Here is a 288,358-nt window from a genome sequence, read left to right as displayed (position 1 = left end):
ACTGTTAAGGTCTTCACCTCCTTGTTGTGCTTTAGGCTTTGATCCCCTATGTATTCGTCACCTAAATTTCCTGCATGTTTCTAAGTTTTTAATAGTTTGATTTTTTTCATTCATATCTCTAATCCATTAAAATTTATCTTATTTTACGATGTGAGAAATTAAAAGTTATTTTTTCCTCAGATGGTTTAGCAATTATTTTGGCACTGCTTATAGCACGATACTTTCTTCCTGAACCATGCTTTTAAAAGTCAGGTTTTGGGCACCTGGGTGGCTCAGTCGGTTAAGCATCCGACTTTGGCTCAGGTCAAGATCTCACGGTTCGTGGGTTCGAGCCCCACATCAGGCTCTGTGCTGACAGCTCAGAGCCTGGATCCTGTTTCAGATTCTGTGTCTCCGTCTCTCTGACCCTCCCCTGTTCATGCTCTGTCTCTCTGTCTCAAAAATAAATAAAACGTTAAAAAAATTTTTTAAAAAGACTTGAGCTGAAATCAGAGATGGACACTTATCAACTGAACCATCCAGGCACCCCCAAACAATAAATACTGAAGGTTTAGTGGGCCACTTATGATTTTTGTTGCGTACTTTCTGACCCCTGGGTCATAGTTTGTGCTCTGCCCTGCCTGCAGCCCATTTAAAGCACTGTCCCTTTTTGCCACAGGCTATAATTCTTTTTTGGTGATCTGTTCATTTCCAACTGCTCCACCCGCCCCAAACCAAGACCCTAACATCTTTTCAGTGGACCACTTCATCTGGTCTGCTGTCCACACAGCAGCCATTGTTTTTGTTTTGTTTTGACACAAGCACTATGCTCAATGTGGGGCTTGAACTCATGACCCTGAGATTAAGAGTTATGCTCTACTGATGGAGCCAGTCAGATGTGCCAACACAGCAGTCATCTTTAAAAATGTCCAATCTTGGGGCGCCTGGGTGGCTCAGTCGGTTAAGCATCCGACTTCGGCTCAGGTCACGATCTCACGGTTCGTGGGTTCGAGCCCCGCATCAGGCTCTGTGCTGACAGCTCAGAGCCTGGATCCTGTTTCAGATTCTGTGTCTCCCTCTCTCTCTGCCCCTCCCTCACTTGTGCTCTGTCTCCCTCTGTCTCAAAAATAAATAAACATTTAAAAATAAATAAATAAAAATAAAAGTCAGGTTTCCTGAACTGTAATTTATCCTTTAAGGGTAAGGTTCTATGAATTTTCACAAACATACACAAGTGTGTAGTCACCACCATCATCCCACAGAGTTCATTTGTGCCCTTTTGTAGTGAGTCCCACACCCCGGCACCTGGCAACCACCGATCTGTTTGCTGTTCCCATAGTTGTGCCTTTTCCTGATCGTCAACCTAACACGAACATACAGTTTCTAGCCTTTTGAGTCCGCCTTCTTGCACATAGCACGATGCTTTTGAGATCCATCCATATTGTTGCTTGTATCAGTAATTCATCCTTTTTATTGACGAGTAGTATCCCATCGTATGGATGTATCAGGGTACACAGGTTCAGTCTTTCACCATTAAGGATGATGGTAGCTGTAGGGTTTTTGTAGATGTCCTTTATCCGATGAGGCAGTTCTACTTGGCTGAGAGTTTTTATCACAAATGGATATTCAATTTTATCAAATGCCTTTCATGAAGCTACTGAGCGATGCATCCCTGTCTGTCTGCCCTGGGAGTAATAGACTTCACCACCCTGGAGACTTGAAGCTTTAGTCTACGTTCAAGGGGAAATTGTCCAGTGGAATGGGCAGGGCCTTGTGCCCCACAGCACTTGAAGCCCTGTGAGCAAGTGCTGCCGTCCGTGACCCTGGTAGCTTAAGGCTTTTGATGCCTAAGAGAGAAGAACCCAGGAAGCACATGACATTTTGTGTCCCCCAACCACCTTTAATCAATTGCCTCTGCCCTGCCTGTACCTCCGAGGTGGGCTGGAGAGAGCCAGGCTCCTGCCCCCCGTATTTCTCGTGAGCACGTGGTGGAAGTCTGTGGGAAAGGTTACCGCTAAGTGTGACACTTCTCGGCGACCTCCACTATCCCCGATTTACACTCTTGGCACAGATGGATGATAGTGGTACATTCGATAGCTGGTTTCTTCTCACCCACGTGGAGAGTGGAGGTGCCTCAGGCTCCTGTGGTCCACCAGAGCCCAGAGGTGGCAAAGCCCATCTCAGCGGAGAGGAACTGCTTTCTCTTCTGAATCAGGCTACTCGGTGGCCTCACAACCTCACCTACCTCCTGGGATCAACAAAAGTAATGATTTTGTAGTTTCTCTGTCATTTCCTCATTATTAGGTTAGCTTAACAGCTTTCTATATCTTAAGCAGAAGCCTAAGAACACTTAAATCCCACCTTTACCTTATACCAAATGTATATACTTGACTCTGTTTAGGGGGCTATTTTTATTCTTACACAAGAATCATGCTACTTTGATAATAAATCTTTCTTTCTAACAATGTAAGTCAGCCTTCAATCTTCCAAAAATTCTTCAGCCCTTTATTAATCTTCCCAGGTGACCTTAGAATTATATTGTCTAGTTAAAAAAAAATACTTTTGACATTTTTATTAGAATTGAAATGGCAGAATTATTGAGATGCCATCCAAGAATGTGGTATGCCTTACCATTTATTTAAGACTTCACGTCTCCCAGTGAAGTTTTAGTTTTATTTATATGGGTCCGGCATACTTTTCTTATGTCAAGTTTATTTCTAGATATCTTATATTTAGCCTCTATCTTAATGCCTGTTTAAAATTGTATTTTCTAACTGATAATTGTTGATTTAAAAGATAAGCACTGATTTTTGTGTACTGATTTTGTAACCAACAGACTTGTTCAACACTTCTTACTCTTAATAATTTTTCAGTTGCTTTTCTTCAATGCCCAGGTAGGCAATTACACACAAGTAGTAATTTATCTCCTCCTTTCTGAAGCTTTTTCTCTTATTTCATTTTGTCTTACTATTTTCACTAAACTTTTGGGAAATATTAAATGACCATGGACAGTGGGCATACTTGACTCTGGTGAGGAACACCAGTTTCACCAGTAAGTATGATGATACCTGGGGTAAATACAATAAATCTGCTTATCCAATAGCCACTCCAATTCCATTCTATGTTGTACTTGATGAAGAAAAGAGCAGCCCTTGACATTCGGAAGCTGGCCAGGCATTCAACACTAACCTGTGTTGTTCTCCCATTGGACATAAACCATCTCACAGAATACCAGCTCAGACAAGGTCACTCTGAGACCATGACTAAATGAGATAAAGCAAGTCCATACTATAATTTTTCCTAAGCACAGACAAAAATAAGGTCCTGTGCCACCCACAAAATACCAAACATCTCCCTCTCCTGGCTAAAATAAGTAACTGTTAATTCTTTACCAATTATACCTTTTTTCCCCTCTAGTTTACCTATCTATAAAATCTATTGAGATTTTAAATCATAAAATTCTCCTCACCCCGACTTTCAGATGGCATCCTACCTAGAGTGAATCCTTGCTTCCTCAGGCCCTCCACAAATCACCCAACCAAAGGTCAAATCCTATAAAGGTTCTATCTAACACCCTCTTATGGAGGGTTCCCATCGTTCCTTATGATGTGTGCTCTCCCTTGCTGCAACAAGTAATGAACCCAAATCACTCAGTTATGTGTTCACAGCAGTCTCTGGCTAGAGAACATGGGCATGCTTTACAAGTTCAGAAAACTAAAAACTACAGTTCTAGACACTCTTATAGCTAAGGTTCAAGTCCTATGACATTTCTGCCAATAATTTATACCCATGAGAGATTCAGATAAGAAAGAAAACAATGTGAGGAGGTGGCCAAAGACTGACAGAGTACATATTCTAGAAAGCATAATACAGACATCTGGCCTTTATAGAGCAGCTACAATGGATCCTGGTATTGAGTCCATAGCATCATGGGTGGTCTTTCCACTAAACAGTCCTGTAGTGGTGGAGGGAGTTTTTTGTGGCTGTATCATCCAGGTTGCATGTAGCTTTAAAACTTAGTTCTTGGGCCACTTGGAAATCCTTTGAGCTAGCTAATAGTCTCTAATAATCCCCTTTGGCTCAAATCATTCTTAGAAGATGTCAGAATTAGACACCTGCTGCCTTATTGTGATGTCTTATACCACTGTTATAGCTGTTAGGATGCCAAAATGATTGTGAGGGCACCATTTCCAACTCTCAAGTATTACTCAAGTTGATCTTTTGGCCAACTCTAAACCAGAACCGTAAAGAAAGGGGGATTCTGGGAAATGTAGTTCCAGGTCAGGCAAGAGGGCAATGAAATGATCCAGCACATTTCTACATAGAATTCCTAATTTTCTTTGCATGCTTTATGCCTTTTTCTCATACCTATTTTTTTCATTGGTAATTCTTGACTGGGCTCACAGGATCTATTTCAGGATTTTTTTTTTCCCCCAAGAACCGAGAGTTAGGGGTGTTCTATTATCAAGTAGATTATGTTTAAACTTTCTTTTTAAAAAGAACAAATTTCTAGTTTTAGGGCAGTAGGATTTTTTAAAATGATATATATATATATATATATATATATATATATATATATGTATATTTGTTTTTAAGAGAGAGAGAGCATGCATGAGCAGAGGAGAAGGAGAGGGAGAGGGAGAGGGAGAGGGAGAGGGAGAGGGAGAGGGAGAGGGAGAGGGAGAGGGAGAGGGAGAGGGAGAGGGAGAGGGAGAGACAGCGAGAGGGAGAGAGGGAGAGAGGGAGAGAGGGAGAGAGGGAGAGAGGGAGAGAGAAAGAGAGGGAGAGAGGGAGAGAGGCAGAGGGAGAGAGAGAGAGAGAGAATCAATCTTAAGCAGGCTCCCCTCCCAGTCTAGAGTTGAACATGGGGCTCAATCCCACGAACCTGGGATCATGACCTGAGCTGAAATCAAAAGTCAGATGCTTAACCAACTAAACCACCCAGGCAGCCCAAAAGTGATCTATATAATTCCTATTTGGGGGAATCTACCGAGGTCTTCTTTGTGGTAAGCCTGGAATCAATTTTACAAATTCTTACAGACATTTGGAACAGACAGGTGTTTATCACAGCTGTTATTACATAACAAACCACCTCAAATCTCAGCGGCTTACACAATAAGAACTTACTACTTTTCATGAGTCTATAGGTCAGTTGTGGTGGTTTTTTATAGTCTCAACAGAGTTCATTCATGCTTCCATAATCAGTTTTTGGTTGGGTAGACAGCAGTGCCGATGTAAGGTGGGCTGTCTAATGGTTGGCTGGCTGTAAGCTGGGGGCCCACAGTTCTTCCACGTGCTCTCTCACCCTCCTGCACGTTAGCCTGGACTTGTTTACGTGGCAGAAGCAGAGGTGTAAGAAAGAAAGGGGAAGCACACAAGGCCTAGGCTGAAAACTGCGAACTGTCACTTCTGGCACATTCTACTGGCTAAAGAAGTCACAAAGCCAGCCCAAATTCAAGAGGTCAGAATAGATTCCACTTTTTCTTTCTTTTTTAAGTTTTTATTTATTTATTTTGAGAGAGAGAGAGAGAGAGAGAGAGGGAGAGCACACACACAGGTGCACGTGAGCAGGGTAGGGACAGAGAAAGAGGGGGGGAGGGGAGAGAGAGAGAATCCCAAGCAGGCTCCACACTGACAGAACCCCAAGAACCCCAACTCCTCTTCTTTATAAGAGGAACTGCAAAGTCACATTGCAAAGGGCATGGATATAGGGAAAGAACAAAGAACTGTGGCCAGATAGATACATGAACTTAAATCACTGAAATCAGAATTTCTTACCCTGGGGTCCACTACAGATACTTGGAATTTATAGATGACCTTCAGGAGGTCTAGAAATTTTCTCAAATTGACTGCAGAACATGTTCCTCCATATGTGTATTCAACAACCCTTTTAGTTTTATTTAATGCCTTTTCCTTAAATTCCACTTTGTTTGATATTAATATTGCCATCCCTTATTTTACAGAGTGGAATTTTTATGAGTCTCCTTGGGCCATAAGTGAATATAATGATTCATTCAAGTCCCTACTGAACAAACAAAAAAAATTTTACTTGAGTGAAAAAGTGTGATTTACCTACCAATATTTTTTTTCTTCCAACCAATGTATTTGCGATTCCATAATAGATATATCTGACGTTTTGGCTGGTTTGCCTTAAAAATAAAGAAAACTCTCATATAGAAATCTGACCCTAGACAGTTACATCAGAGACACAGGCTTAAGGAAAAGGGCCCAAACTGGTGTTAATGTCACCTATGCAACTTTCTCCTGCTTTAGAATCTGTCTGGAAGCTTACTTACTCCCAAAACATTTCCTGTTTTAAACCTACGTATGTAAGTGGGCCCATCTTAATCAACTGAAATCATTATTACAACCTCTGTATTAAAATGAAAAGAAGGGGTGGTGCCTGGGTAGCTGAGTCAGTTGAGTGTCCAGCTCTTGGTTTCGGCTCAGGTCATGATCTCACAGTTTGGGAGTTCGAGCCCCCATTGGGCTCCATGCTGACAGGGCGCAGCCTGCTTGGGATTCTCTCTCTTCCTCCCTCTCTGCCCCTCCCCCACTCATGCTCACACACTCTCTCAAAAGAAACAATCAATCAATGAAAGGAAAGGAAAGGAAAGGAAAGGAAAGGAAAGGAAAGGAAAGGAAAGGAAAGGAAAGGAAAAGACTCTACTATTTTTCATCACTTACAGAAAACGCACTCATTTTATTTTGCAATGTTTGCAGTACACTTCACCTGTCTTTCCCCTGGGGCTTAGCTGGAGCCTTATAAGGTTTGGTAAATTTGAGTCTGCTCCAATGACAGTATATTTTCCCTTTGCATCCCACAACCATCTTAACTTGCAGAAGCATGAAGTGGTCCTCATGTTCATAGTGTTAAAAACAGAACTCAAGTTGGCATTCTAACACAACTCTTTACTTTTCCAAAAAGCAGTAACTGTATTTCAGGACACCTGATGTCTGCCTGCATAACCTCATCCCTCCACTTCCCTAATATGCAGCACAGTAAACTCTTGCAATCACTGATTTACAGTCTGTCTTTCCTATCACAGCGTGAGCTCCACGGAGCAGGGCTGTTTCCTCTTCCACTGTTTGAACCCTCAGCACCAGGCTTGTAAGGATTGCCCAATAAATTGAGTTGAAAAAAACGAAAAGCTAATCACTTTTTAAAAATCTGAGTCTGGGCAGGGCGCCTGGGTGGCTCAGTTGGTTAAGCATCCGACTTCAGCTCAGGTCATGATCTCACAGTCCATGAGTTCGAGCCCCGTGTCAGGTTCTGTGCTGACAGCTCAGAGCCTGGAACCTGCTTCAGATTCTGTGTTTCCCTCTCTCTCTGCCCCTCCCCTGCTCACACTCTGTCTCTCTCTCTCTCAAAAATAAATAAAAATTAAAAAAAAAAAAAAAAAAAAAAAGTCTGAGCCTGGGTGGCTCAGTCAGTTGAGCAGCCAACTCTTGACCTTGTCTCAGGTCATGATCTCACAGTTCTTGGGTTGGAGCCCTGTGTCAGGCTCTGTGCAGACAGCGTGGTCATGATCTCACAGTTTGGGAGTTCGAGCCCCCATTGGGCTCCATGCTGACAGGGCGCAGCTTGGGATTCTCTCTCCCTCTCTCTGCCCCTCCCCCACTCGTTCTTGCATGTGTGTGCTCTCTCTCTCAAAATAAATAAGTAAACTTTAAAAAAATCTATCTTATGTTAAAAGTCAGGATAATGGTTACCTCTGGGAAAGAGAAGGGGGTTAGTAACTGGGCTTGGGTGTGAAGGGGACTTCGGAGTTGCTGTCAGGTTCTATCCACCTGGTTACTTGAGCATGTTCACTAGTTCACTTACTGAGCTATGTATTTACGCTTAGTGTGCTTTCTGAATATGCTACACTCCAGCAAAAAAAGTTTAAGTCTATCATGATTATCTGACAAAGAAGGAAATTACAAGCGTTCAGAGATCACCATTAAACAAAAATTAACAGGGGCACCTGGCTGACTTAGTTGGTAAAGTATGTGATTCTTGATCTCTGGGTCGGGAGTTCAAGCCCCACGTTGGGCATGGAGCCTACTTAAAAAATAATAATAACAACAAAAGTAATACTTAACAGACATTGTTTCCGAACATGCAAACTTAAACTGTAAGTAGGAACCAAAATGTTCATTTATGTTAGAAAATGCACTCTCAACCATAGAAACTAACCAGATGTACACTGCTTTTGTTGCAATGGGAAAGTTTCGTTGAGATGATGTATATAAAGTGCTTAAAACAGTGCTAGGGGCATAGTGCTACATGTTAGCTACAATTATACTTTTTAACACATCAGAAGAATTTCCAAATGAAGGCTTCACCTTAGCTCACAGCCAATTTTCTTCATTAGAATCCAAGGTCTGTTTTGCCCTTACCTCTTCTAAAATAGTTATGGAGTCCATTCACCACCTGGCTTGTTTTGGTCACACCTGAGGAATTCAGAATTCCCAGGCTAAGAATCATGGAACAGCTGCACTGAAAGAGAACAGAGAGACCCTCTAGTCCAGTGATTCTCCAGTATGCACATCACTGCGGCGTTTGTGAAAAGTTCAAGTGCCCATGCCACATTCTGATTCACTTAGTGTGAGAGTAGCACCAGGCATCTTTTAAAACAGTAATTCAAGTGAATCTGAAGGTGGTCTACAAGAAACACCGAACCTCTTGTTCTGTAGATAAACAAAATAGAAGCCAAGGAGAGAAGGGACCCGCCCAGGGCCTTCTTTTGGTTAATGGATGTGCCAGGACTGGAATGGAGGCAGCCTTTTACCACTCCAGTGTTATCTCCATGAAGCCATGCCACAGTAACTTAGGACCCAGAGTGAATCTGTCCTTAGCCTTCATGGCTTATTGCCCTGAGCCCTTGGCCTTTTCACCCATGCGTTAGGTTAACTGGAGAGGCGCAAAACCCATCTGTCTATTCATTAGGTACACAGAACCAGGTACTTTAGGAACCTTGTTTAAATCGTAGCTCCGCTATTTTTACATACCATGTGACCGAAAGAATTATTTGAGTTCTGTGTACTTCGGTTTCTTCCTTTATAAAATGACAAAACAGTATCTACGGTTTGCAGGATATTGTGAAGAGTTATATAAAATACTATCACAGAGCTTGGCAAATAATGAGATTCCAGTAAATAGTAGCTATTATTAATGCCATCTTAAAACGTGGCACTAAAACCACATTCTTCATACTAGAGGAGTATCCTCAAGTGTGGTTCCCTACAACAGAATTATCTAGAAGTCCCTGTTTTTTTTTTTTTAAATAAAGATTTCTGGGGGCACCTGGATGGCTCAGTTGGTTGAGCATGCAACTCTTGATTTCAGCTCAGGTCATGATCCCAGGGTTGTGGGATCAAGCCCCGCATCAGACTCCACGCCGAGCGTGAAGCCTGCTTAAGATTCTCTCCTTCCCTCTGTCCCTATCCCCCTCTCAAAAATAATTTAAATAAATAAATAGATAGATTTCTGAAACTTGTTCCTCCCAAGACCTGGTGAATCAGAGTCATGGGGGCAAGACCCAGAAGTGTGCATTAACAAGCAAGCACCCCAGGTTCTCCCTCTACATACCAAAGTTTGAGTAACACTGGTCTAGGGCTGTGGGAGTGCTTTCCTTGTCAGTGAAAACACACATCAGTGAGAGCCAAGTAGAGCTGAACACTTGCTCTACTTTAATACTAACACCTTTCTGTGAATAAGAGGTCAATGAGTGCCACCTACTGCCTTGTTTTGGAATGCAGTGCTGACATCGGTTCAATTCCTCTCTCCGTAATAGAATTCACTCTGAAAAATGAATCAATCCAGAACAAGATAGCCAAGTAACAGAAAGCATTGTTGGAAGGAGACATGAAAACAGTTTTTATTTAACTAGGAGAAAACTTTCCCGGTTAGAGGGTTTTGGAGTTCTAGATTAATGTATTTAATAAACTTCTGTAATCTCTAGTTACTACTGCTAAAGCAGTCAAGGAAAATAAAATTCCTCACCCGTTGGCCCACACCAACAGTGAAATAAAAAACAGAACTACACAATGTCCTAAAATGCATACAGCTATGCTCACCTCCACCACTTCCTTCCCTAGTCCCAAGAGAAAAGCAAGGGAAACAACCACAAGCTTTCTTCTTCTGTAACCTTCTACTCAAGTCCCTTATTGAAACTGCCCTCCTGCAGATGAAAGTTAACACTCCCTCCCAAAGGTACTCAAAAAAGCCTTCTGAATTATAGTCTGTTACTATGTTGAAAGCTGATTTCCCCTCACAGGTTGCAAATATACCCAGAGGACAAAAGAGGTGGGCAAAAGCCTTATGAATATTCATATAAAATGAGCAATTATACTTCATATTGCAATAATTCAATGACAAGACATAAAAAGCATTTGTCTTTAATTTGTCTCGTTTTAGGAAATAAATGGCAAAATATATACACTGTGGAATCTGAACCCCCCATCACAGAGTGTGAATAATGGTCCGGTTACGAAGCTCCTGAATATACTCCTTGGCATGGGTGACTGCCGTCTTCGGTGCCTCACGTGGAGGTGGAGGGCCTTCCACCAACTTCACAAAATAATGGCAATAAACCTTCTCCATGATCCCAAAGCGACCTCTGCCATGGTATCGGATGCGTTTCAGGTACTGGCCTCGCCCTGAGGTTGACTCAGCTAGACAGGGAAGACAAAGAGAGTTACAGGAAATGACTGCATCCCCAAGACTATAGCTCCATCAGGTGAGCAATCTGTCCTTTCTTCGACTGGATTCTTAGACTACCTGAGTTCCCTGGCTGGTGAGAGCAAATTTGTCTCAACACGAGCATCTCTTGAGTACTTATTAAGGAACAGGCTCTATTCTAGGTGTTGGAGAAAGAAGAGTGAACAAGACTAGCAAAGGTCCTATCTCCATGAAGTGTACAATCCAGAGGAGAAAGACAGAAAATAAACATGATCATTGCAGTCAGTGACAAGTACGAAGAATAAAACAGTGATGTGACAGAGAATGATGGGGTGCCGGGAGCGACCTCAGACTGGAGGGTGTGTCACGAGGCATCTTTGAGGAAGGGACATTTGATCCAAGACCAGAATGAGTCATCCATGCAAATATCTAGGGACATGGTATTCCAGGCTGAGGGAAAAGCAAGTGTAAAGACCAATGGTGCCCGGCTTGTTTTAGAAACAGAAAAAAGACCAGCCTGCTGAAGCATCCTAAACAAGGGAAAGAGTCTTACAAACAAGGGAAAGAGATCAGACATGAAGGCAAAATTACATAGAGCCCTGAAGGCCGAGCTAAGGAGTTTTTATTTTATTCTAATTGTGATGGGAAGTCACTGGAACCAAATGTTCCCAAATGCTGGTCCTCTGACTACATCAGACTAGCCTACGGAACATATTTTAAATGCAGATGCTGAGACCCCCATCTCTGGAGATTCTAATTTAGTATATTTGGGGTGGGCCTTGGAAATTACATTCTGAACAAATAAGACCAATCCCTTTCCCCCAGTAATTCTGATTTGGGGCCAGTTTTAGGAACTCCCACATCACGGCTGCTTCCCCATCTCCCGTCCCCAACTCTGCACGTTAAAGTCTGACCTTGTAAAATTTAAGAAAATTTTTCAAACACTAGTTAAGAAGAAATCTGTTACCTGTTTTCACACACAGTAAATCAGAGTGGTAGCCGCCTTCTACTATTTTCTGAATTTATTTAGTCCATTACTTCGTGAGTCAATTTAATAAGGCTTTTACAAAGCCAAAACCTATAGAATACATATCAAATTAATCCACTTCAATACTCACCATTCTTATATTCTTGCTGAGACATAACTTTATAAATACAAGGACTATGTTCAAGTATGCACCTGACAACCCTCTCACTAGAGTCCTCTCATGAAATGGGTTTCAGCAGAAACATCCTAGCTTTGCCAGAGAGAAAGCTAAGGATGAAAGTGATTAAGAAAACCTCTTCAGGTCTCAGTGAGATAAGGAAAGAGGTGCTATCCTTCTATCAACTTCATCCCTGGGCACTAAAGAAATGTGTTTAAGGATTTTCAAAGAGAAAGACAAATTACACAAATCATTTTATAATGAAGTAAGACTAGTTCCTCTGGATCCACCTGTCAGGAGGAAACCTACAAATAAGCATGATGACACTAGAAAAAGTTTAGAAATCTTCTAAAAGGCATTTTGCAAACATGATGGCTGCTTCTATCCACATTTGTGACGCGGCTCAACTTGAGCACCAATTTCCAAACACTCTGAGGAAAAGGAACACTACTCCACTGAATACTGTATTTTAACCAGCTAACTGTGCAGTACTACGTAACCTATCCAAACACAATGATCAGCCTTATCAGGGTCTATGTTAACTACCATTTTCCATCTCCACCAAACACATTAAGAGCAAACATCAGTATTTGCTAAATGTCAGTCACGATTTCATCCTAAAGCCATGAAATACCATCTACCTATCTTGTGGCACATAATGCCATCATTTTTTAGTTCAGAACAAAAACATTAATTCTTCTGAAACACCAGGATTCTTTAGTACACTACAATGTGTACATATGCAATACAGCCACTCTGAGGTCTGAATGAAATCAGGACTTAGAAGTATAGATTCCAAATTGGTTTCTGGTCTCCACTCCTCCAGTCTCTCATAATAATTCTGTATGTTAGGGGTTTCAACTGTGTTTGTATGGAACCATTTCAATTAAAATGAAACAATATATAGAAGCTCACTATCCTGTGGCTCTGTTCCAATTGAAACACAGGTGGAGAGAGATCCAAAACCGTGCCATTCATTCACTCACCAACTATTTCTGAGTTGCTATTAGGTGCCAGGCTCTATCCTGGACTGCAGGGTTTCAGCAGTGACCCAAACATCGAGGAGTCCTTCTGTCTGCCTTATGCCCCACCCGTGGAGGCCCCAAGGCACAATTTCAAAACCACTGCTTATAGTTAATAGTCTTAAAACACTGCCTTAATAACATAAATCTCCTACCCCCAAACTTCCTGTGGTTCCTTTTCAATACAGTGTTAACCAAATCCCAGAGCCTGCCATGGTCGGCCCTCTGGATCTAGGCCCGGTCTGCCCTTTCAGTTTCATCTACTCAAGATCAACCTGCTGCTTCCTTCAACTATTCTCACTGGACCACACAATTGCTGCTCATTCCACCCTAGGTGCCTTAGCTCATGTGGTTACTCCACCCTGAAAATCTTCTTTCTTCCTGGATGCTCTTTCAAATACCCAAATGGCTAGCTTCAAAAGCGAAATTTTTCCAGAAGATTACCATGATTCTTCTAATCAATACTGACCTCTTCTTTTCTACTCCTACTATTTACCTACATTACTCTTTTTGGTCCCAAACCATATGCTATCTTGTATAAGTGTTCATGTTTAATCTGTAAAAGTCACTGCCTCATACACGTCTTTTGAATTGCCCCAAAAGTTCACGTTCAACAAGGAATGGAAATGATTTTGAAATACAACTTCTGCTAATTACTATCACTTTTTCAATACAGATATCTGGCAAATCTGCTCAAATTCTAAAATAAGTTTCAAAATTTCCCAAGTACATACAGTACTAACAGTGTAAACGGTTTATTCTTGCTCAGAAGAACAATTTATATGTCCTTCCAAAGGACTACAAACAACAAAATTACATGTGCTAAGTGTTTTAAATTGCTTTAATATGATATACTACCACCTCTAACTGTGTGGGTAGTATGCACCTGGAAGGTACTCAAATACTTTCTGAATCAAAGAAAAAAAAAACATTAAAACATCTCAAAAATGGGAACAGCCTAAGGATAATGTCCAACAGGTATCAAGAATTTAAAATACTGTCAGTATTTCCTATTACTAATATTTAGGTAAATGTGAATCCTGACATTCTAAAATTGGAAACCACTCTTCTCCCGCCTTCATCGCTCTTTGCCCAGAAGACTGATTTACAAAGTCAGTCAATCACTTTCCCTAAAGAATCACGTTAGATGCCATGAATCACTAAGCACTGACATTTTATTAGTCCATGTCCACTTGTTAAGGCCTGTTCACAGTGCCATTAGTCATCATTATAAGTTTGAAAGGAAATGAATTTTCAAAATCTGTGGTCATGCAACACCAGGTATTAGCTTTAGAATGATGACAGGCATTTGAAGGAATTACCACATAATGAGAACATACGCTACCAAAAAGCACTTCCCTTATAATGCTAGACTTGCTCATGTCAAGGGACTGAGGGGCCACCGCTAAGCCAAAATCATAGCCAGCAAGCGACTAGTCTTTCATAACTCAAAAAGACATCTATCCACGGAATGAAATGTTTAGGCCTTTTTCAAGAAAACAACGAGAAAAATCAGCGTCCCATATTTTATAGGTAAGAATCACTAAGATGTTTATTAAACAAATAGCTCCCCAGGCCTCCTCCCCCTCTGAGGTTTCAGATCCAGTGGGTCTGTGGTGGGGCCTGGCAATCTATATTTTTTTAATAAGAACCTCAGATGATTCTTATCAGGGAAGTTTGGCAAATACAGGGATAAAATGTGTGACATGTCACGGTAAGATTCTTCATCTTCTCGAAGGTACTCATTCCTTTTTCCTTCAGAAAGGAGGTAGGCAGCAAAATACTTAGCAAATGGGTTTTTATAATCATAAGACAAATCTAAACTTATCAGTCCCATTCAAGAAGAGATTTTTACCCAAAAGTGGGTGAAAAAAGGGTACAGGTTGGATAGAGTTTTTTCAGCGGAAATGTGCAGAAGGAGACCAACGAATTAAAGGCCCATTCACGTAGGATTGGTTAAGTTTATTTTTGCTTAATGGCAACATTGAACTTTGCTCCTTCATTTGGGAAGACAGGATTAAGCTCCTCACCCTTTCTCACTTTACGAAAATCACTGAAAAGGATTTAAAGACAAATTCTATTTCATTTGTATCTGAATTCCATTACGTTTTGTCTGCCAGCTAAGAAGGCCATATTCCTATGAAACTGAATAAAATTAATTAAATTAGATTTGATATTCAGTCACAGAGCAGGAAAGGTCACCAAGAGGCTTTAAGCAAATGGTCTCGCTCTTCATCCATTTCATCTCTTCCAATGATTCTGGACCCTCCCAGCATTATTTATTCATGCTGCTCCCAGAAGAAAACGCTTATGATTAACTACTACGGCCCTGCATTTTCTGAGCTGCCCTTTTGATTTCCCTCTGCATCTGTGCATGTATCAGAATATAATCAGTTATACAAGATTCAGCTTTAAAATAAGATATTTCAATTTGAAATCATAACTCATTTGCATTTCAGGAGTAGGTGTGGTCGCCAGCACCAATTCCAGGTGAGCTGAGGTAGGATTTTAACGTAACCAGCATAAATATCTCCAGTAGGGCAGTGGTCATGTGGCTAAGTAGAATTTACATGATCTGTTTTTATTCTAATTGTTGAAAAATCCTAATGGACAACTAATTTCTCCCATAATGATTCAGTCTTTTTCTATTTAGAGAGTAGCAGTTCCCCATATCTTGAATTTAAAATACCTTTAGTCCTTCCTATATGTAGGTTTGGCAGATTGAGAAAATTTTGCTTCGACATCAACATCTCTGTTTGATTACAAAACTGCTGAGGTTAGGAGTAAGTACTGCCGAAGAGAGAGGAAAACATTAGCCCCAACCACCGTTCCACTGTGTAGTGTTGGGAGGGGGCGAGGGAGCTTTGTAGTAGCATTGGTCTCTTTCTCCAAAGAGAACTGTGTGAAGGTATGAAACAAACAAACAAAAAAATCCCTTACATTGGACAGTGCATCATGCTTCCCAAAGCATTTTCACTTAATTTAATTTGATATGCAACAAGCATACAAAACCTGAGACAATGCTTCAGAATGTAAAAACAAAGGGAAACAAAGACAGCTGGATCATCTGAGCCTTCCAAAGCCCCTTGGCTTTTACAATTCAACAGATTTTCCATCCTGGTAACTAGAAGGTTAAATTACTGGACACCTTTATGGATTAGGCACCTGGTTTGGCAAATTATAAATAAATATATTTGTAAGGCCACCTGTGATTCTTTATTTACCTCCTCCAGGTTGACAAAGAATTCATTTTTAAAATTCAGTTCTGGGGCACCTGGGTGGTTCAGTCGGTTAAGCATCTGACTTCGGCTCAGGTCATGATCTCACAGTTCATGAGTTCGAGCCCTGCGTCGGGCTCTGTACTGACAGCTCAGAGCCTGGAGCCTGTTTCAGATTCTACGTCTCCCTCTCTCTGCCCCTCCCCCACTCATGCTCTGTCTCTCAGTCTCTCAAAAATAAATAAATGTTAAAAAAAAATTAAAATCTCAGTCTTGTTCTTTCTTAGTTTTATTATGATTCAAGGACCACTCCATGTACCATCCTGATACCCACTATTTAATAAATTATTGGCAGTGGTTTCATGATCTCAGTCATACTGCACAACAGGTAACAATAAAGCAGTAAGGTTATTACCATTTATAACCATTTATAACAGACAAACTTTAGCATGCTGAAGGCAGAAGAATAAGCTATTACCAGCAATTTTCACTGGTAAACGCGGTCCTAAGTAGTTAGATATCAAAGATTGTTATTAGATAATGAACTTGGCATCACTATTGGAAAACATTTTCCAATGCTAAAAATATTAAAGATCTTACCTATATATAAATTGGATCTGAATTCCACATTGTGGTCTCTCACTGCCATATCTTGTGCTTCTAAGAGAATCTTAAACAAAGAAAAGACACGCATTCATATGGCTGACCCTGAACTAAAATGGAATTAAGTTTCTCATTTCTTGTTGTTATCTCTATAATATGACTGCTAATCACATGCCTCTGTTTTATAGTCTATTTTAAAAAGAGAACATTAAATGATAACAGTACTAAGGAAAAGGGATACATTGAGCTTTCCTTCCTCAGACAAGAATTGCAAATTCAAGCAACACAGTCCATCCTGCTAAATTTAAAGTAGAATGTATGAGATGCAAAGGAGGAAATGGCAGCATTGGTAACAGTATCCTTGGTAATGAACACTATTATGTCTTTGAGTCAAGAGACTTGTCAAAAAGTTCAAGAAGCTTAAGAGCTAAATCTTATTGAAAATTCTCAAACTTTGGATCCAAAATAACCATTAAACAACATCAGACAAGTAGAGAAAATCATACTTGAAAATTTTAAGAATTATTAAATTTATATTCTGTAGATTTTTGAATTAAGTTAACCTCCTCCAGAACCCATTTTTAAAAATAGGACAATTGTCAAAAATAGCAGAAACCAATCTTTTACTCACTTAGAGAATATAATAAAAAGCTGAGTACACAAAAGATACTTAGTAATTGCATTCTGAACTGAATTAAATATAGGCATTACAATGGAACCTTTTAAAAGTCTGAATCCATCAATCTCAACTACTGAACTACTAAACTAAAAAGATCTGGCTCTAAGTGAGATTTAACTGAAATATAGAAAATAATGCTGATATCCCCAGATGTCCTCATCGCAGCTTTTTGAAATAAGAACACCATGTATCCACATCGAAGAAGGTAGAAAGTAGAGTGTTGTGGTTTGAGGGAGAAACGGATAGTAGGTGCTGCAGAAGGAGGGAGCTCTGGTCGCAGAGAAGGGCAAGAGAGAGAGGAGCACACGGGAGAACACACTAGAATGCTTCCCCATAGCCAATAGTTTGGAAAACGAGAGGTGCTAAATTTTGTGAGTTCTTGAAACCAGTGGGACTTAAAGTCTGGACTTTTAAAGGCCAGCAGCCTTGGCTAGAAAAGAACCCCAGAGGGCACCACATTGCTCCTGGAAAGAAGGCAGGCAAACAACCCGGTGACCCACATCATGGAAACAGCTATCTAAAGAGAGCCTGGAGCACACAGTAGGGAGACTATTGCTCTTCTCAGAGCATGTCCCTGAGAGGCAGCATTCACAGAGATGCCTCGCTGGGAACAAGGCAGCTAGCTGGCACCATTTCCCTCCCAGTCCCCCAGCATAAACACAGAGCCACCTGATGGAAGCAGCTCAGTGCCAACAATGGCTGCCTAACTTACTGCCAAACCCCAATCCCCTGTGCTTTTGTGGGACTGTCCTTCTCAGCCACACTTGCCTTGGTCCCAGCGTGAAAGGCTCCTCCCCCATGAGACCAGCACAAACCCCTGCCCACATCACGTCTCCTGAGAGAGTTCTGCAAGTCCTCAGTTCTGGTGGAGTTGGTATCAGGTCTCAGGTCTCATTTCACAAGCACAGGGACAAAACACTGCCCATAACAAGCAAGGAGGGCCTCTGCAGACGACTGGCCTGAAGGATAGAGCAGCCAAAACACAGTGGAGCACATGGAGCACACACCAGAGACACTCACTGAAGCACCAGGCCCTGGACACTACTTGACCTCTTCTTCACAAGGCCATTACTTTCAGGAGTAGGAGACAGACTGACTACTTTGTGTTTTTGTTGCTGTTGTTTTAGAGAGAGAGCACAAGAGTGGATGTGTGGGGGAGAGGGACAAAGGGAGAAAATCTTTTTTTTTTTTTTTTTTTAATGTTTATTTATTTTTGAGAGAGGGAGAGGGTGAGCAGGGTAAGGGCAGAGAGAAAGAGGAGAGAGAGAATCCCAAGCAGGCTCCACACTGTCAGCACACAGCCCGATGCAGGGCTCAAACTCACAAACAGTGAGATCATGACTTGAGCCCAAATCAAGAGTTGGATATTTAATCGACTGAGCCACCCAGGTGTCCCAGGGAGAGAATCTTAAGCAGGCTCGGTACAGAGCCTGATGCAGGGTTCAATCCCACAACCCTGGGATTTGACCTGAGCCGAAATCAAGAGTCAGACGCTCAACCAACTGAGCCACCCAGATACCCCATAACTGGCTTTTCTAACAGAGTGAAGGCAGGGACTTAGACAAAATGCCAAGACAGAGGAATTTATCCCAAATGGAACAAGATAAGGCCGCAGCCAGAGATCTAAATGAAACAGATATAACATGCCTAATGGAGAATTTAAATCAACAATCATAAGAAAATTCACTGGGTTTCAGAAAAGAACAGAAAACATCAGTGAGACCCTTACTACAGTGATAAGAGTTAAAAAAAAAAAAAAAAGAATCAGAGTTGAAGAATCAATAAACAAGACTAGAAACATGCTTGAAGCAATGAACAGAGGCTGGAAGAAGCAGAGAAACGAATTAATGACCTAGAAGACAAAATAATGGAAAACAATGAAGCTGACCTAGAACACAAAATAATGGAAAATAATGAAGCTGAACGAAACACGAGAACAGACTTATGGAACTCAGTGACTCCATCAAACATAATAACATTCATATTATAGGAGTCTGACAAGAAGAGAGAGAAAAGGGGAGAAAAATTATTTCAAGACACAATAGTGGAAAATTTCCTTAATCTGGAAGGAGACAAACATCCAGATCCAGAAGGCACAGAGAATTCCCATCAAAATCAACAAAAGCAAGCCAACATCAAGATACAATATAATTAAATCTGCAAAATATAGTGATAAATAAAAACATCTTAAAAGCAACAAGACAAAAGAAGTCCTTAATTTACAAGAGAAATGCAAACTGGTACAGCCACTCTGGAAAACAGTATGAAGGTTCCTCAAAAAATTAAAAAGAGAGATACCTTATGAGCCAGAAATTGTACTACTAAGTATACATCCAAAGGATACAAAAATGCTGATTCGAAGGAACACATGCACCCCAGTGTTTATAGCAGCACTATCAACAATAGCCAAATTATGGAAACAAACCAAATATCCATCAACTGATGAATGGATAAAGAAGATGTGGTGTGTGTGTGTGTGTGTGTGTGTGTGTATACACACACACACGTGTGCACGTGTGTGTGCACAATGGAATACTATTCAGCAGTCAAAAAGAATGAAGTCTTGCCATTTGCAACAATGTGGATAGAGCAAGAGTGTATTATGCTAGGTGAAATACATCAGGCGGAAAAGACAAATACCATATGATTTCATTCATGTGGAGTTTAAGAAACAACAGACGAACAATGGGAAGGGAAGGAAAAATAAGATAAAATCAGAGAAGGAGGCAAACCATAAGAGACTCTTAAATACAGAGAAAAAACTGGGGGTTGCTAGAGGGGAGGTGGTGGGGGAGACGGGCTAAATGGGTGATGGGCATTAAGGAAGGTACTTGCTGGGATGAGCACTGGGTGTTATATGTAAGTGATGAATCAATCACTGGGTTCTATTCCTGAAACCAATACTACACTGTATGCTAACTAACATGAACTAAAAAAAAAAAAAAAAAAATTCTTTCTCCCTCTGCCCCCTCCCCCACTCGTGTGTATGCTCTCTCTAAAAAATATAAACAAATAAATATGGGGCACCTGGGTGGCTCATTCAGTTAAGCATCCAACTTTGGCTCAGGTCATGATCCTATGGTTCATGGGAGCAGCAGCCCGGAGCCTGCTTCGGATTCTATGTATCCCTCTCTCTGCCCCTCCCGTGCCCACGCTCTTTCTCTCTCTCAAAAATAAACACTAAAAAAATTTTATAAAAAAACATAAATAAATAAACAAGGAATTCCCATCCTTACTTTTTTTTTTTTTTTTGGGGGGGGGGGTAGAGAGGAGGTTTTGTTTTTGAAGGAGAGAGCGTTAGCATGAGCAGGAGAGAGGGGCAGAACAATAAAAAATCTTAAGCAGGCTCCACACTCAGCACAGAGCCTGATGCAGGGCTCGATCCCAGGACCCTGGGATCATGATCTGAGCCAAAAGCAAGAGTCAGACACTCAACCAACTGAGCCACCCAGGCACCCCTGTCCTTAACTTGTTTAATAGAAAACCCCAAGAAACAAAAACCAAAAATACAATCTTGTATGTATGCTGCCTATAAGAGATTCATTTTAGACCTAAAGACACCTGCAGATTGAAAGTGAGGGGGTGGATAGGGAGCCAGGGTGGCTCAGTCATTTAAGTGTCTGACTTTGGCTCAGGTCATGATCTCACAGTTCATGGTTTCGAGCCCTGCGTCAGGCTCTGTGCTGACAGCTCAGAGCCTGGAGCCTGCTTCAGATTCTGTGTTTCCCTCTCTCTCTGCCTCTCCCCCTCTCGCACTCTGGCTCTCTCTCTCTCTCTCTCTCTCTCTCTCTCTCAAAAATAGACATTAAAAAAAATTAAATAAAAAAGAAAGTGAGGGGGTGGAGAAACATTCATCACACAAATGGATGCCAAAAGAAAGGTGGGTACCATACTTATGTTGGACAAACTAGCCTTTAAAACAAAGATTGTAAAAAGAGACAAAGAAGGGCATTATATAATCATAAAGGGGATAATCCAACAAGAAGATATAACAATTGTAAATATTTATGCACCCAACATGCAAGCACCCAAATATATAACAACAATTAACAACAAACATAAAAGGGCGTGCCTAGGTGGTTCAGTCAGTTAAGCATCTGACTCTTGATTTCAGCTCAGGTCATGATCTTGCAGTTCACGAGACTGAGCCCCACATCGGGCTCTGCGCTGACAGCACAGAGTCAGCTTGGGGATTCTCCCTCTCCCTCTCCCTCTGCCCCTCCCCTGCTTGTGCATTCTTCCTCTCTCTCAAAATAAATAAATAGGAAAAAAAAAAAAAAACCATAAAGGAACTAATTCATAATAACACAACAATACTACGGTCATGGGGTTCCTGGGTGGCTCAGTCGGTTAAGCATCTGACTCTTGGTTTCAGCTCAGGTCATGATCTCATGGTCGTGGGATCAAGCCCTATATCAAGCTCCAAACTGAGCAGGGAGCCTGCTTGGGATTCTCTCTCTCCCTTTCTCTCTGGCCCTCGCATATGTGTGCTAATAATAAATAAATTTTTAAAAAACATTTTTTAAAATATACTAGGGGACTTTAACACCTCAGACTTTAACATCTGTTAATGGACAGATCGTCTGAACAGAAAATCAACAAGGAAACAGTGGCTTTGAATGACACACTGGACCAGATGTACTTAACATATATTTAGGCCATTCCATTCTAAAACAGCAGAATACACATTATTTTCAAGTGTACATGGGACATTCTCCAAAACTGATCACATATTAGGTCACAAAACAGACTTCAACAAAAACAAAAAGACTGAAATCATACCATGCCCCTTTTCTAAAGACCATAACACTATGAAACTAGAAGTCAAACCGCAAGAAAAAAATCTTGAAGACCACAAATACATGAAGGATAAACAACATGTTGCTAAACAATGAATGGATCAACCAGGAAATCAAAGAAGAAATTAAAAAATACATGGAAACAAATGAAAATGAAAACACAACAGTCCAAAACCTTTGGGATGCAGCAAAAGCAGTCCTACAAGGGAAGTATATAGCAATACAGGTCTACCTCAAGAAGCAAAATAAATCGCAAATAAACAACCTAATCTTACACCTAAAGGAGCTAGAAAGAGAACAAACGAAGCCTAAAGCCAGCAGATGGAAGGAAATAATAAAGATTAAAGCAGAAATAAATGATAAATGATACAGAAACTAAAAAAACAATAGAACAGATCAATGAAACCAGGAGCTGGTTCAAATACCATTAGCCCATTTGTACATACTGATTCAGCTACATTCAGAACTGGAAAGGTCTTTAGAAATCATTAAGCAATTCCACCCAGTTTACAAATAAGAAAAATGGAACCAGACAGGTTAAATGTTATGCCCATCATCATGATAGAATCTGTCACAGAAAAGATTAGACTCCAAGTCTCCTGGGTCCCAGGCCAGTGCTCTTTCCACCCAATTAATTATAAAATCATAAGCTCTCAATTGTGGAAATGACCAAAAAAAAAAAAAAAAGTCGTCTAAAAAAATCTATCAAGCCCCAAATCATTAAAAGAAAGATTTATCATTTCAGGGGCACCTGGGTGACTCAGTCAGTTAAGCGTCTGACTTCAGCTCAGGTCATGATCTCACTATTCGTGGGTTTGAGCCCTGCATCAGGCTCTGTGCTAACAGCTCAGAGCCTGAAGCCCACTTCAGATTCTGTGTCTGTCTCTCTCTGCCCCTCCCCTGCTCTCACTAGCTCGCTCTCTCTCTCTCTCTCTCAAATATAAATATAAATGTTAAAAAAAATTTTTTAATAAATAAAAGAAAGATTTATCACTTCATAGACAGTAAAAAAATGAATAAATGGTGCAAATAAAAGCATCTCCAGGAAAAAACAAAAAACAAAAAACTTAGAGCATACAACATTCCTAAGGTATAAGGACATCAATTAAACTGAGTGCCCTGAATCTGTATTATATGAACTATGCATTTACACCAGAGAATTCAGGACTGAGGTTGAGCTTACTAATACCAGCAGACAGCTATGCATTCCCTCCCCACAAATCTTAGTTTACCTCTTTAATTATCTGGGCCCCTTTTTTGTCACTGAATTCCAATTGAGCCAAAGCCTGGTCAATGGACATTCCTCGTATCTAGAATTAAAGGGTAACAGGCAAGAGAAGATAAACAAATTTGTTTAAAAAGTCAATGTTCTCTTTTCAATGAAAAGTAAACCCTTTTACATAACACAAATAACTCTAACTAGTAGCTAACTAGTTATATGTCAATTATATCTCAGTAAAACTAGGGGGCATTTAAAAAAAATAAAAATAAAAACAGCTAACTAAATGCAGGCAAAGAAGAAAAGGTATTTGAGAAGGGATGCCATCCTCTTTAAGTCAAAATCAAAGTTAGGGGCACCTCGATGGCTCAGTTGTTTGAGCATCTGGCTCTTGGTTTCAGCTCAGGTCATGATCTCATGGCTCCTGAGTTTGAGCACCACATCAGGCTCTGGGCTGATAGTGCGGAGGCTGCTTGGAATTCTCTCTCCCTCTCTCTCTGCCCCTCCCCTGCTCTCTCTCTCTCTCGCTCTCTCTCTGAACATAAAACATTTAAAAAAAATTTTTTTAACATTTTTATTTATTTTTGAGAGATAGAGACGGAACACGAGTGGGGAAGGGGCAGAGAGAGAGGGAGACACAGAATCTGAAGCAGGCTCCAGGCTCTGAGCTGTCAGCACAGAGCCCGATGTGGGGCTCGAACCCACAGGGCGTGAGATCATGACCTCATCCGAAGTTGGACGTTTAAACGACTGAGTCACCCAGGCACCCCATAAAAACTTAAAAAAAAAATTATTAAAAGAATCAAACTTAAACATTTTAACCATAAAACTTAGGTTATAAATGTTTCAGTAATATTAAGAGAGCAGATGTGAGAGAGAGATCACAGAGTAGCAAGGACCACACTAAGCATTAAAGGCATCTCCCTCTCCTACAGGATAAATATATTATATGTATATCTAGGGCTTTGCCTTCTTTTATACATAAATTTCATTCTCCAGAGAAAAATCTTAAACAGCAATAGTTTTGAAATAGGTTGAATCAACTTTTAAGATAAATAAGCTTGCCTCCTGGATCCTCTTAGGGTATAGCCAGATTCCTGATGCCTTTTTGTAAATATCTATGTATCCAACATGATTTAGTTTCTCAGAAGAAAGGTAAAAATTAAGCAAAATCACTCATTTGTGCAATCATTTGTGGATTACTTACGACTGTCTGAACATGTAATTATATTTCTCACTTTTTGGAGAAATCAGGGCAAATTTTTTTCAATTCTTCAAATCCTGGTAGAAAATTTTTAGTTTCTTTATAGTCATTTTAGCTTACCAATTTTGCTAAATACCACATCTTGTCTTTGCTGTATTTTATTTGCCTTCGACAATGGTAGATTTCCTTGCAAACAGGGAAAAGAAAAAAAAAAGTTAGCAAACTGATCAAAATAACAATAACATACACTGTTAATAAAGCTTTCACTTTTTATGCCTAATGAAAATACTGCCACAGGAAATAAAAACATTATTAAGAATTTGGAGATTATTTTTCCCTATACTAAAGTTATATTTTTCCAAATTATCACTATGTTAAAAGGATTATTAAGGCAGAAATAGAACTACAACCTGGCTACTTTGTGCCATATTTGCAACATTTCTATCCAGAGAAATAGTAAAAGATTTCGTTTTGATATAAAATAATAACTTTCAAAATTTATTTTGAAAACGCTTAGCTGGCTGGCTAAAAAGAACAAAAGAAAAGGTACAACAAGACCAAAGTTTCCTTTTTTCCTCAGTGAGGAGAATAATGGTGAAATGGACAAAAAAAACCTGTTTTCATAGGACATTCTTGTTATTTGGTAAGAGCACAGGATCTAGAATCAGACTACCTGGATTTGACTTCTACTTCTACCATCTACTAGCTATAGAATCCAAGCTATTTAACCTCTCTGTACCTCCAAGTTTCCTCTTTAAAATGAAGATCACAGCACCAACCCCATGAAAATATAGTAAGAATTAAATAAAATAATCTATGTAAAGGAAGCATTCTACAGTGCCTCAGCACATGGTCAGATCTTTATTATCTTCTATTTATGGTGGTAGCTATATCCCATTTAATTTTTTTTACTCAATCATCCATTACACAATTTACAGTTCACAAAGTACTTTCCAAGGCCATTATTTCATTTGCTCTCACTCTAATTTTATTTTCATAAAGTAAAAATCAGAACAATCAAGTGACTAATCCAAGACCACAAAGCTTGTAAGAGACAAAGCTGGAAGTCAAAGTGCCATCCGGGGAAGTATATGAAATGCCTAAATACAATGTCTAGCAGGTGTATCTTTAAAGTTCCCCTATGACTGTAAAACCTACATTCCTTCCACCATATTACACCATATTGTCTCTTTAAAAAAATTAGAAACCATTTGTCAAGGTAAACAATAACAAGGAAACCTCAGAACTTTCTAACATTCTGACTCCTGCTGGAAATTTTCAAATGCCTTAGAAACAGCAGTTTTCTCAAGTGGCCATCTTTTAATATGGAGCAGATTTCATTTCAGTTACAATAGAAGCTGACAGGCTGAAAACTGTAGCAATAGCCTAATTACGTTTTCAGCAATAAAGTGTCCTGGGGAGCACTGGAGGGGAAAGAAGAACTGTCATGACTGATAATATTCATCTGCAAAAATTAATACACTCAGTAAAATCTTTGATATAGAAACCCTTCAATTCTTGGTTTCCCATGGTGGGCTATCTCCTAACCTGAATTGTATGTGATTGTCTTCCAATTTTGTAAAAAAGATACTGTACTCCTGGAAGGGGCATGGGGAAAAAAAAGGAATGACGTATTTACAAAAGAAAAAAAAAAAAAGAAGAAGAAAGTTATTCAATCATGCTCTCTGAAAACTAAAAAGCTCAGCATTTACTTTAGGCAGATGCAATGTCTCAGTGCATTTTCTAAAGATAAACCAGACAAACCTATCATAGCAAATACATAAAGTGGCAAAGTTGAAGGTCACAAGATCAAGTTAGAGGTCATTATTAACCAACCTCTATAGTAAATTAGATAAAGTTAACTGAAATGAGGTTACTGAAAAAAAGTTACTGAAATGAGGTAAAAGTCTAAATTATGAAATGTCTACCTTGATAACTTTTAAAGAAGTTAACTTGTTTTAAAATGCACATAATAACTCAAATGATAAAAACGTAGCACCTAATAAAAGTCCAAACTAGAGCTTTATGGGATCCATATAATGACTTGTAAGTATGACTTATTCTCAGTATGTCAATTAATCCATAAATTTAAAATGTTTCCGGGGCGCCTGGGTGACTCAGTCGGTTGAGTGTCCAACTTCAGCTCAGGTCACCATCTCACAGTTTGTGAGTTTGAGCCCCGTGTCGGGCTCTGTGCTGACAGCTCAGAGCCTGGAGCCTGCTTCGGATTCGGTGTCTCCCTCTCTCTCTGCCCCTCCCCTGCTCATGCTCTGTCTGTCTCTCTCTCTCTCAAAAATAAACATTAAAAAAAAAATAAAATAAAAAATAAAAAAAATGTCTCCTATGGAAATGGTTGTCGAAACAGTTTTGATACAGTCTCACTGCATTTTTAACTTATTTAACATAGTTTTCTTCAAAGGTATTGCAAAAGTAAACTCAAGACCAAATTAACAAGATATGACTATTATGAAGAAAGCCATTTAATTTCTCTCTGGCTCATTTTCTGTACCATGTGAAGCCATATGTTGGATAAAGTCTACACAGGAATCTCTATTATTTGGAAATTGGTGTTAGCTAAATTAGGAAAATAGCCTTAAAAATAAGAGGAATGGCCTAAAAAAAGCCTAAATTGATGACATTCATTTTAACTTACTGCTATAGGATTTACTCACTATGGATCCACTATTATTTAACTGCATATTTCAATGCTGAAGATCAGAATGAGTTAAAATTGTAAATATTATCTGACCCCCTTTTAAACCAGGGATAAAACTAATTTTTAAGATGTTTGCAGTTAGCAGATTGACAAGTAAAAGGTCACACGGCACAAAATCATAGTATAAGAGCTATGTGGCTAGATGTGCAAATTATTCCATTATTAAGCTAGGTATTTAATGAAGGACATCAATATTTCAGTCATAACAGGTATAAATGATGCACCAATGTCGATTTACCAAATACTATTTAAACTCAGAAAATGTTAAGGTATTTTCTAAGAGTCCTAGTTTGTTCCCAAAAGGATTACTCACTCAAAATCTGTGATCTCAACTGTTTACTACTTGAATTTTGCCACTTCGGATATATCCTAAAGTGCATTTGTTTTAGTATCCTAAAAGATTACTACTACAAAATACACAATTTTACTTTTAGATTTTGAACCTGACAAATGCTATGATTTCTTTCTCAATTAATATCTAAGTTCAAAGAGCTCAAGTAAGAAGAAAGCTCATTAACAATAGGAAATTATTTATGATATTTGTACACATATGTAACTTTTTCTAAATTTTGGTTAATTATAAAATGGAATCAATACTTAACAGCATAGATTCTGTCACAAATCTAACTTTTAAGTTCTGATGCCAAGATAAAACATGAAAGATAGAAAGTTATTTGTTTAGAGGTGCCTGCGTGGCTCAGTTGGTTAAGCATCCAATTTTGGCTCAAGTCATGATCTCATTGGGTTCAAGCCCCTCATAGGGCTCACTGCTGTCAGCACAGAGCCGCTTCAGATCCTCTGTCCCCGTCTCTTTGCCCCTCTCCCGCTTACACATGCACTCTCTCTCTCAAAAAGAAACATTAAAAAAAATTAAGGGTGCCTGGGTGGCTCAGTCGCTTATGCATCTGACTTAGGCTCAGGTCATAACCTCACGGTGAGTTCAAGCCCTGCATGGGGTTCTGTGCTGTCATGACAGCTCAGAGCCTGGAGCCTGCTTCAGATTCTGTGTCTCCCTCTCTCTCTGCCCTTCTCCCATTCGCACTCTGTCTCTCTGTCTCTCTCTCAAAATAAATAAACATTAAAAAAAATTTTTAATTAAAAAAAAATTTTTTTTAGGTTATTTGTTTAAACTATTAGCATCTCTTTTTCCTATTTCCCAATGTGGGAGCTCTTTAAATTAATAAATTAACTCCCTAAATAAGAAAAAAAAAAAGAAAGAAAACCTAATACTGTACTAATTCAGACCAATACTTAGCAACTAAATCCTAATGAAATGCATGCTGTCAAATTCATATAAAAATTAAGCAAATGAAGGGAGCCTGGGTGGCTCAGTCGGTGAAGCGAGTCTTCTATCTCAGACTAGACAACTCACCAGCAGTTTGGAGAGGGTAAAAGAATTCTGAGCAACTAAAGATAAAACTCAGTATCTCTGAAAGGAATCCAGTGATTAAATTTAAACTTTAATTCAAAAGTCTGTGAATTACAAACACACAGAAAATCACAACTTAATGCGTCTATGTCCAAATTTAAAACACTAGAAAACCATATATATATGATTTAAATATGGTCAATGGTTCAAGTCATCCTTTCCAACTCCTCATGCTCCATTACTAAGAATACATTAGCAAGCCTCCTAAGAGTAAAAAATCTATCAGGATGCCTCAAGCTATTAGCTTACTTTCAGAATTAAGGCCCCCATACAGAAGGTAAAGTCAAGGCAAACAAGTAAACAAAACAACCTTTTAACAATACCAAGGAGGTAAATCTAGAACATTTTCTGTATCAATCAAACGATCATGCAAATTGCCATATGCTTTTTCCCTTTCCTCACATGGAACAGTAACTCATTGCTAGCCACCTAAGAGTAAGAGCTCGTCATCAAAATTAAGAGATTATTTCTAGCCACAAACTTACTGCTGGTCGCCGAGGTTCACCAGGCAATTGTGGAGGATAAACAATTTTATTCTTCTTTTCCCATTTTCGAGATACGTCCAGAGATGCAGTTGTGTGGATATGTGACTGGGGTAAAACGTTGTGAGATGAAAGAAGTCTGTAAAACAAGACACACTTAGAATCTTTTCCAGAGCTTAGGTATCTTCTGAACCACATTAGCTCCATTTTGATCAAAACTATTTAGTATCACAAGTGGAAACAGTCTAGATGTATTCATTAACAGAGAACAACTTTACATAAAATATCACAACGAGTCAGTTTACTGAAAGCTAAAAGTAGACAGTTATGTGGCACCGGTAGCTTGGTCAGTTGAGCATCCGACTCTTGATTTCAGCTCAGGTTGTGTTCCCAGAGTTGTGGGATCAAACGCCAAGTCTGGCTCCATGCTGAAAGCCCTGTCCCTCTCCCCCCCTAAATTTAAAATTAAATTTTAGTTTCTCTGTCTTTAAAATTTTAAAAACAAAAAGTAAAAAGTTAAAGATTAGCATAAGTCAAACAGTAAACAGATATTAACCCATGATCTCTTGCCCTGACTGGCCAAAAAATATTGACTCTCTAATATAAGCCAGTTCAGTTCTAAAACAGACTTAAAGAAGACACGGGGCACCTGGGTGGCACAGTTGGTTAAGCGTCTGACTTTGGCTCAGGTCATCATCTTGTGGTCCGTGAGTTCAAGCCCCACATCAGGCTCTCTGTGGTCAGCACATAGCCAGCTTCAGATCCTGTCTCCCTCTCTCTGCCCCTCTCACTTCATGCTCATTCATTCGCACTCCTCTCTCTCTCTCTCTCTCTCTCTCTCTCAAAAATAAATGAATGTTTTAAAAAACAAGGAAGATACATTGGATCCCTGACCTGCTCTGTAGAATTAGTCAACTTTGCCGAGGAGGCAAGACAAACTGCATCATTTTGTAATCCCTAAGAACTTAATAAAGGTGGCATTATGTACCTCTTGATGAAAGAACACACTACCCACCACCCATGAAGTAATTTTTCTGCAAAAAACAAACCTGAATTAATTGGGCTTCTAGATTCGATACAGGAAATACAAAGAGAGGAAACATGTTAAACAATACGAGGGATGTGCTCAGCAAAATCCAAGCTGTACAAACTACAAGACAGCCTATTTTCCTCAACAAATAAATTACAAGGGGAAAAAGAAAGAGCTGAAAAAAAGACCTACTAATTAAGAGACTTAAGAGCAATATCAATTAATTTCAATGTGTAGATTATGACAATTTTAAAAGTATAACAGTGATTTAACCATTGGAAATCTGAATATTAACTGGATATTTGATGCTTTTTAGTGAGATATATAGTGAAATATTCATGGATTAAATAATATAGTGTCTGGGATTTGTCTCAAAATATGATGGGAAAGAGTAGGGAACATAGTAGGGAACAAAACAAGATTGGCCATGAGTAAGTTATTGAAGTTGGGTGATGAGTTTAAGAGGGTTCATCATATTATCTATTTTTGTATCTCTGGGGATACCCAAATAACACACAAACTTGGTGTTTCCATGCTATGCAGAATACAGAGTCTAAAATCCCAGCAAGACACACAAGGCCTTTTATAATCTAACCCCAACCTTGCCATCTTGGCTCATTCACCTTTTGGCCTGGCCACACAGATGTTCATTGTTCCCTGAACAAACCACATACTTTCATGTCTTTATGCTTTTGATCATATTGTTTTTTCCTCAATCATTATCTCCTGAATGAAATGTTTGTCCGGTTTTAAACTCCAGCTCAAATGTCACCTCATTGCGAGCTATCACGTGATCCCTTCTCCCAACCATTCTCCCCACTGTCTTTTGTTTCTATTTATTTTTGAAAGACAGAGAGAGAGAGAGAGAGAGAGAGAGAGAGAGAGGCAGAGAGAGAGACAGAGACAGGCTCCTTGCTCTAAGCAGGCTCCATGCTGTCAGCACAGCACTCAACATGAGACTTGAACCCATGAACTGTGAGACCATGACCCGAGCCAAAATCAAGAGTCAGACACTTGGCCACCCAGGCGCCCCCTCCCCACTATGTTAGTACTCTGTTCTTGAAGAGACTGGGAGGAAAACAGACTGAGTTGCTACCAGGAATACACGGGGACAACCTGACGGGCCATAGGTGCGTGATTGCAAACTGGGAGAGATAAAATGAATGGAAGGGAGGGATCCCCTTCTGTGGACAAAGGGAAGAGAAAGAGCGGCTGGGGAAGCATAGGACTGTATCTGGACAAGAGAAAAACCTCAGAGCAGCATGGAGAAAGATCCAATCTCCAACTGCGGGGCTTTCTCTGGACTGGGGCTGGCTGCCCTGTTCGTGCACCTGGGGAGGAGGGGAGACAGCCCCAGGCTCGGTGCCTAGGTCGGGGGCGCAGTCCACAGTAGAAGAAAGTGATTCCCTCCCTGGAGTGCTGCGGGACAGGAGAAAGCCAGCAGGGACCACAGATCTGGCGGCATGGAGAGGCGCTTCCCCAGTACCAGGGCGCACAGAGCGGGAGTTTGAATCCCAGCCAAGCGCGGGGCACAGGAGTCGGCAGAGCAGGGCAAACCGCCTCGCCTGCGCCTGCGGCACAGTGAGGACGGCTCGAACAAAGTGATTTGGGACACCGGGTCCATGGAGGAGAGACTGGGGGGTTGCCATTTTTCACCCCACCACCACCAAGGCAGGGCCTCAGGGATCCAACCTCGGGCCCACAGTGGAGGCAAGAACCGTGTACACCAAACCACGCCCCTCCGTGCTGGGTAACTGCGCATCTACCGGAGCGGGATGGACACTGAGGAACCAGAGGGACCCCTCCTCCTGACCAGCGCTGCTGCATCGCCTGGATTAACTCTCAGACAATTCTTGTTATATAGATATATTCTTCCTTCCTTTTCTCCTTCTTATCTCTTCCCTCCTCTAGTCTGGTTACTCTGGTTGTTGGTTTGTATAAACAGACATATTTAACCCATTCTCTTGACACATGGATCACCTCCTTCTTTCCTTTCTCTCTCTCTGGAATAATCAAGCTGTATAGTTTCACTGTCTGGGTAATTTTATCTGCTTTTTCCCCTGCCTCCTTCTTTATTTTCCTTTCTCTCTCTCTGGATTAAGCCGTTTAGTCTCTTTACCTAATCAATGTTTATTCCCCTCCCCCCCACCCAGTCCCTGTCATTTCTCTCTTTGTATGTGATCTTCCATGGGCACCACCTCCACCCTGTTCTTTACTTACAGCTGGTGTTTCTGGTTTTTTGCTTTTGGGTTTTTTTTTTTTTTCTTTTTTCTTTCTTTCTTTTTTTTTTAATTTGTGTGCTTGTGTGTTTTTTGTTTTCTGTTTGTTTATCTGTTTGTTTTCCTTTCCAGGGATACTTCAAGGCACAAATCAAAGCACACCTGGTGGAGGGCCCAAAACATCACTACAAGTAGGGGAAAAAAATAACCAAAGTGACAACAACAGAGAGCAAGTAACAGTCTCCAAAACACATCCTGAAGGGCCAGGCCCTGGACAGTATATGACCCCCTTTAATATAGCAGTGCTCACAGGTGCAGAGCACATAACAAACTTTTAGAACACACAAAGGACAGAAAACTAACCAAAATGACCAAACAGAAGAATTCTCCTCAAAAGAAATTCCAGGAAGAAATGACAGCTAAAGAATTGATCAAAACAGATATAAGCAATATAACTGAACAAGAATTTTAGAATAACAGTCATAAGATTAATCACTGGGCTTGAAAAAAAGCATAGAAGACAGCAGAGAATCTACTGCTGCAGAGATCAAGGAACTAAAAAACAGTCATGATGAATTAAAAAGTGCTATAAATGAGGTGCAAAATAAAATGGAGGCAACCAAAGTGCAGATTGAAGAGGCAGAGGGGAGAATAGGTGAATCAAAAAATAAAATTATGGAAAAAGAGGAAGCTGAGAAAAAGAGAGATAAAAAAAATCCTGGATCATGAAGGGAGAATTAGAGAACTAAGTGATTCCAGCAAAGAGAACAATATCTGTATCATAGGAATTCCAGATGAAGAAAAGAGAGAGAAAGGGGCTGAAGGTGTACTTGAACAAATCATAGCTGAGAACTTCACCAATCTGGGGAAGGAAACAGACATTGAAATCCAAGAGGCACAGAGAACTCCCTTCAGATTTAACTTGAATCAATCTTCTGCACGACATATCACAGTGAAACTAGCAAAATACAAGAATAAAGAGAGAATTCTGAAAGCAGCTAGGGGTAAACGAGCCTTAACATATAAAGGTAGACACATAAGGGTAGTAGCAGAGCTATCCACTGAAACTTGGCAGGCCAGAAAGGAATGGCAGGAAATCTTCAATGTGATGAACAGGAAAAATATGCAGCCAAGAATCCTTTATCCAGCAAGCCTGTCATTCAGAATAGAAGAAAGATAAAGGTTTTCCCAAACAAACAAAAACTGAAGGAATTCATCACCACTAAACCAGCCCTACAAGAGATCCTAAGGGGGACCAGACACATCACCGCAAACATGAAACGTACAGACATAACAATGACTCTAAACCCATATCTTTCAATAATAACACTGAATATAAATGGACTAAATGCTCCAACCAAAAGACATAGGGTATCAGAATGGATAAAAAAACAAGACCCATCTATTTGCTGTCTACAAGAGACTCATTTTAGACCTTAGAACACCTTCAGATTGAAAGTGAGGGGATGGGGAACTATCTATCATGCTACTGAAAGTCAAAAGGAAGCTGGAGTAACCATACTCATATCAGACAAACTAGACTTAAAATTAAAGGCTGTAACAAGAGATGAAGAAGGGCATTATATAATAATTATGGGGTCTATCCATCAGAAGAGCTAACAATTATAAATGTCTATGCACCGAATTCAGAAGCACCCAAATATATAAAACAATTAATCACAAACATAAGCAATCTTATTGGTAAGAATGTGGTAATTGCAGGGGACTTTAATACTCTACTTACAACAATGGACAGATCATCTAGACAGAAAATCAGTAAAGAAACAATGGCCCTGAATGATACACTGGACCAGATGGACTTGACATATATTTAGACTTCTACGTCCTACAGCAGCAGAATATACTTTCTTCTCAAGTGCACATGGAACATTCCCCAAGATAGATCACATACTGGGTCACAAAACAGCCCTCAATATATATAAAAGAATTGAAATCATACCATGCACACTTTCAGATCACAATGCTACAAAACTTGAAATCAACCACAGGAGAAAGTGTGCAAAACCTCCAAATGCATGGAGGTTAAAGAATATCCTACTAAAGAACAAATGGGTCAACCAGGCAATTAAGGAAGAAATTAAAAAATATATGGAAACAAATGAAAATGAAAACACAACAATCCAAACCCTTTGGGATGCAGCAAAGGCAGTCCTAGGAGGAAAATACACTGCAATCCAGGCCTATCTCAAGAAACAAGAAAAATCCCAAATACAAAATCTAACAGCATACCTAAAGGAACTAGAAGCAGAACAGCAAAGAAACCCCAAACCCAATAGAAGAAGAGAAATAATAAAGATCAAAGCATAAATAAAAAATATAGAATCATAAAACAGTAGAATAGATCAATGAAACTAAGAGTTGGTTTTTGGAAAAAATAAACAAAATTGATAAACCTCTAGCCACGCTTCTCAAAAAGAAAAGAGAGACGATCCAAATAGATAAAAATCACAAATGAAAATGGATTTATTAAAACCAATCCCTCAGAATTACCAGGGAATACTATGAAAAATTATATACCAACAAACTGGACAACCTGGAAAAAATGGACAAATTCCTAAACACCCACACATTTCCCAAATTCAAATGGGAAGAAATAGAAAATTTGAACAGACCTGTAACTAGTGAAGAAATTGAATCTGTTATCAAAAATCTCCCAGCAAATAATGTCCTGGACCAGACGGCTTCCCTGGGGAATTCTACCAGCCATTTAAAGGAGAGTTAATACCTATCCTTCTCAAGCTGTTCCAAAAAATAGAGAAGGAAAACTTCCAGACTCATTCTATGAAGCCAGCATTACTTTGATTCCCAAACCAGACAGAGACCCAACAAAAAAGGAGAACTACAGGCCAATATCCCTGATGAATATGGATGCAAAAATTCGCAAAAAGATACCAGCAAATCCAATTCAACAGCATATAAAAGTACTCTCCTCTTGCCAACCATGCAACAGTGAGTTAGTACTATGGTACTGTAAGTTGGCTACAGAAGAATGAGTTCCTATAGTAAGTGTACAGATTTGAGCATTCTGAGGGCAAGTATAACATCTTCCGTATTCTAGCACTAAGGACAATATCTGGCACATGGATACTAAGCAAATCTTTAACCCAGACTTAAATATTCAAAGTTATTGTAAAGTGGCAGAATTTCACACAATTTATGCAATTGGATGATATATTTAGCCAAGTCTTTTAGTTTTTAAATCATTCGGACTAAAGAATTTAAAAAACCTATTCTCCTACTGGCTCATTTTTCCTATTCTACCTCAAATTCACCATTTTACATCCCAATATTAAGATCAGTACAATCTGGGGCACCTGAGTGGCTCAGTCAGTTAAGTGTCCGACTTTGGCTCAGGTCATAATCTCACAGTTCATGAGTTCGAGCCCCACATCGGGCTCTGGGCTGGCAGCATGGAGCCTGGAGCCTACTTCGGATTCTGTGTCTCCTTCTCTCTGCCCCTCCCCCATTCACACTCTGTTTCTCTCTTTCTCTCTCAAAAATAAACATTAAAAAAGAAAAAAAGATCAATACTATCTAAATACTTGACTAAACCTTTGCCATCCACATATAGGCTCCACTATTTTAAGTGAAAAGTACAAAATTAGGAGACATGATGCTAGAGGGCAGAATTTCCAAAAAAAGAAAAAAAAAGCAAAACCATAAGCAAAGTAATGAGGGCAGAGACTATGGAGGCAAGTAAACCTGAGTCTAAATCCCAACTTTAATACAAGGTAAATGAACTTAGGAAAGTCACATAACTTTCTCGAGCTCAGTTTCCTCATCAGTAGATGGAGTAATAACAGTAATTACCTCATAGGCTTCTTAAGGAGCTCAAATAAGATATTTTAAGTAAAATACTTAACCTGACACTTAAAAGGGCTCAATAAAATTGATGTTATTACTTTCAGAATGAGAATAATACCCACTTCATTCTGTTGATGGTGGATAATTAATATACTGTACCCTACAGCATCTAGCACATAATAAACACTGATGGCTAGTTTTATTTTATTTTTTCTAATTTTTTTTATTAAAAAAAATTTTTTTTAATATTTATTTATTTTTGAGAGAGACAGAGAGAGAATGCAAGTGGGTTAGGGGCAGAGAGAGAGGGAGACACAGAATCCCAAGCAGGCTCCAGGCTCTGAGCTGTCAGCACAGAGCCCGACATGGGGCTCGAACTCACAGGCCATGAGATCATGACCTGAGCCAAAGTCGGACGTTCAACCGACTGAGCCACCCAGGCGCCCTTAATTTTATTTTATTTATTTTGAGATAGACAATGTGTGTGCCAGTGGAGGAGGGGCAACGAGAGAGGGAGAGAGAGAGAATCCCAAGCAGGCTCTGCACTGTCAGCACAGAGTCCAACACAGGGCTCAAACTCACAAATCATGAGATCATGACCTGAGCCAAAATCAGACACTTAACCGACTGAGCCAGCCAGGCATTCCTAGTATTAATTTTAAATAAGGCCCTCTGAACAGTTCATCTCTCCTAGTCTCCAGAAAAAATGAACACTGTGAACTGTAAACTTTATTATCACACAATTCCAAACCTTCTCACATTTGGAATCATGACCCTTTGCTTGAAGCTATAATTCATGGGTACACTAACTTTATCCACTCTTTGGTCCTCAGCTTCTTTATGAAAAGAGGAATTGGAGTGTATCATCTCTAGGGTCTCTCTGAACCTTAATTCTATCTCAAATCTCATTGTTGACAGCAGGATTACAGAAACACAAGCCTCTTGGCTTCTATTTAATTCTTCTTCTGTGAAACCATTACACTAACCAGTCTTAAAGAATGCTTGAGGGTGAGGCCCATGCCTTCGGTATACATCATATCTAACACAGTGTCTTGTACTCAAATCAATACACATTTAGTGAATTACATATGGTGCTTAATAAATTAAACACATTATGAATCAACAATGACAAAGCTTTCTGAATACCTACAATACTTTCAGGGTTCAGATGGTTCATAAAACGAACTACCAGGAAAATACTAAACAATTGTAATCAAATTAAATTAAATTAAATTATTATTCCAAGCAGAGTACTTAATTCAGAAGTGTATTAAAACAAAAGTTCTTACACGCCCTCTCCTGGTCAACTATTGGAATTAAAGCAGAAAATGAAGCAATCATGGGGTAAAAAGAAAATATGTAATTCAAAACTTAACTATGTAATTCAAAACTTACAACTTTTGAGACCTTTTTGTGTAAGAAATACTGCAAAGAGTCACTAGAGAAAGCGGATTCAAGAAAAGGAAATTTGTGGAATTAACAAATGATAACATGAGCTATTGCTAGAATCCATTTCCTTCTATAAAACTGTTTTCCAACAAACATTAAATTTTAGGTCCGCCTAGCAATCTAGTTTATTGCTAGCATTCTAAAAAATCAAAGCAAGTTAAAACCTTAAAATAAAAAAACAAAAAAAAACACTGAAAGGCATCCAAGATCAACTTTTATCATTTTGAAGTTCAAGGACCATTACTGATATTTACAACATCCTCACATTTACTGGGAAGCCCAAATCCCTTTAGCTTCACTGCACCTCTGTAAATTGGATGAAGGAAGGTAGGCATGAACCAAGTCTCCAGAATGCCTGTACACACAAGCACACACACAGGTGCCCACAGTCTGGTGAGACTGCCAGAGCTCAAACGGAAAGTGGGTGGTATACTGGAACCAGCATATGAATTTCCTTACTCCTGTTACTCTGGTGTCTTCTATCTACCAATACTTAAGGATACTTAAGGACTATCACTTTTCAAATTCTTCCCACAGTCATCAGACATTGAAGAGTGGCAGATACAAAGCAAATTTTAGGATTAAGAATTCAGATAAAACAAGATCTCAAAGTTTCTAAAGTCACAATTTCAGAAATTATACTTCCTATGTATTACTCAAAATTCATCTTGAAATCTAGTGCAAGGTATACCCAAATCCCAAGTGAAGATATGACTGGCCTCTGGCTCGATCTTGAGATTACTATATGCAGGTTATTAAATGCATCAAGGTGAAAAATTCTTTGTTCCAAAATTACTTCTGTTAACACCGTTAATCCCACACTTGAAACTGAATAAAAGAACATCCTCCATCTTGTCTCAATTAGCATCTAAAATAAATGGCTGAAGTGATATGTATATTGTCATAATTCAATATAATTTCATTTGGTTAAAGTCAAGGATAATCACACAAGGAAACAAGAGTTCAGCAAGCAAACAAAATTCCAGCAACTTTGGACCATGGTAAACTCAGAAGTTTCTCAACCACTGCAATATTGATACTTGGGGCCAGATCATTCTATGTTGTGGGGGCTATCCTGTGCCTTGTAGGATGCTTAGTAGGATCCCTCAACTCTAGCCACTCTAGTAGCACCCCTGGCCTGAGTTGGGACAACGAAAAATGTCTCCAGATATTGCCAAATGTCCTAGGGGGCTGGAGGTGGGGGTAGGGGCAAAAATTGACCCCTGCTGCAAGTTTTTGCAGACTAGGGAGCATGACTTCTCTGTTCCAAAAGGTTTCTGTTATTATGCCATACACATGTGGATGATTAATAAGCCAGATTTTCTCACTATGTAAACCAAGAAGGACCAAATGCCTAAATTCCACATTCCTTTTTGTTAAGTTTATTTACTTATTTACTTATTTTTATTTTAAAAAATTTTTAACTTTTTTTTAAAGGTTTATTTATTTTTGAGAGATAGAGGGCAAGTGGGGGAGGGGAACAGAGAGAGGGAGACACAGAATCAATCCAAAGCAGTCTCCAGGCTCGGAGCTGTCAGCACAGAGCTCAACGTGGGGCTAGAACCTATGAAGCATGAGATCATGACCTGAGCCGAAGTTGGCTGCCCAACCGACTGAGCCACCAAGCGCCCCAGTTTATTTATTTTTGAGAGAGATCTGTAAATGCTGGCTGCCTCAGGAATCAATCCTTGTACTCTTGTAATTTCTACTTCACTCTATGGTGAAGTCAACCAGTCTCATGGCTTTAAACACTCTTCATGCACTGATGACTCCTGAATTGACATCCTTTCCCTGAATTCCAAACTCATATATATTCAATTGCCTACTTTCATCTACACTTGAAAGCTTACTGGATGTTACAAATTTAATAAGCCTCAAACTGAACTTGTGATATTGTCCCCAAAATCTGCTCCTCTGATAGCTTGCTCCCTCATTTCCTTCACATCTTTACTCAAATGTTATCTTCTTGGTGAGGACTTACCTATCCAAACCTGTAACCCCACTCCAATATATACACACTACCTGTTCCCATTTTCTGCTTACATTTTCTCCTAAGCAGTTGTCATTGTCTAATACACTCTACATTTTACTTATCAAGTGCTTTCCTCAATAGACTGTGAGGGATTACTCTGGTTTTGTTCACTGCAAAATCTCTAGTGTTAGAATAGTCCTGGGGAGGGGTGCCTGGGTGGCTCAGTCAGTTGAGCGTCCAACTTTGGCTCAGGTCATGATCTCGTGGTCTGTGAGTTCGAGCCCCACATCGGGCTCTGTGCTGACAGCTCAGAGCCTAGAGACTGGAGCCTGCTTTGGATTCTGTGTCTCCCTCTCTCTCTGCCACTCCCCTGCTCATACTCTGTCTCTCTCTCTGTCAAAAATAAATAACCATTAAAAAAAAAAATTTTTTTTTAATTAAAAAAAAAAAAAAAAGAACAGTACCTGGCGGGGCACCTGGGTGGCTCAGTCAGTTGAGTGTCTGACTTCGGCTCAGGTCATGATCTCACAGTTCACGAATTTAAGCCCCACGTCAGGCTCTGTGCTGGCAGCTGGGAGCCTGGAGCCTGCTTTGGATTCTGTGTCTCTCTCTCTGCCCTGCCCCAACTCACGCTCTGTCTCTCTCAACAATAAATAAACATTTAAAAAATTAAAAAATTTACGAGTTTCTTTTTGGCTTCATATTTTTCATTTAATCTTTTTCTGCCTTTCAGGGGGACATGTCTGATGCTCAGCCATTATCTTGGGCACAGTCTACTAAATCTATTCACTTTTTTTTATTTTATAAATTTTTATTTTATAAATTGTTATAATATGCATTATCTAATTTTTAGTTTCCTATATATTTAGTGGTCTACACCTAGGACTGTTAGTTTATCCACTTTCAGGAAATCTAGCTGGATTCAGAATTCAAATTATGTGTCAAAGCCCCCTTAACAAGCAATAGGCACAACCATCATTATTAAACTCATGCTTTCTAGCTCTTTCACTGGGCCTTGCATCCCTCCCCAGTACACTGTGACAAAGTTACTCTGTATATTCCCCTAATCCAAGTTGTTAAAAAGTATATACATACATATATATATATATATATATATATATATACACACACACATATATATACATACATATACATATATACATATACACACACAACACACACACACACAACACACATACACACACACATACACAGATACCTCTAAAACTTTAAGAGAGTATGTTTTATATATGAGGCCACTATGCCTCTACACTTTTTATTAAAAACTATCATGGATTTACTATTTTTCTTCCTAACTAGAAGCATACCAAGGAACACACACACACACACACACACACACACACACACAATTATTGTGTAGCCCAGTACTGCCAGATTACTATTATTTCAAAAGTTTGAAAATCTGGGTTTCTTTGTGAAATTTTAAATGTTGTTAACAAATTCTAAAAACCACAGAACACATTCTGGGGGCAAAAAAAAAAAAAAACAAAAAAACATATTGGAGTACACATGCAATAAATAATTCATTTGGACTAGGTTGGACAGTTTATAACGTCTGATGTAGTTAATACCTTTTGATGTTTTAGAATCAAAATAAGTAGTATGATTTTACCTCTATATAATTCACTGACTGTATAATATTTTAGTTACATATAAATAATTAAATTATATATGTATATTTTTTGAAGAATGGATATGATAATTAAAATTATGTGAAAAATTAAAAAAAAAAGAATAGTACCTAGTACACATAAGGCACTACACATATGTTTGTAGAATGAATTAAAGAATACAGGGAATAGCCAGGTAACATAAATAAGAGGGCTTGGAATAAGTGAAGGATTTTACACATGGTTAAAAAATGAGGAGAACTGAGGGCACCGGGGTGGCTCAGTCAGTTGGGCATCCAACTTCATCTCAGGTCACGACCTCATGGCTTGCAGGTTCGAGCCCTGCATCAGGCTCTGCGCCGATTCAGATTCTGTGTCTTCCTCTCTCTCTGCCCCTTGCCCAGTCACACACTCTCTCTCTCTCTCTCTAAATAAATAAATAAATAAAAATAATAAAAAAAATTTTTTTAAATGAGGAAAACTGAAGAGTATAGGCCCTATCTAAAGAGTGGTACACTTTCTAGCTCTAGAAAATTGTTGCCATATTTTGTGATGCAAAAGATAATCTGGAAACCTGGATTTTTATAAGAAGCTGCCAGTTTTTTTAATTTAAATTTCAAAAGTTTTTAAATCCTGTGTAGTCCAAACAAAACACATCTGCAGGCCTGATTCATCACCCAGACAATGTTTTGTTTAGGTCCTAGATTTGACTTGTATTAACTGTGTAGCCTTCAGTAAGTCATTAAAATTCTCAAACGCATCCATCAGTAAAATGGGGAGACTTGGAATTCAAAAGCTGGAAACTGTCATTCCACTACCAAATACAGCCTACAGAAAAGTTTTATTTGGTTAGCACTTTTTCTTAACCCATTTCAATGCCTTTAGATGAGGAATGCACTCTACTAATTGCCACAGGCCCTACCACATTCTCTCATTTTACACAGACTGCTTCTTCCAGTTCATTTCCATTAACTGAGTGCCATCTATATGCAATGAAGTTTCATCACTGAATTAGAAAATCTCTAAGATTTTATAGAGTTATCATGAGCATTAATTCTACCTTCTCTATTTAGTTTTTACATAACCATTTGTCTATTAGAAAGTCCAGACTAGGGATTCACAAAATTATTTATACTCTTTCACAACCAGAAAGAGCCTTAATGATTATCTAGCAAAATTGAACCCTTTTGTATTACATAGATGAAAAGACTGAGGCCAAACTGCTTAAGTTGCTTGCTCAGAGCTTCCCAGTATAGTCAGTGCAGGACAATTTAAGCTGACAAACATTAACAAAATATTCACTTTGTGCAAGACCATAACCTGGAGCTACAAAGAGAAACAAGAACTGTTGCTACTTCTCCAGGGTATACAGCTAGTAAAGGGCACAGACACATTAACATGAAGTCCCTATTTAAGAGGCACATGCTAAAAGGAGGGATTAATTTGTTTCCTTTTTAGTGGGATCTGAGAAACCTCCTAAGGAAACATTTGAACAGGGTTTAAATAATTAGAACTCATATTATAGACAAGAAGTGAAGGGACAGCATGAAAAAGCCAAGAAGCAAATAAATGGACAGCATATTCAACAAAAGTAAGTAAATCAGCATAGCTGGCGTGGAATGATAAAAAATAATCCGAAAAAGCAAAGCATAAACAAATTCTAAGGGGCAGTGCCTCCTATTTTCTTCTTTAGCCTACTGACCCAAACACCGAGAACAGAGATAAATATAATGGGAACACATTAATAATTTATAATGAATAAAACAGTAATGGCAGACAGAATCTAAGGTGGGATTGTTATATGTCATGCACTATACTAAACACTTCATATGCACTACCTCCTTTAATTCTCATTCAAAAATCAATGACATAGGTACTAATATTACTCTCATAGCATATAAGTACTAAAACTCAAAAAGGATAGTTTTTCCAAAATCACACCGCTTAAAAAGTGGATTCACACCCAACTTATCTGTCTCTCCAAAGCCTATGAACTAAACCAAGATAAATTCCAACAAATGCACCGATCAGACAATTTACAATCAGATTATCAATCTCCAAATATCAATAGCTGTACTGCAGAAGAGGGACAAGGAGAAGGTGACAGAGAAAGGCTCCTTGCCAGGGCCGATTTAACTGCATTCCCTAACCTTAAAAACGCTTCCGTCCTGAGGTCTAAGAATGTTCTGGAGAAGACAGTATAAAGCTTTAAAACTTCCTATGACCGGGGGAACCTTATTTTACTTTGGGGAACTTCAAGTTCCTTGTCTGAAAAATGGTAGAGCAATACCTACACTATGCTGGATGTTATGAGAATGAGATAATGCATATAAAGCGTTTAACACAATTCCAGGCACGTCGTAAAGCTCAGTTGCTACAACACAGTCCCTGCTCATGTAATCAAGTAACTAGAGGGGGAACTAGAAAAGTTGGAGGCTCCCAACACGGTTTGGGAGAGTATAACCATATTCGGAGACTGTTTGGAAAAGAGATCCAAAATATCCCTTGAGTGATAGGTTACCCTGATTCCCTCAGGGCCATGCAATACGGCGGCGGCGGAACGACGGAGTAACCAAGCAGAGACTGGCCGTTCTGTTCCCCTCCACAGCCCCAGAGCCTAAGGCAGAGGGCGGCACAGGGGCTCAGTAACTGACAAACTTGCAAAGAGGCCTCCAGCCCTCTGCAACTCCGAGGCGAAAGACTTACCCTAAGGCCAGCTTCCCCCTCAGATTCTGCATCCATAATGCACCTGAAACATCAACACAAGCCGTCAGCTGAGCCCACCTCCACTCCCTTCTGCCTCCCCTAAACCTCTAACAGATCCCTACCCAAACGTTCCAGTCTTGCCGCCGCCATCTTTCTCCCTCCCTCTACGGAAGCCTCCGAGTTCCTGCGCTGCCTGGACTAGGCGAGTGCGCAAGTCTCAGGTTGCCCTCCCCTGCAGGAGACCCAGCAGTATTTACACCCGCGATGTTGTCATGGAGACCGCGAACGCGCTGCCTGCACTTCTGATGTGATCCGGCCAGCTTTGCCTGGGAATGAATGACTTTAATAAAGGCCGAAAACTAGTGAGTTTCCGGAAACTCATCAGGATCCCGAGAAATTGAGAAACTTCACCTCACAAACGTTCTGAAAGGATTAGAAAAAACAGAGACCGTGAACAAGCCACCTAACGTGGGTGGGCCTCAGTTTTCGTGTCAGAGAAACAGAAATAACGATCCCTACCGCAGAGGCTTGCTGTAAAAATCACGAGATCATGTGGAAAGCTCTTTTAAAGAAAAAACAGCTCAAATACGAAGTATGATGTCCTAATCCCTGTTAATCTCCAGGTTGGCCTCCAAGAGATAAATTAATATACATCAGGAATTTGCTATCATATATGCCCGGCAGGCATTTCACTAAATCCCAAGTATTCCTCACAGCAATCCAACAAGGCATGCATTATCATCTTCCTTCTCCAATGAGGAAACAGATTCGTTTAGGGTGAATTCAGATAACTGGCAAAATCACTAATTCAGTGTAGGACTGGATGCCTCGGAAGTTAGTGCCCCTACCCACAACCAAATATATGTTTGACCTCTCTGTATTAGAATAGATATTTCAGGTTTCGTTCGCTACAGATGCAGGAGTGCCACGTACGCTATGCAAACAAGCAACACAGGGGCAGGAGAGTGTAAACGCAGAATCTGAAATTTCCATTCCTTTCCCTCCACAGCAGTCCCTTTCACAGAGTTGGCAATCAACGAGGCTCTTCTACTCCTCCTTGGATACCAGGACAGTTGCAGCCAGTTGCAGAATTTCCAGCCAGTTGCAGAATCTCCTCCTTTCCTTTCAGATTTCTGATTCGAACTTTTATCTTTTTGCTACCTGGCTTGCTGTAGGTATCTTTAAAGAATCTCCAGAGTTAGCAAAGTGCCCAGAGCGTTCAAAAATACTTGACGGGATAGAGTTGAACAGGTCCAAAAAGTAAAGCTGCTGTGCGGGGAGGTGACTCCGCTAGACTAACCCTTTAATTATGTGCCTTGCTGTAGGAGGTGAAAATGCCTAACCCCCAGGCTGGACTGTGGCAGCACCAGACCTTCCGGCCCCGGGCGGGGCTGCGGGGCAGAGCGCCAGGCTCGCGTCAGCGTTCTTCCCAGCCCGGGGGCTGCGGGAGCGGAGCGCGCGGTGCCGCCTGGGCCTCGGCGCGCGCCGTAGCGGCGGGCCCGGCGAGGCGGGGCTCCGAGCCAACCCCGCCCCCTTCCCGGCTACAGCGTGGGGTTGCTATCGGTCTGTGCCTGTGGCTCGTTCGTCTTTTCCCAGTGGCCTGTGATCATGGGGCAGGAGCCGCGCACGCTGCCGCCCTCTCCTAACTGGTACTGCGCCCGATGCAGTGATGCCGTGCCTGGGGGCCTCTTCGGCTTCGCGGCGCGGACCTCCGTTTTCCTTGTCCGCGTGGGCCCGGGCGCCGGCGCGATCCCTGGGACGCCCCCATTTCGAGGTAACTCCCCACCTCTGGGCCCCCTCCTTCCTGCCCTTCTTGGGTTCGCCAGAGGCGCTAAGTGGGTTTTTCTAGCTACCCTTCTCTACAGATGGGGAAACTTGAGGCCCAGGTAGGCAGAAAGATCTCTCACAGTCACTAAGCTTAGTTGCGTCCGCATCTCCAAGATTGAGCTACACCACGCTGTGGCTGAGCAGTCCCGCCTCCTGGTGCTCTCACGTCGGACCTCTCACTCCCTGAAGTTATCCCTATCTAGACCCAGGCATTTATAACATGTGTGGCCTCCCTCCCCCTACGCAGCGCGCGCCGGCCCCCTAGAAGCCTTTCTGGGTTTAAGGGGCTGCCTACAGCGCCAGGCCCTACGCAAGATCCTGCAAATACAGAATACTCGTTGCTGTAAGATTAATGTGTTGAGCCAGATGCTTTCGGGCTCCAAACTAGATTTTGATCATGCCCTGGGATGTGGCAAGCCAGGTATTTCTTCTTTCCCAAATGACCTCTGGCCAGATCTAAATAAGAATCACTTTTACATTCTTCATTTGAGCCACTCCTCAGCCTGTGAATGGTCAGCATCAAGGGATAGCAACAGCATTTTACGGTTGAAAAGAGTGAGACTCAAGGAGATAAAATGGGCTGAAGTCTTGTGGCAGAGCCAGAACCAGCACTTGGGATTTCTGATTGTGAGTGCCTGGATATTTTTGTTATACCACGGGATAAGTGAGGTCCCACCCCACCCATCTAACAACAGAATGATTCTGCCAGGAATCTCAGGTAGCACTCTAACCTGGAATCTGGTTTTGCTTGAAGTCATAGGGGAATTGGTGGGACACACCGAAAGGGTCTCTGGCTTCACGTTTTCACATCACCCGGGTCAATACAACCTCTGTGCCACGAGCTCTGATGATGGGACTGTGAAAATCTGGGATGTAGAGACAAAAGCAGTTGTGACAGAGCATGCACTCCATCAGGTACCATGGCTTACTGCTTTCTCAGACCGTTATTAGATATCTGTGCTGAGGGTTCTTTTGTTTCAAGTATGCTAGCTCATCTGTTAATTTTCATGATAATGTTTATTAGTTGGATGAGAATAAGATGCCTCAAAACTTTTTTGGAAGGAGATAACATATAAACCAGAGGTCAGCAAACTACAGTGTGCTGCCTGTTTTTGCAGATTGTTTTATTGGAATGCTACCACAGTCAATTCATTTAAGTATTGGCTGCTTGCATGCTACAAGGCAGACTTGGGTAGTTGCACTAGAGACAGTATGGCCCACAAATCAAAAAATATCTACTCTCTGGTTCTGTCCATGAAAAAGACTCCTAATATAAACTGTAAATGAGTGAATAAAACTTGTTTCTAAACCAGATGATTACTTGATAAACCTGCCTTTTCAGAGAGTGTAGAAAAGGAGAAGACTCACTTAATCTTAGTAAGAACTTTGCATTAAGCTATTAAAGGAAGAAATGGTTTTAATGGTTCCTTGATCCTTAGGAGCTTAAATTCTACCATTTGGTTAATGTACTCTTGGCATACAAGTGGCACTAACACTAATTAAGTACCCCTCAACGTGCCTAGTATAGTACAGGTTTAAAATGAGGTAAAAATTCAGCATTGACAAATGAGAAGCAAATGTGTGTGTTTGTTTTGTTTTAAAGCATACAATATCAGCATTGCACTGGTCTCCTCAAGTAAAGGATTTAATAGTATCTGGAGATGAAAAAGGAGTAGTTTTCTGTTACTGGCTTAACAGAAATGACAGCCAGCACCTCTTTATAGAACCCAGGACAATTTTCTGTCTTACTTGCTCACCTCATCATGAAGATTTAGTAGCCATTGGGTAAGTACTATCCCCTCTGTATTGGTAATTTATTTTTGTTAATGAGCATATTTTGCATTTGCTTTATCTTTTCCTGTCCCTTTATTCTTCAAAGGAAATGATTTATAGGTATTAACCACTCCTTGGGCCCTTGGTAGCCTTTATTCCTATGACTTCCAGGTCCTCGCTATCTCTCTGCCTTTTTATTTCCTTAGTTTCTTCGATAATGTACTTTGCTCATTCTTCATATCTGATTTCTTCAGTCAGCCTCCAAATGTAGGAAATACCCTCTTTCCCCCTTTTTCTCCCTCAGTACTCAGGCTTGGAGATAACATTTACTCCCGGAGTGTCAGAGGACTCAGTTCTGTCCTGGTTCTCAGCCCTCCCTCTGGATTGGGAGAGTGTTTTGGCATTGGGCTCTGCCTCCACCTTGATCAATCACCAAGATTGTTTCACATGAACTGCCTTGAGCAGGCACCCCCTTTTCCCTCACCACTCCATTTACCTCTATCCCAAAGATGTCCTTTCACACTAGTTTGAACACATGACATAAGCACTAGAGTGTCAGAGGACAAAGTATGGCGGGAGTGGACTCACCAGACTGAAGGTACAGTAGCAAAGGTACACGTGGAGACAGCAAACTTTTGTTTGTTGAACAAATGTGCGTAGACATGAAGCCAGAGGAGGTATGTGGCAGTTAAGGGAATATTAAATGGAAAATAATAAGGGCATGTTTTTATGCTGATGGAAATGAGGCAGAAGAGGGAGAGCTGAATACACGGAAAATGTAGTAAATACAGGAGTGATGTTGAGAAGTCAAGAGGGGACTGGATCCAGATCACAGGTAGAAAGGATAAGTGAGAACATGGAAATAGGGCAGGTGAGTTTGGAGATCTGGTTGGAAGAGGAGGGTGTTTCATCCTCCTGGCTTCTGCTTTTCTCCGTGAGGCATAAATCAGAAGGTGGAGTCAGGTTCAGAGTGGGGCTGAAAGCATGCAGAAAGATGTGAAAATAGTCCTCTCAGAGAATAGGAAAATGAGCTTACTGAGAGAGAATGTAGGACGAATGGTCCCTATTAAGTGCCAGGCTATGGATCAAAGTTATGAATTCAAAGTAAACTATTCAAGCTGATTGAGAAAGACTTTGGTTGGATCCAAGAAGGTTTGGGGTTTTGTGGAATAAATACCTCTAGGAGAGAGGGCACAAAGGAGCTAATGGTGTTTTTAAAGTTGTGATCATAATGATGGATCATGAAATCTGTGGCCTGAGGGGAAGGATAGTTAGACAGGTGTGGGAGCTTAATAGTGAAATGGAAGGGATCTGTGCATGCATGCATTGGTGACCTGCTAGGTGAAGTGGCAGCAGTGTTGCACTGGGGCACTAGAGAGGGAGCAGAAAAGGTGGCAGGTGTGAATCAGAGAAGGTTGAATCAGACCAACCTTGAAAGATGAGCAAGAATTCACGAGAAGAAATCTTTCAGGTATTAGGAACTGCATAGACACAGGATTGAATCAGAATGATTTGTTTCTGGAGGATCTTCAAAATGGTGATCCTTCCCTAAAGGGCTGATTAAAATTGCAGGACAGCTTGGTTACTGGACTGTAAGGTTGCATAACTTGAAGGTTTTCAAAGTCTGTGTCTGCAAAGACCGATAACAGTCTATGATTTTTTTTTTTTTAATAAAGCTGTAATAGGGGAAATGTTTCTAATAAAAGAAAAATAAGTAGAGCTGGAATGTGTTTTTCCCTGTAGGATTGTCTAGTATGTAGGAAATGTAAATAGGTACACCCGCTTTGGAGAGCAGTGTTGCACATTCTAGTAAAGCAAAGGTGTACACATCTTAACATCCTGGCAGTTCCATTACTAGGCATCAAATCTGAAATTGTCTTAAGTGTGCATAAGATTATTAATGTCATTTTTTTGTTTGTAATAGCAAAAAACGGAAGCCCTTCAAAAGGGAAAATGAATAAACTTGTGCTGTCTTCATCAAGGGAGTGCTATCCAATAGTACAAATGACTGACCAGGAACTAGAGTTACATGCTTCAACATGGATGACTCACTAACAGTGAGTGAAAAAAAAACAATCTACAGAAAAACAGACCTCATGATACCATTTCTATGAAGTTTTAAAACCTACAAAATCATCTTCTGTCATCTTTAGGAATCTATACAAAGAAAGGCTAGGAATGTTGGAACACAGAATTCACCAATATCAGTTTACCTCTGGGAAAGAGAGGGAAAGAGGTTTGATTGGGGTGGGACGTACAAAGGATTTCAACTATATTGGTAATTGGGTGTATTCTTTTCTTAAGCTGGTTCTTCGGTATTCTTTATGTGTGTGAAAAAACTATAAGAATTTCTCAGCTTCCTCTGAATTCAAAAATGATAGTCTTGAAATACCCAGATCTAGAAGCTACAGTACTGCAGCTTTTGTTAAGTTCATAGTTAGAGAAATAGGATCACGTATTTAAAAAGGGCCGGGGAATAGGTTTAAGTGCGTTAGGTCAAATTCATCTGGAATTAGAGGGATTGCTGGGCCCCCAAAATAACCATTCTTCTGTAAGTTCCCTTCAAACACAAGCATGCTTTACACCTTGAGCTTGCTGCCAGGCAGTGTATGCAGTCTTACTTAGTGCCAAGAGCTTGATTGGAGAGGTGGAGCACAAATGTGTCAGGACCACCAGGAAACAGAAAGTGAACACTTTGGAAAAAAGGACAAAACAAGATTCTTTCTTCCCTTCCCTCTTCCTCCAAACACACTTACCTTTTAGAAATGTAGAGTGATAACTCTTAAGTCAGAATGTTTACTGTTCTGTCTTCATTTTCCAGTAATATTTCTAACTCTTGTTTTTTAGCTACAAGGATGGCATAGTGGTTATAATTGACATCAGTAAGAAAGGAGAAGTTATTCACAGGCTTCGAGGCCACGATGATGAGATTCACTCCATAGCCTGGTGTCCCCTGCCTGGCGAAGATTGTTTATCCATAAGTCAAGAGGAAAATTCAGGTAGAGATGATTTAAGATCTAAAGAACAATGTGGATAAAACTGTATCATTTGAATTACATTTAAAACTTTAGCTCTTACAGATCAGATCTATAAATGTAATATCTAAGTTTTAGGATCCCTTGAAAACTAGTTTTTCTTTTGACAAGTTCATGTTTCATGTAAATTAAAAACAAAATTACCATCTCTACCCTAGAAGAACCTGCAATTCCCAATGGTAAAGTCACAGCACAAACTCCAGTAACAAAAGGCTGCTACTTAGCCACTGGAAGCAAAGATCAGACCATTCGAATCTGGAGCTGCTCTAGAGGCCGAGGTAAGATTCATGTTTGGTGTTTCTTTTGTGATATAACCTATAGTGACTGGTAGAAGTAGAAACTTTTTTATTGTGTCTTGTTATCCTAAGAGTGTGTCATCAGCTAGAAGGCAGTTCTTTACTTTTCTATCCAGAAAGTTACTTCACTAGTTTAGCCTGGGCTAGAACTCCCTGTGCTCTGAACATCTGACTTTGGTTTTGGACCAAAGAGGGTTTCTGATGCGTTCATAGAAGGGTCATCATTTGTCACGGAAGGCAAGATGTTGGTTATAAGGATAGGAATGTTGGAACTTGGCAAGGCCTGAATCAGAGGATTGGGAAAGATCTCTAGAGCTAAAGGGTTTTTTTTTTTTTTTTTTTTTTTTTTTTTTTTTTTTTTTTTTTTTTTTGTTAACGTTTTATTTATTTTTGAGACAGGGAGAGACAGAGCATGAACGGGGGAGGGTCAGAGAGAGGGAGACACAGAATCTGAAACAGGCTCCAGGCTCTGAGCTGTCAGCACAGAGCCCGACGCGGGGCTCGAACTCACTGACCGTGAGATCACGACCTGAGCTGAAGTCGGCCGCTTAACCGACTGAGCCACCCAGGCGCCCCTAGAGCTAAAGGTTTTAATACACAAATGCAGAATAATACGTACCCAGTGTAGAAGCGCATGTTTAAATGTTAAAGTTCATTTTATCCAAATTTCAGGGACCCTCAGTCATTCGGCTTTCCCAGGCTTCTCTCTTTGAACAGAACATTTGCCTTCAATTTAGAAATTGAGAGGAACTCCAAGCAAAGTGGATGTTACACTTATAATAAAACTCTAGCCTTTGTCTTTATAGCAGTCTTCTTTCTCTATATGCTTTAGTGCATATAAAGCAAATAGCATAGTGCTTGGCCATAATTCTAACATAGTCAGTGGTAACTAATACAATAATTTTGGAAAATGGAATTTTTTTAAAGAATTTTGGACTGCTTTTGGAGATACTAGGGCTGATACTCCCAGGTGGGACAACATAAGGCCCAGGATCCCTCCAGAAGGGTAACTTCTAAACCTTGTTAGATTTCTTGCCACTCTCCCCTGCCAACTTTGGAGAATCTGGAGTTGTGTTACTACCTGGGTTCACAATTCCAGTTGAAACCCCATTTTCCCAAACAGACAATATTAATGTGTGCTCAGGTTGCCAGGATAGCCTATAAAAAGTTTGTTTTACCTGAATTAGACAAGTATTAAAGCTATGTGTAATAACGTTTCCATGAGAAAATGAGGTCTGCATTCTAAGTAACCAAACTAACAAACTTTTAAACTGTACTGTGAACTGCTGGGGACTTTGCACGTGTGTTTTCACCGACTTGAGCACCCACCGACTTTCTTTCAATCTGCAGGGGTGATGGTTTTGAAATTGCCCTTTCTGAAGAGAAGAGGAGGGGGTATAGACCCAACTATTAAAGAACGCCTTTGGTTGACACTGCATTGGCCCAAGGATCAACCAACACAGCTGGTATCCAGCTGTTTTGGGTAAGTTTTTCTGGTCATGCCCTCTCTGACATATTTTGTTTTCCTCTCTAGCTTCTTGAGGAATTCCTAGGCTCCTCTTTCTAGACATAGAAGATGGAAAAGGCAAGGGCTAAGGCTTATACTGTGACAGGCCATTTGTAATGGAAAAATCATGGGACAGATACCTGTGTTGTCTACTTATAGTGCTGAAAAAATACCAAATAAGTATAGCCTGGTAATTAAGAGCATGGACTCCAAAGTCAGACCAAATTGCATTTCCAGATCAGTCTCTTACCTTCTATGTGTTCATGAGTGTGACCCTTCGAACTTCAATTACATCATGTGTAAAAGAGGGAGCTTAGAGAATTCCCATCTCTTTGGATGATTATAGCCATTCATTGAACAGAATTTAGTGAGTACTAGCTTCTAGTTGTTTGAGGTAATAAGTGAATTTAGCAGATAAAGGCCCTGATTTCAAATGAAATGGTACAGGGAAAGCAGATAAAAATCCCCCCCTAAAATGCTGGTCATGGCCCTACTCTCCCACACCATCCCAAAAAAGAGTATAGTATGTGTTTAAGCTTTGGGGCTGTGCAAATTATGGTGGCATTTTACTATTAAAACTGTTAGTAAAATCTGTTCCAGAGGAAGTGCAGCACATTGACGGGGTTCAAAATAAGGTAAGAACCAGAGTTGCTCTGTCTCCAGCAACTAGGTTCCCTTCCCCATACACAGTGACACCTTGTTTTTGTGTGTTCTTTCTGAGCTGTTCTGTGCACATTTCAGAATATGCAATTTTTTTCTCCTTAAAAGAACAACTGATAGAAATTATTTGGCAACTGAGGGCCCACACTCTCCCCACATCTCTTGTTTCCAGATTGCTTGTGAAAGAGAACTAGTGCTTGTTTTTCCTCACAGAGGTGAGCTGTTGCTGTGGGATCTCACTCAGTCCTGGAGACGGAAATATACCCTCTTTAGTGCTTCATCAGAAGGGCAGAATCATTCAAGAATTGTGTTTAACTTATGCCCTTTACAAACGGAGGACGACAAACAGCTGCTGCTTTCCACATCAATGGATAGAGATGTAAGCACTGCTTAGTTTGCATTCACCATTGTAGGGCCCGTGATTTAGGAATTGGATAGGATCAGAGGGCTTTTCAAACCATCCATCAGTTCTCACGCCCCGCCTTACACCCCCATGCCCAGCCCAATCTCAGAGTTACTGTTACTGTTACTGACCAGAGCTAACTGTGGGAACAGCAGAGAGTTAGGGGAAAGGTGAGAAACCACCAAGATGCCTTTTTGTTAGAGCAGCTATGGTGAAAGATCGTAGATGTGTCCAGGGAAGGATGTATGAGACCATCATGCTTTGGCTTTAAAATATTCTTGTCTATAGTTAAGGTAGCAGAACCATCTGCTCTTGATGAAATCTCCAAGAGAGAATTGGCTATATTTAAGAATCTGTGACTTCATTGTTTTGCAGTTAGGCTAGGCTTATTTGATAGACTTTGTTTTCTCCCAAACCTCTCTGTTAAATGAGTGAAGATTAAAAATGTAGCATTCCTCCTTCCCCTGGGGATAAGATATTTTGCTTTTTGAGATAGCCCCTCTCATTTTCCCACTGTCCTGAGACCATCTTCATTCTTAGTTAGGATTTGCTAAATGAGATTACCAATGCTATAGTACAGTACAGTGGAAAGGCTGCTGGACTCTGGGAAATGAGCGGCCTGTATCTGGTTTTATTCATTTACCCTGAATTCACTTAACATCTCTGGGAATAAATATATTCTAAGATCCCTTTGGGCCTACAATTTATTACTTTTTCTTTTCCTAAGAGATACTTTTCCTACTACCTATTAGAATAAATTATATTTGTATATTATAATATATATTCTTTATATGTTATTATTATATATTCTTTATATTACCCATTCTTTGAGTCCATCCTGTTTGAGATGTTGATTCTTTTTCCTGTTTTTCTGATTTTTTTTTTTTTTTTTTTTTTTTTTTTTACATTTAAACCCTAACCCTGGATATTTTTAGGTAAAATGTTGGGACATGGCCACCCTAGAGTGCTGCTGGTCCCTGCCTTCCCTTGGTGGATTTGCCTACAGCCTGGCTTTCTCTCCTGTGGACATGGGCTGTTTGGCCATAGGCGTTGGAGATGGTATGATCCGCGTATGGAATACACTCTCCATAAAGAACAACTATGATGTGAAAAATTTTTGGCAGGGGGTCAAGTCCAAGGTTACAGCGGTAAGGATGATTTCTTTGAGCTCTCTTGAACTTTTTTTCAAATAAGTAGTTGTTTTAGTAAGAAATTTGGAATAACCTGCATGTGCACTCACAGAAAATACATAAAGTTATAAACACATAATAAACAGTATCACACTATTAAAAATGATAATGTGGCTCTTTATTTGATGTGGAAAGATGTTGATGATTCATGAAAAATGAAAATTACAAAACATGGAATGCAGGTTACACAACAATATGTATAATTTTTTTGTTTTTCTCCAAAGTGATACCTCTGTTATGGCTCTTTAGTCTAAAAGCAGTAAATGTTTGTGGTTAAAAAGAAGACCATACAGAATTGTCATATCACTATATTGTTCACCTAAAACTAATACAACATTGTATGTCAATTATACTTTAGTAAAAAAAAAAAAAAAAAAATTGTACCAATTCAAAGGGAAAAAAAGAAAACCAAACAGTATAGGAGTGTAGGAAGCAAAATATTTTCCTACTCTCCACTCCATGCTCCCACTTTCATTATCCAGAGAAGCACTGTTGACAACCTGTGATATATCTTTCCAAATTTTATTATTAACAGGATCTTATTTTCTAAACTATTCTGGAATCTTTTATCCCCACTCAACAGTGTTTCATACACATCATTTAAATATTTGAGCCTATTTTTTTTTCAACTGTATATATTTAACTTTATTCATAAAAAATATCTGGCAAGATATAAAATGGGCAGTGCGGTGTTTTGAACAAGTGAGATGACCCGTGACTTTCACATTGTTTTTAATACTTTGTTTCTTTTAAATGAGAATTTGTTACTTTTTAAATTAGGAGACACCAAGGGCGTGAAAGTGTTCCATTTGGATGCTCAAAAGATAACCTAAGGGCTCCCTTAACAGTATGCCGCTTCCCTCATGTTTTCTAGCTGTGCTGGCACCCAACCAAGGAAGGCTGTTTAGCTTTTGGAACTGATGATGGAAAAGTGGGATTGTATGACACCTACTCCAACAAGTAAGAAATAAAAGATTGTTTAGCCCATTGGCCATAATGTAGATGATGGAGTTAATTTTGATTCATAAACCTGGGTATACGTCGGAATTGGCCTGGGAAACATCTTTCAGATTCTGGCTCTGAGTCTGAGGCTTACAGCTTGGAATTTGATTTTTAAAAAATGTTTTCAGGTGGTGGTTCAGCCTGTCTGACCTATGGTTACCACTAAAATAAACCATTGGTTTATTTTTTCCCTCAGCTTTTCTTAACAAAAGTTTTCAGGCATCCATGAACATTGAAAGCGTAGTACAGAGAATATCTCTGCCTTCCATCTAGATTCACCAACTGTTAACAGTTTGCCATACTTGCCTTATTTTTGCACACTTAAAATTAACAGTAATTCCGTAATATCTAATATCCAGTCGATGTACAGATTTCCTCAATTGAGCCAAAAATGCTTTTCCTAGCTATTTTTTTCTTTTTCAAATTCATCTTTAGTTTGGGTTCACACACTGCATTTTGTTAGGTCTCTTTAGTCTCTCTTATTCTAGAAGACCACCCCCCACTTCTTTCATAACATTTGCCTTTTCAGTTTGAAGATTCTGGGTAAGTTTTTTTGTAGAATATTTTACATTTTGGTCTTTGTGTTGACTTCTAACTCATTTCAGTATTCCCTATATGTCCTGTAAACTAGAAGTTATGTATTGAGCTTCATCGTCCATTCTGGTTGTCCTTAGCCAAGGGGACTACTGGGATATGCTGTCAGTGTAAAATGCGTGCCAGAGTTCAGAGATAGTCCCTCCTCCGCCTCCAAATTAAAATGTCTCAGTAATTATTTTGATTATATTTTAAAAAATAATACTTCTGTATATTGAGCTAAATAAAATACATTATTAAAATTGAATTTCACTTATTTCTTTTGCTTCTGTTAATGTGGCTACAAGAAAGTTTTAAGATGCCTATGTGGTTCATACATAAAACTCACATTATGCAACTGTTGAACACAGTTATCCTAGATGCTTGAGTAGATTCCATACCTGCACCGTTCAGTTTGATAGCCACATGTAGCTATTTACAGTTAAAAGAACTAAAATTTAATAAAATGAGAAGTTCAGTTCCTTGGTCTCATGAGCCACATTTCAAGTGCACAAGGCCCAGTGCTTACTGAGCAGCACTGTTCTAGACCAGGGATTGGGGAGCCATGGCTCATGAATTAAGAATGGTTCTATCTTTTTAAATTATTCGGAAAATATTAAAGAATATTTCATCGCATGAAAATTAAATAAAATTCAGATTTCAGTGTCCATAAACAAAGCTCTTATTGGAACCCAGCCACACTCATTTGTTTACACCTTATCGGAGCCTGCTTTCACACTACCAGAGCAGGGTGGGGGAGTTATGACAGAGACCTCAAGGCTCAAAAAGCCTTAGATATTTACTGTCTGTCCTTGTACAGGGTAAGTTTGCCTACCTGTTCCAGATCATTCATTTCTAAGTAAGAATTATTTACTATACTCAGAGTTAACCTTTTTAGATGCAATTTTGAGGTACACATGTGAACCTACATGCACTTAGTTACCTGCATTCTTTCGTTCTGCAGCTGGTAAACTCCACTTTCAATTCTCAAAAAATAATACACTATTGCAAAGAGGCATGTAAGAAAATAAAACTATATGTCATCACAAAACCGACTAATTCTATGAAATTACTATCTTCTGGTTATTATGAGGTGTGTAGTAGAAGGAAGGGTGCTGCCCTAGATACACTGTTAGGCATTCAGCCACAGATACTTATTCTGTTTCTTTCAGCCCAGAGAAATTGGGGTTTATTGTCTAGAATGACAACAACAAATGTGCCAGAAACATAGAAATAAATAAGTCAGCAGCTAGTTTTGTCATAGGTTCTGGATTCCTGGAATTCTCAAATCCTACAAAGAATACAGTTTACAGTTAAGGTAACAGCCACACTGCCCATTACTGACACCTCACATGTCATTAATCACCACAGCCTTCAAAATTACCCTCAAGAGCAAGTTTTCTTACAAAAACTTTAAAATTGAACTATTCTAAAATCTTGTCTTAGTTTAAGAATATGATATTAATGACAGGGTAAGCCTAAAATGACTTCTAGTCTTTTATCTGAAGGTGAGATGGGTTATATTTATATGATGACTGTATATGCTTAGCAGTAACCTTAGTTCTGGGCTGACTAGTTTGCATTTTCTGCCTTGTTCAGTATTTCTTCAGTTGTGATAGCCTTTACAGTGCTTATAACTACAGTAATATTAGAATACGTGACATTTAAGTAAAGTGGGCAACTCGGAGAGACGGGGGGGGGGAATTATTACAAACTGGCCAGATTTGGGGGGGGGATAATATTTTTTTCTGGGTAAAGTGTGTTTGGGACTTTATCATTTTGGTAGTAGATATCATTACATGGTATATTATTGAAGTGTTTGCTTCTCTACAATCAGCTATTTGGAGAAGGATGCTGTTAAATTGCTTTTCTCTAACATCAGCAACTAATAAGGGAGCTTTTAGAAAAAGATGGGTCTGTTTTCCACTGTGTCTTCTGTTTAAATCTTTCTTTGTAATCCCCCTTCCCTCCAGACCGCCACAGATTTCCAGCACGTATCATAAGAAGACTGTGTACACTTTAGCCTGGGGGCCACCACTGCCCCCCATTTCACTCGGTGAGTATCTGAGCCATTCTCTAGCAAACATGAGAGTATTCTCTTTCTTTTAATTTAATTGTAAGACACTCAAGCTGGAAAGTTACAAATATTCTAGTGCAGTGACTGCTTATGCAGACTGCTGTGTCCCCAGAGGTCCATGAGGGCAGTCATAGCAGGTGATGTTAGAAATCATTCGCCCATATTAAGCATCCCCAAACTCTTAAGCATTATTTGATCTCTTCTAGCTGAATTTTTCCATTGTGCATGTAGTTGTCTCATGGTGGCTCCTGGTATCCAACCTAAAATTTGTTCACCAAAATTTGCTATCACTTTTTAATTTGATCAGAATTAGAATATTATTTAACTATAGTAATGCAGTAATGATTATCTGTTTTCACCTATAGTTACAGCAGACTTAGAATTCCTGAAATGATCTCTTGTCTTTACTGTATTCTGACCCTTTCCCTCTTCTGGCTGCTCAGCCCTCTCTTTCTTATCCCTAAAGAGATAGGTCTTTCAGAGTATCTTTTAAAATAAGTGTATTCATGGGGTGCTTGGATGGCTCAGCTGGTCTAGCATCTGACTCTTCATTTCAGTTCAGGTCATGATCTCACAGTTCATGGGAGCCCATGTCGGGCTCCACGCTGACAGTACAGAGCCTGCATGGGATTCTCCCTCTGCCCCTCTCCCACTCATGCATGCACTCCCTCCCTCCCTCTCTCTTTCAAAATAAATAAACTTAAAAAAAAAAAAAATCAGTCAGTGTATTCAGATGTTTTTGCTTAACTTTTCTTAACCAGCTATAATGAAACATCTGTCCATTTCCATAGTAATTGCACTACACAGAGAGGATAATGGAAGTCATGAGAACTCAAGCAGCCCTGTAGCTGTAGTTCATTCCTTCATTCATTTAACAACTGTTTACTGGATTCTTGATTTGCACCAGGCATAGTTCTAGCAGTAGTGAAAATGAAACTTGTCCTTACAGAAACCAACAAGAACCACTGTTTGCTTGTTAAAGGTCAACAAGAAGATTGCCATAATACTAAAGAAATCATTGCTCTGAGGACAGCTTGTGACTTCCTATAACTTAAGAGTTAGTCATAGGAAAGCCTGCAGCTCCATATATTTAAATGCCCAAAGAGTAGGGTGCTCATTTCTGAAACAAAAGGCAAATTCTCATAAACACTGAGAACATGTTTTTTGACCCCAACTTTGGCACCCGTACTATTTGAATGGCAGAAGAGTGTTTAAAGCAGATCTGTTACATTAGAAATACTAGTTTAAATTTAGTGTCTTTTTACTCCTCCCAACAACTGTGTTCATATACAAAGAACAGTGACTTTATTCTGGTGTGTTAATATAATTCTTTTAAAACAACTCAGACTATGCTATACTTGTACTGTAGTAACCAGTCGTTAAGCTGCTGAATTGCAAAAATGATAAGCTTTCTTTTCTTACCTCACTTAGGAGGAGAAGGAGACAGACCTTCCCTTACTTTATACAGCTGTGGAGGGGAAGGGATTGTCTTACAGCATAACCCTTGGAAGCTTGGTGGAGAGGCCTATGACATCAACAAACTAATCAGGGACACTAATTCAATCAAAGTGAGTTCTTATTATGTAAAGTCTTCTCCAAGTCTCTACATCTTCTTGGTTTCCCATTTTGCATAATAAATGCCATTATTAAAGATATCCATTATGCTCACTCAGATTTCTTAGATGTTCTTAAGAGCTTCAGTGAATTTGTGATTTATAAAACATAATGGAGAAGTCTTTATACCTGAGTAAAGCAAGGAAGTTAACCACAAAAAAAAAAAAGTTTGTCTCAATTGCCATGGTGATTTATGATAAACTTTCAGATCTTGGATATGAAGCATCCTTTTTAGGCCAGCTACTTACTCCAGAGTGAGACCTTGGTAAAGATAACTATAATATGGTGGCCAAGTGTGGCTAGAAGGTATTTTGCTCAAGACAGAATTGCCATTTTAATTTTCCATTTTTTACTGAAATAATTAACACATTTACACAAAAATAATACAAATAATTCCCTTTTATCCTTGACCCAGATATCCACATTTAATCACTTTTGTCTTACCATTTTATCAACGTCAGAACTGTCTTTTGAAGTGAAATATGTTGAGAGTTCTTTTACTCTTTCAAATGAGTATTTTTGTTGGTGCTCATTATTTTTGAATGGCTACCATAAAAATTACATTTAGTCATAAACTGAATTATTTTTGTTGACTATATCCCTTCATTAAATGTCTCAACATTAACATTCAGCAATGAATAAAAGAGACAAAATTCCTGTTCCTAATGAGCTTTTAGTTTTGTGGCAGTTGAATATATATACAAGGAAGGGTGCCTGGCTGGCTCAGTCAGTGGAGTATGCGACTCTTGATTTTGGGAATGTGGTTTCAAGCCCCATATTGGGTGTAGAGATTACTTAAAAGTAAAATCTTTAAAAAAAAAAAAAAAAAAAGAAAAAAGAAAGAAACTTGGAATTCCTTCACGTGAACGGTAGCTGATGAAGCTGTTGGGCATACATGAGGTGGTCTAAAGAGACAAGTAAGAAAACAAGAGGGCCCAGTCAGCCTTGGGGAAAGACCAACCGAGTTATTAAAAAAAGGAACAGGAAAAGGGAAAGGAAAGAGAAAGAGAGGGAGGGAAAAGGAGGGAAGGGAAAGGAGAAGGAAAAGGAAAGGGAAAGGGAAAGGGAAAGGAAGGAAGAAAAGAAATAGAAATAGGAAGAAAACAAGGACATGTGTATGTATGTATATGTATGTATACGTATAGACGTGTGTGTGTGTGTGTATACATATATATATATATGTGTGTGTTACTTATTTTGTTAAGGAGACATGACCCCCACGTTCTTAAATGGACGTGTTACACTCTCTGTTGTGGGATAAAAATTAAAAAGTTTATTTTACAAGGTTAGACACTGTAGACATTGGGTATTTACTAGCCTCTCTTTTTTGTCCCAATTAAGGACATTACAATTTGAATATTTGCTCTTAGTAACTCTTTGGCTAATTATGTAGATTATGTACAAGTTGTAAAATTAGAACATTTCAAACTAGGGATTTTTTTTTCTCATGCTGTCATTATTGATTTGTAAGACATGCGGAGAGAAGAACAGTGTGCTTTTAGTCAAGATTGGTTTGTTTTGCTTTCTAGTACAAATTGCCTGTACACACAGAGGTCAGCTGGAAAGCAGATGGCAAAATCATGGCCCTTGGCAACGAAGATGGGTATGTGTTTGTTTCTTAAAAAAACACAAATTCAGAAAACTTTGTTTTTGTATGTATTACACATTTGATCAAAAGCTGACTAATGCCATCTATAGTTTTAGTTGGGGTAGCTTAGTCGAATATGATATTCTGATCTGTCCTTAATATCCTTGAATGATCTGGAAGCTCTTTGTATTTTTGAGAATGCAAAATAAGTTGGGTATTTTCAGTCTAAAGAAATGTTTGCCCATTCAGTGTTTCAGCTGTTTTATGCTTCACAAAATGTTGGTCTGCACTGAAATGCATAAATCGTCCTTCATTTTTTTAAACTAAGCCTGGGAAGAAATGGTTTTTAGACCTCACCATGCTCTTTCCAATGTTGATCCTAATTACATAGTCCTAATTTAGCCATTGGCTCATTAATTCTTTTAGCTTTTCCATAGCACCGTTTATTACAAGAGCCTGATAAACACAACTGCTGCCCAGAGATTGATGGGATTTTTTCAAAGCTGAATACATTTGTTTAAAAAAACAACTTTTTGTTTTTGGCTCTCTATAAGAGAGTGACCTCTGCAGTGATAGATAGGGTTATCCTATTCCATTTCACCTTTAGTTGAGTGATGGAATGAGGGAGATACTTGTTTGCATTAGATTGTAATTTGACCATCCATCTTTCTTGTCTCATGGGTTTGTGACTCCAGATCAATAGAAATATTTCAAGTTCCCAACCTGAAACTGATATGTACCATCCAGCAGCATCACAAGCTTGTGAATACCATTAGCTGGCATCATGAGCACGGCAGTCAGCCGGAGCTGAGCTATCTGATGGCCTCTGGGTCCAACAATGCGGTCATTTATGTGCACAACCTGAAGACTGTCATAGGTAACTTTGCTTTCTTACATCCTGGGGCCATATGTGTTCAGCTATTCTGCATTCCAAGTTTTGTACCTTTTTACTTATTTTTTGGTATTAAAATGTTATTCTTATTGTTGCTTCTGCTTTCAAAAGTAATATATTCATCTTACTTATAAGACAAAAATTTCAAACATGACAAAAAGGTTAACTTAAAAAATGAAGTTCCTCCCATAATAACATCCCTCAGTCATAACCAGCATGATGAGTTTGCTGAATGTTTTCTCCAGTTTTTTTTTCAGTATTGTTACTGCTGGGCACCTGGGTGGCTCAGTTGGTTAAACCTCCAACTTTGGCTCAGATCATGATTTCGCAGTTCGTGGGTTCATGCCCCGTGTTGGGCTCTGTGCTGACAGCTCAGAGCCGGGAGCCTTCTTCGGGTTCTGTGTCTCCCTCTCTCCATGCCCCTCCCCTGCTCACGTGTGGTGTCTCTCTCTCTCTCTCTCTCTCTCTTAAAAATAAACATTTAAAAAAATTTTTTTAGTAAAATAAAAATAAAAAAAATAATAGAGTATTGTTATTGCTAAGTGGCTCCAAAAAGATTGTGCCAGTTTATACCCTCTTCCTTCAGTGTTTGAGTATTTTACACACACATCCCATTCCCATGTTTGACTATATCTAATTCTCATGGTCCTGTGAGGTAGACTGTGTTAGCCGCATTTTCCTGATGTTTAAATTGAGGCCCAGAGAAGTTAGCTTAACTTCCTAAAGTCCCAAAGCTAGTGTGGAGGGGAGCCTAGATTCAAGCCTGATTGCAGAACCTATGTGTTCTGGTAAGTACTATTCCTGCCTAGCAGGTTGATCTTTTTCACATTTCCATGACTTATTCCTTAAGGAGTCTTTGACCCTGCTCAGCACCCACAAAAACCATAATAGGTGGTTAGAAGAGCCCTTTTTTTTAATACAAAACAAGTGCGATTACTTCTTTCCTAATATGAAGAAATTATAATCTGACATTGTGCTGTTTGAAGAGTAGTGCCAAGTATGTGCTGTGAAAATAGTGAAAACAGTTGACATTTTCATTTTCTCTAGAATTTCCAGTAGTTTTCTGAGAATCCTTATCTGTAACAACAAAAAATGATTCTAGCAGTGGTTCTCTCAAGTTAAAAGCAATATGGAAAACTATTAAAGTATAGACAGATTTTCCTAACAATAAGTAGTAGACAGTGTGTAACTAATGAGCATGATATGTTAGAAAGCTTATCCTGGTCTTTATCATTATTATCGGAATGCCAAGTTAAGCATCCACTTCGGCTGAGGGCATTGATTTAATTCCTCGGAGCAATGCAGATCTTTGTCTACTTTAACACTAATACCTTAGCTTGTTTTTTATTTTTTATCTACTGAATAATAGAACAAGGAAAAAAGTTGGCCAGAATCAATATCCCTTTCAGACTGGGAACTCTCATACTCTTGTTCAAACGTTCAACTGCTATTAACATTTTGTCATATTTGCTTGGTTTTTGTTTTTGTTTTGTTTCATTTTGTTTTGTTTTGTTTTGTTTTTTGCTTTAAATATTTCTTTCAGGGAGAGGACCCCACACTCCTACTCAGTTAAGGGAAGCATTTTTACAGCCTTAAGGTCTTTTATTTTTTTTATATTTACCATGCCATGAATTCATATGGAATGGGTTCCAGCAGCTCAGACTCCTTTCCGCTGGTCCTCACAGAGTGTGCTTCTCTGGGTGCTTCAGTTGAACCCAAGTACCTTTCTCCTTGGCTTCTTTCTTTTTCTGATCATTTTCCTTCACTGCTTCAGGAAGCTATCTTGGCTCTTCGAGTGCTTTATATGCTCAATACATACATTAGTTCTCTTGGCAAGAATCTTGTCCTTGTTTGTTTACAATAATGCCAAAAGCATGCTGGGTAACACCATAGGCTCTTCCAGTTTTGCCATGGTAAAATTTGTGTGGCATTCCTTTTTGAACAGTGCCTATTCCCTTGATGTCCACAGTATCACTTTTCTTGTAGATTAACATGTATGTGGCCAAAGGAACAACTCCAAGTTTTCTAAAAGGCATAGGGAACATACAGCGAGTACCTCTCCTCTTTCCCTTTGTGTTGGTCCTTGTGGCAAATTATTAGAAAATGGCAGTTCTGGCTGAAAGGGATAATTGCTGCTTGGTTCTCTATGTGTCTGTGTATGTACTTTTCCCAAACCTTTTGTGTTGAATGCGTCATTCTCTCCATGTCCCTTAATATTTGTGTATTTTGTAAGAATAAGGATATTCCCTTACAATCCACAATTCCACTATCAACTTGAGTTAATTTAACAATATACAATGGTTTAATCTATCATCCATATTCTAGTTTTGTTGATTGATCCAATAATATCCTTTATATCTAGAATAGTTTCTCAGCCCTTTTTCATTTTTAAACTGTATTTATTTTTGAGATAGCACACGCATGAGCAAGGGAGGGGCAGAGAGAGAGAGGACAAGGAGAATCCCAAGCAGGCTCCACACTCAGCATGGATCCCAATGAAGGGCTCAATCTCATGACCATGAGACCACGACCTGAGTCAAAATTAAGAATCGGATGCTCAATCGAGCCACCCAGGCGCAAAGTCCAACATGAGGCTTGGTGTCAGGAGCTGAGAGATCATGACCTGAGCCAAAATCAGGAGTCAGATGCTTAAATGACTGGACTACCCAGGAACCCTACAGCCATTTTGTTTTTAATCTTTGAAGAATATTGCCCTGTTATTTTGTAGATGCCCCCTTAATTTGGTGTTTTTCTTATAGATTCAGATTATATATCTTTAGCTACCATAAAAGTGATGATACATCCTCCTTGGTACCATATGCAAAAGGTATTATTTTCACTTTGGTGGCTTTTGAAAAGACAAAATGACAGCTAACAATGCAGTAAACCCATATGCCAAGCACTGTGGACATGCCCACAGTCTTAACCAATAAATAACATTGCTTGCTGAAAGTCATCTAGAAAGCATATGGCAAAATCTTGACTCTCCACAATAATACCTTCCTCTGGGTCTTTTTGTTGTTGGCTGTTGGTAGAAATGTCATCTTTCCCTTGTCTCTTAGAGAGCAATCCTGAATCTCCAGTGACCATTACAGAGCCCTACCGGACCCTGTCAGGGCACACAGCCAAGATTACCAGTGTGGCATGGAGCCCACATCATGATGGAAGGCTGGTATCCGCTTCCTACGATGGTACAGCTCAGGTACTATTGTGTCCTTGATTCTGTGGGTTCCTCACCACATACTCTAATTTGAACTCTTTCCTCTTTTCCCCCAGTTGTGTACATTCTTTTCCTCACCATTATCTTCTACAGAAAGGGATATTCTGAGCTCTAGAAAACATCCCACATATTCGGGCCTTTGGCAGGCTAAGATTGTTTTTTGGGGGGGGTTGGGGTTTTTTTTTTACTTAGATGAAAGGGAAAGTATTGATAGGGAACTAGCTAAATTCTAGTATCTTTTAAGATTTCATTCTTACTGTCATAAGATGGGCTAAATTGATGTGAGAAGTACCTGTTCCTGTCTTAAACACAAATGGCTATAAATCATGAACAATTTTTTTAATAATAAATTGTAAGTCAGAAATCTTCAGGTTGGAAGAAATAAAAGTGAGATGCCAAGCCTGAGCTATGAGATAGGACTTTCAGATATCAGAACCAGAATAGACATTAGTAACTAGAGAGCTAATAACCTCTGTGATGGATGTCAGTCTCTGTTGAGTTGTAATTGAGTTATCTGCACAAACCAAGAAGCCATGAAGGGCTGCCCTCTGTGAAATGGAGACTGGAGTAATTCAAGAAACAGTAAGGAAATTGATCATTTGCCAAGAAATGGGGCAGAAGAATCACCTGTAAAAAATTAGAACTGTAAGCATGGACTACACATGCAGCTGTGAGTTCTGAATTAGAATTCTCATGACACAGGAAATACCATTTCTGAAATTTGAACACCTAAGAGGAAATAATAAGTCATAAGAGGAAACAAGAGTACACAGATTTGTTTAAATCTTTTTAAATTTATACCTGCTCCCCAAAGCAATAGAATAACCAAAAATTATCTATGCTGTCATGTGGCTTTTGGTTTTAGGTGTGGGATACTCTCAGAGAAGAGCCTCTATGCAACTTCCGAGGACATCGAGGTCGACTGCTTTGTGTGGCATGGTCCCCACTGGATCCAGACTGCATCTACTCAGGGGCAGATGACTTCTGTGTGTACAAATGGCTCACTCCCATGCAAGAACATTCTCGGCCTCCTCAAGGTCAGTCAGAACTGGGAGCCCATAAATGCTTGCCTACTTCCCTTTCTCCCTACCTCAGTAACTAAGTTGATCAGGCTCAAGCAAAGAGGACATTCATGTAGGGCTCTGTAATGGTCACTGGAGATACAGGATTGCTCTCTAAGGTGACAGCAACAGCATAGCACGGGTTGCTTTCCTAATCAAGGAAGGCAGCCATGAGGGGCTTAGGACAACATCCAAATAGTGTCGAGTAGACCTATGCCCACATCTTGGTTTCTAGATAGCATTCTCTGTTAAGAGAGACTAACCAGGGCTTCTTGGAGAAATGGCTAATTCCAGGTTGAGGCAGGAAAAATACAAGATGGGCCTGGCACATCATCCAATGCCACAAAGGAAGGAAATGTCCAAAGAACTGAGATCTGTCAAGAGGACAAAGAAGCCAGCTTGCAGGGGCTCCCACTAACCAAATCTGAGACAGTCTGAACTTGAAAAAATAATGAACAGAAGAACTCCCTGGCTAGCAAAGATTAACTGATACCAGTTATATATTAAACAACTAACAATGTGCCTAAATAAATGAAATGATCTATCCACATGATGATTTGTAAAAAAAAAAAAAAAAAAATGCTCTTGGTAGCTTTATCTGTAATGAACACAAACTGGAAACAACCCACATGTCAATTGGCACAGTAAATACACTGGTATATCCCTACGGTGGAATTCTACTCAGCAATGAAAAGAAAGTAACTGCTGATAAACATAGCAAAATGTGTGAATCCAAAAAAAATGTTACACTGAACAAAAGATGCCAGGCACAAAAGAATGCATGCTGTGTAATTCTAATGTGCAGTCAGAAACACAAGTATCTACAATATGAAATTCTAAAAAGGCAAAACTATAGTGACAGCAGATGAGTAACTGCCTGGGACTCAGGAAGGGGGTGCATCTTACTGCAAAGAGGCATGAGGAAATGAGATAATGGAAATATTTTATTCGCAGTGGTGAGTTACAGGACTATACATCTGTCAAAACTCATCGAAGTATTAAAAAGTGGGTATATTGTGTTAAACTATACCTCAATAAAGACGACTTAAAAAGCAAGGGATAAATGCTTTAAAACTTAAAAAATAAATAAATAGTAATGGATTAAAACTAACTAGGGGGCACCTGCCTGTCTCAGTCGGTTAAGTATCTGACTCTTGATTTAGGCTCAGGTCACGATCTCACAGTTGATGAGTTTGAGCGCCGCGTCGGGCTCTGAGCTGATCGCGCAGAGCCTGCTTGGGAATCTCTCCCTCTCTCTCTGCCCCTCCCCTGCTCATTGTTGCTCTCTAAAAATAAACAAATGAACTTAAAAATTAAAAAAAAAATAGGAATCCATGAGTCCGTATTGGGGGGGTGAGGAATGAAGGTCTAAATAAACAGGGGGAAACAAAAGCTCTTTACAGAATGCCAACTAATGAATGTAGAATGAATGATGGAATTAGAAAATTACCATTCAGCCATCATAGTAACAGTTTTTTGTCAAGAAACATCGGTGGATAGTAAAACTAGTGGACGCAAACTTATTAATTACAAAGGGAAAATAAGTTTTCAGGGAGAAACCTGCCCCCTTAATCTAGTGATGGAAGTAAACAAATAATGAGACAAGTAGAAACTATGTGCTACCCACTGTGTTACATTGACAGCATCACTCCTATGTATTCCAACCCCAAATGTAAAACCTAAATTTAATCATAGCAGACATCAGGTGGTAGGGGAAATCAACAAAATAACAGCCCTGTAATCTTAAAAGTTTCAAGTCATGCAAATTAACAGGAAAACGAGCCTCCTCCAGACTGAAGGAAACTAGAGAGATGTAACAAGCAAGTTCATCATGTAATCCTGGATTGATTCCTTTTGCCATAAAAGACATTCTTGGTACAACTGGCAGAACTTGAATACAGTCTGTGGAGTAGACAGTAGTAATGCATCGATGTTAATTTCCTGATTTTCTTGGTTGTGTTGTGGTAATGTAGGAGAATGTCCCTGTGTGTAGGATACACACTATAAGTATTCAAGGATAATTGGGCATCATATTCATGGTTTAATGAAATCCTAAAAGGGTTTGGTATGGTTAACTTTTTGATACTCTAACTCTAAAAATTCATGGGGAAGGAAGAAAAGTGGTGAGAATACTATGAAAAAAAAAAAGAGTGAGGACGTTTTGGAGATTGTCTCCTAGAGTGCTTTTAACCAAGAATCTATACTTTATCTTTTGTCTTAATCACGATACCTCTAGGTAAGAAAAGTATTGAATTAGAGAAAAAAAGGCTCTCTCAACCTAAGCCAAAGCCCAAAAAGAAGAAAAAGCCCACCTCGAGAGCTCCTGTAAAGCAGGATGTGTATGACGGGAATGAAGACGAGAGCATCAGGGAGAGCTCGGGACCTGTTGAGAACGGTCTGTCGGACCAGGAGGGTGAGGAGGAAGCCCGGGAGCCAGAGCTACCCAGTAGCATCATCTCAGTGGGTATGTGGCCAAATCCTGTGTTTTGTGGACTCTCTAGGACTTGATAGTCATGACCAGGAAACTAAGCCAGGTCCTTACTCAGTTTGAAATTTCTCTGTCTCTAACCTATGTATTGTCCCATCTCTGTAACTTAAGCTGTATCTTTGGTGCCGTTAGAAACTCCATTCATTTCTTAAAAGGTTATCTTAAGCCTCTAAACCCCTTTGAAGTGGTAAAGTGGATCTGGTGGAAGACTGGGATCGAAATAGTGAAGGTCTTTAGAAAAAACTTCTTAGCACCTTGGGCAGGATAAGACTGTGGGGCAAAGTGAAACCAGGGCAGTTTAGTCATAGAAACTGACATGGGAAAAGTTTTCACAGTATCACATCTAGCCACAGTTATTGAAAGAAACCACTGCCCCTTACCAGCATCTGACCTAGAAGCTACTGCCACCCTGGGAAAAGGTTAGGAAAATAAAAAGCTAAAGGCTTAATGGATTTATTTTTTTAGGCTCATCAAAACACCTTTATATCACAAAATGGTTGTACAAAATGTTCTTTACCCCTGTAGACCAGCCGCTGGGTTTTTCGTTTTTTTTTTTCCCCCAGCTGGGCTTTTTTTTAAAGTTCATGGTTGTGTGTGCTCAGGACTGTGACTCCATATCACATACCCTTAATAATTTCTATTAGTAAAGTTGTTCCTTGTTTGTGTAATTAAATATATACACTTAATACTTTGTTACCTAAATATGTAACAAGTCTTTTGTCATCTGAGCAAGGTTTCAGAACTCCTGGGCCTATGGTATAAAGTTGTGGCAGCTAGAAACTTACAATTTCTCCTGAGATCAATCAGTCAAAGTTCTAAGACTTAGACATTTTGTGAGGTGGGAAAAGGGAGACTACCCATGTTTCCTTTTGAAAGTATTTTATCTCATGTTATGGAATACATAAATAATATTAAGCCTGGTTTAGTTCTTAATCATTAAAAAGAACTAGACTCTATATTGTTCTCCTCCAAACTTTTTTTCTTTATCTCCTATGATACAGCTTCTAGAGAACCAGTTACCTGCACTCCGGTTTCCATAGGTTTTGAAAAGTCAAAAATCACTGTTAATAACAAAGTCACAATACTGAAAAAGGAGCCACCTAAAGAGAAGTCAGGTTGGTGTCTAATGGTTAAAATATTTTGTTAAAGCATCCTCAGATATTACATGCAACTGAAAACAGTCAAAAATGTTTGGTTTTTATTGTTGTTGGTTTGTTATTAGGATTTTTGTTTGTTTCTTGGGTTTTAAATATTTGTGTTTTGATTATTTCAATTTTGGGTCATGCTTTTAAACATTTTTAACACTTAAACAATTTTAAACATTTTTTTAACGTTTTCATGAGGAAGTGTCATTTTGCAACTGTTGATAATGCTTCACAGGTGTTCACAGGGACGTGTTGTGTGTGTTGTACACACTGCCCCCAGCTAACTTAACCTGAAAGCTTCTTCATAAGTAGCAAATTTTCTGATGACTGGCATTATCCATCCAGTAGGTTACAATCACACAATGGCCATCCCGTTTGTGATTCTGATCAGCTCTTCTTAGACCATCTATATTTTTATTACATTTCAGAATCCATAACCAAGAAGCGAAAAGCTCGTTCCATGCTTCCACTGACTACCAGCCTGGACCACAGGTCCAAAGAGGAGCTTCATCAGGACTGTTTGGTATTAGCAATGGCAAAACACTCCAAAGGTACAAAAATACACTCCCTTGGCCCATCCATAGTCTTCTGGGAACTAGCACATAAGAGGCGCTTGCTGGTATGTTTGTTGAATGAGCACACAAATGTCTAGAATTGTTTATATTTCTAAATTCTTTTCCAACCTTCCATCCCCCCCACGGCCCCACCGCCAGGCTCCCCAGTGCCTTTGAGATGTAGTGCTCTGGTTTATTGTTCTAAATCCAGTTGTCACCAACCATCTATGTGCTGGAATTGGTATGATGGCTTAAATACCTCAGCATGAATCAACTCCTTCAACTATTTTTCCCCCAGGAAAACAGTATCTTCAATTAGAAAAAAAAGTATTTCCTTATTGGAAATATACCCATAATATGGCAGTTCCTTTTTTTGGATTTGGTGGAAGTTTTTGTTATAGAAGGTTTTTTTTATTTTACTTTTGCAGAGCTCTCATTTAAGGCCCATTATTTTGACATTTGAACAGCTGTATTTTTTTGAATTTTACATGTTTAAAATAGATACACATGATAAAATGAAATTCAGAGATTCAAAAAGAATGTAAATCCCCATCCCACCCCGATACCCAGTCCTCACATTTCCCCTCAAGACCACACTGTTAACAGTTTTTGTCTCTCTCCAGAAATATTTTATGCTCTTCTTACATACATAAGCCTCTTTGGGGACTTTATCTTGACTTCCTGTAACTTACACACTTTATCATATAGCTTTACATTATTAACTTTACTGGAAAGTTACTCAGTTGACTTTTTAAAAACCAGAATGATTATTGAATCCCTTTGTGGTGGGTCCTAGTAAATGTTAAGGACATTTCTTGTTGGGATTTGGGGTTGGCCTTTTTTTTTTTTTTTTTTTTTTTTTGAGGCAGAGGAGGGGCAGAGAAATAGGGAGAGAGAATCCCAAATAGGTTCCACACTCAGTATGGAGCCCAGCGAGGGGCTCAATCTCACAACCTTGAGACCACTACCTGAGCAGAAATTAAGAGTCAGACACTCAAATCGAGCCACCCAGGTGCCCCTGGGGCTGGCTTTTTACATCCTCTTTCACCCCTTCCCCATCTTTATTTGAGCACACTGCAGACTAAATTGTCTCACTGGATTTTGCCAAGGCTGAGCTTTAACCCAGTGTTTTCATGTTTTGCTACCCTTGTAACCAGGAGGGGTCTCTGTTAGGGTAAACAAGGGCACAGGACTTCTCTTCACTGTCTGAAATGGGTCGTCTGGACACACATTTGGAAGTAATTGAGCAGAAAACAGTAACCTCATTTTCTTGTCTTTTTGAATTCGCAGAGCTAAATGAGGACGTGTCTGCTGATCTTGAGGAAAGATTTCACCTGGGACTTTTCACAGACAGGACCGCCCTGTACAGAATGATTGAGGTTGAAGGTGAGGCAAGTCCAGTCAACATAACCCAGTCTATCTCCATGCTTCCCTAATACTTTGTACACACCTATTTTATGGCTGCCATCCTGTGGCATCATACTGGTTGGTTTTACATTTCAACTAACTAGGTTTTGAGCTCCCCAATCTGCATATTCCCATATACCCCTTGCATCTCTCATAGGACCCTAAACATACAGTGTTCACTCTGAGTGTAAGTGAAAATGAGTGGGTGGACAAGGGACTGAGTGGGCTTTAAACCACATTATGAACATTCTGAGAGATGACTCACCCATCAGCCAGCAACAACATATTATAGGAATTTGTTCCCCTCTTTTCGTCCTGACTTTCCTTCTTTTAAAGTCTGTGCAGACAGGTTTCTGAAACATCTTCCCAACATTATGTCTCCTCCAAACAGGAAAGGGTCACTTGGAAAATGGCCACCCTGAATTATTTCACCAGCTCATGCTTTGGAAAGGAGATCTAAAAGGTGTTCTTCAGACGGCAGCGGAAAGGGGGGAGCTGACAGACAGTCTTGTGGCTATGGCACCAGTTGGTATGTTCTTCTCGACAAAAGGGCTATCACCTTGAAGATAAGTCCACTAAAGATGGACACTCTCTTGCAGGACAATTTGGCCATGTCTAAAAACTTTAACTCCACAATTCTAGGTGTTGGAAATTAACTGTACTCACACGTGCAAAATGACAAGTATACAGGCACTGTCATTACAGCAGTGTTTGTCATAGCAAAAGACCACAGGAACCTCTCTGTCCATCAGTAAGAGACTAGCTAAATCTCATACCTCTACAGTAGAATCTCTTGGGAAAAATTAGGCAGCTCTTTGCATTCTAGTATGGAATGAAGCTCCAAAAGCGTATTAGGGAGAAGACTCAAGATGTTGATACATGACAATATTTACTACTCTGTCATTTATATTTGTCTTCACATAGTATTTCAAAAAGGTTTCAAAAGAAACTAGAAATAATGGTTGTCTCTAGGCAAAGGAATTTGGATGAGTTTGGGTGGGAGGACACCAGAATAACAAGGTAAATTATGCCATGCCCAGTTTTTTAACTTTATTCAAGTATACTTTAAAAAAAAAAAAAAAGAAGTACACAGGTTATGATGGCACAAACTGAATACACCCTTGTAACCAGCACCATATCAAGAAGTATAACACTGCCAGAAAGCACCTAGGAAGCTTCACTCATGCTCCTGTTCATTCAGTCTCCACACACCCCAACAAGGCTAATCACTGCCCTGACTTCCATATTCTCTTGTACCTTTTGAATTTTGCATTATTTTTTATGTGTTAGCTAATCAAAGAGAAAAAATTTATGTTTCAAAACATGGGTATAGGGCGAGTAAATGAAGCAGATAATCTGTAATGATAACTGAATTCAGAGTATCTAAATGCTCTACTTAGTGCAGTGACTAAAACCAAGGTGTTTTCATTCCAAATGTAGATTCTTTTTTTCCTTACCCCTGCTGCTGCTTATTCAACCGTCATTTTTTTTTTTTTTAGCTGGCTACCATGTGTGGCTGTGGGCCGTGGAAGCTTTTGCCAAACAGCTGTGTTTTCAAGATCAGTACGTTAAGGCTGCCTCTCACCTCCTTTCTATCCACAAAGTATATGAAGCTGTAGAGCTGCTCAAGTCAAACCACTTCTACAGGTTTGTAGGACCCTACAGTTGAACCACCAGTTGGGCACAGTGTGGAATTAATCTGCTGGACGATGCCACTTACTGATAACCAGCATACATCTTGGTTGTAATTAAACATTGCAAACGTACAGAAATACATGCACACTAGCCTAACAAACACCAGTGTACCCACTACCCATACTTAACAAGCGTTAACTTCGATCAGTATTTGCCACTGATCTTTTTCAGAATTTCTTTATCCCTAAAGTTGCAAACATAGAGAAACCGTGTAATACAAAAGAGATGGGATCTTGTCAGCCACCCCAAAATCTCCCCATGTCCCCGACTGTTGTTATTTTTAAGTATAACACTCCAGATTTGACTGAATTGCCTTTCTCCAGTTCTGTCCTCATCCTTTCTCTAAGAAGCAACCATTCTGCTGAGATTGGTTTGAATCCTTCCTCTCCAAGTTACTACACTTTCACTATAATACATTTGTAAGTAATGACAAACAAAAGGAGTAAAATATTTCTTATAAACAGCATACAGGTTTTTTTTATCCATTCTGTTGGTTTCTGTCTTTTAATTGGAATGGTTAGGCCATTTACATTAAATATAAATATTGGTGCAATTAAAATTTACCATCTTGCTATTTTGCTTTCTTTTGGATTACTTGAATATTTTCTTATCTCCAATCCTGGCTTATTAGCTATACTCTATTTTATGGTTGCTTTAGGGTTGATGATGATTAGCATGTTTTTTTAATTTTTAAGTTTATTTATTTATATTGAGAGAGAGGGAGAGGGAATCCCAAGCAGGCTCCACACCATCAGCACAGAGCCCAACGTGGGGCTCAAACCCACAAACCATGAGATCGTGACCTGATCTGAAACCAAGAGTCAGGCATTTAACCGACTGAGCCACCCAGGCGCCCCATGATTAGCGTTTTTAATTTTCACAGTTTACTTTCAACTAATATTGTCCTACATCTTATATAAAACTTATTTCTTTCCTTCCCTCCTGTCCTTTCTGCTACTTACTTGTCATATATTTGACATGTTATAGCCCCACATTACAGTGTTAGAATTTTTGCTATAACCTGTCATCTTTTTAAATAACTTTTTAACTTTAAAACTTTTTTTATACCTGCCCACATACTTATTTCTAGCATTTTTCATTCTCTTACGTAGGTCCAACGTTCCAACTGCTATCAATTCCTTCTTCACCTGAACAAGAATTTCATTTTTTTTGTAGTGTGGTTCTTCTGGTGACCAATTCCATCAGCTTTTGTTTGTCTATAAAAGTCTTTAATTTTGCCTTCATTTTAAAGGATCTTTCTCTGGGGGTAGAATTCTAGATTGGCAGTTTTTGTCTTTCAGGGCTTCAGAGATGACTGTTTACTCTTACATTGTTCTTGACTTGACTGCATCTATCCCCATCTTTGTTATATAGGAACTGTCATTTTTTTCTCACTGTTTTTAGGACTTTCTCCATCACTGATTTTCAGCCGTTTGATGTGATGGCTTTGGTGAGACTTTGTCTTTTTCCTGTTTTGGTTTGTCTTCCTCTGAAGGGTGTTGAACTCTGTTTTAGTGAGCACTAAAGTTGCTAATAGAACAGCTTGATCTTTTCATGGCTTGTTTTTAAGGTTTCTTAGAACAGGTTTGGAGAAATCTTTTTTTTTTTTTTTTTTAAGTTTATTTATTTTGAGAGAGAGAGTGCGCAGGAGAGGCAAAGAGAGAGAGAATCCCAAGCAGGCTCCTCACTGTCAGCATAGAACGCAACATGGGGCTTGAACTCACGAACCGTGAAATCATGACCTGAGCCAAAATCAAGAGTCGGACACCTAACCGACCGAGCCACCCAGAGAAATCTATATTCTAGAATTAGTTTGTCCTTCTACCTTCTGGTGTCTTTACTGAATGCCTGTGTGTTCAACAGATCAGAACTCAAATGTCTGGCTGGTTAAAACACCGAAGTCCCCTATGCCCTGAGTGAACTCTGGGAATTATTCAGCTTATAATTCCCTGATTGTTCTTTATCCAGCCTTAAGGAATGTCCTACACATGCATGGCTTTGTGTTTAGCCAAAGACTCATGAGATCCCCAGAGTTCTGTAGGGCTTCCCCTGGATAGCTTCTTCCTTCCTATTATCCTGCCCCTCATATTCCAATTATTTTATCTCTCCTCCACTCAGTAAGACTGCTGGGGCTCTGCTGGGTTCTCTATAGGAAAATGGCTATTAGGAGGTTCCCTTCTCTCGGGGATAACAATCCTGAGCTGCCTGGATCCAATGTCTGAAAACAGTTGTTTCATACATATTTTGTCTAGTTTAGTGGCAGGAGGGTAAGTCTGGTAAGCTGATGTCTCAAAATACTTCTTAAACATTGCTCTGCATAGATCACCTTAATCTAAAATACTTTTATTCTAGCTACAACTTTATGTTGGCTACAACTCAGAAGTTGTAGGTCAGTTGAAAATATTAGCTCACTGAATTATACAGATACTCCAAATGTTAACACATTTCATTATAAAATATCCAGAAACATTCACATTCTTAAATATCACCATCAGTCTCTTCAGAAAAGTCTTTAGCATTTGGGGAGCTATCTAGCCCACAGTGGCAGGCATAGATTTTCTAAAATTCTCGTTTTTACTTGAAAGCTCAAAATTTACCATTGGCAAAAATACTGTTGGTTGTCAAGTGACAGACTTGGGGATCCCCAGGAATCCACAGACCACACGTTAAGAACTGCTGACCCAGGTGAAGAATTGAGCTCAGCATGAGGTTTTAACTTCCCACGTGGGGTGCCTGGGTGGCTCAGTCGATTGAGCATCCGACTTCGGCTGGTCAGGTCATGATCTCACGGTTTGTGGTTTCAAGCCCCGAGTTGGGCTCTGTGCTGAGCTCGGAGCCTGGAGCCTGCTTCAGCTTCTGTGTCTCCCTCTCTCTCTGCCCCTCCCCTGCTCACGCTGTCTCTCTCTGACTCTCAAAAATAAATAAATGTAAAAAAAAAATTTAACTTCCCACATAGTGCAGGAAAATGGTTTTGTACAGGAAGTTGGAACAGTATAAACAACACAAGAGGGACAGTTTATCCTATCTTCCAGCCTTTTCAAATTGGCTTTTTATCTGTTCTGGCCTCTAGGGAAGCTATTGCAGTTGCCAAGGCCCGACTGCGCCCAGAAGACCCGATCCTGAAGGACCTGTACCTCACCTGGGGAGCCATCCTGGAAAAAGACGGCCATTATGCCGTGGCCGCCAAATGGTAAGCTGGAGGGAACAGGCATGTACCCAAACATCGAAGAGCTGTGATGCAGAAGAGCAGGACGAGAGTAGTAAGTTTAGAGGGGGAGGTAAAGTGACTAGAAAACAAAAAGCCATATGTGTATTAAACCTAGCTTCATAAGATTCATCGTCCTTGGATGAATCCTTTATATAAATCACCTCCCTTATATAAATCACCATAACTACTGAAGAAACCTCAGTAGCAGACTCAGAAATTCCACCTTTCTCTAGTAATGTCTTTACTATCAAATAAGGAAACTGGGAGAGAATAAAAACTCTATTTGGGTTCAGTTCAGCAAATGTATGTCCTTACCCTGTAGGATGCTGCCACTCATTCTCTACGTTGAGATGGAAGAGGGTATAGGAGATCTGTTCATGACACTTTTGGGTTTTTGTTTGTATTACAGCTATTTAGGGGCTGCTTCTGCTTATGATGCAGCCAAAGTTTTATCCAAGAAGGGAGACGCAGCATCACTTAAAACAGCTGCAGAACTGGCTTCAATTGTAGGAGAGAATGAGTTGTCCTCTACCCTGGCTCTCAGATGTGCCCAAGAGCTGCTTTTGGCCAGGAACTGGGTGGGAGCCCAGGAAGCGCTGAAGCTACATGAAAGTCTAAAGGTCAGTCTGTTCTTGTATCTCCAGGTATTTAAGAGGGAAAGGCCACAAGTCCTTTTCTAGTCAAATTCCAAATGAATAACCCAGTTGCACAGCTGTACCAGTTTGGCAGGTACCCTTGGAAGGCCAGCCCTGGCCATACTATCCCATGGAAGTACCATGGCTTGTCCACTGCCATATTCAGAGTAAGAGATAATGTAGTCATTCATATTATTCTCCTTCCTTATCAATTTGTGTACAACATACATGAGTCGATTTTAGTCAGCATAGCCCTGAGCTAGCAGTCTGGTGTTTCTTTATTGGTTATCAGGTCTTCTTTGAAGAGGGAGAGGAAGGGGAGGATTTCCAACAGAAATCAAGGTGCTCCGCCATAGCATCACTCTTTAACTATAAGCCATAACGAAGTGTGGCGAAATCAACATTTTGTTAAATGTCTGTTTATCCCTTTCTGGTTAACTATGAGTAACTCACCACTGTTTTATTTGACGCATCAAACTGAGATTACTTTAAAAGCATCAGCACTCTCATTTTCTAAAACACATAAACATTTTAGACAGCTTTACTGCTCAGATACTAACATGAACTTTGTAAGCTCCCCTCTCCCTAATAGAGTAACTGGACCTAAAGACAGTTCCTACCTAAATATTGAAACCCAAGAAAAATAGTAGCTTTCTAGGAAAGCTACTTCCTAGCAAAAGTAATATGCCCTCAAAGACAGTGTCACTTGGTGTATTACTTATAAAATGACCAAATCTAAAGAGATTTTAATTTATCCATAGCAAAAAAAAAATTCCAGAATGGTTATTTAAGTATTTCTTTTTTCTTTTAAAAAGCATCCTTATGAAAGCAAGAAAACCTTTACGTTTATGCAGAATGCTGTTCTGGTCATTGTCAGGCTATTTGGGCTAATATTTTGCCAAGCCGAACTGAGAAAATACTGTTACAAGAGTATACGTGAACCTCATGGCAACTGAAGGTCTTAGCAAAAAGAAAGATACTTGCTGACTCCTCTGAAGCCTGCTGGGACATGGCGCCCGACACCTGCCGCAGCTGTCATATCTGCACAGCTTATCTGCTCTAGCACCTTCTGCCCATTGCACTTTGCTTCTGTATCCCTTAATGTAAAGTTTGGACAGGGGGAAAGAACTCGATGAGCCCAGGCTGTCTTTTCTCAAACTGGGTCATAAGTCTTAGGTGACTGTCCTGTATGTGGTCTACACTGCAGTGGACAGGGCTGTAGTTGGGATTCTGTGTCGTAAAACTATTTGCTTGGGCTCCAGGCTACCTCCAGGATTCCTGCAAAGGCATCTGGAAAAATGTCTATTAGATCACCTCTCCTCCCCGCCCCCTCACTCAATGACTCACACTGGCCAGAGGCAGCCCCCTAAAGGGTCTGGTTGCTGCAGATGTGATGCAGAACACAGAGAAACTGAGAAGAGCTCTTGAGATAATCAGGCACCTCCATTGCCTAACAGTTCCTGTCCTTGTTGTTGGGTTTCAGGGGCAGAGACTGGTGTTTTGCCTTCTTGAGCTCCTGTCCAAGCGCCTGGAGGAAAGGCAGCTTTCGGAGGGCAAAAGTTCTTCCTACAATGTGTGGGCTGCAGGCACTGAAGGGCCCTTCGTGGAGAGGGTGACTGCAGTATGGAAGAGCACCTTCAGCCTGGAGACCCCAGAGCAGTACCAGGCAGCATTACAGCAGCTGCAAACTATCAAGTACCCATCTGCTACAAATAACACTCCCTCCAAACAGGTACCCTGTCTGCACTCTGCAGTAAGCCTTCCTTAATCCACGTCTAGTATAATAAGGAAACCAAGTGAATGCCAGTTTGCATTTCAGAAAAGACTAAGGCAGGCACAGGCAACCTGGAAAGATCCCTTCAAGACTAATTAAGGCCCTTTAGCTTTGAAGTTAGTCTTAGATCAGTATTCTCTTTAAAAAAAAAAAAAAAAAAAAAGCCTAAACCTATACAAAAGCACAGAGAAAAATATAGTACTCATCAACCAGGAATTACCAGAGTTCACGTGATTTGTCATTTTGCTTCATAGAGTTTTTTTGGTTTTGTTTTGCATATATTCTTCTAGTTTTTAGTAAAAGAAATACAGTAAGTTTGAAGTCCCTGGTGTCCCGGACCTTCCTTTGGTCCCATTCTCCTTTCCTAGCTTACCAAAGTCAGCCCCTAGGTCACTCATAGTATTATTTTTTGCCTTACTTCAGTGACCAGTTTGTAAAATCTATCTGTATTGATGCAGAGATAAAGTTGATTCATTATAGCAGCTATACCCATCCTATAAATGTATGTCAATTTATCTGCTTTTTCTTTTGAAAATGGGGGAAGGCTCATTTATTTTTGAGGAATGAGACTTCCTCAAATGATAATATAGCACCTTGAGAAACAGTTTGGCAGTTTCCCATTAAGTTAAATATAGACGTGCCCAGTGACCCAGCAATCCCACTGCCCAGATATTTCACTAAAAGAAATACAGCCTTGTACACAGCTATTCGCTGCAGCTTAGCGGACAGCAGCCAAAAGCTAGAACAACCCAGACATCCATCAGCTGCTGAATGGATGTGCAAACTAGCCTATCCAGACAGTGGAATACTATACGTGCAGCAATACAAAGGAACAAGCTAGTGATGTACAAATCATACTGGTAAATCTGGAAAGCATTATGGTAAGTGAAAGAACCAAGACACAAAAGACTACACGCTGTGGTTCCATTTATCTGAATTCTAGAAAAGACAAAATTTATAGTGACAAAAACCAGGTGAGGGGTTGCAGGGGGTGGGGAGAGAGGAGTGCCTGCAAAGGGGCACATGGGAATATTCTGCAGTGACGAAAATGTTCTGTCTTGATCGTGGTGGTGATTGTAGCATGTGTATCTATAGAGATACATGTATTTATCAAAATTCATCAAATGGCTCACTTAAAACTGATAAATTTTCTTAATTGTACAATTTTCTTAATTGTACTCCAGGTGGGTTGGTTTGTTTAATTACAGCTTTTAGTTCTGAAACTCACTTTTTGTTTTAATTAAATGTAAATGTCACAGCATTTTTTTTTAGCATGAACAGACTTTAACACCAGACAAGGTATGTTGCTGTGCAACTAGATATGGAAGTTTCTCAGATAGGGAAGCAAAAATGAGTGATGGAGACAGGAGGACCTTTCTTAAACTTGCACTGTGTCCTTCCTTCCAAGTGCAGTCAATAGGAATATTTCTGTATCATCCCAGTGCTTGCTGTGCAAGAATGTTTAACTGAAACTCTGGCTCTTCCCTCCAGCTTCTGCTTCATATTTGCCATGATCTGACGTTGGCAGTGCTAAGCCAGCATGTGGCCTCCTGGGACGCGGCTGTGGAAGCCCTGCTTCGGGCTGTGATCCGGAGCTACGACTCCGGAAACTTCACCATCATGCAGGAAGTGCACTCAGCCTTTCTTCCTGAGGGTAAATGACCCCAACCTTTGCCGGAGCATGCCTACTAATGGATGATGTAAACACCACCGATGGTGTAGCACCAGGAGTACAAACATTATTGAAAGAGACTGGCCAGTTGTGTCATTTAGCACCAAGTTTGAATTCTCTTACCCAAGCTCCTAAGAGGGGGCCAGAACGGCTAAGCTGTTTTCCTTTACCTGGCCTTACCTACCTTACCTACCTTGCTGCCTTCTACAAATTTTTCTCCATGGTTTAAGAGAAATAGCAATGTGCTCAGAAGTTAGTTAAGAATGGAGAAGCACATGGGGCACCTGGTTGGCTCAGTTGGAAGAGCATGCAGCTCTTGATCTCAGGGTCGTGAGTTCAAGCCCCACATTGGGTGTAGAGATTACATTAAATAAATAAATAGACATAAAAAAAAAAAAAAAAAAAAAGAATGGAGAAGCACAACAGAAGGGACATTCTTTGAACTGCATAATTAGTCACTAAACTAAATCACTGATTTTTCAGAGACATAGTGAGATCAAACCCCAGAGCTTTCATAGGAAGATGGAATACTTTTTCTGTAATGCTTTGATTGACTCGCAGACTACAGCAACAAGAACACTGTCCTAGGTCAGGAGATGTTTAGCTCTGATTGGCTTTAGGTGAAAAGCATGTAACCCCATGGATCACTGCTGTCCTTGTTCTTGAGCTCTGCCCCTTGGGTGATAGGAAATGTAACGGGAAGAGGAATGTGTATCTAGCAGAAACAGAAATGCACAACCCTAAATCCTTCTCTTCTTCTAGGCTGTGACCACCTAAGAGACAAACTGGGTGAACATCAGTCCCCTACCACACCAGCTTTCAAAAGTTTAGAGGCCTTTTTTATTTATGGACGTCTGTATGAATTCTGGTGGTCTCTCTCCAAGCCTTGCCCTAAATCCAGTGTCTGGGTAAGAGCTGCTCACGGAAGGACAACTTCTGTGGAGCAAAGCCAGCAGATAGACAGTGCCAGCCCTGAAGAAACAGACCCTAATATTTCTCAGCCAAAGCCAAGCAGGCCTCCAGAATTAGACTTGAGCCTCACAGAAGAAAGCGAGCAAATGCTGATCACTTGTAAAGAGCTCTTTTCAGAAAAACACGCCAGTCTCCAAAACTCACAGAGAACCGTTGTTGAAGTACAAGAGACCTTGGCAGAAATGATCCGCCAACACCAGAAGAGTCAAGTCTGTAAATCCACAACGAATGGTCCTGATAAGAATGAATCTGAGCAGGTAGCAGAACAGCCCCTCTCTAGTCCTCAGAACCAGTGGTAAGTATAAGGTGGAATTGGAAATACCATGCTGGCTTCTCAGATAAAAATCAGTATGTGATGAGCTTGATCAGGTCACTTGCTGGCACCATCATGTAGAATGCACAGGCTTTGGAGTCTGACATGGGGTTCTAATCCGGCTCTGCTGACTGAGCTCAGGCAAGATTCTTAATGTTTCTGAGCATTTGTTCCCATATATACAACTGGGAGTACCTACTCCTACCTTGCTTGTTTGGGGAATTAAATGACATCACAAATAGTATTAATAATAGGATAGGGACACCTGGTGCTCAGTAGGTTCAGCGTCCAACTCTAGATTTCAGCTCAGGTCACGATCCCATTGTGGGATTGAGTCCCGGCGTTGGGCTCTGTACTGAGCATGGGACCTGCTTGGAATTCTCTCTCTGCCCTTCTCTTGCTTGCACTCTCTCTCTCTCTCTCTCTCTCTCTCTCTCAAATAAAAATAACTTAAAAAAAAAAAAACAAAAACCTCAGTAAAAAATAACAATAGGACAATAAAATCTTATCTCTAGGCGATAGATTCCCCTCCCCCCAAAAAATTAACCAAGTAAAATGGAAGTGCATTATTGTATCATTAATGAAAACCACGGTTTTTCGATTATTCTATGCTATCCCAGAAAATACACAAAAAGAGTAGTGTACAAAACTGCACACTGAATTGAGAAAATCCCAAATGATCAGAATGTAACATCCTAATCACTTCCACTGAACATAGGGGCCAGGTGGATGACAGGAGCCGATCCGCAATCACTGTAGAGCTCATTTGCATATATTACAGGGTCTTCTGCTATGGGCATTTGCAGTGATTAACAATTATTGATTGGTCATTATGCTGAGGGCCTTTTACCTAGATTATTTCTCCCCAGCACAGGGCGTAAATAAAACGTTGTAACTAGTACCATCAATAAACTGATAGCTATTATTACTAACTGAAAAAAACAAAACAAAACTAAAATGTTTTGAAGCCCTTATATATTTATTGCTGTAAAAATAGTCCCATTGAAATCTTGAGTTAGAGTTTTGAGTCACTTCTCCAGTAAGCTATCACACTCTAGGCAGTTACTAGGTTTTAGTAACAAGAAAAACACTAAAAATCTTTCTAACTCAGCAGCTCTTAACCTTTGGATCACAGGACTCCTTTGAGAAGATTCAGACACTCTTTCCAGAAGAATGTGCATCCATATACCAACAGTTAGGAGCCTGAGCTGTGTCTAACCATTCCCCAGAGAAATCCAGGCTTTGTGCACTTAGCTGCAGATCAAATCCCCTGAAGGGCCTAACTTTTCATTAGAGCTATGTATCTAAGAACTGGGGATTTGGCAAATGGTGAGGAATGATATTTCACTTTGAAAACCTCATATCACATCACATTAAATTCCCTCCTCTTGACCTTTGTATTAAAGATGAAAGAGATAACAAAAGAATTTTATTTATAGGGTAATAGTTAAAAGTTTTGTGGGGCAAGGCATATGACTTGTAATTTTTTTTTATCGTTACTAGTAAAGAAGAAAAAAATCAGCCACTTTCTCTGCCTGAATTAACCAAAAGTCTTACGGAGGCAAATGAGAGAATAGCTAAATTTCCTGAGAGTGTTAAGGTAAGATATCAGTTCATTTAATAAAACATTATTGTTTATATTATCAACTGACTGGACCAAATTCTTTAAGGTCATCTAATTTTGTGTTCCATTTATAAAATTGCTACACATTTGTATATGCTTAAAAATTTAGGATCCTGTTGTCTTGGGTTAACTAAAATGTTTTGTGAGAATAGGATTATTGGCAACACAAGCAATTTTATACCTCGGTCTTCAGAGAAATGGAACACATTTTGCATCTGGGAAGTAAAATAAAATTAAAATTGGTACCTTGTATTTGATAGCTTACAGATGGGTAGGTGTATTTGAATGTGGCCCTGGTATTAGAGGAGAGTCATGTTTTGAATGAATTGAGTAGGGCTCTAGAAGATGATTCTGTCATTTGAGAAGGATACCCCAGTCTGAGCCCTCCCAGTTTTGAGTATCATCTACCCTTAGAGTTACTGAGGAAGAGCCTTCCTCAGTTCAGCCGTGCCTGAATAGTGTCACTAGATGAGACTTTGAGTTGCTGGTGCCTTCTGTACAGGTATATGTGAGTCCTCCAAATGCTTCCTTGTTCATCCTTGTGTCCCCTTTCAGATCTGGCCCTTCCCAGATGTGCTGGAGTGCTGTCTCATTCTGCTTCACATCGGGGCCCAGTGTCCTGGCAGCGTAACCCAGGACATGCAGCAGCAGGCCCAAGAGCTCCTTCAGAAATATGGCAACACTAAAGTTTACAGAAGATACTGCCAGACCTTCTGCACGTGAATTTTCAAGGACCTTTAAGGAAACTGTGCCAAATTCCAACGTACAACACCCTTCACCACCGTGACACCGCGCCATTCTCTTTGATCCCTAGATGTTTTTGCAGTGATCCAAATAATACAAATGAGGGTCAAGTTTGAATTGACTCTACCCCTAGACATAGTGGAATCGGACTTTGGACTCAATTGTGGTTTCCTACTGGAGGAAAAGATCATGAAAAGCCAGAAGTAGGTATTCAGAACTAACACCTGCAGTATGATTCATTGTTGGTCATCTCTAAAGCCTTATGCAGGTTTCACCCAAAGAGGAGAAACTTTTTAATCACCCAAAGTGTTACGTTCTTAAACACAAACTACCTTTATAAATACTTTGCCTGGTGGTAAATGTGCCATTCTTGTTGGAGATAGAATTGATATCTTTTATGACTTGGCTTGTTTTTTGTTGTTTGGTTTTTTTTACTGTTTTTAACTTGGGTTCTTCCCTTCTATTCTTTCAAAGACTGAACTTTGAATGTGAAATAGGTCTTTACCCATCATGTTGATTCTACCCTCCATCTGAACTTTAGATCAAAAATTTGGTTCTGTTTCATGTAATTGCTTACTTGAACACACCATTTACTAAAGCTTTAGAAGAACAAATAACTAAAACTCAGATGTGTCTTATCCCTTCAGTTTTATGAGAAATTATTAATGGTGATCACAGTAGCTCAGGAAGAAATTGCTATTTCAGTGGTTCTTAATCTTTTTTCGATCATAGACGCTTTGAGAATTAGAACCACAGATGCTCTTTGAAGAAAAATGCATAATTTTGTGTATGTAGCTTTTGGATTATTGGACTCCAGCATAATGGGATCCTATATACTATTTAATTATAAATCCTTGTTCTTCCCCCCCCCCCCCCCCCCCATTATTGAGCATTCTCTTGAGGTCTGTTCTTCTCTTTGGTTAAATAGTTGAACAATGTCAGGAACAGATATTTCTGTAATAGCCCAGTTGCTGGGATATAAACATCAGTCTGGGGTAGGGTTGGGAGGGAGCATTCTTTCCCAATAATGTAACTATTTTCTTTGGGGATTCATTATGAAAGCTTTTCTGCTTGAATGTCCAGTTTATTTTTTAGTTTCCTATGGCTGGCATTGTTGTGGACAGCAAGAATAAAATTCATTCACAGGAACTCTAGGAAGAAAAGTTTAAGACACACATCTGACTGACCAGGGGTTTTGTTTGTTTGAATTCGACCTAGCTTTAGAATTTAAAAATGCTAAACCCAAAAGCAAATACCATAGAATTTAGATGCTCATAGTTCTTTATACAGTTACTTGAACTTTGAGAAGAAGATGCACTGTTACTGGGGATGAAGAATCTTCTTGGCATGGTATCAGTGACTGAATTATAAATCAGATCTTGACAATTCCCTGATAAAAAATTATTGCAGTAGTTTCCCATTGTTACTGGAAAAAAAAAATCATCTTGCAGGGCTTAAAAGGCCCTGCCTGATCCCAGCCTTTACCTCTTGGACTCCTGTTCTTACACTCACATCCTTGCTTCTGGATTCCACACGCACTGGTCTCTTAGGCTGCTGGAATCCACCAAGTTCTCATATTGTCTCAGTAGCTTTTTCATGTTGTTCCTCTGCCTGGTCCATTCTTAGCCATCTCTTAGATCTCAGCTTAAATGTCCTTTCTCTAATGACTGTCCCTGAACCTCAATCTAAAAGACATCAGCGTGCTGTACTTTACAGCTCATACTGTATTTTTGTGAATTATGTAGTCTGGCAATGCAGATTGTAAGCTCCAATGAGATTGGTAGAGATTATGTCTTCCATGTGCTATTTTCCCAGCACCTATTTACAGTGTCTGTTATCTAGTAGGTGCACAATAGAAACTTGCAGACTGAATAAATTGAGAAATTAGAATACTCATTAATAGCCTGGACTTAAAATCTGACTCTAAACTGAGCTCATGCATATCAGGACAAGCTAACAATTAAGCTCGTCGTTGGTAGTCAACCTTATTGCATTAGCAGAACCACGAATTTAAGAACATTTGGCAGTTTATACAGAGGGGCTTGAATTCACCCGTAATTAGCATTCTCTTGGTTACTCTACAGGACCATCCCTTTCTGAGGATAACCACTCACAAAGCCCTAAATGCACTCACATATCTGTATACAAGGTGAAGTTTTTGCCAATTCTACTAGACTTGTGCCCTTTAAGAACACCTTAATAAATTCTCATCCCTCCCATGCGGTGACCAGACTCCCCACTCGACACGGAGTTCCTCAACCCTTCATCTCAATACTTCTCCTGACATGTACATCTGTCCTGAAGTGTGGCAAAGATAAAATTCCCTATTTGAATCTAAATTTAGGACACCTACGCAGGGCTCAGTCACCAGCATGCCAAAGAACTTGAAAGAGAACCACTGACCCTGACCTGTGCTGCCTTTACCACAGATCACAGTGATAAATACCTCTCTTCCTATATGTGAACATCCCAGGCAAAAACCTAGATTGGCTCCTATACCAGACTTCTTACAACCCCTTGTTTTGTGCCAATAGGAAGGGTTGTAAATAGTGTGGAGCCAACTCTACAATACCAGAAGCTCGCTTTGTCTATAGTCTGCTAATTAACAAGCTAATCCACCAAATGGAGTAAAGTGGTCCCAGGAACTAGAATTAAAACTAGTTTTCCCACTAAGGCTGGACGATCAGTGGGGCGTTGTGAAGTGAAGAGACAATTCCATTTACACAGTTGGTCATTAAAAACCTCCTACAAAATGAGACATTTTATATGCACACCAACTTGTGGAAAACTGAGACAAGAGTTTGGGGACAGTCAAGATGCTTCCAGGCACTGACTGCAAATGACCATCTCCTACAGCCAGTAATTAATAGCTATAAAAGACCAAACCTTCATGCCAGTGGTTAAAAAGAAATCTTTATTTTACAAAATTAAAAACATAAATAATATTTACAAGCATCTTAAATACCAGCTTATAATACTTGACATTTTGAATCATCTGAAATTGAGTTTTTCATAAGCTTTTAAAATGCAAGACTATTCATCCACTTCAGTGAGTTACCAGTTTTCATTTCCACCATTTCAAAGGGGTTTTTGGTTTTTCTAAATTGGCCATACTGTAGTCATTCAAAAAACAATGCATTTTTTAAATGACCAGTTTAAAAAAAAAAAAAAAAAATCATAGTCCTGAGCTTCCTACACCCGTTGTGGGATATTATTCCAAGAAAACTCTAACCAAATTCCTTACTGCCCTGTTTACATGTACCACTATAACTTTTTAAACACACTGCTGGTACTCACATAATCCATCTCCCTAACTTCTCAGGTTTGCTGAAAGGAAAGGCAGGGAGAACAAAGAGACATGGGGGAATACACGTGACCATCTGAAATCACATTACTGAAAATATAAGACTTACGGTCCAAAATTCTGATCTTATTTCCTTCAGGGACAAATCCAGCATATTTTATTAAAATTTAAAATGATTTCAAATGATAAACATGTGACAGCAAATCTCAGTGGCACAATGGAACAGAGACTTAAAGACGCGTAAGTGGTTAACTTAACACCCGTTCTGGAGTTCCTCATGAATAAAGGGTAGACAGATTCAGAAGAATTTTGTTTTTAATAAAAGTTTTCATTATCTCGTCTTCAAAATGTCAGCACGGAGTAATTCATTTCCACATAATAGTACACAACGAAAGACTAACAAAGCATAAAGAAAGCAAATGTCCTTGAGAAGGGTCAAAAAAGATTTTTAAAAAGGAAAGGAAGGAAAAGACATCTATATCCCACTTCACAAGAACGCCACGTCGTTCCACTTTCCCTGGAAGCCCTCAGCTCAGCTGAGAATCACGTCAAGAAGTCTTCATCCTCAGAGATGAGCAACAGATTTAAAAGAAAAATAATGACACAGATGAGAATTATATATATTTTACTAGTTCGTCTCTGACTTGTCCCGGTATTTAAAAAGGTGTCAAATGAGCCATGGATGCTGGTGGCAGGAAGCAATTGGAGAGGCTTGGGGATGAGGACTAGGGAAGACTTGTTTACAAATTCAGAGCAAACCCCTCTTCTGGATCTAAAATAAAGACGTCTTTTGTCTTCAATGCAACAGAAGTCTTTCTGTCAACGCAGATGGTAGGTACGGTTTGCTCAAAAGAAGCGTTTTCTCTTGGGGAGGAAGGTAAGTACACACAAACAGTCAGCACATAAGCACCACTCTGGGATCAGGCCCACCCTCCTGAGCCTCGCTGCCATCACTGCTGCATGTTGTTGATGATGGCCAAGATGCTCATCTTCTCCTGGGCAGAGTCCACATCCTCATTCTGCTTCTGGGCCACTCCCGTGCCTAGGCCATAGAGCCGCCCACAGTACTTGGCATCATCAATACTGTCCTCAAAAAACAACTGCAGAATAGGACAGAGAACTCACGGTGAGAATCACGCCCAGAGTCCAGCCAAGTCTCCACACTACTATATCAGCACCTCCCAACTGTCTTAAAGCCCTGAATATCTACCCAACTAGAAAGTAACTTCATAAAGAAAGGCTCAAGACATTTCCTATACACAGTCTTTTCACGCTCCTTTTATATATAGGCTCTCCTTTCTGAACAGACTTCTATTCTCCATGAGTTCTTTTACTGGCAGGATCCGTGTGCTGCTGCTACTGCTGCTGCTGCTGCTGCTGCTGCTATTTAGTACGGCCACCTCCATCTCCCTTCTCTTTAACAAGCAGTGCAGTGGTCAAGAGCTTGGGCTCTACACTCTATACCTGTCCGTAAGCCACGGTTCCCTATCTATAAAACAGGATAATGTAACAGTAGGCTGTTACAAGTGAGATACAGGATATCACACACTTCAGCAGAGTTATCTCAACCTTGGCCCTCCTGGGCAGGACAATTCCTTGTTGAGGGGCAAGGAGGGGAGCTGTCCAGTGCACTATGGTACTGTAGAATGTTTAGCAGTGTCCCTGGCCAGTAGAGGACGTCTCCCCTGCTGTTCCACATTGTGACAACCAAAAATGTCTCCAGATATTGCCAAAGGAAGCTTGCGGGGGGGCACGATGCCACCAGTTTTGTTCTTCTTTCTCAAGAATGCTTTGACTATTTGGGGTCTTTTGTGGTTCCACACAAATTTTAAGATTATTTGTTCTGTTTCTGTGAAAAATGCCATTGGAATTTTGATAGAGATTTCACTGAATCTGTAGACTGCTTTGGATAGTGTGGACATTTTAACAATATTAATTCGTCCAATCCATGAATACTGAATATCTTTCCATTTATTTGTGTCTTCTTCAGTTTCCTTCCTCAATGTCTTACAGTTTTCAGGGTATAGGTATTTTATCTCCTTGGTTAAATTTATTGCTATATATTTGATTCTTTTTGATACAGTTATAAATGGGATTGTTTCATAATTTCTTTCTGATAGTACATTATTAATGTACAGAAACACAAGAGATTTCTGAATATTGATTTTATATCCTGAAATTTTACTTTACTGAATTCATTTATTAGTTCTAAGAGTTTTTTTGGTAGACTCTTTAGGGTTTTGTATGTATAATATCATGTCATCTGAAAATAGTGAGTTTTACTTCCTCCATTCCGATTTAGATTCCTTGTGTTTCTTTTTCTTGCCTAATTATTCTGGCTAGGACTTCCAATACCATGTTAAATAAAAGTGGTGAGAGGGGGCACGCTTGTGTTGTTCCTGATCTTAGAGGAAACCCTTTCAGCTTTTCCCCACTGAGTATGATGTTAGCTGCCAGACATTTGATAAGTAACAGAATTTAAGCATAAAATGAATGTTTGAACAAACGTGAATTTGTTTATATGAGAGAAGAAAAAACTAGAAGAAAAGCAAATAACTGCAAGAATGAGAACTGCTAAGAACGCCCAGTACATGTCTACACTTGAGCATGCTGAGTGGCCTCCATTTCAGAATGTGTCTTTGCCTCCCAAACTACATTTAACATACTGAACATAATGACAAACAAACAAAACAACTGCTTTCAAAGTGGTCAACTTCCAAAAGAACTATAAATTTTCAACAAATCTCGGTCCACAAAGATAACCCACCACCTTACCTCTTTCATCCTGAAGAATGCCATTCCCGTCAGCAGCGAGTCTGAGCCTGCCTGATGCTGCCTTCCAATTCTCTGCAAGTCCAATTGATCGGCAACTTCCTGAAGACCTCCCTGCAGATGTAAAGAAAATAAAGATAATATTTCAGACCCGCCACTTGTCTACTGGAGTCAACTAAGTCCATTCTTGTGTTTAATTATTTTGGGAATGACAAGTGGGAGCAGGCCATTTGCTAAGGCCTTATTACCCCAGCAATATCCCCTGTTCAGCCCTCCACACAATATACTGTGTTATATTTCACTTTCAACTCCTTTCTTTTATACACTATTAATGGTGTTAGACCTCTGCCCCATTTTAAAGTCCTAACTGCTATAAAAACTGAGCAAATAGTCAAATACCAATCCAATTCTAGACAGCAAATCTCTTATGTCAACAACTTATTAGGGTGTTGAGTTCTTGAACTATCTCAAGTTACGAATCCATCTGAGAGTCTGGTGCGCTCCAGACCCCATCCTTAACAAACTGCACATACACCTCACGGTGCCAACTGTTTCACTAGGTTCGTGGGCCCTAAGTGAAGAACTCCTCCCTCAAGATGAGAGAAGCAGAGGGCTCCCTTCATACCCAGATTAAAGACATTCACCACACAAATCCCTGTGCCAATCAGCTCTATATGTACTTCTCTAGCACCATGTTGGCACCTAGCTGGCGCTCAAGAATGCAGAACAATGACAAATAATTTCTAAAAACAGCAATGAAGCCAAATGACAAGTCTGCTTTTTTGTCTTTGTTGTTGTTACTAATATTAAGAAAATACTGTAGGGGCACCTGGGTGGTTCAGTCGGTTAAGCGTTCGACTTGGGCTCAGGTAGTGATCTCACAGTTCGTGAGATCGAGCCCCACATCGGGCTCCGTGCTGACAGCTCAGAGCCTGAAGCCTGCTTCAGATTTTGTGTCTCCCTCTCTCTCTGCCTCTCCCCCACTCATGCTCTCAGTCTCTCTCTCATGCTCTGTCTCTGTCTCTCTCTCGAAAATAAAGAAACATTAAGAAAAAAATTAAAAAATATATATATATTGTGTACCTTAAGATTTTTGCAACTCTTCATCAAGTATTTCACATCATAAATAGATGGGAAAAAAAGGTTCAGAATATGAAAGAATTCATGTTCCTCTTCTGGCAAACGAGAATCCGTAAGTAACTTTACCATGTAGCCAAAATCATAGCCACTACAAGAGAAAATGAGGCAAGGAGTGAAAAAACAGCAGTTACCAGGCCCCAGCATTCAACTGCTTTATTTCTCAAAACTTAATGATACTCCCCGTGAGTAACTTTCAGTGTTCCAAACTAGTTTATCCTACTGTAATCTCAACTTTCTATTAAATACTAACAAACCACACTAATATGAGAGACATATAAGAGAACCCAAGGGTTTAAAAATGTGGGTTTTATCCACCAAAAATTCTAAAGTACTGAAAGTGTAAATTAACATCTCTTAAGAGGAATCTGTCTTTGGAGTACCTAGGAAATTCCAGGCCATTCATTTAAGAGAAAAAGATGATCAAGTGCTTTGATCTCCCCTCCTCCATCTTTCCACTTGGAATGTACCCACTGATAGCCATATGACAGAACCCAATACTGTATGAAACAAACCAGTATGTGCTCCAAAGTACTTTTTGAAAAACTGAAACATGGGCCAGTTACCATTTCAATTTCATAACTGCTTCATAAGTTACCGGAAGAAGATAGCAATCAGTACTGCAAAAATAACATCAGAATGCAATCCCCTGCTGCCAAAGAAAGAGAAATATAGATGCTCTGAAACTGACCTATGAAATGAAAGCCATTTGACGTTGTCACAGAGAACCACCCCTGATGTCATAAGCAGCTCTGCAAAGTGCAATGTGTCAATCCCCTCCTCTTCATGCTTCTGAAATTGTAGTCCTGAGTTAGCAAGGAGATCTATGGAATCCTGGGAGTACATGTCCTCTCTAAAAAAGAAGGTATTCACTTCTTAGTGGTGGATAATCTAACAGAAGTAGTGGGCAGCAATGTTAACATCACCTTAAAATTAACATCTTATAATTACAGAACAGGTATCCTTGAAAGGCTTTCATAATTTAAGAACAGATCAATTCATTCTTTCCAATATTCCAACAAGCATGCAAAGTAGATAATCTTATCTCTGCGGCAGATGGAAAAGTGAGATTTGCCCCCACAAAATAAATTTCTTAAATACAAAAGGTCCACATTTCTCACTGTTTAAAGAAAAACAGAATCAACCAATACAAAAACATTTAAAATAGAATACTCTTAAAAATGTTCTTATAATACCACCTCACAGAAATAACTGTTAACAATTCATTTTATATAGCCTTCAGACTATTTTCTCCATGTACACAACAACCTCCATCTCTACACCTACATAGCACAAACCATCTTTCCAGACCAATACTGATAAATACACATCCTTTGCAACTCTGGCATAATACTCCACTGCAAAGATACATTCATCAATTTAAACACAGGAATATTTATAATACCACCTATCACAAAAATAGGGGGAAAAAGACATCATTTTCTGATCGATCCTTCCATTACGTTAACTTCTTTTCCACTAGATTTCACTATTTTTTTTCCTTTCATTTGTTTTTCACATAAACTTAAAAGACAACTAGGGAATTTTTTATTTTCCTTTGTGTATTAATTACCATTAAGGTATAAATAACAGGCTTTGACAATGGACTAAAAAAAAAAAAAAAAGGATTAACGGAAAAAGGAAAGGAAGTTAAAGGAAAAATCCAGATCTTCTCCCCAAATTATTCCTGGACCTCAAAGAAATCTCCAAAGCACATGAACAATCAAAAAATTATTCCTGAGCTACCAAATGCTCCTGGTGCCCAGTTAAAGAATGCAGTATTCAAGAACTGTGGTCCAGTAAGAAATACACTAAAACCACCTCATACATTCAGCAAAATGATAGTCTCCCCTAATTTTTCCCCATAAAAAATTATATCATCCTCAAAAACTTAAAAACAGAACCACCAAACGATCCAGCAATCCCACTTCTGGGTATGTATCCAAAAGAACTCAAAGCAGGGTCATGAAGATTATCTGCACATCCATGTTCATAGCAGCAATACTCAAAAAGTCAAGAGGTGGAAACAATCGAATGTCCATCAGTGGATGACCAGGTAAACAAATGTGGTCTAAACATACAATGGAATGTTATTCAGTCTTAAAAACAAAGGAAATTCTGACATGCCACAACATGGATGAACCTTAAGGATATTATGTTAAGTGAAATAAGCCAGTCACAAAAAGACAAATACTGTGTGATTCCATTTATATGAGGTATCTAAAATAGTCAAATAGAAACAGAAAGTAGTACGGTAGTTACCAAGAGCTGGAGAAAAAAAAGAAAAAGGAGAGTTGTTTAGTGGGTAGAGTGTCAGATTTGCGAGAGAGTTCTGGAGTTCTGTTTCACAACAATGCAAACTTACTTAACACTACTGAACTGCAAACTTAAAAATGGTTACGATGGCAAATTTTATGTTATGTATTTTTTTACCCACGTTTCTAAAACATCAAAATTTGCCCACTATCAGGCTTCAGTTTCACCTACTCTTGATTAGCATCTACTCTATAGCTTATTTCTTCTGTTATGAAACATAGTAATCTTATTTTACAGATAAGGAAACTGAATTACAGAAGATAAAATGAACTCCAAACCACCCAGCTAAAAAATGGCAGAAATGCAATTCAAACACTGATCCCCTAACTGGGGAACTGACTTTACTTTTTCACTTTAAACAGCTATAATTCACGTAACTAAACAATTCACTCATTTAAATATACAATTCAACAGTTTTCAATATTTTCAGAGTTGTGCAGCCACCACCACAGGCCATTTCATCACCTCAAAAAGAAAACCCATACCTAGTATGCAGTCATTCCCCACTACCCCATAACATAACCCCCCCATACTCTAGACAACCACTAACCTATTCTGACTCTACAGATTTGCCTATTTTGAACATTTCATATAAACAAAATCATACAATACATGGTCTTTTGTGTCTGGCTTTTTTCCCTTAGCATAATGTTTTCAAAGCACATCAATATACAACATGTATTAGTACTTCTTTCTTTTACTGTCCAATAATCCGCTGCCTGGATATACCACATTTATTGTATCCATTCATCAGTTCACAGACATCTGGATAGTTTCCACTTTAGGGCCTTTACAAATAATGCTGTAATGAACATTCACCACATACAAGTTTTTGTATGGATGTGTTTCCATTTCTCTGAGGTATATGCCTAGAAAAGAAGTTACTGGGACATTTGGTAACTCTCTGTTTAACCTTTTGAGAAACTGCCTATTTTCCAAAGAGGCTGCACCATTTTACTTTCCCAATAGCAATGTATGAGGATTCTAATTCCTCTACACCCTTGCCAACATTTGTTCTTGTGTCTTTCTCATTATAGCCACCCAGTGGGTGGCTCACTGTGGTTTTGATTTACATTTATTTCCCTCATGACTAGTGGTGGTGACCATCTTTTCATGGGTTTATTAGCCATATCTATATCTTCTTTGGAGAAATTTCTAGTCAGATCTGATGCCCATTTTTAATTGAGTTGTCTTTTTATTGTTGACCTGTAAGTGTTCTTTAAGAGGGACTTTACTTTCTGAGATTCCTTATTCCATTCTCTGTTTGGCTGCTGTGTCCAATCCTTACCTGGTTTCAACAGAAAGAAAACTTTAAATTAATAAAATCAGTTAGAGATCACAGTCTGCACAAATGTAGCAGATCTAAGAATAACACTGAGAAGTGTCTCACTTACGTAAGATTAAATTTGAAGTTGAACTGCCAAGTGTTGATTCCAGAAGGATATTCTCCCTTCTCATTTGTGAATGTAAGGCCCAGCTGGATAATTTTTAGGAGGTCAACATTGCACCGTAAAAGCTGATACTGGTAATCTATGGAACTACGAAATTCACCAATTGGTCGCACCACAACACCTGGAAATTCTGTGTCCTAGAAAAGGAAAAGGTCTGTCATCATTAGGTTTCACAAAACAGTGGATGCTGAATTTATCATTCATAAAAATTTTTTCTCAATTTATAAAAGTTATATGACAAGCCCAAGCTTGGGCACAAAAACCTATCTTAAAATAATTGATTTTGGGGGGCGCCCGGGTAGCTTAGTCGATTGAGCATCTGACTTCAGCTCAGGTCGTGATCCCGCAGTTTTGTGGGTTCAAACCCTGCATTGGGCTCTGTGCTGACAGCTCAGAGCCTGGAGCCTGCTTTGAATCGTATGCCTTCCTCTCTCTCTGCCCCTCCCTCACTCCTGCTCTGTCTCTATCTCAAAAATAAATAAACATTAAAAAAATAATTTAAAGAAATATATGATTTTGGGGCACCTGGGTGGCTTAGTCAACTCAACATCCAACTTTGGCTCAGGTCATGATCTCACAGTTCATGAGTTCGAGCCTCACGTCGGGCTCTCTGCTGTCAGCACTGACTCCACTTAGGATCCTCTGTGCCCCTCTCTGCGCTTCCCCCACTCACTCTCTTTCTCTCAAAAATAAATAAATATTTTTAAAAACTAAATATTGATTTCATTGATATCTACAGAAGGAGCACTAGAATCATGAAGCTTTGTGCAGCAACTTAGAGGAGATCCTAGGCAGGATGTAAGAGCGGCTGACTATAGATCAATTAAGGACATGCTAGGTTCATATACAGTGAATTAAAAAAAGTCTAGATTAAGAACAAAGTCTAGATTATGAACAAAAATACAAATATGGGGAAGTGAAACAGTTATTTAAAAAAAAAACAACTGCTATACTTACCTTGAGTAAAAAGCCTGGAACAAGACCACAGAGAATTTTAAATACAAGGCTAAAGACGTAATGCTTATGAGTAATGGGGACTGGAGCACAGAAGGTACATCCTCCTCTAGAAGACGCCGTTGGCATCACCGTGACACACATCTGCGTCTCCAGCCACTCACCGCCAGGCAAGAATGCGAATCCCATGCCAGATCTTCCCAGTGTTTTCCAGAGATACCAGAAATCTGGGCTTTAAGAGAGGTCTCTCTGTATTTAAATGCTGATAACTAATTTTTAAAAAAACACTGTCAAATTCACCGCATCTGTGGTATAGATGTGTCCTACTGGCTAACATAACTTTTGCCTTAAACATTTGTCAATACAGAGTAACATTACAAAAAGTCTAAGATACTAGAGGTTACATCCTTCTCAGACCCACTGGCTACCTTGGGGTTTCATAAAAGCTTCACAACCTTCCACCAAGTTTAATTTACCATGGCTTTGGTGGAAGTCTTTCCTTCAAAATCTCACACTGAGTATTCCCTAAGTCCGCAGCAGAAGGTGAGTTAAAAAGAGTGGAGCTCTTTACCATGGCAATATAACTATAGCTGAGCACAATTTCTCGGATCTTCCTCATCTCTTCTTCTAGATTGCTGGCCCAGACTTCACAGATAACCTGGCTGTTCTCCACAAGTGCTGCAGGCATCTTGAAGAAACTTGAGCAGTCACTTTCAGCTGACTTTATTAGAGGGCAAGCCAATGGTTGATCTGATCTAGATTCAAAAACATATTTTGAAATCACATAAATGTACACACTGGCAAGATGCCAACAAAACAAAGGTATCAAAAAATCACTTCATCAGTTTAATAAGCTAAAACATTAAGACAGTTATATTTGTATTTATTCCCCATTTATTATGATGGGGAAACCTATCTTGGTCAAGACACGCACGCACACACACACACGTCTTTAACCTGAAGAAACTAAAATTACTTAAGAAATCTGAAGAAACTGGGGTGCCTAGCTGGTTCAGTCAGTAGAGCATGTGACTCTTGATCTCAGGGTTGTACAGTTGAGATGCATGTTGGGTCTAGCAATTACTTAAAAATAAAATAAAAGAAAGAGAGAGAGGGAGGGAGAGAGGGAGGGAGGGAGGGAGGGAGGGAGGGAGGGAGGGAGGGAGAGAGAGAGAGACAGACAGAAACAAACCTGAAGAAACTTTTGCCCAAGCTGCCCTTTAGCACAGAAGTGAAACCACCACCCTAAACCAGTTTTTGAGCCCTTTCCAGACTACCTAAACACTAAAATAGCCTCCAATGACCACAAATACTCCCTTATCTGTAACTTTCACAACACTTGCACAGAGACCAAATCATGGAAACATTTTTAAAAGAATCTCTTTAGCTAGTTTACATGTACCTGGATCTCTGAAAGCCTGAAAGAATGTACATCTAAGTCTTAGTGACTCCTCCCTCCACCCCCTAAAAAAGGAGAAATTCCTTTTCTCCACCATCAAAAAGTCACATATAACTAGAGCCAATTAACTAACGTAACACAGTGCCTCTTTACATTTGTGCAAATAGATCATGAAGTGAGGGATTTTAGATTGTAAAAACCAACACCACTAAATGAATCTTTAACCACCACAATGAAAATCAGAATTGGAGTTATTAAAGTCTACTTTTAAACACATAATAATATAAAGAAACTAAGCAATTCAACAATAGGAGTAGAGAAGATGGCAAGTATATAATTTTTTTAAATGTTTATTTACTTTTCAGATAAGAGACAAGAGCACAGGTGGGGAAGGGGGCAGAGAGAGAGGGAGACACAGAATCTGAAGCAGGCTTCCAGGCTCTGAGCTGTTAGCACAGAGCCGGATGGGGGACTCAAACTCACAAAATGTGAGATCATGACCTGAGCTAAAGTCTGACACTTAACCAAATGAGCCACCCAGGTGCCTCGAGAAGATGGCAAGTATAAATAATTCAACAGGAAAAGATAATGATTTACAATGTATATTCTGGGAGGAAACTAGGGGGGAAACAGTAGTCTGCAAAATGAAACTCAGTATAGTTCAGCTTCAGAGTAATGCTATTATTGTAGCAATGAGATGCTTGATCATAAAAAGACCAAAAGGAGCTTATCATAATGGCCTTTCTTTAAAAAGGCAACCCCCAAAGCACCTGGCAGCTCAGTCAGTTAAGTGACTCCTGAGTTTCAGCTCAAGTCATGATCTCACAGTTCATGAGATTGAGCCCCACATAGGGCTCTGTGCTGACCCCGCAGAGCCTGCTTGGGATTCTCTCTCTCTCCCTCCCCCCCCCCCCCCCCCCGCTCATGCTCTTTCTCAAAATAAATAAATAAACTTTAAAAAATTAAAAAGGCAACCCCACCACAGGGAATACTCAACACAATGTAAGAGTGGACTCCGGTATATATACGTATTCAGAGGAAAATTCCTAGAAACAGTAAAATGAAATCTTTCCTTCCTACTTTGCTGACAGGTAGATGCAACCATAAGAATCTGGATCAAAACAAAATTGTCATTCTCAAACGTCATCATTTCTCCGAGAAAGTTCTGGAAAACCTGTTGGTCTGTCAGCAACCCTGAAAGATTCCATTTATTCAAGGTATCCTACACTTCAACAGATGTTTCTCTGAAATTATAACAGACTTACTGTAATTACTCTAAAACTTAAGTAGACTGTGGTATATTCCTAACAAATATGGGTGGACACTTGTTAAAGGCAGAATCCATTTCTTCTCATTTCCGTTCTGTACACAATGGTATGAATTAAAGACTTGCAGATGAACATATAAAGAACATCCAAAAAGGGGTGAAGTCCAAACTGAGTGTGGAGTAAATTCCACTATATGACCATAATTAAGAGAATGCAAGGACTCTGATTCAATTCTACATTGTGTTTAAGGTTTTCTCCTGCAAGATGGCACAAAGCCATTTTTATGCCCATTAATGTTAAATCAGTACCACTTCACTTCCTTATTTTCCTAACTGAAACAATGCACTTCCTTTCTGGTGTCATTTCAGAGATTGGGCACATTCAGGGTGGTATGGCCGTAGACTGGTATCGTTTCAAACACAACCATAAACTACTGCAGGGGAAGTGGGTATGACTATGAATACGTTTCCTTAAGAGTGAAGCAGCAAAAAGGACCCAAGCAAAAATATGCCTTTGACCTCCAAGCAGAAAAGAGCAGACTTAAAAAGAAGACAATTAAGTACTTACACTAAACCCTTAGAACCAGGCTCCCCAGCTAAGAAGCTCTTAAGGGTGTGTCAAAAAAAAAAAAAAAAAAAAAAACCTCAGGAAATAATCTGAAGAGGCTCCCTCTGGTCAAAGAAAAGATAATATAAACACCATTATGAACAGTCAGTACAATGTATTCAGACTTCTCCGACAATTCACTATGAACTCATGGATTTAAACCTAAGAAAATAAACCTCACTGGTCACCACTAGAGAATGCTAGTAAATCAATCTATTTTTTAAAGTATGTGTCTTGTCTTTCCTATGTAAATTGTACTAAGTAACTTAAGAGGTGAGGGAAAGTTTCTTTTAATAGAAATTATAAAGCTAAGAAATACGGACTGAGAGAATATCACTGTTCTATAACTCCCAAAGAATTCATAGATCTGGGCAATATCAAAATGGCATCTATATGGAATACCCAGAAAAGGCAAATCTATAAAGGCAGAAAGTAGACTACAGCAGTGGGATTGGGAATGGGATTAATTGTAAATGGCATGAGGTATGCTATTGAGGTGATAGAAATGTTACCAAACTCAACTATCTGATGACTGCACAGCTCCATATATTTAGTAAAAATCACTGAACTCTACATTAAAATGGGTAAGTTTTATAGTATGAATTATACATCAATAAAGTTGCTAAAATATCACAATGGCTGTAATTACTATAAAAAGAGACAACCACATACCATTGCCTCCTGACAGAATATACATCACCACTATGAATAAGTCTTGCCAAAAAAAAAATCTAACTTGAATCTGACCAAACCTCTAGACCAATTTACAGGAAATAAAGAGGACAGAGGAACATGTTAAATGACACCACAGAAAGGCAATCAGCAAAATCCAGAAACTACTGTGGGAATCTACAGAATAACCCAGATTTTTCAACAAATTGCAAGTACTAAAAGTAAAAGACTCTACTGGGCGTCTGGGTGGCTCGGTCGGTTAAGTGCCCAAATCGGGTTTGGGCTCAGGTCATGATCTCACGGTTCGAGAGTTCAAGCCCCACATGGGGTTCTGCACTAGTGTGGAGCCTGTTTCAGATTCTCTCTCTCTCTGCCTCTCCCCTGCTCATGCTCTCCCTCTAACTAACTAACTAAATAAATAAATACACACAAATTTTTTTTTTAAAAAGTAAAAGACTCTCAAGAGACATATCAGCCCATCAAAATCTACAGACCTTAATTAGGTCCCGCTTTAAACAAACTATTAGAAATCTTTTTAAACTGACATTTTTAAGACAAAAGTCTGAATAATGGCTGGTTTTGGTTTTGTTTGGGGGGGTTGCTTTTTTTTTTTTTTTTTTGGTGTTATATTGTCATGTTTTTTTTTTTTAAAGAGTCCTCATCTTTCAGAGATAATGCAAAACAGAGTACAGGTGATACAAAATGTGGGATTTTGCTTCAAAGTTAACAGTGGACAAACCTCACAACAACTTTGTACAGTGGTGTCTTCACTACATTTTGCAGATAAAACAGAAATTTAGAGACATTAATTTTAAAAAGCACTATCATGACTTCCATTTCCAAGAAAAAATTTTTAAAAAGCTAAGCCGCTTTCAAAAAGCTAACCATTGCTATATATAGCTGATAAATGGGGAACTTAAGTGCAGACCACTGGCAAAAATACCTAAGATGAGTTCTCACACCAAACCCTTATCTAGGAAAATTGTGGGGAAATAGCTTGCAAACCCCAAAACGTAATGCCACTCGAAAGCTGAAAAGGAATCACCTTATGCACATTTAGCTTAGCATAGATTACTGGTTATGCTAGCCAAAGAAGAGAAATAATAATACTGAATGATGCCAGCAATTTTGCCTGCTACTTTCCACTCAGTGAGCACATGCTCCAGAAGAAGCGTAAGACGGGAATCACAAACATACTGTTCTCCTTGGTTAGTCTTCCTCCTCTCTCAGTGCCTCTCAGTGCCAGCAGGGCATAGCACACCTCACAACGTGGAAGGACTCTATTCCATTCAAATATGTTTATTTGTGCAACACAGATCCTAAAGCTAGGCTAATTACTTTACCTGGGTTGCAACGAGAGAAACAGTAACAAGTTTAAAGGCTTAAGGAAAAACTGTGCTAGATTTACTGAGAAACGGAATGGCCCTGATGTACAACCTTGTACCTTCTAAGGAATTTTTAAGGATAATTCTGATCCCCATGCAGTTTCCCTCACAGGGTGACTTTAAAACTTGACTCTCCCGTGAGCTACTCCACTCTATATGAAAGCAAAATACAAACACTGATACCTGTTGGTTCCCAGCATTAGACTGTTCAAGAAGGAAAGGTCAGATACAGGAATTACTGAGGTCCTTGCCCTATGCTGATCTGCAGTAAAATCTGCGAGCTCGCTCCTGCTGACCTATAGGATAAACTTCTCCAAAACAAAGCTATTTACCCAGGCAAGCTCTAAAGAGCAACTACAAATAAAGCCACCGGCAAGCTTTCTCTGCAAGCAATCCAGAGACTTGCTTAGGAAAAGAATGTTTGGTTTTTCCAGTTTTGTTTTGTTTAAGCCTAAGTGTGCAAGGAGACCATAAAACATCACTTCCTCAATTCTAGAGAACTGAACAAAGGCTTTACCGCACATGGATAAGATGGAAAAGGAAGTGGGAGCAAGTTAGAAGAAATGGCAGCAGCTTGGAAGAGGGTCCTCTCCATACACGGCCCGCCGTCCTCCATCACCTCCGCCCGCAAAACAGTGTCCGAAGACAACTACCCTGGACTTAACCGCAGTTCAACCAGTTCTTAAAACCAACCATGTGGTCCAGGCCCCCAGAGCAATAGCTATGGCTCATAAACAGAATAGCAAAGAAAAGTTGTGGGGCCAAAAGAACCAAGAAGGCGGAGGCCCGCAAGGTTCCAGACTCAGGTCCTCTCCCTTACAGTCTCCCATCATCGTTCTCTTCCTGTTCTGGATCACCCTCCCTCCCCAAACAACACTCATCCCGCCCCTCCTCCTTCTACCCTCCCTCTTTTTTTTTTTTTTTTTTTTTTTTAATTACACGCCTTCGGGCCAGAAAGACCTGCGTTCGAACCCAGACCGACCAGCTGTGTGGCTTTGCATAAGCTACTTAACCTCTCTGGTGCCTCAGTTTTCCTATCTTGTAAAATGGGTTTAATAACATACACCTCGGAAGACTGCAGTAGATGTTAACAGAAAGTAAATAAGGTGCTTGATAAAGTCCTGGCACAAACCACTAGAATATTATTATTGTGTGGTAGTGGCTGTTAATACTACCACTATTCGATGGCCCTCTTTCTCTTTTCACACCCCCTGCCCCTCACGCACGCCCCAAAGCCCCTTCCTCCTACAGGTCCCCGATGGCCTCCCACACTCTCCCATCTCGCTCGTCTCTCTGGTGAGCGCGAGCCCGCTTACCCTGACGGCTGGGCCCGCGAAGCGCGGGCTTGCGGGTTGGCGGGCAGAGTCCCCCGGGAGCGGCGGCGGCGGCGGCCCCTGACCCGGCGCTCTCCTACTGCCCCGGATCTGCTCCGGGAACCGAGCGAGCCAGTGAGATGGGCGCCCTCGTGCCCAGAGCGGCCTTACGCACTGCCCAAAGAAACCTGGGCGAACCACTCTACCCACTGGATCCTCCCGTCTCGCCTGCTCCCTTAGCGTCCTCCAGACGGGCGCGCGCGCGCCTGCTCATGCCTGCTCCACCCCTTCTGCGCGCCGCGGCGACTCTGCGTGTTCGTCCAACCCGTGAGCTCGCGGGGGCAGTGCGCAGGCGCAAAACCATGAGGGCTCCCCGAAAATGTGGGGCGGGGCGGCCTCGGCGGACGCCTGCGGAACACGACCCGTCCCAGGTCTTGGCGCGTTAGTTGCTCTGGCTCAATTCAATTTCGCAATACTACTCCTTTTTGGTTCTTCCGCGCGCCCAGGGGAGAGGCGTGGTCTAGAACTGGCCCCGGCTCGGGGTGGGCGTGGCCTAAACATCAAACCCGAGGAAGGGGCGTGGACCATCCGACCAAATCTCCGAATTGCAACTCCCCCTCCGCCCTGCTTTGATAGACCGTTAAAATCTTTGGCAAGAGCGGACTTTGGGGGGAGGTTGATGGGGGTGGATCCTGATCCCTTCCGTCCGTACTAATGCAGCCCCTTGGACCCCTCAGTTAACGAAACATCTATCTCTAGGCTTCCTTTCTGGCAAACAATTAGTCGGGAGTGGGCAGCACCCCCAAACCCAGTCTCCGTGACGTCCGGCAAGGCCCGCCTCCCTCCTCCCCGCCTTACAGAGTCGGGAAAAGCAGTGTTACCACAGCAACCGGCCCGCCAGGGCCTGCTCGAATTACAAAGAAGATGCGGCCTCCCGTGGGAGAACCGCGTCGCCCGGCGGTCCGAGGAGCTTGGAGGCGGCGGTCAGTAGGCAGGCTCTGCACGTATTCCTTGAGAGAACACTGGGCCCGGGCCTGGCCTAGGAGCCTCCAAAGCCTCCACCCGCGCCCTGATCCTTTCTGGAGAGAGGGGGCTGTCTACCAACTCCTGTCCTTGACATCATTTGAGCAGGCTCGGCTGCAGCGCTGCCTCGTTCTCCGGCCCTGGGGAAGAAGACAAAGCACCGACTTCCTGCACACAGCTGTCAATTCCGAGCCGCCCTTCTAGCCTCTCCCGCAAGAGCTCCACCCAGTCCCTGAGACTGGCTAGTGCGGACGGCCCAAAGCAAGGCTGTAGCCACAACCCTAGGAGCCTTCCCTTGAAGAAGGCTGTTGGCAAGTGGATAGCAAATTTACTCCCAAGCCACGGGGACTTGCTGCTTTTAAACATTTCCTCCAACGGGGATTCTCCAGAATCCTGCTTCCATTTCCGAGGCTGGGAGGCAGAGCAAGCCTTCAGCGGCAATTTCAAACCGAGTACCCAAAAGCTATTCTCCAGGGAGGTGAACTCCCACCCCAAGTCCCCAGATCAGAGTATCAAGTGCGCTTTCTGAACCCCACTCCTCATCTCCCCTCCAAATGAGGGTCTGTCTCATCTGTAACACAGGGCTGTAACTATTTCATAAGGTTATTGCCGTATTAATAGAAGAAAAACACCTCACACTGAGGAAGACATGTAAGTCTATTGAATAAACTATTGTTTCTGGCGTGTCTGTTATCCCTGTGATATTCAGTGTTTCTTAGCTCTGGTGCAGGCTTAACAATCATTCCATTGAGCAATACTGACATGGAGAAGGCAGGCAAAACACTCCACACCCCACCCATCTTGTGGGTTTCTAATGTCCTTTCACCCACTTGCAACTACATTCAGGAGAGGACAGCCCTATCAGGAGCTAGTCACATGAAGAGCAGTCTCCGCAATCCTTTCTTAGACTTTTGGTTTGTTTTTTTTTTTTCCTGCAGCACTGGGCCTGGTGTGTACACTGAAACAATCAAACAGGAAACACACTGTCTCCATCCCCAGAACCCCCACCCTCACCCAGAACTGGGTGTTCATTTCTCAGGTTATTGAAGAGAAATGAAAAACACAGATGGCTTGTAGTTCAGGAGGCATTGGGTATCTGTTGTAAACAGTGGAGCCTATGCTGTATTTATGGATTGCAAAATTAGAACAATTGTGTAAATCACTGATTCTCAATGGGAGGGAGGCCCCAAATGAATGAGAGGGTAGTTGGAGAAGAATATATCCAATAATATAATTTCCTATGTGAATAAAAAAAAACTTTTGTTTTTGGACCACAAACTATAGAAAGTAAGTAAGGCTTGAACAAATCTCAGCTAGGAGCGTATAGGTTAAATATTCCATTGCATATTTTTCCCTGCTTTGTCAAAGATTACTTGGCCATACGTTTGTGGGTCCATTTCTGGGTTCTGTATTCTGTTCCATTGATCTGAGTGTCTGTTCTTATGCCAGTACCATACTGTCTTGATGATTACAGTTTTGTAGTATAGCTTGAAATCTGGGATTGTGATGCCTCCTGCTTTGGTTTTCTTTTTCAAGATTGCTTTGGCTACTCGGTGTCTTTTCTGGTTCCATACAAAAAAATATGGAATGCTTCACGAATTTCTTGCGCAGGGGCCATGCTAATCTTCCCTGTATCATTCCAATTTTAGTATATGTGTTGCCAACATGAGCACGAGAGTATTGGTTAAATAAATTGAAACACTGATTGTAAAATGGTTCTGCTTAAGAAGCAGACGGGGGAAATCCTTGGCCAGCCAAGCCTGTTATTCTCAATGCATGCATTTCTTCTCAGGGAAATACAAATCAAAACTACATTGAGATACCACCTCACACCAGAGTGGCTAAATTTAACGACTCAGAAACAACAGATGTTGTCGAGAACGGGAACCCTCTTGCATTGCTGGTGGGAATGCAAACTGGTAGAGCCACTCTGGAAAACAGTGTGGAGGTTCCTCAAAAAATTAAAAATAGAATTACCCTATGACCCAGCTATAGCACTGCTGGGAATTCACCCAAGGGATACAGGAGTGCTGATGCATAGGGGCACTTGAACCCCAATGTTTATAGCAGTACTTTCAACAATAGCCAAATTATGGAAAGATCCCAAATGTCCATCAACTGATGGATGGATAAAGATGTGGTTTATATATATACAATGGAGTACTACTCGGCAACGAAGAAGAACGAAATCTTGCCATTTGCAACAATGTGGATGGAACTGGAGGGTATTATACTAAGTGAAATAAGTCAGTAAGAGAAAGACAGATATCATATGTTTTCACTCATATGTGAAAGCGGAGAAACTTAACAGAAGACAATGGGGGAAGGGAAATTAAAAATAGTTACAAACAGAGAGGGAGGCAAACCATAAGAGACTTTTAAATAGAGAACAAACTGAGGGTGGAAGGAGATGGGGGTCAGGTGAGAAAGGAAAATGGGTGGTGGGCATTGAGGAGGGTGCTTGTTGGGATGAGCACTGGGTGTTGTATGTAAGTGATGAATCATGGAATCTACTCCCAAAGCCAAGATGCATTTTTTTTAAGTAGACTCTGTGCCCAGCACAGAGCCCAACACAGGGCTTGAAATCACAACCCTGAGATCAAGACCTGAGCTGAGCTCAAGAGTCAGCCACTTAACCAACTAAGCCACCCAGGTGCCTGAGATGCATTTCTTAAAGTATATTATGTGTAGGAAGATAAAATGTTTGAAATATAAGTTGACCCTTGAACAATGCAGCGGTTAAGGGCTCCAATGCCCTGCACAGTTGAAAATCTTTATATAACTTTTGACACCCCAAACTTAACTATTAATAGCCCACTGTTAGCCAGAAGCCTTACTGATAACATAAACAACCAATTAACATGTCTTGTATATTATATGTATTGTATACTGTATTCTTTTTTTGTTGAGAGAAAGACAGTTCTCAAGCAGGGAGGGGTAGACAGAGGGAGAGAGAGAATCCCAAGCAGTCTCCACACTGTCCACACTGTCCTTGCTGTCAGCAGGGAGCCCCACGCAGGGCTAGAACTCATGAACTGTGAGATCATGACCTGAGCCAAAATCAACAGTTGGACATTTAACCAACTGAGCCACCCAGACACCCATATATATTGTATTCTTACAATGAAGTAAGCTAGAGAAAAGAAAATGTTATTAACAAAATCATAAGAGAAAATATATTCACATTACTGTACCATATGGAAAAAAATTCACATATAAGCAGACCCACACAATTCAAACCTGTGTTATTAAAGAGTCAACTGTTTTTGGATTTGAAATACAAAGTTGGTGGGTGGCAGCGTTCAGTTTGAACCAGACCCACCCTCTTCCAGGATCTCAGGACCTCTTCTCAAGAGCACTTCCTTTAAAGGAGAACAGCCAGGAGAGGGGCGTCTTACACAACCTTGGGGTGACAAGAAAGCTGAGCAATTCCTCAAAGACAGGATGAAGAGAAAACCCAGGAGGACCAAAGAGAGATTCTCATTTATGCAAGCCTTACTGAGGACCTACTATGTACCAGAATTATACCACCGAGATACACAAAGCTCCTGCTTGAAATGACTATAGAAAAAATTGCCTGCTACTCTAAGGAAACACTGACCACATAAGCTAAAAACGTTCAGGAAGAAAAGAACCAGAGGTAGAATCGTGGACAGGACCAGGAAGGAAAGTCTGGATGGGAAAGTCTATGAGCAATGATATAAGGGCCGGGATAACAGAAGATAGAGAAAAACAAATTCTCCACATAGTAAGTGATCAACAATGTGTCCACATAACAGTGATGCCCAGAGCATTAGAAAGTGGGAAGTAGGGGCACCTCGGTGGCTCAGTCAGTTAAGCATCCGACTCTGGATTTTGGCTCAGGTCATGATCTTGTGGTTGGTGGGATGGAGCTCCCCGTCAGGCTCTGAACTCAAGTGTGGAGCCTGCTTGGGATCCTCTCCCTTCAGCACTCTCTGCTTCCTGCCCCTCCCCCACTTGCACACACACATGCACACACTTGTGCGCTCACTCTCTCTCTCCCTCCAATAAACTTTAAAAAAAAAGTAGGAAGTAGTGGGGAGTACTGTTATATGAAAGGAGCTAGATTAAGGTGGGCATTGGATCAGGTAGCAAGGTTGATCAGTGCAGAAGGCAGACTCGGTCTGCAGGGAAATCTATACGTTATAGAAATATCTGGAGTATTAAAAAAAAAAAATACTGCTACCTCTGAAAGGAGAGAGGAGGAAAAACATGGATAAGTTATACAAAATTAATTAATTTGTGAGCAAGAATTGCGTGTTTCCTGAGCCCTTACATGGTGCCAGGAATTAGGCAGGGAAAGATGACTAAGATATAGTCCTTCTTTGGCCAAATAATGACACATGTGGGTAATGGGACAGCATGAAGCTATTAAAAAGAATGTGGTAGTTCTTAAAGGAACTATAACAATCTCCAAGTTTGCGTGCTAAGTGAAAAAAGCAAGGAGCAGAATAAGCATGTACAGTGTGCTGTTTCTAAAGAAGAGGGGGAGACTTACATGTTTATATTTACACAGACAAGCTCTGGGTGGATATGCAAAACACTGGTCACAGAAGGTGTCTCTTGGGAGAATTAAGGGACTGGGAAAGAGTGAAAAAAGACTTTTTACTATGGACACTCTTTGATCTTCTTGTATTTTATATCAGGTACACATATTGCCTATTCAAAAATAGTTTTTAGAAATTTAAAAATAAAACTCCGTTCTTTTTCAAAAGAGCTCACCATTTCAGGTCATGGATCCCGTATCCTAATGTTAGCTGTTTCAGTCAACATGTAAACTTAACCTCTACAGGAGTACCTTTCCTGCATCTAGATTCACCAGAATATATAGTGATATAATAGTTGATGAATTTCTCCTCCTTGCCTGCCCTCAGCAGCAACAGAAACAATAAAAATGCGAAAATGAGATCTTCTGGTCCATGTAACCTTTTTGTCCACCTGAATTGCCTACTTTCTGCCTTCCACAGTATAGGATACCCACATCTTAAGTTTATTATTTTTTTAAAATTAATCTCTATGCTCAACGTGGGTCTGGAACTCACTAGACATCTAGAGTAGCAGCCTCCCATCAACTGAGCCAGCCAGGCGCCCTATTTTTAAAAATCTGATTTGATTTGATTTTTTTTTTTATAGATAACCACATTTTTTAATGCACCAGCCTCCTACGGGACAGCAACATTTTCTTAAGCTAGGGAAGATGAAGGAAGTTTTTAAAAAGAGGGGGTTAAAAGGCCCAGAGTTTGGCCGAACGGGCTTTTCGAGGCTCCTACTTGAAGTGCGCATTTCCTCTCCGCTTTCAGGAGATGTCCTAAAACCAGAAGGGCGTTTTTGTCTCCAGTCCACACAGACCCAAACTTTTTCTCTCGTCACGTGCCTGGCCCGGGCCAGTCGGCTGCTTCGTAACTCGATCACCGAAGAGCTGCCAGGATGGGCGGTGCAGTGACAGCCAGCAGCCGCTTAGGTAGGGGCTGAAGGCAAGAGAGGGAAAGCCTGAGCTGTGACCTCCGCGGAGCTGGGAATCGGCCCGTTGCGCAGGTGAGTGGGACCTGCTGGGGAGGGCAGCGGTTTGCCAGGGTCAGGACGCATCGGAGTTCACTTAAAGGCAAAGAATGTTCTGGTCACCTCTGCTGCCTCCCTGGCCTCTCCACTTACCCTACAGGTGAGGTTTGCCTCCGACCAATGTCCTGGGATGTTTTCTTAGGGCGGAGTCCCTACAAGCCTCCCGCTAAGGTATGCATCCTCTGCCTTTGTACCATTCACCTCCTCAGTGGTCTTGTTTTTCTAGCAATTGACAGGCAGGCCTGTCAGATTGGACTGGGTTTGGCTTCACAACCAGGTGAATAAAGGAGAAGCTCTCAAGTCAGAACTTGAAAGGGCAAAAATCCAACGGGAAGTCTGCCATCAAATTGCTTCTCACACAGCTCCCACAACTGCCATCAAATTGCTTCTCGAACCTGCCAGGATAACCTGGAAGGCACGCAGCCCGTTTTAAATGTCTTAAAACTGTAAAGCGCCAAGAAATGTGTGTGAGCTGGGAGTGGGCAGCCACGTCAACGTCAACGCTGTCTTGTTGCAACATCCTAAGTAAGGATTTATCAACAGCTTCACAATTACTAGCAGCTAGGCAGTACCTCTGGAAGGATTCTCCCAAGCTCACTGGGTGAGAGGGTGCAGCCAGTGTGTGTAGATGGGGGTGGTGTTCAGGGTGCTCACACAGGCCCTCTGGGGCTTCAGGCAAGCAAGACAGGATATAGACTGTGGTTTGCTTCAGTTTTATGTGCAATTCCAACTAGATTTCTCTGGTTGCAATAGCAAGATTCAATTCAGTTTGGTAAAACAGGAATGCTCCAAGCATCAGCCTCTGGCCTTAGAAAAGGAAATGTTGGGGTGCCTGAGTGCCTCAGTCAGTTAAGTGTCCAACTCTTGATTTTGGCTCAGGTCATGATCTCACAGCTCCTGAGTTCCCCACTCCTCACTGACAGTGTGGAGCCTGCTCGGGATTTTCTTTCTCTCTCTCTGCCCCTTCCCCAAGTGCTCTCTCTCTCTCTCTCTCAATAAATAAGCTTAAAAAAAATTTTTTTTTAAGAAAGGAAAGGCCTTAGGACAAGGACAAGGAAAAGGGGCTGATGTATTTAATAGCAAATGTTAGACACCTTACGAGGGCAAAAAACAATGCTTTTTATTCAATTCCCCTTCTTTCATTTATTCAACAAATACTTCCTGAGTATCTGTTTGGTGCTGCAGATCTCACAGTAAACAAAGGCAAGCTCATTGTCACAGGCACGCAATCAAGTGGGAACAGTTCACTCAAGGGGTGCAAGTCCCCTGCAGCAAGCAAAAGCAGTGAGAGGAACACTTGTAGAATAATCCAGATTCATGGTCTTTTTGGCTCGGAGCTTAACCTTTTCCTTCAGGCATTTCATCTTCTTGAATGCATGTCTTTTCATCTGGAAAATCCTCACTTGCATACAGACATTGCTCTTAGCAGCTCCCTAGAATCTTCCTCACCAGAGGCTTTAAGCTGTGTAAGTACATTTCCGGTCAGTGTCCTCAGTCCTGGAGGCAGACTGCTCAGCTTTTCCCAAGAATACGAACAGCCCCGCTGAAGTAATGGGCTAGTTCTAGTCCTGTCCGTAGCCCTCTCCCAGTGTCATTTCCCACTCACACAGGAGAATCTGTGTTATTCCAGACACACATGCAGTGTCCGGCAAAGTCTCAGGAAGCCTGGATTTTTCCAGAAACTGTATGGAGTTTGAAACAAGCCAGTTCTGCTACAGAGGCCTATCTTCTTGGCTTACAAAATAGAAGGGGTAGATTAGGTGATCAATGAGGTCTTGTTTCTTTTTTTCTCCTCTAAAAGTAAATAATTCTAACAATTTCACAAGATGTCTACAAACAAACGGTACACAGTCCTATAAAGATGCTGTATCTTATACCTAGAAAATGGGAGCACTCATCAACCATGCAGAATATTCAGGGACCTAGAATCTGAGAGAAAATCTGAAAGAATCAGGCAGCAGATAAAACTTAAACAATCTCTGCCTTTCCCATTCTTCTGCTCAGATTCTCAGAGGTCATGAACATCAGCTGTAGCCTCACTGTTATCACTTTCCTAGGCTGGAGATTCTGCAGTAAGAAGCTTGCCTAGTCAGAATCATCTTATTTTCAAAAGAACCATACTTTAAGAGTATCTAATTTGGATAATCTCACAATATATATCAAATTCCCTTTAAAGCGAAATCAATTCATTGTTCTAAAGTAGAAGGATAGTGAATTAAATATGTAATCATTGTGGTTGATTTTGTTTGCCAGAATTTCTAACTTGACCACGACCATTGGCAAGCAACGTTAAGGAATGTCTTTGGTTGAAGACACATCGGCCTGCCATGTTTGGGGTCTCTCCTAGAACCTTTCTGACAGACTGTGTCCACTTAAAACTGGAAACATGTCTGCTAGCGTGTAGAGAGACACAGAAGACAAGCTGCTTTGGCATAAAATAGTCAACAGAATGTGGGGTTGTGTAGCGTAGAAAATAGTCAACAGAATGTGGGGTTGTGGCATAAAATAGTCAACAGAATGTGGGGTTGTGTAGCGTAGGGTCAACCACCTAGACAAGTATCTTGGGAGATAGCATGTGGGCATAGTAGCCTAGCCAAAGAACAAATGGCCTGCTGGGAAATGTTTCATTGCTTCTAGTGAAATCAGAGGTCAACAGCTAAATGCTGTGATTCCTGCAGCCAAAAAGGGCTTTCCCACCATCAGAAGGTAAGCAGTCACCTTTCCTTTGGCCAGAAGGTTTACCTGGAGCAGAGGGTTCCCAGGTCCCGCTTATATATCAGCCCCTAATCACTCAGGCCAGCCACACTCAGTTTCCATAACATGGATACATTGGGCGTCAGCACTCTGCCTTTTGGAATCAAGCAGGGCTGCCTCCTCCCAGGGTCAAGGTCTCACTGAACAGTCACCCTAGGCTCTCTTAGTTTTTGTTTTTAATTTTAATATCTGGTTCTGTTTATTTATACTTTATACCCAGTCTCCATCTCAAAGGAATTTGAGATAGCTTCCAATAAGGGATATATACAACAGAATGGTTGCAAATAAGTAAAAACTGATTAGAAACCACCAGGCATTCAATAAATACCTTTCATACTGTTTTGCATTGTGATCTGTAGAGAAAAGAACCAGCTGCTTTATTGCCTTTGCTTTGCTTTGGGATCATGTAAAGCTGTTAGCAAAAAAAAAAGAAAGAAAGAAAAAAGAAAAAGAAGAAAAAAGAAAGAGGCAGAGACAGAGAAAGAAGAAGAAACAGGACACTAGTTCTTAATCATAGTCACCTTTAATAATCTAACGAAAGCTATGAATCTTTCTCTCCTGGAAAATGCACACGGAAAAATTGGCATACACTTTCAGGGGAAACAAAGACTTCTCAAAGCCTTTCAGAAATTGAAATTAATCTGATTTAGAGAAGTGGAGAGCTAATTACAGGGAGAGCTAATTACCCTACAAAGCTTCAATACAATGTTTCCTACGAATGGGCATTGAATTTATTTAAAACTTTTGGACAGTTCTGTAATTTTCTGAATAGGTAAAATATAACTTGTGGCACAGAATTCAAAAGGCACGTAGCAAACAGATACCCTTCCTCCTCCCCTGTCCCCCTAGCCGCCCAGTTCACCTCACCAGAAGCCACGATTGTAACCGGTTTCTTAGATATTCTTCCAGCAATAGTCTAATATTCTGTGTATTATTCTGTGCTTGCATTAACAGCACACACACACACACACACACACACGCATGCGTATGTTCCACACATCGTTTACTGGCTACAAATGTTTCACTACTGGACGTTCTATATAGTTTATTTCACCAATCACTACTGATGGATATTTAACTTGTTTCTAATCTTTAGCCATTATAAACTGTCACACGGAACATCTTTGTACATACATCATTTTTATACAGGATTATATGATAGAAAAAAAATATCCCAAAGTGTAATTGAATATGAAATTTAACTCTGAGCTTACTGGCAGTCAAAGCAAAAAGGCAGAGATCAGGGGACCAAAATGGATTGCCTAAAATTTGTTTGCATTTTACAAAAAAAACTTACCATCGCTTTCAAAGAGGAAAACTGTACATTAATGTCTTTGTAGGAATTTATCATCTGTATCCTCATACGAAGTATGTTGCTTCTTTCGGAGAACTAAATAATGGAGTAGGGAATATTTCCAATGGCAGTTTTGATATCCTTGCGGTAGATTCATACATCTATCTTGATTTTTTTAAGTTTTTATTTAAATTCCAGTTAATTAATATACAGTGTAACATTAGTGTCAGGTGTACTATATAGTGATTCAAAACGTCCATGTGCTCATCACAAGTGCCCTCCTCAGCCCCCATCATCTGTCTCCCCCATCTCCTGCCCATCTACCCTCTGGCAACCAGCAGTTTGTTCTCTATAGTTAAGAGTCTGTTTCTTGGTTTGCTCCCCCCCCTTTTTTTTCCCCTTTTGCTCACTTGTTTTGTTTTTTAAATTCCACATATAGGTGAAAATATGTGCTATTTGTCCTTTTCTGACTTATTTCACTTAGCATAAAATTCTCTAGCTCCATCCATGTTATTGTAAATGGCAAGATTTCATTCTTTTTTATGGCTGAATAATATTCCAGTGTGTGTGTGTGTGTGTGTGTGTGTGTGAGAGAGAGAGAGAAGAGAGAGAAGAGAGAGAGAGAGATATCTTTTTTAAATTAATTTTTAATGTTTTATTTATTTCTGAGTGTGTGTGTGTGTGAGAGAGAGAGAGAGACAGAGCGTGAGTGGGGGAGGGGCAGAGAGAGAGGGAGACACGGAATCCGAAGCAGGCTCCAGGCTCTGAGCTGTCAGCACAGAGCCCAATGCGGGGCTTGAATTCACCAACCGTGAGATCATGACCCAAGCCAAAGTCGGACACTTAACCGACTGAGCCACCCAGGCACCTCTCACACCTTCTTTATCCATTCATCAATCAACAGATACTTGGCCTGTTTCTATAATTTAGCTATTGTAAATAATGCTGCTATAAACATAGGGGTGCATGTATCCCTTTGAATTAGTGTTTTTGTATTCTTTGGGTAAATACCTAGTAGTACAATTGGTGAATCATAGGGTAGTTCTATTTTAAACTTTTTGAGGAACCTCCATACTGTTTTCTACAATGGCTGCACCAGTTTGTGTTACCACCAACAACACGTGAGGGTTCCCCTTTCACCACATCCTCGCCAACACCTGTTGTTTCTTGTGTTATTGATTTTAGCCATTCTGACAGGTGTGAGGTGCTATCTCATTGTAGTTTTGATTTGCACTTCCCTGATGATCAGTGATGTTGAGGATCTTTTCATGTGTCTGTTGGCCACCTGTATGCCTTTGGAGAAGTGTCTGCTGATGTCTTCTGCCCGTTTTTAATTGGATCATTAATTTTTTGGCTACTGAGTTTTAGAAGTTCTTTATATTTTTTGGATACTAACCCTTTATCAGACATGTCAGTTGCAAATATCTTCTCCCATTCCATACATTGCCTTTTAGTTTGGTTGTTTGCTTCACTGTGCAAAAGCTTTTTATTTTGATGTAGTCCCAGTAATTATTTTTGCGTTTGTTTCCCTGGCCTCAGGAGACCTATCTAGAAAAAAGTTGCTGTAACCAATGTCTGAGAAATTACTTTCTTCAAGGAAAGCAAAGGCAGTAATCTCATGGTTTCAGGTCTCACACTTAGGTCTTTAATCCATTTTAAGCTTATGTGTGTGCATGGTGAAAGAGAACGGTTCGGTTTCATTCTTCTGCATGTTGCTGTCCAGTTTTCCCAACACCATTTGTTGGAGAGACAGTCTTTTTCCCATTGCATATTCTTTCCTGCTTTGTTGAAGATTAATTACCCACGTATAACTGTGGGTTCATTTCTGAATTTTCTATTCTGTTCCATTGATCTTTGTGTCTATTTTTGTGACATTTATCTTGATTTTCTTTTTAAGTATGATCTGACTAAAACCCAGCATTCCTTGGATAAGCTAAAATGAAATATAAGAGGAAAAGATTCAGTTTTGAGGTTGGAGACCATATGTCTAAGAGTACAGAGAAAACCTTGGCATTGTCCTCCTCTTAAGATTTCTTAGGTGTGTCAGATCTCCTGATCTACTCACTTAGTTCAGGTCCAGACCTCTAGCCCAGTACTTTCCATATGGACTTTGGAATGATGGGTTTATGTATCTAAACTGAAAGTTTCTCATTTATCTTTACATGTCCAGGGTTCCTTGCACAAAATAAATTCTTCATAAAAATTCCTGAAAGGAATGGATGAGCTTCTAAAGATCAAATTAGCTTTGCAAGCTCTTGGAAAAGATAATGGTGAGACTCTTACTTGTAAGCAAAGTTCCCCTGGTATGTTAGTTTTGAAAGCTTAACAGACAAACCCCAGTCCCTCCATTTCTTTCCCCAAAGGGATGGTTAACTCAACAGGGTCAATGGAACCTTTCCCATTTTGTCACAAGAACTGAAGAGGGAAATTCATGGTGATAGGAAGGTTCTACCTGTCTGCAAACGGTTTGCAGACATTTAGATCCCCAAGTCTTTCTCAGCTTAAGGTGCTTCCTTTGACATTTGGTTCCTTATCATTAAGACACTTGACAGGCTTAGCCCCAAAATGGTATTAGCACCACTTCCTTCCTCGTGCTAAGAGATCTGTGCTTTTCAGAACTCCAGGCAGCAAACTGCCAGATTAAAAATAACCCTGGATCATCAAAGAATCTTATCACTGGGCAGAGGGTGGCTTCTTGGAATGGGCCCTTATCCACATTGAGGATGTGGAGCGAACTCGGAATCGGGCCAACAGGAATTGCACAGGACAAGTGAGAAAACTTGTTATTGAAGGGAGAGGTCAACGGAATCCTTCTTTTTTTTTCTCAGTTAATTAACATACAATGTAGTCTTGGCTTCAGGTGTAGAACATATGTATATATGTATGTATATATACATATATATGTATATATGTATGTATGTATATATATATGTGTATACATGTATACATGTGTATACATATACTTCTTAATCCATTCATCAGTTGATGGACATTTGGGCTCTCTCCATAATTTGGCTATTGGGTTTTTTTTTTAGCGTTTGTTTATTTTTGAGAGAGAGAGCCAGACAGAATGTGAGCGGGGGAGGGGCAGATAGAGAGGGAGACACCGAATCCGAAGCAGGCTCCAGGTTCTGAGCTGTCAGCACAGAGCCCGACTCGGGGCTCTAACTCTCAACCACGAGATCATGACCTGAGCCGAAGTCAGACGCTCATCCAACTGAGCCACCCAGGCGCCCCACTCTGGTGCCTTTTCTTATGTCAGAGGCTGTCTCACTGACTGGGTATCCAATGTCCCAGTTTTTCTCCTCAACAGACCTTTCCTCGGAACTAATTGCATCCCTGCTGCGTAACATCATCTCTTGGAGATGGCAAGCGGCTTACATTTCACCTCCTTCTGCTGTCCTAACTCCTTAACCCCCTAAAGGCACTTCATAGGTCACTGTTCTCTCTTCCCTTCTCCAGCCTAAGTAATCTATAAGAAGTGTGAGTCAAAGGGAAGCAGTATTTCCTAAGGACATAGCTGGTAAACGTGCATCCAGAATAATAAAACTGAGTACAATCAAACACAAAAGAATAAAATATCCTTAAAGATATTGGAAGCCGGGCTCTGATCCTGGCTGTGCCTTCTACAAACTCTGGGAAGTCCCCTGGCCTCCTTTATCTAGGTTTCTTCACCCTCGTCACATGGCAGAACCAGATGATCTGTAATGCTCTTATTTATGTATGTATTATGTATGTATGTACGTATGCAGTAATCTCTACGCCCAACATGGGGCTCCAACTCACAGCCCTGAGATCAAGAGTTGCGAGCTCTACTGACTGAGCCAGCCAGGTGCCCTGTAACGCTCTTCAGCTAGAAATAGTTATGACAAATACAGTCATAGTTATGACAGTATTTGGCAGGGACCATAATCAGTGTTGGTGAGGACATAAACAAATTAGAGCCCTCATACGTTGCTGTTGGAAATGTAAAGTGGTGCAACCACTTTATAGTCCCAAAAAGGTTAAAGTCACCAGATGATCCAGCAATTCTTCCCCTAGGTACATATCTGGGAGAAATAAAAACATACATCCATGCAATAGCTTGTCCTTGAATGTTTATAGCAGCATTATTCGTAATAGCCACGAAGTGGCAACAGCCCAAATGTCCATCAACAGATGATTGGGTAAACAAAATACGATCTCTCCATGTAATAGAATGTTACTTGGCAATAAAAAAAAAAAAAAATGAAATACTGATACATGCTACCACCTGGATGGACCTTGAAAACATGCCAAGTAAAAGAAGTCGGTCATAAAGGGCCACATAGTGTATGATTCCATTTATAGAAAAAAGCCCAGGATAGGCAAATCCATAGAGACAGAAAGTGGATTAATGGTTGCCTAGGGCTGGGGTGGGGGTGGAAGGAGAGAGGGACTGGAGATTGATGACTGAAGGGTGCAGGGTTTTTCTGTGGGCTATGAAAATGTTCTAACATCAGTCCTGGTGGTGAATGCCCCACTCTGTGAATATATACTAAAAGCCACATGAATGTACACTTTCAATGGGTAAATTGTATAGTATGTGAGTTACATATCAATAAAGACATTTTTTATTTTGAGTATAGTTGACACACAGAGAACAAATACAGTTTCAAAGTCCCATCAGCCTCACTAGCAGCTCATGCGATCAAACTTTTGGTTTGTTGCGCTGCCGATGGGTGAGAAATAATCTCTCGTAGTTTCAGTTCACCCTTCTCTTATCATAGGGGAGGTTCAGCATCTGTTCAATTCAAAGTCCATTTATATTGACTTCTTTTTATCATCTACTAAATTCCCATATATATGTGTATACACATATGTAGATTTAGGTCTGTTTCTGGACTTTCTAACCTGTTATATATGTCTGCCTACTGATAGGCTAGCACCACATTTGTCATTATTAAAGCTTTACAATAAAACAGGTGGTAAGACACTCAACAAAGTCAAGCTGGCTGGCAACTCAGGCCAAGTGCAATCCCCAGCCACCCCCGACTGCCAAATCCAGTCACTGTCCAGGCTGCCACGTTCCCAGAGAAGTCATGGCATTGTTTCACATATGGAGAAACGCTTTAAGTTCATCACAAAAACACTTCATCAGAATGCCAAGATAATACTGGAAAAGGCCAAGATTAGGAAATGCATTCAGAAGGGCACACAGTAGTTGCAAGAACACATACCAAAGATGCAAGCCATCAGGAAAACCAAGCAATTTCTTGAGAATAAAGGCTAACGTTGATGCCGTGGCTGCCTGAGACCAAACTGTAGTGACCATGAGCAAAGGCAAGTCTGTGGCAGGTGCAGTTGGATCACGGCTGCCATGCTGGGGAGTATGAACGTGGACAAAAGATTTCTGTCCGGAAGGATCTTAGATATTTTGAGAAAGAATGAGAGAGAGAGAGAGAGAGAGAGATCACTCACATTCACATAACTTTTATTCCAGTATATTGTTATAACTTTTATCATTGTTGTTGTTGATCTCTTCCTGTGCTGAACTTGTAAATAAAGCTTTATCACAGGTATGCATGTATAGGAAAAAACATAGTATATAAAGAGTTCAGTACCACCGCGGGGCCTTGCTCAGAGCAGGACCCAATGGATGGTGCTTACTTAGTTGATTAAACATGAGTTGAATTTCATCATGTTGGTGATATCTCCCCCAGTTGGTAGACTTAGGGAAGTACTGTCCTGCAGCAGTCAAAACTTCCACCTTCAGTTTTCTGCCAAGAAGAGGGAATGGGAGTAGGAGTGAGTGAGAAGACGTTTTCCGGGGCCAGCCTGTGCCCCATACACCTCAGGTGATTACTGCCAGTTTTTATCTCACTCTCCTACCATTATCCTGACCAACTCACAGCACATGGCATACCTAGCCAGGGCTGGCAGCAAAGTCCCTCAGAAGAATCACCTCGGGAACAAGTCTAAAATGCAGGTGCCCAGGCTCCACACTAAGAAACCCTGCTTTAGAGTGTAGCCAGGAAATCTGGGTTTCAGCAAACCTCTGATGACTCGGACATAGGAGTTCCTGAGATACATCTAGGGAAACACCGGCCCAGTGAACCAGACCCTCTGCTCGATTCATCCACGCTACATATGCTAAGCACCTACTCAGCGAAGGCCCATGGAAAGCTACACAGAGAGCCTGTTCTCATGGCGCTTACAGCTTCCCAGCAGAAATCACATGAGTGGGATACCCTGTTCTTATTCCCATTTCACAGCTAAGGAAACTGAGGCCCAGAGAGGACATCTTGACCACGATCATAAAACTAGTAAGTGATAGACACATCTCTGACATGACCTTGAGGAAGGTATCAGATTTCAAGACTGGCTGCCTTAACAATTCCTATATATAAATACACAGTTGGTTTCTGGTCTGAATGCTCCTGGCAAACCTAGTGTCCTGGAGACGTTGAATCATTATTACAGTTTGCAAAATGCTTCAATTTTCGTCGGCATTAAAACTGCAGCCCACGTGTGTGGTAACCTGACTTCCGGAGGTTGTGTAAGCTGTCCCAGCCAGCCAGGCAGAGTCCTGGCTTCAATCCTGGCTCCTTGGGGCTGTGGGCCATTGGCAGTTAGGATACTGTGGAGATGTGGAGGAAAGATCTATTCTGAGTGAGACAGGGTTGTGCTGAGGCTGGGAGTGAAACTATGCAAAAGAAGGATTAGTCACAGCCCATCTCTTGGAAAGCTAGTTCCATGCAGATCGAGTCCCCCATTGCCTGCTCTCTGTGATTCATGTTACCTATACCCACACCAACTCAGTCTCCAGAGGTGGAGCCCAGACAGAGGTTCTCTAACTCCCCAGGTGACTTTTAATGAGTACCCAGCATTAAAAATCACGTCTGGTGGGGCACCCGGGTGGCTCAGTCAGTTAAGCTTCTGACTCTTGATTTCGGCTCAGGCCACGATCTCATGGTTCGTGGGAGGAAGCCCCATGTTGGGCTCTGCACTGACAGTGTGGGGCCTGCTTGGGATTCTCTTTCTCTCTCTCTCTCTCTCTCTCTCTCAAAATAAATAAATAAACTTAATTTTCTTTTTTCAAATCAGGGCTAGCCATTCACCTTGACTTTCTTCATTCTGTACTTGCTTGGTTGCACGTGAACATGACATCATAACTCACGGGGTGCTTTCTTATTCCAGATGAAGGGAGAAGCCGGAAGTATGCGACAGGAGAAGCCCAAACAGGTAAATGCCAGCACCACCCCCACTTCCCCAAGCTGGGGAGAACGCAGCCCGTGACTCTTTCCATATCTGCAGGTGCTGCATATCTGAGGTCTCCCCCAAGGTTTAGGGGTAGCTGACACATTGGTGGTGGTGGTGCTCATTTCAGTAGCTGAGCAGAAACCCTTGGACTTCAGGCTGCCATGTAACCGTAGCCCCTTTGCCTGTGAGAGGGAGCAGGACCGCATGAGAGTGGCCCAAAAGCCCGCTAGCTGTGCTCCCATTCCCTCTTGGCCCCTAAGAATGTCCCGTGCCTCAGGCCTTTGAAACCACCCCTTTCTGTAACTGCTCTAGAGACAGGAGAGGCCCACTGGGGGCTAGAAAGTGGGACTGGGAAGCGGCTCTCGACCCCAGCTAACTTCTGCACTTTACAGAGCCCTTTGGGCTGTTTCTATTCTGTTCCCTTGGGCTGCCATAGAGAGAGAAAACACCACAACTACCGAAAAAAAAATGGCTAAGCCTATCATGAAGTTAAGGTTTTATTTTTTTTAATATGAAATTTATTGGCAAATTGGTTTCCATACAACACCCAGTGCTCATCCTAACAGGTGCCCTCCTTAATGCCCATCACCCACCCCCCCCCCATCAACACTCAGTTTATTCTCAGTTTTTAAGAGTCTCTTATGGTTTGGCTCCCTCCCTCTCTAACTTTTTTTTCCCTTCCCCTCCCCCATGGTCTTCTGTTAAGTTTCTCAGGATCCACATAAGAGTGAAAACATACGGTACCTGTCTTTCTCCGACTGACTTATTTCATTTAGCATAATACCCTCCAGTTCCATCCACGTTGTTGCAAATGGCAGAATTTCATTCTTTCTCGTTGCCAAGTAGTATTCCATTGTGTATATAAACCACAATTTCTTTGTCCATTCGTCAGTTGATGGATATTTAGGCTCTTTCCATAATTTGGCTATTGTTGAAAGTGCTGCTGTAAACATTGGGGTATAAGTGCCCCTATGCATCAGCATTCCTGTATCCCTTAGTAAATTCATAGCAATGCTGTTGCTGGGTCATAGGGTAGATCTATTTTTAATTTTTTGAGGAACCTCCACACTGTTTTCCAGAGCGGCTGCACCAGTTTGCATTCCCACCCAAAATTTTTTTAATGTTTATTTATCTTTTGAGAGAGATAGGGACAGAGTGGGAGTGGGGAAGGGACAGAGAGAGAAGGACACACAGAATCTGAAGCAGGCTCCAGGCTCTGAGCTGTCAGTGCAGAGCCTGACGCAGGGCTCGAACCCACGAACTGTGAGATCATGACCTGAGCCAGTCGGATGCTAAATTGACTGAGCCACCCAGGTGACCCTAAAATTGAGGTTTTTAATTTCATTTAGCTTGATCTGATTACACTGAAATGAAAAATTCCTAGTGAATCCGGAAAAGTTCATGAAAAGGATCCTCTGAATACTAAAAAAGGAATAAAGGCAAAGTCCAAGTTAAATGTCTGGCAAGCTTGAGGGCGACCTTTCAGTGGCCTATTTAAAAGAACAAGTTCCTCTGATTGGTCCTGCCCATCAAGCCCTCCAGGAGAGAGGGAAAAGTTCACTTCCAGAGTTCAAGACCCTGAGGACCACCAGCGCTTCAAAAACTTTTCACCAGCCGTGGAAAATGATTTACTTCTTCTTGGTCTTCCGATTGGAAGTGGGATGGGGTACGCTGTGAATAAATAATCCAGTGCAGGTTCAGATTGCTGTGAATGGGTCAGTCAAAACAAGCTGCTCCTTCAGATCTCCAAAGTCTGGATTAAAATGTAGTGTCCCTATGGGATCGGCTTCCCCCAACAGCACCCCCCTGACCCTGTGTACGTGGTACAAGTCACAAACTGCAGATAAGCTTCAGGCACATACCTGTAGGCCACCATCCAGTTCTGCCCCATGAAATTTAACCAGACTCCATCTGGGCTTAGATCTAGAATAGAACATGTAAAGGACGTTTGTAATTTCTGTCCATGGTACAATGGAAATTGGTGACACACCTGACAGCCAGTATTTTTCCCTCTCCAAATCTGGCACCTTGTTTGGCCATCAAGCTTGCAATGATCTGTCTCTGCTTTAGACTTTTGGAGGAGCATAGGTAAGGGACCAGTGATTGCCAAGGGTCTGTTCTTTGCCCCTAGAACTTCTCATTATCCTGTCCCACTGGCATCCCAGGCTAATCTCACCAGAAACAGAGGCCTTATTAAAAGTCAAAACATGTGTTCGTTCTTTTCTTCACAAGCAAGAGGGTGATGGGGATGGGGAAAGAGGCCTGGCCCATGAACACAGTGAAGTCCCTATGCCCTCATCACAGACTGCAGATCTTTCTGTGATGGCTGACTCAGCCTTGCCTGCCTACTGGAATTAGGGAGCTTTCAGAAACATAGAAGCCCAGGTCTCACCCTGGAGACTCTTAGGAAATCAGCTTGCAGAGGAATCCGGTCATTGGGATTTTTTAAAAGCTCCCGGGTGATTCCACCAGATAAGTGATGGGCATTTCTGTTCCACAGAAGGACTGGTGATGAAAGCCTACCACTGCGGGAGGCTCACCTGACCCTCTCGGGGTGACAAAACTGTTCGCTAGTTTCTCTGGGGTCAGATTTGTTCTCTTCCCTCCCCCAACCTTGAGTTGTTATTTTTATAAACACACCCAAATATAGCCTGAGAGCTCTTGCTCAGGAAGAACCTCCCGTAGAGGCTGGGAAAAGGTCAGCCGATGCACCACGCTGACGTGGTGGAGATCCTGATCCCACATCATTCCTGCCAGGACTGGGTAGCAGCTCACTACTGTGGGCTGTGACTTCTGCCGGGATGGTAGGAGGCTTGCTGGGGCCTCACACTTTTCTTGTCCTCCTCTAGGAGGAATGCATCTGGGGCTCCATGAAGAGGACGGCTTTCATCCTGGGCTCTGGCCTTCTCTTGCTTGTGGCCTTCTCGAACTCGGTCTCAGGGTAAGTCTACACAACCAGCTTTAATTCCGGAGCTGGGGGCAGGGTGCTGCTGGTCTGGAGGCAGAGCATGGAGTAAGGAGCTTCACCCAGAAACCTGAATGATTTTTCTCCCAAGGCAACTTCAGAGATTTTGGGATGCTTCTGGCTGTTTTCAGCAAGCCCAATGGGAGAGGCTCCTGTCTACATTCGAAGGGAAGGAGTGGATCCTCTACATTATAGGTGAGGTTCCCAGACCACCAGTGGTTACGGCTTGGGTACATGATTATAGCTTAATTCTTTTTCTGTTGTTTTCTTCTCTATTTTGAGATTTCTCAGCTCTTTATTCCAAGGAATGAAAGACTTACAATTTAAGACAGTGTTAATCCCAAAGAGTGCTAAATTTGTGGGCAATCTGTAATGGATGCCTAAGGACATCTAAGAAAAGAACTTGAGATCTCCCCCTCCCAAAATAGAAAAATAAAAAAAGAAGTGATTTGTGTAAAACTGAATGCATGTTTAGAGTAATAATCCTGCTTCTGGATGTCAGGTCCACAGCACAGAGAGCTGCTCTATATCCTGTGAGACTATGTCCTTGTATCTAGTGAAATCTAGCTCTCGGGGCTTGACAGCATGTGGTCACTTAATCAATATTTACCGGCAGTGTGAATGGCGGTCAACAAGCCAAAGAAAAGGTATCATTTCAACATAGATATTTATAACAGCATTGTCTGCGATAGTGAATGTCCTCAATGACGCATTCATTCACTCAAATAGTATTTATTACTGTTAGTCTGTGCCAAACTTATATGGAGGATATAGAGGTATTTAAGATGAAATGTTTCCCTCATTTCAAAAGCTATGTCATAGTCCAGAAGGGGAGATTTTAAAAAGTGCCAGTTGTCACAAAGCAAAAGTACAAATAAAACATCCCTGACACTTTTTTTCCAGCTGGAAGAACTCTGAAAACAGGCTAAACATTAACTATGACAGGTTCAATGCAATCTTATTCAGTCATTGAAAAGAACAATGCAGATTGCAAACGTACATGGGGAAAGTGGTGGTGAAACATTTGATATATTTCTGTTGCAGTGATAGGAAAACTACCTTTCACCCCAATGATACGCAAATACCAGGGAGGTTAAGTATTTGCAATTTTAAGTGTTACAACTGGAAGAAAGTTCAAGATCTTCTCTTGTTGGGGCTTTTATTCCATATCCCTCAAGGAGCTTTTGGATTCGCAAGCAGGCAGCCACCCTGATGGATGGCCCACTAGGCAACTACCGACCTAACATTTTTTTTCCAAAATAAGAGAGCTTGTTATTTCTGAGAATAAAAGTAAATACATGTTCAGTGTTAAAAATAAAAATCAGACAATTCAAATAAGCATGAAGAAAATGAAACTCACCCAATCCCATACCCAAGAAATAACCACAGTTAATATATAAGTATAAATGTCTTACATATTGGATATATGGTTGAACTTTTAAGACACCATTTTTTTTTCATTGAATAGATTGTGGACATCTTTCCATGTCAGTTAGTATAGACCAACTTATTATCTTAAGCTGCCTCATCTAATCCATTGTATACAGATACTCTTCTATTTAGTCCATTCCCTATAAATGGACATTCAGGCTCCTTAAGTGTTCTACTAGGATTTTTTTTTTAATTTTTTTTTAAGGTTTTTTATTTATTTTTGAGACAGAGAGAGACAGAGCATGAACGGGGGAGGGGCAGAGAGAGAGGGAGACACAGAACCGGAAGCAGGCTCCAGGCTCCGAGCCATCAGCCCAGAGCCCGACGTGGGGCTCGAACTCATGGACCGCGAGATCGTGACCTGAGCTGAAGTCAGACGCTTAACCGACTGAGCCACCCAGGCGCCCCACGATTTTTTTTTTTTTAATGCGGTAAAGGATGTGTGTATGGATATATGTGTGTCCTTTTTTCTTTTTTCCTGTCTCTGTTACACTCGCTTTTTTTTTTTTTAATACCTCCTGATACTGTCAAACTGCTCTCCAAGACATTGTGTTAATCATATTTCCCCACAGTGCTGGCCAAATATTTCTCAGATCCCACCTGCCACAGGCACTGGGTTTCTGGTGGCAGCAAGAAGGGTACTGGAGGAGTGGTACAGAGGCATAGAGTTAAGTAAAATGTCCTTGCCCCTTGGGACATTTAGAAGGAAGAGGCAAACCATGGGCAGCATTAATAGCACAAGAGTTAGGTAACATTGTACTGTCACTCCAATAACTGCCAACAGGGGGGACAAAGTGCTTGTTTGTTCACAGTTGGATATCAGAGATACTTGGAATGACTTTGCCAGGAAAGTGGGATGTGGATCCAAAAAAAAACCCCGTATCTAAATTTTAAATCTTGATCAGCATTTTTGAAAGTATCCTGTAGAACATCAGTGCTGTGGGATGTGAATAGGTGGGGTGGCCATACAATTTATCATCCAAATAGGGACGTCTGTGAGAGTAAATGAGGCACTGTTAACAATTATGCTAGACTGCTAGATGTAAACTGAAACTATCCTGGGCAGACAGGGATGCATGGCCACCCTATTCTTAGGTGGCCTGAGAAAACAAAAGTTCTAGGGTAAAAAAAGACTGGGAAAGGCTTAGTTTAACAAAGTCAAATAGTTTTCTCCACTGCAGGGATTTTTAGAGCCGTTGGCACGTTAGTCTGGACCATGGCTCTCCAAGAGACTTAGGTATGAACGCTGTTTAATCAAGGAGGGCCTTGAGAGATGAGTTTTCCACTTTGGGAAATGCAGACTGGATTCCTGAAGTCCCACTGCTCAGTTAATAGGGATTAGGTTCCCAACTGACTCCTGGTCCAGTGGCTCATTGGGAACTGAATCATACCAGGAGCTCCCTCTGTTTCTACCTTCCTTCAAATTCATAAAGGGTTCAGTGGGCACAGACTCCCAGATGTCAACCTAAATTTATTTGTAGTTTATTTATTTATTATTGTATTATATAGGTTATACATGTATTATAAATTTTATTTATATTTAACAAATTTTTGTATTTTTTTTTTTTTTTGTCTTCAACTACCTAGAAGGTTGTTGTCCCCATTTTACAACTAAGACAATAGAGACACTCCTTAAGTGACCTGGCTGAGTTCCCCCAGCTAGTTGGTCACCCCAGGACTAAAGGTAGGCCCTATGGCCCGGAGCTTCAAGACCTCCCTGGTCAGGGACTATCTACAATGCAGCCTTCGTCACCATCAAGCTCGTGTTCGGTTAATACATGTGCTGTGAGAACCTTAATTGTTCTGATTGTTGCCTTCTACTTCCCAACCTTAGCTACCATCCTAGTACCTGCTCTGCTTTTCTGGAGCTTCAACGGGCTTCTGCTGGTGGCTGACACAGCCAGAAAACCGAACTTCATCTCCCGCTACCGAATTCAAGTTGGCCAGAATGAACCAGTAAGTGTTGCTGTGGCTTCTCTTGGTCAAAGCACAGAAAGCAAGAGCTGAAGCCACACTGAAAATTCTCACTGCAGGGATGCTTGGGTGGCTCAGTCGGTTAAGGGTTTGACTCTTGGTTTCGGCTCAGGTCATGGTCTCGCGGTTCATGGGTTCGAACCCCACATTGGGCTCTGTGCTGACCGTGCGTGGCGCCTGCTCGGGGTTCTCTCTGTCCTTCTCTCTCTGCCCTTCCCGCTTCTCTTTCTCTCTCAAAATAAATAAATAAACTTAAAAAAAATTCTCATTGCAGGCCCAGGAGAGAGCATGGCCACTGTGAGCCAAGTTATTGTGCACAAGGCTTCCCCAGCTGAGAAGCTTAGAGAGAGGAAGTAATCTGCCCCACTTCTCAGAGCCAGCCAGGCAGGACGAATGTTCCAGTCTCCTGATTCCCAGCCCCAGCTCTGTGCCTGCCTGCACTGCCCCCACAGCACTGCCGTCAGCATTTTGGGAACCAAAATGATGGGGTCAGCTTGGCACTGGGCTGAGTGCAGAGGTGTTAGGCAGCCCCCCACCTCGGCCACCCGAAGCAGGGATGGTGGTGGCTGGAGGCTGAAAGCGCGGATGACAGCTGTCATGAGTGAGGGACACAGCTGCTGAGACAGTGGCTAGCCCACTGTGAACAGAGGGTTCTGAATGTGTGGGCAGTGGCTGGATTTTAAGCAGGTCCTTCTCCCCAGTCATTTAACTGCTGGTGCGTAGCAGATCCACAGTGAACAAGGCCTGGACTCTGCTTATGAGGAACCCCTGGCCCGGGAAGGGAGAGAAGGCCAGTACACACATCTTTGACTTACACACCACGGGAAATGAGCCCCACTGTGCCCGGAGCCCAGTCACCCCCTTGGTGCTTTGACAACCTCCAAGAGCCTTTTCTTGTGCAGTGGGGAGCTGATTCTTAAACCCCGGGTTCTTTGTCCAGTTTCCACCCAAAACACATTCTGGCTCCTTTCCTGGAGAAGACAATTATCTTTTAATTAGCTGTCCAGGTGCCTGGGTGGCTCATCTCAGCATTCAGGGCATTCTGCCCCAGCCCAGCACTCCAGAAAGCAGAAAAATAGTGCCCCGGACCCAGGCTTTTGGAATAGCCCCTTCCTGAACCAGGGCTGCTGGCTGGGCTTACAACCCCCCTCACTGGACACAATAGCTGCCAGCCAGCCGGGGGCCTCCCCCGGATCCAGCGTGGCAGGCATGGACCGGAGCCATCAAAGCCAGTGCTTGGCTGTCGAGAGCCCTTCATCTGTCAGACCATGGCAGTCTCCTTGCCAGGCACCATTGGCTACAGGCTTAGGTCTTCAAGGCCAAGTACTGTAATAGCCTTCATGGGTCAGATGATCAAACAGTCAGGTGGGACATGGGTAGACGATTCACGCTCAAGCTCTCTGACCCAACTCGTACTCTTAACCCCCAGGCCACATCAGCTGTCAAGAGTATTACCTACCATGACGACATTCATTGTGACTGTCTACAGTGATCGGAGAGGCACACAGGGAAGGGCGGGTTGCATTTTGCAGAAGCCGAGGTGCAGAAAGGTGCAGTGACTAGCTCAAGGTCAGAGCGTCACTAGGAAGCAGAGCCAGGGCGTCGTCTCACCGGACTAGGTCCGGTGCTCCCACCTCAGGCGCACAGCTCCCCACCCCTGCTTGCTCTCTACTCTCCTGGATGGCCAGTTCGAAGCTCCTCCTCCCTCCTCACATCCCTGACTTCCTACTTCTCTAAGTAAACAGGGGCAAGCCGAAGAGAGATCCCACAGACTTCCCCACTCCAGCTTCGCCTTCCACCTGATACAACAGGTGCACTCTCTTTGCTTCCGTTGCTAACCCCTTCCTCCCCTCTCCGAGTGCTACGCCCTATTACCTCTTGTTTACCTCAGGAAATTTCTCCTTTCTCTTCCCTTTCCCCCTCCCTCTCCTAGGCTCTTTCCCTCTGGATTATTAAACATGCTGTAATTTTTCCCATCTTAAGATCCAACCAAAGCAAACTCCCTTGCCCCCATCCTCCAGACTCAATACCACTCCTATTTCTGCTCTCCTTGGCAACCAGCCTCTTTGAAAGAGTTGTCTGTATAGTTTCCAGTTCCTCTCCATCCGCTTTCCTCCCCCCCCCACCCCCGACATTTTGTAATCATGAAAAAAATTGGAAGCATAGACACAGAAGTTGAAAAAGCAGTACAATGATCACTCATTTACACACCGCCTAGCTCCACCAATTCTAAATATTTTACAGGATTTGCTTTATCTCTATGTAAAAATATATAGCTATGTATGCATCTATACTTTTTAGCTTAACCATCTGAAAGTAAGTTCCAGACATTACAAAACTTCACCCTAAATCCTTCAGCCTGTATCTCCTAAATAGCCACAAACCTTTATCATCTTGCGTCTTCTTTGAACCTCCTCTGGTGGGGCCTTCCCCACCACGGCACTGTTTCGCCTAAATAGCTCTCAGCAGGTGGGCTTATCTCATCAGAACTAGTGGGCCTGTTATATCCTTATTATATCTTCTCATACCTGGCTTTTCCGGCCCTTCTGGTTCCTCTTCCCCCTGCCCCTCCCCACCCCAGCCTCCTACTGCTGAGTGTCCCAGGGCTCGGGCCTTGCTCCCTGTCTCTGTCTTCATACCCTCACTTATCTGTTCCAGTGTCATGACTTTAAATACAATCTATATGCCGACAGCTCACACATTTCTGTCTCTAGCCCAGAACTCTCTTCTGAATTCCAGGCTCAAGTTGCCAAATGCCTCTTTGACATCTCTACGCGGATGTCTAACGGACATCTCCAGTCCAACATGTCCCCAGGAGAATTTCTGATCAACCCCTCAAAGACTGCTACCCACATCCTCCCCAGTCTGAGTTCATGGCAATGCCTCAATTTCTAGTTGGTCCTCAACTACTTTCTCTCCCTCATACTCCACATCCGATCTGTCAGGAACCATGTTGGCTCTATTTCCAAAATAGTTCCGGAATCCAACCACTTCTCACTACCTCCACTGCCACCACCCTGGTCTGAGCCATCACTGTCTTCTGTCAATATTACCGCAATTGTCATTGGTCTCCCTGTGTCTATTCTTGCTCCTTTACAGTCTGTTCCCAATACAGCAGCCAGAGGATTCCTGTAAGAGCTTGTCACTTGTCTTCTCACAGTGACTGCCTCCCCCTCCCCATTTCCCTTGGAGTAAAAATCAAAGTTTCCCAATGACCTGCAAGGCCCTATCTGCTCTGGCTCCTCCCCACCATTTTGGCCTCATCTCCTACTTCTCCCCACCTCACTCGCTTGCTCCTCCCCAGACAAGTATACCTGCAATGTCCCTGAGAGCCTTTTCACCAGCTGCTCCCTTGGCCTGAAGACTCTCTTCCCCAGGTATCTGTTTCCCTCACCTCCCTCATCTCTTTGTTCAAACCTCACCATCTCCACAAAGCTTACCCTGACCGTTCTATTTAAAATTACTGGTGCCAGGAATATAAACTCAATGAAGAAAGCAATCTTTGTTTTGACTATTGCTTCCTTCCCATGCCTGCGACATAGAGGGTGCTCAGAAGTATCGGTCAAATAAATGAAGGAGCAAACAGATGTGACACACTCCTCTTGGTCGAGGTTTCCAGAAGAGGTATACGGCTTCGTCTAATGGTGCTCTCAAACCAGGCTGGCCAGACCTGGTTTCACCATGGGATGGAACTGAAAGCGTAGAGAGTGGATTCCAGTCAGTCAATATATGCAGTGCCTGCAAAAGTTAGAGGAAGAGGAAGGCCTGAAGACTGAGGATCACTCTGAACCCAGCTTTACCTTGCAGCTGGAACCCCTCCAGCTCACAAAGAGAACTCAGGGAGAAATCCCTTATGACCAATCTGACACTAGCTCCTCAGGACCTGAGAAGTGACCTGTGGTCATGGGGCTATTCCTGGGAGCCCCAGTGCTCTGAAGAAGGCAAGGGTCAGGGGGTTACTGATTCTTGCACAAATGCTTCACTCTGGGCCTTGTCTAGGGGGCTGGGCCACATAAGGAGGCAGAGGACCTTGATCTCTGCATTCTGATCAAGACTTCCTAGATGAGGAGGGGCCCAGAGGCTGAATAAGGATATCAACCTGAGAGCTGACAGCCTTCTCCAAGCACCCTAGAGGCGCCCTAAGGTGCCTGTCAGGAATAGGTGGGGCCTGGCCAGAGAAATGCAGAGAACAGCGGTGACAGTTGCAGGGAGGAGAATGCAGGCTCAGGCCTAGGAGACGGCTACCGGGAAGGGAGTTTCCAAAGGCAGGCGTGTTGCCAGATGGTTCCACCTCAGGCCTTGGCAGCAGTCAGGGGCTGCCAGCTATGGCCAAACATCATGCCTAGCATCCACCCTGAGTGAGGGCCTCCTGTGAGCGGGTCACAGTACAGCCTACTTTCTAGAAGGGAAAGACCTACTTCTCACACTCTTGTCCATCGCCCTCCTTCCTTCCCTGATGCAGGTGGACACCATGAAACTACGCCAGTCTATGCGCACAATTCTCTTCAACCAGTGCATGATATCTGTCCCCATGGTGATCTTCCTCTATCCCATCATCAAGGTGCGGGGAGACCCCTACCGCCGAGAGCTACCCACCTTCCACTGGTTCCTTCTGGAGCTGGCTATCTTCACTCTGATTAACGAAGTCCTATTCTACTACTCACACCGGTGAGTGGGGCCCTGCCGGAGCACAGCTGGCTTCTCCCTCTCCTAGGGCTCACTTTTAAGGGAGGAAATGGAGGCCTCAGAATTGTAGATGTAGGACCACCACCACCGGGCCTCAAAAGCTTCTTATTAGTTAACATGGAGACATCTCTTTGTGCCACAACTGACAAGTTGCAACAAGTGAGAAATGTCCAGAAGAGAGCCTTCTGCATTCATGTGTGCAGCAGGGCACTTTCATTTCCTTTTTGAATCCTTTGTGGGCATCATCCCCACCATGGCTGATGCAACTGAGGTAGGGAGAGGCAAAGTAATCCAAATGATGCAGCATAAGAGGTGGGGGTAGAGCTCGAAGGCAGGTCTGAGTGCCAGTCCAATGTGTTTGCAACTTTGCTCGATAGGTAGAACTCCTAGTTCCTACCTTTGGTTTCTCATGGCCTGGTGGGAAAGGGAAAAGGGAGATTGGCAGATTATTAACTTAACTATTTTCCCAGGCTCCTTCACCACCCAACATTGTACAAGAAAATCCATAAGAAACACCATGAGTGGACAGCTCCCATTGGCGTGATCTCTTTCTACACCCACCCTATCGAGCATGTGGTCAGTAGAGCTCCGCTCTCCCCAGAGGCAAAGGGCAGAGGGCCCCAACCCCCTACCCTAAGGTCTCCTGCAGAGAATTAGACATTGGCCCTTTCTCTCTTCTTCCCATTCAGCAGCTACCATTTATTGTTGGCCTGGCCTATGGTAGGCTATGTGAGATGCCCAACATAACTTATCTCAAACAGTTAATTACTTGTCCCAAAGTTATAAAGCTAAATGACGCGGGCAAATCAAGGTTCTGCAACTCTTTCAGCTTCTCCAGATCTGAGTCAAGGAAGTCTTGACTGGGGCAAAGTAGACACCCTGGGTGACACCCTGGGGCAAAGTAGACACACAACTGGTCCCCTCCATCTCTCTTGGGTCCACCTTCAAACAGCCCTACCCTTACAGGCCTCCAACATGTTGCCAGTGGTACTGGGTCCCATCCTAATGGGCTCCCACTTGTCCTCCATCGCCGTGTGGTTTTCCTTGGCCCTCATCTGCACCACTGTTTCCCACTGTGGCTACCACCTACCTTTCCTGCCTTCACCTGAATTCCATGACTACCACCATCTCAGGTAAGGCCTCCTTCCCCACTGTGGGTCCCTGGGCAATAGCCTTCACCTTCACCCCTGAGGCTTCTAGTAGAGACCCTGATGTCTCAGTTTAAACGTGCCAGTGCTAGGTGCGGCTGGGTGGCTCAGTCGGTTAAGCGTCTGACTCTTGATCTCAGCTCAGCTCTTGATCTCAGGATTGTGGGTTCATACCCCGTGTTGGGCTCCATTGGGGGTGGGGGGAATGTGCTGGTGCTAGTGAAGGGAGAGGTCTGGAGGTTGGGAAAATAATGACCATGCTGGACCTAGACCTCCTTGCTCTTTTCCTTCTGACACCGGGTCTTCCAGCAGCTGTGTGTTTTTAACCTCTATTTAGGTCCTGGACCCTTTGAATATCAAACGTAAGCTACAGACACTGTCACAACAATGCATGTATGCATAAGAATCCTGTATGCAGTTCAAGGAGACTTGCGTGCTCTCTGAAAGCCTCCAGGCTTTTTCAAGTGTGGTCAACAAACCTCCAGCACCATAATCACCTGAGATACTTTGAAAAAATGCAGGTTCTTGGGTTCCACTCCAAATATGCTGAATCAAAGTGTGTGTGTGTGTGTGTCAGGGGGGAGGACTTGGAAATCTGCATTTTAGTGAGTGTTCCAGGGGATTCTGATGGAGGTGGTCCCTGAACCTACCTGGACAAGCCAAGCTCTGCCACAGGTTGACTTGAGTATTGGACTCACATAGAGAGCTTTTCAAAGGCAGATCATAGATTTTCAGTACAGAGCGGCCCCAGGATGTGTGCAACTCCCTGGAATATTCCGATGTAGGTGGTCAGCATGGTTGGGAACGGTTGTGGGGTAGGGGGGCCTAGAAGTGTGTGAGGCTGACGCAAATGAAAAGGAAGTCAGCGCACCGACCTCCAGCACCTTCCTCTCTCCAACAGGTTGAACCAGTGCTACGGGGTGCTGGGGGTGCTGGACCACCTCCATGGGACTGACACCATGTTTAAGCAGACCAAGGCCTACGAGAGACACAGATTCCTGCTGGGCTTCACTCCACTGTCTGAGAGCATCCCGGATCCCCCGAAGAAGATGGATTGAGAGAGGGCCCAAGTGCCACCTTGGCTGTCCCCCTCAGTGGACTGCTAAGGTGGCCCAAGGCGTGCTGATTGTATCTAACTTGCTCCTTCAGCCATGCAGTTTCTTTCTGTCTTATTTTACAGGTTTATTTATTTTTGAGAGAGAGGGAGAGAGAGAGAGAGAGAGCGCATGAGCAGGGGAGGGGCACAAAGGGGGACAGAGGATCCGAAGTGGGCTCTGTGCTGACAGCAGTGAGCCCCACGTGGGGCTTGAACTCATGAAAGGTGAGATCATGACTTGAGCTGAAGTTGGATGCTCAACTGACTGAGCCGCCCAGGTGCCCCAGCCATACATTTTCTAATGACAGCATCACTGTGGCAAGGGGAAGCACAGCTTCCCGGAAAGGTAGGGCCAAGGATGGGGCCAGGGCTCCCCCAACAGCCTCTGTTGTCCCTCAACAGGACCAGGAATTGGCTTAAGGGGGAGAAACAAGAAACAGCTCCCCAGAATGGAGGCCAGTGAGAAGGAAGAAACCACCTTACTAGGGCTCCGGGCAAGTCCCCCGTGGTCCTTTGCTGTGGAAAGGGAGAGGTGAGACCCCGGGTGACTTTTTTATGGCCTAGGTAAGACACAAAGAATGCAAAGGTGGCAGTAAGACTGGAAGCCACTCCCAACTCCAGAGAGAGCTCCTTCTGGTGCCAGGGGGTGAGAGAACCAGAAGGTATTGCTTTGCCCCTTCCTGCACCAAAAAGCTTTTCTTATACCCTACTCTGGCCAGGGCCAGGACACCCCCATTGCCAACACACACACACACACACACTGAGTCAGCCAACAAAGGCCCCATTTCAACTCTGCTCCACTGCAGACATCATCCCTCTATGAAAAGAAAAATGCTAATCAGAGAGAGCCCCTCCCTGGATTAAAACTGAGATACCAAAGAGGTGCAGACCAGACCCTGACACCTACCTTCAGCCATATGCGGAAACCAAAGGCTAAACCCTGTCGATCTAAGCTGGGGGCCCTTTTATCCACTGAGGGAAGGGTCAGAGTTCCTGACCTTTGGGGACACCCACCTGAGGCCCCCCCTTATTAGCCTCCCTGAAGTAGGACGAAAGAGGCTGAAACCCTCTTCCTCCAGTGAGAAGGCAAGAAAAACATGGCTGAGGGGCGCCTGGGTGGCTGTTGGTTAGGTGTCTGACTTCAGCTCAGTTCATGATCTCACGGCTTGTGGGTTTGAGCCCTGCATCAGATTCTGTGTCTCCCTCTCTCTCTGCCCCTCCCCTGCTCGTGCTGTCTCTCTCACTGCTCTCTCAAAAATAAACATTAAAAAAAAAAAAAAAAAAGAAAAACATGGCTGAAAAAGGGCAGAACCACCTCACCCCCCCCCCCCCTCGCCGAAATGATTAACCAGTTGTCTCAACACCATTTATTTCAAATGAAACTTACCTGAAACAAAACCAGAGAGCTGCCTGGGTTGCCGCAGTCCCCAGCCCGGCCTTCCCTTAGCAGACATTGCCAGGAGCCCTGTGGCTCTCAAGAACAATTTGAAGACCAATCTTTGGCTTGCAAGGCCACCATATTGTTACTCAGTTCTTACATATATTTGGGTCTGTTCCTGAACTTTCAGTTCTCTTCCATCAAGAAAACCATCCATTGTTTTAGAATACGTTAGCATTGGATAAGGCCAACTCTTGAAGCAGAACTATCTAAGATCCCTTCCTATCGGCCCTGCCACTCGAAATCTGCCTAGTGGACCAACTGGGCACTTACAGCTTCCTCCTTGGCCTTCCAAACCCCACCTGCCCTCCTCAGGCCTTGGTGGGTTTGGCTCTGTCCCCAGGACAGCTCTCCAGGACACTTCATGCCCTGAGCTTGCAGCACAGCTTCTGCGGCACCAATGGTCCGTTTTCACCGCTGCTCGCCTGCTCCTGCAGCCTGTTCCTACACAAGTAAACATACAGAAAATAGTCCATCTTCTGTACACTTAAGAAGGGTAGGGAATGAGGAGCGTGGAGAAAGAGGAAGAATGGATGCATTTCTTTTCCCCTTTGAGGTCTTTGGATTTCGAGGGGCAAGAGGCTGTCGGTGTCTCATCCCTTTTGGCAGCCGGGTGGTTGGGCTCTGGCAGAGGGTGCCAGCCCTATCCTCTTCTTCATCAAACAGAATGGCCCTCAGGTTGGTAAACAAGTGAGGCTTAAGAAAAGGCTGGGGTCTCGAGGTGCCTGGTGGCTCAGCCGATTAAGCATCTGACTCGATTTTGGCTCAGGCCATGATCTCATGGTTTGGGAGTTGGAGCCCTGCAGTGGGCTCTGCGCCTGACAGTGTGGACTCTGCTTGGATTCTCTCCCTCCTCCCCGCCCCACCGCCCCTGCCCTGCTTGCTTTCTCCCTTAAAATAAACAGACTTAAAAAATAAATTTAAAAAATTGAAAAAAAAAAAATATAGGGCTGAGGTCTCAAAATTCCCAGCAGATCATGTGAAAGTGAAAGGAATGGAAAATAAACTGGGCTCCTTTTAATGCCAGTAGATGCTTCCGTTTCTTCCTATCCATTACATGCCTAGTTCCAGAACTCCTGATCGCATGGCATCTGGGAGCTACTGCAGTGCAATTAAACAACTGGTGGTGGCCAACCTCATGAGCATCCCTACCAGGCTGTGAAGTGGGTCTGTCTTCCTGTCCCCAAGTCAGTCTGCAGAAGCCCTGGTTCCCAACTCCTAAACTCTACAAAGGCCACTGGAGGTTCTAAAGTAACTGCCCGCCTCAAGAATGGCGGAATTCTCTGGAAGAACATTTCTGACGGGATGCTCAAGCACCAGGCATGGGAGACAGCGGTCAGACTAATGGTTAAGGAAGGACACGCCTCACTTCTAGTTTTATGTACACGTAGGTCAGACTGGCACGGAGAATGTTACCGCTGCCAGCACCTGGCCTCAAGAGTCAGGGAAAAGCCACCAACAACCCAGGGGCCAGTCCTCAGTAGGCTAGGGTGTGTTCATCATTCCATCCTTTCCCAGCTTCAATCCTCCGGGCTCAGTGGCTGACCTGGATTCCTGTAAGGCCAGAGTGTTGACCTGTTTCTCCTCTACTCTGGCAGGGATGTCTGTTCAGAGAGGGGCTGTGTTGACCCTCCACAGGGAATCACGGCAACCTTCCTAGTGATCTCCTTACAAGATGCCAGGCCACAGCCAGAGGATGGAAATCCTGAGAGTGGGACAAGTGGGCAGAAACCCTGGGATTCTGTTGGACTGGCATCTCTCTGTTCTCTAGCATTGGCTATAGCTGCCATGTTTTAAGACACATGGTGGACGTGAATTCCAGGCTGGCAGACGCTCTCAAAACCACGGAGGAATTCCTGGATGAATACATTCCTGGATGTATTCACTAGCAGCCTCTGGAGCCCATTCCCTGGGCAGATTCCCCAAAAGCCCAATGGCAGAGCCCTGCAAAGCTTTCATGTACACATCCTGAGTGCAGGGTTCCCCTGGATCTGAGGGGGCCCTAACCAGGCTCCATCCCTCAACAGCTGTACCCCAGATGGGAGACCAGCCAGTACTTTGCCTTTTCAAGTTTTTATTTTTATACATTTTTTTTGTATTAAAAAGAAAAGCATAATTACCACAAATTACAAAGGACTAAAGCAGGACTAGAATAATGAATGAATCACTTCAGCCTGGAAAGCAGATATTCTCAATAATATTAATGTTATAATACAAGCTCATTCAAGTATTTTACATTTTTTTTTTTTGTCCTTTTAAATGTGATATCCTAGCACATGGTAAAGATAATGTACTATGAGCATAAGGTGGAACCTTCTCCGCAAAGCCAGATGACAAGTTTTCCTCTCCAGTGAGAAATGGGCTATAAGTTCTGATCTTCTCTGCCTCTGCCATCAACATGGCTGAAGGAGAGGGCGGGGGCTGGGGCAAATAAATCCAGGGACCCTTCCAGACAGGATACACTTTGGGGTCCCACTCAGGAGGGCACCAGATGACCCAGACCGTTGTACCCAGGCTTTTTGGCAAAAAAACACCCTCACCCGCCCTAGCTCGTCTTCCTTGCCCCTCCTCCCCACTTCTAGGGCCTTCTGAGCAGCTTACTTTCTTTTGTAAAATCATCATCAGGAAAGGGGAAAAAAAAAAGAGCTACAATGGAACAAAACAAAAACGTTAACAACTTTGACATGGGGGCTCGGCACCTGGACCTGAGCCCCGGGGGTCCAGGCTGGGGCAGGCCCAGGCAGCCCCTCTCTTCTGGTAGTGCATCTGCTCCCAGATTCAGGAGAGGGCGAAAGAAACCGGCCCCTTAGCAGGGCTGAGGCACACAGACCTTGTGATGTTTGATGCCCAAAGGTCGTCCTGGTATGGACCGATCGTGGAAGGGTACAGGATGAGCAGAAGGGTTTGGGCAGGCTGCTGCTTTGTGTCTCAGGTCTTGGACCCCCACAGGAGGGTGGTGGGTGTGGAGCGGCCAACCCTGATGGCTCTGGCCGCTCCCGGCATGCCTGTCACAGATACGTCGGTCCTAAATTCAAGTGTCTTCAGAAAGTGAAGATGTAAACTACTCTTTGCAACATTAACTCCTAACATGTTACAAAAAAAGAAAGAAAGAAAAAAAAAAAAGCCCTCTCCCCCCCCATCCTCAGCCTACGTTGAGATGAAGTCCTCACCTCCCCACCCCAAAGGGGCTTCCTCCCTCTGGGGTGTCTGTGGGAGGATCAGGGAGGGAATGGCAGCCCCCTGGCCTGGGAGTAAACTCAAGATAAGAACAGCCTTTCCCCATACCCCCAAGGCTTCCTTGTGCCCCCAAACCCAGCAGAGGACAAACACTGAGGTTCTATGGTGCTGGATACAGTACTGGGCTGAGCGACCCGAAGCAAAGAAGGGGGATAAAGGGAAGGAGGAGGGGGCGCAGGAGTCCAGTGTCTGGTACAACGGGGGGCAGGCACCAGACTGGGCAGGGAAAGGCCTCAGATCCCACTTTTAGAGCAGTGACCAGACACACTCATCCTTGGCTTTCGAGACAACTGGGTAACAGGAACTGAGGTGGGCTCCCCACACAATAACCACTGGGAGGGCAGAGGTGGGAGAGGGCACAGGCTCAAAGCAATGAGGTGCCCGTGACAGAGGGCAAGCCCTTGCCAGCCTGGGATACTGTCTCCGACTCCCAATCTTCGGGCCCAGCAGAGGAAACAGTTAAAAAGAGGGCCAATGAAGTGTCAGCAACTGAGCAACACTACCATCAACTTCTCTGTGCTGCCCGGTCCACACTGGGGGTGACTATGTCATCACGCCCGCACCCAACACACAGCCCAGTCTGTGTGGGTCAGTCCTTCGGTCACCCTCCCTAGCTTCGGATGCCAGTAGACTCCAGCCAGTCCATTATCACTCACAGCCCAACCCAAGCAGTCAGTGGCTGGAGAAGAGAAGTCAGGTATACTCTATGTCCACATATACCTTCCTGCCGCGGGGCTTCTCCAACTGGCAGGATTCCCCCCAGCCCCCAAATCCTCCTTGTCCCTCGTTCCCAGGCAGGGTCAGTTGGAGGATGGGCACAGATGGCTTGCAGAAGGGGGATTCAAGATGGGGAGACCCCACCAGACCCCAGGGAGAATGGCATCCTTCTCCACCTTTGATGAGACAGAGCCTCCTCGAGGCCTCAGATCTTTCAGGGCAACGTATTTCCAAGCCTCAGCTGCCAGGTGTTCACCTTTCCCCTTTGAGGTTGGGGAGACGGTCAAGCTGAGGCCAAGTGTGTCCCAGATCCAGGCCAATGCTCTTCTTCAACAGTTTGAAGCACGCTTGGCCTTGGGGATCCGAGGGCAGATGAAGGGTGTCACGGCAGGACGGGGCCTGTCGTGAAGCAACAGCAAGCAGAGCGAGGACACGACAGTGGCAGCAGTGTATAGACACAGGACGTCAGCTTTGAACGATGCAACAGTAGGGGTATTTCAGGCAAGGCTCTGATCTGAGCCGCCCCCAACCCTCTTGCCTGTAGGCAGGAGGCACTGTACATGCAACTCAGTCCAGAGAAAGATTCTAGCCAATCCAGCCCAGGCACATCCAGAGAAGGTGTGAGCTCTTCGAGTTGACTCCACCGAGGAAAACAGGCATTTGGGTATTTCAGATTCCCGCTCCACAATAAGGCAACTTTTAAAAAAATATTATTTCCAAGAACAAAACAAAACAAAATCCAAGGGCAGGGGAAAGACATCACTTTCTGTGGATTAGGTGGGGGTTTTCTGATTTATTTTTTTGGTCTTTTATGGTCGATTTTGTCTTTTTTTTGTTTTTTTGTTTTTGTTTTTTGTTTTTTTTTTTTTGTTTGTTTTTCCATTTTTCCAAGGATGGAAAGGTCAGAGAAAAATAAAATAAATCATCTTTCAATAGTCTTTTCTGGTATGAGCAGCGTCTCTCTGGGCTGGGGAGTAAGGGGCATAGGGAGAGGGGAGTGGAGAGAGGCTGAAACCTTCCCCCACTCCCACTTCTAGATCCTTTGGTTTCCTTCTCCCAGAACATGGCAGAAGGGCATGGTGGGGACAGCAGGGGGAGAACATGGTGATGGTAAGCCCCAGATGATGAGGGGGCTGGTGCTCGTGGGGCCCAGGGACGCTGCCAGAGCCTTCCATGGGACAGTGCTGGGCAATGGGGCCCACAGGGCCTTCTTGTGGGCTGCATAGTTGGTTGAGGGGGAGCAGGAGGAGGCTGTGGGTGGGAACCAGGGTTACGGCTTACCAGCCGTGGGCAGGGCTGCAGAGTGATTTTGGTAATCCAGACGAACTATCAATAATTTAAAACTTGATATATATATATATATATATATATAAAAAAAATCTCCCCCCTTTCCCTCCCCCCTTAGAAGAAGCTAGGATGTGAAGAGTCATGGAGAGAGGAGGGGGAAGGGGGTGTGTGGAGGCTCCTGCCCAGGGGTACCTCTGATAGCCCAAATGGTGTACATGTTGCTACTCAGCACAAAGGCCCATGCTAATGACTCTAGGCCTGTCCCTTCTCTGTCCCCTCTCCTGGGACTGGGCACCCCCATGGACTCTTACCCAACCCCCCATCCCCCCCTCCAAAACCCCAGGGCTAAGGGGCTTTTTCACTTTCCCAAAGTCTGTGTGTCCGAGTGCTGGCTTGTCCATTTGGCATCTTCCCGGACGGGCTGGCCAGTGGGTGGTGTGGGGGGTTGGCTGATCATGGTGGAGGGCCTGCTGGAAGACTGGGAAGGGCACCGCTTCCTGCCCTCACCGCCGCCACCTCCTGCCGCCACTGGGTGTCGTTTGTGGTTGCCCTCCTCACCCATGGGGGGCTGTAACAGAGGAGGAAGTCACAGGTGACCAGGGGCCACTACCCATACCCCTTTCCTTGCCATGGCTGGCTCTCTAGAGACTTCTTACCTCCAAATGCAGATAACAGTTATAACCTTAAAAACTAATTACCAGTTTATGAGGCACATCTCCATGCCAAGATGCCAAAGACCCATGCTACTTTATGCACAAGAACCCACTCAGGGAGTCTACACCACCCTTTGATGGAGACACAATCATCCCATTTTACAGATGAGGAAAGTGAAGCACAGAAAAATAATTTGCCCAGGGCTGCATAAATTACATAACTGGTGGAGACAAGGCAGGACTAGGCCCATCTATCTAACTCTGAAGCCCAGGCCTTCACCCACACAAGTTTCTGCTCTCCTCTGAGAAGGGATCGCTTCTCAGGCAATGATGCATGGAATGTGGCAATATGCAATATGCTAAGACGTCTCAGCTCAGAAGGCCCACATGCTCCTGGGCTCTGCCTTATCCCCTTCCAGGCCAGAAAGAGGACACTGATCTAAGAGATCATGATCCAGTCTGGCCTTACCGCTGCCAAAGGTCTGGTGACCTCAAGGACATTTCCTTCCCTTTCTGAGGGTCAAAGCTGAGCCCTTCTAGTCCCACTTCCACAGGTCTTCCCACTGCAAGGCTTCTCTGCACACATGCCCCTCCAACCCCCAGAGGAGGAAGTGCTTAAGGACAGAAAACAACAGATTCATCTTTATACTGGGAGGCCTGAAGGGCACTGCCACTATCTAACTGGGTGGCTACGGGTTTCCATTTATCCATGGGTACAGCAACTGTAACAATGAACTCTGCCTCCTTCACCACATTATAAAGATTAAAATGAGGTCAATATCAAGTGCCTAACACAGCTCCTGGGACACAGTAATCACTCAATTAATGGCAATTTTTTAATAGATGAGAGGACTATTATTGCTATTTGTCTTTTGGCTAAAAGGTTTCAAGGGAATAAGATGACTGGTACATCTCTCCTATATTATAAAGTCTTTGAAAGAACGAGTCTCACTCATTTCTGGAGTCTCTGACTGACATCCATGACTCAAAGCTACCGCTTCCCTGATTATACCCAGTAGCAATAACCCTGACCCACCACTGGATGTCACCATTGAGTCACCCGCTCCAAGAAGACAGGGGTTGTGTTGGTGCGGGGTTGGAACTGGCCTCTTCCAGAAAAAGCAAGTACGTTTACTAGGGCACTCATCCCAGGCTAACCAGGGCATACTAAGATAAAAGAGAGCATTATGATGGTTTAGCTATAGGACCATGGGAAGGAGGGAGGAGCAACTTGCATAATCCCCTTCAATTGGCTGTCAGTGTCCACTTCTCACTCTCTACTTTACAGGCAAAGAAACTAAGGCCAAAATGGGGGAAAAGGGTCTCTGGGCTAGTGGCATAGCTGGGACCAGAACCCAGGTATCCTGACCTCTGGTCCAGTTTTCTTTCCAGGACAACGAGGGTGAGAAAGACAAGAGACTTTCACTCACATCCACTCGGAAGTCTTCGAGACGTCGGAATTTGCCGAGGTATTCTTGAAGTTTGGGGTCAATGTCCAAATTTTTGGCTTTGGAATATTTCAAGAAGGCCCAGAACTTCTCCAGCCCATAGAGCTGGCCTACAGGAAAGAGGAGGCAGAGGTGGAGAGAGGTAGAGAGAAGCGGGGCTGGTGAGGAGTTGAGAATTAAGAGGTTCAGGGGAGCGGGAGGTGTGAGGTGACTGACACACAGCCAGACCCAGGTGGCCCCGGGGAGGGAGGAGGGAGAAAAGGCCTAGATGACTGGGGCTTGCAGAGTCCAACTCTGGCTCTCACCAGCTTCATAGTCCTTCACCGTCTCTTCCTGAAAATCCTTGAAGATGTCTAGCCGGAACTTCTTTTCCAGGCCATAACTGTAGTATCGAAAAAGGCACTCCAAACCATATCTGTAGGAGAGCACAAGTCAGTGAAATCAGGACACAGTTTATTTGTAAAACTGGATTGCACCTGCATAATAAATGAATGAGGAAATGGTTTAAGCACGTGGATTATTGAAAAAATGGTAAAAAATCCTTAAGAAGGCTAACATTTAACGTTAGTCTAAGTGGGTCTAGCAGTTTATGGTTTGTTTGCCAGGGGTCAGCAAACTTCAGCCAAACAACAGCCCTCTGCCCACATTCAATTGCTGTAAGAGCAGAGCTGAGTAGTTGCGACAGAGACCCTATGTCTGCAAAGCCTTACATATTTCTTATCTGTCCCATCACAGAACAAGTTTGCCAATACCCTGAGATGAGCTCTCCACAAAGTCACGTGACCATGTCAATTAGCAGGTTTGTTTATCTGACTTCAGAAATTTTACTTTTAGGAACATGTCAAGGAGGGGACCAAAAATACATTGTTTCCATTTTACAGATGTACAAAACTGTTCATTAACATTATTCAACAAAACTTAAATGTCTTAAAGAGACAGTTAAGAAAAATAATGTAAATCTGTACAACAGAATATAAGCTATTAAAAATTATAACGTATGGGGCCCCTGAGTGGCTCGGTCAGTTGAGTGTCTGACTTCAGCTCAGGTCATGATCTTATGGTTCGTGGGTTCGAGCCCCGCTCCGGGCTCTGTGCTGACAGCTCAGAGCAGCTGGAGCCTGTTTCAGATTTTGTGTTTCCCCCTCTCTCTGCCCCTCCCCTGCTCACATTCTGTCTCTCTCTCTCAAAAATAAAACATTAAAAAAAATTATAATGTAAATACACACTGATGGATACTGAGATGCTTATGATATATCACCAAGTGGAAAAGACAGGTTTCAAAGTGTTACATCAGAATGGGCCCATTTTATAAACAAATATGTAAATTTTACATCTACCCATGCATACAAAGTCTAGAAGGCCACACACTTAAATATATTAACAATGGTTATCTCTGGGAGTTGGAATTTTCAAATGATCTTATCTATATTTTCTAAACTTTCAGCAAAAGGTATGTAAGAATTTCTGTAAGAAAGTTTTAAAAGTTAAATACTTTAACAACGTGGAAACACGCTCATGCTTATAAATGGTAAGATACAAAAAGGCATTCATGTGATGATCTAAATACATTAAAAAGTACGGTACAAATTATTATCTAATAGAAGCTATACTTTGGGTAAACAACAGTAGGGTGGTGGGAGACTATAGGTATGTCCTTGCTCACACAAGCAAATATTTTTAGGAAAGCCCCTCGGGATTCTGACCATGCTGGCTATCTGTGGAGAAAGCAACTAGATGGCATGGGGACAGGGATGAGGAGACTTCTCACTATATGACCTCTGTCCTCTTTGAATTTTGAACCATGTAAACATATTACTCATTCAAAAATAATCATGTTTTTATAAAGCAAATGTGTATGCAAAACAGATTTCTGGTTATAGCTCTGGAGGCAGACCCACCAGGAACGCTTCACCTCCCACAAGACCCGCCAGCAGCGCCCCCCCGGCCACACTCCTCACATCCTGCTCACCTGTAGCCTTCTTTGGCATCCTCCAGAGCAAGCTGCTTAAACTCCTCATACATCTTTTTGTTGAAGTGATCTCGGAGGAAGAAGGACCAGAAGCGGAAGAGAGTGTTCATCTCCTGAGACTGGCCAATGCCCAAGCGTTTCCGCTCTGATTGGGGACAGAAGAGGAAAGACCTTTCAGGGCCAGGCTGCCCGTGTTGAGGGGACAAATGCTCCTGGGGTCAGACTTTGGTCCTTTCTCCTGTCCCCCCCAATTCCCTTGCTCATCCCCTGTCCTTTCAGTCTTTCAGGAGACGGTCATTAAGCGCTATTCCGTGTCAGGCCCTGCTGCCTTGGCAGCAGGGCCTGAGCCTCGCCACAAGCAGGTGGCATCAGCTTCTAAATCAGGCCAGCCTGGTCTAGCTCTTCATCTCAAATGCTACTGCTCTCAAGTGTAGTCAGAATAAGGAAAAGCATGAACAAATAATCTGACAATCCAACAAATTACACTGATTAGTCATCACCAACAATTATTTTAGGAATCCAACAATTACAAAATGGTACCATTAAAAATACACAATACCAAAGCAAAAGCAACAGAAGAATAGATAAATTTAGTATCATTAAAAAAACTAAAAGGGCACCTGGGTGGCTCAGTCGGTTAAGCATCCATCCGACTTCGACTAGTTCATGCTCTCATGGTTTCTGGGTTCGAGCCCTGTGTCAGGTTCTGTGCTGACAGCTTAGAGCCTGGGGCCTGCTACAGATTTTGTGTCTTCCTCTCTGCCCCTCCCTGACTCACACTCTGGCTCTTTCTCTCTCTCTCAAAAATAAATAAAACATTAAAAAAAATTAAAAACTAAAAACTAAAAACCTGGGGTGCCTGGATGGCTCAGTTGGTTAAGCGTCTGACTCTTGACTTTGTCTCAGGTCATGATCTCACGGTCATGATGAAATCGAGCCTCGTTTCTGGCTCTGCACTGATCACGGAGACTGCTTAAGAATCTGTCTTCCTCTCCCTCTTCTCCTCCCCCACTCGTGTGCATGCACACTCTCTCAATAAATTAAAAAAAAAAGAGAGAGACTAAAAACCTCTGTGCTTCAAAGAACACTATCAACAACATGAAAAATCAACCCACAGGGTGGGGAAAAAGTATTTACAACTCATGAATCTGGTAAGAGACTTGTACCTAGAATCTATAAAAAACTCTTATAACTTGTTAATAAAGGCAAATAATAGTCAAAAAATAGGCAAAGGATCTGAATAGACATTTCTCCAAAGGTATACAAAGGGCCGATAAACACATGAAAAAAATTTTCAACGTTATGGCTTCCAGGAAAATGCAAATCAAAACCGTAAGGAGGTATCACTTATCACTTCAAGCCTATGAAGACGGCTGTAATAAAAAAGACAGACAATACCAAGTGCTGGGAGGATTGGAGCAACCAGAAGCCCTATATACTGCTGTCAGGAACGAAAACATGGTGCCCCCACTTTGGCAAACAGTCTCACGATTCCTCCAAAGGTTTAAACATAGCTATCATATGACCCTGCAATTCCGCTCTTCTATCCAAGCTAAATGAAAACCTATGTCCACACAAAAACTTGTACACGAATATTCACAGCAGCACTATTCATGACAGACAAAAAGTGGCAATCCAAATGTCCATCATCTGACAAACAAATAAACAGAACAGGCCATACCCATAATAATGGAATATTATCTGGCAAGGAAAAGGAATAAAGTACCGACACCATGCTACAATATAGATGAAATGTGACAACAGTATGCTAAGGGAAGAAACCAGTCACAAAGAATGGTGTGATACAGGATTCTATCTATACGAAAAGCCCACAAAAGGCAAACCATTCAGACTGGTGGTTGTGCAGGCACGGAAGGAGCTGTGGGGGCGGGGATGGGAAATGACTGGTCAGGGGCACAGGGTTTCTTTCTGGGGTAATGAAAACGTTCTAAAATCGATTCTGCTGATGGACGTGCAACTCCTGAATATACTAAAAGTCACAGCACCTTTCACTTTAAATGGGTAAACTGTATAGTATGTGAATCCTATCTCAATAAAACTGTCATACACAAACGCAGAGGGAAGTAAGGCAGACGAAAGAAGCACTTAGCAGCCATGTTTTGCTAAATGAAAAGAGGTGAGGCAAATTAATACAAGGGAGCATTAAGACTGCTTCTGTGGGGGGTTGCCTAGGGCTCAGTCAGTTGAGTGTCTGACTTCGGCTCAGGTCATGATCTCACAGCTTGTGGGTTCGAGCCCCAGGTCGGGCTCTGTGCTGACAGCTCAGAGCCTGGAGCCTGCTTCAGATTCTGTGTCTCCTCTCTCTCTGCCCCTCCCCACTCACACTCTGCCTCTCTCAAAAAATAAACAAACATTAAAAAGAAAATTTTTAAAGATTGCTTCTGTGGGGCCCCTGGGTGGCTCAGTCGGTTGAGCGTCTTGACTCTTGATTTCTTTCAACTTAGGTCATGATCTCATGGTTCGTGGGATCGAGCCCTGCGTCAGGCTCTGTGCTCATAGCACAGAGACTATTTGGGATTCTCTCTTCCCCTCTCTCTGCCCCTCCCACTGTTCTCTCTAAAAAAAAATTGGGGGGGGGAGGGTGGGGAAGATTGCTTTTGAGCATCTTTACAGCCAACCTGACAGAAATCTATAGTTAAAAGACATTTCAGGAGCCAGGTGACTCAGTCGGTTGAGCCTTCAACTCCAGATTTCAGCTCAGGTCATGATCCCCGGGGTTTGTGAGATCAAGCCCTGCAATGGGCTCTGTTCTGAGCATGGAGTCTGTTTAAAATTCTCTCTCTCCCTCCTCTGCCCCTCTCCCCCACTCACTCACTCTCTAAAAAATAAAAAAAATTAAAAAAAAAAAAAAAAATCTCATGGCACCTGGGTGGCTCAGTCAGTTAAGCCTCCGACTTCGGCTCAGGTCATGATCTCGCGGTTTGTGAGTTCGAGCCGTGCGTTGGGCTCTGTGCTGACAGCTCGGAGCCTGGAGCCTGCTTCGGATTCTGTGTCTCCTTCTCTCTCTGCCCCTCCCCCACTTGTGCTCTACCTCTATCAAAAATAAATCAATGTAAAAAAAATTTTTTTTAAATAAAATAAAATAAAATAAAATCTCATTCTGTGATAAAAAGAAACACATGAGAGTATCTAGAAAGCTTATTTCCCTATACCATCTTCTAGAGCAGGGGTCAGCAAACTCTTTCCCACAAAAGGCCAGAGAGTAAATGTTTTAGGCTTTACAGGCCAGATATTGTCTCTGTCAAAAGTTCTCTTTCTTCTTCACAACCACTTAAAAATGTAAAAAAATGTAAAAAATGTAAAAAAAGGTAAACTTTTGATATCTTTTTTATTATCCGTAGAGGAAGATCAAGGAACAAAATATTCTGAGTAGCAGATTCTTTTAGCTTTCTGTATTCCCAACTACATGGCCTGAGTCTAGCTCCAATCCTTCTTGTTGCAATGTCGTGTCACTTTTTGATCTAAGGTCAGAGAAAACAATCACCTGCTCCACCACCCTTACACTCAGATCTAAGTAGTGGACCCAGAGGCTCAGCCCCTCTGCCCCTGTGCTTCTTACCGTTAAGGCAGCGCCTACGATACTTGTGGTAGACGTGTTGTGTGAAGCCATTTTCCTTGAGCAGCTCGTGGGAAGGATGCTGGAACTTGGGCAATGACTGAGGGGTACAGCCATAGCTGCCAACTGCAGGTGTCCCTTCTGAGGGGCTGGAACTAGAGGTCAGGAAAGAGACAATGTCACCAGGTTCCCTGGAGCAGCTAGCCATCAGTTTAGGAGGGGCCCCTCTGGTCCTTCCATCAGCCAAGATCTAGCTTCTCATAGGGCAGCAAAGAGACCCAAGTACTGTGCTAGGTCCTTAACTTACATCCACGGGCCCAAATCACTCTTTGCACAGACCTTTGGTGTGTTTTACAAAGCAGTCAGTGAGGCTTACAGAGACTGGGAGACTTGTCCTGAGTCACGGGGCTGTTTAACATCCCAGATTGGCACAATGCCCAAACCTGAGCTTCTAAGCATTTATTTATCCAGAGTCCACATTCAACTTTCTTTGATAAGCTATTATGGGTTAATCCATCTATATGTTTTCTTTAAAACCATGACCATTCTCAGTCTGTGCCATCTTTGCAGGGAGTAGAGTGCATATATAGGTCAATGGCTTCCAAACCTTGCTCTTGAACAGAGAACACTGGGACAATTTTCCTGGGGCTGGGGGTTGGGGGATGGGGGAAGCCACCTAAACCCTACCCCCAGAAGCTGAATCAGTAGATCGAGGGCAGGGCCCACGAATCTGTATTTTTATTTAATGACCGCCCCATCCTGGGGCAGGCAGCAGATACACACTTTTGAAATCATTCACAAACATTCTCTCTCTGAAGACACTCTGGTCCCGTGTAGATGCAACACCACTTCTTTAGGAAAATCTTCCCAGGCTCTGGATTAAGTTCTCTAGACTCCTCCAGATTTTTGGATTTAGATTAACGGTCCCTTTCTTTAATTTACAGACCGAAGAGGTTCGTTCTTCCTGGTCCCATCAGCTGCTTGGCTTTCCCACCCATCCTGCAGTCGGCCTCATCTCTCCTCCCCACTGCCCTGGCACCTGATGGAAGCAGTCCGGGGCCTGTGCTCACGGGAATCCATCACCCAGCCCACATGACTCTCCAGGGGCGGGTTCGAGCTGTGTCTTGTCTTCCTTTTCCGAGGCATCTGCAAAGGCCAGTCCAGAATTTGTTATTAATCGCACTCACAGAAATCTAGGAGCACCAAGCACTTGTAGGACCAAGACCTCTCATGTGTGTGAGTTATTTCACAATTTACAAAGCATTTTCATATCTATTCTCTCACACGATGTCCACAGTTATGAGTCAGGAACTGGTATGCCTATTTCACAGGTGAGGAAATTGAGGCTTGGGAGCCCTAAGGACCCACTCCTGGTCCATCTTCCTGAGGCCTTATCCTGGCTACATGGAATCACCACTCCCACACCTGGTCCCTTCTTCAGATGTGGCCACTTGATCCGGGGTGGGGGGGGGGGGGGGGGGCCAGCTGCCTAAGAATACAGAGCAGGTCTGGGATCTGGCAGTCTCCCGGCTTAAGCAAGGGTAAAAAGCAAAGCACGGGAAAGAGGTGAAGTGAGCCCAAGACTCTTAGCAGCCCGGCAGAAGAGCCTCACCTTGGCGTCTAGTGTCCGTCCTTCTTTCACTACTGGGTAAAACCGTGATGTCTGACTTGAGTCTTTGAGCTGTGGTGTCCGGGGAGTGCGGGGGGTCCTGGCGTTGCGGTAGTTTGGCGACTCCGGGACAGTGGTTGGTAGAGAACGGGCGATGGTGGAAGGCTCAGGAGCACCAAACAATTTGTTGGCCAGGGCATCAGTGGGAACTGCAGAGGCAGAGCAGGCCAGTAAGCAGGGGTAGGCCTGTGACCGTCTGTCCCTGGAAGGCTCCCCGTTGAAGGGCTGCAGACCCTCCCACCCAGGCCAGGGTTCCAGGTGTCACCTCTCACCTTGCTGGAAGCGAGGTGGCCCAGGAGGGACCTCCTGGTTGGGATCCACGGGGGGCTCTGGGGTTAGTGTGTCAAACTGCTCCCGACTGATCATGTTGACTTTCTTGAAGTTCTCAACTTCTTGCTGCAGAGGATACAAGATGGGTGGGGAGAAGAGGTTAGTAAGAAGACTGCCCCAGCCTGTTTAGGAATCGGGACCTGCAGGAAGTTGCAAAGGGCAGTTCCCACGTCCACATACGTGGAATTCTGGTCCCCAGGCTCTCAGCGGCAGCCTCCCCACTCCCCACCCCCAGTTACCAGGGCACGAGTGTGCCCACCCAGAAGGGGTTAGGGCCCGCCCGGCCCTCTCTACGGCAAGACCGAGACGAGGACTTCAGCTCCCCGGAACTCACTGCAGACCCCCGACCTGCTTCTCACCACTGTCTCCTCACCTCCACCAAACACACCGCTACCTGCTCCACAGGCTCCCCTCAGGCCCACCTACCACCACACACAGTCGCTCTGTAAAAACCTACAGAAAGTTTTGACTGTTTCCGGGCAACAGTGATTTTTAAAAAGCCTGTCTTTTCTCTATCTTCTCTACTCAAAACAAGTGCCTTAAAAGGCCTTTAAACTTTTATATGGGCCTAAATATTTGAGACTAGAAGTGCCAATCGAATCTTCATTCTCTTCCCCACTGGCATCTGGCCGACTGTTACGACCTTAAACACAATGCTCAGCTGGCACAACAGTCATCTCCTGCTCTGGCACAGCTTACAAAGTGTTTACATGTCTCTTCTCACCGAATGCCCCAGCAGGGCATCCATCACCACCCCCTTTCCATACACGAGGACAACTGAGGCTCTGTGCCCAAGGCCACACCGCTCATCAGCCTTCCCCTGTCCCACACGCTACAGGTACCCCAGGCTCCACCCCCAGTGCCATGTCTGAGCCTCACCTTGATCTGGGAATACTCAGGTTCGAACTTCTCAGTCCACAGGTCCTGCTCGTAGTAGAAGAGCCCGTCGTTAATGACCTTGGCCAGCTCGGCGCTCATCTTGGCACGAGAGGTGTGGTTGCCAGTGCGGTCCCCCCCGGGGTGCCGGCGCATGTAAGGTGGCGTCTGGGTGACGATGAGGATCTTGTTGACATCCCGGTCATCGATCTCATAGTCAGAGTCCTCATCAGACCAGGCGGTGAAGGTGTTCTTCCTCCCATCCATCTGCTCCATCTCCTCGTCAAACAGGAAATCCAGTTCCTCTTGCTCATCCTGCTCCTTGGACGTCAGCTGCTGAGCGGGCAGCTGCGGAGGCAGAGAGGTCGGGTGGAGGAACCTGGGCTCCTCGGACTTCTAAAATGGGGACAGACCAAGGGGAGAGGGAATCACCAGGGCGCCCTCGGACCGGCCTCTGTAGCTGTCCGCCGAAGAGAGAGGCACTGGCCATGCCACCAAGCTGCAGCTGTCAGCTTTGGAGCCAGTCCCCTAGGACTCCAGGTTTCTTCTCTCCCGGCTCACAACACAGTCACTCATAAACAATGAGGTGACAAGTTCCCTGCAGCCACCTGTGCTCTCATTTACCTAGCCTGGGAGTGAGCACACAGCAGAAGTTCAACAGGTTGATCCATCTGTTCCATCTATCCAAAATCTAAGAAAACGGAAGCTTCATGAGGCAAGGGCCACAGCTGCCTTGCTTTTCATCATATCCCCAGTACCTAGACTGGGACCTAGCAACAGCAGATGTTCAACTATCTGATGAGTGAGCAAGCACCCACTGGCACCAGGCCCTGAATGAAGAACCTAAAAGCAGAATAATGAACAAGACACAATTCTTGAACTTCAGGAGCTCACAGTTTAGTGGGAGAAAAAGTCAAACAACCAGCCAGCCAAGTGTAATGTGGTATTGGTAAAGACTAACTATAAATAGAATTTGTGGAGTACATAGGGAGAAACACTTATTAACGAACTAGAGGTGGGGACAGTCAGGGAACGCTTCCGGGGAGCTGTAATTACTGAAGGATGAGTGTAAGTAAGCCAGGTGAAGGCAGGGACCAAGAGTGTGCTAGGCAGGAAGAACAGCATGTTCCAGATGCAAGAGACAACAAGGTGCTTTCAGCAAAATATTTCAGACCGTTGCTAGACTGAATTTATCTGAGACTTTGGCGCAGAAGCATTTGTCTACCTCATAATCTATATCCAAAAAGTCAATTCCATGCTTTGCAAAAAGCTTCCCATGTAAACTCCAAACCTACTCGATTTTAAGGTTCAAATAGGCCAGGTGCAAGTGGGGCTCTGCTCTGGAATGGGGGCTAAGCCTGCCTGTCTTTCCAAAGCCTTCACAGTCTGGAAGCCTGGACCTCCTAAAGGTCCTCAGGACTCCGGCCTGATCCCTGACACTCTGTGGTCAAAGGATCACAGCCAGAAGAGATAGGGAAGTTGGGGTTTGAACAAGAGGGCAACAAGGGAGACAGTCACAGTGGCACAATGGAAAAGGGGGCACAGAATTTCAGACCCCAAAGTCCAAGGTCATCTATGAAGCCTCCTTACAAGCCTCAGACCAAAGAGATCTTTAAGAGGAGGTGGGGGATGGGACAGAGCACACATCCGCTTCTGGAAAGGGGGCACTCATTTTAGTCGGAAATGGAAACCGTTCTCTAACAGTGGACTCAATGCACACTACTGGCATATTGCTTTATAATTTCTAGAGCAGTCTAAGCCCTCCTTTCTTTCATGTGAAGATGGGAACACTAAAAACTTGAGATATTAAACGAGCTGCCCAAGGTCAACAGCCATCGGTGACAGGAGACTGGTGCTCTAGTCTAGACTAACGCTACATCCAGGCCCTGTGTCTGTTTCCTCTCCCTTCCCTCTTCAGAGGGCCTGAGGGGCTTATACAGGGGACAATGAGGACACACCTGGGCATTAAAGCAGCCCCAGCAAATTTAGATGGGTCAAAAATAAGAGCCAAACATCAAGAAACCTGGGACACTGCTGCCAGGGGCTGTATGATTTCTTCCCATGGAAAATCCCACTCAGCTAGGGCTATCCTGAGCAGTGGTCCTCACTGGAAAGGGAAACAGTCCTACCAGCTTTCCTGCAGTCACTGCTGACCTCAGGTCACATCGCCACCTTGAGCCACCCAGCCTGCCAGCTAGCCCCTCAGAGCCCTGTACCCAGGCGATATCCCCTCTCCATGCTCCAGCCCACGTCCCACACACCTTGGGTCGTGCTGGGGACGGCCGCGGTCTCTTCTTCACTTCAATCCAGTTCTCAGAATCCAGGTCAGGCAGGCTGGCAGACAGGCCCTTGGGCAGTGTCTTCAGGTTGCTGACCTCCTCTGTTTTGGTTGGCACTGGGGTGACTGCGCGGGGAGAACCAGGTGCAGACTCTGAAGGGTGGAAAGGTGAGACCCTCAACCTTCTAGTCCTCTTGATGCCAGTTGGCTGGGCGACAAGGACAACAGGAAGGCACCTACAGGTCTGCAGTACCTACCTGTCTCCTTCTGGTAGTGCTGACGGGGCACAAACTCGGGGCAGTTGAGAAGCTGGGAGAAATCGGTCTGGGAATAATCCACTATTGGGGGACCAGGAAGAGGCCACTTCTCCGGCTCCTCCCTCCTGCGCACTTTCTCATCAACGATCTCCACCACCTTGCTGTCCTTTAGGGCCTGCAGGAGAGAAGGAGGGAGACGATGCAGAGAAAAGACTTGGACAGAATGAGGTTTTTGGAAGCTGGCAGATGAAGGACTGGGCCCCACGAGCTCAGGCAGGAGTCTGGTGCTGGCAGGGGTATAAGAAAACTGGCACCATCTTCCACAGCTGGTGGGCAAAGGAGCTGTGCAAACTTGTAGGAGGGTACCAACATGAAAAACCCACCTGCCCCCTGACCTTGCCATTCTGCATCCAGGAATCTGCCCCCAGAGAAATACTGGCACAGACAGTTTGGGGAAAGAGGCACTCTCCTATTCTGCTGGTGAGAATGCAAAGGCCAACCTCTGGAGAAAAGGAATCCGGCAATTTGCCCTTTAGTGCAGGCTTCTCACTTCTAGAAATCTATACCAAAGATACGCTGGCAAATACACGAAAAGATATATATGCAACTGTAAATAAGAATGAAGAGCATCTTCCTATTATGTACTACTATGCGGTCAGCTCCCAGAGTTAGTAAGTGAAAACAAAAAACAGGTGAAGAAATACAGGCACTATATGCTGTCATTTAACTAAGAAAGGGGTAGGATATAAATACACAGAGAGACTTTTACTTAGGTTTTTTTTTTTAATGGAAGGATTCAAAACAAGTTGCCTACAGGAAAATAAAGGGAAAAAAGTGGAAGTGAGAGAATTTTAAATCAGACTTCTAGGAATATACCATGTTGACTTTGAACCATGTAAATGTTTTACCTAAATGTAAAACAAATCAGAAATTAGAGGGGAAAAAAGCAATCCCTAAAACTCGAGAGCAAAATGAAACTAACAAAACTAATACACATCAAGTTAGAGACATGACCACACAGAGATTATCTCAAGTAATAACTTGAAAATACAGTCATTTGAGTGTATAAAAAAAAAACACCTGTTTTTAGTAGTAGAGGTTATTATTACAAGAATAGGTTATATAAATTGTTGAATAAAACAAATGAATAATTATGTTGATGTCATCAGCAATTAGAATTTGGGGCACAGGATAAAGGAATATTACAAATAGAAGATAGTTGGGGTTGAATAAAGATCCTGTAGTCCTGAACTGTAATGGAAAATATCAGTAGAGGGGTGCCTGGGTAGCTCAGTCAGTCGAGTGTCCAACTCTTGATTTCAGCTCAGGTCATGATCTCACGGTTGGAAGGTCAAGCCCCCTATCAGGCTCTGTGCTGGGTGTGCAGAGCCTGCTTGGGATTCTGTCTGCCTCTCTCTCTGCCCCTCCCTGGCTCACTCTCTCTCAAAATAAATAAAAAACAAACTTAAAAAAAAAAAAAAAAGAAAATACCAGTATTATCTCATGATGCATAAAAACAAAAAAAAAAACAAAAACAAAAACAAAAAAACAACTCCAGAAACAATGACCAATCAAAACAGCAACAATCAACTCAGACTGTAGTATATAAATACCATTTCCCCAGAAGAGAGGACCTAGAATTTCTTGAAAATATGGCCAATCCCCTGAGGCAGGAAACGCACAAGATGAACCAAGGCTCCACTAGCCAAAGATGGGACAATTTGATTCAGCATATGAACTGCAATGGGTTGAAAAAACTGCAGTATGTTTGAATTCACAGGTTTCAACACTGTAATGGTACTAAAAGATACTAAAGGAAAAAAAGAAAAAGAAATAAACAAAAACAAAAAACAAAACAAAACAAAAAAACAATCCCAAGCGCCAAACCTTTAAAGCTATTAGGATCAACTCATAATTCTGAAAACTGGTTAACAAAGGAAAGTTCAAGCATTTATCCGCCCTTTCTGTACAAACCATACCTCTTGGTAACTGAATAGCTGATGAGGCAAAGTTTCTCCTTAAAGAGGTATTCCAGGTAACAAATGAAGACAGATTGACAGAATTAGAATCTTACCATTTTACAATCCCTAATGAAATACCAGACAGTCATCAATAGCAGCTTCTAGCACAAGAGAACAAATGAAACGCTATGTGCCACCTGAGAGAATCTATCATGATCTTTACTCTCGACGAAGACGGGAGGAAAACCCCCCAAACCTGAATCTTGAATCTGATCAGGCTTCTGGACCACCAATTTACAAAAAATTTGGAATATACACGAATATGCTAAATGACACCACTGTGTCCCATGAGAAACTCGACAAAATACACAACCCAGTTTATTGAAATAATAAACTGCAAGGAAAAAAGAGAAGGGAAGGGGAGACTTAAGACAACATATGGGTCTTGTCTGGATCCTGAGTCTCAGTTTTGACGAGTGGGGTGAATTTGCAACTGGCTGGGTATCTGGACATATGAAGGAATTAATACTTGTACATGTGATAACGACATGGTGACTAGGTTTTTAGCAGGTATTTATCTTTTTGAGATAAGTACTGAAACGTGGATGAAATGTCAGGTTACCTGACATTTTCTGCGAAGTAATTTGAAAGAGGAAACACAGATGGGGGATAGATGGAGTAAGATGGGCCATGAGGTGGTAAGTGCTGAGGCTGGGTTCATACCATGCTGTCTACTTCTGAAATATCTGCAATTTTCCATAATAAGAGAGAGAGAGAGGCAAGAAGGGAGGCAGAGAGGCTGGCCAAGCCCTGCGACTTTAGCAGAATTCATCAGATGGGGACTCCTCCAGGGTTTTTTGCCGTGGCCCAAACTCTAGCTCCTTAAGTAAGGACCTTTCCTTCCCCTGCACCCCAGCCCCAGGAAGGGAGACCTACCGCAAAGATGAGTGAAATGTCAGTGGTAAGAGCCTGCACTCGGTGGAAGGAAGCAATAAGGGTGATGGGAAGGAAACCGTCAGCATCCATTTTCCGTCGCAGGAAGAAGTCTCGCTCTAAATTGTCCACGCTGAAGTAGTATTCACTAGGTGGAGGGGAGAAGACAGATGATTGCTACAGCATCATTTAGGAGTCTGCCTTTCTTGTTCGGAACACCCCGGCCACCGCACATAGCCTCTGACCGACCCTGACCCTACTGAATGTACAATTTTGCAGGCTGAAAAGAGATGCTATCTTTTTATGGCTCCCTAACCATTCCCCCTGCCCTTCGGCTTCTTCGTATGCCTGGCCAAGCCCTCATCTTCCTTTAAAACCCAGTTCCAATGTTATTGGCCACTTTCTCCTCTGCTCCTAAAATACTACTGCACTTTACTGAAATGATACACCTCCTTGTATGGCTCCCCCGACTGAGGGACCATCAGAGTGGTTCAGAGCTAGGGTTTTGCCATCAGACAGAAATGGATTCAAATCTGTGCCTTGAAATACTAGCCATGAAACTCTGGGCAACACTCTGGGTCTGTTTGTTCACCTACGAACTGGAGAGAAGACCCAGCTCGTAGGAACAAGATAGCCGCAGGACTAAATAAAAGGATGCCTAGAAAGCACTTAATAGCAAGCCTTGCTAACTGTGTGGACTCCTTAGGTGTTTGCTAGCATTCTAACCGTGCTGCCATTATAAACAGAAGTGCACAAAGGGCTGGACTCTGGACACTGCTTCTCCTTTTTGTTGTGGTAATTTTAAATTTTCTTTAGGCGAATATGGTATTACTTTTGCAATAAATATTACCTTTATGAAAAATTAGCTTTTATTATGAAAACTTAGCTTTTAAAGGATGAGCAGCGGTTAACTTTTTCAGCTCCAGCCAGGGGCAGGCACTGTCCCTAGCACCAGAAGGACCTGCCCATCCCTACTCTGCCAGCAGCCACCTCTGACGGCTCCCGGGCCCCTAAGCATCCCTCCAGGAAGAAGGCTCCTGTCCACTCACATCTGGCGCTTGATGTAGTCTTTGAGCAGTTCCTGGTCCACGCTGTAAAGCTCAGTGCTGCTGACATTGTCAAAGTAGTAGGTGATGTTGTTCATGTACTTGGGGGTGCGAGGCCCCTCTGCACCATCAAACTTTCGGTAGCCAAACTGGTAGTCAAAATGGGCTATGGGGGAAATGGGCGCCATAAGGGAGAGGAGAGCCCTGCCCGCCGCCCCCGCCACGCTCCCTCGGACATCCCGGAGCCCAAAGGGGCCTCACGTACTTCGAGTGCCACCCCGGCCGCGTCCCCGGCCGCGACCACGCCCCCGTCCACGGCCACGGAAGGAAGCCCGCGCCCCACCAGCCCCATCACTCTTCACACTCGATGTCTCATCCTGGTCGTGCCAGGCAGGCTCCGGTTTGGTCTCTGGTTGCCAGGCTGGGGTGGGGGGGGCCATGGGCACGGGCACGTAGGTGGCAGGCTCAGACCCTATGGGGAGAGGGGCGCTGGGTCAGGCTTGAGGGTGACCCCCATGCCCAGGCCCTCCACAGTGGGCGGCGCATACCTTTGATCTCCCCTCGGTTGGCAGGCGTGTGCCGTGGCTCTGGCGGGCGAGCAGGGCGCGAGACCAGTTTCTCTCTGGGCACTTCAGGCTTCATGTCTATTTGCAATGGAACCCACTTGTGTTTGTTCCCTGGAGGACAGCATGGGCACATGAAGAAGGCTTGAAGGAGAGGTCTCTCCTAGCCATCCCTACCCCCAATTGTTCTTTGCTGTCTCGAGCAACAGACCTGATTCACAATTTGATGACCCACACTAGACCTCATTTTCACCTCTAAAATAAGGAAGCCATGGACCTCAGTGCGACAGACACTCACAGCTGACTCCTAATATCAATTTCTCCATGGTCAGAGAACCCCTTTCTGGAGCCAGACGCATGGCTGCCCAGAATCAAGACTGCACTTCCAGGCTCCCTGTAGACATTGTCAAAATTCTGTCTATGGAGAGCTCTGTGAAAGTAGTCCATTCCAGGCCAAGTCCCTAAAAGGGAACTGCTCTCCCCTTTCCTGTTCCTGCTAAGTGGAATGAAGAGGGAAAGAGTGAGCCATCTTGGATGAAAAGAGCCAAGACACCACAGCAAGATGAAAGGAAAGAAATGATTGCCATTCTAGGCCTGGCCTACTTACACCCAGCTGTCAGATGAGAGAAATGAACTTCTATCTTGTTTAAACTACTGTTACTTTGAATCTCTGTCAAAGCAGCCAAACTTGTACCCTAAACATCTTAGCGAGGCAATGGAAACTCTTGTTTTAAATGAAATCTTACATGGGACAGCAATACAACAAGATACATTAAGATTCCTCTGAGGCGGGGACCTCATCTGTCTTGTGTACTGCTGGAGCCCAACTGCCGAGAACAGGGCTTACCGGATGCTTGTTAAGTAAGAGAAGGAACTGATGGACAGCAGGCGGAAGTGAAGATTGCTGGCCCGGTGGCCTACACCACTCAGCCTCCCAAGGACTTCTTGGGGCTCCTGAAACTCATCCAGCAGCCCCGAGTTCTGATACTTCACAGTTCTGTCTACACACTTCTCCCAAGCCTATTCCAAGCCACTCACCTTTCTTTTTCTGGCCCCCTCGCTGGCAGTCCTCGTCCCCATTCTTCTCTTCCCCAGATTCATCCGATTTGGTTTTCGGGCTCTCTTTACTATCACTCCCCTCTCCTTTCTCCTGTTCCTTCATGTCCTTTCTGGGGGGCAGCTTCCGGGCAGGCTGGGACTTGTGGGGCTGTGGCTGCAGTAGGAAGCAGAGTAACAGGGGGTGAGGTGAACCAGAGAGCCTCCTAGGATGGGGCAGAAGGACCCCTGCCACTAGAAAGGTGGGGCAGGGGAGATGCAGCATGCAATGGCAGGTTGGACTACATATATTCTTAGGTCTTGTCTTTATGCCTGAGATGCCTCCACTGGGAAGTGTGCTCAAACAGGCAGGAAGTAGGAAACAACCTGTTTCTTCATCTTCCTTGAGTCTCAGTAACTGAGACAACCCACCAGGACACAGGGGCCATACGTTTACTCCCTATAGGACCAGACCGTCCAGGTAGTCTGTGGGACGAAAGAGATGCTAGCCCTTGGCTTATCCACAGCAACCCTGTGTGTGAACTGAAGGCCAATGGCCACAGCCAGTGAGTGATCTAGGCCATCAGTCCAGAACAAAAGCACTGGAAGGGGGGGACTGATCAGGAGTTCCTTTGCTGGGACTAAAGAGCACTACATAAGCTTCCCCAAGACATACAGTCTGGAGGTGGGTACCTGGCCTAATGACCACTCTCCTGCTTCACTCACTGGCAACCCAAGTATAGCTGATGGAGAACACAGGCTCTGGAATAATAATACAACAGACTTGACTTCCAAGGCCCACCTGACCATCAAGGGCTCGTTTATTAGCCTCTCCCAACGGCTGGTTATTAGCTTCAGTGGTCTCATCTGTAAAACGGGAATTACTAAAGGACCTATCTTTAAGTCACTGTGAGGATTCGATGAAATGGTAAGCAGCACTTGGCAGTCCCTGACATACAGCAAGGGCTCAAATGATGATGATCTTTAGCTATTTCAGAGTTGCCCATACTGTACCAACCACTCCTCTCAAAAAAAAAAACCGAGAAAGTTAAGACCCGAGGCTCGGAGAACTTAGGCCAAATGTGCATTTGTACATAGCATTTAAACCTGCCCACTCTTCCCCAAAGACTCACCTGCACACTCTTGTGGGCTATCTCTCCAGGTGTGGGCCAGTTGATTGCATCTCCAAAGTCACCAACCTGCAAGGCACGTTCTGTGAAGGCCCTGGGGTGGCCATGCCCCTGCCATTCAGCCCCTCACCCAAACAAAATACAGCTCCCCCGAGAGATCAGAACCCACAATCATCTGTCCACTAGGACCATCCACAGTGGAGGCCCAGAGGGGCTCCCCCGCTATTGAGAGGATCCAGAACTACCTCACAGCTCAGAAGAGGCCACCACCTTTCTTCAAGGAAGCCCCCTTTAGGCAGCCCGCTCCTACTCCTTACCTTGCTGCCTTTGCGCTGTTTAGGAACTGCTGCCCTCACCACCTTAGCTGGAGCAGAATGTTCTGTGGGAAAAAGAAGGGAGAGATGGTTATGCACAGCCCACGGAGGTGGCCACCGCTAGCTCATCCTCATGACCGCCTCTACTCCATCAAGCAACCTGCAGGTTTCCAAAGGAGGAAGACATGGTGAAGAGGGGAAGGACACGTGCTCAAACACCAGTAACAAGTATACCAGCCTCTCTCTGAAGAAGTCGTGGAAAATGAGACCATGGAAACAACCAATGGACAACACCCCATGAACACCCATGAAGTGAGGCAGGAGGGCCCTCCCAGCTCTGTACTCTCCTATAGAGAGGGCACTGAGGCCTGGAGAGGGTAAGTCTACAACAGACTGGGGCCATGCCAGAGCTGGCTCTGTAATTAAAGGCTCCCTAATCCCAGCAGGTTCCACGAAGGAAGGATCTGAAAGACCTTCTCTGGCTCTAACTAACACTGTGGAAGTCTGTGTGTGAGCAGACCTGGGCTAGTGATCATGGGGAAGGTAAGGGGAGAACCCTGAGCTGGCAGTCAAGAAATCCAGGGCTCTCTCTTCTAAGCATCCCCATCCCCCACCAGGACCAGCTCTGTCCTCAATGACCTGCAGTCAATAGAAAGGTTAGCCACTTAGGAAAGACTCTGCTGCTCTCCAAGTTCCCAAAGAAAACATGAGACCCATTTGACTCAATGTTCCTTTTAGGAATTTATCAGTACAAATTAGACAAGTGTTTAAGAGTTATATACAAAGCCGTCCATAACAAAAGTGCTGTTTGTAAGTTCAAAAAATTGAAAACAACCTACATTTCCAACAGTAGAAAACTGGCTACAGAAATTAAAGCTTAACAATTTTTAGAGCAGGGGTGCCTAGGTGGCTCCATCGGTTGAGCGTCTGACTTTGGCTCAGGTCATGATCTCACGGTTTGTGGGTTCAAGCCCCACTTTGGACTCTGTGCTGACAGCTCGGAGCCTGGAGCCTGCTTCAGATTCTGTGTCTCCTTCTCTCTCTCTGCCCCTCCCCTGCTTGCACTCTACTCTGTCTCTCTCTCTCTCAAAAATAAACACTAAAAAAAAATTTTTAAGCAATTTTTAGAGCAGTCATTAAAAAGATAATGCTCTACTAGAGATAAAAGATGTGAAACACAGTAAGTGAGAAAAGCTGCAATTCTATTTTTATAAAGCAAAGAAAAAATGTGTATATGCACATATTCACAAGAATTCTGGAAGGCCATATAACTAAGTATCATCAGGAGTAAAGTAGTATGTTAACAGTGATTTAATCCTGTTTGGAATTTTCCAGTCATTTCAACGAGACATGGGCTTTTTAAAAAGAAAACCTTTGTTTGTTTGTTTAAAGGAAGAACTCTAATAGGTCTGGTCCCTTCTACACCTACACTTGCTTTCCCAACACACTTCTGAAGAACAAGGGTTTCTAAACCCTTCCTCCCTCAGAGACCCACGGGAAAGGTACATCCTGGGGCTCTACTCACCCACTTCTCTCCCATCATGTTGCCCCCACAGTCCCTGAACACAGAAATCTGCCTAGCTGGTCTCAAAAGGAGTTTTCTAGTCCTTGAGCACACCCATGTTCTCTTAATGAGTAGAACGAGTCCCTGCCTGACTCCTAACTATGAGCCCATGGCATCTTTGGCTTCCAACCCTTACCAGAACCACTGCCCCCTCAAGACACCCCTCATGCCTTGTGAGAGCTGGAGCTATGGAACCCAGCCCACAACATCCTCTACACCCAGTACTGGATAGTGGAGACCCAGAAATCTCTCAGTGCCAAGAGGATGGAGCCCATAGATCAGGGAGCTACTATGCACCGACTTTCTTGCTGATCCTCGGTGGCTCTGAGAAGCCTAATACCACCCAGTTCCCAGACTAGGCTGGTGCTTCAAACCACATAGGGGTGCCTGGGTGGCTCAGTCAGTTAAGGGTCCGACTTCAGCTCAGGTCATGATCTTGCAGTCCGTGAGTTCGAGTCCCACATCAGGCTCTGTGCAGACAGCACAGGGCCTGGAGCCTGCTTCGGATTCTGTGTCTCCCTCTCTCTCTGCCCCTCCCCCACCTCAAAAATAAATAAAAACTAAAATATTAAAAAAACAAAAACAAAACCAGGACTGGGTAGAGGGAGCCACCCCAGGATCATCTCCCCTGACTATACCTGAGTTACCGGAGTAATCACTTCTCCAAGGACCCCCCTGCTTGCTATCAGGACAAGAGCAGGCCAAAGGACCTGCAACTTCAAGCTCGTTAACAAGACGTGGAAAGGGCAAATCAGGCTCATAGGGCAAGGTGTTCCTGAAGACTTTCCTCGAAAAAGTGAGGCAAAGTTTTTCAGGGCATTGTCTGTTTCTTCTAATAAAAAATAAACCTAAGAAAAACTCTTAAAATTGGAAAGAGTCCTATCCTGCGATCACCCTGCCTGACACTCCATTTGCCGAGATCACAAAGGGACGTGGTAAAGTACTGAAAGTTCAGTCTCTGATTAATGGGAGAGTCATCCTGTCATCCTGGGAAATGTCCCCATTCTCCCACTAGCCCCAAGATGACTGAGGGAATATGGCTAGTCTGAGCATACACAGGAATATTCAAGTAGTCCTGTGTGAAGGTTGCTGAAAAAGGCCCATCCCTAGCTAGTCTCCCTCTGCCCCCGGGACCCACAGTGCCCTGCTCTTGCTCTGCTCACAGCTACATCCTCATGCTGCCCCCGCTCCAAGGAGGAACAAAGTCTCCCAGACAGACAGAAAAGTCCACTAGGGAGAGAGGACTATTTCTGCCTTTACGTAAAATTCCTAGATCTGTTAAGATCCTGTGGGGCTTAAGCAAAGGCAGGAGGGCTCAGTCAGATGCACGGCTCTCAGGCCCTGCGGGAGACAAGAAAAAACGCTCAGCTTTTTGACTTCAATTACACATCCCTTTCTGGGTCCCCTCCCAGCCATCCTCCTTCACCAGGTAACCAACCAAGAGTCTCTCTCCGGCTCCCTAATATACAGGGCCTAGCATCTGAAATGGTTCCCAGGGAAAACCAATCCTTTGCGCAGGTGCCAGTCCCTAAGTCCAGCATCATCCCAGCCCAAACAGGGAACAAGCCCCCTCCTCCCACTTCTGCGTTCTCAAACTTGTGCCAGCTGCCAGTGACCAGAGCCCAGCTCAAAAAACACTAAACTCACCACTCTGCATCTGCCCAAGAAAACGACTGTAGAAGGTGAGAAAAAAGGACCCATGGTTCTAATCCCCCCTGTTTGCAGATAGGGAGCAGAGGCCCTCAAGGGGCTTCCCTAGAGAAGAACCAGGATGACAGCCACAGGTCTACACTCTTTTTGTTTAAGTGCTCCCTCCAGCTTGCCACAAATCCCATGTGGCCACTGGTAGGGTCAAAACTCCTTCCTGGGGGCGGCTGGGTGGCTCAGTGGCTCGGTCTGTTAAGCATGAGACTCTCGATTTCAACGCAGATCATGATCTCACAGGTTCGTGATTTTGAGCCCTATGTCGGGCTCTGTGCTGACAGGGCGGAATCTGCTTGGGATTCTCTCTCCTTCTCTGCCCCTCCCCCACTCGCACTTTGGCTTTCACAAAGAAACAAACAAACAAACGACAACCCACTACTTCCTAGTGCAATCTTAGGGCGCTTCCCTGGTGTTTCCTGGTAAACAGGGTTACTGAAGACAGGGAAAGGTTCTCATGTACAGAAGGAAGTAGAACTGTGGAGAGATGGACCCTACTTGAGGCCCAGCATTCTAAGGGACCCGGATGGCAGACAGAGGCCCTAGGAGTACCTTCCTCCTAATTAAAACAAGTCGGGGGCTAACAGGCATCTGGAAAAGGAGAAAAGCTACTTTCCGTCCCACAGGAACATCCTGAGCCAGGAGCCAATACTGAATGACTCTAGTTCCAGGGGGTGAAGGGGCTTCCCTAAATACACACATGCATTTGTGTATTAAATGAAGCACACCAGAATCTCTATGTGTGGTTGTGGAACACCAGAAGACTATGCACCTGTATCTGCACGGCAAACCCACTCTTTTTCCTTCAGATTACTGAGAGCGGTGGGGACCAAGGCAGCTAAACCACTATGGCTAATGGAGGATACCGGGAAACAAGGTGGGGCAGAATGTGGGCGTTGAGGGTGGGCAGGGCAGAGAGCGGCTCCCCCTGCAAAGCGGAGAGGCTGACTGCACAACACTGACTATCTAACCCTCTGAGATTCTCTCTTCCTCAACTGTCACCCCTTCATTCAAACACTTGTCTAGGAAAGCAGAGAGCCCATCATAAGAACATGGACTTTGTCATCCACTGCACTTGGCTGGAGGCCCTACATACTCTGCCCCTTGACAAGCCCTTTGAGTTTTGTTTTGTTTTGTTTTGTTTTGAGAGGGAGAGAGAAGGAGGAGGGAGGGAGAGTAAGAGAGAGAGAGAAAAAAAAAAAAAAAACACGAGTGGGGGAGGGCCAGAGAGGACGGGAGAGAGAATACCAAGCAGGCTCCGTGCTGTCAGTGCAGAGCCCATTGTGGGGCTCGAACCTATGAACCAGGAGATTCATGACCGAAATCAAGAGTTGATGCTTAACCGACTGAGCCACCCAGGCACCCAGAGAAGCTTTTTGAACTTAAGTTTTCTCATCTGTAAAACTAAAGTCACCATTATCTCATAGGACTGCTGTGACAGTTAAAGGAACAGAGCATAAGAGTGCTCAGCATATGGTAATGCTAAATATTTCAATTCAGATTCACACACCAAGTTTACTATGGCCAAGTAACCCTCATCCTCAGGGTTAAAGAGAAAAAGAGACCATCAAATAATCTCTTAATATGAAAAGAATCAGATCAACTCCTGGGAATCAAGTGGTTCAATTCACTGATTCAGATTACAAACGCCATCCCCTGTCCAGCTCCAGCCTGGCCCTTCTTCCGGACACCGCCCTCCAGAAGCCGTCCTGGCTCCAGGGCAGGTTTCCCAGGGGAAGAGGAAAGAAAGAGAGGATTCACCACAAGTCCTGGGGGGCGGGGGGGGGGGGGGGGGGGGGGCTGTGACATCAGCCCCTGCTGCAGTAGAGGAAGGAAGAGCACAGGGAAAGCCTGGAGTTCCCTTTCAGTTGAAGAAATTTAGTGACTCAACTTTTTACTCAGCATGGAAGAGGGACAGAGCTTGCCCTCCAGAATCTCTCTCAGCCTACCCAGGGGCCAAACCCATCAACACCCACTACAAAGCCAGATAAAAAGAAATATTTTCTATGCTGTCTTGTTCTAGAAACATCCTAATGCTGCTGACCCTTTGAAATAAAAGCTACCCAGAGGGACTAGATCTAGGAAATCTAAGGAGCAAAGACTTGGTCAAGCAATGGGAAGCCAGTGGTTTTTAGGGTGAGAAGGCACATGGGTTGATTCAAACTCTTCAGGTCATGGTAACAAAGAACTAGTACGAGGGAGAAGCTGGAAATGAGACTGGGGGACAAATGTGGGTAAAAGGCGACACGGGCCTAGGCCGGATGGGAGAAAGCCTGTGGGACTGAGAATGGATGGTCAGAGATCTCTGCCTCAGTGCCAGAAGAATGGGGAGGGCCAAATGTTTATTTTGGGGCTGGCACCATCTCCTGGAGATTGGCAGCTGAATAGGCTGAGTTTACCCTAACCAGAAAGAATTTCTACTTTGGGGAACAAGGTTATTTATTAGGCTGTATTTCTTGAGTTGACACTCACCAACTTGCTAATCTGTATGTGGCCATGAGGTCAATCTCCTCAGGGACCCTCTCAGACCTCAAGTAAAGCGTCCCTCCTACATGCTCTCACGGCGCTGGAACCCTCACCCCCTATGTGGCTCCTTGAGGCCAGGAAGCAGACTGTTCTGACAGCAGTAATCCCAGGGTCTAGCTCAGGGCCTGGCAATGCGCTGACATTTGTTGAATGAGTGGTAAGTTCACAAAACCCATCTCCTCTATGATTTCACACCAAGGAAAGAGGCTTTGCTTTCCGAGTACTAATTCCTGAGGCTACAGCTTCATCCTCCACCTTCAGCCACAGCTCTCCGGAGGCAAAGAACGAGTATCGTCCGCACTGCTGGCTTCCAGAGGAACCCCACGTCCAGCCCTGCCTTGACTCTGAGGCACCTGATTACCTGAAATCAGAGCTGGGTCCTAGTCCAGACTCCAGCACTCTTCAGTTGTATAATCTTGGGGGGCAATACTGACCACCCTCTCCACGTCTCATCTTCCTCGACTGAACAAACGGTAGTAACATGAGGTCTGGAGGGGTGAGGAGAGAGAAGGCAAGACCTCAACCACTGAGATTTCTCATCAAAGAGATGCTAGCAACAAGCTGTGGTGATAATATTAACAAGTGCGTACGATATGTACTAGGCACTTACTAGGTGCCATGTGCTGTTTTAACACTGAGCTTGTTTTTCTAACTGGTCTCATTTTATTAAAAAAATATATATTTTTTAATGTATTCATTTTTGAGAGACAGAGAAAGACAGGGCATGGGCAGGGAAGGGGCAGAGAGAGAGGGAGACACAGAATCCAAAGCAGGCTCCAGGCTCTGAGCTGTCAGCACAGAGCCCAATGTGATGCTTGAATTCACGAACTGTGACACCATGACCTGAGCTGAAGTCGGACGCTCAACCGACTAAGCCACCCAGGCGCCCCATAACTGGTCTCATTTTATAAATGAGGAAACTAAAGCACACGGTGGAAAGATTATTTGCCAAAGATATTTGCAAACTGAGACCCCAAATGTGGAAGGGAGCAAAACCATCTAAGGGGAAGGTGAGGCAGAAGGAGCCTGGGTTACATCGCCCAACTGTGCTCATCCCTCCTAAGCCAGCCTGAGGGCAGAGTCATGGAGGAAGAGTTCGGGGACCACAGGCCTTTCAGCCTAACCCCACTCATCCTAACACCCCTTAAGCAGAAACACTCTTCTACCGAGTAAAAAGTACACTGGGTTAACTTCCGCACCTTGTTCACCAGTTCTTGTCGCTGCCATTGCCGCCACTTCTCAGAGGTCTCTCTCTGCCCAGCCCTCCTGCCCCGACTTCCCCCCAGACCCCAGACCTGCAGATGAAACACACGAAGGGACTGGAGGGCATCCCTGCATGCAGGAGAGAGAGAGAGAGAGAGAGAGAGAGAGAGAGAGAGAGAGAGGGAGTGTGTGTGTGTGTGTGTGTGTGTGTGTAGGGGGCTTCAGAACATCAGACCATCTAGAAGCTCTGCTCAAAGGAAGCTGCCAGCCCCAGTGTGAGCCCCTTGGCCTGGGAGGAGGGGCAGGATTGCTGGGTTCCAGTCACATGATGCTGCCTGGCCTGGACCAGGCCCAACCTCAGTAGACTATCTTTAGCCTGTGGTGACCCAGGCAGCCTGATGCCCCCACTCTTCATGATCAGACATGGAATCTGCCCCCACAGCTGGTCCTAGCCCCTAAAGTCCGACCAAAAGCTAACTAATAATATTACAATTGGAAGACACAAACAGCCAGTGAAGCCCCTGGTCTCCAAGTGCCAGCACCCTAACACAGCCTTTCTGAAGAGCACATATGGTTCTAAATAGAGCAGTAATAATAGTAACAACCCCCTTTTACAGGGTACTATTCTAAGTTGTTTTGTTATGTGTGATTCTACTAAATTGCCTCAAAAAGACACTATTAGTTCTGTCACTCAGAAAATGAAATGGAGGGAAGGAACTTGCCTAGGGTCACACAGTATATATTCTGTGTGACGTTATTCACACATCTCAGCATTATTTTCAGATTTCTTCCAAGGAAGCCTTCCCTGTTGAGTGCCCATTATAAAGAACTACCCAACTAGCAACTCTGGATCAAGTCCTAATTCAGTCTGTAACCTGGGGTCTTCAGAGCCACCCCCTGAAACAGCTGCACTTGTATCTCAACCTCACTAATCAATTACTGAGCCTGTATTACATACATCCTTGGAAGGTGCCAAAGTTCTTTACATACGGTAACATTTCTTTTTCACAACCGTTCGAGAGAGGTATGATGCTGTTTCCAGGTTATAGAGGAAACTAAGGCTCGGAGAGGCTAAATGACTTGTCCACAGTTCAGCAGGCTATGAACTTCCAGAGCTGGGACTGAATCCCAGGTACTGCCTAACCCTACCCCTGGGCTTTGTCGGCCTATAACACATCCTTTGTGGACAATGATTGCAAACTCCATAGGGTGGGGATCTCTTCGGGGATCTCTTCCACCGTGCCCATTGGCCTCTGAAACCCAGGGTTGCAGCATGTACATGGCAGGCCCACAGTAAACATTTACCAAATGAAGCAATTTACAGAAGCACAGGTGCTTCTCAAAGAACTCTGAAAGGGAAGAGAGGTTAGTGCCCCTCTGCATTATGACTGAGCAGCACACAGCTGTACAGTCCAGCAGCTGCAACCCCTTTGAGGTCTAGACCTGCGTTCTGTACTCAGAATTGGAATCAGGGTGCTTTAATCCAAACACCACGGGCCAGCCGTGGAAAACAGAGGACCGCGAGGGTATGTGGCAGACGAGCCAGCACAGGAACTTCCCAGAGGTCCCAGACTTAAGCCCCCAGGCCTCGGGCCACACCAGAAATCACAAGTCTGGCCGGCAACCCCGGCGAGCTGGGAAGCACAGCTATAGCTAAGGGGGTAGCATCTGTGCAAAAGCAGCCAAGGCTCTACCCTCAAACACAGACTTAGTGTTTCCAGAGCTTCTGAGTTTTCAAGAAAAGCAAAAAAATAGATTAAAAAGAAATTTCTGGCTTTATAAATACTGCTAATCAATTCACATTAAAAAACAAAACAAAACAAAACAAACAAAAAAAAAACCCTCTTCCATGCATCATATTCTGCTAGTGGGCTCCTGAATGCTCTCTTGAGGGACAGGCCAAGCACTGGGCAGCTGGGCCCTGGATTTCAGGAGCCACCCCTTTCAGGAAGGTTTTGAGGCACAAGTAACCCTCCACTGCCCACCTGACTCCATTGTTCTGATGTGGGAAGCTGCTGACCTCAAAGCTGGTTTTCCCCTGGTAACCCACCACTTCAGGTAATGCAAATTCACTTTTATTGTCTTAATCTAGGGCATTCTCAAGAGGCTTCTGAGTCCCCACCTTCCCCAAATTACTTTGGATTACCACTTTATTGGAGTGGAGAGGCTCTCAGACCCAGCCAAGACTAGAAGGGACTTGAGAACTCTTCTCCTTGTAGAGACAGGAAAGCTGAGCCCAGGAGGGACCAGGCTGTGCCCAAAGTGCCCAGTAAATTGTTGTGGAGTTGGCACCAAATATCCAGTTCCTGCCTCTAAATCCAGAGCTTTTCCAGCCGGTGGGAAAGCCAACTTCCTGCCTCAACAAAATACGCTCTGTTCACCTAGACACTCACTCATGGCATAGAGGCATATCATGCATGGGTGAGGTGCATGCAATGCAGGTTCAGAAACCCAAGCATTCCAGGAACCGCCCTGCTGTTTTTAAGATCAACAATTTCTCACATGAAATTGTAATATATGACAGAAAAGGAGAGGTGCTCTTGTTGAAATGGATCTCGGAGGGGGACCTCACTTCTGCCCCCATCTTTTTTCTTCACACTTCTCCCGGGAAGGCCAAACCTCTCGGCTCCCTCTGGAAGATGTGGGGTAGGCAAGTCCTGATCACTTACCCATGCAGTATGCCAGGTTAGGCTCCCTCACTAGCCCTCAGTTTCCTGCTCTCTGAAATCATTGAGCCCTAACAGCTCCAGCCCTGCAGGCTAGGTATACTTGGCAACAGGAAAATCCCAGAGAAATGGAAAAGACTTGCCAGGTATCCCAGAAACAGATGACAAGTTGGGAGGTCTTAGGTATGGGCTAGTTATACTGATCCAGCTCAAAAAGGCAGGCCCATGGGGCGCCTGGGTGGCTCAGTCGGTTAAGCGTCCGACTTCAGCTCAGGTCACGATCTTGCGGTCAGTGAGTTCGAGCCCCGCGTCGGGCTCTGGGCTGATGGCTCAGAGCCTGGAGCCTGTTTCCGATTCTGTGTCTCCCTCTCTCTCTGCCCCTCCCCCGTTCATGCTCTGTCTCTGTCTCAAAAATAAATAAAACGTTAAAAAAAAAAAATTAAAAAAAAAAAAAAAAAAAAAAAAAAAACAAAAAGGCAGGCCTTGCTTCCCAGAAGCAGTTGATCTGCCCCTCTTGAGGGGTCTAGCCCAGGGGACTGCTTCAGTGTCACATGCTACAGCCCGACTGGAAAAGAGTAGAGCCCTGGGATGCCATAGATGGGGAGACAGGGGCTGCCCCACCTGCAGACACCCCAACCCTCCTCACAGATGTTCTCAAAGCACTGCCAGGTACCCTATTACTCTACTCTACAGTCCCTTCCCCTTCAGCAAATGTAGTGTGGGGGGGTGGGGGCGGTCTGAGTTCTATCCAAAACCCACTCTATCACCAATTTACCAGGCTGCTGGGCTAAGAACAGGACAGAGCAGCAGTTAAGAGCATGGACTCAAGTTCACCCAACGATGTTCTAACCACCAGTCTGCATGAAATAAGTAACCCACAGACCACCAGATTTAACATGGTTAAATCAGACCAACCTTTCATGGAGCTTGTAATTTGATAGGCATTAACTGGGACACACAAGAATGAGCCAAACAAGCAGGTTCATGATGGAGGCAAAAAGACAATTTACATGGGAAATTCTAGCATCAGACTTAATCTCTCATTGTGAGGTTCATGATAGCTGCTAGCTCACAGATTTACAGCTTAAATGACATCATCATGAAACACAGAACTATCATAAATACATGGCTATTTTTTTGGCTCTTTGAGGCAACTCCTGAATCTCTCTAGTGCTTTAAAAAAGAGAGAGATGGATAATGGTTGCCAGATTTTTAAAAAATCTCTAAGTGCGCGTTTCATATCAGCAAGTAATTTTTCCTATGCAATATTTGGGACATCTTATACTAAAAAACTATCCACCGTTTATCCGAAATTCAAATGTAATTGGGTGTCTGGTATTTTTATTTGCTAAACCTGATGACCACAGGAAGGAAGGAAGGAAGGAAGGAAGGAAGGAAGGAAGGAAGGAAGGACCACTGCTCATGTTCCATGACAGTGGGGTAGTGAGCAGGGCCCTGGGCTAGGGAGTCAGGAGACTGGATGCTGGTACTGGTATCCTTGTGGTGGGAGATGGCCATGAGTTCCCACCTGGGTGTCTTCAGTCTCACCATTCAGAGGCCTGTGGTTGGGGTGGAGGGGAGCCTGTCATCTGTGGTCCTTCCAGGCCTAACATGCTTTGATTTTTATCCCTGTATTCACTGATCATCCTAACTACAACTTAATTGAAGCCAGCTGTCCAGGGGCACAATCTACCTCCAAAACCACTGCTACAAAGTACATCAGCCCTAAGATTTTAATATGCAGAACTACCTATCCTCTGAGGAGCTTATCAAAATGTAGATTCCTGGGTCGCACCCTCCAGAGATTTTTGCTCAGAAATGGTAGGGCCAGGAATCTGGTAGGTAATTCTAAGTTAGGTTTTCTCTGGACATACTTGGAAATTTTTTAACTTAACCCAGTGAGTTTCAACTGCTAATTCTGATAGGGGTTACCAGAACCACAACACCACATTTAATATTTTAAAATCAGGGCTACACTTCTTAAACTGGTAGTGGGTACATGGGTTGTTTTAATATTTTATATTAATTAAAATTAGTATTTATCATATCCATATATTTATAATTAAGTTTAATATAATTAATTTGATGATTAAAATTAAAATATTTAATATTTTTAAATTTACATTTATGTTCTTTTTAAAAGGTACACTTAAGTTCTTTTTTTTTTTTTTTTTTAATTTATTTTTGGGACAGAGAGAGACAGAGCATGAACGGGGGAGGGGCAGAGAGAGAGGGAGACACAGAATTGGAAACAGGCTCCAGGCTCCGAGCCATCAGCCCAGAGCCTGACGCGGGGCTTGAACTCACGGACCGCGAGATCGTGACCTGGCTGAAGTCGGACGCTTAACCGACTGCGCCACCCAGGCGCCCCTTAAGTTCTTTTCTAAAGATTTTATTTTCAAGTAATCTCTACACCCAACATGGGGCTCAGACTCACAACCCCGAGATCAAGAGTTGCATGCTCTGATGTAGCAGGGCTGGTCTGATGGACATGGAACCCAAGCCCCCTACCCATTAACCTTCCACTCAGCTGGAGTTTCTGAGCACAAGACTATATGAAAAACCCTCACCTCACAGCTGTGGAAACTGGGACCAGTGAGCTAGCAGGCTGGCAATACCACTTGGCGAAGAGGGGCAGGCTTGGTTTAAATGCATACTCCTGGAAGTCCCTCAAGTTCCAGGAATCAGTCTGGTGAAGAAGGCAGAGCTTGGGCATCTGCAGTTTTAACAAGTTTCCCATGCAATGCTGATGCCAATTAATGTTAGAACGGAGACTGCTGGGAAGGAACCCTGGTCCCCAACCCCCAGTCCAGGGCCTCATGTTTGCAGACACAAATGACCTGGCTCACAAGAGCAGGAGGGAGAATGTTTTAATTACACACACAAACAGCAGCCACAGGAGGGGTACATGAGAAGCACATCCCCTCCATTTACCCCAGTCCAATCTCTAGCATCAGGAATCAAGACTGGTAAGGCCAAGAAGCCATAAGCTGAGCGTCCTGACAGATGGGAGGTCACAAAGGATCAATCTGGGCTGGGTTCGGGGTTCAGTTTCACAACAGGCTCCAGACTATGGCTGTGCAGAAGAAGAACGGAGGCTCTGAAGGGAACAGCTTGCCTGCCTCCTTTAACAGCCAGCCAGCCTCCACGCTCTTAGGTTAAGCCTGCTCTTTGCTCACCCAGCGCCCTGAGGCCTGGGTCTGCTACACAATAATGGCTATCACTAAGCATTCACCTCAAGCTTCCTGTTGCAGGATTTTTGTGCATTTTGACCCTCACAATGGTGGAATTACCATCCCAGTTTCAGCGACTGAGTAGCTAGCCAAAGTCACACGGTGAGAAAGTATCTGACCTAAGGATCTGAAATCTCAGACTACCCTAGGCCTCTTTCAGCACTGCAGGAGATCAGTATTAGGTTCTCAAAGGTCTCCAGCTCAAACCTGTGGGCCCAACAGGCGACTGAAGCCACCAGCACCAGAATCCACTTCTCTGAGACTATTAGCTTACCTGCCAGGTGGGGATGCCATTCCTCAGCACAGGGGGAAAAGGGCAAACACAGTCAGGAATCAAAGCACTGTTTATCGAAAGGCAATGCTCTAGGGTCACAGGCAAACCAAAGGCCTGAGCCCTCGCCAGCACCAAGCCCAAGAGGATTTTGCCTCCTCCAGCAGATCAGAAAGGAAAGGATGGAGAAAACTGTAAATAGCTTATAGTACAAAGGACAGGGAAGAGAGGGGAAAGCGTGGTGGAAAAAGCAGGGACTTTGTATAGGTTCTGCTATGGGGCACAGGAGAGCTGAACAGAGCATAAACCACCCATCCAGGTAAACTACCCTTCCTTACCCTTGTTGACCAGGGCTAATCAGCTTTAAGATACTTCCTCATGCACCATGGTATCTAAGTCTCAAACAGTCTGAGGTAGGAAGATGCAGTTCTCCCCAGAGCAAGCTTCCTGACTTGTCCCAAGAATATCAACTTGTTTTTTGAGATCCCAGCCCTATGTTCCGACCAGCCTATTGTGTCACCTGACCATTGGGAACTTGGGTATGGAGGGGTCTGTGTGCAAGGCACTAGGGAAGCAGTGGTGAACAAGACCGTCTCTATGCTCTCAGGATTCAATTTATACAAGGGCTTTAATGTGAAACTCCACATGTGACTGCTTGATCTTGACTGCCTGGGATGCTGTATCGAGGATCCTCAGGTAGTAAATGGGCTCAAGAAAAGCCTAGGATCAATTAGCCAGTCTCCCAGGAATGTCATTTGGTAATGACTAAGAAAATGCTCTTCTTCTCAACAACTATATATGACACACACTATGTACCGTGGATATAGAAAGTAGGTAAGATTACCAAGGACCCAGCCCATGAAACTAGTAGCTGACATTTAGAGCTGACATGGGTGTGGTGGGCTCAACATGCTTTCCGTCCAAAAGCCACTGGGTCCTCACGTCCGAAAAGATCTGCAACCCTTAGGCGTGGGCTCTTCTAGAGGAATTAAGACAAGCCCCAGGAAGAACAAAAAGCAGAAACACAAGTGAGAATTAAGGAATGGGTGCCTCTGTGGAAAGAACACTGGGCTGGGAGTCAGGAAAACTGCCTACTTCACCCCCAGCAGCAGGGTGGTGCAATGGTTAAGAGCCTAGGCTCCAGGGGCACCTGGCTGGTTCAGTGGGTCCAACTCTTGATTTGGCTTAGGTCATGACCTCACTGTTTGTGGGACTGAGCACTGATCAGGCTCTGTGCTGACAACGCAGAGCCTGCTTGGGATTCTCGCTCTCCACCCCTCCTCTGGTCGTGCCCGCTCACTCTCAAAATAAATAAATAAACTTAAAAAAAAAAAAAAAAAAGAGCCTGGACTCCAACAGCTCTTCTACCTTGGTGATTCTGGGTTTCTGTAAATGGGAATAGTTTCTAACCTAATGGGACTGTGAGGACTGAATGAGTTGATATTTGTTAAGTGCTTGGAAACGTGCCTAGCACATGGTAAGCATTCAATATTTGTTTGTTAGCTATTATCCTGGAAGTTTAGAGGTATCTCTGTGTATCCGAGCAGGCTTCATCACTGGTTTGTCTCACAAAACGGGCCTGTACAACTTTAATTTTTTATTTTTCATAAAGGAATTCTCCCCATGAATTCAATAAAATTCACTGCAGAGGATTTTTTTAAAAGGCCACCGACAAATTTTTCTACCCCACCCCAAGCTCAGTTTCTGAGGTGAGCTTCCTATTAGGTACCTAGTTCTGGAAGTTTGCTCAGTGCCCCTGCCCCCACCCTTCCCAGAACCATGCTTTATGCTCTAGCTTAAAGAGCTCATCAGTAAAGCAGAGTAGAAGGGTGGGCCTGTTTTCAGGAAATTTAGAGCATTTCTGGGCAACACCTCCTCCATTTGGGCATGCCTTCCTGGCCTTCTGAGGGCTCAGGGTGTGTCATCCGCTGGCCCATGTGGGGGAGGGAAGCCAACTGGAGGCTGGTCAGCTGGAGCCCCAGGAGCCCCAGCATGTGCTTGTCAGCCCTAGAGGCTGGTGCTGCCAGACCTCATCCTTTCCTCATCCACACTCTTGCAGCACTGACAGTGCAAAGGGCTCCTGTTTCTCCTTCCCTGAAAAGAACAAGGCAGAATGAAAAAAGACCCAGCACGGGCATCATGATTCCCTTAGTGCCAAGTGGGAGACTCTGGCCAAGACACAGCCTCAGTTTTCTATAAAAGGAGAAGCCAGATGGCTTCCAGAGCCCCTTTGGATTCTGGCCTTCCTCAAGTCTACAATCTCCAAAGAGCTGCTACCTCAGAGGGGCAATGGCAGTGATGATGCAAATCAGGGGGTGGGATAGAGAAGGCCTGGAATGGCAGAGAACATTCCAGAGAACTCCCAAGCCTAGCTGCAGCCAATGGGGAACTTCAGCAGCCTCTCCACTCCCAGCCAGCAGTCCAGCATTCCCAGGCTGCCACTGCCCGCACACTCCTTTCCCCATGCCTGGCCAGAGGGCCTCCGGCTCCATGGACAAACTGCTGTGCTCATAGCTCCTGGAAAGATTGACAAGAGTCCCACATCTTTAAGAGGGGGCCAACAACCACCCACCTCAAGGGCACTTGTGAAATATGAATAAAGAAGTGTTTACACGTAAAGTCTTCTAAAGTCTTAAGGGCTATCCCAAATGCAGTACCAGTCCTTTCAATCCAAGGAATTGATGAAGAAGACTAGACCCTAGGATAAATAAATGGATGGTGGCTCAGAAACCTCAGCTTTGGTAGCTGCCATCTTGGACAGTATCCTACCTCAGGCAATAGAGCTCCCAAAGGAGTACAAACGAAGCCATCTCCTTGTTCCCTGGAGCAGGCCCCTCCCAGCCTGTGGAGATTTGGCTCAGTGCTCCTGGGTGTCACAATAAAAGGGGAGAAGCCCAGCCTCCCTGGATCCTCAAAACCTTAATCATCAGGGCGGGGGGGGGGGGGGGGCACCTGGGTGGCTCAGTTGGTTGAGTGTTTGACTCTTGATTTCGGTTCAGGTCATGATCTCAGGGGTTCATGAGTTCAAGCCCCGCATTAGACTCTGTGCGGACAGTGAGGAGGCTGCTTGGGATTCTGCCTCTCCAGCGCACATGCTCTCAAAATAAATAAATAAATAAACTAAAACAAAACGAAAAACCTTCAGCATCAGCAATCCAGTCCCCTTTACCTGAGGGCTAATCCAAGGTCTGTTGCTCATCCCCAGCCCTTCTACAAAGGGAAAGGGGGTGGCCAGTGGCATGTAAGTGATACACTTAGAAGGGAGCCCCATTTCACAGTCTGAAAAACTAAAGGACAATTTTGTGTGTGTGTGTGTGTGTGTGTGTGTGTGTGTGTGTGGTGGGGGTGGGGTGGGGAATGAAACCAGGCTCCTAAACATCTCAGACCTGCCAAGGAATGAGGTTCCTGCCACCCAAGTGGTCTGGTGTGAAGCAGGTACATCCTTGCAATAGCATCACAGGGGCAGGGTGATTTGACAAACTAATCAATTATTTACAGATGTCTAAGTCCCGACCTCATCCAGGTCAAACCATATCCCTCTCTGCACCTACTGTGGCCTAGCTCCTCTTTTCTCCACTGCTGACCAGCCTCCACTGGGGATGTACTGTGGGCTTGGGAGCACCCCAGAACAAACCCAAGTGAAAGTCTCTGCCCACCCCACACAGGTTTTCTTTTCTTTTCGTAATCTGGCTGGTTGCAAACCCAAGCAGTAAGCTGTTGGAGGGCAGAGGAGTGTGGTGGAAAGAGCACTGACCTGGGCATCAGTGTGCTTGTGTCTGAAACACTGCATCCCTGCATGACCGCCTCAGTCAGTAGCTTCCCCGATGTGGGCCTGCTTTCGTCAGCAAAGTGCGTGGTGTGTGCAGACATATGCACGTGGTACGTGTGATTTCTGGACTGGGCTCAGTGCTCTCAGATCAACTCCAGGTGCCTGCAGGGGGCAGCGAAGGAGTGGAGGCTTCAGAGGCGGAAGAGCTGGGGTGTGTGTGCCTGCCAGCTCCTCAACCTCCATCATCCGGAAAATGTTCTTTTATTATCAAGGGCTGCTTTGAGGATTATAAGCAGTTAAGTGCCCTTGAAAGCCTATGTTTCTAAGTGGGGTGGGAGGGAGAATCCAGCTCATGAGATAGTATGATCCCATTTTTTAAAAAGGCTTGTACATATATATATATATATATATATATATATATATATATATATATATATATCATACGTACATGTATCACTCCATCAAAATATAGAAACGTGCTTTCCAATACAACAGTCGCTAGCCACATGTGCATACTAGCACTTGTTATGTGACTAGTCCAAATTGAAAAGTGCTTTGCGTGTAAAAGACCCACCAGATTTCAAAGACTTAGTACAAAGAATATGAAATAGTTCACTAATAATTTTTATGTTCATTGTATGTTGAAATGATAATCTCTTATTTTGGGTTATATCATTTAAATTGTCACCTGTCTTTACTTTTCTAGAAATAGGACTACTAAAAAATTTAAAATTATATATACAGCTTGCGTTGTATTTCTATTAGGCAACACTGGTCTTAAAGGATGTGGTTGCTTAGTAGTGTTTATGGTGGCTCGTGGACATTTTTCTACAATGAATTGGTGTTGCCTGAATAAGCTAAAAAGATTTTCCCTTTGAAAGAAGTTAAAAGGCCCAACACATAATAGCAGTTCCCATCCCCTTTGGGAAGAGCCAGAGAGCCTCCCGGTGCCAGTAGAGGGCCGCCTCCCACCCCCCAACGGGCCCAGAGGCCATGCCTGAGAAACCACAAGGTCAGCAGGGCCCTTTCCAGCAGGCTGCACGTGGCCTGACAGAGCTGAAGAGGAACCTCTCTGGGGGAAGAGGGGCCAGGGCTCCTCTGCAAGATCAGAAGTTCCAGGGCCTGGCTCACACCCACTAAAGGTGGCCAGGGAGCAGAACTGGGAACTCCAGGCTGGGCCACTAGAGTCCCGAAGAGATTCTTGCTACCTGAAGATTTGTGTGGTCCTCCCTCTCCCAGAAACAGTTTTCCAGGTGAAGTATGTATACTTCTGTGGTCTGGAAGAACGCAAAGTCAGATGCTAAGTACTGCAGAACTGTGGAGTCAGTCTGCCATGGGCTGGAATCCTAGCTATGTATAAAACACTGCGTGGCCGTAAGCAAATTACTGAACCTCTCTGAACTCTTCTGTTTTCTCATCTGTAAAACAAGGATTATAACTCCAGATCCCACAGCACTGTGGAAATGAACCTAGACAATGAATGAGATGGTGTGGTGGCTCACAAGTTTGATAATCATGTCAGGAGTGGAGGGTCTGGGGCAGTCTGGCCTGGCTCCCTGGCCCATCTGTCCTCAAGGCAAGCTACTTATGAGGCAGATTCTAGGACATCTGGCTAAGCCCAGGGACATGATAAAGGCACATCAGTGATAGATGAGCAAAGCATTCATAACCACAGGACCCAATCCCTTTTTACAAGTCAAGAAATGAAGGTCCAGCCAGGAGAAACAAGAGAGCAGGGCTGAAAACAGAACTTGGACCCACAGACTTTGCTCTGACCCCACCCTGAAGATCTTACCTGAAACAAGAAAGTCACTGCAGTTTCTGACAAGAAGTCGGAACAGAAAACTGTGACACTGAGAGCTCGTGTCGGGCTTGTTCCCCATCCCCAGGCCCTGCCACCCCTGCCCCAGAGCTCCTGATGGTGCCCCCATGCCATTCCCCCACACTCTCACTCCACCTCCACCCTGGGGCATGGAGCCTGAGACAGGCGTGGGGGTGGGTGGGGTGGGGAGCCGCCAAGCGTGGCAACACCAACACCCCTCCCGGCCCTGCGGCCCTGCAGCCCAGAGACCCAGAACCAGGGGAATGACCTCTGCCTGCCTCAGGCCATCCTCTTCTTATTAACGGGCACAATACAACAATAATTTGCTTTTGGACAGACGAGAGGAAGTAAGAAACAGCAATCAGAAAACTTCCTCTTTAAAGTAGGCTAAGCTCAAAGGAAAACAGTAAAGTAAAAAAAAAAAAAATCAGGCCCGGTCACCATGCCATCCTCCATGCCTTTCCACCTCTTCCCTGGACTTCTGTAGAAGTCTCCAAGCAGTCTCCCAGCTTCCGATCTGGCCTCTCCCTGCCCACGCACCCCCCCCCCCCCATCAGTCCATTCTGCATAAAACAAAGTAACCCTCAGGCAGAAATTGTATCATGCTACCCCTCTCAATGCTTTCAGAACAGGATCCAAACTCCCTAAGCTGGCCTCCCAAGGCCTCTTGCTTCTGAGTTTTTGAGCCTCTCACCTGTCATCCACACAGGCCTCTTGGTCCTTTCCTTGGAGAACTCTGAACTCATTACCACCTAGTACTTGGCTGTTCCTCCAGGCAAGAATACCCACACCATGCTATCAATCCCATCTTGGCTCACTCACCCTTACAGGCATTCCCTGATGCGGAGTTTGAAGCTGTCCTCAGTCGCACATCCCCAACACTTCTCTAGCACACTGCCTTACTCTGTTTCTTTCACGGCCCTTACCGCTACCAGAAGCTGCCATGTAGTATTAAAGATGGCTGCAAACTGACACTCCTCCCACTGAAAGGCCAGGCCCATGACTCCTCTTCATTCCCAGCAGGATCCGTAACCTGTATCATCACGCCACGGTAAAAGTGACGTTGTGCTAGTTAGTGCTCAGGTCTGGGACCTCAGAATACTGACATCTACTTCCTGTCTCTTGGAAAGCTCTGTCTGGGAGCATAAGCCACTGCACAGTAAGTCATACTGCTCTGAAACCAGCACATTGGAGAGGGCACCTGAGAGCCCTCCACTTCCAGCTAAACTCAGACTTCCAGCCATCCCTGCCTCGGTACCAAAAATGCTAGTGAAGCTTGGTGGGCCCTCCAGACCAGGACAGACACTACTCTAACACTGCCATACAGAAAAGAACCACCTGGTTCAGCCCTATCCTAATCCCAACCTACACACGAATCGAGGAACAAAATGGTTGTTTTTTTATGTTACCAAGTTTGGGGTGACTGGGTAGGCAGCAATAGACAGCAAGAACCACCCCGTTGGTTTACTATGTCTCCCCACTAGAATGTAAATTATGAAGGCAGCTCCCTTCTGTCTTGTTCCCATCAGTATTGTCCTGGTCTAATACTCAGTAGGTTACTCAAATAAATGTGTTGAATGATTTTCACTTTGGTGGTAGCCAACTTAGTTCCTCTCACACAAAAGAAGGTTAGGCTCAAGCCCTAGTGTTTTTCTTGACTGGCCTGATGATTCTGAATACTCAGTCTCTTGAGATGGGCCAGCTTCCTTTCCACTGAGCCAGTTAATACTTTGATCCCAGCCTCCACCAGACTTTGGTTCTAAATCTCAGGGCCAGAGCAGGGGCTCTCAGTAACAACCCGGTGTAACCAGGTACGAGATGGCGAATCTTCTCAAGAACACTTCTGTCACCAGATGTGCCACTACTGTGTTTTTTTGGTATGTATTTTTTAAAGTTTATTCATTTATTTTGAGAGAGAGAGAGAGAGAGTGAGAGAGCGCATGAGCAGGATGGGGGCAGAGAGAGAGAGGGAGAGAGAGAGAATCCCAAGCAGGCTCCACACACCAACAGTGCAGAGCCCAACAGTGCAGAGCCCGATGTGGGGTTCGAACTCACAAACCATGAGATCATGACCTGAGCTGAAGTCGGATGCTTAACTGACTGAGACACCAAGGCACCACCACTGTTTACACACTACTATGAATACTCACAACCTTCTGGGGCAGCTCATCTTAGCCCAGCATTTTCCAGAAGCCTAAGGCAGAATGCCTCATGTCTAGGCAGAAAAATCCCACAGCCCTGGCCAAGCTCTCAGGATTAACACTAAAGCCGGTCCAATCAGGTGAGGGAAAGCAATTCCCTTTAGAGGAAATCTTTCTCAACACACTGTAGTCTTCATCTCCAAATTGATATAAAGAACTTAACCCTAGCAGGAAAGGACCTTGAAAGGTCTTCAGGCTTAACCACTTTCATTTACAGAAGAGGAAAAGGAAGTCCAAAGAGGTTCATCAGTAGGTTGCCCTAAGTGTTTTAGCAAGTAAGTGAGCCAAACAGCTGGGACTAAGAAGGCTGGTCTCCAGTTTCCTGCCCAGAGTTCTCTATTCTACCCCTACTACAGCGCTCACACCGAAAATGGTATGAGAAGCAGGCCTGCCTTGGTGAAGACTCTCTCCAGTGTCTCTGCCCCCAGCGAGAATTCAATGCACCAATGACACACCAATGATTCGAAGCCAGGATCTTTTTCCTTTTCCATCTGAGACCTAGTAACATCTGCCTTAGCCGCTCCCACACCTACACAGTGTTTGAGCTGGAAGAGACCTTAGAGATTGAGATTAGATTCCATATCTATTTTACAGATGGAGGAAAGTGAAGGCTCAATGGGACCTAACATAAGCCAGTTTCCCCATCCCTTAGCCCTCAGACAGCTTTCTATCACTGCTCTGGAACGTCAGGACACAATACCCAGTGGTGTCCTGGGTACAGAGTCCCCCTCTAGGGCCTCCAAATTCTGCCCTAGGCCTTAAAGTCTTCTCTACCTTCTCCTCTCAAACTCTTCTCCCATAAGGATGTTCTTCAATTTGCGGGCTGGACAGACTACTATTCTCCCTACTTTGTATGATGAAACATACAAAGTCCGGGCCCACAGGCTACATGCTGGTGTCCTTGTCTAAAGTGGAGTAGGTACTGCCACTGGACAGCAGTCATAAAGGAACAAAGGTTCAGTGTGGCTAGATCTTCTCATTTATTTCTATAACAGCTTATTTTTTTTAAGTTTTTTTATTTATTGGGTGGGGGTGGGGGGTGGGGGGGAGAGGAGATGCAGGCTTCCCCGTGCACCAGCAGGGTAGGGGTGGAGAGAGGATCCCAAACAGGCTCTGCACTGTCAGCGCAGAGCACAGAGCCTGATTCGGGGCTTGACCTCACAAACTGTGAGATCATGACCTGAGCCAAAACCAACTGAGCCACCCAGGTGTCCCATAACAGCTTTACTGATGTAATTCACATGCCATGTTATTCATCTATCTAAAGTACAAACAAAATTCAATAGGTTTTCTTTGTTTCTTTGCATGAGGAGTCTACTCTCTTAAAGAGAAGCTCCAAATTTCTAGGTTTCCAGATATATTTTCTTGATTTTAAAATATAGGTGATTAAACTTTTTAAAACACAAGACCAATCAAAACCTGTCAGTAGGCTGGATTGGGCCTGAGGACATAAGGTGAGGAATGCCCATTGGTGACTTCTGCCTTTCAGGATGTAAGTCCCAAAATGACAGCCCCTGAATTGTCTACCCATGGATTTCAGGGCCTGACACCTATAAGTACTCAAAAACTTCTGAATGAACAATTCTGGGCAAGTACTCTGCAAATTTGCAGCTGCAGAGAGAGCCCTACAGCACATTACCATCCAACCTGTTTAAATATTATCACCACATCAAGAAACTCAGTACCTCCTATGGCAGCTGATTCCACATGGGGGCACTGCTGCTGGAAGTTATTACTTGACCCTCTACCTCCCACCTGCCATCAGAGCCCTACCCATAGGGCCACAGGAAGTAGGTCTATTCAAATGCTGTATTTCAGAACCGCCAGCATTTCCACCCACCCCAAGCTTTGATTCTTTGGGAAAAATAATCCTAGCTCCTTCAACCATTCCCTCCTCACAGAAAGGTGCATGCATCCCAGTGAGCTGCCTCCTCTGTGTGTTCCTGATTTCCTGTCTCCCTCCCACATTCCCTAGCAGCAGCATCCGGCTTCCCACACCCAACTCTGTTCTCACCGCGTCCAAACTCTACCCCTACACTCAGCTCCACTTCGGAGAAAACCTAAGCCAGGCTATTCCATGCACATAATTGGTATCTCTTCCTCATGCTGCTGTTAATACATATACAGAGAACAGGAAAAGCAGAGGCCTCCACTCCCCCATTCACCCCTAAAGCTGGAGAAAGCCATCAAAGACAGAGTAGGGGGCGGGATTTCACTGCAAACCACATGAGTCCATTTCTTTGACATTCTACTGCTAGTGCATTCCTAAGCACCACAATTGTGGGCTTCTTGCTACAGGATTATAACCCCCACGGACTCCTTGATCCCCCTCTACCAGAGTTGCCTGACACCCCAAGACAGGGTCTGAAGAGCTGGCTCTAAGAAATAGCATGGGCTGCCTTCCCATGTATGCTCAGGACCCAACAGAAGGGATCAAGGGGCAAAGGATCCAGGAAGACAGAGAAAGGCTGGCTTTGGCACCTGACTTCTGTTTCCAGAAGACAACTTAGGTCAAAACCAAGTCCTCAACACTCTCAGAACTATCACTTCTTATTATCTGCCAGGCTCCGGCTAAGCTCTCATGTTCACCTACCCCATTTTCAGCAAAGACTCCAGCACATGAGGACTCCAGATACAACGCCATTGACTGAAGCCTAAAAGTTACCAACCTGTCTAAGGACACCCAGTTGCTAAGCGGCTGGGGCTAACGCAAACTGTGCCTGACGGACTCCCAAGGCTCCATTCAACCACCCCATTCTACTTCTTCCTCCAGAGGTGGAGTGAAAACTGAACCAGAGTGGGAGCCAAGAGGCTTGGGTTCAAGTCTCTGCCTTTCTCTGAACTGTGATTTTGAGCAACTCCTACTTCCTTTCTAGGCCTGAGGTATACAGCCTGTAAACGAAGGGTTTAGATTCAATGACTTCTGGGGTCCCTTCCAGCTCTACATACTCCTTCCTCTCACAAAAAAAGGAAAGGAAATCCCAGCCCCTGAGAGCACAGCAATGGGGTCAGAGTTGACAACTGGACACTGGGCTGGGTGAGCATCCTCAGGGACTCACTACAGCAGCCTATCTGTGGGCAAATGCAGACCCACTACTCCCAGCACAAGTCTAAAAACAGCTGAATTAAGCTGAAGGGAGGTGCCTCTAAAGGAAAGAAACTTCGTGCATGTGGCTATCTGTGGAAAAGCCTGCAGAGCGGCTGACAGCAGGCGGCCTAAGCCTAGGAAGTCCTGCGGCATGGGCGCCTCCCCTGGTGGAGATGGGAGTTGCCACGCCACCTGCAAGCCTGTCCCCTGCCACTACTTCCGGCGCTTCCTCCTCTTTCTGCTTCTCCTGCTGCATCAGTGTCAAGCGGGCTGGTGGCTCTAAGCTCAAGCATGAGCTCAGCTTAGGCCAGTATATCAGAAACTGTGCTTCTTCCGACAACTGAGATGCATTCCAGTAGTGCGGCCTTCTGAAAGGTCAGAGAAATCCCACAAACTGGAGCTGCTTGCTCCCTACGCCTAAAGGATGACAGCTGATAATTGCCCAACAGTTAAGGAACGACTTGGGAATCTGCTCCCTTTTGTAATCTGGGAACCTTGCCCCAAAGGATCAGGCAGGAAACCCCAAACCATCTATTCTTAAGAGGTTCTCATGTGGCCAGAGTAATCTTTCAAAAAAAAAATCTGACCATGCCACTCTCTCATTTAAAATCTTTGATGACTTTCCAGGGCGCCTGGGTGGCTCAGTCGGTTGAGCATCAGACTTTGTCTCAGCTCATGATCTCACAGCTGTGTTCGAGTCCCATGTCAGGCTCTGTGCCGACAGCTCAGAGCCTGGAGCCTGCTTGGGACTCTGTGTCTCTGTCTCTCTCTGCCCCTCTCCTGCTTGTGCATGCTCTCTCAAAAATAAACAAACAGTAAAAAAATAAAAATAAACTGTTCTCTGGTTCCTATAAAAAATAAAATAAAAATTTAATGGCTTTCCACTGCCTTCCAGTTAAAATCACAATTTATCTAAATCATCTACAGTACAGCCACAGGGAATTTACTCAATTCCCTGAACCCCAGGGCCTTTGCTCCACCAGGAATGAGCTTTCTTTCTAGTCTTTTTCTCAAATAACTTCTATCTATCCTTCCCATTTCAAGCGATTTAGCCACTGCTTCCTCCAGAAAGAATTCTCTGACCTTGATTGACTTGGGTGCCCCTGCTACACTCCCAGAGAATCTCACCACCTTCTTACACAGCACCTTCCATACTGGATTGTGAGTGCATGTGCTTCTCTCCCAGCACAGATTTGTTATTCACCACGGCATCTTCTCTGCCAAACTCAAAATGTGCTGTGAGGCTGTCAAAGTAAGAGATTCATCCATTCATTCACTAATTAAATGTTCCCTGAGCTGCCTACTATGTGCCAGTCATGTTGTAGACGCAGGGATAAGCAGTAGCCAAATATCCAAGTCCCTGACTCAATGGTGATTAAGGGTTTAAAAAGAAAAACGAAGCAGGGTAGGAAGGATGGGGATACAGAGTACGGGATGGAGGCCTGCTGTTTTATACAGGGTGGTCTGGGAAGGCCTCTCCATCACAGTGTTACTTGAACAGGAACCTGAAAAGAGTGACGGTGGGAGCCATGTGGCTGAGGAAAGAGCATTCCAGAACTAAAGCCCTAAAGCAGAGCGTACACAACCTACTCTAGGAAAAGCAAGGTGCAATGCTATTGGAAGGGAAAAGTGGCAAAAGATAAGGTTAGAGCACTGGGCCGGGCCGGGGCGGGGGAGGGGGGGGGGGGATGGGTGGTGTGGGAAGCCACATCAAATGGAGTCTGAGAGGATACACTCAAAGGACTTGGAATTTTATTCCACGATGAGAAGCCATGAGAGGATCCTGAGCAAGAGTGACAGGAGACCAGGTAGGAGACCACTGCAGCAATCTAGGTGAGAAGCAATGTCGTATGGATCAGGCTCGCAAAAAAAGAGATGGTAAGAAGTGTTTAGCTATGGATCCAGTTTCTAGGAGCCAAAAGGATGTACTGGTGAATTAAACAGGTGGCAAGGATGACCCCAAGACTCTCAATCCTAGCAATTAGGAGGATAGTTCCTTACTAACTTCTGAATCTCACTTTCCTCATCTGTGAAGCTGGGATAAAAAGATAACCTGTTTGGCAGATGACACGGGCTAGAACATGTCAGGTACCCAGTAAGTGGGGACTATGGTATCACTATTAACGATCTTGTGATCACCAGGAGCTTAACTAAGCTGGTGAAAAGGAGAGCAAAAACCATACAAAGCCCGGGTGGACCATTCATCCAGAAGGTTCCTGGCTATGGGGGGACTTCAGTTCCTCTGAGAGGGTTGCAACTTCATTTTCAAGTACAGAAGAGAAAAGCCTACCTTGAATTACTGGAATGCATGTCTGGAGGGTAAGGTGGTTACCACAAGTACGGAGGGTTATTACAAAGTGCCCTATAAACAGGACCTCTGATGGAGGGGCTCATCTGGGTTTACTAACAGTACCTCATACTGAGATGGAGAAGCCCCTCACTACATGTGACAGATTTAGATGGCTGGCTTTACAAAATTCATCAATAAAGACCCACGCTCCTCACACCTATACCTACAGCTTTGCCAGTCCAGAGGTACAGCCAACAGAAAGGTAACAAGTCAAGAACGTCCCTGGAATTCTCAGATAATCCCTCAGGGAGACACCCTAGGCTATCTGCCACAAGTCAGCCAAATGGCCCTGGTAACTTCTGCAAATAGTGTTGCTTGAAAATTAAGCTACCTCCTGATTATCCATACTCAGTTAGGAAAGTCACGAATAACTCCTCAGATGAGGTCACTGAAACCACTGTACACGTATCTGGCTTTGGAATGCATCTTCTGGAACATAAATCGCTTACACCTGTGTGGGACATTTTAACTAATGAACGAGGCTACCCCATACTTTTATTAATTTGATCCTCGAAACAACCTCAGTACAGAGATTAGTCCCATTCTGTGTGTAAGAAAAACAGAGGTTAGGCAAGCTAAGGTCACCAAGTGAGAGAAGACACAGGGACTCTGCCCCTGTTCAGATTTAAATCACCTCTCCCTCTGCTCCTTCACCTGGCTCTTTCCTATGCTTTCATTAGCCAGGTGTCAAAACTTACTTCCTTTCATGAACCCCCAGCAAGGTAAGGCCATCCTCTCTCCTGACCACTCTGTCAGGTAACTCTGGACTAGCCAGGGGTGTTTGTGAGCCCAGACTGAGGCACCTGTAAGCCCTCTTGAGGCCCCAGCACCCTAATTACCCACTTTGTGAGCTTGTCTTGGATTTTGCAAACAGGGGCACTCCCATCTGCCGAGCTCTCCATTTTAAAGAGGTTTTTGTGGTTTCAGGCCCGCTCCTCCTCCTCTCCCTGCCGGCCTCCCTTTGGGAGGGAGTGAGTGCTGAGTAACAGCTCTAAAATGCTTACTCTAGCCTAGGTCCCACAGCAGTCAGTGGGTGGGTCAGCCAAGAGACTCCACCCCTCAGGAGGTCTAGGGGTCAGACTGCAGAGACCAACCCTAGCCTGACCAGGGAAAGGTCTCCTTCCCCAGGCAGGCACTCACTGCCCAGAGAAGTATACAACTCAACTCCCCACCCCCTACCTTCCCTTCAGAGGGTCCTAACTGTGTGCTTTCTTTAGAAGAGAAAGAAATTTGAACTGCAGGAAAACAGCTTTAAACCCTCATTCATGGAGGCTAACCTAGCAGTTCTTAGCCAAGGGTGCACAATATAAACAGTTATGGAGCTCATCGCCCCTGACCAGTAATTCCTTAATGGTCATCTAAAGTGATCAGATTTCCTCAGTTGTCACCAAAGTATCTTCTTGAAACTGTTTCAAATCAGAATCCACACAATGCATCTGACTGATGTCTCAAGTCTTTTTGTCTGTTAACAGTTCCCTTTTTAAAAAATGTCATTTATTGGTTGTTTGTCCTGTAGAATCGCTCACGTTCAAAAATTAGATAACTGCTACCTCGTGGTCAATCTGTTCCTCTACGTCTACACATCTACGGTTTTATTGGGTTGGGTTCAGTTCTTTGGTGGGGGGAGATTTTCATAAGCAGTGCTGTGTGCTTCCTAATAGGGTACTACAAGGCACATAACGTCTGCTTGCTCCGCAATGTCTGATATGCACCCCAAGTGATCCACCGAGGTTCGTGAAGCCAGAAGAGTCTAGCCCTCTCAGGACTTGGATTCAAAACTGGAGTTCTTAACCACCACGACAGACATACACGTACACATACAAAAAGCTCTCTTTTGGTTTCTTTCTTTCATGCGAAACAATTTCTTGAAAGAAAGTTTTTATGATACTAAAAATACTGTGAAGACATTTAGACCTCATCAGATTCCCTCATTTTTAGATGAAGAAACAGAGGCAGAGAAAGCATGGGGGTGGCTGGTATCCACAAGGCTGGTCACCAGCAGAATCAGAAGTGGAACAAGCATGCTTAATAATGGTCATCACTTATTATAAAAAGTTTTAAATAGCAGTTACTGGATAGGCAACACTTATTAGATGGTCTGTGCCTGGCATCATACTAAGGGCTTTATAAACGTTATCTTCCTTAATTCTCAAAACTCTTTGAAATAGTTAATTATCAATATTCTCATTTTGAGAATGAGAAAATAGTGGCTCAGAGAGTCTGAGTAATTCACCCAAGACTGCACAGCAAGTTAGAGGCAAAGCTCAATATATACAAATATCAAATCATGATGCTGCATACTGGAAACCAATATGTCCATTATACCTCAATTTAAAAAAAACAGCAGCAGCTGCAGCAAAACAGGTAAAGCTGGGACTCAAAATTGCAGACTGTATGATTCCAAGGCAGAGAGAGCTCGTGCTTCCTCCCAGTCCACTTCTCAAGGTGGGGAGGGAAGAGGCCAAGGTCTGGAGGAGCTCTGATGCTATGCTGAAAACTGATACTCCAGATCCACAGAGATGCCCCACCCTAGTGCAACTAGGAGGGATCTGGGAAAGGGCCTAAACCTAGGAAGAAAAGTAAAGAAAGAGAGTAGAGGTTTATTTGGGGCCAGCTCAGTGGGGTACAGAATCCCTGGGGTTGCCCCGGGTTAGCTGGGATCGTAAGTCTTCTTTATTTTGTGCCATCAGTTAGCTGCACTTCAAAGGAACACACACAAAAAAGTGACGCCCAGAACATAAATACTCAAGGCTGAGACTCTGCCTAGGCTTTCCTTTACAGTCAAGAAAAAGACCACAGCACTGCTTAATTTTCTTATGACATGGAGATGAAGGTGCCACACAACCAACCCACTGATTCCCCCTGCTGGGGTGGGTAGAAGCTTGTGGTGATGACACGTTCAAGTCTCAACCCACTGCACATGCATTAGCCACAGCAAACTTTTAGTTCAGTTATAGCCTATCCCCACTGCCCTGAGAGTACATGGACGCTCTCCCAAAGGTAGCTTTTAACGAAAGGCAAATAAACAAATTAAAATTTATTTTTAAAACATGCATCATACCACATTCCAGAGCAAAAAGAGCCAATTCTTTGGGTCAGCAACCTTTAAGATTATCCATAATATGCCCTTTGTGTCTGCGGGTAAGCAAAACTCCATTTTAAGGAGATGGGTCCCATGTATTTCACAGACTAGTGACACAATACCAGAAAAGGAAAGTACTGCATTGTCCACTGCCCTTATCTTACAGGTGGAAAAAACGGAGACCCAGAAAAAGTCCTGGAAAGCCCCATAGTCTCCCAGTCTCCCAGGCACTGGGCTACCACCACAGTGAATGATCACAACCCCAGGAAGCAAATAAATCATAATTTAATCCCTCTTATACAAATGGAGCTCAGACACATAATGGCTAAGCAACTTGCCAAGGAGGCACAACTACCAAGTGGTAGAGCTGACATTTGAGCCAATGCAGTTTTAACCCCAGAACCTTTGCTATGCATGTATCATTTCCCATCCTGCTTCTCTCATACTCAAAATTGAGTTGTGGCTAGAAGGAAAAAATTTTAAACGACTTCAAAATATTCTAGGGGAAGGAAATACAAAGAGCCAAAATGCAAATCCTGACTTGAAAACTACAAATGTAAGATGTGGAAGCTTAAACCAGAATAGAAAACAGCACAAGAAAGGGGGATATTGAAAAACATCTTTTATTACTAGTTACTGCATGTGTCCCTTAAAGAACTAAAACACTAGCATCTGAGCCAAAAGGAGGGCTAAAAATAGGCATTTGCAGCAAGCTTTGGAAGCTTTTAGCTTTGCTTATGAGGCACTCATTTCTGTAGACTCCCAAAAACATATGCATCACAGAACACACAATTTCCCAAGACCACACTGTGCACTGGTGTCACATTTAAACCTGTCCAAGGTGCAAATAAAATCAGGGCTGAAAAAATGGCCTTAGCAATCCATGTGGACTCTAAAGAAAGGGCCACCATCTAACCTTATCAGACAATTCAATCACAAAATTCTCCCTCAAAAAGCACCCAAGCCCTAACAACAGAGAAGCTACTGAATTAATTTAGTCTGTCAAAGACTAGTCCAAAGGTTCAAAAACGGATGAGTAGACAAAACACTTTCTTGCCTTATGATTCCAGAAAAACAAGAACAGAACAAAACTCCCAGACTCAGAATTTTGCTTTGGGCACTTAAAGCAAGTTGGCTTCTCCACTCCAAGGAAAGGCAAGATGCCAGCCAAGCTGTCTTCTTCCCACGATCAATAACTCCAGTGACGCACCCTATCAAGGGCCCCTGCACTTGCACAAAATGCCAGCTCAGGCACCCAATACCACCTGATGTCATGGCTGATTTAAAACCCACAAGGCAGGTTCACCATTAGCTAAGCAGCAGCAGCCAGGGTGAGTAGCCCCATTTAAACTTCTGAAGAGTGCTCTCTCCTGGGGATGATTATACCCCTTTGAGTTTAAAGAGGGGGGAAGGACCAAAGACTGTCTTAAAAGTTGCCTTCCCTCCCACTGTGGGTGGATCGGGAGGGATATGCAAGAAAATGGGAGGTTTCAGCACTGCCCTTTGCATAAGAGGGTTCTGGAAGGGAAAGGGGGGAAGGGGAGAGGGCAGAAGGAAGAGAACACAGTTTGAGGTACTATTAGTAAACCTCAAATGTCCCCTCCTCCAAATGAAGCAATCTTAAAAGAAATAAAATTGCAACATGACATTTTCAGAATTGGCTGTTCTGGTTTCCCTAGGACTAAGGGTGATTCTAATCCCTTGAATGTGAAGGCATTAATCTCCTTCTTCAACTTTCCCCATTTTGATGGTTTAAACCAGTCAGCTTCAACCAGCGACTACAGAAGAGGAACACTGAAAAAGCAGTAACGCTACGGCCACAGGCCGTCATTATACTACAAGCGGGTTTGCACACTGGTCCACTTCAACAGGACCCAAAACAGATCCGCTGTGCCTCTCTACGCGGGCGGTAGGGCGCGCCCCCCACCCAAGCCGACGATGAGTCTCGGCAAAGGGAGGCCCAGACGAGCCTCCAAATTCTGCACCGCCTCCCCGCCCCCCCTTCCCCACACTGACATGGCTCCGCCGGGATCTCCCAAGGGGCCGGGTCCTTAGGACCGAAAATCCGAGCGGGGAGAGGGAGGGCGCGGGGAGCGCCGGCCGGCAGTCACATGCCGCTCCCCGCGCAGGGAGGCACCACGTTGTCCCGGCTGCGGAGGAATGCCGGGAAGGGGGGCCGCGCACTCACACTCGCGCACACGCACAGTCCGGGCCGTGCCGCGCCGCCAGCCCGCACCCGCCTTCCACCCCCAGCGCGGCGGCGGGCGCCGAACGCACAGGCCCAGCGGCCGCGAGCAGTCCGCGGGCCGGCGGCGCGGCGCATGGCGCCCAACTGTCACCCGCCCGCCCAGCCCGGCCACTCCCTCCCCCGTCGCCACACGCCCCTCGTGTCGCCGCATGCCCCTTTCCTCGCCTCACATTTTCCGCCAGCCCCTAACTGCATCCCCGCACACTCGCCATCCGGCTCCCTCTCGAGGCGGAAGGTCCCCGGGATCGGGAAGGGAAACCACCGAATTCAATGACACGTTGGGTTTCCTCTTCTCATCATTCTCCCCGTAACCGACCCCTCAACCCGTCACCAATGGCGATTCTACCGCCTATAATCGTCTACCAGAGAACAAAACTTGTTAACTTTTAAATCCCGAATCCGTGTGGTCGGTATCAACTCATCACCCGGCGCTTCGCTGCCCATGACATATGCTCATTAAACATTTACAACATGGGGACGATCGCAACGCTACCAAAACGGGGAGCATGGGGCGGGGTGGGAAAAGGGGCTTCCCAAGAAGGGGTTAGGCTAGAAACCGTCCTCGACACCCAACACGCGGAGGGAGGGGGGTAGGTGGGCCCTTTTCACCGAAACCAGCGCCCACCCTCTCCTGGCGAGGTAGGCCCGGACCACGCCGTTGCCCACTAACCGCTGAGGCCCAGGCGGTGGCCGCGGGCTCCCGAGGGCTGGGCCCTCCGGCAGGGGCAGCTTCCCGAGTATGTCGGGAAGGAGAGCACGGCGACCCAAGAGGCAATTAAAAAAAAAATCCCGAGTCACCACTACCAGTGGCGGACCCCCGGGCCCTGAAGGCCGCTGGGGGAGGGGACGCCCAAGTCCCCGGAAGAGGTCCCTGGACCCAGGATAGCAAACAGGGAGACCCACCTGGAGGGGACTGTCCGTTCACCGTGGCCAGGACCGGCGGCAGCGCGTTCTTAGTCCACGGGTTCACCTTGGGCGGAGGGGCCTCCACGAAGTCACGGCGCCCGGCGCCCGCGGCTCCGACCGCTCCTCCACCAGCTCCCGGCTCGCCGCCGCCGCCCTCCTCCCCGTCGCTGACGACCAGGCCCTCGGCGCCGGGTGGCTGCGGCGGCCGCGGGCTCTCGCGCTCCAGCTGCCCGGTGCCCTCCTTGTGTGGCTTGGCGCAGGGCGGCCGAGATCTCCGGGCGCCGCCGTCCGGCTCCCCCCCGCCGACGTCGTTCGCCCCGGGTTCGCCCTTGCCCTCGGGCGGCGGCGGCGGCGGCTTCTTCCTCACTAGACCCCCGTGCTCTTCGGCCTGCAAGAGCGGGGCGCCCCCCGGCAGCAGCGGCTCCACCTGAGTGGCCATCTGCGCGCCCGCCCCCCCGGAGAAGCCGGGCGCGCCCGAGGCTGCCTCCCCCGCCTCGAACTTGGCTTTCAGGGCACCCGCGACGCCTTCCTCCGGGGCGCTGGGCCCCAGTCCCTGCGGAGAAGGGTCGGGGTTCACGCTAGGCGCGGCCCCCCTCGCGGTCGGATGCAGCCGCCGTAGATCCGAGGCCCACTGGCGGGGCGGGGGGGGGAGGAAGGCCCCCCACTCTGCGGTCCAGGCCTCCTCGGCGCGCGTCCCCCCCCGCCCGTTCCTCGCAGGGCGCCCCCACCCCGAGCCCGGCAGGCTTCTCGTCCCGTCCCTCCCTCCCCCCCGCCGCCGGGGCGGCCCGGGCTTCCCGGCTCGGGGGCTGCAGCAATATGGACGGACGGGGGAGAGGCGCGGCGAGCCGAGGCGACCACGCGATCCGCGGCAGGCGGCGGGCGGGCGCGCGCCTCGCGACGCGGCGGGCGAGGGGAGGGGACGGCGCCGCGGGGACGCGCCCGCCGAGGCCGGCCCTCGGCGACGGGCGGGCGAAGGCGGCGGGAGCGCGCGCGCACAGCCTCGCGGCCCCGCCCCTCACCCCGCCCCTAGCCTCTGACTCCTCGGAGCACCTCCCGGGCTGGGGGGTGAGGGGTGCTCCGACCGGACGGGGGCGAGCACGTGCCTGATGCAATTCGGGAGGGAGGGCATTGAGGGGGGCAGGAGAGGTGGGTGGGGGAGGAGGGGGAGGTGTCTTAAAGGGCCAGCACGTCAGAGCGTTCGCAGGTGGAGCACATGGGAACGGGCCACGCGGCCGACCCGGCCTGCTCGCGCTCTTTAGGCTGGGTGCACCGAATTCGGGAGAAGGAGCCATTAATGTCATCCCGGATTTACAGAGTGAAGGAGAGGGGTGCCCATCCACTTCGAGGACGCGCCGACGCCGCCAGTTCCCTGGCGCCCCGCGGGCCTGGCCCCCCGGGCCCGCCCGGGTGACCTTGGGCGAGTCGCCCTCACCTCTCCGGGCCGTACTGGGCTCCTCCCCGCGGCCCCGGACGGCCAGGACACTGCCCGGAGTTCGGTTCGACGCCCGGCCCCGAAGGCAGGCCCTTAACCCATGGGGACAAGAGTGCCTACGAAGTGGGAACGGAATTACCAACCCCCAACCTGGCCAGGCCCCCGAAACCGAATATTCATGGGCAGGAAATGTTTTTTTTCTAAAGAATTGCTTAGGGCGGAGATGAACCAAAGTGATTGGGACTCAGATACCTGAGATTTTATCCTGGCCCTGGCCCTGCCCCTTACCAACTCTGCAGCAGTCATTTCCTCAGTGGACCTCAGTTTCTCTATTGTAAAACGAACCAGTGGTAAATGACAGTGATTTCAAACTTCAATGCACATTCAATAAATATTTACTAACCTCGTACTGTGAGAACCTGAAGGGTTCTAGGAAAGGGAGTTTGGCAATCAGGCGAACAAGGTCTCTATCCTGGAATTTACACTCTGAGGTGGAGAAAGACAATAAACAGTGCTAAATGCTTGTTTCCTTTCTATGAAGAAAATAACTACTACAGTGGTTGGTTAAACTAGATCAGCTACTTCAGTATGGATGATGAGGGGAAACCTTGAATGCAGATTCCAAATGTTTTCGAATGGAATATGTCTGGGATGGGACCTTGAAACCCGCAAGTCTAACAAACCTCCTTGGATGCTTACCCATCTGGTGGTCCCACACTTCACTTGGAGAATTCCTGGTTCTGACTGGCTGTGATCCCACCACCTCAAGACATAACAGCCTGGAATGTTGGCCATCTTCAAGGCAAGGATTAGAATACATGACCTGCTGGATATGGGAAAAGGCTTATTGAAAAGCCTCTTGGAATTGCCCCAGGGGACGAGGCTGGTTGTAACCATGACTATTGGGGAGAGATGCTGTTGGGGGATAATCTGACGTCTAGTTCCAGCTCTTCCATAACTTGCAACTCAGCCTCTGCACATTGGTCAGCATTCCAACCTTCCATGGGCACCCCTTTCCTGGTGGTGAAATGGGGGTAAAATTATGCCTAACTTGCTTCTACCCTCTCAGCTTCTGTGAGGGGTCAAATGAGACGTTAGTCAAAGTGCGGTGTAAATTATAGAGTCTGAGGCTGGTGCTTCAAAAGAGGTACCAAGGAAGGTAATGATCACAGGAATCTCAATGAATTTGAGTAGGATTCTTCATAATTGTATTATATATGCCCTTAATCGGAAGGTAAATTATTGTACCTTGCCACTGGAATGCACTATTTTTTATCATACTTAACTGGTATTTCCTGAAGAGGTTATTCACACTAGACCTTCTCTGAACCTTGTTAATAAGGGACATTATGGTCATTGGTCATTCTTTTCTATGTGCCTATAGTTGGAGGTGGAGGGTAGAGGCGCCCCCATGTAACTTGTGAGGGGACCAGGACTGTGTGCACAAGTATCCCATTCACACTACCCAGCCGTCAGTCTGAGCTGAACAAGCACCACCAGGCCTGCTGTTTGAAGGCTGGAGGGGCACTGGGATCTGCATGCCCTGGGCCTGCTCTGCCCCAGAAAGGGGCTCCTAAACACCAGTGCATCATTTTGCAAATAGGAGACCTGGGGCCAGAGACAAAATAAAAAGACTACATCTTAAACTAAGGCTGTTAGAGCTGGAAAAAGGAATCTTAACGATTATTCAATTTCCTTGTTTTGCAGATGAGGGCAGAGAGGTTCAGAGAAGTGAAGTTATTTAAGCAAGGTCACACAGCTAGTTCATGGCAGAACCAGGTCTCACACCTGAATTTCTTGATCCTACGTCCAGTAGCCTTTTCTACATAAAATGTTGGAATTGGGATTTGAATTCAGGTTTTTATTATTTTAATTTAATTTAATTTAATTTAATTTAATTTAATTTAATTTAATTTAATTTTAGAGAGAGTGTGTGAGCAAGAGAGGGGCAGAAGGAGAAAGAGGATCTTAAGCAGGTTCCATGCTGAGCGTGGAGCCTGTTATGGGGCTCGATCCATGACCCTGGGACCATGACCTGAGCCGAAATCAAGAGTTGGACACTCAACTGACCAAGCCACCTAGATGCCCCTGAATTCAAGTTTTTAAAAATTCCTGACCCAATGTGGCATTCTATATTCAGTTCTAAATGTTAATAATGACCAAAATTAGTAGTTACTTTTACTGAGTAGCAACTATATGCTAGGTTCTATGAGAAATACTTGACATTCATTATCTCACTTAATTCTCACAATAACCCAATGAGATAGGTGTTAATTCTGGCCACAAATAATTATTGAGTCCCTACTATGTGCCAGGCATGCCAAGGCCAGGTAGCTGTTATCTTCAATCACGAACGAAGGTGACTGAAATTCATCAAAGAAAATAAGAAAGTTAGGTGGGTGTCTGGAGTCACAGGCAGCAGCTGAATATCAGAGTGACCTTTTTCAAGGCAATGTAACTTCCCAGACTGTATTCTTACCCCCATACCACACTGTAAGGCCTGCCTCTCTTCCTTCCAATGCAAAATTCACAAGTAATTATGGAGAACCCATCAAATACATAAGCCTAGGGAAGATCCTAAAGATATGGAATCTTGTTTCCCCCAAAAGTAAACTCTAATGGGGGGGAGAGGGGCAAGTAATTAAGCAATAGTTCACCTCAGGCCAAAAAGGAGGTAAGACAAGATTTGCTTTAGGCAGAAAGTGACAAGAACCAAACTAACTTGTGTGGCACCCAGGGCTTCAACACCCCATGTGCTTAAAAACACAGAGACACACAGTGAGAAAATCAAACTTAAAAAATAAAAATTATGGGGGCGCCTAGGTGGCTCAGTCAGTTAAGCATCCAACTTTGGCTCAGGTCATGATCTCACCGTCCGTGAGTTTGAGCCCCGCCTGTTTCAGATTCTGTGTCTCCCTCTCTCTCTGACCCTCCCCCATTCATGCTGTCTCTCCCTGTCTCAAAAATAAATAAACGTTAAAAAAAATTTTTTTAAATAAATAAATAAAAATTATAAAGTGGGTCCAAATACCTATTTGTATTTAATTGTGTGCTTGTTTGCTCCCAGTGCTGACAACTTCCTGAAGACAGAAGAGGCCACATGAGGGACAGATAGCCTAGAGACCTGATTGATAAGCTGCAGACCATCTCCGGCTTTGCTGAATGACTTTGGGCAGCCTCTTTGCCTTCCCGGGCTTCCATTTCTCTCTCCACAAAATGGGAAGCATAATACCTGCCTCTCTGGCTTATCAAGGTGAAGAAAGGTACAGTTTCCATGAAACTTCATTCTTTTGGGGGAAGCATTGGTAAAAGGTGGTGAGGTTCCTTGAGTTATCTGTGTTAGGATGAAAAATTTTAATACACATAGATGTACGGTTTTTCTCCTCTTTCAGTTTGATTTTCCAAAGGACCTTGTGTTTCTGGAAGAACTTGGGCTGTATAACTTATCTTCTGATATCAAGGGCTCCTGGACTGGAGGCCTCTAAGCAGACCTGGAGGAGTGGGTGGGGTCAGCAAGGGAGGGGCCTTGGCCAATACGAACAGTGCCAGCTGGGGAGTGTTTTTCCAAACTCTGAGAACTCTTGGGTTTTTTGGCACATGCCACAAAATTTATTTCACTTCATGGGAGGAGGCTCAGCCTAGATCTCTTCTTGTGAAGTAAATGCAAACGGCAATAGTTAACTGAGGTGGGATGGCGGGGGTACTGTGTGTTCCCGTAGTACCTCGTTAGCCCCCAGAGCAACACAATTTGTGTAAGTATGATTATTCCCATTTTACAGATGAGGAAGTAGGCTCAGAGGCAGCCAAGCCTCCCCAGGGGGTTAGTAAAAGAGGAGCATGGGTTTGTAATGAAGAAGGTCTGACAGAGAATTTAACTTCCAACACATTCACCACTTGGACGTAGAGACAGGCCTCACCTCAGCCTCTCTCTCCTCCATTCTTCCCCCTTCCCCCAGCCCCACGCCCCTCCCTGGCATGCCTACACTCCTCAGATGGTCTCATGATGAGCTTGTCCACTGATTGTCCCCCGCCTCCCGCTTCGATGCAGCCTACCACACTGCCTGAGCCAGTTCTCTGGACTCTTTCATGAACCGAACCCTGCCTCTGAACCGAACCCTGCCTCTGCTTAACAACTCCCATTCGCGCCCCTCCCTGTCCTGCTGCCTCTACCACACCCAATACCCCAGCAGCAGTAGACCACTCACTGTTTCTTTCCTTCCACAAATATTTATTAAGCATCTACAATGTGCCAGGTACTGCCTAGGCCCTGGACATAGAGAAGTGAGCAAAATACACAAATTCCCTGCTTTTGGGAAGCTCCTGGTCTTACACCCTGTGGCCCCCACGCTTTCCTGCCTCAATTCATGTAAATTCTTTTACTGTGACATTCCTGATCATAGTGAAGTCCTGAGTGTGAATCCCAGCTTGACCGTCTGCTGACTTTGAACAAATATTTAACTTCTCTCTAAGCCTCAGTTTCCCCATCTGTACATTGGAGATGATAATACTACTTATCTCATAGAGCTCTGGTGATTTTTAAAGGAGATAATGTGTATAATTTAATAGGACAATGCTTGCACATAGTATGTAGTAAGTAAGTATTACCTTTCATTACTTTTATTATTGCCAGTAATGCCATTCCATTTCCATTTGTCCAGAATTCTACTTATCCTTCAAGGCTCAACACAAAATGCCAACTTTTTCACAAAATCTTATCTAATTTCCAGAACTAGAATAGATTTCTCCCCACTCTTTTTTTAATTTTTTAATGTTTATTTAATTTTGAGAGAAAGAGAGACCACATGAGCAAGGGAGGGACAGAGAAAGACTGAGACACAGCATCAGAAGCAGGCCTCAGGCTCTGAGCTGTCAGCACAGAGCCCGACACAGGGCTCAGACTCACGAACGACGAGATCATGACCTGAGCTGAAGTCGGACACTCAACTGACTGAGCCACCCAGGCACCCTGATTTCTCCCCAGTCTTAACTCCTAGTGGCAATTTCCCTAAAGCATATAGTATTGTTTATTTCCTTTCTGCCCTCAATTATGGTTACTTATAAGTATGTCTTATCTTCCATCTAGATTATGTTTCTTGAAGGCAGGGATTGCATCCCATTGTTCTTAGTGTTTCTTATTGTAGTCATCAGTGGTGCCTTCACAGCAGGCCCTCAGTGTATTTTCTGGACAAATGAATGAATGAATGAATGAGTGCAGGATCGCTCCTGATCACATCAGTGTTTCAGTAACTAGAATGATACTGTCAAGGGCCAAGTGCTAACTTTCATGTATACTTAATATATAATGTAGATAATAAATGTTTAGTATAATTATATAAATTATATATATACTTTGAAATGATAAAATATAATGTGAAAATAAAATGTGCTAACTTTAGCAAACAAAGTATTTTAAGTCTAACAAAGCAAAATGCGCATATAAGCCCACAACCCAGAGACACTCACTGGCAACGTGTTGGTGTATTTTCTTCTGGTCTTTTCTCTATGTATATTTTATCTAATTGAGGCAGTACTGCAAATTCAGCAGTTTTATTTCTTGCTTCCCTGCCTTAACACTGTATTATGAGCACTGTCCCCACATCATTTGCAAATGCCCTTCACACAGTTAGTTGTGTCATCTATTGAGCACCTATGGTTTGCTCACATCTGCCCATCTTCTGTTTGTGCCACACTGCATTTCCCAAAGGGCTTTCATGGAGACAAGACAGATGTGATTGTCTCCAATTGGCCGCTGAAGAACTGAGCCTCACAGAAGTTCAGATAAATGCTCTAGGATCCCAGGACAGCAGAATCAGGATGAGAACCCAGGTCACACCCTCTCATTCCAGACCCCTCCACCATCCCACAGGAGATACAGCACACATTGGAAATGCAAACCTCCCACCACACCAGTCAGACAAACTCAGGTAACCATGTTCAATCATTCCAGTGACTGGAAACATCTCAGTTCACGGAGGCAGGTAGAAATTAGCAGCCAAAACAAAGGCAGACAGCAATTTTCCTGGCAACATGACCATAATTAGTCACAAGTACTGAGCTCCCAGAAGAGAAGGGCCCTGACTTAGGGACTAGAGTGGAAACAATAAAGGGCAAGACATGGTCTCTGCCCCAGGGAACAAAATTCCCTACACCAGCACAGTGTTCTGTTCACACACCACTTGCCTGTCCTTTGCCTGTAGCACAGGGGAAAAAAGGTAAAGGGTTTGAGGTCAAAAGAATTAGGTCCAGGTTTAGGTTTGTCTACTTTCTAGCTGTGTGATGTTAGGCAAGTCACTTCACTTCTCTGAGCTTTATTGTTTCCATCTATAAAATGGTGAAAGGAAAATAGTTAGCTGATAAAATTCACTATGCTTTTGAGAACGTTAAATAAACCAACATCTGTGAAAGAGTTTTATAGTCCCAGCTCTGCCACCTTTCAGCCCTGTAACCTCAGGCAAGTTCCTCCTTCACCTCTCTCTGTGTCAGTTTTCTCATCTGTAAATTGGAGATGAAAAAAGCACCTCCCTTTAGGGTTATTGTGAGGATTAAGTGAGTTAACACATGCAAAGTGCTTAGAACAGTACCTCACAAATAGTACATACTGAACAAATGTTCTCTATTATTATAGTAGCATAGAATCAAGAGAATCATTCTCAAAAATCCCATAAAAAAATCAGAGCAAGTGTCTAATCTATAGATGAGGAAACCAATCCTCAGAAAGATGAGGTGTTTATCCAGAGTCCTGATGCTAATTGATGGCGGCTTCAGGACTTCTCTAGATTCCAAATGCAATGCCTTCCTTCTCCAGATAATATTCTAGCTGTTGTAAGCTGTCAGCCTTCTGGCCAATTTCAGTCCACAGGCATGTTTTGTTTGGCCCACACAGTATTCTTTTTTTAATTGAATTTAACTGTGATTAGATGGGCCCAGCACACGCTAGTGAGCCTCAGGCCCAACCCCTCCTCTGGTGTTTGTGACTCCCAGCCAACCAGCCGACTACCCTTATTTAGATCCCTGCACAGGCTGATACAATGCCAGTCACTAAACACATGGTATAGACAAGTTCTGGAAACTAAAGGGGAGGCAGAGAGGAGCACAGGCCAGAGGGACAGGGACGAAGTAGTCAGGGAAGCCTTCCTGGAGGTGTCTGTACTCGAGTTAAAACTTAAAATTAGGGAATGGGCTTTGTCCAGTATAAAGGGGGGGGTGGCAGATTGCTTTACCATTTGGTGACCTTCAGGGATGTTTATGAGTTTCCCTGCCAAGGCTTCCACAGGCCTTTCCCTTGGTCAAGAAGAGAAAAGAAATAAGCTGCCCCTTATCTCAGATGAGGCAATGCGACTCAGGAGGTCCAGAGTCAATACGCATTGTCACTGTTTTTGAGTAATTGATCTGTGTCATCACCCCTGAGTACTCAACACCATGCAGGACACCTGGAGGGAGGTGTGATCACATGAGCTGAATGGAGTATGAAGGATGGCCCCTGCCCTCGATGATAATGATAGCAAGAATAATAATGATAACAGCAGGGTCTGTAGACAGGGGCTTTTTTTTGTTCCGGTGGCAGTTCCCAAGGGAAATTCCCGAGAATGTGAATAGATAATCCACCAAGATGGAATCTGCCATCAAACTATTTGGGAAAACATTGGGCTTACTTAAGCAACGTTAAATAAATGTTTTGCTCTGGGGTGTCTTGGGGCCTCTAGCATTCATGGTAAATCTCTCAGAAGGAGAACATTCCCCAAACTCATGTGACACAGAGCAAATCTGAGAACCCCTTTTGAGAAACACTGACTCCCTTTCTGCTGGGGTGGTTTCAGACAAAGGGATGTAGGAAGAGGTCTGGACCTGCTGCTATTTCTTATGGAACCTAGATAAGTCCCTTTTCTTCTCTGGATTTTATTTTTCCCATTAAAAAAAAAAGTCTGTAGGTCCTGGAAGTTTCTTCCCATCCTAGCAGTCTTGATAGCAGTTTCTAATGTTTCATACCTCTATGACAAAGAGGATGAGTGCTGGTCACAGGAATGAGGTGGGAAAAGGCTGTGGCAAGCTGATGAAGCCTCCTGACTGCCTGTCCCAGTGACAGTCACTGGATCAGAGAGGTTTGCCAATTCCCACAGGGTCACACAGCACTTGAGTTTCTAGATTTGTGACACATGGTAGGAAGGGGGAACCTCAAATAATGTGAGTGGTCTAATTACTTAATGTGGGTAAAGTGCGTAGAGATGATCCCTAGATAAAGACAAGGGAGAGCCAGGCTCATTTTGTGTGAGTAGCACTGCCTGATGCATTTTCTGCCAGCCTCCAGGGTGATGGGGCTCCCAGGGGGCCCTCCAAACAAGAAAAGCAGGAAATGTTAAGGCATGCCTGCCCCTCTCCTGCAAAAGACCCTCCAGTGACTTTGTATTGCAACAAGAATAAACTCCAGACCTGTCACCTCAGCCCACAAGACCCTATGTGCTCCAGATTCTGCCCACCCCCTACTCCCCCCTCTCTGCTCCTCTCCCCCTGCCTGCCATGTGCCAGCTTCTTAAACACATAGAGCTCCTTCCAGCCGGGGGCTCTAGGGCAAAGAGTTCCCACTGTCCGGAACACATGCCCCCCCCCCCGCCCCCCGCATAGCACATGCACACACTCGAACACCATACTCTTCTCATCCTTCAAGCCCCAGCTTTAGAGGGCCCCTTCTCAGAGAGACCTTCCTCGATCAACTTGGCTGAAGCACTCCATGTTCTCCATAGCACAGATCACAATCTCTGATTTTATGTGTTTACCTCCTTTTCCCCATTTCCTTCACTAATGTCTGAACTCCACGGAACTGAAGCTTGTGGCTGTGTTTTCACCCTTAATTCCCAGTCCCGAGTACAGTGCTTCGCACAGTAGGCACTTAATATTTGGTTGAACAAATGCTGTGTGGCCTCTAGCAAGGTGCTTCCCTTCTCTGGGCCTCCATCTCCCCACGTGTGAAAAGCAGTGCTTGAACGGGGTGCTGCTGGGAGCCTTTAGAGCTCTGACTACGGGTCTGTGACTAATATCTGGGCCTCGGGCCCAGGAGTGAGCCTAGTATGTTGCAGCACCATGGCCCTGCACACAGCGCACTGGTTTAATCGGGCAGCAGACACCCTGTCATTTCGTGTTCTGCTGTCCCTCCTCCTCAGTCCCTGGGCTGGGAACCATGCTGTCAGATTTTCAGAATGATCTATGCACAGCCACCTGGGAGAGGCTGGTCAGTCTGGAAGCCCAAGGGCCAAGAGGCCTTGTCACTGTCCTGATGTGAAAGACTGCAATCTTTGGGAGTTTTCATCAAATCCTATAATCTCTGGTTAGAAGGGACCTTCCCGGATGTTTGGCCCGGCCCTCTGCCTTCTAAACTTTGCTCACTAGTGGTCATGGTCACCGGGGTTCTACTTGTAGTGCTCAGAATAGGGGCCTTGCTGGCTCTTAGGGCTGCTCATCTCACCAGTGAACAGCTTTAGGAAGTCCTTTAATCAGATGGTTGGTGGAACACGAGGCAGTGTAGCATAGGGGCAAAAAGCCTGGGCTGTAAGCCAGAGGGTTTGCAGAATCCCAGCTCTGTAACCTACTTGCTATGTGAGCCTGAGCAAGCCATGACCCCTCGCTGTGCCTCTGTTCATCTTCTGCAAAATAGGGAGAACCCTCATCAGGCTGTTGAGAAAACCATAAGCATTAATAGAGTGAAGGTGATAATGTCGGTTTCTGTTAACTGCTGCCTGTGAAGTGTTCTTGTTGTTATTATTGTTTTTAGATCTTCTTGGACTCTGTTCTTTGTGTTGATCGATTTGTTTGCAAAAGAGATAGTGGGGCCCAGCCCAAACACAGAGGGCTGGGAATCTAGGGGGTGGGCTCGCTGGTATCTATGAGAATATCCACTTCATTGTTCCAGGCCTCAGGACCCCACCTGAAAAAAGGAAAGAGAAAAATCCCTGTCTTGCTTCCTGCCAGAGAACTGATGTATAGATCACATGAGAAATAAACAAGGCAGCTTTGAGAAGTAAAAAAAAAAAAAAAAAAAAAAAAAGCTCTATAGATATGAGGGATTCATCTTATTTTTTAATAAAGTTTATTGATTTATTTTGAGAGAGAGAGCAGTGGAGGGAAAGAGAGAATCCCAAGTGAGCTCTGCATTGTCAGCATGGAGCCCGATGTTGGGCTTGAACTCACCAACCAGGAGATCATGACCTGAGCTGAAGTCAGACGCTTAACCAGCTGAGCCACCTACATGCCCCTCTTATTTTATTAGAGAGCTTTCCTCTTTTAGCAAAGGCACTTTAGCTCTGAAACAGCAAAATAGCTAAACTCAACCTATTTGGCAAACAGTGTGTTTTTGATACTTGTTGTGAATTTGAAGCTAATCCCTTCAGAATCTTCTTTCGTTAATGTACCAGAGCAAACAAATTTGAGAAGGATTTATTTATAAGCCATTTGGTACATTCCTACAGGATATAGAGCTCGGTTTGGCTGATTTCTGGTGTCTTTGCTTATTGTTGTTATTTCTTCCCTTTTTCTTCTTCAGGGATTTGGTTGGAAGGACCCAGGTGAGGTGTGTTCATTTTGCAAATGTAGGCAGAACACAGTAGCCCTGCATAATTTCAGGAAGCCTGGTGTGATCTCTGTTCGACCCCTGTCATGCCTTGGGGGCCTACAGCATGAGGAAGCCCCTAGAATCGACCTTACTGCACAGATCCGAAACAGAGGCCCAGAGAGGGGAAGGCATTTGCCCAAAGTCACACAGCTGGTTAATGGCAGAGGCTTGACCAGGTAGCCAGGTCTCTTGACTCCAAACCCTGTACTCTTTCCAACAGTTCTATGGAGTCTTGCAGTTTCTCTAAATTAGCTTACTGTGTCTCAAAATTTTGTAATACATAGGGGTTCACATTTGTCAAAACTCATTGAACTGGGGGAGGCTGGCTGGCTCAGTCAGTGGAACATGGGACTCTGGATCTCAGGGGTGTGAGGACCCAAGTTGGGTGTAGGGATTACTTATAAATAAAATCTTTTAAAAAAAGAAAAGAAAAAGAAGAAAACCTCTCATTGAATTATATACTTAAAATCTGGACAGTATATTGTTTTAAACTTAACTCACGTTTTTAAAACGATAAAATGGCGAGGCGCCTGGGTGGCTCAGTTTGTTGGGCGGCCGACTTCAGCTCAGGTCATGATCTCGCAGTTTGTGAGTTCTAGCCCTGCATCGGGCTCTGTGCTGACAGCTCAGAGCCTGAAGCCTTCTTTGGATTCTGCTGTCTCCCTCTCTCTCTGACCCTCCCCGCTCACACTCTGTGTCTTTCTCTCAAAAATAAATTGACATTAAAAATTTTTTTTAATAAAAAAAATGATAAAATGGTGTGGCAGAGTCCTATTTAATGAAGGAGGCAGTGTCTAAGGCCAGCATTAAGGCAGAAATAATGTAAAATGTAAAGGACTCAAGAAAAGCCCTTAGGAAGGCAGCATGTCAGAGCCAACATGGTCTCTCAGCTGTGTTTCTGTGGACATTGCAACAGCCTGCTGCTTCTTCAGAAGGTCCAGATTAGATTGTGGCTGGCATGTAGGGCTCAGGTTGTGAGAGAAAGAATGTATCTCTACAAAAGGATGATACTCAGCCTGGTGAGAGGCACATGTGGAGACCAAGACTGCTAAGGGAGGGGTGTCTTTGTGGCTCAGTCGGCTGAGCAGTGACCTCTTGATTTCATGGTTCATGGGATCGAGCCCCATGTCAGGCTCTGAGCTGACAGCAAGGAACCTGTTTGGGATTCTCCCTCTCCTTCTCTCTCTCTGCCCCTCCCCTGCTCACACACGTGCACACTCAGGAGTGGTCTCTCTCTCTCTCTCTCTCTCAAAAATAAACATTTAAAAGAAGAAAAAAAGACTGCTAAGGGAATGGTGGTTTATGGTACCACATCTCATACACACACACGGATCTCCCCGAGCAGGTGCCAGAGCAGATTAAGGGAAGGCCTGGATCTGGGGACAAGGATCTGAGGGTTCCTGGAACCCAGCATGTGACTTAAGTCAGGGGGATTTCAGCCTCTAAGGGGGAGGGCTGAGGGGAAGGGGTTGGAGCAGGGCTGGGAAGCCGAACGATGGAGAACCCTTCATTCAAGATGAGAGGGCAGTGGTGGGGAACTGAGGAGATAAACAGGGAAGGAGGAGATAAACAGCTGGTAGACATCAAAGAGAGAGACGTTTGAAGGCAGCTTAGACTTTGAGCAGATATTAAGTACATAGGGTTGTCACCTTCTACAGCATCACAAAACTAATAAGCATCCTTTAATAAGTAAACACCCTAAAGTTTGGAGTGATAGAGGTGGAGGATGTTGATCCACAAAGCATAATATGTTTAATGAGATTAGATTTGATAAGTTTCAGAACAGTTTGTTAGTTGCTTATATATAAAAGGGAAGATTCCACACTTCTCAGTGTCAAAGAGTTTGTTCTTTTGAGGACTTTAAACATCTTCCCTAGAATTGTATTAAAACAATACATTTGTTCATCTCACACCCCTTAGGATGGCTACTATCAAAAAAGGATGGATGGAGGGAAGGAAGGAAGGAAGGAAAGAAAACAAGTGTCGGTGAAGGTGTGGAGAAACTGAAACCCTTGTACACTGCTGGTGGGAATGTGAAATAGTTCACTTACTATTATTAATTTCAAAAAATTAAAAATAGAACTACTATATGATCCAGCAATCCTACTTTTGTGTATATATTCCCAAAGGAATTGAAAGCAGGGTCTCAAAGAGATATTTATACACCCATATATATATACCATGGGTATATACACCCATGGCCATAGTAGCATTATTCAAAATAGCCAAGAAGTGGAAACAACCCACATGTCCATCAGTGGATGAATGGATAAACAAATGTGGTGTTTACCTACAAAAGAATATTATTCAGCCTTAAAAAGGGAGACAATTCTGGGGCGCCTGAGTGGCTCGGTCGGTTAAGCGTCCAACTTCGGCTCAGGTCATGATCTCACGGTTCGTGAGTTCGAGCCCCAAGTCAAGCTCTGTGCTGACAGCTCAGAGTCCGGAGCCTGCTTCAGATTCTGTGTGTCTCTCTCTGTCTGCCCCTCCCCCGCTCTTGCTCTGTCTCTCAAAAATAAACATTAAAAATTTTTTTTTTAAAAAGAAATTCTGGGGGCGCTGGGTAGCTCAGTCGGTTAAGCGTCCGACTTCAACTCGGGTCACCATCTCTCGGTCTGTGAGTTCGAGCCCCACGTTGGGCTCTGGGCTGATGGCTCAGAGCCTGGAGCTGCTTCGGATTCTGTGTCTCCCTCTCTCTCTGACCCTCCCCCGTTCATGCTCTGTCTCTCTCTGTCTCAAAAATAAATAAACGTTAAAAAAAATTAAAAAAAAAAAAAAAAAAGAAGAAATTCTGCCACATGCTACAACATGGATGCACCTTGAAGTCACTATGCTACACGAAGTAAGCCAGGCACCAAACAACAGATACTGTGTGATCCCGCTTATAATGAGGTATCTAAACTAGTCAAAGTCTATCAAATCCATTGGCTGGCTCAGTTAACAGAGCATGCAATTCCCGACCTCGGGGTTTTACATTAAAAAAAAATAAGGAGGCAGTCAACAGAAAGTAGAATCGCGGTTACCAGGGACTGGGGAGAAACAGGGAGGGGGGAGCTATTTCATGGGTATAGAGTTTTAGATTTGCGAAATGGAAAAGCTCTAGAGATGTGTTTTACAACGATATCAATACATGTATAACACTACTGAACTGGACACTTCAAAGTGGTAAATTTTATGTTAGATGTTTTTTTATTACAACAACAAAAAACAAACAAGAAACCGATACATTTGCCTGTAGACCTTCCTTTACTCACTGAAAAATAGTGGTTATAAAACAGCCTGTTCAGTATGATCCTATTTTTGTCAAATATTCTTTTCCACTTTAATATATATATATTATCATTAGAATACACACTGGAAGATGAACAATAGGCTATTTCTGAGTAATGATTTTGTTTTTTTTTACCATTTGTATTTTCTAACTTTTTTTTTTTAATTTTTTAAATGTTTATTTATTTTTGAGAGAGAGAGACAGAGACAGAGTGCAAGCAGGGGAGGAGCAGAGAGAGAGGGAGACACAGAATCCAAAGCAGGCTCCAGGCTCCAAGCTATAAGCACGGAGCCTGATGTGGGGCTCGAACTCACTAACTGTGAGATCATGACCTGAGTTGAAGTCAGACGCTTAACTGACTGAGCCACCCAGGCGCCCCTCTAACTTTTTTTAAAAGAAGCGTTATATTATTTATTAAAACAATAATGAAAGCTTCATCCCATTCCAGTCCCTCTGTTTATCCACAAAATTTACAAAAGTGGAACTCACATTTCTGAGGTTTTATTGTATATATAATTAGAAATCACTGCTAATAATTAATTTTAAGATAATAATAGCAATAGTGATATTTCCTATGTAGGGAAAACTTAATCTGTGCTTTTTATGAATTATTCTATACAATAACTCTTCGAAATAGGTACCACTATTAAACCCATTCTGCAGATGAGGAAACAGAGTTAAGTAGCTGGTACAAACTCATTTATAAATGTCAGGGCTGTGTTGAAACCCACAGCAGTCTGATTGCAAAGCCCATGTTTCTGACAGCCTGGGTATTCTGCTAGACCCACATGATGTACTAACCTGTCATCCTGTGCATGGGCCCCTTCAGCAGCCATGAACATATAATTTATGTGTTAAATTGTTCAGTCAGCACCCCTACCACTCTCCTGATGGTTGTAGGATATTTGTTTCACAGATGAGACAAAGGTCGACCTCCCTCCAGAATTTCCAGGCCACATTATGTTCCAGATGGGTCCAGACAGAGCCACTCCTGGGGATTCTGAGTGGCTTGGGATCGTGGGACTATATCCAGGGCATTCACCTTATCCACTTAGATACTAACTCCACTGCCCACTACAACCAAGAAGGACACACACCCACCTCCCAGGGCCGTCTCCAACCTGAGGGGAGGGCAATGGGCAGACAGGAAAGGCTGTCAAATATGGTAACTATAATAATATGATTTATCTCAAAAGAATGATTGTGATTATGTAATTAACACTTTTTATTCAAACATTTTCATCTCTAAGGATCTTTGAGAGTCTTACAGATTGTTTAAATATATATCACATACATTACCGGAGAAAAGTCTATGGTTTTAGAAGATAATTAAAATTCCTTTGCCTTTGGAATGAAGAGAATTGCCTATGGGAACAATATGATGCCCACCAGACACACGAACAGATCTAAACCCAGGAACTGTGAACACAGGGCTAGAAAGGATCTTGAAGAGCCATTTGTTTAAAAAGGACGAATAAATACGTAATAAACATATTGGTACTAACCAATTTAAAACCCCCTGCTCATGGCAGAAATTATTAATCAATGACAGCATTCTTTCTCACTAAGCCTGGACTTATCCTCAGAATCGTTTTCAACATAGCATTCTAGGCAGCTACCACCACCTAATCAGTGTCACACCCTATTTGCCATCCTGGAAATTAGTTCACTCTCATCCCTCCAATCTGATAGAGAGGGGACTGGAGTTCAGAGAGGTAAGTTAACTTGCTCAAAGCTACACAGCTGGTAATGCAAAGCTGAGGTTTCCAAATTTTCGCTTTGTTCTTAACCTCCCACCCCTGCCTTTTTGCTCTGTTCAAAATATAGTTGGTAGATGGTATGTTGTGCAGCAGATTCCTCTTTCTTGGATGACCTGTGTAGAATGCCCCTACCAATGATTTGCTGAGCGACAGCAGGCCTATTGCTTAAAATCTTTGTGTGTTGGGTGTTTTCAAGTTGAAAAGGGAGACAGCAATCTGGATTCATGTTCCTGCCTCTTCTACTGGCACGCTGGTGTGCTCTTTTGAGGAATGTGAGCTGTTGCTAAAATTTGTCTGACTGTAGGGAAAGGGTCAGATATTTTGAGAGCACCTTCCCTAGGCAAGGTAATGTGCTCCTGCTGTGATGTGGTTTTGCTCCAGAGAGTGTAAAGATGAAGTAGGACATGGGCTAGCTACAGTCATCTGGCCATGGTAAGGCAACTTGGAAGGAGGTGGCATTTGAGCAAGACTTCGGAGATCAAATGGACTGAATGTTTCTTTAATTAAAAAAGTAATACATGGTCATTACACAATTATTGGAAAAGACAGAATGTCAAGAGGCAAAATCACTCCTGTTCCCTTTACCCATAAGCTATGTCAACATTTTGTTTTATTTTTCTCTTCTTGTATCTTTATTCTATGCACTGATATTTGGTTTTTTCCTCCGCTCACATGGTTGTTGATGTGTGTGTGTCATTTATATTTTGATTTTTAGAAGTTTTAATATACTATGAGAGTGCCCCACAACCCAGTAGTTCTACTAAGAATAACCAACAGAAATGTATACGTCCATATGTTCACCCAAAGGCATGTGCAAGCATCATTTTCCAAAATAGCCCCAAACTGGAAACAACCTGCGTATCTATCAATAGAATGGACCAATAAATTATGCTGAATTCCCCAAAATGGAAAGTATACAGTGATGAAAATGAACTATCACTACACACAACAACATGGATACATCCACAAACATAATGTTGAGCAGAAGAAGCTGGAGACAAGAGAGACACAATGACCCACTGATACAAAGTGCAAAACCAGGCAAAACTAACCGTGGTGTAAGCCATCAGAACACTGTTTATGCTTGGGGGCAGGGCTAGTGAGTGGAAGGGACCATAGTGGGAGGCATCTCTCTGCAGGTAACACAGTATAAGCTCCTGGTGAAATGTATCAAGCTGTATATTTATTACTGTGTACTTTTCTACATATGTGCTATACATCAATAAAACATTAATTAATGAAGTGGTTGTAGGCAAATAAATCCGTCAGGTAGAGAGGGCCGAGGATGTCACTTTGAGCAGAGGAAATAGCACAAAGAAAGTTGCAAGAGTGGGAAGTGGAAAACAAGGCAGCTTTCTTGCAACATTGGTATTACAATATTTTGAATAAGCGAATGATCCCAAAACTTAGGCATTAAGAACAATCACACTTATTTGCTCATAATTCTGAAAGTTGGCGGTTTGGGTTGGGCTTAGCTAGATAGTGCCATCTTTTCTAAGGTCACTGAAGAGATTGTAGTCAGAGAGATTGACTTGGGCTATATAGCCCAAGATGGCCTGTGCACTTCACCCTTTTTGCCTGCTCAGAGAAAACGAATATGGGCCCTTACATATCTGTTTATTTTGCCAGCTGGCGGGATGCTCAGTTTTGACAGTAGAGGGTGCTGGGGAGATATTAGAGTAAGAAAGTGTTTTGCTTCCTGGTTTTAGTTGCCAGCTCACCACCCTCCCTGAGGCATGTGTGGGTCTCCCATGCCCAGCTCCTGCTGGGCATGGCTTCTCCAGCATCAGGCTCCGAGAGTGCACGTGGCCAGCAGTACCTGGCAGCCCGAGGCTTCCCCAGGAATCTCTCTTAAGTGATTTTGTATCAAAGTGTCTCTGATGAGACATTTCCCTATGAATGGCTTTTCTGAAACCCAACAGGACACAGTTTCAGCAACTTTAAAAGAATGATTTCTGCCATGTCCATTGGCCTGGTGTAGTACCACAGTGACTTATCTGCCATTGTGTGGGCCACAGCCATGTCCTCTGCAATGAGATCTGGATTTTGGCCCTGGGGAGGCTCTTCTTCAGGTGCTCTATGTCCACCTGAGGGGCTGCTTCTTATATTTGCTATTGTTGTAGAAATTCTTTAGAGTTCTCTTTACTTCTTATTAGTCAGTCCCTTGTTACTCCAGCCCCCTGTTATAATTAATAATTCTTTATTTTTTAATTTTTTTAACATTCATTCCTGAGAGACAGAGCGTGAATGGGGGAAGGGCAGAGAGAGAGGGAGACACAGAATCTGAAGGAGGATCCAGGCTCTGAGCTGTCAGCACAGAGCCCAACGTGGGGCTCAAACCCTCCAACTGTGAGATTGGTTGTTGATGCTGGCTATTGTCTGTGGCTTTCTCTCCAAATGTCTCCAGCAGAATAGTCTTGATTTTTTTTTTTTTTAACATGGCAGCTGGGTTCCAAAAGGTGAATGCTGAAAATGTAAGGACTCTGGAGGCCAAGGCTCAGATGTCCCATAACATCACTTTAACTGACATCTATCGGTCAAAATAAGCCATAGAGCAAGCCTAGATTCAAAAGGAGGAAAAATAAACTCTATCTCTTGATCAGAAAAGTGGCAAAGTCACATTGCAAATGGGCACGGGCACGGGCACAGGAATGGGAGGAACATGGCAGCCATCATTGCAAACCTACCATAGTTCAACAGCATCAGAAACAGCAGAATATTTCTTGAAAGTCTATTCCTTGACTCTACTCCAGAGCTGCCAAATCCAAATATCTGGGGTGGGATTTGGCAGTCTAAAATTTTAACACCCTTCCTCTCCCAGCCCCAGGCCAGGTGATTCATACCCACAATAAAACTTGAGAACCATTCATTTATGCTCATACAGTATCTGTTCTCATTCATCACTTTAAAGATGTTATTCCATTGCCTCCTGGCTTTCATTAGTTCTGTTGAGAATCTGTCAATTTCATTATTGCTACCTTCAAGATATCCCCCTTATTTTTGTTTTTCAGCATTTATGCCATAGTAGACCCTAGTTCAGTTTTCTCTTTATTTATTCTGCTTGGGGTTTAAAGTGATTCTTAAATCTGTGGCTTGATGTGTTTCAGCAGGTTTGGAAAATTACTGACCATCAAAACATATTGTTTTCAGTATCACTTCATTTCTCTTTGGGTCTCTCTTCTTCTCCCTCCCTTCACTTCCTTCCGTCTTCCTCCTCCTTTTTCCTACTCCTCTTTTTCTCCCACTCTCCTTTGGGACTTCAATTACACATATTTAGACATTTTCACCATGTTTTATATGACTCTCTTCTGTATTACATATGCTGTAGTCTGGGTACTTTCTACTGACTTGTCTTTCAGTTCACTAATTTTATCTTCAGCTGTGCTAATATACTTTGCTGTTATATCCATCTTTTAAAAATAGACTTTTTAAAAATTTATTTATTTATTTTGAGAGTGAGAGAGAGAGGTGGGGGTAGAGGCAGAGAAGGGGTGAGAGAGAGAATCCCAAGCAGGTTCCATTCTGTCAGTACAGAGCCCAATGCAGGGCTCAATCCCATGAACCATGAAATCATAACCTGAGTCAAAATCAAGAGTCAGATGCTCAACTGACTGAGCCACCCAGACACCCCTCCATCTATTAGCTTCTTAAAAAATTATTTTTTAATGTTTATTTATTTTTGAGAGAGAGAGAGACAGAGCACAATCAGGGAAGGGGCAGAGAGAGAGAGGGAGACACAGAATCCAAAGCAGGCTCCAGTCTCTGAGCTGTTGGCACAGAGCGCAATGTGGGGCTTGAACTCACAAACTATGAGATCATGACCTGAGCCGAAGTCAGATGCTTAACCGACTGAGCTACCCAGGCACCCCTTGGCTTCTTAATTTCAGTTACTGTATTTCAGGCTTAGAATTTTCATCTGATTTTCCTTGGTAAATTCTAGTTCTCTGCTGAAATTCTCCATCCTGTCTATTTCTTGAATATGTAAGTCACATGTTTTAAAGTCCATGTCTTATAATGCCAACAGCTGAATGTTCTGTGGACCTATTTCTATTATCTACTTTTAGTCTTGGTTTTCAGCCGTTTAGTCTTGCCTACTGAGATGTCAGGTGATTTTTTTATTGAATGCTAGATATTGTGTATGAAAAAACTATAGGAAAATTTGAGACCCCAAATGGTATTATCTTCCTTCAGAGAATTTTTTACCTTTACTTTTGGCAAGCAAGAGTCTTGTAGGTCTTGTAAGGGGTTTAATTGATTATATGCTAGTCTTCAGTTTTGTGGAGCTAGTCTGTTTCTGATTCGCCTCTATTCCTAGGGTAGAATCTTTGTGGGGTTCCATTTGAAAGCTTGGGGTGTTTATTAGGGATAATCCTACTTGGTGGACCCTGAAATCCATTTTTTTATATCTCAGCTTCATAACACCAGCTTCAGATTTTCAGTCTCTGCTTACCTTCTTAATCATCTTGAGAAATGGCATATGCCTTGAAGGGCAAAGTAGCAGCTGAGTATGGGCCTTACCTCCCTGCATTTCTCTTATCTCTGGAATCTTGAGCCCTCAAGTCCATGTTGCTTTGGTAACACTCTAATACCTTCAAATACACACACACACACACACACACACACACACACACACACACACACACACACATTTATTTTGTCCACCTCTTTTAACAATTCTCAGTGGGAAGGTTGGTCTTCAATAAGCTATTCCATTATTGTTGGAAATACAAAACCCTTGCTCATCTAACATTTATGTTATATTTTTAAGTGGACAAAAACCATACCTTACCCCTCTCCATAGTGCCAGGGCCCCCTTGCTTTAAGTTCTTAATAGCACCATTTGAACAAATGGGTAACAGTTATATATTGCTTTTACTTATGTAATTTTAACCTGTAGACAGAAAAGAAATGACCCTTCTATAGTCCTAGGTATTGGACCCAGAGAAGACTTGCCCAAAGTTTCCCTGACTAAGGTCTACTAAGAAGTGAGTGGCCTACCTGGGTCTTGAATACAGAACCAGAACAGTGCTTTCCCCCACTCTACCAGATTGTTCTGTAATGTGATGGTCAAGACCATCATGAGTTTGGGTGTCAAATAGACCAGAGTTTAAATCCTGGTTCTGCCACTTACCAGCTGTCCGGCCTTGGCCAAGTTACATGAACTCTTGGAGCTTTAGATTCCTCATCTGGTAAAGTGGAGATGATAATAGGAGCTACTCAAGAAAGTGCCACTGTGAAAATTAAAGTGAGCCAATGTGTATAAAGTACTTGGCAGGGTCACTGGATCTGTAAATAGGAATTATTCTTTAGGGGGTGTCAGCATGATAAACAAGGTGCCTTAATTCTATGAGTTTCACGGGTAGTGCAGCAACCAATGATATCTCACCACTTTTCCCTCCCCAAGGGCTGGGGGCTTTACTCCCAGAGGAATCATGCAAAATAACCACCCCCAAGTCCTGCTGATAAGCTCAAACCCATGAAGGCTGGGGTGGGGGGTAGTCTTCTTAGGTGTCTTCAGGACCTTACTGCTGGCTTCCCCCATGCTGAAGGCCTCCCTGAAGCCTGGTAGTCTGGGGTGGATGGAGAATCAGCAGTTCAGAAATCAGGGCAGCAGGGCTGAAAGACTCCAAATCTTTCTCTTCCACTAGTCCCCCAACAAGTCCCTATGGCAGAGTAGTTAAGAGCACAGAATCCAAAGAGAAACAGATTGGGTTCACATCTTAGCTTCATCATTTCCTAACTTTTGGATCTTATTCAAAACCCTTAATTTTTCTGACTCAGTTTCCTCGTCTGTATAATGGAGTTGATAATAGCACCTACTTACAGAACTATTTGAAAGATTAAATGTGGCACAATAAATAGCATCTCTTATTTTTTCTCCTTTTATTTTTCCTCCAGAATATACTAGTCAGAAGGAGATAGTATAGCTAGAACTTGAACCTGTGTCTTTAGACTCTCCCTTTCCCCACTTTGCCCACACCACCCCTAAAATTTTCCTGCTCTGGGGTTGAGGCAGTATTTCCCAACTTTTCCTATCACAGTACATAATAGCATTTGGACATCCTCTGGACTATAATAATGAGGCTGCTTGAGGCCTGCAGGGGACTGTCTCATCAGATTTGGGGGATCTGGCTGCCCCAGGCTCCACCTGGCCACTTGAGAACTGAGGGCTCTATATTTCAGCATACTTGTAACCTGTCACTGTCCCCCAGCTGAGAATCTTTCGGTTAAGATGTTGACAGTCTGCAGTAAGAGCCAACATTGCATTGCCCAAAAGTGACACATTAACCCATTGTTGGTAAATCAGTCCTGGACCAGCTAATTCAGTCTCCGGGTAGGAGTCCAGAGGCCAGAGCCCAGAGCATGGAGATTGGGAAGAAAATCAGGCGTTGGCTCCAGTCCAGGCTCTGCCTCAACTCATGTGACCTTGGGCAAGCCATGACCCTTTTCTGGGCTTTACTTTTCTGTCTGAAGCAGAAAGGAATTAGACTAGAGGAAAGATCTACATGGTCCCTTTTGGCTCTGACATTCTAAGAATCAGGGATTCTATGAATTCCCCATCACTCAGCAGTATTCTGTTCCTGGTGACCTAGTTCCTGTCTCTGGTTCAGTTTAGTGCAGCAAATAGTAGACTCTCTCCGACTGTGCAGGTGCTCCCAGCTTTCCCCACATGTTACAGGCTGGTCTCTGAAATTAACCCCTGCCTGGCCCTGACAGAGGGCAGAGCCACACCTGCCCGGTGCCCCCGTCAATGGAACTCCTCTGAGTCCCGTGCATGTTCAGCTTCCCCCTGCCTGCTAGCTCAGCCTCTGGGAGCATTCCTAGTGTCCCAAATCATCTCTTCTCCCCACAGCTCCCAGGGCTTGTACTATCATCTGGGCTCGTGGAGAAGGCAGGGAAGACCAGCAGCAGAAGCACAACAGCCTCCCTGTAAGAGGAGGTAGGGATGCTAGGGAAAGGAAGAGTGTGGGGAGGCTAGAAGCAGATCCCCTGAGGAATCTGGGGTACAATACTCTGGAGGCTGGACTTGGACTGGTGTGCAGGGAAGGGACACCATGGGCCTTGAAACAGAAGAAGGACATGGCCAAAACTTAAGGTCACAATGTGTTTGGGCTCCATGGAAGGCAGACTGGAGCAGAGAAAGAGAGAGAGCCTGGGGGCTGTTAGAGAACGCAGGCCAGAGATCATGACATGGCAGTAGGGAGAGCAAAGAGGAGGAATTAAGGGGATGAGTTGGCAGACTGGGTGCCCGGTTGGTTGTTCCACCACAAATCTAACTGTATCGCAGGCTGGGTGACTGGAGTTACACTGTCATGGGCCCGAGGGACTATCTGCTTTGTTAGTATGGGAAACAAGACCTCAAGGAAGAGTGGAGAAAAGGGTCTCAGGCTTAGAGACAAATATATTAAAATCTCTTCAATAGTTCTTTATGCTTCTTAAAATGTTTTCTCATTTGGTCCTCCCAACACTTGTCTGTTTTGTAGATGGGAAGCTTAAGATCGTGGCACAATTAGAACCTCGAACTCAGATCTCCTAATCGTTGGCCCCACACTTGGCCAGAGAAGATGTCTTTCCTGAGCTGATGGGCAGGCAGAGGTGGTGGGAAGTTTGCCTCCGCCCAGCTGCTTCCCATTGCCTCCCCTGGGCTCCACAGCCCCGAGCCTGCCTCCAGCACCTTCACACCCCCACTTGGGCTTTCTTAATGTCCTGTGAAGAGGTGGGTGGGGCCAAGTGCAGGTTCTCGACATTCAGACACAAACAGGTGATCCTTTATTTACAAAGGAAACTTACATGAATCGCTAACGCTAACGTGAACTCAAATAAAAAAGAACCTGCTGAGGCTGAAGCAGAGGTCTTGACTGCCCCCACCATCTGGCAACCTCCGTGACACTTTCAGAATCCCCAGGGTTCCATGGCCCAGAGTTTGTAAACCACAGGACTGGAGAACTCCTACTTGAACATCCTAGAGTGAGGAATTCTCCGCCTGGGTCCACAAATAGAATTCTGGGGTCTCTGAACTTAAAATGAAAAATTCCGTATTCATTTTCACTAACCTCTAACTCAAGTTAAACGCTTTATTCCATTACAAATGTCGACAATGACTAGAGTAATATTGACAGTTCCTGTGACCATGTCACTAAGAGAAATCAGATATTTTCCTATCACATTATAGTTGTCATAGATCTCTCAAACTATCATTTATGCTCATCATTACTTTAAAACGACAATAGTTATTATATCTGCTGCCAGATCTCATTTGTAAGTTAATAAAGAAGTATACATTATTATGCCATACAATTTTAAAAAATACCTTGATAACCATATTTCAACATGATTCGTTTTCTTTACAGTCCTGAGTATTTTCTTTGACGCATTTAAAAACATCGTGAAAAAGGGGTCCTTCAGACTTCACAGATTGCCAGAGGAGTCCATGGCATCAGTAGGTTAAGAGTCCCTATCCTGGGACTTCTCTTTCAGAATGGAGGGGGCTGGGGAGTTTGATGAAGGCTGCCAAAAGAGGGCATGTAGGACCTAGGATCTCCGGAGGCCTTGTGCTCCGATGTGCACACTCTGAGCCTGAGGAAAATGAGACAGGAAATTGGGGCAGGAGCAAAGGGACTCTGAGAAGTGGAGCAGAAGCCAACAGGCCAGGCTGGCAGGACTCGGTCTAGTGGGACAAAACTGAATTCCTCAGCCCCAGTCCCAGCCAGGCTTCTGGGGGAGCCAGGACTTGTGGGCCCTCGTCTCGTTTCTCATTTCTCTGCCCAGTCTCCGTTTTCTTCTCTGAGCTACTATAGTGGAAGCAACAGTGGCCTTGAGGGGAAGAGCGACCCTGCTTCTGGATCTGACTCTTCCTTGCCTTGCTGAGGGACTCTGGGCAGGTCACCTCCCTTCCCCAGGTATGAGTGCTGGCGTAAGTCCTGCCATGCCCACAGTAGACACTGCTGATAGGTATCAGCGTGTGATCATTCCATGCAGCTTCAGAAGCCTTTTCGACACTCTACTGATCAATTGGAATTAGCAAATGAAGTGAAGCATATTTGCTATTATTGGACAAGATGATCTACACATTTCTATCTGTACTAGTCTGTACCTCTAAAGATTTAATTCCAGGAACCCAAGTAAGACCCTAGATAGACGTGCCGACACCTAAAGCGTGACTATTTCTCACTCATAGGCCTGTGTGTGTGTGTAACAGACAAAGATGGGCTGTGGATTTTCTCTTATGCACTCTATAGCAAAAATGGGGTCAGAATAGGACACTTGGATGGTGAAATCTCAGTCAGACTTCCTGGAAGAGATGAGCAGAGGCGCATGGAAGTCAAACTGAGCAGTGTCGGGAATGGGCATCACTCCAGGATCAGTACCACCAGGCCCTACCTGTCCCCAAATGTCTCGTGTCACAAAATTAAGATCAGACATGTAGTGCAGCCGAGTGATGGTGACAAAGAGTGAACACCACCCACAGCTCCTAGTGTAATTTACATGGACTCATGCACACAGCCAGGTGGGCAAGATGTTGATATGCTGGAGACTTGTGGCTTCTCTCCCAAACAGCACAGAAAGCCACTTAGAAAGTTCTTTCAGAGTGTTAACTATCCCAGGTTACAGCTAAAGCCTAGACAAATGTTATAGTTTACTTAAGGTCATAGCCAGTTCAAGTGTTAGGACTGGGGCCCAGGTCTCTCCAGGCCTGTGGGGCCGGGCTGGTATCATAAATGAGAGAGTGGGTTGGGTAGATGGGAATTGCAGCAAGCCAGAGGTCTCATGTTCTATTGAAAGGCAGCAGCTGATAATCAGTTTAAGCTGATTGTTGGCATGGAAGGGTGTGGATCTATAGTACCACATTCTCCTGATTTCTTTTTTTTTTCTTTTTTATTTTTTTTTAACATTTTTATTCATGTTTGAGAGACAGAGAGAGACAGGGCATGAGCAGGGAAGGGGCAGAGAGAGGGAGACACAGAATCTGAAACAGGCTCCAGGCTCTGAGCTGTCAGCACAGAGCCCGACGTAGGACTCGAACTCACGGACTGTGAGATCCCCTGACCTGAGCTGAAGTCGGATGCTCAACCGACTGAGCCACCCAGGAGCCCCACATTCCCCTGATTTCTAAAGAGAAGTCAGAATCGAGATTTTGATATTAAATAGCCCCATTTTCACATGTGGTCATCTAAATTTTAAAAAGGCTAAAAACAGGGGGTGCCTGGGTGGCTCAGTCGGTTAAGCATCCGACTTCAGGTCAGGTCATGATCTCCCGGTATGTGAGTTCAAGCCCCATGTCGGACTCTGTGCTGACAGCTTGGAGCCTGGAGCCTGCTTCAGACTCTGTCTCCCTCTCTCTTTGCCCCTCCCCTGCTCTCTCTCTCTCTCTCTCTCAAAAATAAACATTAAAAAAAAAATTAAAGGGCTAAAACAAAATAAAACACTGTGTAGACCAAACAAATTGGATCTGGGGACATTAGTATTTGGCCTGATTTGCACCTCTGGGTGGGACAGGCTCTAGATTTAGCTGTACACAGACCTGAATCACGGTTCTGCCATTTGTTAGCTGAGCAATCTTATGCAAGATGTGTAGCCTCCCTGAGTCTTGGTGCTTTCTTCTGTAAAATGGGAATACTAAAGTGGAACACCGTGAGGATTAAATGAGGTAATGAATTTTAAACACTTAGCACAATCATTCGACCAGAGTAGGTGCTCAGTAGATGTAGCTCCTCTACCAAAGTGCCTCTAAGCTTCATGGTGATGGATCAGATGGACCCCCAACCCCAAAGCACCCAGTCTATCCACCTCAGACTTATTTTTCTGCAAGGTCATGGTGCTCAGTGTCCATGCAACTAACATAGACACCCAAGGCCCTCAAACGTGCTCACACACAACCTGCATTCACCCTCGGGAGGATTTTGAGATGCCAAGATTGGTTACCAAGGAAAGATGTTTAGGAGGCTTCCCTGGGGTGCAGCTACAACCTTCTAGTGTTGTTGAGAAGAGAGGCCTGCCCAGTGCAGGGGGCTGGCTAATGAAACCTGATGGGGGCCTTCATAGCCTTAGAATTTTTTACCTTGAATTTTGTTAGCTCATGTGTACAAATAGGCACACACATACACACTGTCACACACCATCTGTCCCGAGCCTGGGCCAGAGTGGCTGCTTTTCCTGCTCTTGGGAAGCTTCTATTCTCTCATTCTCCTGCAGGCTCACTGGGAGGGGAGGTACTGTCACAACCCTTGAACCAGCATTCCCTGAGCCGGATTTGCTCAGCAGGGAGCCGAGGGAGACGGACAGGGCAAAAGAAGTTCAAATGACCCAACTGGAGGGGCTTGATCCCTTGACTGGGCCCCCGAAGCAAGGAACAACAACACCCCCCACCCCCACCCCTGCACTCAGGGGCATGGACTGGTTCCAAAGACCCGCTCCTCCGGTGTCCCCAGGAGTTTCCTGCTACCCCGAATGATGGCAGGGCTGGGAGGGGTTCCATTTTACAGATGGGGAGACAGACCCAAATGTCTTGCACTGAATCCGTTTATTCAGTCCTCTCTAAGGATCGGGAGCCCTCCCGACCTGGACTCTAAGGGAACAAGTGTGTGGGTTCTGAGTCCCTGTTGTAAGCTGCACCCCAACTTAACACCACCACCACTACCACTTAGCCAGCCAACTCTTTTGATTTTTCTCCACTCCCACCTCATTCTAGAATTTAGAAGACACTGAGGTAGAGAAAAGTGACTTACACCCAAGGTCACCAGTAGGTGTTAAAGTCTGAATGTGAACACAAGATCGTCTGACTCCGAAGCGCGTGCTCCAACCACCTATTAGACTGCCTCATACATGAGGGCCACATTCCCGGCCTGGGTTTCAGTTCCAGGAGTCATTAGAAAATACCATGACTCAGTGAGCTGTTTCCACCTGCTTTTGTTTATATGAGTCTGTATTTCAAAAAGTCCCAATAAATGGTATTGTAAAAAAAAGTAAAAGAACTTAACAAGCAACCATAATCCATCATACTCAGAATAATTCTCTATCTCGCAGGTCACATTTTATAAAACATCCATTACTCTATTTTGTCAATTCTAAAATGCATGTCTGTGGGGTTTTTTTCGGTTTTTGCATTTGGGATGCATTTAAAACCCTGTGGACTCCTTGCTTCCAGGATATACACTATTTTATTTGGCCCTAGGAATCATCCTGATAGGCAAGCATTGTCAAGATTACAATCCCCATTTTACAGCTGGGAAAACAGAGGTTCAAAGGGGTTAGGCAACTTGCCTGAGGTTACAGAGCTAGTCAATGCAGATTAGCCCTGTGCCCTGATTCCCAGCACAAGCTGTGTCCACTCTATGCTCCTGGACTCCAGGCTCTGTGCTCACACCTGCCTGTTTCCATCACCCCGCTGGCCGACCCCTAGCAGAGGCCTGAGGGACACCTCAGCTCTCCCAGGGTTGTCCAGCCTGTCAGAGGGGGAATGAACCCAGTGTGGGGTCTCCTAGGAGTGGTCCAACCCCAAATAGGAAGTTTGCAGGCCCATTTTCAACAATGGATCTCATGTATTGTAGAGGCCAGAGCCGGCCTTGGGGTGTGATGGCAGTGTTTCTGCCTGGTGGCCTCATAAACCATGCAAGCCAGATCCCTCCTAAGGCTCCCCATTCTCTGAAAATTGCCCTATTTCTCATATTTCAAAAGGCCAAATGGAAAGCAAACATTGACTCTAGATAAGCTCGCACAGGCAGACCAAAACACCACATTTCTTTGCTTTTGGTTTAACTTATATCAGCTCAATGGTATCACCGCGGTTTGTTCCTGCTGACCAGAAAACACTGATTGGCTATTACACAGTCCCAATTAACAAAGAAGGGGAAAAACAATTAATGACATTATGTAACAGGTACAGCCTGGTGGACAAAAATCTTGCAAAACAATGGGTGTAAGGGGGGTGGGAATAAGAAAAGGAGAAAGCTGACATGGAGGTCTGAGCTCCATATTTTCCCAGATGGGGAACATGAGGCTCAGAAAGCTGGAGTGACTTGCTCAAGGTCACACAGCAGGGCTGGAACCAGCACCCGAGGTTTCCGCCCCTCAGGCGGGAGCATTTTCCTACCAGGCCCTGCTCTGTTGAGGTTCGAGAAACCCAGACCGTCAGGACTCACCAGGGTTTGCCGAAGGGGGTCAGGACAGGGAAATGGCTTCTCCCTCACACCTCTGGGTTCCTTCCTGCCGAGCAGTTGCCAAAGGCCACGCTGTCTTTCCTCCCTGGGCGTCTGCCAGGGCAGCTAGGCATGGGAGCCTTCTGGAAAGCCAGCTCTGGGCCAGGCGAAGGAGGCGTCTCTGAAGAAAGCACTCTCCCGGATGAAACGACCAGGCCCTGGGGTCACAGAGTGGCCATGGAGGGCTTAAGTACACCTAAATTGCACAGCTGCCTCTGGCCCCCAGCAGGGAGCTCTCCAGGTGGCATGGCTGGTTTCCCTGCCAGCTGCTAGGTGCCTTTAAGAGAATAATTGCCGTTGATTGGCTGAGCGAGGCTCCCCCTACCTCTTTACCTGAGCAGGTGAGAGAGGCCAGGCTAGGGGAGGGCTGGGGACTCAGGTGAGAAAACAAACCGTGGTGACCAGCTGGCTCTCCCTTCTTCCACAGCGCTTCCTTCCCGGGCTTCCTTCCTTATCCCCGCCCCAACCCCAGGACCGGCTGGAGGTAAAGACCGGATAAACGTTCTGCAAAGTGCCTAGGGCCATTCAGTCCACAGAGCTTCACTATCTCACGGTAGCCCTAGACCAGAGTTATTTGTAGGTCTTCTCTTTTGATGGAGAAACTGTCCTTGGAGGGATGAAATGGCTTGTCCAGCTCACACGGCTCTTGGAAGGAATGTTGACAGGGGAGGATGGTTTGAGGACCCAAACCTGAGTCTGTTGCTTTTGACTTTCCATACAGTGCCTCTGGACCACACCACCCTCTTCTCTGTGAGGCCTGTGGCAAGCCACTCACTGTCTCAGTTTCCACATCTGTAAGACGGTACAGTCATGCTTGTATGTACTCTACACTCAATATATTGAGTGTATATTAGAGCTGAAAAGGACTTGGGAGATTATCTAGCTCATCCATTCATGTAGCAGGCATTCATTCCTATTATGTGCCAGGCCTGTTTTAAATCCTAGGGATACACCAGTGAACAAGAAAGTCAAGGGCCTTATTGGGTTTGCATTCTAGAAGAGGAAAGATAGACATAAACCAGTAAACAGATTAGATAGGTAAAAGTACCATGAAGAAATAAAATAGGCTGATATGATAAAGTAATGGAGGGGTATTTTAGATTATCTAGTCAGCAAGGCCCTCTCTGAGGAGGTGATATTGAAGCTGAGACTTGAATAATAACAAGGAACCAGTCATTAGAAGGCTGGAGCAAGAGTATTCTAGGCATTGAGAGCTGCAAGTGCAAAGGCCCTGAGGCAGGTGTATTTAGGAGAAGAGAAAGACGCTGCCACGGCTAGAGTATAGCCCAATCCTTGCACTCCCTTTTTAATAGATAAGGAAATGACTGAGAGCAATGGCCTGCCCAAGATTCCCTCTTGCAAATTTCTCCTTCCTTTCTTTATTCTCATTCATTATGGACGGAAACTGAAGTCTGGAGTTCATCAGCACACTTAAGTTACCAATAAAACAATCATTCTATGAGCCTACACTGCTTTAACCTCATGCTTCCCCAACTCTGTAGACATGTGTCAATTCCCAAAGGGCAAGGGCTACGATTTTAAGAGTTTCTCACAGTGAGGAACCAAATCCTCACCAACAGAATATAGTACTAAAAATCCCAGCAGCAATGCAAACTGCCATACAGTGACATGGGGTCAGTACAGACCCTTCCTGGTGAATTCCTTTCCACTTCCACTTTCAGAATTTTTTACTCTGATTTTGAAAAAAGGGCTGCCTGTTTTCAGTCATCGTATTGTGGTGGTAACGCTGGGATTGTTATTCTGAAACTGTTGGATAGGTAGTGTGGGGTAGCCAGTGAGTTTCATGCTGGTGGTGTTGAGAACCAGGACTTTTGGTGTGAGAGAAAGGAGATACAAATGAAAGACGACAGGGGGTAAGTAAAAACTTTATAATCCTGGATTTAAATTGGAAGTTCCAGTATGAATTTTTGATGTAACTGATTTGAAAGCACACACCATATTCCCTAGCTCTGCCTATCATTTTCAGGTCTAGAAACAACAACCAACACTTGAGTGACCATATTTGGTGCCCAGACTGTGGTCTCTAAATACTATTTCCCCTTAAAGGAACCCAGGTTCCTCAAATAAATAAATAAATAAATAAATAAATAAATAAATAGTTGATTCCAGCTTTGGGGCAGAAAATGTACAACATGTTCATAGACTTTTAACGCAAATCAAGGAAACCAGAGTCGTGGCAAAGGGACTCTGGAGTCCCACTTGCCAAAGTCCAGACAATTTCAGTCTAATTAACTGCAATGAATTGAAAATATCAAACACATTTAAATCCATGAGTTCATAATGATATTTTAAAAATAAACAAAAAACCTCAGCGATCATCTTTGGAGGATATTAGGAAATCAATTCATTATTTTGAAAATCAAGAGAGACAATTAAGCATTTATTCTGTCTTTCCTGTACGAACTGTGCTTCAGGCCACCAAGTAGTAGATGAGAAGAAGGTGGTTTTTATGTAAGCATTCCAATAAAGAAAAGGAAATAGGAACGAAGAAGGATTAACTTGGAATATCACCATTTTGCAACTCCTTATGAATTAGTTGATCTAATTAAACACTATATCCTATGAAGAAAGCATGGCCCAAGAATCAAGCAGGAATCTGAACAAGCCTTTAGAGTAGGTGTTGGCAAACTTCGTCTCCAATGGGCCAGGTAATTTAAATTTTACAGGCTATACAGTGTCTAGAGTCTGTTGCAAGTACTTAAGCCTGCTGTTGGAACACAAAAGGCAGCCACCGACAATAGCTAAACAAACGGGCAGAGTTGTGTTCCAACAAAATCCTGTTTACAAAAAAAGGTAGATGCTAGATTTGGCCCACGGACCATGGTTTCCCAACTGATCCTGACCACACTACAGTGTACAGGAAATACAGGGACTGAGGAACACGTGAAATGACACCATGGGGACATAATGAACAAAAGCCAGACTGGGGGAAAGTCTAACAGGAAAATCAACCTGATTTCTTTAACAAATGAATGGTAGAGAGAGACAGGAGCACCTCTAGATTAAAAGAAACTTAAGAAATGTTAGCCAATCACATTGTATGGATCTTGTTTTAATCTTAATTCAAGCAAGCATAAAAAGAAAAAAAATATATAGAGTAATTTGATAAATGTGAACATGGACTCGAATATTTGGTAATATGAAGGAATTATTGTTGACATTTGGAGATGTTTGATGATACGTTGTGGTTATGTTTAAAAGAGGAAATCCTTATGTTTTAGAGATATTTGCTGAAATATTTAAAGATAAAATGGAATAATATCTCAGGTTTGGTTAAAAATAATGGGTGGTGATGGGGCACCTGGGTGGCTCAGTCGGTTAAGCGTCCGACTTCAGCTCAGGTCATGATCTCATGGTTTGTGGGTTCGAGCCCCGCGTCGGGCTCTGTGCTGACAGCTCGGAGCTTGGAGCCTGCTTCGGATTCTGTGTCTCCCTCTCTCTCTTCCCCTGTCGTGCTCATGATCTGTCTGTTTCTCAAAAATAAATAAACGTTAAAAAAATTTTTTTTAAATAATGGGTGGTGAAATATAAAGAAACAAAATTGGTAAGGATTTGGATGGTGGGTGACAGGTACATAAATTTATTACCCGATTCTATTATTTTATAAATACAGTAAAACTTTGGATTGTGACTAACTTGTTCTGAGAGCGGTCCGCCAGATGAGCAAACATTTTTAATAAATTTTAACTTGATAAACGAGTGATGTCTTGCAATACGAGTAGCACATTAGCCAAATGTCACATGATCTCAACTGACCCGATGTTTCTTGAAATTTGCTCTGATAAACAAGTGTTTTGGATTATAAGTATGTTTCTGGAATGAGGTTTTCCTGGTACTTGAAACTTTCCACTATGAAAAGTTAAAATATATTTATACTATTTCACACTTAACCAGTTGACAAATTTTTAAAAATCTGACAAACTCTAAGTTTGGAAAGGATACAGGGGAAAAGGTAACACTCACAGCTGGTGGGAATATAAATTCCTATCATTTTTGAGAGGGTTTTGTATACATCCCATGATCTAAAAATTCCCCATCTGGAGATATATATATATATATATATATATATATATATATATATTCCAAGGAAACTTCAGCCCATTAAGAGATATATGGAAGTTGGGGCGCCTGGGTGGCGCAGTCGGTTAAGCGTCCGACTTCAGCCAGGTCACGATCTCACGGTCCGTGAGTTCGAGCCCCGCGTCGGGCTCTGGGCTGATGGCTCGGAGCCTGGAGCCTGTTTCCGATTCTGTGTCTCCCTCTCTCTCTGTCCCTCCCCCGTTCATGCTCTGTCTCTCTCTGTCCCAAAAATAAAAAAAAATAAAACGTTGAAAAAAAAAAAAAATTTAAAAAAGAGATATATGGAAGCATTTTTTAATAGGAAAAATGGGAAACAACCCAAATGGATAAATTATGGTATCTTTGGACCATAAGAGGTAGGGGGAGGCTATGAAATGTAGAGATTTGGAAATAGCAACTACATGTGGAGATAGGAGCCAGGGTCCCATCAGGATAGATTAAGCTCAACCTATGTTGACCTGTTACCCACTCTGGGCCAAGCCCTTTTCTGAGTGCTGAGGATATAGACGTGATAGCCCTCAAAGGGTTTAAAGTCTAGATATCAGAGCTAGAGAGGGCCTGACCCTGACATATCATTGAGTCCAACCTACCTATATTACAGATGTGGAAAACGAGGCCCAGAGTAATTAAATGACTTGCCAAGGCACAATGTTGGTTTGTGGAGGAAGTGGGAATTGAACCAGGTCTCTGATGCTCAGCAGAAAACAGATCTTGGAGCCATACATTCTTAAGTTGAATCCCAGCTCTGCAACTTACTAGCTGTAACCTTGGCAAAGTTATTCTCTTTCCTTAGAAGTATAATAATAAATACTTCCTAGGTCAATAGGAAGATTAAATGAAATGATATACATAAAGCACTTGACCCAGTGACTGTAAAGGAATAAAACCTCAATGGATAGGTTATTTGCTTTTACTATTGTTGATACGAGGATAAGCCTTAGCAAAAAGGACAAGATGCTACATTTTATGTTGCTCTCATATGATTAAATCCACACTTGTTACAGCCAGGATGGCCGAGGCTCTGTACCAAGTTGCAGACTTGTCCCAGGTCAGTTAGCTGCTCTGTGTTCCAGGCCCTCCCCACAGAAGGCACACGTAAAGGACTCTGCACCACCCTCTTACTCTGCTGTCTCTGCTCTCGGAGGTTCTGGCTGAGACATGACAGCTCTGCGATTTCTGTCAATCCTGCTCCACTAACTGGAGCCCCAGCTCCCTGTGAGATGAGGGTAACAGTAGAACCTACCTCATGGGGTTGTTGTGAGGGTTAAATGAACAAATCCCTAGTGCAGAGTAAGCCCTCAAGATATAGCTATGATGTTGACCAGGCAAGCCATCTATCCCAGGGTGTCAGGAGACACAAAAAAGAATCAGCTGCGTTTTTCGCCGACAGGGTGCTTCAATCCAGTGGGGGATAGTCAGAGGCCACGCCTTCCTTTCTATTTTTCCCCATGCTGTCACATTTCAGGCCCGGATTGGGGCCCAGGGGGCCAAGTGATTCTGACTGATCCTGCAGGGAAGCTGGCTCTAAAAATGACCAGGCCAGAGTTGCTAGGTCTGAACCCACACACACTCTCACCTCTTTTAGTGAGAACCCCATTCCCAGCGCTGCAGAATCCCTGACTACCTCAGGCCGCTGGAGCCAAAGCATCACATGCTCTGAATAATAAGGCCATCCAGAAAGTTCCCTGCAGTGAGCTGGGCACCACACTCTGGTCTGCACCCTTGGGGCCAAGCAGCCAAAAATATCATAAAAGGCCTGCCCTCAAAGCCGAGCTCCTGTCCCCGGTATGCTGGAGCCATGGGGCACAGGGAGTTTCAATATCCAGTTCCTTCCTTTTCCTGATGCCTTCTCCTCTCAATGAAACCATGCATATTTTTCACCCAAGACCCTATTTTTACAGAGCCTAACAAAACATTTTCCCACTTGGCCCCGTGACCATCGGTCCCAATTTCCCCAACCCTACAGAATGAAAACCATTAAGGATCAGAGAAAGGATTGCGAGATGAATGAAACCAGTTAAATGTATTTGGTTCTCCTGTAGAAGCAGGAGCGAAGTTGTTCTTTCAAGCTGGTATCAAAGCTGTCGACTTGTAGCTGCTCACAGGCTGCAGGCTGGAGACACAGCCGGTCAGATGGTGTATTTGCTATGCACAGAGATCTCTTCGTGGGCAGGGGCTATGTCTGCTTCCCCACTCTGCCCAGCACTCAGCACCCAACACAGTGCCTAGCACTGAATGGTCAATCAAAAAATACCTAGGAAGCGAATGAAGTTGCTTGGTCAGACAGTTAGCCAACGGGTTTAGATGTCTCTGTTGCACACTTTCATAACAGCCTGAACTGTTCCTTCTCAGTGCTTATCATGCTTGTAATTAAATAATTACATGTGCAATTATTTGTTTAATGTGTGCCTCCCTGACAAGACTGTCAGCAACCTGGAGGCAGGGACTGCCCCCAGTGTTGTTCACTACTGTATCCCCAGTGCTTGGAATGGGATTTGGCATATACCTGGCACTCAGTGAGTATTTGTTGAATGAATAAATGAACCCAGATGGCAAAGATGGCCACAGCCAGTGGGTCAACCCATCTGTCAATCTTGAGGGCCAACACTGCCGAAGGTGCTGAGTCCACTACCAGGCCAAAGGAAGCTGCCCTTAGGCCCTTTATTTCAAGATGCTGACAGTGTTATGAGAAAGTGTAGGCAGGGGCGCCTGGGTGGCTCAGTCCGTTGAGCTTGTGACTTGGGCTCAGGTCCTGATCTCGCAGTTTGTGGGTTCGAGCCCCGCATCGGGCTCTGTGCTAAAGGCTCAGAGCCCGAAGCCTGCTTCAGATTCTGTGTGTGTGTCTCTCTCTCTCTCTGCCCCTTTCCAGCTTGCGCTCTGTCTCTCTCTCTCTCAAAAATAAATAAACATTTTTTAAAAATTAAAAAAAAAAAGCATAGGGAGAGGGGTTTGCTAATACCCAGGCTCAGCTGTTCTTAGAAAGAGCCTGCCCCCTAGAAAGTCTACCCATTTACAAGAGAGACAAAATGGAGTGGGAAGCAGCCTTTGTCTGCTGTTTAACTGGAGCCTTCTCTTTGCCTCTGGTTGGCGATTTGGGACAGTTGGCCTAGAAGTAGATGGACGATTTCAGCCTGGAGTTCATGGAATCTACTTCGCAGAGTTGTTATAGGACAAAAGATGTGGAAATCTTAACCACAGGACCTAACAGTGACCCGTGCTCAGGAATGCTATGTGGGGCTACTGTTGTTGCTCTCAATCCTCTGCCTCCCATGGCTGCCCTGTGATGAAGGGCACCTTTGGATGGAGAACTTCACGGTGGAAGTCTGGTGATAGGTGCTGGGCTTCACCAGAGCATCTCCTGGGACCAACCTGACCACACAGCAGGCAAGAGGGAGTGAATCATCTAAGTGATAGAAAGACAACTCAAACTGACTTAGGCAAAAGTTGGCCAACACATCCCTTAAGTCCAGATAGCAGTCTTACTTCATGTACAGCTCAATCCAGGAGCTCCAATACTATCCGGATGTCTCCTCCCTGACTCCATCACTCCATACTGCTGTCTTCTGTACGAGCTCCAGTCTCAGAGAGGCTCAACACCCCACGTGGCTTACATCCCATCTCAGGTACCAGAAAAGAGAAAGTATCCCTTCTCCAAAGTTGAGATCAAACCCCCAGAATTGAATCTCATTGGCTGTGATTGAGTCATATGACTACTCTGAAGCCACGACTATGGCCAGTGGTTGCAAGGCTCTGATGGCAGAGCTGAGTCACATGCCCACCTCTAGGCATAGGCTGGAGTCAGTTCGGTGGATGGGGAGGGGAGGGTCCCCAAGCAACATAGAGTTGTTGTTGCCAGAGCAGGGAGAATGTTGCTGGGGCAGCAAAATAAATATGCACTGCAGATTGCAAACCCTCTCTTTAGGTCAGATGACAAGAGCAATAGTACAGTGAGACCAAACAAACGTCAATTCTGTCAGACAAATAAAGTGATAGGATCTGGAAGGATCCCCATAGGGCAATGGGGCATTACTCAGATATGTGCCCCAAACCCTGTTTTATAGGGATCATATCAGGGTGCCTCACTTGCTTCAGGCACTAAAATAGGGGAGGCCCCCCAAAGTTAGTAACCTAGGTAAATAATACTTGAACACAATATTTTAAAAACCAAAACGAATGCAAAAAATCCATGATGAACAAAATTAGGAACTTAGGACCAAGCTTGGTATATTTCTCAATAAAAGTTTGTGTTATCATTTTTCATTCTGGGAGATTCCTAAGAGTAAGTTTACTGAGGAATCATGCACTCTGGCAATAGTACAGTCTTCATTCATTCAACACCTGTTTATTGCCTGTTTATTATGAATGTGGCACCACGAGAGAAATACAGTTCATCTGGATCCTACCCCGGGGAGCTCATAGTCTGTAATCTGAATGGAAAGACCCACTGGCAAACATCACCTCCAAATATTGTGATTCGTGTTTTAACGAAGGCCCAGAAACCTGCTATCGGAGGTTCCTCCAGGGGAAGGAGCTTTTTAAAAACCTTTATGTATTTATAAAAAGGTAGATACCTGTATGTGTGTGTGTGTGTATGTGTATTTATATACATAATATATATTTATAAAATAAATAAGTCCTGGGGCTATACCATACAGCATGGTGACTATAGTTATAATATTGTATATTAGGAAGTTGCTAAGAGAGTATATCTTAAAAGTTCTCATCATAAGAAAAAAATTGTAACTATGCATGGTGATGGATGGTAATTAGACTTATTGTGGTGATCATTCTGCAATATATACATGGACCGAATCATGGGTTGTACACCTGAAATAATATACTGTTACATGTCAATTATATTTCAGTATTAAAAAACCCTTTTTAAGGAAATGTTGAAACATACAGAAAAGTAGAAAGAATTGTAAACTGAATACATATTGATCATGTAGATTCAACAATTGTAAACATTTCACCATATTTACCTCATCTCACTATATGTTAAATTTGTGGCTAAACCATTTTAAAGTGAATTGCAGATATTCTAACACTTGAGCCCTAAACACTTAGCATGCATTTCCAAAAGCTGTAAGAATTCTCCTTCCATAACCACAGTAGACTTATCTCAACTCACAAAATTAACAATAATTTCCTTACATCATCTAATACCCAATTCATAGTCAAATTCCCCCCATTGTGTAAAAACATGGTCTTTATAGCTTTGAAAGAAAAGTGAACCAAGATACAATCAAGAATCACATGGGGGGCCTAGGTGGATCAGTCAGTTAAGCGTCAGACTTTGGCTCAGGTCATGATCTCAGTTTGTGGGTTTGAGCCCCTTGTCAGGCTCTGTGCTGACAACTCAGAGCCTGGAGCCTGCTTTGGATTCTGTGTCTCCCTCTCTGCCCCTCTCCTGCTTGCACTCGCTCTCTCTCTCAAAAATAAATAAACGTTAAAATAAAAACTTTAAAAAGAATCACATCTCATATTTAGTTGTTGGACTCTTAGATCTTTTTAAATCTAGAACCTCCTCTCCCATTGCTTTTGCTTTGTTTTCAAGACATTGACTTTTAAGAGATCATCCCAGTTGTCTTATAAATTGTCCCACATTCTGGATTTGTTTGGTTGCTTTTCTGGGTATTATTTAATGTGTTCCTCTACCCCTGAAATTCCAGTAAACTGCAGCCAGCTCTAAAGACCTGATTATATTTACGCTCAACATTTTTGGCAAGAGCCAGAATAGGTAGAACTGTGAAGTCTACTGCATCCTATTGGGAGGCATGAAATACTGGTTGTCCCACCACTGGGGATACTGTGTGGTCCCTGGGTTAAGGTGGTGACAGGCAGGTAGAGGAGGAAGCAACTGGGAGGGATGGTTAAGTCTTCACAGTGCCGTTTAAAAAAATTTTTTTTTAATGTTTATTTATTTTTGAGAGAGAGAGACAGAGTGTGAGCCAAGAAGGGGCAGCGAGAGAGAAGGAGACACAGAATCGGAAGCAGGCACCAGGCTCTAGCTGTCAGCACAGAGCCGACGCGGGGCTCGAACCCACGAACCGTGAGGTCATGCCTTGAGCTGAAGTCTGGTGCTTAACCGACTAAGCCACCCAGGCGCCCCCACAGTGACGTTTGAATAGGGCTTTAAAGGGTGTGTAGGAGCCTACCGGGTGGAGAAAAGGGAAGAGGAAGGGTTTTCCAGGTATACATGCAGGCACAGTGTTGGGAAAGAGAATGATTGGCTTTAGGAAGTAGGAGGTGGTAGCCAAATGTGGTTGAGAGCTGTCATAACAACACCAAGCACTTAGGGTGAGTTTACCATGTTCCAGGAACTATGCTAAGTGACTCATTTAATTCTTCACACAGTCCTATGGAATGGGTGCTACCACCCCCATTTTAAGGGTGTGGAGTCACAGTTGAGTGATATGTGGTAACTTGCCTAAGGTCACATAGCTAGAAACAGGCAGACTCGGGATTTGAATCTGGGTGCCTGACTCCTGGGCCTCTGCATTTAAAAATCAAGCTCTGTGCTGAGGTGACAGGGCAAAGCAGCTGGGGAGGTGGATTGGGGGCAGGTGGAGACAGGCCTTCTAGTCACTCTGAGTTTGGGTGTTCTTCCCCCCCGCAGTGGGGAGCCAGTGAAGGTTTCCGGGTTTGGGCATGGCTGTGTCTGGGAACGCACACCCTGGAACTCGGCCCTGTGAAGGATGAGTGGACAGCTGCTGGGGTGAGCTGCTGGGGGAAGGGTGGGCGTCCCTTCAGGCGAGCGGGACCCTGGTGAACAGAGATCGAGGGAGGAATTCAAGTGTCTCCCGGACCTGTGCGCGGACCCTCAACTCTCCCGGGCGTCGGAGGGTTGGGGGAAGGGGTTAGAGGTGGGAAGAGGGGGTGGGGTGGGCTAGGTTCTGCGGGACACCTGCAGCCTTCCCGTGCGCACACAGCCACCGGGACGGGCTGGAGCCGGCTGGGCGCGGCACTCCGGGACCCCAGCGCCCTGCGAGCCGCCCCGGTTTCCACCGCATCGTCTCCCCGTCCCAGCAACTGGTCGGCCACATCGCGGTGAGTCGTGAGTGGCAAAGACCGGGTGGAGGGACCAGCTTTAACCTCTGAGAGCCAGCGGGCGGGGGGGAGCGATGGGCCCAGGATCAGTCAGATCTCAGCAGAGGCAGGACTAGAAGTTGCGAGGTGCCTCTTAATTCTAAATCCGCTTCTTTTTCAGGATGGAGTCTATTTCAGAATCAAAGAGGGATCAAGACAAAACCGCTTTGGACTAGCCACTGGGAATGCCAAACACTCTGGGGACTACCTCCTTTTTAAAAATTATTATCTCCCCATTTGGGGAAGCCTCTCTGAGGGACGGGGCGGCCACAGAAGCGGGGGTTCCGGGCAGACCCCTGGCTGGCTCCTGTGGCACAGCCCCTCAGCCAGTGCATCTGTCATCCCCTCCTGGCCTGCGTGTCCCGAGGGGCACAACCAGTCGGGGAGGTGGGGGTGCCCACCGTGTTGGGGACTCCCAGCTGTCTGGGCTCTGGCTGTTCTCCCTTCAGCCTAGACAGGGAAGGTGCGGGGATGGAGTGGAACTGCTCTGGGGCCAGGCTGCCTGGTTCAAATCTCTGCCCTCACTCACCAGCCATGCAACCTTGAGCTGAGCACTTCCCCTCTCTGTGCTTCTATTTTTTCAAAATTTTTTTGAAAATATTTTTAATGCTTATTTTGGAAAGACAGAGAGAAAGCACAAGCAGGCGTGGGGCGGAGAGAGAGGGGGACACAGAATCTGAAGCAGGCTCCAGGCTCTGAGCTGTCAGCACAGAGCCCCACTGCGGGGCTTGAAGTCACGAACTGGAAGATCAGGACCTGAGCCAAAGTCGGACGCTTGACCGACAGAGCTACCCAGGCACCCCCTATTTTTTCATTTTTAAATTGGTGAAAATAACAGTGCTTCCTAGGGTTTGGTATGAGGATTAAGTAACATAAGTATTCAAGAGCCTAGCAAGGTGCTTGCCACATGATAAAGGCTGGTTATTATTTTTATTTTTTAAATGTTTATTTATTTAGTGCATGGGGGGGGGGGAGGGCACAGAGTGAGGGAGAGAGAAAATCCCAAGCAAGCTCCATGCAGAACCCCAAACCAGGCTCCATCTGATCTGACTAAACCATGAGATCATGACCTGAGCTGAAATCAATTGTCCCACGCTTAACAGACTGAGCCACCCAAGGTTTCCCAAGCTGGTTATTATTATTAATCTGGGAGTCGAGAGGCTTGGATGCCTGGCACTCATTTACCTATGAATAGGACAAACATTCCAGATCCTGAATAAAACCTGCCTCCTCCACAAAGTCCACCCAGATTAACTGCACTGTTTAAAGCCTTCCTTGATTCACAGAATCTAAAGCACAGCTGACATGATCTAAACTAACTATAACTGGGGTGGGGAAGAGCAGCCTGGTTACCCCCTTCCCCACAGCACCAACCTAGACTCAGAAGGCTTGGGGGTTGTAGTGCAGCCCCCCACTAGCTACTTACTCGGATAACTCACTTCATCTTGGTGATTCAGTATCCTCTTTCAGTTGGGGGTAATAATTCCTCTTTTATCTGTCTTGTAAGACAAAAAATTCAGATTCCTGACTACTTTGAGAATGGAAGGAAACAAGCATATAAAATGTTTTTTTCAAAGCATATTTAATAACCCAGAAAAATGATGTCAACATGCAATGTTTACTTCTCCGTTGTAAATTTATTTAAATTTTTTACAGAAAGATGCATTATTATATTCTCACGATAAAACATTCATGGGATAATGTTCATCAAAAAAGGGCAATCAACTGTATATGAAATGTGACCCCTACTTCATTTTTTAAAAGTATAAATACACTGAAAAAAATAATAAAGGTGGGGCGCCTGGGTGGCTCAGTCCGTTAAGCATCCGACTTCAGCTCAAGTCGTGGTCTGGGGAGTTCGAGTCCCTCATCTGGCTCTGTGCTGACAGCTCGGAGCCTGGAGCCTGCTTCAGATTCTGTGGCTCCCTCTCTCTGCCCCTCCCCTGCTCGTGCTCTCTCTCTCTTTCAAAGAATAAATAAACGTTAAAAAAATTAAAAAAAATAAAAATAAAAATAAAGGTAAGGAAATCCACCAACATATTAACAGAGTTACCTCTGGGTGGCAGGATTACTGATGATTACCTTCACCTCTATTTTTCTAAATTTTCCTTTTTCTAATAAGTATACGATTTTTGTAAACAGAAGAAAACTACAGTTTTTTTCTAAATGTGTTTGAAAACAATCAAGGCCAAGCAAAAGCAAGTTAGAGGTCACCTATGTGTGAGTAATCAGAAACCTTTTAAGATTAATATTCTGCCTTTAGGAAGCACCCTGTCTCCCGACCATGGGTCAGTCCACATTTTATCTTCTTTGAAAGCCCCATGCAGAGCTCCCCACTCTTTTGGCTTCCAGAACTTCACCAGCCTCCTTGGCCCAGAGTTCCTGCTTATGAAGTCAGGCCTAGCTTGGCCAGGGCAGCTGTGGGCTGTGCTCTGTGGAGCCGTAGAAGACCCTGAAATCCCGGCCATTACCAGCTCACTTAGTTAACTGAGGAGGCCTGTTATTTACCAGTTCAAAAAAAGAGCTGGGGCATTCGTGCTCCCTCACTTTGGGTTATTGTGCCTTTTCTGGGTGTTCTTTACAGGCCATGAGGAACCTCTGAGTCCCCCCACAGCTTTACTGTGATTTACAGCTAAAGGTTTACAGCTCAAAAATCTTCAATGGCTTCTCATTTCCTTCAGTTGGTATTTGCCAACTTCCTTAGTCTGGCATTTCAATGCCTGTACCCTCTGAACCAAGTTTCCTTACATCTCCAGTGGGTCAATCAAATGGTCTTCTAGCCAGCTGCACAGTGGGCCACGAAGGAAGAGTAATGAGCAAGGAAAGCTGGGTGTAAGAACGCACCGGGGAAAGGTAGGGGCTGTGGTGAACTCCAGCAAGCACAGACTTTCCAAAGGGACTGTCACTTTTCAGTGCCAGTCAATTGTTCGTTGGTGGCATCTTCCAGTATTTTAAAGAAGATCAGGAAATCCGGATCTTTATGTGAAATCTCATGATTTTTAAAAAAATATTGGCAGCTAATTCACAAAACACATTTAGCCAGTCTGCTGATGGTAATTTGTGACTGGTCACAGGAACACACTGAACTCTTCTCTCTCTCTATACCTTTGCTTTTGCTGTTCCCACTGCCAAGAACACCGTCCCACTCATCTGAATCTGGTGAACTCCACCTATTCTGTCAGGTCCAGCTAAAACACCTCTTCCATGAGCACCCCTGGATGACCTCTGCTGGAAGGGACATCTCCCTCCTTGGGGCTGCACCAGTCATTCAGCTCTGTGCCTGTCCATCTCATGCCATAGCTATTTCCACGAGTCCGATCTCCCCTGGTAGATAATGAGCTCCTGAAATATTCAACAAATATTTATGGAGCACCTGCTTTGTTGCAGGCACCAGGCTAAGCACTGGGAATCCAGAACTAGATGGATAGACGTTGCCTTGATGGAATATAGAGTCTACTACAGGGGGAAGATTTTAAATAAACCATTCCCAAGATACCTAATTCCAATTGTGATGAGTTTTATGAAGTTAAGAAAGTTTATAAAGGAGCTTAATCCAGGCAGGAGGATTAAGCAGGTCACGAGGCAGCTTGGGGGAAGGAAGCATTAGCACTCAGGCTGCTACATAAGGTTGCATAGTTTGTATACTGCACAAAGGTAACCAGCTGAGAGGGCAGGCGAGAGCTGCTTGCTTGCCCAAGCTGTGCCCTTTTCTAATTTGCAGAAAGGCAGGGGACAGTGTTTAGTTCCTCTGACCCCCCGACCTCCCTCCCCCACCCAGCCAAAAGCTGCTCTAAATAAATGTAGAATCTAAGTAAAAATGGTGACTTCCCTATTCATGTGCAGCCTCAAGAGATGGAACCGTTCTCCCTTTCTACCAGAATATACCCCCGAAATCCTTACTTGAAAGATTCTGGGGGTCAAGGAGGGCATCTGAGGAAGTGACATTGGAACTGAGGCTGCAGGATAAGAGGCCAGGCAGGTAGAAGTATGAGGAACAACAGCACGTGCCAGGCCTCTGAGGAAAGTACTGTGGCAGACACCTAATAAATGTCCAGCATGAGACAGGGGAAGGACAGCAAGGGGTGGGCTGGGTAGTGATCATACCATGCATGGCCTAGAAGGCCATATTAGGGGGGTTGATTTTTATCCTGAAATGTCTTATATACTCCCCCTCTCGAACCATGCTACTGATGGGTGTCACCGCTCATGGGCAGGCCCATAGAGTGCACGATACCAGAAACTACCTTTACAGAGCATCCATCATGAACCGTACACTATGCTGGGGCCACGTGTCCAGTCCATTCTTCCTTTCCCAGCCTCCTAAGGAAGTAAGTATTCTCAGTATTCTCTGATTCCAATTGCACAGATGAAGAAAACTGAGGCCCACAGAGGATGAGCCGTCTGCCCAACATTACCTGGCAACTCAGGGGTGGGCAGGGATCTATGCCCAGGTCTGCGGGATTCTGAGCCCCTCCTTTGGGTTACCATGTAGCAATGACCCTCATGAATAAACAGAAGGCACAAGGAGTCCAGAGCCTTTGTCGGTCAGGGTGGGGACTCGGGGCTTGCAGTATTGGCATCACCTGGAAACTTGTCAGAAGTGTAGGCTTTGCAAGTTCTATCCCAGTACCACTGACTTAGAATCTGCATTTTACAAGACCCCTGTACACATCACAGGCTGAGAAGCACTAGAAAGTAATCCAAGCAATAATAACCCTTCCACAACAGCCTAGTGTCTCGCAGGCCAGGTCTCCTGTGACTTGAAAACAGCTTATTATAACCAAATTTCTCAGAATTGCCAACTGTTCCATCCATCCACCTGCCCCAGTTTTGCCTTCTGTTGTGACTCCAAGAGAAAGACTATTAGAATATACCATCAACTCCAGGGAGGGGTTTCTGCTCAATTTCTTACTATGATCTCACCCAGGAATAAATATAAAGCTGTTTGACCCTTCTCCGGGCTAATTTCTGCTCCGAATCATCTTCCATTGGGGGCCCACTCTGACCCCCAGATCATGTTCTGGGACCCACCTTTCACAAGACAATTCCCTTTCTCTGTCTGCATATCTGAGGAGGCAAAATGGCTTGTCAGAAAAGATTAATGGGTGAGAAAAAGCTGGAATCTCTTTAGCATTAAGGCCACATGTTGTGTGACTCTGGGAAACTTCCACCTCCACTTCCTCACCGGCATCTGAGAAATGGGTAGCTTGGACAGAACTAGGAGTCGCTAGATCAAGGGTTTGGCAGGTAACATAAAGGAAGTTGAGTGGCCTAGGTGAAATAGACAAGGATAGAAGGAGATGAAACAGAAATAGTGGGGACTGTGGCAATGACTGAAGGCAATGCCCTGACTAAAAAAGGCAGCTACACCTAGCATTAGGCAACTGTTGTCCTGGGAAATAGGGGTCCAGTGTTGTTATGGATTCTAATTTTTCGAGTGTTGCGAATCTGATTTTCCCACTGTGTGAAATATCATATGGTTTTTCAATGCTGGCATCTGGCTAAAAATTAGACACTCTGTGGGTCACATAAGAGATCAGGAGCACGGCACATCTGCCCGTGGGCCGCCAGCTTGAGATGCCTGGCCTGGATGCCACCCTAATGTGGTAAGCTTAGGACTCCATTCTACGTGTAGCTCTTTTAGAATGCCGCAAAGCGGCTGCTGCAAGAGCGGCCGAATCCGCGCCCTCCGGGGCTGGCCGCCCCTCCCCACCGCGGCCCCGGCCCCCATCGGTGCCCCCTCCCAGGCCTCTCCAGCAGAGGGGCTTGCACGGGGACTCCGACCCGTCCGCGGTGGCGGTGATGGGGCGCACGACGTCTCTTTCTTCGCACTCTCCCTACCTGCTCGCCCGCTGCCGCCGTACGCCGCAGCGATGACTCAGCCTCCCGCGGCCCTGGCGCGGCGGGGGAGGGGCGAGGGCGAGGGTGGGGAGGGGAGGGAGGAGGAAGGAGGGTAGACGGGAAAGGGAGGGGGCTGAGAGGCGGCAGAGGAGGGAGGGGGGGAGGAGAGGGGCGGAGCAGAGGGGAAGGAGGGGGAGAGGCGGAGAGGAGGAATGGGAGGGGGGAGAGGAGGGGCGAGAGGAGAGAAAGGGGCGGGGCTCCGGAAGGCCGAAGCCCCGCCCCCCCGCTGCTGGGGGCCTGCGGACAGCTGACTAGCAGGGTGCGGGAAGCGGAGTGGAGAATAGTGGAGGCGCGCGGCTGGGAGGAGAAGGGAGGGTCGTATGCTACCCCCCATTGATCCCCTCTCTCGAAAGCGCTTGTGGAAATACACCCCCTAGCCACACCCACAGGCTACCCTTGCCCTTGCTGGAGCAGTGCCAGGGAATGCACCTTTAGCCACTTTTAAAAGTGAGCACCTTCAGGTGGGGGGCCTTGGGTCCTGGGCAGTTAGAGACCGAGATGAAGGAGCCGGAGCCCTGCATCCTGGGGCCTTGCGGGTGAGAGAAAACCCACGTCGCCTATCCACAAGTGCAAATTTAAAGGGAGAAATGATCTAGTGGCACATTGTGCTGGGCTTACACAAGTAAGTAGCTGGAAACACAAGGTGGGATTTGGAAGGTGCCCTAAGGAAGTTTCCTTAGCAACTTTCTGATAATATAAATGGATGAATGAATAAATATGAATGAATAAAACGTGCTGTGGGAACATACTTGTGTGTCTATGAGGGGCTAATTTTTTTAAAATGTCTTTATGTGTGTTCATGTGTGTTTGGGAGGATGTATAGGAGTGTGTGTGTGTCTTAGGTGATGTATGTTTATGCATGTAAGTGCATTGATAGCTGCGTATGCATCTGTGTGCCCAGAATGTGTCTTTGTGTATATGTATAGGTGTTTATGTGCCTTAATATTAAACTTGTGTGTCGATGAGATCTAGGCGCACGCCTGAGTTTGTATGTAAATATATATATGTACAAGAGTTTATATATTTGTGTATGTGACTACGTACTCCTTGGGTGTGTATTGCTTTTATGTGTCAATGTCAAATGTGGGCAGGGCTGGGGAGCGGGAGAGCATGTGTCTTGGTGAGACTGTGTTATGGTGATGTGTCTGTGTGTATGAGAATACATTTTGAGTCTGACCAGGGCTCCAGTATGTCTTGAGGCTGCAAGTGTGTGTCTGTGTGTATGAATGAGAACGTATGTGTTTTTCGGAGCCTGTATGGATGTGACTATGTGTGTGTCTTGATGTATCTCTGTAGCTATCCTGCGGATTCCGTCTGAGATAAGGAGCATGTGATTCTTTGTTTCCAGTTTTATTGAAAAATAATTAACACACATTATTGTGTAAGTTGAAGGTGTGCAGCATGATGGCTTGATTTACATATATTGTGAAATGATTACCACAATAGGTTCAGCTAACATCCATCTTCTTACGTAGATACAATTAAAAGAAAAGAAAGAAGAAAAAAGGAAAAAAATTTTCTCCTTGTGGTGAAAACTCTTAGGATTTACTCGTAACAATGTTCTGAGGTATCATACAGGAGTGTTAGCTATAGTCATCATGTGGTACATTACATCCCTAGTCTAACTGGAAGTTTGTATTTTTTGGACCACCTTCCTCCATTTCCCCTTCTGCCCCCCACTTTGGTAACCACAAGTCTGATCTCTTTTTCTATCAGTTGTTTTTTATTTTCGTTTTTAGAGTCCACATTTAAGTGAGATTATACAGTATTTATGTTTCTTTGACTTATTTCACTTAGCATAATGTCTTCAAGTGGCAAATGATAGGATTTCCTTGTTTTTTTTAAGGATCATGTGATTTTTTTTTTTTTTTTTACTGTTTATTTATTTTTGAAAGACAGAGCGTGAGCAGGGGAGGGGCAGAGAGAGAGGGAGACACAGAATCTGAAGCAGGCTTCAGGCTCTGAACTGTCAGCACAGAGCCCCATGAGAGGCTCAAACCCACGAACTGTGAGATCATGAACTGAGTGGAAGTCAGACGCTTAACCAAATGAGCCACCTAGGTGCCCCACAGGTAATTCTTTAAGTTTACATCTTTATTTTTTTTTTATTTTTTTAATTTTTTTTTAACGTTTATTTATTTTTGGGACAGAGAGAGACAGAGCATGAACAGGGGAGGGGCAGAGAGAGAGGGAGACACAGAATCGGAAGCAGGCTCCAGGCTCTGAGCCATCAGCCCAGAGCCCGACGCGGGGCTCGAACTCACGGACCGCGAGATCGTGACCTGAGCTGAAGTCGGATGCTTAACCGACTGAGCCACCCAGGCGCCCCTACATCTTTATTTTGAAGGGGGGAGGGACAGGGAGGGAGGGGGACAGAGGGTCCAAAGCAGGCTCTGAGCTGTCAGCACAGAGCCTGACGTGGGGCTCGAACCCACAAGCCTTGAGATTATGACCTGAGCCGAGGGCAGACACCGAACAGACTGAGCTACCCAGGCGCCCCATGGCCATGTGATTCTTAAGGGTTGGGCTAGTGGAGGTGCTTCTTGGAGGAAGAGGCCCTTGGCGGGCATGGGGTGGGGACCGTGGAAGTAGGAAAAAGATCTGGTTGTGCCAGCCCAGTGACCATCCAGAGTAGTGACAGGTTGGGTCAACAATGTAGGCTAAAGCAAGAACTTGAATGCCAAAATGATTCTTTGCGTTCTCCTTGGGCCCTTCCAGGTGCTTGGTCTGTTTCTCTAGTGGCCTCCTCACTGTTTATCTTGCCAGTGCTCTTCTGCAGAGTGCACGTCCTTGGTAATTAACAATAGCAACATTATGGTGCACTCACTGTATGCTAGACCCCCAAAGTCATGAATGGGCATTGGTTCAGTTCTGTGAGGCAGAAATCTAATATCCCCAGTTTTACAGAGGGGAAACTGAGTTGGTCAAGTGCCTATTCCTGATTACACAGCTAAGAAGGTGCCTCTGGTGCCTCGGACTCCAGAGGCCGCCTCCTTCTCAACTGCTAGACCAGGGTCTTGCAAGCTCGACATTATTAACATTTGAGGCCAGATAATCCAGTGATGCGGGGCTGCCCTGGGCACTGTGGGATGTCCAGCAGCATCGTCAGTCTCTACACACTGGATGCCAGTAGCAACTCCCTCCCCAGTTGTGACAAGCAAGATGTCTCCAGATAGTTCCAAATGTCGGGACATCTGGGTGGCTCAGTCGGTTGAGCGTCCGACTTTGGCTCAGGTCATGATCTCGCGGTCTGTGAGTTCGAGCCTCGCGTCGGGCTCTGTGCTGACATCTCAGAGCCTGGACCCGGGAGCCTGCTTCTGCTTCTGTGTCTCCCTCTCTTTCTGTCCCTAACCCACTCGCATTCTGTCTCTGTCTCTCTCAAAAATAAATCAACATTAGATAGTTCCAAATGTCCCCTGGGGACAGAATCACCCCTCCCCCCCGACTGAGAACCACTGCCCCCCTGGATAAATGTTTCCTGAGGGGCTGCACTGTCTCCACCAGGTCCAGTGGCCGCAGCTGTCACAGCGACCCTCATTTTCATGCAGGTAGCCCCTTCCCTTTGCCACAAACAGAAGGTTTACCAGCTGGGCCACCTTGTTCAGCAACTGAACCTTTATGCACCCCAGCCACAGAAAGCTTGGCACTTCAGTGATACCTCTACAGCCCTTATTATTATCGTTCAAGTCACAGGGGTTTCCTGGGGTGCGAATGTGGAGAAAGAAGGCCCCACGCCAGCCAGCTCTCTCTGGCCCAGAGCTATAGACGCTGCTGCTGCTTCTGCGAGTTTGCTTTCCTGGTTCAGTGAGAATACAATGCTATAGTGTTGAGCCAAAACTGGTCCCGTTTGATGCTATCATCATTATGCAGTTTCATTTTTGCAAATAAAACAGCCTGACTCTCCCCACCAGTGGAGCCTGGTTTTAACGAGCAAGAGCTACGTTACAGCCAGAACAGGTGCTCAGGAAGGGCAAGGTGGAGCCATTAGCAGGGCTCTCGGCCCGTCCAGGCCTGGGCAGGGCATCCATGCTGCTGGGCAAGGGCCTGGGTGGCAGCTGGAGGGGAGAGCCGTAGCAGTGCCAGGCAAGCAGGAGGCCTCAGGCTCCTGCTACAGACAAGACAGAGGCGACAACACCCGCAGAGGACTTTCACACCACTCCAGGCTCTGGCACTCTGGAAACTTTCATCTCTTGCCTGTGTGTTCTTGTACTGTGCTATCTCTCCCTGCACTCCTATTCTCCTGCAATCCCCGCGGTGTTCTATGTTCACAGGGCCTCCGTCCATTTCCTCTTGGGGGGCTGTAGAGCAAGGTGGTTAAAGACGGAGGTTCTGACACCTCATTACCCGAGTCTGTGTGACCTTGGGCAAGGCACTTCACCTCTCTGTGCCTCAGCTTCCTCATTTCTAGAGTGGGGATACTGAGAGGTCCTATCTGGTAGGGCTAAATGAGATAGTACACGTAAAGGATACAAGACATCTACTGAGCCCTGAATAAATAGTAGCTACCACTATTGTGCTGTGATTCTTGATGAACAATGAATGCAAATGAGCACTTATTTATTTGCCGGGCCCTATGCTAAGCCCCGGACAATTTTTTTCTCATTGGATCCCTTCAACAGCTCTGGAAGGAAAGTGCTATTATTAGCCTCACAGCAGAGAAAGGAAGCTCGGATACCATGATGCTTACTTAGGGTGACAGAGCTAAGATGAATCTGAACCTGAGTGTTGTCACTGCAAAGTCTAACCACCCTGATCTTCTCCGCTGAAAGCAGATTTCTCCATAGGAAGGGGGGCTCCTCTCCAGCTGGGGTGTGCAGAGGAAGTATGGGAGGCATGGAGAAGGCAGGGAGGTGCCTGGGCAGAAGGAGGGGGTCGGCTTAAAAGTTGCCCTTTTTCAGCTTTTGATGAAATCCCTAGCACAGTGGACTGTGGTCTCATGACCTCCGAGGGGTGGTGCCAAGTTTTTATCAGTGTACGAAGTTTATTTTTATTCCGAGCCAGGGTATATATTGTTCTGGTGCTTTTTGTTTGAATTGGGTTGTAGGAAAGGTACAGAACGCCATCACAGGGACAGACGGGAGGCCCGTTTTAGAGCTGACGCCAGAGAAAGATGGTGTGCTTATCAGGAGCTGTGAGAACGTGGCCAGGTGAGCGTATAAGAGAGGATGGTCTGTGCCGAAGTGTTCTTCCAACTCTCGGGGACCAAGAGAGTCATGTGGCAATTGTTTTGTTTTCCTTTAAAGATATCCAAGGTATCATTTTTCCTTGTACTGTGATTGTGTAATTGTATTAGTTACCTATTGCTATGTAGCAAACGATCCCAAACCTTAGTGGCTTAAAACAATTATTTATTATCTCCCAAGTTCCTGTGGATCAGGAATTCAGGAGTGAGTTAGCTGCACAGGCTCTGGCTTGTAGTCCCTCATGGAGTACTAAGGTAGGTGCTAGCATAGATCTTTTGTAAAAGCAAAGTGGCATAACGCAACCTTTCCAAAAGTAAGGGACGACTATATATGGACATAGGATTAGTTAACTATTTCCCCTATTGTTGTGTACTCGGCTTCTAAGTTTTTCTTGTTACCAATGAGGTTTCAGTGAACATCTTTGGAGCCCGGAGCTCATCACGTGCCAAGGGCTGTCCTAGGTACCTATTGTTTGTGTACCTCATTTAATCCTTCACCAAAGGAAACTCAGCCAGACAACGACACTTTCAGGCTTTTGTCTAACTCAGAGTGCTTTTTAAGGATGGAGAATTCCTTGTTTTCTCAGCCCTAAAGTTCTTTATTCCACTAGGGCCCCTGAGGAGTACTTATCTTGCACTCTGCAAACCTGTGTTTAAAAAAAGGACAGGTCCTGGGGCGCCTGGGTGGCTCAGTCGGTTAAGCATCTGACTTCGGCTCAGGTCATGATGTTATGGTTTGTGAGTTCGAGCCCCGCGTCGGGCTCTGGGCTGACAGCTCAGAGCCCGCTTCAGGTTCTGTGTCTCCCTCTCTCTCTCTCTGCCTCTCCCCCAGTTGCACTCCGTCTCTCTGTCTCAAAAATAAATAAACAATAATAATAATAATAAAAAGGACAGCTTATCACTAGGCTCATAGTAGGTAGGGCCCACCAGACATGGCCCTGTAGCAGGCAGGATAGGCCAGGTTATGCTGCAGTGACAAACAACCCCGAGATAAGGGCTTAAGGCATTCGTCATGGGGTCGCCATAGGTTCTGTTGTGTGTTGTCCCCAACCTGAACACTGCCGGTTGCCGTTCCAGGAGGCAAGAGAGAATGTAGTCAAAGGCACACTGGCTCCTCAAGCTTCACCTGGAAGTGACTTGTTACTTCCTCTCACTTTTTTTTTTTTTTGATGAAGCAAATCCTATAGGCTTAACTCTAAAGGGGAAGGGACGTGTGTTCTCCCGTGTGCCCCAAGTGGAGAGAACTGGAATATTTGGTGAACAGCATGGATGACTGCCACAGGCCTTGTCCTCTGTTGATCACTGAAAACAGTCTGGCAATCCTAGCCACATTTTGGAATAACGAAGTCCAGGCTAGGAGTGCCCAGGGGTCTCTCAGCATTCCGTCCCTGAGGAAAGACCCTTGCCTGTAAACCCCCTCTTGCCCATACTGTGAAGCCCAGCTGCCTTGAATCTCTGGGGCCCCAGGATATAAGGAGAACAGAGGAGTCTGGGTCCAGGAACACAGTTGGATCCCACCCGTGACCAGGGGTACGGTGGTGGAGCTCTGAATTCTGAACTGTATTTGTCAGAGTGACTATGGGTCTGTGCTGTTGAGTAGTAGAAAGGGCATTTGACTCCTCTGTGACCTTGGAAACGTCATCTGGAAACAACCTACATGGACCTCAAAGGGGAATGGATATACCAGCTAGAATACTAAATACTAAAGAGAAATGATTCCGAGTTTATATGTATGCAGATATACCTAGAAAACATAATGCTGAGAAGGGAGGGAAAAAAGCAAGTGGTGGAATGATATGATATGTGCAGTTTGATGCCATTTATGTAATTTTGAAATACATATGCTAAACAATACTGCCCATATTGTGTTTTGCATACGATAGTCGATAGTGGATAGTGGGCTGGCTGAGGGGCCGTGGGGAGGAGGGACGGGGCAGAGACGGGGGCAAATGGGGCGTTGAGTCTATTTGTAATTAAAAAAATAAAAACACAGGATTAAGCAAATATAACTAATTCTTAACAGTTTTCAATTCTGAGGAGGAGACTTGGATGTTTGTAATATTACTGTTTGTATTTTTTGTGTGTTTTTAGAATGCAAGCTTGTGTTTTTAGAAGGCTCATCTTCCTAGGTCTCAGTTTCCTCATCTCTAAAATAAGGTAGTTCATCTAGAACAGTGGATGGGTATCAGATAACAAGACTTCGCAGACCAATGAAATTGCAGGCAAAAAAATGGGAACAGGGATGTCCATTTAAAATTTTTCCCAGAATAGATTTTAAAAAATGAATGATCTATTCTGATCATGATTTCAGAGAAAGAACACTAATGTAAAACTAGTGGGAAGGACACAATCACAGAATAGAGAGTTGAATAAGATTTTAGTCTTGTTTTCCAGTAACTTAGTGAAAGAAACACGCACTCACTGTAGAACATTTGGAAAATGTATTACTAACAGAATAAAAATTACCCATCTTTATTCTTAACATCCAAAGGGGGTAATTACCATTAACATTTCAGCTCTTTCTTCACAGTATTTATTAAACAGATCTAGTGGGTGTATTTGTAAGTTATATGTGGCTTCTGTGCCTTATTTCTTATTGTAAAAGCAATACATTAATGGAAATTTAGAAAAAAAACAAAAGGAAATGGAGATATTAATATTAATAGGCTTTCTCCCATATTAATTTTTCTCATCTCACCTTCAATCAAAGAAAACTTCCACAAATAGGTGTTTAGAAATAATAAGAAGAAAGAATAATAATACATGGTATTTGTTGAGCCTCCCTATGTGCCAAACCTTGTGCTAAAAGCTACAGAGGGCTCATCCCACTTTGTCCTCACCACAAGCCTGAAGTGGAAACTGTTATTGCCCCATTTTACAGATATGGAAGTTGAAGTTCAGAAAGGTGAAGTAAAAGCTTGCTCAAGGGGCACCTGGGTGGCTCAGTCGGTTAAGCCTCCAACTCTTGATTTCAGCTCAGGTCATGATCTCATGGTTTCATGGGATCTAGCCCCGCATCAAGCTCTGCACTACAGCGTGGAGCCTGCTTCGGATTCCTTCTCTGCCTTTCTCTTTCTCTCACAATAAATAAATAAACACAGAAAAAAATTTTGCTCAAAGTTATACATCTGGAACCTGACGTACAGAGAGGTTAGTAAACCGTGTCAGTTCCCACTTTACCTCCAGGTGATTTGTTCTCTGCCTACCCTGTGCCCTGAGAACCTGCAGGTAGCCTGCCCTGAGTCTGAAGTTCAGTCCAAGGTCAGGGGACAAAGGCGCAGGTCCCAGTGACATGCAGTCAGGGGTGTGGTGGCCCCAACCAGAGGCTTCTCTGAGAGGTGCTCTTGGGGCTCAGCAATGGGGGTAGAACTTGTTCTTCTAATCAGCCAAGGCCATCTAGTCCTCTCTCTGAATCAGCCCCCAGGGAGGCTTTGGTCCAGGGTCAGCCCACCCAGGAGTCCTTGGGAAAGCTCAGGTTAGCCTGCTCATGAACTGTCCTGTCTTCAGGTTTGGTCCCCAACTCCTGTGTCTCAAGAACCAGGCAGGGGCACCCTTTATTCCTTCATGTTCATTCATTCACCTGCTCTGGACAGCACGCCTGCCCCATGCCAGGTGCTGCGGTGAGTGTTGGGGGTCTGCTGAGGGTCAAGAAGAAGAGATTCCTGCCCCCACAGAGTTCAGTCTTGGGAAGAGAGTTTACAGGTAGAAAGAGAGATGGCCCTAGGTGCCTGCTGTTTGCTCTTGGCACTGGTTCCAGACAGGCGACCTTCAGTCCATCCGTGGGCAGACTGGGACAGCGCATGCTGCTGGGCCACTGGGCCTCTGGGCCGCTGGGCGCGGGGGTGGTGAAGCCCGAAGCTCACACAATCTTAGGAGCCTTCCTTAGGAAGACGAGTGCAAGACACGCAATTCTAGGTATGAAATTAGTGCCAACGAGAATGTTTACTTAGCACATGAGAAGAAAGCACAGCAAATAACATAGTTTTTAAAGCGACCAATTCCGTAAACATCACAAAATCCAAATAAAACTAATTAACTGCCTGACACACCTCTGTTATATTTCATCTTACATTTTTGGCCCCACACCCTCTGATCACTGTGTGAATGCATTTTGAGGGCCCCTCCCAGGGAAAGTGTGAGAGCTAGTGAGGGGCTCTGACAGGTTTAAGCTTCGTTAGCTTTTTACTAAACCCTATATTTAATTCTCTACTTCATTGAATCCTCAGAACAATCCTATTTTGTAGGCACCGTGATTACCCCCATTTCATAGATAGAGCAACTGAGGCCTAGAAGGGCACTGGGTTGTCCCAGGTCATCTGCTCTCCACTGTGACCTTCACACTATCTTGTCCTACATACCTTGGGTTTGGTGAATAAACTCAGACACATCCCCAGCCCAAAATGCTCCCACGCTAGAAAGAGAAGGCAAGATTTGAAACCTGGAAAAAATGAAGTGCAATTTTTTTTTTAATGTTTATTTTATTTTTGAGAGAGAGAGAGAGAGAGCAGGGGAGGGACAGAGAGAGGGAGACACAAAACTGGAAGTAGGCCCCAGGCTCCACACTGTCAGCACAGAACCCAACACGGGGCTCGGATTCACAAACCATGAGATCATGACCTGAGCTGAAGTCAGAGGCTTAACCGACTGAGCCACCCAGGCGCTCCTGAAGTGCTATTATAAGGCCGAATATGTTACGTGCCCCTACAACCCTTCCCTTTTTCCATCCAGAGCTTATTAACCTCTACCTCCTCCAGGAAGCCCCTCAGGATTCCATGGGCCCACTCTGGCCCCTTCATAGTTCCCTCTCTGGGACGCATTTTCCCCAAATGGGAAACGATAGAAGGTCTCTTTCAACCATAGAATTACAGGATTCTGTTTTTATTTTTTGAGAGAGCCTTGAATCCTGTGGTCCAGCATCAACGGTGTAGGTCCACCCCATCCAATCTATCACCAACCCCTATACCCTCTCTGACCACTGCTCCTGGCCCCCAGTTACAGCCCCGAACAAGCTGCCATCCTTCCTCCCCTGGATTATGGCGACAACGTCAGTCTTCAAATGGCTGCCTGAGCATCTCCTCACTAACAGCAAGGAGCCTGCTTGGGATTCTCTCTCTCCCTCTCTCTCTGCCCCTCCCCTACTCGTGCCTATGTGTGCCCACATGCTCTCTCTCTCTCAAAAATAAATAAATAAACTTAAAAAAATTGATAAAAATAGAATAGGAGCAGCTGGCTTAGAAGAACATACAACTCTTGATCTCAGGAGGGTTGTGAGTTCAAGCCCCACGCTGGGTGTAGAGGTTACTAAAACAAGCAAACAAACAAACAAATTAAAAAATAAAGTAGAATAAAGACCACGACCCTACATGGCTTCCGTGCTCTCGGACCCCAGCTCATCTTTCTCTCCTGCACTCTGCCCTTACCAGTCCCACTGGCCACATGGCCAGCTCTTTGTCACCTCAGACCTTCACACATGCTGTTCCCTCTGTTGGGGACACTCTTCCCCACTCCTCCCCAGGCTAACTCCCATGTGCCATTTCCACCTCAGGTGCGGTATCTCTTCTTTGGGCAACCGTCAGTTTAAATGGAGTTGCAGGGAACAGAAAGTGAGGTACCCTACTGTAGAGCGCTGAAAAGTGGTCCCCAAAGATATCCATTCCTAATCCTTAGAACCTGTGTTACCTTGTTTAGAAAAAGGGTAACATTTGCAGGTGTGATTAAATTAAGGACCTCGAGACAGGAAGGTTATCCTGGGCAATCTGGTGGGGGGAGCCAGGCCAAATGCAATCACATGTATCCTCATAAGAGAGACACAGGGACAGGTTCATCACATATATAGAGGAGAGGGAACACGAAGATAAAGCAGGGAGAGATGTGAAGATATTGGCCTCGAACACTGGAGTGACATGGCCACAAGCCAAAGAATGCCAGCAGCTCCTGGAAGCTGGAAGAAGCAGGGAACAGATTTTCTTGAAGGGCCTCCAGAGGGAGTGCAGCCCGGTGAACCCCTCGGTTTTGGCCCAGTGATACCGACTTTGGACTTCCAGCCTCCAGGACTGTGAGAGCATAAATACCTGTTGTTTAGGTCACCCAGCCTCTACTAATTTGTTACGGTGACAATAGGCAATGAATACATCTACTCAATATCATTTTTCCCATTCACTCTTTGTACAGAATTTTCATTTCAGTAACGATACCCTGCTCATTTCTTCATTTATCAGCCTCCTTTCCAGCCAGGTGTGGCTATGGGACTATGTTCGGGCCAATACGATATAAGCAGAGGTTGTGTGGATTTCTGTGAAGGCTCCTTAAAAGGGGGATAGAGAACCAATGTGTACCCTTTTGCTCTCCCATCCTCCATGCTTTCCATCTGGAATACAAACGTGAAGGCTGACACTCTAGCAGCCATCTTGGGAACATGAAGTACAACAGAGGCTTCTGTTCCTGAGTTACTGAACCAATACCAGCAGCCACTGCCTTCAGACTGCTCATTATGAGAAGTAAACTCTTATGTGCTTATGCTAGTCTCTTTAAGATGTGTTAGTAACAGCTGTTCACAATCCCCACTGAAAAATCTTTCCTATTTTTCCACCTCATACCATCTATGTAAGTCATCGGAATGTATAATAATACCTGTACTTGTGTGTTTATTTGTTTAATGTCTGCTTCCTCTGCTAAACTGTAATTTCCATGAGGGCGGGGCTCGGGTCTGTTTTGTTCATAGCACAGGACCTGGCACAAAGTCGGTGCTCAGTGGGTATTTGTTGAACGAATGAACAAATGCCTCTCTTAGTGAGGTCCCAGGCATATTATAAGACAAAGACCATGATTCATTCCTCTCTTCTCTTTAGTGCAGCCCTGGGCTGCAAATCAATGTACCTGGAGTCCTGATTAAGTAGAATGGAATACAAAGAATTGAAAATATCTGGGCTCCAGTCTGCCCTGTGGCTTCTTAATAGTAAGTGCTGAATAAAGTTTTATTAAGTGACTCAGGAACAGACTGGCCCTCTGGAGAAAGACAAGGATGTTTAGGGATGGCACTTCAGTGTGGCATATGAGGCCCTGAGAAAGGAGTGTCTGCTGAATCCCCAACCAGCCATCAGATTTGCAGGGCATGCAGAAGCCAACTCTAAGTTCAACCAGGCTGTGCCCATTTCAAATTCCTGGGAGCTGAGGCTCAGATGGGGACAGGGACTTGCCTGAGGTCACTTGGGGTGGTAGCAGAGTCAGATAAGGCTGCTCAGCTTCCAATCCAGCCCTTCTCCCTGTTTAGTGTTCTCTGTACCCTGTCATCTTCTAGATGATAAGACAAAGGGAAAGGAGGTGTGCATGACTGGGGCTTCCCCGGTCCCAGCTAGAACATCAGCAAACAATCTTCCCGTTCACAGATGTCATTGCTGAGGCACCATGAGGCTGCGGGTCCTGCACCACAAAGAGTTTGCAGAGGCTAGAAACCCAGACCAGAAGTACCCACTGTGGAGCTTTTCCCACACTGGCATCCTGTCTCTTGACCAGGGCTATAGCAAGTGTCACCACCCAGGCTGGGGGCAAATGGCGGCATTCCTCCCGGTGTTCTCAAGCTCCAACCTCAAGGCTGGCAGGTTTAGGATAGACTGTTCACACTTTCTTCACATGTTAGCAATTCAAGGTTCCCAGCCTGAGAAATCTGCTTGGCTGACCATGACTGTCCTTCAGGTGAAGAAAAGGAAAGCCAAGAGCATCCCAGGGTCTAGTCCAGGGTGACATAGCAATCAACCATGGTGGAACCAGGGCCAAGGTCTGACATGTGTCTCTTGGCCAGTGTTCAGCCACCTGCGGTTTAGCAGTGACCTCTAACAGGGCAGGCAGAGGAGGGGAGACACAGCCCTGGTGAAAAAGAATGATGTGTTTTAGCAAGTTTAAGGTCGAGCGTTTCTCCCTCCACAAAAGTAGCCAGTGCCTTGTACTCCCAGAGCCGTTCTCAAACTTTCTAATCTCAGGACCCGTTTATACTCTTAAAAATTGATGACCCCAAAGATCTTCTTTTTTGTGGTCATTATATCTATCAACATTCACTGTATCAAAAATTAAAACATATATAATAAATATTGATTAATATAAAAATAACAATACACATTCTAATATAGAACCTATTTTATGAAAAATAACCTTATTTTTGAAAAAAAATTGTGAAGAGTAGCATTGTTTTACACTTTTCCAAATCTCTTTAAAGTTTGGCTTAAAAGGAGACAGCTGGGTTCTCATACTTGTTTCTGTATTCAGTCTGTTGTGAGATATCGTGACACGTAGCCTCTGGAAAACTCTATTGTACACTCATGAAAGAATGAGAGTAAAAAGCCAAGTAATACATTGGTCTTAGAGTGCAAACAATTTTGACCTCATGGATCCCAAGGGTCTTGGGGAACTTAGGGGTCCCTGGACCATACTTTAGAACCAGTGGTCAGCACTCTGTGAGGTGCTTCCTGTTGTCATTTCCATTTTATGGATGAGCAAAATAAGGCTCAGAGATGTTATGAGGCTCGCTCAAAGGCACATAGCCAGTAACAGTCGTATCAACCCAAGATAATCGGCTCTAGGGAAGTGTGTTCCTAACAGCAGCATCGCACTCCAGCCCATGTTGTAGGAGGAATGTGATCAGGAAGGAGCCAGAGGTTCTGGGGTACCCCAAGAAGGGAGAGGTAGTGTGGTTGTCGAGATTCTGGACTTGGAAACAGTGCCTGGACCCGCATCCTGGCTATGCCCTGTATGTGCTGGGTGACCAGGGACAAAGTGCTCAACCCCTCTGAACCTCACATAGTCCCTCTGTGAAATGTGATGATATGATATTTACATCACAGGGTCATTGGGAGGATTAAATGTTAATTTATGCAAATTACAACAGTGCTCAGTAAATGTCGTATATAGTTCACATCTTTTAGATGGCATAGATTTGTGAGCAGGGCCATGGACGTGGTTTCACTGAAGCTGGAGGCAGGGGTTGGGGGGCAGGTGCAGATATAGCACAGGTCCTGAAGGGAGGGCCAAGGGAGGGAGAAGACACGTGGCCTGGAGGGCAGAGGAGGGGCTTCCAGACTAGGAGCACATCACTCTCAGGTGGTGGGCGGTGGGCACAGATGCCCAGGGACTCTGGGCGTGTAAGCCAGCAGTGACCTGCAGTGTGACAGGAGAGCCGGCCTCACCTGCCCCAGGGCACAGAGGCCAGATCCCCAGGGTCAGCAGCCTGGTCACTGGGACCTAGACCAGACCTCCAATATCCCTCCTGGAAAAGCCACCAGACCACCTCCTCTCCTGACCGCCTTTAGGGGGTGAAGCCCCCAGCTCCCTGTTTCTCCCGGCATCCCAGCCCTAGAAAATCGTCTAAACCACAGTCAGAGGATCCTGAGAACCATCTTGCCACACTGCTCCCTTTTCCTTTTGGCAGGTGAAGAACCTGGGCCCCAGAGACGTAGCTGGACCACTCGCACCACACAGCAAGTTGGGGACAAAAGGCCCAGGCCACTTGGCATCTGATTCTGGTTGTATGCACTGAGCCACCCCTCCTCCCTTGCTCAGCAGGGACTCAGGCCCATGTGCTGTTGTGTGACCTCAGGCAAGATGCTTAACCTCTCTGTGCCTCAGTTTCCTTAACTATAGAATGGAAATAACAATTTTACTTCCTTCATTGGGGTATTGTGTGGATTAAAGTAAGTCGATTGACACAAAACACTTAGAACACTACCTAGCTTTCAATACTGGTAGTCAACACTGTGACCACATCACCGTCATCACCATCATCATCATCGAGGTCTTGAACATCGTTAGGGGATACACTGGGGGTGTTCCTTGTTTGAGGCCCTGGGGACAGATGGGTAAGCACAGAATTGTGTTCTGTCTTCTCCTGCCTGCAGACTGATTCACAGGGTGATTTGGGGCACATTGTTCACTATGCCTGGGCCTCTGTGTCCCCAGCTGGACTGGAGGGGGAGCTTTATTTCTTATAAAATTTCTATTGTGCCTCTAGTGCCATGGCTTTTCTCTGGCAATACTGACCATAAAAATGTGCACGACTACTCCCTGCAGTATCATTTATAAGGCAAGAGTAAACATTTAGAAACCGTCTCTGTCCCCTTCCTCATTGGAGTTTTAAACACGGGGGAATAATAGCCCCAAACTGAAAGTAATCCAGATGTCCCACAGCAGGTGCACAGATATTAAAAACTGAGACAACCACATGAAGGAATGTTCCTCAGCAATGAGAAGCAGTCACCTCCTGGTAACACAACAATGTGGGTGAAGCTCAAAAACACTGGATGGGGTGAAGAAGCCCCAAAGAGTGCCTACTGTATGAATCCATTGAAACAAAATTCCGGAAAAAGGAAAGCTAAGCTATAGGGGCAGGAAACAGTCTAGGGGTTGCCTGGGGCAAGATGTGGGGGCAAAGGATTGACTACAAAGGGGCATGAAAGAACTTCTGGGGTAACATAAATAGTCTGGATTTTGATTATGGTGATGGTTACATGACTATATAATTAAAAAAATTTTTTTAATGTTTATTTTTCAGAGAGAGAGAGAGAGACAGAGAGTAAGCGGGGGTGGGACACAGAGAGAGACAGACAGATAGACAGACAGATAGACAGAATCCAAAGCAGGCTCCAGGCTCTGAGCTGTCAGCAGAGAGCCCGATGTGGGACTTGAACCCATAAATCACGAGATCATGACCTGAGCCGAAGTCGGACACTTAACCGACTGAGCCACCCAGGTGCCCCATGACTATATAATTTTTGAAAGTCATTGAACTGTACTCTTGAAACGAGTATATTTTATTGTATGCAACTTATACCATAATAAAATTGATTAAAAAACAAAATGATGGTTCACACACACAAAGAAAGCTCTGGATTTGTCACAACGAGAGGGCTACAACTTTGGCATCAGCATGGAAAGACGTCCATGTTTTGTTGTTGAATGAAAAATAAAGGCAAATTATGTGACAGTCCTGTTGACACTGACATTTGTTGAGAGCTCACTGCAGGCCAGGCCCAGGCTAAGAGCCTCACCTGCATTACTTTGTTAAACCTCGACAATGTCCATATGAGGTTTTACAGAAGAGAAAACTGAGGTCCAAAGAGATGAGGCCACGCGGGACTCTAGGTATGAAGCCAAGGAGCCACACTGTTGGGACCTGGGACACACTCTGAGCCACCACACTGAGCTCTATGGTATGATTTCAGTATAGCCAATAACTGGCAATGTTAGTCTATGCACAGGCAAAATCTGCAAGGGTGATCCCAATCTGGGCCCACGGGTTACGTCTGGGAGGTGCACTTATAGGTACTTTCACTTTCAAAACTATTTCTGTTGAGTTTACTGTAGCTTGCCTAAATTACTTTCCCAATCAGAGAAAGCAGTATAGATTTAAAAAAAAAAATTACTGAAAACATTCCTGTCCTGTATCTCATCTGCTCAGGATCCCGGCACCGTCTCCTCACTGCTCTCTCTCCTAGACGGGGCCACATGCCTGCCCAGAGCCCCAAGGCCCACTGATAAAGACTGGGGCACACTGAGACCCGTATCAGGCCTGAGCAGCCCTTTGCAGTCCCATCCATCTGGTCCCCCCAGGGAGGGTGGGCCCTGTTCCAGAAATCAGCAGGCTCCGTGGCCCTGGAGATAACAGGAGCTTGGTGGTAAGGACCAGCAGGGTGAGGGTCTACAGCAGGGGGATGGGGTGGTGAGTCAGAAGTGTGAGCAGGCTTCTCCCCACTGGGCAGACGAAGCTGCTGAGACCCATAGAAGGTGTGACCTGCTTGGTCTGTATGGCCCCGGCTCTGTCCGCTGTGTGGCTCTGGGCACATTTCATGCCCTCTCTGATCCTCAGGTTCCCTTGCGATCCTTTGGTTCCAGCTTGGTCCTCTTTTAGGAAGTAACCTGGGCCCTGAAACCAGTCTTGAGAGTCCCTAGTGTGTAGGCAGAGAGCAGGATGCACATGACGTCCTCGGCCCCCAGCTTCAACTCCAAGTGGACGCGTGGAGGCTCAAAGGCGCTCTTAGGACGCTGAACGCATGCGCACATGCCTGTCTGCGTGTACCCACATCCGCAGGCCCCAAGGACAACGAGCAGGGCCACCCTGGGCCAGGCCAAGGTTTGTTTACATGTCCAAAGGTCAGATGCTGCCTGCCAGGGAGGGCCTCAGCTGGTGAGAGTCTGCAGCTGTGTGCCCAGGACACAGATAACATGTGCCCCGGGGAGGGGCGGGCAGCCCCAGGAGAGGGTGGGACAAGAGTGACACCCAGGCTTCCCTCCCTGGGAGCGCCTGCTGGTTCTGCTGCTGTGGGCCCTGCCTGGGGAGTCTCCACCTCCCCTGCGTGCCTACAAGCCCCCGGGACCACTTAGCTTGGTTTCCCTGAGCCTATGCCGGCTCTGTACTGCTCACCACTTCTTTGACACCACTGGGTGTATTCACCTCGTGGAGCCTCAGTTTCTTCATCTGTAAAATGGGGATAATCATGGCTCTTTCCTGATAGGGGGCAGAGTGGAGCCCTGGGGCTAAGGCCTGATTGTGCCAGGTGAGTGGGAGGGGCTTCACCCAGGGGTCTCTAATGTTAGGGATAGCTCCACATTCTGGAAACCCCCTCTGCACTGTAAGGAGGCTTAGGGGTCTCCGTCTGCACCTGAAGTCACAGGATGGGGCCTAGAAGTCCTGCCTGTCCCTTTCCACCTTCTTCCCAGTGGTATTTCCCAACTGCCTGCAGTTCTACCTCCCCCCCCCCCCCCCCCCCCCCCCCCCCCGCCCCGGGCACCCATTCATCCCTCTCATAGCCACTGCCCTTAAGCAATCTCTCAGCTTATGTCAACAAAAGCACAAATGTAACCTAGTGGGCTTGTAGTCTGGCTGTGGAGATGGGATTTGTACACAGCAACTTAAAAAAGACTGGAAGCTAGGGGCACCTGAGTGGCTCAGTCGGTTGAGCGTCCGACTTCGGCTCAGGTCACGATCTCACAGTCTGTGAGTTTGAGCCCCGCGTCGGGCTCTGTGCTGACAGCTCGGAGCCTGGAGCCTGCTTCCGATTCTGTGTCTCCCTCTCTCTCTGACCCTCCCCCATTCATGCTCTGTCTCTCTCTGTCTCAAAAATAAATAAACGTTAAAAAAAAAAATTAAAAAAATAAAAAATAAAAAAAAGACTGGCAGCTTTTCAATGCGTCTGTGCCCTGTGCACACACAGGGGGTATGCGTTCAGCCTGAGTGTCTGCCTGGGAGGGGACACTTTCTTCTCTCATCTCTCCCCCTGGGACATTCCTTTTTTTTTTTTTTTTTTTTTTTAATTTTTTTTTTCAACGTTTTTTATTTATTTTTGCGACAGAGAGAGACAGAGCATGAACGGGGGAGGGGCAGAGAGAGAGGGAGACACAGAATCTGAAACAGGCTCCAGGCTCCGAGCCATCAGCCCAGAGCCCGACGCGGGGCTCGAACTCACGGACCGCGAGATCGTGACCTGGCTGAAGTCGGACGCTTAACCGACTGCGCCACCCAGGCGCCCCTGGGACATTCCTTTTTTAAAGTTTATTTATTTATTTTGAGAGCGAGAAGGAGCAGGAGGGACAGAGAGAGAGAGGGAGAGAGACAATTCCAAGCAGGCTCCATGCTGCCAGCCAAAGCCTGACGCGGGGCTCAAACTCACGAACTGTGAGATCATGACCTGAGCCGAAATTAAGAAAAGGACGCTTAACCGACTGAGCCACCCAGGCACTCCCGCTGGGACATTCTTGCTTCCCCAAACTCTCACTACCCACCTCAAGGAAGAAGGATGCTGAAATATATACCAAAAAATAATTTGTATTAAATCGGCAAAAAGTGTGAGCACTGATCACCAGCAGGGCTGGAGAGACAGACTTCCCCCTCACTGTGGATGAGAATGATAGTGGGCACACCCCCCCAGGTGGGTGATTAGCATCTCTCTCAACACACAACCACACACATGACCAACAACCCATGGGTCACCTTCCTGGGAATCAATGGAACAGAAATGCTACCACAGGCTCATCTGTTCATGCATGTTTGTGAAAGCTTTTTTTTTTTTTTTTTTTTTTTTTTTTGCGGGAGGGAGCGGGTAAAAGCATAACCATATTGGAAGTATTTCAAATGACTGTCCACAGAGGTTGATTATCTAGACATTGTGTGATCCAACCACGCTATGGAAAAGTAAAGCATGGACTCCCTTGGAAATGTTTCCAAAATTCACTGCCGGTGAGAGAAGCAAGTTGAAGAACATGCAAAAACAGAACTCTGAAAAACACATGTAAAACAAAACTATTCTCTCCCTTTCTTTTTGAAAACAATTTTTTTTTTAACATTTATTCATTTTTTGAGAGACAGCATGAGTAGGGGAGGGGCAGAGAGAGAGGGAGACACAGAATCTGAAGCAGGCCCCAGGCTGTCAGCACAGAGCCCGACGTGGGGCTCGAACTCACTCATGAGCGGTGAGATCATGACCTGAGCCGAAGTTGGATGCTTAACCAACTGAGCCACCCAGGCACCGCAACTCTCTCCCCTTATTAACAAGTCGCATATATGGCAACTCAAGTCTATTGGCATGGGAAAGTTCTGGAAGGAGTCACGCCAAATGATTAACCTAATGCATGCCATTTTCTAGCTGTGTGACCTTGGGAAGTGACTTAGCCTCTTTCCTCTTCCTGAAAGTTGGTAATAACAAACCTCACAGGGTTGTGAGGAGCTTTAATGTAATTATTATAAATCCTTTGGCACATAACAAGCAGTCCATAAATATTTAGGGAAATAAAGCAGGAATCCATTTTCAGCGGAACTAATTTATTCTCAGGAGTCAACTTCCAGCTCAGTTTCAGTGCTCGAGGCTGGTCTGCCTGCCTTTGCTGTCACCTAGCGGTCACAGTAAGAAAGCACACACTGGAGCGCTTTCTGCTCCCTTCCTGCCTTTATTCGTTGTGGAGAATAGAGCACCCTGTCTCTCCACAACCCAAGTCCCTCTGCGTTCCTCCAGGGCCTGCAAAGCGTCAGGCACTCCTGTGCCTTGGGGTTGGAGACTGGCAGACTCCGGAATGGTCCCAGGGCCTCTCTGAGTCTTGGTTTTCTCATCTCAAGAAGGGGAGTAGTAACAGCTTACTTCATACCTTTGTAAGGATAAAACGCAATAATGCATGTAAAGCACTTAACACTGGCCCTGACACAAAAGAACATCCTAGAAATGGTAATTATTGGTATTTACACACTTATCTCCTTACTGCTTAGGAGAGCTGTATTACACCCATTTCACAGATGAGGAGCTCGAGACTCAGAAAAGTCGAGGTAACTTGCCCGCAGCCACTTGGCTAAGAGAGCACCAGCCAAGATGAGACTGCAGGCCTGCCCAGGAGCTGCCTCCCCACCCTTAGGCTACCATTTCACATGCTCATCTGCAAAGGAGTTGTAGGGAGCAGTTTCTTACCACCACTCGTGCCCGAAGTTTGGATCGCACCTACCAGGAACATTAAAAAAAATATACTGAGATATATACTGACCGTTGCTGTCTAACAAACTGCTTTACAACCGATTTTGTGTCCTAGATGTTCCTGTCTTCTCATCCGAGTCCGGGCCCGCAGCTGGCCGTAGTAATCTGAAGGGAACTAACTGGGGAGCTACCTTCTTCCAAGGTCATGTGGCTGCTAGCAAGATTTACTCTCAAGGATTGTTGGACTGATGTCTTCCCAGCTGTTGGCCAGAGGCCACCCTCAGTTCCTCAGTTCCACGCATCAATGTCTCCTGTGTGGGAGTTTGCTTCATCAAAGCGTGCAAGCCGGGTGTGGAAGCAAGAGCAGGGTGGAAGTCACGATCTTTTGTAGCCTGATCGTGGAAGTGATTATTGCCGTGTTCTATTTGTTAGAAGTGAGTCACTGGGCCCAGCCCATCCTGCACAAAAGGAGAGTACACAGGGGCTTGAATACCAGGAAGAGGGGATCACAGGGGGCCATTCTAGAACCTTTCTGCCTGCCACACCAGTCGCCAACTTTTAATTTTGCCAGAGAAGAACACTTAGAAAATCAACTCCCACCTCTGGTTACCATAACTTCATAAATGAAATAGACCTTTTTACAATCTGTCTAGATACAAAGAGATAATTTCATAATAAGGGGCAGTCCCTTGTGGGTGAATAAATGTAGCCTCGTGCAAAATGCCCGCATGGTCCTCAGTTTTCTCCCTCTGCAGAGCTCTGGTGTCTGGCTTAGCACCAGGAACCTCCTCTCCTGCCTGAAGCAGGATAACACAGCAGCTGGTGGGTGGAGTTAAGAGAGGAGGGGGTGGGTTGGCCTGAGCATGGCTGGGGCCCACACAGTGCCTAGCACTGCCCCCCCCCCCCAAGCTGGTTGGCTGAATGAATGAATACATCAGTGAGAAACTTCATGGGGACGTGTCACTTTTACCCCCAACTCTCAGACAAGGAAACCCAGCCTTGTAAGGCTAAGTGACAGCTGGGCCTAAGCCTTCAGGGCTAGAAAGGACATTATATTTGCAGGGTGCTCTATTCTCCACAAATCCCTTCTGCACCCATTAGCTAAGCTGATAGTCTCAATGCCCCTGGTTGTGGGAAGAAGTTTGCCATTTCCCATGTTAGCACTGAGCAAACAGGTTCAGAGAGGTTAAGCACCTTGCATGGACCCGGAGAGGGCTGAGGGAGGTTTAAAAAAAAAAAAAAAAAGCAGCAAGGGTTACTGAGCAGGGAGGGTCCAGCAGGGGTCATTTGACCAGTCTCCCAGGTCGGGAGTCAGTTATAGGGGGGGCAACTCTGGGGCCACGAGCCATCTTTATTCCTCCAAAGTTGGGCCAGAGGTGGCTCTGTGGCAGGTGGCACCAGGGTACCACAGAGTCACATGGCCCCAATGCAAAGGCAAGAGACCCTAGAACAAGCAGCCAAGTTAGCCTCAGAAACTCAGAACTTTTTCCACTTCCCCTTTACTTGGGCCAAAGCTGCCCCATCCCAGCCCCCCAGCCCAGTCCCCAGGGTGCCCCTGCTGCACAGGGTGCTGCTTGCCCACTTGGCCTGTTCCACTGCATATTCCCTGGTTTAGTTATGCCTTCCCTTCTTGAGGAGCACCCCCCTGGGGCTTCTCTCTGCACCCCCCACCCGAGCACGTGACCAGTGACATCACTGGAGTGAAATGGCCACCCTCGTCTGGTCTTTATTGTACCCAGGAATATCCACTCTCAACCCACATACAAAATCCCGAGATTGGATGCTACGGTCACCCCTTTTCACAACAGAAAAAAGCCCCAGGAACCAAAAGGTTGGTGAACATGGTCGAATCACACAGCAAGTATTTGGTGCCACAGCTGAAAGGTGGAAAGGCCACATTTAAAAATCCTCATCCCTGCATGCAAGGCACTGGGCTAACACTTTTATAGACAACACATTATCTCAATTGCCAGCACAAGGGGGCCACTATCATTAAATCCATTTTACCCACGAAGAAATTAAAGTTTAGCTAGGCCAAGTGACCTGCCCAAGCACGTCAGGGAGGAACGGGGATGGAACCCGCGGCCGGCCCTCTTCTGCAGAACATTCCACTGCCTGCAAAACTGTGGGCAGATGCATATGGTTACTAGACTCTTAGGAGTCAGGTCCTGCTTTTCAGTTCTTCTTTGGTGGTTGTTATCTTTGTTTCCCTGACTGTGTGCTGCAGGCTAAGGATGTAACTCTAGAGTCGCCATTGTAAAGGCAATTAGATAACTTTAATGAAGAATGCCAAACAAAAAAAATCTGACTTATGGCAAGATATATCATGATTAGCCATAGAAGATGTCAACTTTTTCCAGCTTATAAGTGCAAAGCAATACAATCAAAACACCACTGAGGTCTTCTGCAGAATTTAATACACTTATTCTAGAACGACATGGAAGAGGAAACAACAGTCAAGAAATTCGCGAAACTGGAAGACGCAGAAGGAACACGTCTCCTATCAGATAGCCAGACTTAGTATAAAGGCTTTTTATCTATAATTAAGAGAGTACTGCTCTGGGAATACATATTAAGAAAAAGCATCAGGAAAACCAGTCTTATCTCACCACTTTGGTCATGAAAGAAACCCAAGTGAAAACAAAGTCACCTTTTATACCCATCAGACTGCCAAGGATGAAGAATGACAATTTTCAGGATTGGGGACACGTGAGAAATCAGACACTCTCTACACTGATGTCTGCACGTGTAGGTAGGGGGATTGAGAATGAGTCAAACGTTCCTGGGAAGGGGTTTGGTAATATATATCAAAATGCAATGTGCCACGCTCCTTGACCCAGAGGATCCCCCTCCAGAATTTGTCCTTATGTCATGAATGATGTCTCTTAACGGCATTGTTTACAATAGGAAGATGTTGGAAGCTGCTTCAATGTCCATCAATAAGAGATTGGTCAAATAAATCGTGGTATGCCCATACAACACAAGTATCACAAAAGATTAAAAACGAAAGTATAGACCAACAGCACTGACAAAGATGATTGAGTAAATAACAAAGATTGCCTTGACCCCACCGCTCAGAAATAACTACTGGTAAACATTTTGTTTATATTTTCCCAGCCTTTTTTCCATGCATGCACACATGTTATTGAAAGAAATGGAATCATACGATATGTATTACTTTGTAACTAGCAATTTAAATACATATTGAATACTGTGATTCTTTCCAAAGGCATAATTTTATACTAAAAAGGCTACTTTCATTAATTTTTAATTTCACAAAGTGCATTCTCATGTAACAATGCAAACATTACAGGTAAAGCAAAATTTCTGTCTCTTCCTCCTCAGAAATCACGGCGTTGGGTGTGCATTTCTGCAGATCTTCCCCCAAACTTTTCAGGCTACTCATACTCATATATATGCACATGTAAACATGGAGTTATGTGTTTATATTATTTCATAACTTGGTTTAGTAAATTAGCAGTATGATTTGGAACTCTGCGAGGAACCAGATACATTTTACTATTTTATTTGTTGGCTCGTACTCCATTTCCTTATTGGTGGCCATTTAATAGTAAAAAAACGAAAAGATAAACAAGAAACAAACAAAGCCTATAAAGCAAGGGTGAGGAAGGGCGGGAGATCTCGAAGAGGAAAATAGACGAGGAGTCTTCCAGGTTAATGAGATTTTTAGAGCTCCCTTGATTTCCACTAGAGGGAGACAAAGCCACACGGACGAGAAGTCTCCTCATGTGCCTTAACCGTAGCCTTTCCCGATTTTCCATCATTTTCTAGCCCCCTCCTCCCACCATGCCAGCTTTTCAAACGCGCCATCACTTTCTCAGAATTGGGGGCTACGAGTCTTCGCAGGGCGTTCGCCCTGCCCTGTTCATGCACATTCATCCAAACTCTAGAGAGCCCGCCCGGAGGAGCAGCCGAGGCTAGCAGATGTGCGGTCCAAGCGCGCGTGGCGAGTCTCGGGCCCAAAAGATGCGCGCAAATTCTAGGACCCTAACCTCCAGGTCCCCAGCATCACGCTTTGGGATTTATCGCCCCCTCGTGGCGGGATTTGTTAGCGCGCCCTGCTCTCGGCCGCGAGCGCTCGGAACTGGTACAGCAGGTGTCACCAGCCCGCAAACAACTGAGGTCACGGTGATCGTGGCGCTCCCAACACACCGGCTCTGAGAAATCCCCCCCCCCCAACTTTCCAGGGCTCCCCAAAGTGGAGGTGCAGGGACAGGGGAGATACAGAACTCCACCTGCCAAGCATGGTGGAGCTTCCCCTGTCTTAGAGAGTACGGTTTGTCATCACACATTTAATTTACACTTTTTGCACGTGCCCAGCTCCGTGCTGAGACTATGGGTGTGTGTCTGTTGGGGAGGGGAAGTACGAAATAAGATCAGATCCCATCTCTGTCCTCCACCTCTCCAGCTTGCCGGCCCTCTGATCCCGGGCCTGGGGGACGAACCCAGCCCCACCCCCTCCCCTGCCCTCCCCTTAAGGGGACAGAGAGCAGCAGCAAGTCCTCTGAGAGGTGTCCTGGGAGAGCGGAAATAGCTCTGGGCAGGGAGCCTGCAGGCTGGTTCTCCCCCAGCCTGGCAGTTCCTTGCTGTGGGACTTGTTTTGGTCTGGCCCCCTGGTGGTTCTCTGTCTCTGCCTCCCTGGGAGAGCCTCTCAAACTTTCACCCCCGGAGTTGCTGCTTACCTGGGTGATCAGCCCTGGAAGCAGCTGTGGTGCCTCCTTGGACTCAGTGTTGAGCTGGCTCCTTCTCCCAGGGGGCATCTGTTCAGGGAGGGAAGGGGGAGGAAGGCCAGAACCTGTGTCCCTGCCATTCTGAGCGAAACCCGGGAACCTGGGCCAGGTCACCCCTCGGTGGGGTCACCCCCACCCCTCCCCAGGCTGACGGGCTTCCTCCTCCAGCCATGAGTAGTTCTTTCTCGGTGCTTCAGCTCCCAGCTTAAACTAATTTTCTGAATTAGAGGCCGACATTTAAAAATAAGGAGAGTTACCTCCAAATTCCCAGCTTCTTGTGAAAGACTCAAGGTTCTGCCTCCATTGGCCTGACTTCCTCCAGGTGGGGCTGAGCAGAGGCTGCCTGTCGCAGGTGTGGACTCTGGCTGCTGGTTTGCTGTGGGCCGCCCAGCCCTGGACACCCGCCCACAGGAGCTGCCTGGCCCTGTGAGCGCCGGGGCCCCTGGTCTGGGGCCCCTGGTCTGGGCAGGAGACATCCCTGGGCAGAGGCAGTGTCTGTTTCCCTAGTGCCCAGCACTGGGGTCTGGAGCATGGTGGGAACACAGTAACTACGAGTTGAATAAATGAATGAATCAACACGTGTTTCTGACATTAAATCTCACATCCCTCACCCAGGCATTCAGGGCCTCCTTGATCCTGTCCCAAACTACCAATGACGATGACAGTGGTGGAGTTGGTGTGCACGATAGCAGTCCCCCGTGTGTGACTTTGTAGCCCTTTACAAAGCCCCACTTAACTCCTGTCAGCAGCCCTTTGGGGTCTGTTCTATTTCCTCCCATTTCTCAAATGAGGAAAGCAAGGCTCAGAATGGTGAAGCGATCTGCGCGGGATCATGGGACTCTCTCAAGGCGCCTCCTAGCATGCAGCTTCCCAGCACTCCTCCTTCCGGATTTCCGGCTGTGGCCACAAGCTGCCTGAGGAGGTTCTGATGTGCCAGCACATTTGGGATCCTTGCCTGTTAGAAGCACTGCCCTCAAGGACCCAAATAGGGGCCCTGGGAAACCCTCTGTCCCACCAGGGACCTGGGAGCCTTCAAGCAGAGATAGGACATTCATCTACTTGTTAACTCATCCATTCACAAGGCCCTATGCTGGGCACTCAACAGTGAGCAGAGCAGACCCCGCCCCTGCCTTGGAAACTTAGAACCTAGTGGGGGAGTCAGAAAGTAACCAATATACAATACAAAATGTGCTCTGAAGGAAAAATGTGGAGACGCATGAGAAGGGATCAGAAAGTCCAGCTCCTGCGGGGGGCAGCAGGGAAGCTGAGCTCTGAGGGAGAAGTGGGAGCTGGGGAGATCCCCTCCACAGGCTGGGGTGTATGGGTAGGACATTTGGAGTACAGGGAGGAGGGCACAGAGGATGGTGTGCTCCCTGTCGTTCATACTGGCTTTCTGACATCTTGAGCAAGTCATGTCCAGTCTCTGGGCCTCACTCTCTGTACCTGTGAAATGGGTGCGATGAGCGATGTGAGGAGATCGGACAAGACTTTGTCATCTCTTATCTGTGTACAAAGGGAATCAAGCTGGGGAGGGGCTGCCTTTGTGCCTGTCCCCTCTTTCCTGGCTGGAAAAGGCTTAGCGTACTCCAGGACGAAATCGGGCAGCTTCTCCAGTTATCACCATAAATCTCTCCCTGGGGCGCCTGGGTGGCGCAGTCGGTTAAGCGTCCGACTTCAGCCAGGTCACGATCTCGCGGTCCGTGAGTTCGAGCCCCGCGTCGGGCTCTGGGCTGATGGCTCAGAGCCTGGAGCCTGTTTCCGATTCTGTGTCTCCCTCTCTCTCTGCCCCTCCCCCGTTCATGCTCTGTCTCTCTCTGTCCCAAAAATAAAAAAAAAAAAAAAAAAAAAAAAAAAACACGTTGAAATCTCTCCCTGACCTTGGGATGTTGATTAGCACTCCCAGACAGGGAGTTCACTCTGGTTTTCTTTCAGCACCTGGAAGGCTGTGCCCACGCATCTCTACCCCACTGAGAAGGCGTAGGCCAGGCTCAGGGTGTTGCCCTCACCCAGGCCTGGGAGAAACCCTGGCCACTCCCAAGCCCCTCCTGACATTTATGAGGTGCTGCTGAAGGGGGGGCCCTCCCCAAACCCCGAAGGAATGTTAATTGGCTGAAGCTGTTGCCTATGCACCCACTGGGGCCCGAGTTATTACTGTTTTATTTTTATTTGTGTCTTCCCAGAGGTGCCTGGGTTGGGCTGAGCGGCTGGCCGCCTCTCCACAGTGGAGCCAGAGATGGGAAGGGGCTAGGGGTGTGGTGGGGACACAGAGGACCCTCAACTTATCCCCGACTCCCACCCAGCTTCCTCCTCTTGTTGGGGTCTCAACTCAGGGACACGGTGAAGAGAAAGTTCTGAAAGGGAATGAAACGCAGAGCTGACAGCACAGTTTTGGGGTCATACCCACAAGGGTACACAAGCTGGCTCTACACTCCTTGGTTTGTGTGGCCCCAGAAGGTATAACCTGTCTTATATAATAATACTGAGCTTTCCTTGTGCTGTCCTGAGGAATAAAGGAGAAAAGGAGGATACTCAGCACACAGTGGTTACAATGATCATAAGAAAGGCCATCTGGGGAGAGGGCAAGTGTAAAGACAGAATACTGAGTGAGTCACAGCTGGATAGACCCTTCCGGAGCAGCTGTCTTACTGTCCAGATGCAGAAACTAGCCGATCTAGGGAAGGAGATGTGTGTGGAGTCCTTTGCAGCAGACATGAACCTGGGGCCCAGGTCTTTCTTCAACGTCCACTAGAGTCTGAGGGAGTCTGAACCCGGGGAAGGGGGTTCTGACTCCCTTTGACAAAATGGCTCCACTGGCTTCTCCCAAGAGGGTGCTCTACGGGGTAGGCATGTAGAGGGTCTTGGCTTGAATTTGCCAAAAAGATCCCTCATTTCAAACCCTCAACCCGTTTCTAGATCAGAGAGATGCTCTTTTGCCATCACAGACTGGCTCCCTTTCTTCCTCCCTTCCTTTCTCCTTCTGCCTTTCTCTTCCTTCCTTCCTCCTCCCTCCCTCCAACCTTCCTTTCCCAGCTTACTCACTAATTATTTCATCCATTTACTCACTACATGTTGGGTGCTGTGGTAGGCCCTTTCCTCCATCATTTCTCAGCCTGTAAATAACTGTGCTGAGCTTCTGATTACAAAAATCTGACTCAATTTTTAAATTTCTCATATAATGACATGCTAGAGCTAGGCAGTCTATGACGGAGGTGGCTGTTCCAGAATATCATCAATAACCTAGGATTGTTTTGCTCCACCAAAACAATCTTTAGGCTTCCTTCCTTGAGGTAACCTCATGGTCCAAGATGGCTGTTGGAACTCTAGCCATCACATCTGAGTTCTGGAGTTCTATACAAGAAAAAGGGTAAAAGGCACACTTCTCATCCTACTCAGTTGTCTTTCAAGCTTGGAAGTCCTTCCTACCCAGTGACTTTTGCTTTAATCTTGTTGGTCTTCTCGGTCTGCAAAGGAGATCAGGAAATTCAGTTGAGAGAACAGATAATGGAGGTAGGACGTGAGCAGTTTTTTCCACAACTCCCAATGACCTTTGTCTCCTGGGACCTTGGGAATACCTTGTCTCCTGTACCTTCCCCAGCAGTGAACAGCTGTCCCCGTAAGCAAAGCTGAGGTCTCCCCTTCATTTCCTTGTTCTTCCCCAAGTTGTCTCCAAGTTGTGTTCTGGAAGGGGAAACCACAACTGTTAGACACGTTCTGGAAGGGTTAAAAGACAACTGAAAATTCTGTACTATACGTCACTTTTATTTGCTCTCCAACAGCGTAAAAGTCTTAACATTTGTATCAAGACTGAAAATCAAAGGAAGGAAAGATCGTGCCTGCCATCTCACAGACATGTCAACCCTGCTGAACACAGTCGCCCGTGTCCCTGCACCCATTTTAGCGTCGCTTCCCTCAGGTCTGGCAGCTCCCTGGCATTCGCTTTACATTCCAGATGATTTTTGCTAGCAGTTCATTGCATTAGCCCTGCCTAATCGAAATCCTTCCAAACACTAACCCTGTCAGTCCTCAGAATACTTCTGGGGCCGTAAATATGAGTTTCTTCATGTTATAGGAAAGAAACGGAAGCTCAGGAATTATACTAGCTATACTACTACGACGACTACTAAGAATAACTGTAATTTATTGAGCACACAGTATGTATCAGACCAGGGGCTAAGCCCTTTTCATGCATCCCTCCAGTCTATACTTACTTGGGGGTCCGTTACGTCAGGCGCTGGGCTGGGAGCTGGTGATAGGATGGTAAATTAAACAGAACACGACCACCTGGAGCTTACAGCTGGGGCGTGGGCTTGGGAAGGGACACAGGAAATAAGCAAGTCAACAGGTGTGATTGCAAGCTGGGGAGGCACTGGGGCACAACAGAGAACACTTCCTTTCTGGAAGTGGCATTGAGTCAGACCCAGAGAGATCTGCCTCTCGATCTGATAAACTAGGAAACCGGGGCTCAGACAGACAAAGTATGTGGCCAAGGGTCACCGAGCTAGTTAGCGGAGGTGCCTGGACCTCAGGTTGCTCCCAATGGTTGGCACCTGCTCTGTGCCTGGTCTTTGGGACCCCACAGGCCCCCCCTCTATCCCTACACTGAGTGCTTCATCTTGCCACTCACAAGTAGGCTGCAAAGTCAGGACTGGGGCTTGGACTCTGACTCCCCACCCAGTGCTATGTTTTTTCCTCAAGATCTAGCCAGGAGCCCTCTGGGCAGGGGGCAGCTCAGGGACCCTAGTGACCTACAAGGGTGCCCGAGGTGAACTTCTCAAACATCAGGTGGTGCTGACATGACTGCAAATTCTAGATGCCATCGTAACAACAGCTTCACAATAATGACTGAATAACAACTTACTTAGGAAGTTTAACCCAAACCAGCCCTCATTTAATTAGGGGTATCATCAAAATCAGCTCTGGTTCCCCCCTAGTCTTTGGGCCAATTTTGTGCGTGTGAGAGTGGGTGGGGCAGAGAGTCTGTGGGGGTCTTCCATCAGCCTGTGTGGCTCTCAGATGGGAAACGTTCCCACCAGGAACGCAGGCTCCCAGGAGGGGCGTGGCTGAGCACCCCTTGTCCCTGGGACCCCCCATTTTGGGGTTTACAGCATTCACCTTGCCTGAAGCCTGTGTCTTAGTGCTCCTACTGCATGATGCCTGAGTTCCTGGACAAGGAGTAGAGCTCACCTTTCTCTCGGGGGGGGGGGGTGGGGCTCAAAGTCAATGCCCCCTATTTGTTTTCACTTGTGAACATTTCCAAACCCTACACAAAAGCAGAGAGTACGGTCGGCCCCCGTGTGCCATCGCTCAGCTTCAACAACTGCCCACACGTATCCATCTCTCATCCTTCTCCTCCTTTACCGTCTTCTGTGCAGAGTGTCGTATAGCAGATCTCAGGAGTCGTGTCTCTCGCTTCTAAATGCCTCAGTATGCGTCTCATAAAACAGAGAAACAATTTCTTCTGTAATCACAAAGCGATTATTACACTCGCCAAAATTAAAATTATCCCAATATTCAAGAAATGTATTTACAGTTGGCTTATGCAAATGAAGTGCCAAACAAGGTCTACTTGCCACGCTTATTAATTTCTCTTAAATGTTTTTATTTTATTTATTGATTTATTATTATTTTTTTAATGTTTTTAAAAGCCCTTAAAATATACCACAGTTTCCTTTCCTCCATCCCTCAATCGTCATGACACTGATTTGAATCTAACTCATTTCGACAGATATTTATTGAGTGCTTGACTGCTTTACACCAGGCACTGGGCTAAATGTTTTGCTACTATTAACAATGACTACCCTGTCTTTAGTCTTACTGTGTGCCAGGCTTTGTGTTAGCGTTTTGTATATTTTGTGTCAGATTCCCCTGAGGTAGATATTGTTGTCTCTATTTCCTTCCTTCCTCCCTTCCTTCCTCCCTCTTCCTTCCTTCCTCCTTCCTTCCTTCCTCCCTTCATCCTTCCTTCCTTTTCTTCCTTCCTCCTTCCTTCCTTCCTCCTTCCTTCCTTCCTCCCTTCATCCTTCCTTCCTTTTCTTCCTTCCTCCTTCCTTCCTTCCTCCTTCATTCCTTTCTCCCTTCCTTCCTCCTTCCTTCCTTCCTCCCTTCACCCTCCCTTCCTTTTCTTCCTTCCTCCTTCATTCCTTCCTCCCTTTCCCTGCCCCCTCCCCCTTCCTTCCTTCCTTCCTTCCTTCCTTCCTTCCTTCCTTCTTCCTTGTAGTTGAAGTGCCAAGAAAGCAGGGGAGCAAGTAACCTGCCCAAGGTTACACAACTAGGAAGCAATAGAACTAGGTTTTATTTTTTGAAGTTTAATGAGAGAGAGAGAGGGAGAGAGAGAGAGCAAGCAGGGGAGGATCAGAGAAACAGGGAGAGAGAGAGAATCTTAAGCAGGCTCTGCACTGTCAGCATAGAGTCTGATGCGGGGCTCGAACTCACCAACTGTGAGATCATGACCTGAGCTGAAATCAAGAGTCCGATGCTTAACCCATTGAGCCACCCAGGTGCCCCCAGAACTGGGTTTTAAACAAAGCACTGATGGCTCCAGAGTTATCCTTTCCCTGCTTCCCATGATGCAGATAGAGAGACTGCATCCTCAGTCAGAGGGAATTGGGGAGGATGCTTGTGGAGAAGGGCTCGTGAAGGGCTCCCCAAGGGCCAGGATGAAAGACTATGTCTTTAACTGTGATTAGCTGGATTAAATTCTACTTCCCGAGACCATGTGAAATGTGACTTAAAAAAGGGAGAACGAGATGGGAAAGGTGAAACACTGAACTCATTTTATCCTAAAGTGACTGTCTATATACATATGGTTATTTGTTCTATTCAGGTCACATGTAAACTGGGAGTTGGATAGTGGGTCAGAGCATGGAGCTTTATAACAAAGTTCACTCTGTGAATTAGCCCAATTCTTTGAGCTGTGAAGGACAGAAACCCAACTGTAATGGGCTTAAGCAAAAATTATTTATTGGCTCAGTTCACTGAAAAGCCGGGGAGTGGTGGTGGTGGAGGGCGGACCATAACTTCAGGCACAGCTAGGTCCAGAGGACCAACAAAGTGAGCATCATTATAGTGCACTGAAAAGCCAGGGAGTGGTGGTGGTGGAGGCTGGGCAATAGCTTCAGGCACAGCTAGGTCCAGAGGACCAACATGTGAGGAGCATCATCATACACCAGGCACTAAGGCAAACTCTTTACAGTGACCCTCATACTGTCTTCCCAAATAAGCAGCATCACTTTCCCATTCTACAGTTGAAGAAACTGAAGTTCAGGGAGATTAAGTGACTTCCCCAAGGTCAATGCAACTAGCAGGTTGTAGAATCAAGACTTGAATCCAGTTCTGTCTGGAATTTGTCTGATTCCAAAGCTGGACCTTTTGCTACTAGGCAAACCCTGGCTCCCTGACTAATAGAAGTCCCCATGACTGTGCTAGAGGCACTACAATAGCCCATGGCAAGTCCTGCTTAACAGATCTGCATGGTGACCACAAGGATCTGCCTCCAAATCCAGTTTCTTATGTCCCTAGCCTGTGGGAAACATAAACATTCTAAAGCAGCCATTTCCTAACCTCTGCTAACTATGGCACTTTTCTTTATTTTTTAGGGGCATTATGTTCTAGGGGATACAAAGGGGCTTGTGGGCAAACTATTCATCTGCTGATACATCCAACCAATATTTCTTGAGCACCTACTGTGTACCAGGTGCCTGAGCTAAGTGAGCTCTGTGTTGAAACTCACATCGGCCTCAATTACCATTGCCCCCACCTTACAGAAGACAGAGAAGTGGGAACTTGCCCAGGGTTGCATGACTGGTGAAGGGCAGAACTGCAGTTTAAACCCAGGTAGTCTGACTCTAGAGCCTGTGTATTCTGTTTGAAGAACTGAATAATGTAGTGAGACAATGTAGTAAGAAAGATGGAGACATGAAAGACAGTTGTGAAAAGGAAACAGTCATGAAGAGAGGGGTGGTGAAGTCAGCTGGGAGATGGCCACACTCTGTCACGCTGTGCAGCAATTAAACAGAATGTGTGTGTATGGATGTGCAGATGATCTCCTAAGTATGCTATTGGAGAAAAATCAAGTTGCAGAACAATATACACAGTATGATAGCACTTATGTAAAACAAAATATTGTAATCTAAATGCACTGAAACACTTTGGGGGAAAAATGCCGCCAAACAGAAGATTAAAATTACAGATTTCCATTGTCAAAAAACTAAAAATAGAACTACCCTACGACCCAGCAATTGCACTACTAGGCATTTATCCACGGGATACAGGTGTGCTGTTTCGAAGGGACACATGCACCCCCATGTTTATAGCAGCACTATCAACAATAGCCAAAGTATGGAAAGAGCCCAAATGTCCATCGATGGATGAATGGATAAAGAAAATGGATGATGGATGTATGGATGTAGGGACACACACACACAATGGAGTATTACTTGGCAACCAAAAAGAATGAAATCTTGCTATTTGCAACTATGTGGATGGAACTAGAGGGTATTATGCTAAGTGAAATTAGTCAGAGAAAGATAAGCATCATATGACTTCACTCATCTGAGGACTTTAAGAGACAAAACAGATGAACATAAGGGAAGGGAAACAAAAATAATATAAAATCATGGAGGGGGACAAAACAGAAGAGACTCATAAATATGGAGAACAAACTGAGGGTTGCTAGAGGGGTGGTGGAAGGGGGGATGAGCTAAATGGGTAAGGTGCACTAAAGAATCTACTCCTCAAATCATTGTTGCAGTATGCTAATTTGGATGTAAATTTTAAAAAATAAAAAATAAAATTAAAAAAAAATTACAGATTTCCAGGGGTGCCTGGTGACTCAGTTGGTTAAGCATTCGACTCTTGATTTTGGCTCAGGTCATGATCTCATGGTTCAGTTTGAGCCCCACATGCTGACAGTGTGGAGCCTGCTTGGGATTCTCTCCCTCCCTCTCTCTCTGTCCTCCCTTGCTCACGCACGTGTGCGCATGTTTCTTCTCTCTCTAAAAATAAACAAACAAACATCTAAATAAATGCAGATTTCCAGACCTCGCTACAGCCTCTATAGAGGTGGGCCTGTGAACAAGCATTTTGAAAGGTTCTTCAGATACATTTTTTTTTTCAACACACAAAATTCAATTGTATTTCTATACACTGGCATGGAAAAGATGAAAAGGAGATTAAGAAAAACAACTCTGCTTACAAAGGCATCATAAAGAATAAAATACCAGGAATAAATTTAACAAAAATGTAAAACATCATTGAAAGAAATTGAAGACCGAAGTGGAAAGACATCCTATGTTTGTGGGTAATACGCTCCCAAATTATTTGCAAATTTGATGCAATTCCTACAAAATCTATCTACAAATTCAATGCAATTCCTACAAAGTCAAAGCTGGAGTCTTTTCAGAAATTGACAAGTTGACCTTAAAATTCATATGGAAACATTAGGGACCCAGAACAGCCAAAACAATCTTGAAAAGTACAAAGTTGGAGGATTCATGCTTGCTGATTTTAAAATTTACTAGCTATAGTAAAAGCAGTGTGGTACTGGGATAAAGATAGACATTTCCCCAGAAAAACAAAACAAAACATGCAAATGACCAATAAACACATGAAAAGATGCTCAACATCATTTAGTCACCAGGAAATGCAAATCAAAACAATGCAAATGAGATTTCACTTCCCACACAGTAGGATGACTGTAATCAAAGACAAGTGTTGGAGGGGGTCCTGACCCTTGATTTTGGCTCAGGTCACAATCTCTCAGTTCATGGGTTCGAGCCCTGCATCAGACATCCGTGCTGATGATGCAGAGCCTCCTTGGGATTCTCTCTCTCCCTCCCTCTCTCTCTCTCTCTCTCTGTCCCTCTCCCACTGGTGCTGTCTCTATCTCTCTCAAAATAAGTAAATAAACATTAAAAAAAACGGGGCACCCCAGGTGGCTCAGGCAGTTAAGCCTCCAACTTTGGCTCAGGTCATGATCTCACCATTCGTGAGTTCGAGCCCCACGTAGGGCTCTGTGCTGACAGCTCAGAGCCTGGAGCCTGCTTCAGATTCTGTGTCTCCCTCTCTCTCTGTTCCTCCACAACTCATGCTCTGTCTCTCTCTTTCTCAAAAATAAGCATTAAAAAATATAAATAAAAAAAAAAAACAAGTGTTGGAGAGGGTGTGGAGAAACTAGAACCCTCTAATAGTGCTGATGGGAATGAGAAGTGGTGCAGCCTCTGTGGAAAAGCTTGACGGATCCTCAAAAATTTAAACATAGAATTACCATAGGATAAAGCAATTCTATTTCTGGGTAGATACCCAGAAGAAGTGAAAGCAGGGACTCCAACAGATATTTGTATACCCATGTTCACAGCAGCATTATTCACAATAATCAAAAGGTGGAGGCAACTCAAATATCCATCAGTGGACAAGCAGATAAATATTATGACGTACAGCCATACAATGGACTATTATTCAGCAATAAAAAGAAGCTTTGTACCAATACAGGCTATAACACGATGAGCCTTGAAAACATTATGATAAATGAAAGAAGCCAGACACAAAGAGTCATGTTGTATGGTTCCATTTATATCAAATGTCTGGAACAGGCAAATCCATAAAGACAGAATTAATGGTTGTCCAGGTGAGGGGGGAAATGGGGAGTGACTGCTAAGGTGATAAGAATGTTCTGGAATTAGACAGTGGTGATGGCTGTGCAGCTATCATAATATGCTAACACGCACTCAATGGTACACTTTATGTGAATTCTGTTTCCATAAAACTGCATTTTTTTTAAGTGCTTGTGAACCATTGGGAGAAAAGGGTCTGGAACTCAAGGGTAGGAGAGATTGGAGGTTCTTAGCCTGGGGGGTAGAGACTTCTAGGGATCTAGGAAGACGCCTCAGGGAGCCTTGGCACAAGAAGTCCCATGGCCAGTGATATAGGGTACATGTGCATTTCTCCAGGTCACAGTATCTTGGTGGGGTCCCTTACTCTGGTGAGGCGCAGAGGCCATGGGCAGGAGGATGTTACTCAGGGAGAGACAAGGAGGGGCACCAGTAGATACACCAACTTGAGCTCTCCGCTCTGATACCTGGACACCATTTAGTTCCATACCATCATTTTAAGTAGGTGGAAACTGGAGTCCAGAGAGAGGAAGAAACTTGCCAAAGGCTACAAGGCAGTCAGTGGCTAAAATGGAGCCCCTGGACCACCCTGCGTGCCCTTCCTAAACATGCTTTCTCTACTGAACTTTCTACCATGATGCCCCTGTGTCCCATTGACACCGTGAGGGAATTTGCCATGGTTTTATCTGAGCTGCTGTCACCCTGAGTATTGGTTCAGTGTGAGCCACTGGGGAGTAAGGAGAAATAATAAAAATAGCTACCATTAAGTTACTGAGGCCATTTGAGGAGACACTATTCCATGCTCTGTCTCAGCTCTCTTGACAATCTTGTGAATTAGGTACTGGTATTTCTATCTCCATTTCACATCTGGGGAAGTTGAGGCATAGAGTGGTCACGCCTCTTACTCAAGCTCAAGTGGCAGGCTTTCCTCCAGGGTGCTGGGTGGTTTCCTGTGGAAGTTGCCCAGGGTAGGAAAAATGGTGATATCCTATCACATTGTTTGCCATCTAAATGTGATTAACAAACCAAAATTCTGTCCCCAGCACCATAGATAACAGATGTAGGGACATGCAAAAAGCTCAGGATGTGTGTTAGATGAGCCCATCACAGTTTTTCCACCGACTGCCTGTATGACCTTCCATGAATTCCTCTCCCTCTCTGAGTCTCAGCTTTCTTGGAAAAGATTTTCGAAACTGGATGAGCTTAAGAATCAGCAGAGCTGACTTTAAAAATGTTCCGTACAATGACAAGGATCAGTCTTTAAAGCATGTTGTTCAACAAGGGAAGCAAGAAGCAAACACAAGTTCATGCATTATTATTTCATGAACATCAAGTCCCCAGCCAGGCACAACTAGTGTTAGAAGGCAGAGTGGTTGGGGCACCTGCGTGGCTCAGTCGGTTAAACATCTGACTTCCTTCAGTGCAGGTCACTATCTCGCAGTCTACTCCGTGAACTCAAGCCCACATCCCCCACATTGGGCTCTGCTTACAGCTCAGAGCCTAGAGCCTGCTTCAGATTCTGTGTCTCCCTCTCTCTCTCTCTCTGCCCCTCCCCCATTCGCGCTCTGTCTCGCTCTGTCTCTCAAAAATGAATTAAAAAAAAAAAAAAAGAAGGCAGAGCGGTTAGTATGACTTCTGGGGGAAGAGGGAGGGTGGTGTGATCCCGAAGGGGGTAAGGGAAATTTGGGGGTGTAGGCACTGTTCTGCTTCCTCACGGGGCGTCTAGGCACATGGGCATATTCATTTTACGGAAACTACTTGAGCTGTATGGTCCCTTTTTATGCGCTTTTCAGGATGTATATTGTACATCACAACAAAAAAGTTAAAACCCTCAAAGATTCCTAAGTACCATTCCAGAAGTCACCCTAAAATTTGTTGTTGGTTTTTTTTTTTTTTTTTTTCAAATTTTGCAGGTGACTTTCACAGAACCACTAGGAAATTGTTCTGGAGGGACTGATATTGTTTTGGAGATATTGATATTATGACCTACACTGTGGTTTTATTTAAAACAATATTTTTCAAGTTCTGCACACCTTTTTTTCCACCAGGGGATCCTGGTCAGATCAAATGGCACTTAATATTTAGAAACAGTATTTCCTGGGAGGGAGTAAGCTTGTGCTATATTTTCATCTCTTCACCAGTGGACATTTGGGTTTTCAGTTTATACGATTATGATTAAGTTATTGCAAACACTTATGTACAGATTTTTGCACGCACATGAATCTTCATCTCATTGGTAAATAAAGGCTTAGAAACGAGATTGCCGGGTTTTATGATAAGTGTATGCTTAACTTTATAATTGTGAAACTATATTCCGAAGTGGTTGCATCTTTTGTATTCCCACCACTGATGTATGAGAGTTCCAGTCACTTCATATCCTCATCAGCACGAGGTATTGTCAGCTTTCCCTCTCAATTTTAGCCATTCTAATAAGTGTGTAGTAGAAGCTCATTATACTTTTAATTTTCATTTCCTTACTGACTAAATACAAGCATCTTTTCATTCTTATTTGCCATGCATATATCTTCTGTGGTGAAGTGTCTCTTCTAGCCTTTTGCCCGTTTTAACATTAGGCTTTCTTACTATTGAATTTTGCAAATTCTTTATGTTGAATACTAGTGATTTATCAGGTATACGATTTGTGGTTTATTTTTTCAGTTTCTTAACAATGTCTTTCAAAGTACAGAAGTTCTTAATTTCAACAAATTCCAGTTTATCTTTTGTCTTTTGTGGATTGTGTTTTTGATGTCTTGTCTAAGAACGCTTTGCCTGAGACATCGGAATTCTTGACATGGTTCTACAACTGACTGGCAGAGTGATTTTGAGCAAGCCCCTTCCCCTCTCCGGGCTTCTTTGTCTCCAGCTTGCAATGAAACCATTGCAGTAGGGGTTCTGTCAGAGCCTGTCTAGTTCTGCTATTTTAAGTCTAAATGGCAGTTCTAAGACTAATCATATTAAGGGCCCTATAATAAGAAGAACCATAACTCAATTTTCTGAGCATTTCACAGGTGCTAGGCATTGAGGGACTTATACTGCATTATCTCTTTTCACTGTCACTTAAACCCATGAGAAGTCCTATTATTAGTCACGTTTCCCTGAGGAAGTCACTGAGGTCAAGTCACTTGTCCAAGTGGCCAAGGCCACTTGCTACCCACCTGATCAGCACAGAGGTGGGACTCCAGCCTATCAGTCTAAATGGCCGTGGTGGTATGGTGTGTGTGATGGCTGGGGGAACGGTCCCATCTGAATGGCCCTCATTACTTGGAGGAGAACTTTGGAGGGCGAGCAGAGGTTGGGGAAATACTCTCTCTCAAGTGAGAAGGGAGGTGGGGTGGGTATAGGTGGTGGGAATTTACAGCCAGCAGATTCATAAAATCTTTGCATCTCCCTGTGGGTCACTGGGACCCCTCCGGACTCCCTCCCCTGATGGCCTCAAGAGGGCTGGATGGAGCCCTTAGTACAGGAAGCAGAGGAGGGAGGTGCGGGGAGGCTGGCAGGGCGCCAGATGCTCTCGCTGCACGCCAAGGGTGCACGCGCGTTCGCTGGAGCGAGTGTGTGTGTGTGTGTGTGTGTGTGTGTGTGTGCGCGCGCGCGCGTGTGTGCGTGTGCGCGCCGGTGGAGAGCGTGACTGAGATTGGGCGTGATTGTGTGCGTCGTGAGTGTCGTTCTATTTACTAACTCACCAAGTAGCCCTGGAGAGCTGCGTGCCAGCCCCCTGCCTGGTGATACCGGCTGACACGAGAGCTGAGGACCTTGTCCGCCCTGCGGGAGCCGACACTCCGGGGAGAAGTGTTCAGCGGGCAGACCTTAAACAAATCAAGCCGGAAAAAAACCAAAATTAACGTCGTGGGTGCGTGTGTCTGGCTCTGGAACCCTGTGCGCGTCATGGGCGCAGCGGGGGTGTGGCGCACGCGCTCTCCCCTGCTCCCGGGGTGCAGCGGCTGGGGTCGCGGGGCGAGCCTGGAACCTGTCGGAAACCCCAGCGGACCGCGTCCAGCAGCTCGCCCGCGGTGGAAGGGGCGTGACCGGCCGGAGCAGCGGCCCCCGTCCGCCCTGGGCACCTGTCTTCTGAACTCGGGCCGAGCCAGTCCCTCCAGGAGAGCATCCCCCACCCCCACTCCCCGCCCCGAAGACTCTCTGCAAGCCCAAACCAAGCTGACGTGAGCGCCAAAGGACACCACCTTTTAACTGATGAGGCAGGGGAGGCCCGCGGAGGGAGGGGCCCGCCCGGGAGGGGCCCGCCCGCGTCCCTCAGGGAGTGGGGGCAGATCGGACACGTGCACTCGCGGCCCCTGAGTCCGCCACTCTGCCACTTGGCCGGTAGGTGGCGCTAGAGGCCAGGGTTAGGCGGGCGGCCCGCGCCGGGGGCCCAAGGCTTTGGGCTCTGGGGAAAGGGCCGCAAAAACATTCACTGCAGTTATTAAGCACTTGCTGTGTGCCAGACGGTGGTCTGGGGGCCTTTCACGCATTAGCATGTTTAACCCTCCCATTTTACAGATAAGGAAACTGAGGCTCAGAGATTCTTTTTAAGTACTTTCCTGTGGCCACCAAACTTTCCATGTGGCAGGACCATGGTCCCCCGCCCAGTTCAGGGGGCCAAGCAGTGCTCTCACACCAAGCACCTCACTGTACCGGGTGGGGGAAGCAGGGGTTGAGAGTTGGCCCAGTTCTTGCCGGGATGGGTTGCTGGCTCCGATGCCAGGTGATGTGAGCTGAGGGGTAGAACTGCCTCTGTGGCAGGAGGTGGTGGATATCCTGGGAGGAGGAGAGTGGCTGGGAGGAGCAGCAGGGGGTCTGAAGCCCTGCCCTTCTTCCCCTTTCTCCAGGGCCTCCCCAAGTCTTACCATATTCCACCTTGGGGTCTCACACTTGGGCGCAAGAGAAGGTGCCCAGCCTTCCCTTTGCCCCTCTCCTCCCCAACCCCAGATGTACCTGTTCACAGCATGGCCCCTCTGGGAAGCCTTCTCTGACCACGGGGGCCCAAGAATCCTTCCCATCCTACCTGCTCCTGGAGGCGAAGTCCAGGTAGCCATCTTTGCAACAAGCTCCCCAGGCATCCTTCCTACCACTTGGTGAGGTATGGAACCATCTCCTCCAACCCAGCCTCCAGGTTTGCACCTGAAACCGGCAGGTGTTGCTTGCCTTTTTAAATACACCCGTTCAGTTCGCTCTCCCACAATGGGAAGCACATGGGCTCAGAGCAGGGCTCCTGGCACGCCCCCCCCCCCCCATCCCCATCCCCAGTCCCTGCCCAGAACCCAGGACAGTGGCTTGACAGGTCTATAGCCCTCATTCTGCAAACTGTTCAGAGCCCCCAGTAGGTGGCTCCCCCTAAGCACTGGGCAGAGGCTCTCAGTTCACCTCCTCTCTTGGCAGAGGCAGAAAATAAGCAGAAAACAGATATGAATTTCAGCCTCTGATTGAAAAATAAAACAGAGGGATAATAATGTGACAGTGGGAAGGGACGGCCCTCCCTCAGGAAGGCAGGGGGGAAAGTCCTCTCTGCGATAAGCCATTTGAGATGACACCTGGAGGGAGAGCCTTTTGAAGATCTGGGAATGGGGTTCCAGACACAGGAAGAGCCCAGTCCAGAGTCCCAGAGCGAGAATAAGCTGGGGAGGGGGTGGTGGTCCAGGAGGGAGAGAAGGCAGGCATGGCTGGAGCGCCCCAGAGCCAGGGCTGAGTTCAGAGAGGCCAGGAGGGCCTTGTGGGCGGGGCATGGGTTTGGAGTTTATTCTGCACAGAGAGGAAGCCCCCTGGAGGGTCCTAAGCAGGAGAGTGAGGTGCTCGATTTAATTTTAATCTCTCTGCTGCTGTGGTTCTGTTGCAAGTTTGCTGAGGGTTCCTCCCTCAGGGTCCCATAACCTCCCCCCCTCCTCCTCCCCATAAACAATCTGAAGCTGAGAACCCTTGGGGCACAGCTGGTAGCCAGGGCCCCTGACCCGGGCCAGCTCAGGTCTGTAGAGTTAATCCCCTGGCCCAGAGCAGCCTGTGATTAGCAGGCCCTGCCACTCCCTGCTGATAAACTCCCAGGCAGGTCTCTGGCTAGGAGAGAAGTGGAGAAATCAAAGCAGGCAGAGGAGGGGGTGCTCCGGGAGCAACCTAGGAGGCCTTATCTCTCCCCTTTTTAAGGTGCTGAGTTTCCTGGGTGAGAGCCGCTGCTGGGTCTGTCCCTCATTTGGCACTTTCATAGCCACTATCTTGGCCAGGGCCCAGAGTAGATTTTATGGGGCCCTACTTAAAGACGAGAAAACAAAGTTAGGTGCAGGGCTTCAGAAGGGGTGCTGTGCAGGGTAGCGCCCGGAGGCCAAAGCTTCTCCTCTGATCTCCTTCAGTCAGGGGAGTGAGCCCCACAGACAGATCAGACGCTGAGGCTCTGAGTGCCTGAAGGTTATGGGGTGAGCCAAGGAATCTCCCCTGCTGTGTTTCCTGACTCCAGTCCAGGGCTCTTTCCCCCACCCAAGTCACCTAAAGATACAGTCGCCCCTTCTCCCTGCCCCAAGCTGCAAGGGGAAGGGTAGCACAGGGGATCCTGGAGATGGGTGGGCAGGTAGCTTGCTGGGGAGGAGAGGGTTCATCTTGGGGCTGTATCCCTGCTGGGCACAGGGTCCTGTGTGAGCCAGGACCTCCATCTCCCTATCAGACATTCGAAACCTGCATGTTCTGAACCAACTGGAGTTCCGAGCATCGTCTCAAGGACCTGGCTGAGAGTCAGAATCCCCAGGAACATGTTAAACTGCAGTTTCTGGGGCCCCAAGCCATAGAATCAGAACCGCCAGGGGTGGGGCCGGGAATCTGTATCTTGAACACACTTGCTAGGTTCTTCTTTGGCACAGACGAGGCTGGGAAACACCGATCTGACCCTTGGCCCTGAGCCCTGGGTCGGGGGTGGGGGGGTGTCTAACTACTATGTCAGACGGGGCTTCAACAGCGGTATCAAGGACAAAAAGGGCAAGTGTGTGTGCGTGCACAGGTGTCTAGGACAGGAGGCTGAGGGGCTGTGCCTGGCCTTGATTTCAGCCTCTAGAACTCAAGAGTGGAACCGCCTCAGGTTTTCCTTCTGCTCCCCTCAAGAAGGGAGTTCCTGAGAACTAGCACAGAAATCATTAAAACAGTTATTATTCTCTGGCGATCCTTTAGAGTGCCTGGGGTGTGTGCACAGTGCTGTGAAGGAGCTGAGACCGTCATTCCGGGGCCAGATGAAGTAGGTGGGCCCAGAGAGGGTAGGGAACTTGTCAGAGGTCCCCAGCTGGTAACTGGCAAGGATGAGATTTGAACCCAGGGATGTCTGATTCCAGAGTGAATATTTTTAGGCCTTTCTTTCTTTCTTTCTTTCTTTCTTTCTTTCTTCTTTTTTTTTGGCTGCCCCTGCATTTCCTGTCTCTCTCAGTGACACTGAACCCCTCCTCTGTGCCAGTCAGAGAGCCTGGTGCCTTCTCTCCACCCTTTTGCTGTGCCAGTCGAACTAGGTACAGTGCGTGGCCGCACTGTGCAAACTGTAAAGCACTCTCTGGCCACAGAGGGTCTTGTGTGTTCACTCACCATGCTTCACTCACAGCCTCATTCACTTGCTTCATTCTCCAAGTTTGGGGGCGCAGCAGGGTTACCTGAGAACTCGTTAAAATTCAGATTGCCCAGCCTTACCCCCAGAGATTCTGATTCAGGGCTGGTCCCGGGACTATGCATATCTTACAACTTCCCAGACTGTGTGCCGCAGTGGCTTAAACACTGCACTTTAAGATACACTGTAATAGAAGGGGCTGATGTCAGGAGAAAGGCACAGACATCATCTGGTGGCCAGAGTCTCAGATCATGAAAGTTAAGATGTTCTTCCCATAAAAATGTACAAACCCACCTACCTCTAAGATTTTGCAGTTTCAGGCGATTCCTGGATCCTTGAAAGCCAACCGTGGATCCTTGCCCCCAGTGGAAGAACCATCGACTGGTCTAAAAGCCAGGCTTGGGCTCTTAGCTTACTTCTGCCATGTAGCCTCCCCTGACCTCTGTGTTGACACAGTGCTTAGTGAGGACATAACTCCATCAGGATAGCTGTTTACATATTTTCCTCCCCTCCTGGACTATGGGACTTGTGGTGGTCGTTTTCTCCCTCTTTCTAACCCATGATAAGGGTGTACTTCTCTTTGAGGTTAGGCATCACCAAGTGATTTACAGTGGCCAATAAAATGTTGGTGATACAAACTTTACGAGCCAGTGTGTGATTCACCGTATTCTGTTCACCTTGCCAGTGACCTTGGAAACGCATGTGTAAGTGGAGGGGCCACCAGCTGCTGTCCCCGAGTGCCTGGCGGAACAGAAACTCCTGCTCACCTGTGTTGGGCGCGTAGCATGAGTGTGAACTAAGCCTTGGTTGCGCTAAGCACTGCGTTGTTTTCGCCGAAGGGCGACCTGGTGTGTCCTGATGGGTCAGGTGCTTTGACGCGATGAGCTTTGGGTCTCCAGTTCCTAGCACAGGCTGGGGCAGAGGAGGTGCTCAAAAATCACACGGGCTACCATTTATTAAGACCTTGCTAAGCGCCAGGCACCGTTCACTGTTATCTTACCTAAAACTCCCACCAACCCTATAAGTCAGGTGTCGTTATTCCCGATTTACAGATGAGGGACATTTCTGGCTATCGAGTGGCCTAAGAACCCACACCTCTGTCCTCCAGCACCCCGTCTGCAGCGCCACTTGTGACCCAAGAGACAACTGGGCTGGTGTTTTTTCTTGCTGCTCACTAAGCCAGGGGCTTCTCACTGAGCCTGGGTTTGTACCGTGTGAAAGGGTTCCATGGCACCGCTTTCCTCCCAGGTCAGCTGGGACCTGTAAAGTGCTCCGCACGGTGCCTGGCCGAGAGTAAGGGCTCCCTAATGGTAGCGATTATTTTTAATTATGATGCTTCTCTGCCTTGGAGACAAGTTGTTTGAAAGAACAAATGAACGGAGAAGGGTGGAGTGAACCAGAAGTTGGGATGAGGAGTCTGGGGACACATTGGGAGCCCCACAGCAAAGGTGGCTCTTCTTTTTATGCACCCCCAAACACCGTTGGGGATCAGCTTCCATCTGCCCAGCCTTCGCTTGTGTACCTGGTTCTGTGCAAGACGCTTCACACACATTCAGCGTCGCGGAACCCTATGAGGGAGGTGCCGTTACTCACCCCCATTTTACAGATGAGGAAACCGAGGCTGGGGAGGTCAAGGATCTTTCCCAAGGACACCCTGCAAGAAGAGGCAGCGCCCGGCTGACTCTGAAGCCTGGGATATGAACCTCTTCGTGAAACGCGCTTCTGTTTTAGGGGAAACAAGGGGAGGCGAGGCAGCAGCGAGCCCCCCGGTTGGGGGCGGGGGACTGGGCTTCCATTCCGGCTCTTTGTCCCCTGCAGCCTTCTCCCTGCTCACCGCAAAGGTGTGAACCGAGCACCGAGCGCATGCACACATACACCCCCAGGAAAAGAAAGAAAGCGACGGGAACGCCCCAGCGGCCGCAGGCGCCCCTCCCGCCCCGCGCGGCCCTCCCCGCGGCCGCACAGACTCGCTGTCACCACCGTGATTGGTAGACTAAACAGCTGCAGCGGAGCCGGCCTCCTCGCCAGCTCTCGCCCGGGCGGCCGGCTTTCAAAGACGGGGCCTCGGCGGCTATCTCCCCCATCAGCCCCAGCAGCATTTAGCCACTTTCTTCAAACACCCAGCCAGGGCATGATGGTTAACGTCAAATCTGGCAGCAAGTCATAACCTATAGGGCTGGGACATTTATCACGGGGCCCCGGGGGCCCCTGGGGACTTCAAAGGGGCCTGAGGGGCGGGGGCGCGGGGAGGGGGCTCTGAGCGGGGCTTTTCCTCCACCCAGGTTCTCAGATCCCTCCTAGGCGGAGGGATCCAGGGGCTACCTCTGTGGGCGGGCCCATATCATAATAATAACAACAATACTACTAAATATTGTTGCCTAATAATAGCTGTTGTTTATAGAGCGTCGCTCTACATGTTTTATCTCATTTCGTGCCCAGAGCCACTCCGTGAAGCGTTTCCTGTTATTTTTGTCCTCAGTTTAGAGACCGGGAAATGGGGCCGAGAGAGGTTATGCCGTTTGCCTGCAGCCACATGGTTAACAGTGAAAATAGCATCAATAACAATAATAATACCTGTCATTTATAGAGTGATTACCCTGTGCAGGTGCTTTGTGTTACCTCATCTAATCCTCCGGGTACCCTCAGAGATAAGCGTTATTATTCTCGTTGTGAAGAAGAGAAAGTCTGACAGAGGGTATTGGCTTTCCTGAGGTGACAATGACTGGTAAGTGGCAGAGCTGGGATTCAAAACCAAGCAGACTTTCCTTCCAAACCTGGCTCCCAACCACTTTGTAGTACAGCCTCTGGTGGCTGGGGTCTGGGGTCCTAAGCCGCAGTCTTGTCCTCCTCATCCTTGTCACAGCCTCCACTGGGCACCAGGAAGCCAGAGAGCAGTCGTGGGTGTCCTGCTGTCAGATCCCAGACCCGACAGAAATCCTTGGCGTGCCCTGGAAGCTTCCAGCTGGGGAACCAAGACCCCTTGGGTCAAAGTGAAGGAATGGAGGAGCCAGGAACTTTGCCTGCATCCAGCTGTCTGCTCAGGTCTCTTTCATGCAGGTGGCCACCTAAATGCACAAGTGTCCCATGTGAGAATGCTCCAGAAGGCTTCCTAGAGGAGGTGATATCTGGGCTGATGAGAAGATGGGAATAAGGTTTATGTAGAGGGATCAGGGCTAATGTATCAGCCAAGATTCTCCAGAGAAACAGAACCAATAGGACACACACACACACACACACACACTATATATATATATATATATATATATATATATATATATGAGAGATAGAGATTGAAATTGAGGGTTCATGGTCATGTGATTGTAGGGGCTGGTAAACCTGAAATCTGCAAGGGAAGCCAGCAGGCTGGCACTCAGGTAAGGGTTGATGTTGCAGTCTTGAGTACGAAAGGCTGGAAACGTAAGTAGAATTTC

At 44.7% G+C, this 288,358-nt stretch overlaps 5 protein-coding genes, 1 long non-coding RNA gene and 1 pseudogene across 11 annotated transcripts; 3 read left to right on the top strand and 4 right to left on the bottom strand.

Annotated features, from left to right (window-relative positions):
* Positions 1-10,346: 10,346 nt before the first annotated feature.
* On the bottom strand, positions 10,347-44,239 carry MRPL22 (mitochondrial ribosomal protein L22). Of its 2 annotated transcripts, XM_060634805.2 has the most exons (8): positions 44,116-44,183; positions 43,994-44,036; positions 29,498-29,614; positions 29,165-29,300; positions 24,655-24,720; positions 23,344-23,421; positions 16,631-16,700; positions 10,347-10,638 (listed from the first exon to the last, which is right to left on the bottom strand). In XM_060634805.2, the coding sequence occupies exons 5-8, from the start codon at positions 24,673-24,675 to the stop codon at positions 10,427-10,429; spliced, it is 381 nt and encodes a 126-aa protein (XP_060490788.1). In that variant the 5' UTR covers positions 24,676-24,720; positions 29,165-29,300; positions 29,498-29,614; positions 43,994-44,036; positions 44,116-44,183; the 3' UTR covers positions 10,347-10,426. The 2 variants fall into 2 exon arrangements, with proteins under 2 accessions (XP_060490788.1, XP_060490786.1); XM_060634803.2 differs by lacking the exon at positions 29,498-29,614 and having other exon boundaries at positions 44,116-44,239.
* Positions 44,240-45,525: 1,286 nt separating this feature from the next.
* On the top strand, positions 45,526-86,719 carry GEMIN5 (gem nuclear organelle associated protein 5). The gene is made up of 28 exons (XM_060634798.2): positions 45,526-45,767; positions 46,575-46,735; positions 47,424-47,605; positions 50,441-50,592; positions 50,787-50,906; positions 52,275-52,407; positions 53,305-53,470; positions 54,430-54,642; positions 55,559-55,644; positions 58,233-58,315; positions 59,768-59,904; positions 61,480-61,553; positions 62,234-62,415; positions 65,493-65,632; positions 66,516-66,687; positions 68,948-69,175; positions 70,201-70,314; positions 70,773-70,895; positions 72,189-72,284; positions 72,697-72,834; positions 73,805-73,952; positions 77,071-77,190; positions 77,618-77,828; positions 79,327-79,575; positions 81,109-81,271; positions 82,052-82,556; positions 84,078-84,174; positions 84,754-86,719. The coding sequence occupies exons 1-28, from the start codon at positions 45,602-45,604 to the stop codon at positions 84,919-84,921; spliced, it is 4,527 nt and encodes a 1,508-aa protein (XP_060490781.2). The 5' UTR covers positions 45,526-45,601; the 3' UTR covers positions 84,922-86,719.
* Positions 86,720-87,833: 1,114 nt separating this feature from the next.
* CNOT8 (CCR4-NOT transcription complex subunit 8) lies at positions 87,834-104,592 on the bottom strand. Of its 3 annotated transcripts, none has more exons than XM_060634801.2 (7): positions 104,401-104,592; positions 97,448-97,631; positions 95,866-96,059; positions 92,847-93,008; positions 92,102-92,246; positions 91,022-91,132; positions 87,834-89,346 (listed from the first exon to the last, which is right to left on the bottom strand). In XM_060634801.2, the coding sequence occupies exons 2-7, from the start codon at positions 97,562-97,564 to the stop codon at positions 89,197-89,199; spliced, it is 879 nt and encodes a 292-aa protein (XP_060490784.1). In that variant the 5' UTR covers positions 97,565-97,631; positions 104,401-104,592; the 3' UTR covers positions 87,834-89,196. The 3 variants fall into 3 exon arrangements, with proteins under 3 accessions (XP_060490784.1, XP_060490783.1, XP_060490785.1); XM_060634800.2 differs by lacking the exon at positions 104,401-104,592 and adding an exon at positions 103,523-104,053; XM_060634802.2 differs by lacking the exons at positions 92,847-93,008; positions 95,866-96,059; positions 97,448-97,631; positions 104,401-104,592 and adding an exon at positions 92,722-92,823.
* Positions 104,593-106,118: 1,526 nt separating this feature from the next.
* LOC132682521 (U6 spliceosomal RNA) lies at positions 106,119-106,215 on the bottom strand (annotated as a pseudogene).
* Positions 106,216-109,963: 3,748 nt separating this feature from the next.
* On the top strand, positions 109,964-137,155 carry FAXDC2 (fatty acid hydroxylase domain containing 2). Its single transcript, XM_060634797.2, has 9 exons — positions 109,964-110,098; positions 121,329-121,373; positions 124,241-124,332; positions 124,448-124,551; positions 127,622-127,743; positions 132,224-132,429; positions 132,918-133,023; positions 133,414-133,580; positions 134,497-137,155. The coding sequence occupies exons 2-9, from the start codon at positions 121,329-121,331 to the stop codon at positions 134,651-134,653; spliced, it is 999 nt and encodes a 332-aa protein (XP_060490780.2). The 5' UTR covers positions 109,964-110,098; the 3' UTR covers positions 134,654-137,155.
* A 3,747-nt stretch (positions 137,156-140,902) lies between these two features.
* Positions 140,903-194,939, bottom strand: LARP1 (La ribonucleoprotein 1, translational regulator). 3 transcript variants are annotated; one of them, XM_078446176.1, is made up of 19 exons: positions 194,037-194,939; positions 161,413-161,474; positions 161,099-161,164; positions 159,969-160,143; positions 158,916-159,044; positions 158,732-158,839; positions 158,371-158,533; positions 157,325-157,469; positions 154,428-154,602; positions 154,154-154,323; positions 151,896-152,288; positions 150,959-151,082; positions 150,630-150,835; positions 150,057-150,163; positions 149,021-149,172; positions 145,441-145,585; positions 143,777-143,886; positions 143,454-143,581; positions 140,903-141,938 (listed from the first exon to the last, which is right to left on the bottom strand). In XM_078446176.1, exons 1-19 carry the CDS (start codon positions 194,476-194,478, stop codon positions 141,729-141,731), a joined length of 3,210 nt encoding a protein of 1,069 aa, XP_078302302.1. In that variant the 5' UTR covers positions 194,479-194,939; the 3' UTR covers positions 140,903-141,728. The 3 variants fall into 3 exon arrangements, with proteins under 3 accessions (XP_078302302.1, XP_060490778.1, XP_060490779.1); XM_060634795.2 differs by having other exon boundaries at positions 158,633-158,839; positions 194,037-194,938; XM_060634796.2 differs by lacking the exon at positions 158,732-158,839.
* A 3,598-nt stretch (positions 194,940-198,537) lies between these two features.
* LOC132680893 (uncharacterized) lies at positions 198,538-265,225 on the top strand. The gene is made up of 2 exons (XR_009610748.2): positions 198,538-198,734; positions 262,124-265,225. It is a non-coding gene; the product is annotated as an uncharacterized LOC132680893 (long non-coding RNA).
* Positions 265,226-288,358: the final 23,133 nt, after the last annotated feature.

This window comes from Panthera onca, chromosome A1 (genome assembly GCF_046562875.1).
Source record: "Panthera onca isolate mPanOnc1 chromosome A1, mPanOnc1 haplotype 2, whole genome shotgun sequence".
NCBI classification, from domain to species: domain Eukaryota; kingdom Metazoa; phylum Chordata; class Mammalia; order Carnivora; family Felidae; genus Panthera; species Panthera onca.
Note: the sequence above shows the minus strand (reverse complement) of the source record. Positions and strands in the feature narration are given on the sequence as shown.

What these genes read in the sequence shown, in the direction of transcription:
- MRPL22 (XM_060634803.2), bottom strand. Translation starts at nt 44,143, where the DNA reads ATGGCGGCGGCAAGACTGGAACGTTTGG. An exon ending in TGTGGTATTTAGCAAAATTG is followed by an intron (nt 23,422 to 24,654) that starts GTAAGCTAAAAT and finishes CTTTAATTCTAG; the next exon opens with ATACGAGGAATGTCCATTGA. An exon ending in CAGATCCAATTTATATATAG is followed by an intron (nt 10,639 to 16,630) that starts GTAAGATCTTTA and finishes TTCCCTGTCTAG; the next exon opens with CTGAGTCAACCTCAGGGCGA.
- GEMIN5 (XM_060634798.2), top strand. Translation starts at nt 45,602, where the DNA reads ATGGGGCAGGAGCCGCGCACGCTGCCGCCCTCTCCTAACTGGTACTGC. An exon ending in CAACCTGAAGACTGTCATAG is followed by an intron (nt 62,416 to 65,492) that starts GTAACTTTGCTT and finishes CTTGTCTCTTAG; the next exon opens with AGAGCAATCCTGAATCTCCA. An exon ending in AGCTACATGAAAGTCTAAAG is followed by an intron (nt 77,829 to 79,326) that starts GTCAGTCTGTTC and finishes GTTGGGTTTCAG; the next exon opens with GGGCAGAGACTGGTGTTTTG.
- CNOT8 (XM_060634801.2), bottom strand. Translation starts at nt 97,564, where the DNA reads ATGCCTGCAGCACTTGTGGAGAACAGCCAGGTTATCTGTGAAGTCTGG. An exon ending in AAATGGCTTTCATTTCATAG is followed by an intron (nt 92,247 to 92,846) that starts GTCAGTTTCAGA and finishes TTTCTCTTGTAG; the next exon opens with TGGCTATGATTTTGGCTACA. An exon ending in CATTCTTCAGGATGAAAGAG is followed by an intron (nt 89,347 to 91,021) that starts GTAAGGTGGTGG and finishes CCTATTCTGCAG; the next exon opens with TTGTTTTTTGAGGACAGTAT.
- FAXDC2 (XM_060634797.2), top strand. Translation starts at nt 121,329, where the DNA reads ATGAAGGGAGAAGCCGGAAGTATGCGACAGGAGAAGCCCAAACAG. An exon ending in CTATTCTACTACTCACACCG is followed by an intron (nt 132,430 to 132,917) that starts GTGAGTGGGGCC and finishes CTATTTTCCCAG; the next exon opens with GCTCCTTCACCACCCAACAT. An exon ending in CATGACTACCACCATCTCAG is followed by an intron (nt 133,581 to 134,496) that starts GTAAGGCCTCCT and finishes TCTCTCCAACAG; the next exon opens with GTTGAACCAGTGCTACGGGG.
- LARP1 (XM_060634795.2), bottom strand. Translation starts at nt 194,478, where the DNA reads ATGGCCACTCAGGTGGAGCCGCTGCTGCCGGGGGGCGCCCCGCTCTTG. An exon ending in CAACCGAGGGGAGATCAAAG is followed by an intron (nt 158,840 to 158,915) that starts GTATGCGCCGCC and finishes CTCTCCCCATAG; the next exon opens with GGTCTGAGCCTGCCACCTAC. An exon ending in CGGCCGGGGTGGCACTCGAA is followed by an intron (nt 158,534 to 158,632) that starts GTACGTGAGGCC and finishes TTTCCCCCATAG; the next exon opens with CCCATTTTGACTACCAGTTT.